Source organism: Gorilla gorilla, chromosome 15 (assembly GCF_029281585.2).
Source record: "Gorilla gorilla gorilla isolate KB3781 chromosome 15, NHGRI_mGorGor1-v2.1_pri, whole genome shotgun sequence".
Lineage (NCBI taxonomy): Eukaryota > Metazoa > Chordata > Mammalia > Primates > Hominidae > Gorilla > Gorilla gorilla.
Window position 1 is genome coordinate 57744410 of NC_073239.2, and position 288358 is coordinate 58032767.

Genomic DNA, 288358 nt, shown 5'->3' on the forward strand with positions numbered 1-288358 from the left:
CATTCCATTCCATTCCATTCCATTCCATTCCATTCCATTCCGTTTTACTTGGGTTGATCATTCCATTCCATTCCATTCCATTCCATTCCATTCCGTTCCGTTCTGCTCGGGTTGATCATTCCATTCCATTCCATTCCATTCCATTCTATTCCATTCCATTCCATTCCATTCCATTCCATTCCATTCCGTTCTACTCGGGTTGATTCCATTCCGTTCTGTTCCGCTCCGTTCCGTTCCGTTCTACTCAGGTTTACTCCATTCTATTCCATTCCATTCCATTCCATTCCATTCCATTCCATTCCATTCCATTCCATTCCTTTCCATTCCATTCCGTTCTGCTCGGGTAGATCTTTCCATTCCATTCCATTCCATTCCATTCCATTCCATTCCATTCCATTCCATTCCATTCCTTTCCATTCCATTCGATTCCATTCCATTCCATTCCATTCCATTCCATTCCGTTCTACTCGGGTTGATTCCATTCCGTTCCGTTCCGCTCCGTTCCGTTCCGTTCTACTTGGGTTTACTCCATTCTATTCCATTCCATTGCATTCCATTCCATTCCATTCCATTCCATTCCATTTCGTTCTGCTCGGGTTGATCATTCCATTCCATTCCATTCCATTCCATTCCATTCCATTCCATTCCATTCCACTCCTTTCCATTCCATTCCATTCCATTCCATTCCATTCCATTCAACTCCTTTCATTCCATTCCATTCCATTCCATTACATTCCATTCCACTCCTTTCCATTCCATTCCATTCCATTCCATTCCATTCCATTCCACTCCTTTCCATTCCTTTCCATTCCACTCCATTACATTCCATTCCATTCCATTCTATTCCGTTCCGTTCTGCTCGTGTTGATCAATCCATTCCATTCCATTCCATTCCATTCCATTCCATTCAATTCCATTCAATTCCATTCCATTCCATTCCGTTCTACTCGGGTTGATTCCATTCTATTCAATTCCATTCCATTCCATTCCATTCTATTCTGCTCGGGTTGATTCCATTCCATTCCATTGCATTCTGTTCAGTTCTGTTCCGTTCGGTTCCATTCCGTTCTACTTTGGTTGATTCCATTCTATTCCATTCCACTCCATTCCATTCCATTCCATTCCATTCCATTCCATTCCCTTTTACTCGGGTTGATCATTCCATTCCATTCCTTTCCATTCCGTTCCGTTCTGCTCGTGTTGATCATTCCATTCCATTCCATTCCATTCCATTCCATTCCATTCCATTCCATTCCATTCCATTCCATTCCATTCCATTGCATTCCATTCCATTCCATTCCTTTATACTCGGGTTGATCATTCCATTCCATTCCATTCCATTCCATTCCATTCCATTCCATTCCATTCTATTCCATTGCGTTCCATTCCATTCCATTCCATTCCAGTCCATTCCGTTCTACTCGGGTTGAATCCATTCTATTCCATTCCATTCCATTCCATTCCGTTCCATTCCATAACATTCCATTCCATTCCGTTCTACTCGGGTTGATTCCATTCTATTCCATTCCATTCCATTCCATTCCATTCCATTCCATTCCATTCCGTTCTACTCTGGTTGATCATTCCATTCCATTCCACTCCATTCCATTCCATTCCATTCCATTCCATTCCATTCCATTCCGTTCTACTCGGGTGGATCATTCCATTCCATTCCATTCCGTTCCATTCCATTCCATTCCATTCCATTCCATTCCGTTCTACTCGGGTTGATTCCATTCTATTCCATTCCATTCCATTCCATTCCGTTCTTCTCGGGTTGATCATTCCATTCCATTCCATTCCATTCCATTCCATTCCATTCCATTCCATTCCATTCCGTTCTACTCGGGTTCTTTCCATTCCGTTCCATTCCATTCCGTTCTACTCGGGTTGATTCCATGCCACTCCATTCCATTCCGTTCCATTCCGTTCCGTTCCGTTCCGTTCTACTCGGGTTGAATCCATTCTATTCCATTCCATTCCATTAGATTCCATTTGATTCCATTCCATTCCATTCCGTTCTACTCGGGTTGATCATTCCATTCCATTCCATTCCATTCCATTCCATTCCATTCCATTCCATTCCATTCCATTCCATTCCATTCCGTTCTACTCGGGTTCTTTCCATTCCGTTCCATTCCATTCCGTTCTACTCGGGTTGATTCCATGCCACTCCATTCCATTCCGTTCCATTCCGTTCCGTTCCGTTCCGTTCTACTCGGGTTGAATCCATTCTATTCCATTCCATTCCATTAGATTCCATTTGATTCCATTCCATTCCATTCCGTTCTACTCGGGTTGATCATTCCATTCCATTCCATTCCTTTCCATTCCGTTCTGTTCTGCTCGTGTTGATCACTCCATTCCATTCCATTCCATTCCATTCCATTCCATTCCATTCCATTCCATTCCATTCCATTCCATTCCTTTCCATTCCACTCCATTCCATTCCATTCCATTCCATTCCATTCCATTCTGTTCCGTTATACTCGGGTTTATTCTATTCTATTCCATTCCATTCCGTTCTGCTCGGGTTGATCATTCCATGCCATTCCATTCCATTCCATTCCATTGATTCCATTCCATTCCATTCCATTCCATTCCATTCCATTCCATTGCATTCCATTCCGTTCTACTTGGGTTCATTCCTTTCAATTCCATTCCATTCCATTCCATTCCATTCCATTCCATTCTACTCGGGTTGATTCCATTCTATTCCATTCCATTCCGTTCCATTCCATTCGATTCCATTCCATTCCATTCCATTCCATTCCATTCCTTTCTACTCGGTTTCATTCCATTCCATTCCGTTCCGTTCCATTCCGTTCCGTTCCATTCCATACTATTCCATTCCATTCCATTCCATTCCATTCCATTCCATTCCATTCCATTCCATTCCATTCCATTCCATTCCGTTCAACACGGGTTGATTCCATTCTATTCCATTCCTTTCCTTTCCATTCCATTCCATTCCATTCCATTCCAATCCGTTCTACTCGGGTTGATTCCATTCCATTCCATTCCGTTCCGTTCCGTTCCGTTCCGTTCCGTTCTACTCGGGTTGATTCCACTCTATTCCATTCCATTCCATTCCATTCTTTCTACTCGGGTTGATCATTCCATACCATTCCATTCCATTCCTTTTCATTCCATTCCATTGCGTTGCGTTCCATTCCATTCCATTCCATTCCAGTCCATTCCGTTCTACTCGGGTTGAATCCATTCTATTCCATTCCATTCCATTCCATTCCGTTCCATTCCATTCCATTCCATTCCATTCCATTCCGTTCTACTCGGGTTGATTCCATTCTATTCCATTCCATTCCATTCCATTCCATTCCATTCCAATCCATTTCATTCCGTTCTACTCGGGTTGATCATTCCATTCCATTCCATTCCATTCCATTCCATTCCATTCCATTCCGTTCTACTCGGGTGGATCATTCCATTCCATTCCATTCCGTTCCATTCCATTCCATTCCATTCCATTCCGTTCTACTCGGGTTGATTCCATTCTATTCCATTCCATTCCATTAGATTCCATTTGATTCCATTCCATTCCATTCCATTCCATTCCATTCCATTCCATTCCATTCCATTCCATTCCATTCCATTCTATTCAATTCCATTCCGTTCTACTCAGGTTGATTCCCTTCCACTCCATCCCGTTCCATTCCATTCCATTCCGTTCCATTCTTCTCAGGTTGATTCCATTCTATTCCATTCCATTCCATTCCATTCCATTCCGTTCTACTCAGGTTGATCATTCCATTCCATTCCATTCCATTCCATTCCATTCCTTTCCATTCCATTCCATTCCATTCCATTCCATTCCATTCCTTTCCATTCAATTCCATTCCATTCCATTCCATTCCATTGCATTCCATTCCGTTCTACTCGGGTTGATTCCATTCCGTTCCGTTCCGCTCCTTTCCGTTCCGTTCTACTAGGGTTTATTCCATTCTATTCCATTCAATTCCATTCGATTCCATTCCAATCCATTCCGTTCCATTCCATTCCATTCCATTCCATTCCATTCCATTCCGTTCTACTCGGGTTGATCATTCCATTCCATTCCATACCATTCCATTCCATTCCATTCCATTCCGTTCTAATCGGGTTGATTCCATTATATTCCATTCCAATCCATTCCATTCCATGCCATTCCATTCCATTCCATTCCATTCCATTCCATTCCATTCCGTTCTACTCGGGTTGATTCCATTCTATTCCATTCCATTCCATTCGATTCCATTCCATTCCATTGCATTCCACTCCATTCCGTTCTACTCGGGTTGATTCCATTCTATTCCATTCCACTCCATTCCATTCCATTCCATTCCATTCCGTTCCATTCTACTCGGGTTGATTCCATTCTATTCCATTCCATTCCATTCGATTCCATTCGGTTCCATTCCATTCCATTCCATTCCATTCCATTCCGTTCTACTCGGTTTCATTCCATTCCATTCCGTTCCGTTCCATTCCGTTCCGTTTCATTCCATTCCATTCCATTCCATTCCGTTCCACTCGGGTTGATTCCATTCTATTCTATTCCATTCCATTCGATTCTATTCCATTCAATTCCATTCCATTCCATTCCATTCCATTCCATTCCATTCCTTTCAACTCGGGTTGCTTCCATTCTATTCCATTCCATTCCATTCCATTCCATTCCATTCCATTCAATTTCATTCCATTCCATTCCAATCCGTTCTACTCGGGTTGATTCCATTCCATTCCGTTCCGTTCCGTTCCGTTCCGTTCCGTTCTACTCGGGTTGATTCCACTCTATTCCATTCCATTCCATTCCATTCCGTTCTACTCGGGTTGATCATTCCATTCCATTCCATTCCATTCCATTCCTTTCCATTCCGTTGCGTTCCACTCGTGTTGATCATTCCATTCCATTCCATTCCATTCCATTCCATTCCATTCCATTCCATTCCGTTCTACTCGGGTTGATTCCATTCTATTCCACTCCATTCCATTCCATTCCATTCCATTCCATTCCATTCCATTCCATTCCATTCCATTCCATTCCATTCCGTTCTACTCGAGTTCCTTCCATTCCATTCCGTTCCGTTCCATTCCGTTCCGTTCCATTCCATTCCATTCAATTCCGTTCTACTCGGGTTGATTCCATTCTACTCCATTCCATTCCATTCAATTCCATTCCATTCCATTCCATTCCATTCCGTTCTACTCGGGTTGATTCCATTCTATTCCATTCCATTCCATTCGATTCCATTCCATTCCATTCCATTCCATTGCATTGCATTCCATTCCGTTCTACTCGGGTTGATTCCATTCCATTCCATTCCATTCCGTTCCGTTCCGCTCCGTTCCGTTCCGTTCTACTCGTGTTTATTCCATTCTATTACATTCCATTCCATTCCATTCCATTACATTACATTCCATTCCATTCCGTTCTACTCGGGTTGATCATTCCATTCCATTCCTTTCCATTCCATTCCATTCCTTTCCATTCCGTTCTACTCGGGTTCACTCAATTCCATTCCATTCCATTCCATTCCATACCATTCCATTCCGTTCTACTCGGGTTGATTCCATTGTATTCCATTCCATTCCATTCCATTCCGTTCTACTCGGGTAGATTCCATTCGATTCCATTCCATTCCATTCCATTCCTTTCCATTCCGTTCTACTCGGGTTATTCATTCCCTTCCATTCCATTCCATTCCATTCGACTCCATTCCATTCGATTCCATTTCATTCCTCTCCGTTCTACTCGGATTGATCATTCCATTCCATTCCATTCCATTCCATTCCATTCCATTCCATTCCATTGCATTACATTCCGTTCTACTCGGGTCCATTCCATTCCATTCCATTCCATTCCATTCCATTCCATTCTACTCTGGTTGATTCCATTCTATTCCATTCCATTCCTTTCCATTCCATTCCATTCCATTCCATTCCATTCCATTCCATTCCATTCCGTTCCGCTCCGTTCCGTTCCGTTCTACTCGTGTTTATTCCATTCTATTACATTCCATTCCATTCCATTCCATTCCATTCTATTCCATTCCATTCCGTTCTACTCGGTTTGATCATTCCATTCCATTCCATTCCATTCCATTCCATTCCATTCCTTTCCATTCTGTTCCGTTCTACACGGGTTCATTCCATTCCATTCCATTCCATTCCATTCCATTCCATTCCATACCATTCCATTCCGTTCTACTCGGGTTGATTCCATTCTATTCCATTCCATTCCATTCCATTCCATTCCATTCAGTTCTACTCGGGTAGACTCCATTCGATTCCATTCCATTGCATTCCATTCCATTCCACTCCGTTCTACTCGGGTTAGTCATTCCCTTCCATTCCATTCCATTCCATTCGACTCCATTCCATTCGATTCCATTTCATTCCGCTCCGTTCTACTCGGATTGATCATTCCATTCCATTCCATTCCATTCCATTACATTCCATTGCATTACATTCCGTTCTACTCGGGTCCATTCCATTCCATTCCATTCCATTCCATTCCATTCCATTCTACTCTGGTTGATTCCATTCTATTCCATTCCATTCCATTCCATTCCATTCCATTCCATTCCATTCCATTCCATTCCGTTCTAGTCGGGTTCATTCCGTTCCGTTCCGTTCCGTTCCGTTCTGTTACGTTCCAATCCATTCCATTCCATTCCATTCCATTCCATTCCATTCCATTCCTTTCCACTCCATTCCATTCCATTCCATTCCATTACATTCCATTCTATTCCTTTCCGTTCTGCTCGGGTTGATCATTGCATTCCATTCCATTCCATTCTATTCCATTCCATTCAATTCCGTTCCGTTCTACTCGGGTTGATTCCGTTATATTCCATTCCATTCCATTCCATTCCATTCCATTCCATTCCATTCCATTCCATTGCATTCCATTCCGTTCTACTCGGGCTCATTCCATTCCATTCCATTCCATTCCATTCCATTCCTTTCCATTCCATTCCATTCCGTTCTACTCGAGTTCATTCCATTCCATTCCGTTCCGTTCCATTCCGTTCCGTTCCATTCCATTCCATTCCATTCCGTTCTACTCGGGTTGATTCCATTCTACTCCATTCCATTCCATTCAATTCCATTCCATTCCATTGCATTCCATTCCATTCCGTTCTACTCGGGTTGATTCCATTCTATTCCATTCCATTCCGTTCGATTCCATTCCATTCCATTCCATTCCATTGCATTGCATTCCATTCCGTTCTACTCGGGTTGATTCCATTCCATTCCATTCCATTCCGTTCCGTTCCGCTCCGTTCCGTTCCGTTCTACTCGTGTTTATTCCATTCTATTACATTCCATTCCATTCCATTCCATTACATTCCATTCCGTTCCATTCCGTTCTACTCGGGTTGATCATTCCATTCCATTCCATTCCATTCTATTCCATTCCTTTCCATTCCGTTCTACTCGGGTTCATTCAATTCCATTCCATTCCGTTCCATTCCATACCATTCCATTCCGTTCTACTCGGGTTGATTCCATTCTATTCCATTCCATTCCATTCCATTCCGTTCTACTCGGGTAGATTCCATTCGGTTCCATTCCATTCCATTCCATTCCATTCCATTCCGTTCTACTCGGGTTAGTCATTCCCTTCCATTCCATTCCATTCCATTCGACTCCATTCCATTCGATTCCATTTCATTCCTCTCCGTTCTACTCGGATTGATCATTCCATTCCATTCCATTCCATTCCATTCCATTCCATTCCATTCCATTGCATTACATTCCGTTCTACTCGGGTCCATTCCATTCCATTCCATTCCATTCCATTCCATTCCATTCCATTCCATTCCATTCCATTCTACTCTGGTTGATTCCATTCTATTCCATTCCATTCCTTTCCATTCCATTCCATTCCATTCCATTCCATTCCATACCATTCCATTCCATTCCGTTCCGCTCCGTTCCGTTCCGTTCCGTTCCGTTCTACTCGTGTTTATTCCATTCTATTACATTCCATTCCATTCCATTCCATTCCATTCTATTCCATTCCATTCCGTTCTACTCGGGTTGATAATTCCATTCCATTCCATTCCATTCCATTCCATTCCATTCCATTCCATTCCATTCCTTTCCATTCTGTTCCGTTCTACTCGGGTTGATCATTCCTTTCCATTCCATTCCATTCCATTCCATTCCAATCCATTCCATTCCGTTCTACTCGGGTTCATTCCATTCCAATCCATTCCATTCCATTCCATACCATTCCATTCCGTTCTACTCGGGTTGATTCCATTCTATTCCGTTCCATTCCATTCCATTCCATTCCATTCCGTTCTACTCGGTTAGATTCCATTCGATTCCATTCCATTCCATTCCATTCCATTCCATTCCATTCCATTCCACTCCGTTCTACTCGGGTTAGTCATTCCCTTCCATTCCATTCCATTCCATTCGACTCCATTCCATTCGATTCCATTTCATTCCGCTCCGTTCTACTCGGATTGATCATTCCATTCCATTCCATTCCATTACATTACATTCCATTGCATTACATTCCGTTCTACTCGGGTCCATTCCATTCCATTCCATTCCATTCCATTCCATTCCATTCCATTCTACTCTGGTTGATTCCATTCTATTCCATTCCATTCCATTCCATTCCATTCCATTCCATTCCATTCCATTCCATTCCATTCCATTCCATTCCGTTCTAGTCGGGTTCATTCCGTTCAGTTCCGTTCCGTTCCGTTCCGTTCCGTTCCATTCCATTCCATTCTACTCGGGTTGATTCCATTCTATTCCACTCCATTCCATTCGAATCCATTCGATTCCATTCGATCCTATTCCATTCCATTCCATTCCATTCCATTCCATTCCATTCCATTCCATTCCATTCCGTTCTACTCGGGTTGATTCCATTCCATTCAATTCCATTCCATTCCATTCCATTCCATTCCATTGAATTCCATTCCATTCCATTCCATTCCATTCCATTCCATTCCGTTCTACTCGGGTTCATTCCATTCCATTCCATTCCATTCCATTCCATTCTATTCCATTGAATTCCATTCCATAGAATTCCATTCCATTCCATTCCATTCCATTCCATTCCATTCCATTCCAATCCATTCCATTCTACTCGGGTTGATTCCATTCCATTCCATTCCATTCCATTCCATTCCATTCCATTCCATTCCATTCCATTCCATTTCATTCCAGTCCATTCCATTCGATTCCATTCCATTCCATTCCATTTCATTGCATTCCATTCCATTCCATTCCATTCCATTCCATTCCATTCCATTCCATTCCTTTCTACTCGAGTTGATTCCATTCCATTCCATTCCATTCCATTCTATTCCATTGAATTCCATTCCATTCCATTCCATTCCATTCCATACCATTCCACTCCACTCCACTCCATTCCATTCCATTCCATTCCATTCCATTCCATTCCATTCCATTCCATTCCATTCCGTTCTACTCGGGTTGATTCCATTCCATTCCATTCTATTCCATTCCATTCCATAGAATTCCATTCCATTCCATTCCATTCCATTCCATTCCATTCCATTCCATTCCATTCCATTCCGTTCTACTCGGGTTGATTCCATTCCATTCCATTCCATTCCATTCCATTCCCTTCCATTCCATTCCATTCGGTTCCATTTGATTCCATTCGATTCCATTCCATTCCATTCCAATCCATTCCATTCTACTCGTGTTGATTCCATTCCATTCCATTCCAGTCTATTCCATTCCTTTCCATTTCATTCCAGTCCATTCCATTCGATTCCATTCCATTCCATTCGATTCCTTTCTACTCGGGTTGATTCCATTCTATTCCATTCCATTCCATTCGATTCCATTCCATTCCATTCGATTCCTTTCTACTCGGGTTGATTCCATTCTATTCCATTCCATTCCATTCGATTCCATTCGATTCCATTCGATTCCATTCCATTCCATTCCATTCCATTCCATTCCATTCCATTCTATTCCATTGAATTCCATTCCATTCCATTCCATTCCATTCCATTCCGTTCCATTCCATTCCATTCCATTCCATTCCATTCCATTCCATTCCGTTCTACTCGGTTGATTCCATTCCATTCCATTCCATTCCATTCGATTCCATTCGATTCCATTCGATTCCATTTCATTCCATTCCTTTCCATTCCATTCCATTCCAATCCATTCCATTCTACTCGGGTTGATTCCATTCCATTCCATTCCATTCCATTCCATTCCCTTCCATTCCATTCCATTCGGTTCCATTCGATTCCATTCGATTCCATTCCATTCCATTCCATTCCATTCCATTCCATTCCATTCCATTCCGTTCCATTCCGTTCCGTTCCATTCCATTCCATTCCATTCCATTCCATTCCATTCCATTCCATTCCATTGCTTTGCATTCCATTCCATTCCGTTCTACTCGGGTTGATTCCATTCCATTCCATTCCATTCCATAGAATTCCATTCCATTCCATTCCATTCCATTCCATTCCATTCCATTCCATTCCATTCCATTCCATTCCGTTCTACTCGTGTTGATTCCATTCCATTCCATTCCATTCCATTCCATTCCATTCCATTCGATTCCATTCCATTCCATTCCATTCCATTCCACTCAATTCCATTCCATTCCATTCCATTCCATTCCATTCCATTCCATTCCGTTCTACTCGGGTTGATTACATTCTATTCCATTCCATTCCATTCGATTCCATTCAATTCCATTCGATTCCATTCCATTCCATTCCATTCCATTCCATTCCATTCCATTCCATTCCATTGAATTCCATTCCATTCCATTCCATTCCATTCCATTCCATTCCATTCCATTCCATTCCCTTCTACTCGGGTTGATTCCATTCCATTCAATTCCATTCCATTCCATTCCATTCCATTCCATTCGATTCCATTCGATTCCATTCGATTCCATTCCATTCCATTCCATTCCAATCCATTACATTCTACTAGGGTTGGTTCCATTCCATTCCAGTCCATTCCATTCCATTCCGTTCCATTCCATTCCATTCGGTTCCATTCGATTCCATTCGATTCCATTCCATTTCACTCCATTCCATTCCGTTCCGTTCCATTCCGTTCCGTTCCGTTCCATTCCGTTCCATTCCATTCCGTTCTACTCGAGTTGATTCCATTCTCTTCCACTCCATTCCATTCGATTCCATTCGATTCCATTCGATTCCATTCCATTCCATTCCATTCCATTCCATTCCATTCCATTCCATTCCATTCCATTTCATTCTATTGCATTCCATTCCATTCCATTCCATTCCATTCCATTCCAATCCATTCCATTCTACTTGTGTTAATTCCATTCCATTCCATTCCATTCCATTCCATTCCTTTCCGTTCCATTCGATTCCATTCCGTTCCATTCCATTCCATTCGATTCCATTCGATTAAATTCCATTCCATTCCATTCCATTCCATTCCATTCCATTCCATTCAATTCCATTCCATTCCTTTCGATTCCATTCCATTCCATTCCATTCCATTCCATTCCATTCCATTCTACTCCGGTTCATTCCATTCCATTCCATTCCATTCCATTCCATTCCGTTCTACTCGGGTCCATTCCGTTCCATTCCATTCCATTCCATTCCATTCCATTGCATTGCATTTGATTCCATTCCAATCCATTCCAATCCATTCCATTCTACTCGGGTTGATTCCAATCCATTCCATTCCACTCAATTCCATTCCATTCCCTTCCATTCCATTCCATTCGGTTCCTTTCGATTCCATTCGATTCCATTCCATTTCACTCCATTCCATTCCGTTCCGTTCCGTTCCTTTCCCTTCCGTTCTATTCGGGTTGATTCCATTCTATTCCACTCCATTCCATTCGATTCCATTCGATTCCATTCGATTCCATTCGATTCCATTCCATTCCATTCCATTCCATTCCATTCCATTCTATTCTATTGAATTCCATTCCATTCCATTCCATTCCATTCCAATCCATTCCATTCTACTCGGGTTTATTCCATTCCATTCCATTCCATTCCATTCCATTCCATTCCGTTCCCTTCTTTCCATTCCATTCGGTTCCGTTAGATTCCATTCGATTCCATTCCATTTCACTCCATTCCGTTCCGTTCCGTTCCGTTCCGTTCCGTTCCGTTCCATTCCATTCTACTCGGGTTGATTCCATTCTATTCCACTCCATTCCATTCGATTCCATTCGATTCCATTCGATCCTATTCCATTCCATTCCATTCCATTCCATTCCATTCCATTCCATTCCATTCCATTCCGTTCTACTCGGGTTGATTCCATTCCATTCAATTCCATTCCATTCCATTCCATTCCATTCCATTGAATTCCATTCCATTCCATTCCATTCCATTCCATTCCATTCCATTCCATTCCGTTCTACTCGGGTTCATTCCATTCCATTCCATTCCATTCCATTCTATTCCATTGAATTCCATTCCATAGAATTCCATTCCATTCCATTCCATTCCATTCAATTCCATTCCATTCCATTCCATTCCATTCTACTCGGGTTGATTCCATTCCATTCCATTCCATTCCATTCCATTCCATTCCATTCCATTCCATTCCAGTCCATTCCATTCTACTCGGGTTGATTCCATTCCATTCCATTCCATTCCATTCCATTCCATTCCCTTCCATTCCATTCCATTCGGTTCCATTCGATTCCATTTGATTCCATTCCATTTCACTCCATTCCATTCCGTTCCGTTCCGTTCCGTTCCGTTCCGTTCTATTCGGGTTGATTCCATTCTATTCCACTCCATTCCGTTCGATTCCATTCGATTCCATTCGATTCCATTCCATTCCATTACATTCCATTCCATTCCTTTCCATTCCCTTCCATTCTATTCTATTGAATTACATTCCATTCCATTCCATTCCATTCCTACCCATTCCATTCTACTCGGGTTGATTCCATTCCATTCCATTCCTTTCCATTCCATTCCATTAAATTCCATTCCATTCCATTCCATTCCATTCCATTCCATTTCATTCCGTTCTACTCGGGTTCATTCCATTCCATTCCATTCCATTCCATTCCATTCCATTCCATTCCATTCTACTCGCGTCCATTCCATTCCTTTCCATTCCATTCCATTCCATTCCATTCCATTCGATTCCTTTCCATTCCATTCCATTCCAATCCATTCCATTCTACTCGGGTTGATTCCATTCCATTCCATTCCATTCCATTCCATTCCATTCCATTTCATTCCATTCCATTCCATTCCATTCCATTTCATTCCAGTCCATTCCATTCGATTCCATTCCATTCCATTCCATTTCATTGCATTCCATTCCATTCCATTCCATTCCATTCCATTCCATTCCATTCCTTTCTACTCGAGTTGATTCCATTCCATTCCATTCCATTCCATTCTATTCCATTGAATTCCATTCCATTCCATTCCATTCCATTCCATTCCATTCCACTCCACTCCACTCCATTCCATTCCATTCCATTCCATTCCATTCCATTCCATTCCATTCCATTCCGTTCTACTAGGGTTGATTTCATTCCATTCCATTCTATTCCATTCCATTCCATAGAATTCCATTCCATTCCATTCCATTCCATTCCATTCCATTCCATTCCATTCCATTCCATTCCATTCCATTCCATTCCGTTCTACTCGGGTTGATTCCATTCCATTCCATTCCATTGCATTCCATTCCCTTCCATTCCATTCCATTCGGTTCCATTTGATTCCATTCGATTCCATTCCATTCCATTCCAATCCATTCCATTCTACTCGTGTTGATTCCATTCCATTCCATTCCAGTCTATTCCATTCCTTTCCATTTCATTCCAGTCCATTCCATTCGATTCCATTCCAATCCATTCGATTCCTTTCTACTAGGGTTGATTCCATTCTATTCCATTCCATTCCATTCGATTCCATTCCATTCCATTCGATTCGTTTCCACTCGGGTTGATTCCATTCTATTCCATTCCATTCCATTCGATTCCATTCGATTCCATTCGATTCCATTCCATTCCATTCCATTCCATTCCATTCCATTCTATTCCATTGAATTCCATTCCATTCCATTCCATTCCATTCCATTCCGTTCCATTCCATTCCATTCCATTCCATTCCATTCCATTCCATTCCATTCCGTTCTACTCGGGTTGATTCCATTCCATTCCATTCCATTCCATTCGATTCCATTCGATTCAATTCGATTACATTCCATTCCATTCCTTTCCATTCCATTCCATTCCAATCCATTCCATTCTACTCGGGTTGATTCCATTCCATTCCATTCCATTCCATTCCATTCCCTTCCATTCCATTCCATTCGGTTCCATTCGATTCCATTCGATTCCATTCCATTCCATTCCATTCCATTCCATTCCATTCCATTCCATTCCAATCCATTCCATTCTACTCGGGTGGATTCCATTCCATTCCATTCCATTCCATTCCATTCCCTTCCATTCCATTCCATTCGATTCCATTTGATTCCATTCGATTGCATTCCATTCCATTCCATTCCATTCCATTCCATTCCATTCCATTCCATTCCTTTCCATTCCATTCCATTCCGTTCTACGCGTATTGATTCCATTCCAATCCATTCCATTCCATTCCATTCCATTCCATTCCATTCCATTCCATTCCATTACATTCCATTCCATTCCATTCCATTATATTCCATTGAATTCCATTCCATTCCATTCCATTCCATTCCATTCCATTCCATTCCATTCCATTCCATTCCGTTCTACTCGGGTTGATTCCATTCCATTCCATTCCATTCCATTCCATTCCATTCCATTCCATTCGATTCCATTCCATTCCATTCCATTCCATTCGATTCCATTCCATTCCATTCCATTCCGTTCCATTCCATTCGATTCCATTCGATTCCATTCGATTCCATTCCATTCCATTCCATTCCATTCATTCCATTCCATTTCATTCCATTCCTTTCCATTCCAATCCATTCCGTTCTACTCGGGTTGATTCCATTCCATTCCATTCCATTGCATTCCATTCCATTCCATTCCATTCGATTCAATTCCATTCCATTCCATTCTATTCCATTCCATTCCATTCTATTCCATTGAATTCCATTCCATTCCATTCCATTCCATTCCATTCCATTCCATTCCATTCCATTCCATTCCGTTCTACTCGGGTTGATTCCATTCCATTCCATTCCATTCCATTCGATTCAATTCCATTCCATTCCATTCTATTCCATTCCATTTCATTCTATTCCATTGAATTCCATTCCATTCCATTCCATTCCATTCCAATCCACTCCATTCTACTCGGGTTGATTCCATTCCATTCCATTCCATTCCATTCCATTCCATTCCATTCCATTCCATTCCATTCCATTCCATTCGATTCCATTCCATTCCATTCCATTCCATTCCATTCCATTCCATTCCATTCCATTCCGTTCCATTCCATTCGATTCCATTCGATTCCATTCGATTCCATTCCATTCCATTCCATTCCATTCATTCCATTCCATTCCATTCCATTCATTCCCTTTCCATTCCAATCCATTCCGTTCTACTCGGGTTGTTTCCATTCCATTCCATTCCATTGCATTCCATTCCATTCCATTCCATTCGATTCAATTCCATTCCATTCCATTCTATTCCATTCCATTCCATTCTATTCCATTGAATTCCATTCCATTCCATTCCATTCCATTCCATTCCATTCCATTCCATTCCATTCCATTCCATTCCATTCCATTCCATTCCGTTCTACTCGGGTTGATTCCATTCCATTCCATTCCATTCCATTCCATTCCATTCCATTCCATTCCATTCCATTCCATTCCATTCCATTCCATTCCATTCCATTCCCCTCCATTCCATCCGATTCCATTCTATTCCATTCCATTCCATTCAATTCCATTCCATTTCATTTCATTCTATTCCATTGAATTCCATTCCATTCCATTCCATTCCATTCCAATCCACTCCATTCTACTCGGGTTGATTCCATTCCATTCCATTCCATTCCATTGCATTCCATTCCATTCCATTCCTTTCGATAACATTCCATTCCATTCCATTTCATTCCATTCCATTCGAATCAATTCCATTCCATTCCATTCCATTCCATTCCATTCCATTCCATTCCATTCCATTCCATTCCATCCCATTCCATTCCATTCCGTTCAACTCGGGTTCATTCCATTCCATTCCATTCCATTCCATTCCATTCCATTCCATTGAATTCCATTCCATTCCATTCCATTCCATTCCATTCCATTCCATTCCATTCCATTCCATTCCATTCTATTCCATTCCATTCCATTCCATTCCATTCCATTCCATTCCAATCCATTCCATTCTACTCGGGTTGATTCCATTCCATTCCATTCCATTCCATTCCATTCCCTTCCATTCCATTCCATTCGGTTCCTTTAGATTAAATTCGATTCCATTCCATTTCACTCAATTCCATTCCGTTCCATTCCGTTCCGCTCCGTTCCGTTCTATTCAGGTTGATTCCATTCTATTCCACTCCATTCCATTCCATTCCATTCGATTCCATTCGATTCCATTCCATTCCATTCCATTCCATTCCATTCCATTCTATTCTATTCAATTCCATTCCATTCCATTCCATTCCATTCCAATCCATTCCATTCTACTCGGGTTGATTCCATTCCATTCCATTCCATTCCATTCCATTCCATTCCCTTCTTTCCATTCCATTCGGTGCCATTCGATTCCATTCGATTCCATTCCATTTCACTCCATTCCATTCGGTTCCGTTCCGTTCCGTTCCGTTCCGTTCCGTTCCATTCCATTCCGTTCTACTCGGGTTGATTCCATTCTATTCCACTCCATTACATTCGATTTCTTTCGATTCCATTCGATTCCATTCCATTCCATTCCATTCCATTCCATTCCATTCCATTTCATTTTTTCCATTGAATTCCATTCCATTCCATTCCATTCCATTCCATTCCAATCCATTCCAATCTTCTCGGGTTGATTCCATTCCATTCCATTCCATTCGATTCCATTCCATTGCATTCCATTCCATTCCATTCCATTCGATTCTATTGCATTCCATTCCATTCCATTCGATTCCATTCCATTCCATTCCATTCCATTCCATTCGATTCCATTCGATTCCATTCCATTCCATTCCATTCCATTCCATTTCATTTTTTCCATTGAATTCCATTCCATTCCATTCCATTCCATTCCAATCCATTCCAATCTACTCGGGTTGATTCCATTCCATTCCATTCCACTCCATTCGATTCCATTCCATTCCATTCCATTCCATTCCATTCCATTCCATTCGATTCCATTCCATTCCATTCCATTCCATTCGATTCCATTCCATTCCATTCCACTCCATTGCATTCCATTCGATTCCATTCGCTTCCATTCCATTCCGTTCTACTCCTGTTGATTCCATTCCATTCCATTCCATTCCATTCCATTCCTTTCCATTCCATTCCATTCCATTCCATTCCATTCCATTCCATTCCATTGCATTCGATTCCATTCCATTCCATTCCATTCCATTCCATTCCATTCCATTCCACTCCATTCCATCCGATTCCATTCTATTCCATTCCATTCCATTCAATTCCATTCCATTTCATTTCATTCTATTCCATTGAATTCCATTCCATTCCATTCCATTCCATTCCAATCCACTCCCTTCTACTCGGGTTGATTCCATTCCATTCCATTCCATTCCATTCCATTCCATTCCATTCCATTCCATTCCATTCCATTGCATTCCATTCCATTCCATTCCTTTCGATAACATTCCATTCCATTCCATTTCATTCCATTCCATTCGAATCAATTCCATTCCATTCCATTCCATTCCATTCCATTCCATTCCATTCCATTCCATTCCATCCCATTCCATTCCATTCCGTTCAACTCGGGTTCATTCCATTCCATTCCATTCCATTCCATTCCATTCCATTCCATTGAATTCCATTCCATTCCATTCCATTCAATTCCATTCCATTCCATTCCATTCCATTCCATTCTATTCCATTCCATTCCATTCTACTCGTGTTGATTCCATTCCATTCCATTCCATTCCATTCCATTCCATTCCATTCCATTCCATTCCCTTCCATTCCATTCCATTCGGTTCCTTTCGATTCAATTCGATTCCATTCCATTTCACTCAATTCCATTCCGTTCCGTTCCGTTCCGTTCCGTTCCGTTCCGTTCCGTTCTATTCAGGTTGATTCCATTCTATTCCACTCCATTCCATTCGATTCCATTCGATTCCATTCCATTCCATTCCATTCCATTCCATTCCATTCCATTCCATTCCATTCTATTCTATTCAATTCCATTCCATTCCATTCCATTCCATTCCATTCCAATCCATTCCATTCTACTCGGGTTGATTCCATTCCATTCCATTCCATTCCATTCCATTCCATTCCCTTCTTTCCATTCCATTCGGTGCCATTCGATTCCATTCGATTCCATTCCATTTCACTCCATTCCATTCGGTTCCGTTCTGTTCCGTTCCGTTCCGTTCCGTTCCGTTCCATTCCATTCCGTTATACTCGGGTTGATTCCATTCTATTCCACTCCATTCCACTCGATTTCATTCGATTCCATTCGATTCCATTCCATTCCATTCCATTCCATTCCATTCCATTTCATTTTTTCCATTGAATTCCATTCCATTCCATTCCATTCCATTCCATTCCAATCCAATCCAATCTTCTCGGGTTGATTCCATTCCATTCCATTCCATTCGATTCCATTCCATTCCATTCCATTCCATTCCATTCCATTCGAATCTATTGCATTCCATTCCATTCCATTCGACTCCATTCCATTCCATTCCATTCCATTCCATTCGATTCCATTCGATTCCATTCCATTCCATTCCATTCCATTCCATTCCATTCCATTTCATTTTTTCCATTGAATTCCATTCCATTCCATTCCATTCCATTCCAATCCATTCCAATCTACTCGGGTTGATTCCATTCCATTCCATTCCACTCCATTCGATTCCATTCCATTCCATTCCATTCCATTCCATTCCATTCCATTCCATTCCATTCCATTCGATTCCATTCCATTCCATTCCATTCCATTCGATTCCATTCCATTCCATTCCACTCCATTGCATTCCATTCGATTCCATTCGATTCCATTCCATTCCGTTCTACTCGTGTTGATTCCATTCCATTCCATTCCATTCCATTCCTTTCCATTCCATTCCATTCCATTCCATTCCATTCCATTCCATTCCATTCCATTCCATTCCATTCCATTCCATTCCATTCCATTCCATTCCATTCCATTCCATTACAATCCATTCCATTCTTGTCGGGTTGATTCCATTCCATTTCATTCCATTCCATTCTATTCCATTGAATTCCATTCCATTCCATTCCATTCCATTCCATTCTATTCCATTCCATTCCATTCCATTCCGTTCCGTTCCATTCCATTCGATTCCATTCCATTCCATTCCATTCCATTCCTTTCCATTCCGTTCTACTCGTGTTGATTCCATTCCAATCCATTCCATTCCATTCCATTCCATTCCATTCCATTCCATTCCATTCCATTCCATTATATTCCATTGAATTCCATTCCATTCCATTCCATTCCATTCCATTCCATTCCATTCGATTCAATTCCATTCCATTCCATTCTATTCCATTCCATTCCATTCTATTCCATTGAATTCCATTCCATTCCATTCCATTCCATTCCATTCCATTCCATTCCATTCCGTTCTACTCGGGTTGTTTCCATTCCATTCCATTCCATTCTATTCCATTCCATTCCATTCCATTCCATTCCATTCCATTCCATTCCAATCCATTCCAATCTACTCGGGTTGATTCCATTCCATTCCATTCCACTCCATTCGATTCCATTCCATTCCATTCCATTCCATTCCATTCCATGCCATTCCATTCGATTCCATTCCATTCCATTCCATTCCATTCGATTCCATTCCATTCCATTCCACTCCATTGCATTCCATTCGATTCCATTCGATTCCATTCCATTCCGTTCTACTCGTGTTGATTCCATTCCATTTCATTCCATTCCATTCCTTTCCATTCCATTCCATTCCATTCCATTCCATTCCATTCCATTCCATTCCATTCCATTCCATTCCATTCCATTCCATTCCATTCCATTCCATTACAATCCATTCCATTCTTGTCGGGTTGATTCCATTCCATTTCATTCCATTCCATTCTATTCCATTGAATTCCATTCCATTCCATTCCATTCCATTCCATTCCATTCCATTCCATTCCATTCCATTCCATTCCATTCCGTTCCATTCCATTCGATTCCATTCCATTCCATTCCATTCCATTCCTTTCCATTCCGTTCTACTCGTGTTGATTCCATTCCAATCCATTCCATTCCATTCCATTCCATTCCATTCCATTCCATTCCATTCCATTCCATTCCATTCCATTATATTCCTTTGAATTCCATTCCATTCCATTCCATTCCATTCCATTCCATTCCATTCGATTCAATTCCAATCCATTCCATTCTATTCCATTCCATTCCATTCTATTCCATTGAATTCCATTCCATTCCATTCCATTCCATTCCATTCCATTCCATTCCGTTCTACTCGGGTTGTTTCCATTCCATTCCATTCCATTCTATTCCATTCCATTCCATTCCATTCCATTCCATTCCATTCCATTCCATTCTATTCCAATCCATTCCATTCCACTCCATTCCATCTGATTCCATTCTATTCCATTCCATTCCTTTCAATTCCATTCCATTCCAATTCATTCTATTCCATTGAATTCCATTCCATTCCATTCCATTCCATTCCAATCCACTCCATTCTACTCGGGTTGATTCCATTCCATTCCATTCCATTCCATTCCATTCCATTCCATTCCATTGCATTCCATTCCATTCCATTCCTTTCGATACCATTCCATTCCATTCCATTCCATTCGAATCAATTCCATTCCATTCCATTCCATTCCATTCCATTCCATTCCATTCCATTCCGTTCTACTCGGGTTGATTCCATTCCATTGAATTCCATTCCATTCCATTCCATTCCATTCCATTCCATTGAAATCCATTCCATTCCATTCCATTCCATTCCATTCCAATGCATTCCATTCCATTCCATTCCATTCCATTCCATTCCATTCCATTCCGTTCATCTCGGGTTGATTCCATTCCATTCCATTCCATTCCATTCCATTCCATTCCATTCCATTCCATTCCCTTCCCTTCCATTCCATTCCTTTCTGTTCCATTCCACTCCATTTGATTCCATTCCATTTCACTCCATTAAATTCCGTTCCGTTCCGTTCCGTTCCGTTCCGTTCCGTTCTATTCGGGTTGATTCCACTCTATTCCACTCCATTCCATTCGATTCCATTCGATTCCATTCGATTCCATTCCATTCCATTCCATTCCATTCCATTCCTTTACATTCCCCTCCATTCCATTCTATTGAATTACATTCCATTCCATTCCATTCCATTCCTATCCATTCCATTCTACTCGGGTTGATTCCATTCCATTCCATTCCATTCCTTTCCATTCCATTCCATTCCATTCCGTTCTACTCGGGTTCATTCCATTCCATTCCATTCCATTCCATTCCATTCCATTCCATTCAATTCTATTCCATTCCATTCCATTCCATTCCATTCCGTTCTACTCGCGTCCATTCCATTCCTTTCCATTCCTTTCGATTCCATTCCATTCCATTCGATTCCATTCCATTCCATTCCATTCCAATCCATTCCATTCTACTCGGGTTGATTCCATTCCATTCCATTCCATTCCATTCCATTCCATTCCATTCCATTCCATTTCATTCCAGTCCATTCCATTCCATTCCATTCGATTCCATTCCATTTCATTGCATTCCATTCCATTCCATTCCATTCCGTTCCATTCCATTCCATTTCATTCCGTTCCATTCCTTTCTGCTCGGGTTGATTCCATTCCATTCCATTCCATTCCGTTCCATTCCATTCCATTCCATTCCATTCCATTCCATTCCATTCCATTCCATTCCATTCCATTCCTTTCCATTCCATTCCATTCCGTTCTACTCAGGTTGATTCCATTCCATTCCATTCCATTCCATAGAATTCCATTCCATTCCATTCCATTCCATTCCATTCCATTCCATTCCATTCCATTCCATTCCATTCTACTCGGGTTGATTCCATTCCATTTCATTCCATTCCATTCTATTCCATTGAATTCCATTCCATTCCATTCCATTCCATTCCATTCCGTTCCGTTCCATTCCATTCGATTCCATTCCATTCCATTCCATTCCATTCCATTCCATTCCATTCCGTTCCGTTGCATTCCATTCGATTCCATTCCATTCCATTCCATTCCATTCCATTCCATTCCATTCCATTCCATTCGATTCCATTCGATTCCATTCGATTCCATTCGATTCCATTCCATTCCATTATATTCCATTCCATTCCATTCCATTCCATTCCTTTCCATTCCATTCCATTCCGTTCTACTCGGGTTGATTCCATTCCATTCCATTCCATTCCATTCCGTTCCATTCCTTTCCATTCCATTCCATTCCATTCCATTCTATTCCATTGAATTCCATTCCATTCCATTCCATTCCATTCCATTCCGTTCCGTTCCATTCCATTCGATTCCATTCCATTCCATTCCATTCCATTCCATTCCATTCCATTCCGTTCCGTTGCATTCCATTCGATTCCATTCCATTCCATTCCATTCCATTCCATTCCATTCCATTCCATTCCATTCGATTCCATTCGATTCCATTCGATTCCATTCGATTCCATTCCATTCCATTATATTCCATTCCATTCCATTCCATTCCATTCCTTTCCATTCCATTCCATTCCGTTCTACTCGGGTTGATTCCATTCCATTCCATTCCCTTCCATTCCGTTCTACTCGGGTTGATTCCATTCCATTCCATTCGATTCCATTCGATTCCATTCCATTCCATTCCATTCCATTCCATTCCATTCCATTCCATTCCAATCCATTCTATTCTACTCGGGTTGATTCCATTCCATTCCATTCCATTCCATTCCATTCCATTCCCTTCCATTCCATTCCATTCGGTTCCATTCGATTCCATTCGATTCCAATCCATTTCACTCCATTACGCTCCTTTCCGTTCCGTTCCATTCCGTTCCGTTCCATTCCATTCCTTTCTACTCGGGTTGATTCCATTCTATTCCACTCCATTCCATTCGATTCCATTCGATTCCATTCGATTCCATTCCATTCCATTCCATTCCATTCCATTCCATTCCATTCCATGCCATTCCATTCCATTCCATTCCATTCCATTCCATTCTACTCGGGTTGATTCCATTCCATTCCATTCCGTTCCATTCCATTCCATTTCTTTGAATTCCATTCCATTCCATTCCATTCCATTCCGTTCTACTCGGGTTGATTCCATTCCATTCCATTCCATTCCATTCCATTCCATTCCATTCCATTCCATTCCGTTCCAATCCATTCGATTCTACCCGGGTTGATTCCATTCCATTCCATTCCATTCCATTCCATTCCATTCCATTCCATTCCATTCCATTTCATTCTATTCCATTGAATTCCATTCCACTCCATTCCATTCCATTCCAATCCATTCCATTCTACTCGGGTTGATTCCATTCCATTCCATTCCATTCCATTCCATTCAATTCCATTCCATTCCATTCCGTTCTACTCGGGTTCATTCCATTCCATTCCATTCTATTCCATTGAATTCCATTCCATCCCATTCCATTCCATTCCATTCCATTCCATTCCATTCCATATCGTTCTACTCGGGTTGATTCCATTCCCTTCCATTCCATTCCATTCCATTCCATTGAATTCCATTCCATTCCATTCCATTCCTTTCCATTCCGTTCCATTCCATTCCATTCCGTTCTACTCGGGTTGATTCCATTCCATTCCATTCCATTCCATTCCATTCCATTCCATTCCATTCCATTCCATTCCATTCCATTCAATTCCATTCCATTCCATTCCATTCCATTCCATTACAATCCATTCCATTCTTCTCGGGTTGATTCCATTCCATTTCATTCCATTCCATTCTATTCCATTGAATACCATTCCATTCCATTCCATTCCATTCCATTCCATTCCATTCCATTCCGTTCCATTCCATTCGATTCCATTCCATTCCATTCCATTCCATTCGATTCCATTCGATTCCATTCGATTCCATTCCATTCCATTCCATTCCATTCCATTCCTTTCCATTCCATTCCATTCCGTTCTACTCGTGTTGATTCCATTCCAATCCATTCCATTCCATTCCATTCCATTCCTTTCCATTCCATTCCATTTCATTCCATTATATTCCATTGAATTCCATTCCATTCCATTCCATTCCATTCCATTATATTCCATTGAATTCCATTCCATTCCACTCCATTCCATTCCATTCCATTCCATTCCATTCCATTCCATTCCATTCCATTCCGTTCTACTCGGTTTGATTCCATTCCATTCCATTCCATTCCATTCCATTCCATTCCATTCCTTTCCATTCCATTCCATTCGATTCCATTCCATTCCATTCCATTCCATTCGATTCCATTCCATTCCATTCCATTCCGTTCCATTCCATTCGATTCCATTCGATTCCATTCGATTCCATTCCATTCCATTCCATTCCATTCATTCCATTCCATTCCATTCCATTCCTTTCCATTCCAATCCATTCCGTTCTACTCGGGTTGATTCCATTCCATTCCATTCCATTCCATTCCATTCCATTCCATTCCATTCCATTCCATTCCATTCCATTCGATTCAATTCCATTCCATTCCATTCCATTCCATTCCATTCCACTCCGTTCCATCCGATTCCATTCTATTCCATTCCATTCCATTCAATTCCATTCCATTCCATTTCATTCTATTCCATTGAATTCCATTCCATTCCATTCCATTCCATTCCAATCCACTCCATTCTACTCGGGTTGATTCCATTCCATTCCATTCCATTCCATTCCATTCCATTCCATTCCATTCCATTCCATTGCATTCCATTCCATTCCATTCCTTTCGATACCATTCCATTCCATTCCATTCCATTCCATTCCATTCGAATCAATTCCATTCCATTCCATTCCATTCCATTCCATTCCATTCCATTCCATTCCATTCCATCCCATTCCATTCCATTCCGTTCAGCTCGGGTTCATTCCATTCCATTCCATTCCATTCCATTCTATTCCATTGAATTCCATTCCATTCCATTCCATTCCATTCCATTGCATTCCATTCTATTCCATTCCATTCCATTCCATTCCATTCCAATCCATTCCATTCCAATCCATTCCATTCTACTCGGGTTGATTCCATTCCATTCCATTCCATTCCATTCCCTTCCATTCCATTCCATTCGGTTCCTTTCGATTCCATTCGATTCCATTCCATTTCACTCAATTCCATTCCGTTCCGTTCCGTTCCGTTCCGTTCCGTTCAATTCAGGTTGATTCCATTCTATTCCACTCCATTCCATTCGATTCCATTCGATTCCATTCGATTCCATTCGATTCCATTCCATTCCATTCCATTCCATTCCATTCCATTCCATTCTATTCTATTGAATTCCATTCCATTCCACTCCATTCCATTCCATTCCAATCCATTCCAATCTACTCGGGTTGATTCCATTCCATTCCATTCCATTCCATTCCATTCCATTCCATTCCATTCCATTCCATTCCATTCCATTCCATTCCATTCCATTCCATTCCATTCGATTCCATTCCATTCCATTCCATTCCATTCCATTCCATTCGATTCCATTCCATTCCATTCCATTCCATTCCATTTCATTTTTTCCATTGAATTCCATTCCATTCCATTCCATTCCATTCCAATCCATTCCAATCTACTCGGGTTGATTCCATTCCTTTCCATTCCATTCCATTCCATTCCATTCCATTCCATTCCATTCCATTCAATTCCATTCCATTCCATTTGATTCCATTCGATTCCATTCGATTCCATTCCATTCCATTCCATTCCATTCGATACCATTCCATTCCATTCTATTCAATTGCATTCCATTCGATTCCAGTCGATTCCATTCCATTCCATTCCATTCCATTCCTTTCAATTCCATTCCTTTCCATTCCGATCTACTCGGGTTCATTCCATTCCATTCCATTCCATTCCATTCCATTCTATTCCATTGAATTCCATTCCATTGAATTCCATTCCATTCCATTTCATTCCATTCCATTCCATTCCATTCCGTTCTACTCGGGTTGAATCCATTCCATTCCATTCCATTCCATTCCATTCCATTCCATTCCATTCCATTCCATTCCGTTCTACTCGGGTTGATTCCATTCCATTCCATTCCATTCCATTGCATTCCATTCCAGTCCATTCCATTCTACTCGGGTTGATTCCATTCCATTCCATTCCATTCCATTGCATTCCTTTCCCTTCCATTCCATTCCATTCGGTTCCATTCGATTCCATTTGATTCCATTCCATTTCACTCCATTCCATTCCGTTCCGTTCCGTTCCGTTCCGTTCCGTTCCGTTCTATTCGGGTTGATTCCATTCTATTCCACTCCATTCCATTCGATTCCATTCGATTCCATTCGATTCCATTCCATTCCATTCCTTTCCATTCCTTTCCATTCCCTTCCATTCTATTCTATTGAATTACATTCCATTCCATTCCATTCCATTCCTACCCATTCAATTGTACTCGGGTTGATTCCATTCCATTCCATTCCTTTCCATTCCATTCCATTAAATTCCATTCCATTCCATTCCATTCCATTCCATTCCATTCCGTTCTACTCGGGTTCATTCCATTCCATTCCATTCCATTCCATTCGATTCCATTCCATTCCACTCCATTCCAATCCATTCCATTCTACTCAGGTTGATTCCATTCCATTCCATTTATTTCCATTCCATTCCATTCCATTCCATTCCATTCCATTACATTACATTTCATTCCAGTCCATTCCATTCGATTCCATTCCATTCCATTCCATTTCATTGCATTCCATTCCATTCCATTCCATTCCATTCCATTCCATTCCATTCCTTTCTACTCGAGTTGATTCCATTCTATTCCATTCCATTCCATTCGATTCCATTCAATTCCATTCTATTCCATTCCTTTCCATTCCATTCCACTCCATTCCATTCCATTCCATTCCATGGAATTCCATTCCATTCCATTCCATTCCATTCCATGGAATTCCATTCCATTCCATTACATTCCATTCCATTACATTCCATTCCATTACATTCCATTCCATTCCGTTCTACTCGGGTTGATTCCATTCCATTCCATTCCATTCCATTCCAATCCATTCCATTCCATTCCATTCCATTCGATTCCATTCGATTCCATTCCATTCCATTCCATTCCATTCCATTCCATTCCATTCCATTTCATTTTTTCCATTGAATTCAATTCCATTCCATTTCATTCCATTCCAATCCATTCCAATCTACTCGGGTTGATTCCATTCCATTCCATTCTATTCCATTCCATTCCATTCCATTCCATTCCATTCCATTCGATTCCATTCGATTCCATTCGATTCGATTCCATTCCATTCCATTCCATTCCATTCCATTCCATTCCATTCCATTCCATTCCATTCCATTCGATTCCGTTCGATTCCATTCCATTCCATTCCATTCCATTCCATTCAATTCCATTCCATTCCATTCCGTTCTACTCGGGTTCATTCCATTCCATTCCATTCCATTCCATTCCATTCTATTCCATTGAATTCCATTCCATAGAATTCCATTCCATTGAATTCCATTCCATTCCATTCCATTCCATTCCATTCCGTTCTACTCGGGTTGATTCCATTCCATTCCATTCCATTCCATTCCATTCCATTCCATTCCATTCCGTTCTACTCGGGTTGTTTCCATTCCATTCCATTCGATTCCATTCCATTCCATTCCATTCCATTCCATTCCATTCCATTCGATTCCATTCCATTCCGTTCCATTCCATTCCAGTCCATTCCATTCTACTCGGGTTGATTCCATTCCATTCCATTCCATTCCATTGCATTCCATTCCCTTCCATTCCATTCCATTCGGTTCCATTCGATTCCATTTGATTCCATTCCATTTCACTCCGTTCCATTCCGTTCCGTTCCGTTCCGTTCTGTTCCGTTCCGTTCTATTCGGGTTGATTCCATTCTATTCCACTCCATTGCATTCAATCCCATTCGATTCCATTCGATTCCATTCCATTCCATTCCATTCCATTCCATTCCTTTCCATTCCCTTCCATTCTATTCTATTGAATTACGTTCCATTCCATTCCATTCCATTCCTATCCATTCCATTCTACTCGGGTTGACTCCATTCCATTCCATTCCATTCCATTCCATTCGATTCCATTCCATTCCATTCCATTCCAATCCATTCCATTCTACTCGGGTTGATTCCATTCCATTCCATTCCATTCCATTCCATTCCATTCCATTTCATTCCAGTCCATTCCATTCCATTCCATTCCATTCCATTGCATTGCATTCCATTCCATTCCATTCCATTCCATTCCATTCCATTCCTTTCCATTCCATTCCATTCCTTTCTACTCGAGGTGATTCCATTCCATTCCATTCCATTCCATTCTATTCCATTGAATTCCATTCCATTCCATTCCATTCCATTCCATTCCACTCCACTCCATTCCATTCCATTCCATTCCATTCCATTCCATTCCATTCCGTTCTACTCGAGTTGATTCCATTCGATTCCATTCCTTTCCATTCCATTCCATTCCATTCCTTTCCATTCCCTTCCATTCTCTTCTATTTGATTACATTCCATTCCATTCCATTCCATTCCTATCCATTCCATTCTACTCGGGTTGTTTCCATTCCATTCCATTCCATTCCATTCCATTCCATTCCATTCCATTCCATTCCATTCCGTTCTACTCGGGTTCATTCCATTCCATTCCATTCCATTCCATTCCATTCCATTCCATTCCATTCCATTCCATTCCATTCCGTTCTTCTCGCGTCCATTCCATTCCTTTCCATTCCATTCGAACCCATTCCATTCCATTCGATTCCATTCCATTCCATTCCATTCCAATCCATTCCATTCTCCTCGGGTTGATTCCATTCCATTCCATTCCATTCCATTCCATTCCATTCCATTCCATTCCATTCCATTTCATTCCAGTCCATTCTATTCGATTCCATTCCATTCCATTCCATTTCATTGCATTCCATTCCATTCCATTCCATTCCATTCCATTCCATTCCATTCCATTCCATTCCATTCGTTTCCATTCGATTCCATTCCATTCCATTACATTATATTCCATTCCATTCCAATCCATTCCATTCTACTCGGGTGGATTCCATTCCATTCCATTCCATTCCATTCCATTCCCTTCCATTCCATTCCATTCGGTTCCATTTGATTCCATTCGATTCCATTCCATTCCATTCCAATCCATTCCATTCTACTCGGGTTGATTCCATTCCATTCCATTCCAGTGCATTCCATTCCTTTCCATTTCATTTCAGTCCATTCCATTCGATTCCATTCCATTCCTTTCCATTTCATTGCATTCCATTCCATTCCATTCCATTCCATTCCATTCCATTCCATTAAATTCCATTCCATTCCTTTCCATTCCATTCCATTCCATTCCATTCCTTTCTACTCGGGTTGATTCCATTCTATTCCATTCCATTCCATTCAATTCCATTCGATTCCATTCGATTCCATTCCATTCCATTCCATTCCATTCCATTCCATTCCATTCTAGTCCATTGAATTCCATTCCATTCCTTTCCATTCCATTCCATTCCATTCCATTCCATTCCATTCCATTCCATTCCATTCCATTCCATTCCATTCCGTTCTACTCGGGTTGATTCCATTCCATTCCATTCCATTCCATTCGATTCCATTCGATTCCATTCGATTCCATTCCATTCCATTCCATTCCATTCCATTCCATTCCAATCCATTCTATTCTACTCGGGTTGATTCCATTCCGTTCCATTCCATTCCATTCCATTCCATTCGAATCAATTCCATTCCATTCCATTCCATTCCATTCCATTCCATTCCATTCCATTCCATTCCATCCCATTCCACTCCATTCCGTTCAGCTCGGGTTCATTCCATTCCATTCCATTCCATTCCATTCTATTCCATTGAATTCCATTCCATTCCATTCCATTCCATTCCATTCCATTCCATTCCATTCCATTCCAATCCATTCCATTCTACTCGGGTTGATTCCATTCCATTCCATTCCATTCCATTCCATTCCCTTCCATTCCATTCCATTCGGTTCCTTTCGATTCCATTCGATTCCATTCCATTTCACTCAATTCCATTCCGTTCCGTTCCGTTCCGTTCCGTTCCGTTCAATTCAGGTTGATTCCATTCTATTCCACTCCATTCCATTCGATTCCATTCGATTCCATTCGATTCCATTCCATTCCATTCCATTCCATTCCATTCCATTCCATTCCATTCCATTCCATTCTATTCTATTGAATTCCATTCCATTCCACTCCATTCCATTCCATTCCAATCCATTCCATTCTACTCGGGTTGATTCCATTCCATTCCATTCCATTCCATTCCATTCCATTCCCTTCTTTCCATTCCATTCGGTGCCATTCGATTCCATTCGATTCCATTCCATTTCACTCCATTCCATTCGGTTCCGTTCCGTTCCGTTCCGTTCCGTTCCGTTCCGTTCCGTTCCATTCCATTCCGTTCTACTCGGGTTGATTCCATTCTATTCCACTCCATTCCATACGATTCCATTCGATTCCATTCGATTCCATTCCATTCCATTCCATTCCATTCCATTCCATTCCATTCCGTTCCATTTCATTTTTTCCACTGAATTCCATTCCATTCCATTCCATTCCATTCCAATCCATTCCAGTCTACTCGGGTTGATTCCATTCCATTCCATTCCATTCCATTCCATTCCATTCCATTCCATTCCATTCCATTCCATTCCATTCCATTCGATTCCATTCGATTCCATTCCATTCCATTCCATTCCATTCGATTCCATTCCATTCCATTCCATTCCATTCCATTCCATTCCATTCCATTCCATTCCATTCGATTCCATTCCATTCCATTCCATTCCATTCCATTCCATTCCATTTCATTTTTTCCATTGAATTCCATTCCATCCCTTTCCATTCCATTCCAATCCATTCCAATCTACTCGGGTTGATTCCATTCCTTTCCATTCCATTCCATTCCATTCCATTCCATTCCATTCCATTCGATTCCATTCGATTCCATTCGATTCCATTCCATTCCATTCCATTCCATTCCATTCCATTCCATTCAATTCCATTCCATTCCATTCCGTTCTACTCGGGTTCATTCCATTCCATTCCATTCCATTCCATTCCATTCTATTCCATTGAATTCCATTCCATTCCATTCCATTCCATTCCATTCCATTCCATTCCATTCCATTCCATTCCATTCCGTTCTTCTCGGGTTGATTCCATTCCATTCCATTCCATTCCATTCCATTCCATTCCATTCCATTCCATTCCATTCCGTTCTACTCGGGTTGATTCCATTCCATTCCATTCCATTCCATTCCATTCCATTCCATTCCATTCCATTCCATTCCAGTCCATTCCATTCTACTCGGGTTGATTCCATTCCATTCCATTCCATTCCATTGCATTCCATTCCCTTCCATTAAATTCCATTCGGTTCCATTCGATTCCATTTGATTCCATTCCATTTCACTCCATTCCATTCTGTTCCGTTCCGTTCCGTTCCGTTCCGTTTTATTCGGGTTGATTCCATTCTATTCCACTCCATTCCATTCGATTCCATTCGATTCCCTTCGATTCCATTCCATTCCATTCCTTTCCATTCCATTCCATTCCCTTCCATTCTGTTCTATTGAATTACATTCCATTCCATTCCATTCCATTCCTACCCATTCCATTCTACTCGGGTTGATTCCATTCCATTCCATTCCTTTCCATTCCATTCCATTAAATTCCATTCCATTCCATTCCATTCCATTCCATTCCATTCCGTTCTACTCGGGTTCATTCCATTCCATTCCATTCCATTCCATTCCATTCCATTCCATTCCGTTCTACTCGCGTCCATTCCATTCCTTTCCATTCCATTCGATTCCATTCCATTCCATTCGATTCCATTCCATTCCATTCCATTCCAATCCATTCCATTCTACTCGGGTTGATTCCATTGCATTCCATTCCATTCCATTCCATTCCATTCCATTCCATTCCATTCCATTCCATTTCATTCCAGTCCATTCCATTCGATTCCATTCCATTCCATTCCAGTCCATTCCATTCGATTCCATTCCATTCCATTCCATTTCATTGCATTCCATTCCATTCCATTCCATTCCATTCCATTCCATTCCATTCCTTTCTACTCGAGTTGATTTCATTCTATTCCATTCCATTCCATTCGATTCCATTCAATTCCATTCTATTCCATTCCATTCCATTCCATTCCATTCCATTCCATTCCATTCCATTCCATTCCATTCCATTCCATTCCATTCCGTTCTACTCGGGTTGATTCCATTCCATTCCATTCCATTCCATTCCATTCCATTCCATTCGATTCCATTCGATTCCATTCGATTCCATTCCATTCCATTCCATTCCATTCCATTCCATTCCATTTTTTCCATTGAATTCCATTCCATTCCATTTCATTCCATTCCAATCCATTCCAATCTACTCGGGTTGATTCCATTCCATTCCAATCCACTCCATTCCATTCCATTCCATTCCATTCCATTCGATTCCATTCGATTCGATTCCATTCCATTCCATTCCATTCCATTCCATTCCATTCCATTCCATTCCATTCCATTCCATTCCGTTCGATTCCAATCCATTCTATTCCATTCCATTCCATTCAATTCCATTCCATTCCATTCCGTTCTACTCGGGTTCATTCCATTCCATTCCATTCCATTCCATTCTATTCCATTGAATTCCATTCCATTCCATTCCATTCCATTCCGTTCTACTCGGGTTGATTCCATTCCATTCCATTCCATTCCATTCCATTCCATTCCATTCCATTCCGTTCAACTCGGGTTGATTCCATTCCATTCCATTCCATTCCATTCCATTCCATTCCATTCCATTCCATTCCATTCCATTCCATTCCACTCCATTCCATTCCATTCCAATCCATTCCATTCTACTCGGGTTGATTCCATTCCATTCAATTCCATTCCATTCCATTCCATTCCCTTCTTTCCATTCCATTCGGTGCCATTCGATTCCATTCGATTCCATTCCATTTCACTCCATTCCATTCGGTTCCGTTCCGTTCCGTTCCGTTCCGTTCCGTTCCATTCCATTCCGTTCTACTCGGGTTGATTCCATTCTATTCCACTCCATTCCATACGATTCCATTCGATTCCATTCGATTCCATTCCATTCCATTCCATTCCATTCCATTCCATTCGATTCCATTCGATTCCATTCCATTCCATTCCATTCCATTCGATTCCATTCCATTCCATTCCATTCCATTCCATTCCATTCCATTCCATTCCATTCCATTTCATTTTTTCCATTGAATTCCATTCCATTCCTTTCCATTCCATTCCAATCCATTCCAATCTACTCGGGTTGATTCCATTCCTTTCCATTCCATTCCATTCCATTCCATTCCATTCCATTCCATTCGATTCCATTCGATTCCATTCGATTCCATTCGATTCCATTCCATTCCATTCCATTCCATTCCATTCCATTCCATTCCATTTCATTTTTTCCATTGAATTCCATTCCATTCCATTTCATTCCATTCCAATCCATTCCAATCTACTCGGGTTGATTCCATTCCATTCCATTCCATTCCATTCCATTCCATTCCATTCCATTCGATTCCATTCGATTCGATTCCATTCCATTCCATTCCATTCCATTCCATTCCATTCCATTCCATTCCATTCCGTTCGATTCCAATCCATTCCATTCCATTCCATTCAATTCAATTCCATTCCATTCCATTCCGTTCTACTCGGGTTCATTCCATTCCATTCCATTCCATTCCATTCTATTCCATTGAATTCCATTCCATTCCATTCCATTCCATTCCATTCCATTCCATTCCATTCGATTCCATTCCATTCCATTCCATTCCATTCCATTCCATTCCATTTCATTTTTTCCATTGAATTCCATTCCATTCCTTTCCACTCCATTCCAATCCATTCCAATCTACTCGGGTTGATTCCATTCCTTTCCATTCCATTCCATTCCATTCCATTCCATTCCATTCCATTCCATTCCGTTCTACTCGCGTCCATTCCATTCCTTTCCATTCCATTCGATTCCATTGAATTCCATTCGATTCCATTCCATTCCATTCCATTCCAATCCATTCCATTCTACTCGGGTTGATTCCATTGCATTCCATTCCATTCCATTCCATTCCATTCCATTCCATTCCATTCCATTCCATTTCATTCCAGTCCATTCCATTCGATTCCATTCCATTCCATTCCATTTCATTGCATTCCATTCCATTCCATTCCATTCCATTCCATTCCATTCCTTTCTACTCGAGTTGATTCCATTCTATTCCATTCCATTCCATTCGATTCCATTCAATTCCATTCTATTCCATTCCATTCCATTCCATTCCATTCCATTCCATTCCATTCCATTCCATTCCATTCCATTGAATTCCATTCCATTCCATTCCATTCCATTCCATTCCATTCCATTCCATTCCATTCCATTCCATTCCATTCCGTTCTACTCGGGTTGATTCCATTCCATTCCATTCCATTCCATTCCATTCCATTCCATTCCATTCCATTCCATTCGATTCCATTCGATTCCATTCGATTCCATTCCATTCCATTCCATTCCATTCCATTCCATTCCATTTCATTTTTTCCATTGAATTCCATTCCATTCCATTTCATTCCATTCCAATCCATTCCAATCTACTCGGGTTGATTCCATTCCATTCCATTCCATTCCATTCCATTCCATTCCATTCCATTCGATTCCATTCGATTCGATTCCATTCTATTCCATTCCATTCCATTCCATTCCATTCCATTCCATTCCGTTCGATTCCAATCCATTCCATTCCATTCCATTCAATTCAATTCCATTCCATTCCATTCCGTTCTACTCGGGTTCATTCCATTCCATTCCATTCCATTCCATTCTATTCCATTGAATTCCATTCCATTCCATTCCATTCCATTCCATTCCATTCCATTCCATTCGATTCCATTCCATTCCATTCCATTCCATTCCATTCCATTCCATTTCATTTTTTCCATTGAATTCCATTCCATTCCTTTCCACTCCATTCCAATCCATTCCAATCTACTCGGGTTGATTCCATTCCTTTCCATTCCATTCCATTCCATTCCATTCCATTCCATTCCATTCCATTCCATTCCGTTCTACTCGGGTTCATTCCATTCCATTCCATTCCATTCCATTCTAGTCCATTGAATTCCATTCCATTACTTTCCATTCCATTCCATTCCATTCCATTCCATTCCATTCCATTCCATTCCATTCCATTCCGTTCTACTCGGGTTGATTCCATTCCATTCCATTCCATTCCATTCGATTCCATTCGATTCCATTCGATTCCATTCCATTCCATTCCATTCCATTCCATTCCATTCCAATCCATTCTATTCTACTCGGGTTGATTCCATTCCGTTCCATTCCATTCCATTCCATTCCATTCGAATCAATTCCATTCCATTCCATTCCATTCCATTCCATTCCATTCCATTCCATTCCATCCCATTCCACTCCATTCCGTTCAGCTCGGGTTCATTCCATTCCATTCCATTCCATTCCATTCTATTCCATTGAATTCCATTCCATTCCATTCCATTCCATTCCATTCCCTTCCATTCCATTCCATTCGGTTCCTTTCGATTCCATTCGATTCCATTCCATTTCACTCAATTCCATTCCGTTCCGTTCCGTTCCGTTCCGTTCCGTTCAATTCAGGTTGATTCCATTCTATTCCACTCCATTCCATTCGATTCCATTCGATTCCATTCGATTCCATTCCATTCCATTCCATTCCATTCCATTCCATTCCATTCCATTCCATTCCATTCCATTCTATTCTATTGAATTCCATTCCATTCCACTCCATTCCATTCCATTCCAATCCATTCCATTCTACTCGGGTTGATTCCATTCCATTCCATTCCATTCCATTCCATTCCATTCCCTTCTTTCCATTCCATTCGGTGCCATTCGATTCCATTCGATTCCATTCCATTTCACTCCATTCCATTCGGTTCCGTTCCGTTCCGTTCCGTTCCGTTCCGTTCCGTTCCGTTCTATTCCATTCCGTTCTACTCGGGTTGATTCCATTCTATTCCACTCCATTCCATACGATTCCATTCGATTCCATTCGATTCCATTCCATTCCATTCCATTCCATTCCATTCCATTCCATTCCGTTCCATTTCATTTTTTCCATTGAATTCCATTCCATTCCATTCCATTCCATTCCAATCCATTCCAGTCTACTCGGGTTGATTCCATTCCATTCCATTCCATTCCATTCCATTCCATTCCATTCCATTCCATTCCATTCCATTCCATTCGATTCCATTCGATTCCATTCCATTCCATTCCATTCCATTCGATTCCATTCCATTCCATTCCATTCCATTCCATTCCATTCCATTCCATTCCATTCGATTCCATTCCATTCCATTCCATTCCATTCCATTCCATTCCATTTCATTTTTTCCATTGAATTCCATTCCATCCCTTTCCATTCCATTCCAATCCATTCCAATCTACTCGGGTTGATTCCATTCCTTTCCATTCCATTCCATTCCATTCCATTCCATTCCATTCCATTCCATTCCATTCGATTCCATTCGATTCCATTCCATTCCATTCCATTCCATTCCATTCCATTCCATTCAATTCCATTCCATTCCATTCCGTTCTACTCGGGTTCATTCCATTCCATTCCATTCCATTCCATTCCATTCTATTCCATTGAATTCCATTCCATTCCATTCCATTCCATTCCATTCCATTCCATTCCATTCCATTCCATTCCGTTCTACTCGGGTTGATTCCATTCCATTCCATTCCATTCCATTCCATTCCATTCCATTCCATTCCATTCCATTCCGTTCTACTCGGGTTGATTCCATTCCATTCCATTCCATTCCATTCCATTCCATTCCATTCCATTCCATTCCAGTCCATTCCATTCTACTCGGGTTGATTCCATTCCATTCCATTCCATTCCATTGCATTCCATTCCCTTCCATTAAATTCCATTCGGTTCCATTCGATTCCATTTGATTCCATTCCATTTCACTCCATTCCATTCTGTTCCGTTCCGTTCCGTTCCGTTCCGTTCTATTCGGGTTGATTCCATTCTATTCCACTCCATTCCATTCGATTCCATTCGATTCCCTTCGATTCCATTCCATTCCATTCCTTTCCATTCCATTCCATTCCCTTCCATTCTGTTCTATTGAATTACATTCCATTCCATTCCATTCCATTCCTACCCATTCCATTCTACTCGGGTTGATTCCATTCCATTCCATTCCTTTCCATTCCATTCCATTAAATTCCATTCCATTCCATTCCATTCCATTCCATTCCATTCCGTTCTACTCGGGTTCATTCCATTCCATTCCATTCCATTCCATTCCATTCCATTCCATTCCGTTCTACTCGCGTCCATTCCATTCCTTTCCATTCCATTCGATTCCATTCCATTCCATTCGATTCCATTCCATTCCATTCCATTCCAATCCATTCCATTCTACTCGGGTTGATTCCATTGCATTCCATTCCATTCCATTCCATTCCATTCCATTCCATTCCATTCCATTCCATTTCATTCCAGTCCATTCCATTCGATTCCATTCCATTCCATTCCAGTCCATTCCATTCGATTCCATTCCATTCCATTCCATTTCATTGCATTCCTTTCCATTCCATTCCATTCCATTCCATTCCATTCCATTCCTTTCTACTCGAGTTGATTTCATTCTATTCCATTCCATTCCATTCGATTCCATTCAATTCCATTCTATTCCATTCCATTCCATTCCATTCCATTCCATTCCATTCCATTCCATTCCATTCCATTCCATTCCGTTCTACTCGGGTTGATTCCATTCCATTCCATTCCATTCCATTCCATTCCATTCCATTCGATTCCATTCGATTCCATTCGATTCCATTCCATTCCATTCCATTCCATTCCATTCCATTCCATTTTTTCCATTGAATTCCATTCCATTCCATTTCATTCCATTCCAATCCATTCCAATCTACTCGGGTTGATTCCATTCCATTCCAATCCACTCCATTCCATTCCATTCCATTCCATTCCATTCGATTCCATTCGATTCGATTCCATTCCATTCCATTCCATTCCATTCCATTCCATTCCATTCCATTCCGTTCGATTCCAATCCATTCTATTCCATTCCATTCCATTCAATTCCATTCCATTCCATTCCGTTCTACTCGGGTTCATTCCATTCCATTCCATTCCATTCCATTCTATTCCATTGAATTCCATTCCATTCCATTCCATTCCATTCCGTTCTACTCGGGTTGATTCCATTCCATTCCATTCCATTCCATTCCATTCCATTCCATTCCATTCCGTTCAACTCGGGTTGATTCCATTCCATTCCATTCCATTCCATTCCATTCCATTCCATTCCATTCCATTCCATTCCATTCCACTCCATTCCATTCCATTCCAATCCATTCCATTCTACTCGGGTTGATTCCATTCCATTCAATTCCATTCCATTCCATTCCATTCCCTTCTTTCCATTCCATTCGGTGCCATTCGATTCCATTCGATTCCATTCCATTTCACTCCATTCCATTCGGTTCCGTTCCGTTCCGTTCCGTTCCGTTCCGTTCCATTCCATTCCGTTCTACTCGGGTTGATTCCATTCTATTCCACTCCATTCCATACGATTCCATTCGATTCCATTCGATTCCATTCCATTCCATTCCATTCCATTCCATTCCATTCCATTCGATTCCATTCGATTCCATTCCATTCCATTCCATTCCATTCGATTCCATTCCATTCCATTCCATTCCATTCCATTCCATTCCATTCCATTCCATTTCATTTTTTCCATTGAATTCCATTCCATTCCTTTCCATTCCATTCCAATCCATTCCAATCTACTCGGGTTGATTCCATTCCTTTCCATTCCATTCCATTCCATTCCATTCCATTCCATTCCATTCGATTCCATTCGATTCCATTCGATTCCATTCCATTCCATTCCATTCCATTCCATTCCATTCCATTCCATTCCATTCCATTTCATTTTTTCCATTGAATTCCATTCCATTCCATTTCATTCCATTCCAATCCATTCCAATCTACTCGGGTTGATTCCATTCCATTCCATTCCATTCCATTCCATTCCATTCCATTCCATTCGATTCCATTCGATTCGATTCCATTCCATTCCATTCCATTCCATTCCATTCCATTCCATTCCATTCCATTCCGTTCGATTCCAATCCATTCCATTCCATTCCATTCAATTCAATTCCATTCCATTCCATTCCGTTCTACTCGGGTTCATTCCATTCCATTCCATTCCATTCCATTCTATTCCATTGAATTCCATTCCATTCCATTCCATTCCATTCCATTCCATTCCATTCCATTCGATTCCATTCCATTCCATTCCATTCCATTCCATTTCATTTTTTCCATTGAATTCCATTCCATTCCTTTCCACTCCATTCCAATCCATTCCAATCTACTCGGGTTGATTCCATTCCTTTCCATTCCATTCCATTCCATTCCATTCCATTCCATTCCATTCCATTCCGTTCTACTCGCGTCCATTCCATTCCTTTCCATTCCATTCGATTCCATTGAATTCCATTCGATTCCATTCCATTCCATTCCATTCCAATCCATTCCATTCTACTCGGGTTGATTCCATTGCATTCCATTCCATTCCATTCCATTCCATTCCATTCCATTCCATTCCATTTCATTCCAGTCCATTCCATTCGATTCCATTCCATTCCATTCCATTTCATTGCATTCCATTCCATTCCATTCCATTCCATTCCATTCCATTCCATTCCATTCCTTTCTACTCGAGTTGATTCCATTCTATTCCATTCCATTCCATTCGATTCCATTCAATTCCATTCTATTCCATTCCATTCCATTCCATTCCATTCCATTCCATTCCATTCCATTCCATTCCATTCCATTCCATTGAATTCCATTCCATTCCATTCCATTCCATTCCATTCCATTCCATTCCATTCCATTCCATTCCATTCCGTTCTACTCGGGTTGATTCCATTCCATTCCATTCCATTCCATTCCATTCCATTCCATTCCATTCCATTCCATTCGATTCCATTCGATTCCATTCGATTCCATTCCATTCCATTCCATTCCATTCCATTCCATTCCATTTCATTTTTTCCATTGAATTCCATTCCATTCCATTTCATTCCATTCCAATCCATTCCAATCTACTCGGGTTGATTCCATTCCATTCCATTCCATTCCATTCCATTCCATTCCATTCCATTCGATTCCATTCGATTCGATTCCATTCCATTCCATTCCATTCCATTCCATTCCATTCCATTCCATTCCGTTCGATTCCAATCCATTCCATTCCATTCCATTCAATTCAATTCCATTCCATTCCATTCCGTTCTACTCGGGTTCATTCCATTCCATTCCATTCCATTCCATTCTATTCCATTGAATTCCATTCCATTCCATTCCATTCCATTCCATTCCATTCCATTCCATTCGATTCCATTCCATTCCATTCCATTCCATTCCATTCCATTCCATTTCATTTTTTCCATTGAATTCCATTCCATTCCTTTCCACTCCATACCAATCCATTCCAATCTACTCGGGTTGATTCCATTCCTTTCCATTCCATTCCATTCCATTCCATTCCATTCCATTCCATTCCATTCCATTCCATTCCATTCCGTTCTACTCGGGTTCATTCCATTCCATTCCATTCCATTCCATTCCATTCCATTCCATTCCATTCCGTTCTACTCGCGTCCATTCCATTCCTTTCCATTCCATTCGATTCCATTGAATTCCATTCGATTCCATTCCATTCCATTCCATTCCAATCCATTCCATTCTACTCGGGTTGATTCCATTGCATTCCATTCCATTCCATTCCATTCCATTCCATTCCATTCCATTCCATTCCATTTCATTCCAGTCCATTCCATTCGATTCCATTCCATTCCATTCCATTTCATTGCATTCCATTCCATTCCATTCCATTCCATTCCATTCCATTCCATTCCATTCCATTCCATTCCTTTCTACTCGAGTTGATTCCATTCTATTCCATTCCATTCCATTCGATTCCATTCAATTCCATTCTATTCCATTCCATTCCATTCCATTCCATTCCATTCCATTCCATTCCATTCCATTCCATTCCATTGAATTCCATTCCATTCCATTCCATTCCATTCCATTCCATTCCATTCCATTCCATTCCATTCCATTCCGTTCTACTCGGGTTGATTCCATTCCATTCCATTCCATTCCATTCCATTCCATTCCATTCGATTCCATTCGATTCCATTCGATTCCATTCCATTCCATTCCATTCCATTCCATTCCATTCCATTTCATTTTTTCCATTGAATTCCATTCCATTCCATTTCATTCCATTCCAATCCATTCCAATCTACTCGGGTTGATTCCATTCCATTCCATTCCATTCCATTCCATTCCATTCCATTCCATTCCATTCCATTCCATTCCATTCCGTTCTACTCGGGTTGATTCCATTCCATTCCATTCCATTCCATTCCATTCCATTCCATTCGATTCCATTCGATTCCATTCGATTCCATTCCATTCCATTCCATTCCATTCCATTCCATTCCATTTTTTCCATTGAATTCCATTCCATTCCATTTCATTCCATTCCAATCCATTCCAATCTACTCGGGTTGATTCCATTCCATTCCAATCCACTCCATTCCATTCCATTCCATTCCATTCCATTCGATTCCATTCGATTCGATTCCATTCCATTCCATTCCATTCCATTCCATTCCATTCCATTCCATTCCGTTCGATTCCAATCCATTCTATTCCATTCCATTCCATTCAATTCCATTCCATTCCATTCCGTTCTACTCGGGTTCATTCCATTCCATTCCATTCCATTCCATTCTATTCCATTGAATTCCATTCCATTCCATTCCATTCCATTCCGTTCTACTCGGGTTGATTCCATTCCATTCCATTCCATTCCTTTCCATTCCATTCCATTCCATTCCGTTCAACTCGGGTTGATTCCATTCCATTCCATTCCATTCCATTCCATTCCATTCCATTGAATTCCATTCCATTCCATTCCATTCCATTCCATTCCATTCCATTCCATTCCATTCCATTCCGTTCTACTCGGGTTGATTCCATTCCATTCCATTCCATTCCATTCCATTCCATTCCATTCGATTCCATTCGATTCCATTCGATTCCATTCCATTCCATTCCATTCCATTCCATTCCATTCCATTTCATTTTTTCCATTGAATTCCATTCCATTCCATTTCATTCCATTCCAATCCATTCCAATCTACTCGGGTTGATTCCATTCCATTCCATTCCATTCCATTCCATTCCATTCCATTCCATTCCATTCCATTCCATTCCATTCCGTTCTACTCGGGTTGATTCCATTCCATTCCATTCCATTCCATTCCATTCCATTCCATTCGATTCCATTCGATTCCATTCGATTCCATTCCATTCCATTCCATTCCATTCCATTCCATTCCATTTTTTCCATTGAATTCCATTCCATTCCATTTCATTCCATTCCAATCCATTCCAATCTACTCGGGTTGATTCCATTCCATTCCAATCCACTCCATTCCATTCCATTCCATTCCATTCCATTCGATTCCATTCGATTCGATTCCATTCCATTCCATTCCATTCCATTCCATTCCATTCCATTCCATTCCGTTCGATTCCAATCCATTCTATTCCATTCCATTCCATTCAATTCCATTCCATTCCATTCCGTTCTACTCGGGTTCATTCCATTCCATTCCATTCCATTCCATTCTATTCCATTGAATTCCATTCCATTCCATTCCATTCCATTCCGTTCTACTCGGGTTGATTCCATTCCATTCCATTCCATTCCTTTCCATTCCATTCCATTCCATTCCGTTCAACTCGGGTTGATTCCATTCCATTCCATTCCATTCCATTCCATTCCATTCCATTCCATTCCATTCCATTCCATTCCACTCCATTCCATTCCATTCCAATCCATTCCATTCTACTCGGGTTGATTCCATTCCATTCCATTCCATTCCATTCCATTCCATTCCCTTCTTTCCATTCCATTCGGTGCCATTCGATTCCATTCGATTCCATTCCATTTCACTCCATTCCATTCGGTTCCGTTCCGTTCCGTTCCGTTCCGTTCCGTTCCATTCCATTCCGTTCTACTCGGGTTGATTCCATTCTATTCCACTCCATTCCATACGATTCCATTCGATTCCATTCGATTCCATTCCATTCCATTCCATTCCATTCCATTCCATTCCATTCGATTCCATTCGATTCCATTCCATTCCATTCCATTCCATTCGATTCCATTCCATTCCATTCCATTCCATTCCATTCCATTCCATTCCATTCCATTCCATTCCATTCCATTTCATTTTTTCCATTGAATTCCATTCCATTCCTTTCCATTCCATTCCAATCCATTCCAATCTACTCGGGTTGATTCCATTCCTTTCCATTCCATTCCATTCCATTCCATTCCATTCCATTCCATTCCATTCGATTCCATTCGATTCCATTCGATTCCATTCGATTCCATTCCATTCCATTCCATTCCATTCCATTCCATTCCATTCCATTTCATTTTTTCCATTGAATTCCATTCCATTCCATTTCATTCCATTCCAATCCATTCCAATCTACTCGGGTTGATTCCATTCCATTCCATTCCATTCCATTCCATTCCATTCCATTCCATTCGATTCCATTCGATTCGATTCCATTCCATTCCATTCCATTCCATTCCATTCCATTCCATTCCATTCCATTCCGTTCGATTCCAATCCATTCCATTCCATTCCATTCAATTCAATTCCATTCCATTCCATTCCGTTCTACTCGGGTTCATTCCATTCCATTCCATTCCATTCCATTCTATTCCATTGAATTCCATTCCATTCCATTCCATTCCATTCCATTCCATTCCATTCGATTCCATTCCATTCCATTCCATTCCATTCCATTCCATTCCATTTCAATTTTTCCATTGAATTCCATTCCATTCCTTTCCACTCCATTCCAATCCATTCCAATCTACTCGGGTTGATTCCATTCCTTTCCATTCCATTCCATTCCATTCCATTCCATTCCATTCCATTCCATTCCGTTCTACTCGCGTCCATTCCATTCCTTTCCATTCCATTCGATTCCATTGAATTCCATTCGATTCCATTCCATTCCATTCCATTCCAATCCATTCCATTCTACTCGGGTTGATTCCATTGCATTCCATTCCATTCCATTCCATTCCATTCCATTCCATTCCATTCCATTCCATTCCATTTCATTCCAGTCCATTCCATTCGATTCCATTCCATTCCATTCCATTTCATTGCATTCCATTCCATTCCATTCCATTCCATTCCATTCCATTCCATTCCATTCCATTCCTTTCTACTCGAGTTGATTCCATTCTATTCCATTCCATTCCATTCGATTCCATTCAATTCCATTCTATTCCATTCCATTCCATTCCATTCCATTCCATTCCATTCCATTCCATTCCATTCCATTCCATTCCATTGAATTCCATTCCATTCCATTCCATTCCATTCCATTCCATTCCATTCCATTCCATTCCATTCCATTCCGTTCTACTCGGGTTGATTCCATTCCATTCCATTCCATTCCATTCCATTCCATTCCATTCGATTCCATTCGATTCCATTCGATTCCATTCCATTCCATTCCATTCCATTCCATTCCATTCCATTTCATTTTTTCCATTGAATTCCATTCCATTCCATTTCATTCCATTCCAATCCATTCCAATCTACTCGGGTTGATTCCATTCCATTCCATTCCATTCCATTCCATTCCATTCCATTCCATTCGATTCCATTCGATTCGATTCGATTCCATTCCATTCCATTCCATTCCATTCCATTCCATTCCATTCCATTCCGTTCGATTCCAATCCATTCCATTCCATTCCATTCAATTCAATTCCATTCCATTCCATTCCGTTCTACTCGGGTTAATTCCATTCCATTCCATTCCATTCCATTCTATTCCATTGAATTCCATTCCATTCCATTCCATTCCATTCCATTCCATTCCATTCCATTCGATTCCATTCCATTCCATTCCATTCCATTCCATTCCATTCCATTTCATTTTTTCCATTGAATTCCATTCCATTCCTTTCCACTCCATTCCAATCCATTCCAATCTACTCGGGTTGATTCCATTCCTTTCCATTCCATTCCATTCCATTCCATTCCATTCCATTCCATTCCGTTCTACTCGGGTTCATTCCATTCCATTCCATTCCATTCCATTCCATTCCATTCCATTCCATTCCGTTCTACTCGCGTCCATTCCATTCCTTTCCATTCCATTCGATTCCATTGAATTCCATTCGATTCCATTCCATTCCATTCCATTCCAATCCATTCCATTCTACTCGGGTTGATTCCATTGCATTCCATTCCATTCCATTCCATTCCATTCCATTCCATTCCATTCCATTCCATTTCATTCCAGTCCATTCCATTCGATTCCATTCCATTCCATTCCATTTCATTGCATTCCATTCCATTCCATTCCATTCCATTCCATTCCATTCCATTCCATTCCATTCCTTTCTACTCGAGTTGATTCCATTCTATTCCATTCCATTCCATTCGATTCCATTCAATTCCATTCTATTCCATTCCATTCCATTCCATTCCATTCCATTCCATTCCATTCCATTCCATTCCATTCCATTCCATTGAATTCCATTCCATTCCATTCCATTCCATTCCATTCCATTCCATTCCATTCCATTCCATTCCATTCCGTTCTACTCGGGTTGATTCCATTCCATTCCATTCCATTCCATTCCATTCCATTCCATTCGATTCCATTCGATTCCATTCTATTCCATTCCATTCCATTCCATTCCATTCCATTCCATTCCATTTCATTTTTTCCATTGAATTCCATTCCATTCCATTTCATTCCATTCCAATCCATTCCAATCTACTCGGGTTGATTCCATTCCATTCCATTCCATTCCATTCCATTCCATTCCATTCCATTCCATTCCATTCCGTTCGATTCCAATCCATTCCATTCCATTCCATTCCATTCAATTCCATTCCATTCCATTCCGTTCTACTCGGGTTCATTCCATTCCATTCCATTCCATTCCATTCCATTCTATTCCATTGAATTCCATTCCATTCCATTCCATTCCATTCCGTTCTACTCGGGTTGATTCCATTCCATTCCATTCCATTCCATTCCATTCCATTCCATTCCATTCCGTTCAACTCGGGTTGATTCCATTCCATTCCATTCCATTCCATTCCATTCCATTCCATTCCATTCCATTCCATTCCATTCCATTCCACTCCATTCCATTCCATTCCAATCCATTCCATTCTACTCGGGTTGATTCCATTCCATTCCATTCCATTCCATTCCATTCCCTTCTTTCCATTCCATTCGGTGCCATTCGATTCCATTCGATTCCATTCCATTTCACTCCATTCCATTCGGTTCCGTTCCGTTCCGTTCCGTTCCATTCCATTCCGTTCTACTCGGGTTGATTCCATTCTATTCCACTCCATTCCATACGATTCCATTCGATTCCATTCGATTCCATTCCATTCCATTCCATTCCATTCCATTCCATTCCATTCGATTCCATTCGATTCCATTCCATTCCATTCCATTCCATTCAATTCCATTCCATTCCATTCCATTCCATTCCATTCCATTCCATTCGATTCCATTCCATTCCATTCCATTCCATTCCATTCCATTCCATTTCATTTTTTCCATTGAATTCCATTCCATTCCTTTCCATTCCATTCCAATCCATTCCAATCTACTCGGGTTGATTCCATTCCTTTCCATTCCATTCCATTCCATTCCATTCCATTCCATTCCATTCCATTCGATTCCATTCGATTCAATTCGATTCCATTCGATTCCATTCGATTCCATTCGATTCCATTCCATTCCATTCCATTCCATTCCATTCAATTCCATTCCATTCCATTCCGTTCTACTCGGGTTCATTCCATTCCATTCCATTCCATTCAATTGAATTCCATTCCATTCCATTGCATTCCATTCCATTCCATTCCATTCCATTCCATTCCATTCCATTCCATTCCATTCCGTTCTACTCGGGTTGATTCCATTCCATTCCATTCCATTCCATTCCATTCCATTCCATTTCATTCCAGTCCATTCCATTCGATTCCATTCCATTCCATTCCATTCCATTGCATTCCATTCCATTCCATTCCATTCCATTCCATTCCATTCCATTCCATTCCATTCCATTCCTTTCTACTCGAGTTGATTCCATTCTATTCCATTCCATTCCATTCGATTCCATTCAATTCCATTCTATTCCATTCCATTCCATTCCATTCCATTCCATTCCATTCCATTCCATTCCATTCCATTCCATTGAATTCCATTCCATTCCATTCCATTCCATTCCATTCCATTCCATTCCATTCCATTCCATTCCATTCCGTTCTACTCGGGTTGATTCCATTCCATTCCATTCCATTCCATTCCATTCCATTCCATTCGATTCCATTCGATTCCATTCGATTCCATTCCATTCCATTCCATTCCATTCCATTCCATTCCATTTCATTTTTTCCATTGAATTCCATTCCATTCCATTTCATTCCATTCCAATCCATTCCAATCTACTCGGGTTGATTCCATTCCATTCCATTCCATTCCATTCCATTCCATTCCATTCCATTCCATTCCATTCCGTTCGATTCCAATCCATTCCATTCCATTCCATTCCATTCAATTCCATTCCATTCCATTCCGTTCTACTCGGGTTCATTCCATTCCATTCCATTCCATTCCATTCCATTCTATTCCATTGAATTCCATTCCATTCCATTCCATTCCATTCCGTTCTACTCGGGTTGATTCCATTCCATTCCATTCCATTCCATTCCATTCCATTCCATTCCATTCCGTTCAACTCGGGTTGATTCCATTCCATTCCATTCCATTCCATTCCATTCCATTCCATTCCATTCCATTCCATTCCATTCCATTCCATTCCACTCCATTCCATTCCATTCCAATCCATTCCATTCTACTCGGGTTGATTCCATTCCATTCCATTCCATTCCATTCCATTCCCTTCTTTCCATTCCATTCGGTGCCATTCGATTCCATTCGATTCCATTCCATTTCACTCCATTCCATTCGGTTCCGTTCCGTTCCGTTCCGTTCCATTCCATTCCGTTCTACTCGGGTTGATTCCATTCTATTCCACTCCATTCCATACGATTCCATTCGATTCCATTCGATTCCATTCCATTCCATTCCATTCCATTCCATTCCATTCCATTCGATTCCATTTGATTCCATTCCATTCCATTCCATTCCATTCAATTCCATTCCATTCCATTCCATTCCATTCCATTCCATTCCATTCGATTCCATTCCATTCCATTCCATTCCATTCCATTCCATTCCATTTCATTTTTTCCATTGAATTCCATTCCATTCCTTTCCATTCCATTCCAATCCATTCCAATCTACTCGGGTTGATTCCATTCCTTTCCATTCCATTCCATTCCATTCCATTCCATTCCATTCCATTCCATTCGATTCCATTCGATTCAATTCGATTCCATTCGATTCCATTCGATTCCATTCGATTCCATTCCATTCCATTCCATTCCATTCCATTCAATTCCATTCCATTCCATTCCGTTCTACTCGGGTTCATTCCATTCCATTCCATTCCATTCAATTGAATTCCATTCCATTCCATTGCATTCCATTCCATTCCATTCCATTCCATTCCATTCCATTCCATTCCATTCCATTCCGTTCTACTCGGGTTGATTCCATTCCATTCCATTCCGTTCCATTCCATTCCACTCCATTCCATTCCATTCGATTCCATTCGATTCCATTCGATTCCATTCCATTCCATTCCATTCCATTCCATTCCATTCCAATCCATTCTATTCTACTCGGGTTGATTCCATTCCCTTCCATTCCATTCCATTCCATTCCATTGAATTCCATTCCATTCCATTCCATTCCTTTCCATTCCATTCCATTCCATTCCATTCCGTTCTACTCGGGTTGATTCCATTCCATTCCATTCCATTCCATTCCATTCCATTCCATTCCATTCCATTCCATTCCATTCGATTCCATTCCATTCCATTCCATTCCATTCCATTCCATTCCATTACAATCCATTCCATTCTTCTCGGGTTGATTCCATTCCATTTCATTCCATTCCATTCTATTCCACTGAATTCCATTCCATTCCATTCCATTCCATTCCATTCCATTCCATTCCATTCCGTTCCGTTCCATTCCATTCCATTCCATTCCATTCCATTCCATTCCGTTCCATTCCATTCGATTCCATTCGATTCCATTCCATTACATAACATTCCATTACATTCCATTCCATTCCATTCCATTCCATTCCATTCCTTTCCATTCCATTCCATTCCGTTCTACTCGTGTTGATTCCATTCCAATCCATTCCATTCCATTCCATTCCATTATATTCCATTGAATTCCATTCCATTCCATTCCATTCCATTCCATTCCATTCCATTCCATTCCATTCCATTCCATTCCGTTCTACTCGGGTTGATTCCATTCCATTCCACTCCATTCCATTCCATTCCATTCCATTCCATTCCATTCCATTCCATTCCATTCCATTCCATTCCATTCCATTCGACTCCATTCCATTCCATTCCATTCCATTCCATTCCATTCCATTCCATTCCGTTCCATTCCATTCGATTCCATTCGATTCCATTCGATTCCATTCCATTCCATTCCATTCCATTCATTCCATTCCATTCCATTCCATTCCTTTCCATTCCAATCCATTCCGTTCTACTCGGGTTGATTCCATTCCATTCCATTCCATTGCATTCCATTCCATTCCATTCCATTCCATTCCATTCCATGGAATTCCATTCCATTCCATTCCATTCCATTCTATTCCATAGAATTCCATTCCATTCCATTCCATTCCATTCCATTCCATTCCATTCCATTCCATTCCTTTCTACTCGGGTTGATTCCATTCCATTCCATTCCATTCCATTCCATTCCATTCCATTCCATTCCATTCGATTCCATTCCATTCCATTCCATTCCATTCCATTCCACTCCATTCCATCCGATTCCATTCTATTCCATTCCATTCCATTCTATTCCATTCCATTCCATTTCATTCTATTCCATTGAATTCCATTCCATTCCATTCCATTCCATTCCAATCCACTCCATTCTACTCGGGTTGATTCCATTCCATTCCATTCCATTCCATTCCATTCCATTCCATTCCATTCCATTCCATCCCATTCCATTCCATTCCGTTCAACTCGGGTTCATTCCATTCCATTCCATTCCATTCCATTCCATTGAATTCCATTCCATTCCATTCCATTCCATTCCATTCCATTCCATTCCATTCCATTCCATTCCATTCTATTCCATTCCATTCCATTCCATTCCATTCCAATCCATTCCATTCTACTCTGGTTGATTCCATTCCATTCCATTCCATTCCATTCCATTCCATTGCATTCCATTCCATTCCATTCCATTCCATTCCATTCCATTCCATTCCATTCCATTCCATTCCATTCCTTTCTACTCGAGGTGATTCCATTCCATTCCATTCCATTCCATTCTATTCCATTGAATTCCATTCCATTCCATTCCATTCCATTCCATTCCACTCCACTCCACTCCACTCCATTCCATTCCATTCCATTCCATTCCATTCCGTTCCATTCCATTCCATTCCATTCCATTCCATTCTACTCGGGTTGATCCCATTCGATTCCATTCCTTTCCATTCCATTCCATTCCATTCCTTTCCATTCCGTTCCATTCTCTTCTATTGAATAACATTCCATTCCATTCCATTCCATTCCTATCCATTCCATTCTACACGGGTTGATTCCATTCCATTCCATTCCATTCCATTCCATTCCATTCCATTCCATTCCATTCCATTCCATTCCATTCCATTCCATTCCATTCCGTTCTACTCGGGTTCATTCCATTCCATTCCATTCCATTCCATTCCATTCCATTCCATTCCATTCCATTCCATTCCATTCCGTTCTTCTCGCGTCCATTCCATTCCTTTCCATTCCATTCGATCCCATTCCATTCCATTCGATTCCATTCCATTCCATTCCATTCCAATCCATTCCATTCTACTCGGGTTGATTCCATTCCATTCCATTCCATTCCATTCCATTCCATTCCATTCCATTCCATTCCATTCCATTCCATTTCATTCCAGTCCATTCTATTCGATTCCATTGCATTCCATTCCATTTCATTGCATTCCATTCCATTCCATTCCATTCCATTCCGTTCTACTCGGGTTGATTCCATTCCATTCCATTCCATTCCATTCCATTCCATTTCTTTGAATTCCATTCCATTCCATTCCATTCCATTCCGTTCTACTCGGGTTGATTCCATTCCTTTCCATTCCATTCCATTCCATTCCATTTCTTTGAATTCCATTCCATTCCATTTCTTTGAATTCCATTCCATTCCATTCCATTCCATTCCGTTCCATTCCATTCGATTCCATTCCATTCCATTCCATTCCATTCCATTCGATTCCATTCGATTCCATTCGATTCCATTCCATTCCATTACATTATATTCCATTCCATTCCAATCCATTCCATTCTACTCGGGTTGATTCCATTCCATTCCATTCCATTCCATTCCATTCCCTTCCATTCCATTCCATTCGGTTCCATTTGATTCCATTCGATTCCATTCCATTCCATTCCATTCCATTCCATTCCATTCCATTTCATTCCAGTCCATTCCATTCGATTCCATTCCATTCCTTTCCATTTCATTGCATTCCATTCCATTCCATTCCATTCCATTCCATTCCATTCCATTCCATTCCATTCCATTCCATTCCATTCCATTCCATTCCTTTCTACTCGGGTTGATTCCATTCTATTCCATTCCATTCCCTTCAATTCCATTCGATTCCATTCGATTCCATTCCATTCCATTCCATTCCATTCCATTCCATTCCATTCCATTCTAGTCCATTGAATTCCATTCCATTCCATTCCATTCCATTCCATTCCATTCCATTCCATTCCATTCCATTCCATTCCATTCCATTCCATTCCATTCAATTCCATTCCATTCCATTCCGTTCCATTCCATTCCGTTCTACTCGGGTTGATTCCATTCCACTCCATTCCATTCCATTCGATTCCATTCGATTCCATTCGATTCCATTCCATTCCATTCCATTCCATTCCATTCCAATCCATTCTATTCTACTCGGGTTGATTCCATTCCATTCCATTCCATTCCATTCCATTCCATTCCATTCCATTCCCTTCCATTCCATTCCATTCGGTTCCATTCGAGTCCATTCGATTCCATTCCATTTCACTCCATTCCATTCCTTTCCGTTCCGTTCCATTCCGTTCCGTTCCATTCCATTCCTTTCTACTCGGGTTGATTCCATTCTATTCCACTCCATTCCATTCGATTCCATTCGATTCCATTCGATTCCATTCCATTCCATTCCATTCCATTCCATTCCATTCCATGCCATTCCATTCCATTCCATTCCATTCCATTCCGTTCTACTCGGGTTGATTCCATTCCATTCCATTCCGTTCCATTCCATTCCATTTCTTTGAATTCCATTCCATTCCATTCCATTCCGTTCTACTCGGGTTGATTCCATTCCATTCCATTCCATTCCATTCCATTCCATTCCATTCGATTCCATTCGATTCCATTCGATTCCATTCCATTCCATTACATTATATTCCATTCCATTCCAATCCATTCCATTCTACTCGGGTTGATTCCATTCCATTCCATTCCATTCCATTCCATTCCCTTCCATTCCATTCCATTCGGTTCCATTTGATTCCATTCGATTCCATTCCATTCCATTCCAATCCATTCCATTTTACTCGGGTTGATTCCATTCCATTCCATTCCAGTCCATTCCATTCCTTTCCATTTCATTCCAGTCCATTCCATTCGATTCCATTCCATTCCTTTCCATTTCATTGCATTCCATTCCATTCCATTCCATTCCATTCCATTCCATTCCATTCCATTCCATTCCATTCCATTCCATTCCATTCCATTCCATTCCATTCCTTTCTACTCGGGTTGATTCCATTCTATTCCATTCCATTCCATTCAATTCCATTCGATTCCATTCTATTCCATTCCATTCCATTCCATTCCATTCCATTCCATTCTAGTCCATTGAATTCCATTCCATTCCATTCCATTCCATTCCATTCCATTCCATTCCATTCCATTCCATTCCATTCAATTCCATTCCATTCCATTCCGTTCCATTCCATTCCATTCTACTCGGGTTGATTCCATTCCACTCCATTCCATTCCATTCGATTCCATTCGATTCCATTCGATTCCATTCCATTCCATTCCATTCCATTCCATTCCAATCCATTCTATTCTACTCGGGTTGATTCCATTCCATTCCATTCCATTCCATTCCATTCCATTCCATTCCATTCCATTCCATTCCATTCCCTTCCATTCCATTCCATTCGGTTCCATTCGAGTCCATTCGATTCCATTCCATTTCACTCCATTCCATTCCTTTCCGTTCCGTTCCATTCCGTTCCGTTCCATTCCATTCCTTTCTACTCGGGTTGATTCCATTCTATTCCACTACATTCCATTCGATTCCATTCGATTCCATTCGATTCCATTCCATTCCATTCCATTCCATTCCATTCCATTCCATTCCATTCCATTTCATTCCATTCCATTCCATTCCATGCCATTCCATTCCATTCCATTCCATTCCATTCCGTTCTACTCGGGTTGATTCCATTCCATTCCATTCTGTTCCATTCCATTCCATTTCTTTGAATTCCATTCCATTCCATTCCATTCCATTCCATTCCGTTCTACTCGGGTTGATTCCATTCCATTCCATTCCATTCCATTCCATTCCATTCCATTCCAATCCATTCCATTCTACTCGGGTTCATTCCATTCCATTCCATTCCATTCCATTCCATTCCATTCCATTCCATTCCATTTCATTCTATTCCATTGAATTCCATTCCATTCCATTCCATTCCATTTCAATCCACTCCATTCTACTCGGGTTGATTCCATTCCATTCCATGCCATTCCATTCCATTCCATTCCATTCCATTCCGTTCCATTCCATTCCATTCCATTCCATTCAATTCCATTCCATTCCATTCCGTTCTACTCGGGTTCATTCCATTCCATTCCATTCCATTCCATTCTATTCCATTGAATTCCATTCCATTCCATTCCATTCCATTCCATTCCATTCTACTCGGGTTGATTCCATTCCCTTCCATTCCATTCCATTCCATTCCATTGAATTCCATTCCATTCCATTCCATTCCTTTCCATTCCATTCAATTCCATTCCATTCCGTTCTACTCGGGTTGATTCCATTCCATTCCATTCCATTCCATTCCATTCCATTCCATTCCATTCCATTCCATTCCATTCCATTCCATTCGATTCCATTCCATTCCATTCCATTCCATTCCATTCCATTCCATTCCATTACAATCCATTCCATTCTTCTCGGGTTGATTCCATTCCATTTCATTCCATTCCATTCTATTCCATTGAATTCCATTCCATTCCATTCCATTCCATTCCATTCCATTCCATTCCGTTCCGTTCCATTCCATTCCATTCCATTCCATTCCATTCGATTCCATTCGATTCCATTCGATTCCATTCCATTACATAACATTCCATTACATTCCATTCCATTCCATTCCATTCCATTCCTTTCCATTCCATTCCATTCCGTTCTACTCGTGTTGATTCCATTCCAATCCATTCCATTCCATTCCATTCCATTATATTCCATTGAATTCCATTCCATTCCATTCCATTCCATTCCATTCCATTCCATTCCATTCCATTCCATTCCATTCCGTTCTAGTCGGGTTGATTCCATTCCATTCCACTCCATTCCATTCCATTCCATTCCATTCCATTCCATTCCATTCCATTCCATTCCATTCCATTCCATTCCATTCCATTCGATTCCATTCCATTCCATTCCATTCCATTCCATTCCATTCCATTCCATTCCGTTCCATTCCATTCGATTCCATTCGATTCCATTCGATTCCATTCCATTCCATTCCATTCCATTCATTCCATTCCATTCCATTCCATTCCTTTCCATTCCAATCCATTCCGTTCTACTCGGGTTGATTCCATTCCATTCCCTTCCATTGCATTCCATTCCATTCCATTCCATTCGATTCAATTCCATTCCACTCCATTCTATTCCATTCCATTCCATTCTATTCCATAGAATTCCATTCCATTCCATTCCATTCCATTCCATTCCATTCCATTCCATTCCATTCCATTCCGTTCTACTCGGGTTGATTCCATTCCATTCCATTCCATTCCATTCGATTCCATTCCATTCCATTCCATTCGATTCCATTCCATTCCATTCCATTCCATTCCATTCCATTCCACTCCATTCCATCCGATTCCATTCTATTCCATTCCATTCCATTCTATTCCATTCCATTCCATTTCATTCTATTCCATTGAATTCCATTCCATTCCATTCCATTCCATTCCAATCCACTCCATTCTACTCGGGTTGATTCCATTCCATTCCATTCCATTCCATTCCATTCCATTCCATTCCATTCCATTCCATTGCATTCCATTCCATTCCATTCCTTTCGATACCATTCCATTCCATTCCATTTCATTCCATTCCATTCGAATCAATTCCATTCCATTCCATTCCATTCCATTCCATTCCATTCCATTCCATTCCATCCCATTCCATTGCATTCCGTTCAACTCGGGTTCATTCCATTCCATTCCATTCCATTCCATTCCATTGAATTCCATTCCATTCCATTCCATTCCATTCCATTCCATTCCATTCCATTCCATTCCATTCCATTCCATTCCATCCCATTCCATTGCATTCCGTTCAACTCGGGTTCATTCCATTCCATTCCATTCCATTCCATTCCATTGAATTCCATTCCATTCCATTCCATTCCATTCCATTCCATTCCATTCCATTCCATTCCATTCCATTCCATTCCATTCCTTTCCGTTCCATTCTATTCCATTCCATTCCATTCCATTCCATTCCATTCCAGTCCATTCCATTCTACTCTGGTTGATTCCATTCCATTCCATTCCATTCCATTCCATTCCCTTCCATTCCATTCCATTCGGTTCCTTTCGATTCCATTCGATTCCATTCCATTTCACTCAATTCCATTCCGTTCCGTTCCGTTCCTTTCCGTTCTATTCAGGTTGATTCCATTCTATTCCACTCCATTCCATTCGATTCCATTCGATTCCATTCGATTCCATTCCATTCCATTCCATTCCATTCCATTCTATTCTATTGAATTCCATTCCATTCCATTCCATTCCATTCCAATCCATTCCATTCTACTCGGGTTGATTCCATTCCATTCCATTCCATTCCATTCCATTCCATTCCCTTCTTTCCATTCCATTCGGTGCCATTCGATTCCATTCGATTCCATTCCATTTCACTCCATTCCATTCGGTTCCGTTCCGTTGCGTTCCGTTCCGTTCCGTTCCATTCCATTCCGTTCTACTCGGGTTGATTCCATTCTATTCCACTCCATTCCATTCGATTTCATTCGATTCCATTCGATTCCATTCCATTCCATTCCATTCCATTCCATTTCATTTTTTCCATTGAATTCCATTCCATTCCATTCCAATCCACTCCATTCAAATCCATTCCAATCTTCTCGGGTTGATTCCATTCCATTCCATTCCATTCGATTCCATTCCATTCGATTCCATTCCATTCCATTCCATTCCATTCCATTCCATTCGATTCTATTGCATTCCATTCCATTCCATTCCATTCCATTCCATTCCATTCCATTCCATTTTATTTTTTCCATTGAATTCCATTCCATTCCATTTCATTCCATTCCAATCCATTCCAATCTACTCGGGTTGATTCCATTCCATTCCATTCCATTCCATTCGATTCCATTCGATAAAATTCCATTCCATTCCATTCCATTCCATTCCATTCCATTCCATTCCATTCCATTCCATTCCTTTCGATTCCATTCCATTCCATTCCATTCCATTCCATTCCATTCCGTTCTACTCCGGTTCATTCCATTCCATTCCATTCCATTCCGTTCTACTCGGATCCATTCCGTTCCATTCCATTCCATTCCATTCCATTCCATTGCATTGCATTTGATTCCATTCCATTCCATTCCAATCCATTCCATTCTACTCGGGTTTATTCCAATCCATTCCATTCCATTCAATTCCATTCCATTCCCTTCCATTCCATTCCATTCGGTTCCTTTCGATTCCATTCGATTCCATTCCATTTCACTCCATTCCATTCCGTTCCGTTCCGTTCCGTTCCGTTCTATTCGGGTTGATTCCATTCTATTCCACTCCATTCCATTCGATTCCATTCGATTCCATTCGATTCCATTCCATTCCATTCCATTCCATTCCATTCCATTCCATTCCATTCTATTGTATTGAATTCCATTCCATTCCATTCCATTCCATTCCATTCCATTCCATTCCGTTCCCTTCTTTCCATTCCATTCGGTTCCGTTCGATTCCATTCGATTCCATTCCATTTCACTCCATTCCGTTCCGTTCCGTTCCGTTCCGTTCCGTTCCGTTCCGTTCCATTCCATTCCATTCTACTCGGGTTGATTCCATTCTTTTCCACTCCATTCCATTCGATTCCATTCGATTCCATTCGATCCTATTCCATTCCATTCCATTCCATTCCATTCCATTCCATTTCATTTTTTCCAATGAATTCCATTCCATTCCATTTCATTCCATTCCAATCCATTCCAATCTACTCGGGTTGATTCCATTCCATTCCATTCCATTCCATTCCATTCCATTCCATTCCATTCCATTCCATTTCATTCCGTTCGATTCGATTCCATTCCATTCCATTCCATTCGATTCCATTCCATTCCATTCCATTCCATTCCATTCCATTCGATTCCATTCGGTTCCATTCCATTCCATTCCATTCCATTCAATTCAATTCCATTCCATTCCATTCCGTTCTACTCGGGTTCATTCCATTCCATTCCATTCCATTCCATTCTATTCCATTGAATTCCATTCCATAGAATTCCATTCGATTCCATTCCATTCCATTCCATTCCATTCCATTCCATTCCATTCCATTCCATTCTATTCGGGTTGATTCCATTCCATTCCATTCCATTCAATTCCATTCCATTCCATTCCATTCCATTCCATTCCATTCCATTCCAGTCCATTCCATTCTACTCGGGTTGATTCCATTCCATTCCATTCCATTCCATTGCATTGCATTCCCTTCCATTCTATTCCATTCGGTTCCATTCGATTCCATTTGATTCCATTCCATTTCACTCCATTCCATTCCGTTCCTTTCCGTTCCGTTCCGTTCCGTTCTATTCGGGTTGATTCCATTCTATTCCACTCCATTCCGTTCTATTCCATTCGTTTCCATTCGATTCCATTCCATTCCATTACATTCCATTCCATTCCTTTCCATTCCCTTCCATTCTATTCTATTGAATTACGTTCCATTCCATTCCATTCCATTCCTACCAATTCCATTCTACTCGGGTTGATTCCATTCCATTCCATTCCTTTCCATTCCATTCCATTAAATTCCATTCCATTCCATTCCATTCCATTCCATTCCATTCCGTTCTACTCGGGTTGATTCCATTCCATTCCATTCCATTCCATTCCATTCCATTCCATAGAATTCCATTCCATTCCATTCCATTCCATTCCATTCCATTCCATTCCATTCCATTCCGTTCTACTCGGGTTGATTCCATTCCATTCCATTCCATTCCATTCCATTCCATTCCATTCCATTCCATTCCATTCCATTCGATTCCATTCGATTCCATTCCATTCCATTACATTGTATTCCATTCCATTCCAATCCATTCCATTCTACTCGGGTTGATTCCATTCCATTCCATTCCATTCGATTCCATTCCCTTCCATTCCATTCCATTCGGTTCCATTTGATTCCATTCGATTCCATTCCATTCCATTCCATTCCATTCCATTCCATTCCATTCTATTCTATTCCATTCCATTCCATTCCATTCCATTCCATTCCAATCCATTCCATTCTACTCGGGTTGATTCCATTCCATTCCATTCCATTCCATTCCATTCCATTCCATTCCCTTCTTTCCATTCCATTCGGTGCCATTCGATTCCATTCGATTCCATTCCATTTCACTCCATTCCATTCGGTTCCGTTCCGTTATGTTCCGTTCCGTTCCGTTCCGTTCCGTTCCATTCCATTCCGTTCTACTCGGGTTGATTCCATTCTATTCCACTCCATTCCATTCGATTTCATTCGATTCCATTCGATTCCATTCCATTCCATTCCATTCCATTCCATTCCATTTCATTTTTTCCATTGAATTCCATTCCATTCCATTCCATTCCATTCCATTCCAATCCATTCCAATCTTCTCGGGTTGATTCCATTCCATTCCATTCCTTTCGATTCCATTCCATTCCATTCCATTCCATTCGATTCTATTGCATTCCATTCCATTCCATTCGATTCCATTCCATTCCATTCCATTTCATTCCATTCCATTCCATTCGATTCCATTCGATTCCATTCCATTCCATTCCATTCCATTCCATTCCATTTCATTTTTTCCATTGAATTCCATTCCATTCCATTCCATTCCATTCCAATCCATTCCAATCTACTCGGGTTGATTCCATTCCATTCCATTCCACTCCATTCGATTCCATTCCATTCCATTCCATTCCATTCCATTCCATTCGATTCCATTCCATTCCATTCCATTCCATTCGATTCCATTCCATTCCATTCCACTCCATTGCATTCCATTCGATTCCATTCGATTCCATTCCATTCCGTTCTACTCGGGTTGATTCCATTCCATTCCATTCCATTCCATTCCATTCCATTCCTTTCCATTCCATTCCATTCCATTCCATTCCATTCCATTCCATTCCATTCCATTCCATTCCATTCCATTCCATTACAATCCATTCCATCCTTGTCGGGTTGATTCCATTCCATTTCATTCCATTCCATTCTATTCCATTGAATTCCATTCCATTCCATTCCATTCCATTCCATTCCATTCCATTCCGTTCCATTCCATTCGATTCCATTCCATTCCATTCCATTCCATTCCTTTCCATTCCGTTCTACTCGTGTTGATTCCATTCCAATCCATTCCATTCCATTCCATTCCATTCCATTCCATTACATTCCATTCCATTATATTCCATTGAATTCCATTCCATTCCATTCCATTCCATTCGATTCAATTCCATTCCATTCCATTCTATTCCATTCCATTCCATTCTATTCCATTGAATTCCATTCCATTCCATTCCATTCCATTCCATTCCATTCCATTCCATTCCATTCCATTCCATTCCGTTCTACTCGGGTTGTTTCCATTCCATTCCATTCCATTCGATTCCATTCCATTCCATTCCATTCCATTCCATTCCATTCTATTCCATTCCATTCCATTCCACTCCATTCCATCTGATTCCATTCTATTCCATTCCATTCCTTTCAATTCCATTCCATTCCAATTCATTCTATTCCATTGAATTCCATTCCATTCCATTCCACTCCATTCAAATCCATTCCAATCTTATCGGGTTGATTCCATTCCATTCCATTCCGTTCCATTCCATTCCATTGCATTCCATTCCATTCCATTCCTTTCGATACAATTCCATTCCATTCGATTCCATTCCATTCCATTCGAATCAATTCCATTCCATTCCATTCCATTCCATTCCATTCCATTCCATTCCATTCCATTCCGTTCTACTCGGGTTGATTCCATTCCATTGAATTCCATTCCATTCCATTCCGTTCTACTCGGGTACATTCCGTTCCATTCCATTCCCATCCATTCCATTCCATTGCATTGCATTTGATTCCATTCCATTCCATTCCAATCCATTCCATTCTACTCGGGTTTATTCCAATCCATTCCATTCCATTCAATTCCATTCCATTCCCTTCCATTCCATTCCATTCGGTTCCTTTCGATTCCATTCGATTCCATTCCATTTCACTCCATTCCATTCCGTTCCGTTCCGTTCCGTTCCGTTCCGTTCTATTCGGGTTGATTCCATTCTATTCCACTCCATTCCATTCGATTCCATTCGATTCCATTCCATTCCATTCCATTCCATTCCATTCCATTCCATTCTATTGTATTGAATTCCATTCCATTCCATTCCATTCCATTCCATTCCATTCCATTCCGTTCCCTTCTTTCCATTCCATTCGGTTCCGTTCGATTCCATTCGATTCCATTCCATTTCACTCCATTCCGTTCCGTTCCGTTCCGTTCCGTTCCGTTCCGTTCCGTTCCATTCCATTCCATTCTACTCGGGTTGATTCCATTCTTTTCCACTCCATTCCATTCGATTCCATTCGATTCTATTCGATCCTATTCCATTCCATTCCATTCCATTCCATTCCATTCCATTTCATTTTTTCCATTGAATTCCATTCCATTCCATTTCATTCCATTCCAATCCATTCCAATCTACTCGGGTTGATTCCATTCCATTCCATTCCATTCCATTCCATTCCATTCCATTCCATTCCATTCCATTCCATTCCATTCCATTTCATTCCGTTCGATTCGATTCCATTCCATTCCATTCCATTCCATTCCATTCCATTCCATTCCATTCCATTCCATTCCATTCGATTCCATTCGATTCCATTCCATTCCATTCCATTCCATTCAATTCAATTCCATTCCATTCCATTCCGTTCTACTCGGGTTCATTCCATTCCATTCCATTCCATTCCATTCTATTCCATTGAATTCCATTCCATAGAATTCCATTCCATTCCATTCCATTCCATTCCATTCCATTCCATTCCATTCCATTCCATTCCATTCCATTCCAGTCCATTCCATTCTACTCGGGTTGATTCCATTCCATTCCATTCCATTCCATTGCATTCCATTCCCTTCCATTCCATTCCATTCGGTTCCATTCGATTCCATTTGATGCCATTCCATTTCACTCCATTCCATTCCGTTCCTTTCCGTTCCGTTCCGTTCCGTTCTATTCGGGTTGATTCCATTCTATTCCACTCCATTCCGTTCTATTCCATTCGTTTCCATTCGATTCCATTCCATTCCATTACATTCCATTCCATTCCTTTCCATTCCCTTCCATTCTATTCTATTGAATTACGTTCCATTCCATTCCATTCCATTCCTACCAATTCCATTCTACTCGGGTTGATTCCATTCCATTCCATTCCTTTCCATTCCATTCCATTAAATTCCATTCCATTCCATTCCATTCCATTCCATTCCATTCCGTTCTACTCGGGTTGATTCCATTCCATTCCATTCCATTCCATTCCATTCCATTCCATAGAATTCCATTCCACTCCATTCCATTCCATTCCATTCCATTCCATTCCATTCCATTCCATTCCATTCCATTCCATTCCATTCCATTCCATTCCGTTCTACTCGGGTTGATTCCATTCCATTCCATTCCATTCCATTCCATTCCATTCCATTCCATTCCATTCCATTCGATTCCATTCGATTCCATTCCATTCCATTACACTATATTCCATTCCATTCCAATCCATTCCATTGTACTCGGGTTGATTCCATTCCATTCCATTCCATTCCATTCCATTCCCTTCCATTCCATTCCATTCGGTTCCATTTGATTCCATTCGATTCCATTCCATTCCATTCCATTCCATTCCATTCCATTCCATTCCATTCCATTCTATTCTATTCAATTCCATTCCATTCCATTCCATTCCATTCCAATCCATTCCATTCTACTCGGGTTGATTCCATTCCATTCCATTCCATTCCATTCCATTCCATTCCCTTCTTTCCATTCCATTCGGTGCCATTCGATTCCATTCGATTCCATTCCATTTCACTCCATTCCATTCGGTTCCGTTCCGTTATGTTCCGTTCCGTTCCGTTCCGTTCCGTTCCATTCCATTCCGTTCTACTCGGGTTGATTCCATTCTATTCCACTCCATTCCATTCGATTTCATTCGATTCCATTCGATTCCATTCCATTCCATTCCATTCCATTCCATTCCATTCCATTTCATTTTTTCCATTGAATTGCATTCCATTCCATTCCATTCCATTCCATTCCAATCCATTCCAATCTTCTCGGGTTGATTCCATTCCATTCCATTCCATTCGATTCCATTCCATTCCATTCCATTCCATTCGATTCTATTGCATTCCATTCCATTCCATTCGATTCCATTCCATTCCATTCCATTTCATTCCATTCCATTCCATTCGATTCCATTCGATTCCATTCCATTCCATTACATTCCATTCCATTCCATTTCATTTTTTCCATTGAATTCCATTCCATTCCATTCCATTCCATTCCAATCCATTCCAATCTACTCGGGTTGATTCCATTCCATTCCATTCCACTCCATTCGATTCCATTCCATTCCATTCCATTCCATTCCATTCCATTCCATTCGATTCCATTCCATTCCATTCCATTCCATTCGATTCCATTCCATTCCATTCCACTCCATTGCATTCCATTCGATTCCATTCGATTCCATTCCATTCCGTTCTACTCGGGTTGATTCCATTCCATTCCATTCCATTCCATTCCATTCCTTTCCATTCCATTCCATTCCATTCCATTCGATTCCATTCCATTCCATTCCATTCGATTCCATTCCATTCCATTCCATTCCATTCCATTCCATTCCATTCCATTACAATCCATTCCATTCTTGTCGGGTTGATTCCATTCCATTTCATTCCATTCCATTCTATTCCATTGAATTCCATTCCATTCCATTCCATTCCATTCCATTCCATTCCATTCCATTCCATTCCGTTCCATTCCATTCGATTCCATTCCATTCCATTCCATTCCATTCCTTTCCATTCCGTTCTACTCGTGTTGATTCCATTCCAATCCATTCCATTCCATTCCATTCCATTCCATTCCATTACATTCAATTCCATTATATTCCATTGAATTCCATTCCATTCCATTCCATTCCATTCCATTCCATTCCATTCCATTCGATTCAGTTCCATTCCATTCCATTCTATTCCATTCCATTCCATTCTATTCCATTGAATTCCATTCCATTCCATTCCATTCCATTCCATTCCATTCCATTCCATTCCATTCCATTCCATTCCATTCCGTTCTACTCGGGTTGTTTCCATTCCATTCCATTCCATTCGATTCCATTCCATTCCATTCCATTCCATTCCATTCTATTCCATTCCATTCCATTCCACTCCATTCCATCTGATTCCATTCTATTCCATTCCATTCCTTTCAATTCCATTCCATTCCAATTCATTCTATTCCATTGAATTCCATTCCATTCCATTCCATTCCATTCCAATCCACTCCATTCTACTCGGGTTGATTCCATTCCATTCCATTCCATTCCATTCCATTCCATTCCATTGCATTCCATTCCATTCCATTCCTTTCGATACAATTCCATTCCATTCGATTCCATTCCATTCCATTCGAATCAATTCCATTCCATTCCATTCCATTCCATTCCATTCCATTCCATTCCATTCCATTCCATTCCATTCCGTTCTACTCGGGTTGATTCCATTCCATTGAATTCCATTCCATTCCAATCCATTCCATTCCATTGAATTCCATTCCATTCCATTCCATTCCATTCCAATGCATTCCATTCCATTCCATTCAATTCCATTCCATTCCATTCCGTTCTACTCGGGTTGATTCCATTCCATTCCATTCCATTCCATTCCATTCCATTCCATTCCATTCCATTCCATTCCATTCCCTTCCCTTCAATTCCATTCCATTCTGTTCCATTCCACTCCATTTGATTCCATTCCATTTCACTCCATTAAATTCCGTTCCGTTCCGTTCCGTTCCGTTCCGTTCTATTCGGGTTGATTCCACTCTATTCCACTCCATTCCATTCGATTCCATTCGATTCCATTCGATTCCATTCCATTCCATTCCATTCCATTCCATTGCTTTCCATTCCCCTCCATTCCATTCTATTGAATTACATTCCATTCCATTCCATTCCATTCCTATCCATTCCATTCTACTCGGGTTGATTCCATTCCATTCCATTCCATTCCATTCCATTCCATTCCATTCCATTCCATTCCGTTCTACTCGGGTTCATTCCATTCCATTCCATTCCATTCCATTCCATTCAATTCCATTCAATTCCATTCCATTCCATTCCATTCCATTCCATTCCATTCCATTCCGTTCTATTCGCGTCCATTCCATTCCTTTCCATTCCTTTCGATTCCATTCCATTCCATTCGATTCCATTCCATTCCATTCCATTCCAATCCATTCCATTCTACTCGGGTTGATTCCATTCCATTCCATTCCATTCCATTCCATTCCATTCCATTCCATTCCATTTCATTCCAGTCCATTCCATTCGATTCCATTCGATTCCATTCCATTTCATTGCATTCCATTCCATTCCATTCCATTCCATTCCATTCCATTCCATTTCATTCCGTTCCATTCCTTTCTACTCGGGTTGATTCCATTCCATTCCATTCCATTCCATTCTATTCCATTGAATTCCATTCCATTCCATTCCATTCCATTCCATTCCACTCCATTCCATTCCATTCCATTCCATTCCATTCCATTCCATTCCGTTCCATTCCATAGAATTCCATTCCATTCCATTCCATTCCATTCCATTCCTTTCCATTCCATTCCATTCCGTTCTGCTCGGGTTGATTCCATTCCATTCCATTCCATTCCATAGAATTCCATTCCATTCCATTCCATTGCATTCCATTCCATTCCATTCCATTCCATTCCATTCCATTCCATTCCATTCCGATCTACTCGTGTTGATTCCATTCCATTCCATTCCATTCAATTCCATTCCATTCCATTCGATTCCATTCCATTCCATTCCATTCCATTCCATTCCATTCCATTCCATTCCATTCCATTCCATTCCATTCCGTTCTACTCGGGTTGATTACATTATATTCCATTCCATTCCATTCGATTCCATTCAATTCCATTCGATTCCATTCCATTCCATTCCATTCGATTCCATTCCATTCCATTCCATTCCATTCCATTCCATTGAATTCCATTCCATTCCATTCCATTCCATTCCATTCCATTCCATTCCATTCCATTCCATTCCATTCCCTTCTACTCGGGTTGATTCCATTCCATTCCATTCCATTCCATTCCATTCCATTCCATTCCATTCGATTCCATTCGATTCCATTCCATTCCATTCCATTCCATTCCATTCCGTTCTACTCGGGTTGATTACATTCTATTCCATTCCATTCCATTCGATTCCATTCAATTCCATTCGATTCCATTCCATTCCAATCCATTCCAATCTTCTCGGGTTGATTCCATTCCATTCCATTCCATTCCATTCCATTCCATTCCCTTCTTTCCATTCCATTCGGTGCCATTCGATTCCATTCGATTCCATTCCATTTCACTCCATTCCATTCGGTTCCGTTCCGTTATGTTCCGTTCCGTTCCGTTCCGTTCCGTTCCATTCCATTCCGTTCTACTCGGGTTGATTCCATTCTATTCCACTCCATTCCATTCGATTTCATTCGATTCCATTCGATTCCATTCCATTCCATTCCATTCCATTCCATTCCAATCCATTCCAATCTTCTCGGGTTGATTCCATTCCATTCCATTCCATTCGATTCCATTCCATTCCATTCCATTCCATTCGATTCTATTGCATTCCATTCCATTCCATTCGATTCCATTCCATTCCATTCCATTTCATTCCATTCCATTCCATTCGATTCCATTCGATTCCATTCCATTCCATTACATTCCATTCCATTCCATTTCATTTTTTCCATTGAATTCCATTCCATTCCATTCCATTCCATTCCAATCCATTCCAATCTACTCGGGTTGATTCCATTCCATTCCATTCCACTCCATTCGATTCCATTCCATTCCATTCCATTCCATTCCATTCCATTCCATTCGATTCCATTCCATTCCATTCCATTCCATTCGATTCCATTCCATTCCATTCCACTCCATTGCATTCCATTCGATTCCATTCGATTCCATTCCATTCCGTTCTACTCGGGTTGATTCCATTCCATTCCATTCCATTCCATTCCATTCCTTTCCATTCCATTCCATTCCATTCCATTCGATTCCATTCCATTCCATTCCATTCGATTCCATTCCATTCCATTCCATTCCATTCCATTCCATTCCATTACAATCCATTCCATTCTTGTCGGGTTGATTCCATTCCATTTCATTCCATTCCATTCTATTCCATTGAATTCCATTCCATTCCATTCCATTCCATTCCATTCCATTCCATTCCATTCCATTCCGTTCCATTCCATTCGATTCCATTCCATTCCATTCCATTCCATTCCTTTCCATTCCGTTCTACTCGTGTTGATTCCATTCCAATCCATTCCATTCCATTCCATTCCATTCCATTCCATTCCATTCCATTCCATTATATTCCATTGAATTCCATTCCATTCCATTCCATTCCATTCCATTCCATTCCATTCCATTCCATTCGATTCAGTTCTATTCCATTCCATTCTATTCCATTCCATTCCATTCTATTCCATTGAATTCCATTCCATTCCATTCCATTCCATTCCATTCCATTCCATTCCATTCCATTCCATTCCATTCCATTCCATTCCATTCCGTTCTACTCGGGTTGTTTCCATTCCATTCCATTCCATTCGATTCCATTCCATTCCATTCCATTCCATTCCATTCCATTCTATTCCATTCCATTCCATTCCACTCCATTCCATCTGATTCCATTCTATTCCATTCCATTCCTTTCAATTCCATTCCATTCCAATTCATTCTATTCCATTGAATTCCATTCCATTCCATTCCATTCCATTCCAATCCACTCCATTCTACTCGGGTTGATTCCATTCCATTCCATTCCATTCCATTCCATTCCATTGCATTCCATTCCATTCCATTCCTTTCGATACAATTCCATTCCATTCGATTCCATTCCATTCCATTCGAATCAATTCCATTCCATTCCATTCCATTCCATTCCATTCCATTCCATTCCATTCCATTCCATTCCATTCCGTTCTACTCGGGTTGATTCCATTCCATTGAATTCCATTCCATTCCATTCCATTCCATTCCATTGAATTCCATTCCATTCCATTCCATTCCATTCCAATGCATTCCATTCCATTCCATTCAATTCCATTCCATTCCATTCCGTTCTACTCGGGTTGATTCCATTCCATTCCATTCCATTCCATTCCATTCCATTCCATTCCATTCCATTCCATTCCATTCCATTCCCTTCCCTTCAATTCCATTCCATTCTGTTCCATTCCACTCCATTTGATTCCATTCCATTTCACTCCATTAAATTCCGTTCCGTTCCGTTCCGTTCCGTTCCGTTCCGTTCTATTCGGGTTGATTCCACTCTATTCCACTCCATTCCATTCGATTCCATTCGATTCCATTCGATTCCATTCCATTCCATTCCATTCCATTCCATTGCTTTCCATTCCCCTCCATTCCATTCTATTGAATTACATTCCATTCCATTCCATTCCATTCCTATCCATTCCATTCTACTCGGGTTGATTCCATTCCATTCCATTCCATTCCATTCCATTCCATTCCATTCCATTCCATTCCGTTCTACTCGGGTTCATTCCATTCCATTCCATTCCATTCCATTCAATTCCATTCAATTCCATTCCATTCCATTCCATTCCATTCCATTCCATTCCATTCCGTTCTACTCGCGTCCATTCCATTCCTTTCCATTCCTTTCGATTCCATTCCATTCCATTCGATTCCATTCCATTCCATTCCATTCCAATCCATTCCATTCTACTCGGGTTGATTCCATTCCATTCCATTCCATTCCATTCCATTCCATTCCATTCCATTCCATTTCATTCCAGTCCATTCCATTCGATTCCATTCGATTCCATTCCATTTCATTGCATTCCATTCCATTCCATTCCATTCCATTCCATTTCATTCCGTTCCATTCCTTTCTACTCGGGTTGATTCCATTCCATTCCATTCCATTCCATTCTATTCCATTGAATTCCATTCCATTCCATTCCATTCCATTCCATTCCACTCCATTCCATTCCATTCCATTCCATTCCATTCCATTCCATTCCATTCCGTTCCATTCCATAGAATTCCATTCCATTCCATTCCATTCCATTCCATTCCATTCCATTCCTTTCCATTCCATTCCATTCCGTTCTGCTCGGGTTGATTCCATTCCATTCCATTCCATTCCATAGAATTCCATTCCATTCCATTCCATTGCATTCCATTCCATTCCATTCCATTCCATTCCATTCCATTCCATTCCATTCCGATCTACTCGTGTTGATTCCATTCCATTCCATTCCATTCCATTCCATTCCATTCCATTCCATTCCATTCCATTCCATTCCATTCCATTCCATTCCATTCCATTCCATTCCATTCCATTCCATTCCATTCCGTTCTACTCGGGTTGATTACATTATATTCCATTCCATTCCATTCGATTCCATTCAATTCCATTCGATTCCATTCCATTCCATTCCATTCGATTCCATTCCATTCCATTCCATTCCATTCCATTCCATTGAATTCCATTCCATTCCATTCCATTCCATTCCATTCCATTCCATTCCATTCCATTCCATTCCATTCCATTCCCTTCTACTCGGGTTGATTCCATTCCATTCCATTCCATTCCATTCCATTCCATTCCATTCCATTCGATTCCATTCGATTCCATTCGATTCCATTCCATTCCATTCCATTCCATTCCATTCCGTTCTACTCGGGTTGATTACATTCTATTCCATTCCATTCCATTCGATTCCATTCAATTCCATTCGATTCCATTCCATTCCATTCAATTCCATTCCATTCCATTCCATTCCATTGAATTCCATTCCATTCCATTCCATTCCATTCCATTCCATTCCATTCCATTCCATTCCATTCCCTTCTACTCGGGTTGATTCCATTCCATTCCATTCCATTCCATTCCATTCCATTCCATTCGATTCCATTCGATTCCATTCCATTCCATTCCATTCCATTCCATTCCATTCCGTTCTACTCGGGTTAATTCCATTCCATTCCATTCAATTCCATTCCATTCCATTCGATTCCATTCGATTCCATTCGATTCCATTCCATTCCATTCCATTCCATTCCATTCCATTCCAATCCATTACATTCTACTAGGGTTGATTCCATTCCATTCCAGTCCATTCCATTCCATTCCGTTCCATTCCATTCCATTCGGTTCCATTCGATTCCATTCGATTCCATTCCATTTCACTCCATTCCATTCCGTTCCGTTCCATTCCGTTCCGTTCCGTTCCATTCCGTTCCATTCCATTCCGTTCTACTCGAGTTGATTCCATTCTCTTCCACTCCATTCCATTCGATTCCATTCGATTCCATTCGATTCCATTCCATTCCATTCCATTCCATTCCATTCCATTCCATTCCATTCCATTCCATTTCATTCTATTCCATTGAATTCCATTCCATTCCATTCCATTCCATTCCAATCCATTCCATTCTACTCGTGTTGATTCCATTCCATTCCATTCCATTCCATTCCATTCCATTCCATTCCATTCCATTCGATTCCATTCCATTCCATTCCATTCCATTCCATTCCATTCCATTCCATTCCATTCCATTCCATTCCTTTCCGTTCCATTCGATTCCATTCCGTTCCATTCCATTCCATTCGATTCCATTCGATTAAATTCCATTCCATTCCATTCCATTCCATTCCATTCCATTCCATTCCATTCCATTCCTTTCGATTCCATTCCATTCCATTCCATTCCATTCCATTCCATTCCATTTCGTTCTACTCCGGTTCATTCCATTCCATTCCATTCCATTCCATTCCATTCCATTCCGTTCTACTCGGGTTGATTACATTCTATTCCATTCCATTCCATTCGATTCCATTCAATTCCATTCTATTCCATTCCATTCCATTCAATTCCATTCCATTCCATTCCATTCCATTGAATTCCATTCCATTCCATTCCATTCCATTCCATTCCATTCCATTCCATTCCATTCCATTCCATTCCCTTCTACTCGGGTTGATTCCATTCCATTCCATTCCATTCCATTTCATTCCATTCGATTCCATTCGATTCCATTCGATTCCATTCCATTCCATTCCATTCCATTCCGTTCTACTCGGGTTAATTCCATTCCATTCCATTCAATTCCATTCCATTCCATTCGATTCCATTCGATTCCATTCGATTCCATTCCATTCCATTCCATTCCATTCCATTCCATTCCAATCCATTACATTCTACTAGGGTTGATTCCATTCCATTCCAGTCCATTCCATTCCATTCCGTTCCATTCCATTCCATTCGGTTCCATTCGATTCCATTCGATTCCATTCCATTTCACTCCATTCCATTCCGTTCCGTTCCATTCCGTTCCGTTCCGTTCCATTCCGTTCCATTCCATTCCGTTCTACTCGAGTTGATTCCATTCTCTTCCACTCCATTCCATTCGATTCCATTCGATTCCATTCCATTCCATTCCATTCCATTCCATTCCATTCCATTCCATTCCATTCCATTTCATTCTATTCCATTGAATTCCATTCCATTCCATTCCATTCCATTCCAATCCATTCCATTCTACTCGTGTTGATTCCATTCCATTCCATTCCATTCCATTCCATTCCATTCCATTCCATTCCATTCCAATCCATTCGATTCCATTCCATTCCATTCCATTCCATTCCATTCCATTCCATTCCATTCCATTCCATTCCATTCCTTTCCGTTCCATTCGATTCCATTCCGTTCCATTCCATTCCATTCGATTCCATTCGATTAAATTCCATTCCATTCCATTCCATTCCATTCCATTCCATTCCATTCCATTCCATTCCATTCCTTTCGATTCCATTCCATTCCATTCCATTCCATTCCATTCCATTCCGTTCTACTCCGGTTCATTCCATTCCATTCCATTCCATTCCATTCCATTCCATTCCATTCCATTCCATTCCGTTCTACTCGGGTCCATTCCGTTCCATTCCATTCCATTCCATTCCATTCCATTGCATTGCATTTGATTCCATTCCATTCCATTCCAATCCATTCCATTCTACTCGGGTTGAATCCAATCCATTCCATTCCATTCAATTCCATTCCATTCCCTTCCATTCCATTCCATTCGGTTCCTTTCGATTCCATTCGATTCCATTCCATTTCACTCCATTCCATTCCGTTCCGTTCCGTTCCGTTCCGTTCTATTCGGGTTGATTCAATTCTATTCCACTCCATTCCATTCGATTCCATTTGATTCCATTCGATTCCATTCCATTCCATTCCATTCCATTCCATTCCATTCCATTCCATTCCATTCTATTCTATTGAATTCCATTCCATTCCATTCCATTCCATTCCATTCCACTCCAATCCATTCCATTCTACTCGGGTTTATTCCATTCCATTCCATTCCATTCCATTCCATTCCGTTCCCTTCTTTCCATTCCATTCGGTTCCGTTCGATTCCATTCGATTCCATTCCATTTCACTCCATTCCGTTCCGTTCCGTTCCGTTCCGTTCCGTTCCGTTCCGTTCCATTCCATTCCATTCTACTCGGGTTGATTCCATTCTATTCCACTCCATTCCATTCGATTCCATTCGATTCCATTCCATTCCATTCCATTCCATTCCATTCCATTCCATTCCATTCCATTCCATTCCATTCCGTTCTACTCGGGTTCATTCCATTCCATTCCATTCCATTCCATTATATTCTATTCCATTGAATTCCATTCCATAGAATTCCATTCCATTCCATTCCATTCCATTCCATTCCATTCCATTCCATTCCATTCTACTCGGGTTGATTCCATTCCATTCCATTCCATTCCATTCCATTCCATTCCATTCCATTCCATTCCAGTCCATTCCATTCTACTCGGGTTGATTCCATTCCATTCCATTCCATTCCATTGCATTCCATTCCCTTCCATTCCATTCCATTCGGTTCCATTCGATTCCATTTGATTCCATTCCATTTCACTCCATTCCATTCCGTTCCGTTCCGTTCCGTTCCGTTCCGTTCTATTCGGGTTGATTCCATTCTATTCCACTCCATTCCGTTCTATTCCATTCGATTCCATTCGATTCCATTCCATTACATTACATTCCATTCCATTCCATTCCATTCCTACCCATTCCATTCTACTCGGGTTGATTCCATTCCATTCCATTCCTTTCCATTCCATTCCATTAAATTCCATTCCATTCCATTCCATTCCATTCCATTCCATTCCATTCCATTCCGTTCTACTCGGGTTCATTCCATTCCATTCCATTCCATTCCATTTCATTCCAGTCCATTCCATTCGATTCCATTCCATTCCATTCCATTTCATTGCATTCCATTCCATTCCATTCCATTCCATTCCATTCCATTCCATTCCTTTCTACTCGAGTTGATTCCATTCCATTCCATTCCATTCCATTCCATTCCATTCCATTCGATTCCATTCCATTCCACTCCATTCCATTCCATTCCATTCCATTCCATTCCATTCCACTCCATTCCATTCCATTCCATTCCATTCCATTCCATTCCATTCCGTTCCATTCCATGGAATTCCATTCCATTCCATTCCATTCCATTCCATTCCATTCCATTCCTTTCCATTCCATTCCATTCCGTTCTACTCGGGTTGATTCCATTCCATTCCATTCCATTCCATTCCATAGAATTCCATTCCATTCCATTCCATTACATTCCATTCCATTCCATTCCATTCCATTCCATTCCATTCCATTCCGATCTACTCGTGTTGATTCCATTCCATTCCATTCAATTCCATTCCATTCCATTCGATTCCATTCGATTCCATTCGATTCCATTCGATTCCATTCCATTCCATTCCATTCCATTCCATTCCATTCCATTCCAATCCATTACATTCTACTAGGGTTGATTCCATTCCATTCCAGTCCATTCCATTCCATTCCGTTCCATTCCATTCCATTCGGTTCCATTCGATTCCATTCGATTCCATTCCATTTCACTCCATTCCATTCCGTTCCGTTCCATTCCGTTCCGTTCCGTTCCATTCCGTTCCATTCCATTCCGTTCTACTCGAGTTGATTCCATTCTCTTCCACTCCATTCCATTCGATTCCATTCGATTCCATTCGATTCCATTCCATTCCATTCCATTCCATTCCATTCCATTCCATTCCATTCCATTCCATTCCATTCCATTCCATTCCATTCCAATCCATTCGATTCCATTCCATTCCATTCCATTCCATTCCATTCCATTCCATTCCATTCCATTCCATTCCATTCCTTTCCGTTCCATTCGATTCCATTCCGTTCTATTCCATTCCATTCGATTCCATTCGATTAAATTCCATTCCATTCCATTCCATTCCATTCCATTCCATTCCATTCCATTCCATTCCTTTCGATTCCATTCCATTCCATTCCATTCCATTCCATTCCATTCCGTTCTACTCCGGTTCATTGCATTCCATTCCATTCCATTCCATTCCATTCCATTCCATTCCATTCCATTCCGTTCTACTCGGGTCCATTCCGTTCCATTCCATTCCATTCCATTCCATTCCATTGCATTCCAATCCATTCCATTCTACTCGGGTTGATTCCATTCCATTCCATTCCATTCCATTCCATTCCATTCCATTCCATTCCAATCCATTCGATTCCATTCCATTCCATTCCATTCCATTCCATTCCATTCCATTCCATTCCATTCCTTTCTGTTCCATTGGATTCCATTCCGTTCTATTCCATTCCATTCGATTCCATTCGATTAAATTCCATTCCATTCCATTCCATTCCATTCCATTCCATTCCATTCCATTCCTTTCGATTCCATTCCATTTCATTCCATTCCATTCCTTTCCATTCCATTCCGTTCTACTCGGGTTCATTCCATTCCATTCCATTCCATTCCATTCCATTACATTACATTCCGTTCTACTCGGGTCCATTCCATTCCATTCCATTCCATTCTTTTCCATTGCATTGCATTCGATTCCATTCCATTCCATTCCAATCCATTCCATTCTACTCGGGTTGATTCCATTCCATTCCATTCCATTCCATTCCATTCCATTCCCTTCCATTCCATTCCATTCGGTTCCTTTCGATTCCATTCGATTCCATTCCATTTCACTCCATTCCATTCCGTTCCGTTCCGTTCCGTTCCGTTCCATTCCGTTCCGTTCCATTCCATTCCATTCTACTCGGGTTGATTCCATTCTATTCCACTCCATTCCATTCGATTCCATTCGATTCCATTCGATTCCATTTCATTACATTCCATTCCATTCCATTCCATTCCATTTTTTCCATTGAATTCCATTCCATTCCATTTCATTCCATTCCCATCCATTCCAATCTACTCGGGTTGATTCCATTCCATTCCATTCCATTCCATTCCTTTCCATTCCATTCCATTCCATTCCATTCCATTCCATTCCATTCCATTCCATTCCATTCGATTCCATTCCATTCCATTCCATTCCATTCCATTCGATTCCATTACAATCCATTCCATTCTACTCGGGTTGATTCCATTCCATTTCATTCCATTCCATTCTATTCCATTGAATTCCATTCCATTCCATTCCATTCCATTCCATTCCGTTCCATTCCATTCGATTCCATTCCATTCCATTCCATTCCATTCCATTCCGTTCTACTCGGGTTGATTCCATTCCATTCCATTCCATTCCATTCCATTCCATTGAATTCCATTCCATTCCATTCCATTCCATTCTATTCCATTCCATTCCATTCCACTCCATTCCATTCCATTCCATTCCATTCCATTCCATTCCATTCCGTTCCATTCCATAGAATTCCATTCCATTCCATTCCATTCCATTCCATTCCATTCCATTCCTTTCCATTCCATTCCATTCCGTTCTACTCGGGTTGATTCCATTCCATTCCATTGAATTCCATTCCATTCCATTCCATTCCATTCCATTCCATTCCGTTCTACTCGTGTTGATTCCATTCCATTCCATTCCATTCCATTCCATTCCATTCCATTCCATTCCTTTCCATTCCACTCAATTCCATTCCATTCCTTGACATTCCATTCCATTCCATTGCATTCCATTCCATTCCATTCCGTTCTACTCGGGTTGATTACATTCTATTCCATTCCATTCCATTCGTTTCCATTCAATTCCATTCGATTCCATTCCATTCCATTCCATTCCATTCCATTCCATTCCATAGAATTCCATTCCATTCCATTCCATTCCATTCCATTCCATTCCATTCCATTCCATTCCATTCCATTCCATTCCGTTCTACTCGGGTTGATTCCATTCAATTCCAATCCATTCCATTCCATTCCATTCCATTCGATTCCTTTCGATTCCATTCGATTCCATTCCATTCCATTCTATTCCATTCCATTCCATTCTATTCCAATCCATTACTTTCTACTAGGGTTGATTCCATTCCATTCCATTCCATTCCATTCCGTTCCGTTCCATTCCATTCCATTCGGTTCCATTCGATTCCATTCGATTCCATTCCATTTCACTCCATTCCATTCCGTTCCGTTCCATTCCGTTCCGTTCCGTTCCATTCCGTTCCATTCCGTTCCGTTCTACTCGAGTTGATTCCATTCTCTTCCACTCCATTCCATTCGATTCCATTCGATTCCATTCGATTCCATTCCATTCCATTCCATTCCATTCCATTCCATTCCATTTCATTCTATTCCATTGAATTCCATTCCATTCCATTCCATTCCATTCCAATCCATTCCATTCTACTCGGGTTGATTCCATTCCATTCCATTCCATTCCATTCCATTCCATTCCATTCCATTCCATTCCATTCCATTCCAATCCATTCGATTCCATTCCATTCCATTCGATTCCATTCCATTCCATTCCATTCCATTCCTTTCCGTTCCATTGGATTCCATTCCGTTCCATTCCATTCCATTCGATTCCATTCGATTAAATTCCATTCCATTCCATTCCATTCCATTCCATTCCATTCCATTCCATTCCATTCCTTTCGATTCCATTCCATTTCATTCCATTCCATTCCATTCCATTCCATTCCATTCCATTCCATTCCATTCCTTTCTACTCGGGTTCATTCCATTCCATTCCATTCCATTCCATTCCATTCCATTCCATTCCATTACATTCCGTTCTACTCGGGTCCATTCCATTCCATTCCATTCCTTTCCATTGCATTGCATTCGATTCCATTCCATTCCATTCCAATCCATTCCATTCTACTCGGGTTGATTCCATTCCATTCCATTCCATTCAATTCCATTCCATTCCCTTCCATTCCATTCCATTCGGTTCCTTTCGATTCCATTCGATTCCATTCCGTTTCACTCCATTCCATTCCGTTCCGTTCCGTTCCGTTCCGTTCCGTTCCGTTCCATTCCATTCCATTCTACTCGGGTTGATTCCATTCTATTCCACTCCATTCCATTCGATTCCATTCGATTCCATTCGATTCCATTCCATTACATTCCATTCCATTGCATTCCTTTCCATTTCATTTTTTCCATTGAATTCCATTCCATTCCGTTTCATTCCATTCCCATCCATTCCAATCTACTCGGGTTGATTCCATTCCATTCCATTCCACTCCATTCCATTCCATTCCATTCCATTCCATTCTATTCCATTCGATTCCATCGATTCCATTCCATTCCATTCCATTCCATTCCATTCGATTCCATTACAATCCATTCCATTCTACTCGGGTTGATTCCATTCCATTTCATTCCATTCCATTCTATTCCATTGAATTCCATTCCATTCCATTCCATTCCATTCCATTCCATTCCGTTCCGTTCCATTCCATTCGATTCCATTCCATTCCATTCCATTCCATTCCATTCCATTCCATTCCATTCCATTCGATTCCATTCGATTCCATTCGATTCCATTCGATTCCATTCCATTCCATTATATTCCATTCCATTCCATTCCATTCCATTCCTTTCAATTCCATTCCATTCCGTTCTACTCGGGTTGATTCCATTCCATTCCATTCCATTCCATTCCTTTCCGTTCCATTCCTTTCCATTCCATTCCATTCCATTCCATTCTATTCCATTGAATTCCATTCCATTCCATTCCATTCCATTCCATTCCATTCCATTCCATTCCATTCCATTCCCTTCCATTCCTTTCTACTCGGGTTGATTCCATTCCATTCCATTCGATACCATTCGATTCCATTCAATTCCATTCCATTCCATTCCATTCCATTCCATTCCATTCCATTCCATTCCAATCCATTCTATTCTACCCGGGTTGATTCCATTCCATTCCATTCCATTCCATTCCATTCCATTCCCTTCCATTCCATTCCATTCGGTTCCATTCGATTCCATTCGATTCCATTCCATTTCACTCCATTACGCTCCTTTCCGTTCCGTTCCATTCCGTTCCGTTCCATTCCATTCCTTTCTAATCGGGTTGATTCCATTCTATTCCACTCCATTCCATTCGATTCCATTCGATTCCATTCGATTCCATTCCATTCCATTCCATTCCATTCCATTCCATTTCATTCCATTCCATTCCATTTCATGCCATTCCATTCCATTCCATTCCATTCCATTCCGTTCTACTCGGGTTGATTCCATTCCATTCCATTCCGTTCCATTCCATTCCATTTCTTTGAATTCCATTCCATTCCATTCCATTCCATTCCATTCCATTCCGTTCTACTCGGGTTGATTCCATTCCATTCCATTCCATTCCATTCCATTCCATTCCATTCCATTCCGTTCCAATCCATTCGATTCTACCCGGGTTGATTCCATTCCATTCCATTCCATTCCATTCCATTCCATTCCATTCCATTCCATTCCATTCCATTCCATTTCATTCTATTTCATTGAATTCCATTCCATTCCATTCCATTCCAATCCAATCCATTCCATTCTACTCGGGATGATTCCATTCCATTCCATTCCATTCCATTCCATTCCATTCCATTCCATTCCATTCCATTCCATTGCGTTCTACTCGGGTTCATTCCATTCCATTCCATTCCATTCCATTCTATTCCATTGAATTCCTTTCCATTCCATTCCATTCCATTCCATTCCATTCCATTCCGTTCTACTCGGGTTGATTCCATTCCCTTCCATTCCATTCCATTCCATTCCATTGAATTCCATTCCATTCCATTCCATTCCTTTCCATTCCATTCCATTCCATTCCATTCCGTTCTACTCGCGTTGATTCCATTCCATTCCATTCCATTCCATTCCATTCCATTCCATTCCATTCGATTCCATTCCATTCCATTCCATTCCATTCCATTCCATTCCATTCCATTCCATTACAATCCATTCCATTCTTCTCGGGTTGATTCCATTCCATTTCATTCCATTCCATTCTATTCCATTGAATTCCATTCCATTCGATTCCATTCCATTCCATTCCATTCCATTCCATTCCATTCCGTTCCATTCCGTTCCATTCCATTCGATTCCATTCCATTCCATTCCATTCCATTCCATTCGATTCCATTCGATTCCATTCGATTCAATTCCATTACATTACATTACATTACATTCCATTCCATTCCATTCCATTCCATTCCATTCCATTCCTTTCCATTCCATTCCATTCCGTTCTACTCGTGTTGATTCCATTCCAATCCATTCCATTCCATTCCATTCCATTCCTTTCCATTCCATTCCATTCCATTCCATTCCATTCCATTCCATTATATTCCATTGAATTCCATTCCTTTCCATTCCATTCCATTCCATTATATTCCATTGAATTCCATTCCATTCCATTCCATTCCATTCCTTTCCATTCCATTCCATTCCATTCCATTCCATTCCATTCCGTTCTACTCGGTTTGATTCCATTCCATTCCATTCCATTCCATTCCATTCCTTTCCATTCCATTCCATTCGATTCCATTCCATTCCATTCCATTCCGTTCCATTCCATTCGATTCCATTCGATTCCATTCGATTCGATTCCATTCCATTCCATTCCATTCATTCCATTCCATTCCATTCCATTCCTTTCCATTACAATCCATTCCGTTCTACTCGGGTTGATTCCATTCCATTCCATTCCATTCCATTCCATTCCATTCCATTCCATTCCAGTCGATTCAATTCCATTCCATTCCATTCCATTCCATTCCATTCCATTCCACTCCGTTCCATCCGATTCCATTCTATTCCATTCCATTCCATTCAATTCCATTCCATTCCATTTCATTCTATTCCATTGAATTCCATTCCATTCCATTCCATTCCATTCCAATCCACTCCATTCTACTCGGGTTGATTCCATTCCATTCCATTCCATTCCATTCCATTCCATTCCATTCCATTCCATTGCATTCCTTTCCATTCCATTCCTTTCGATACCATTCCATTCCATTCCATTCCATTCGAATCAATTCCATTCCATTCCTTTCCATTCCATTCCATTCCATTCCATTCCATCCCATTCCATTCCATTCCGTTCAGCTCGGGTTCATTCCATTCCATTCCATTCCATTCCATTCCATTCCATTCCATTGCATTCCATTCTATTCCATTCCATTCCATTCCATTCCATTCAATTCCAATCCACTCCATTCTACTCGGGTTGATTCCATTCCATTCCATTCCATTCCATTCCATTCCCTTCCATTCCATTCCATTCGGTTCCTTTCGATTCCATTAGATTCCATTACATTTCACTCAATTCCATTCCGTTCCGTTCCGTTCCGTTCCGTTCCGTTCCGTTCCGTTCAATTCAGGTTGATTCCATTCTATTCCACTCCATTCCATTCGATTCCATTCGATTCCATTCGATTCCATTCCATTCCATTCCATTCCATTCCATTCCATTCCATTCCATTCCATTCTATTCTATTGAATTCCATTCCATTCCACTCCATTCCATTCCATTCCAATCCATTCCATTCTACTCGGGTTGATTCCATTCCATTCCATTCCATTCCATTCCATTCCATTCCATTTCCTTCTTTCCATTGCATTCGGTGCCATTCGATTCCATTCGATTCCATTCCATTTTACTCCATTCCATTCGGTTCCGTTCCGTTCCGTTCCGTTCCGTTCCGTTCCGTTCCATTCCATTCCGTTCTACTCGGGTTGATTCCATTCTATTCCACTCCATTCCATTCGATTCCATTCGATTCCATTCGATTCCATTCCATTCCATTCCATTCCATTCCATTCCATTTCATTTTTTCCATTGAATTCCATTCCATTCCATTCCATTCCATTCCATTCCAATCCATTCCAATCTACTCGGGTTGATTCCATTCCATTCCATTCCATTCCATTCCATTCCATTCCATTCCATTCCATTCCATTCCATTCGATTCCATTCGATTCCATTCCATTCCATTCCATTCCATTCGATTCCATTCCATTCCATTCCATTCCATTCGATTCCATTCGATTCCATTCCATTCCATTCCATTCCATTCCATTCCATTCCATTCCATTTTTTCCATTGAATTCCATTCCATTCCATTCCATTCCATTCCAATCCATTCCAATCTACTCGGGTTGATTCCATTCATTTCCATTCCATTCCATTCCATTCCATTCCATTCCATTCCATTCAATTCCATTCCATTCCATTCGATTCCATTCGATTCCATTCGATTCCATTCCATTCCATTCCATTCCATTCGATTCCATTCCATTCCATTCTATTCCATTGCATTCCATTCGATTCCAGTCGATTCCATTCCATTCCATTCCATTCCATTCCATTCCATTCAATTCCATTCCATTCCATTCCGTTCTACTCGGGTTCATTCCATTCCATTCCATTCCATTCCATTCCATTCCATTCCATTCTATTCCATTGAATTCCATTCCATTGAATTCCATTCCATTCCATTCCATTCCATTCCATTCCATTCCATTCCATTCCATTCCATTCCATTCCATTCCGTTCTACTCGGGTTGATTCCATTCCATTCCATTCCATTCCATTCCATTCCATTCCATTCTACTCGGGTTGATTCCATTCCATTCCATTCCATTCCATTCCATTCCATTCCATTCCAGTCCAGTCCATTCCATTCTACTCGGGTTGATTCCATTCCATTCCATTCCATTCCATTGCATTCCATTCCCTTCCATTCCATTCCATTCGGTTCCATTCGATTCCATTTGATTCCATTCCATTTCACTCCATTCCATTCCGTTCCGTTCCGTTCCGTTCCGTTTCGTTCTATTCGGGTTGATTCCATTCTATTCCACTCCATTCCATTCGATTCCATTCGATTCCATTCGATTCCATTCCATTCCATTCCTTTCCATTCCTTTCCATTCCCTTCCATTCTATTCTATTGAATTACATTCCATTCCATTCCATTCCATTCCTACCCATTCCATTCTACTCGGGTTGATTCCATTCCATTCCATTCCTTTCCATTCCATTCCATTAAATTCCATTCCATTCCATTCCATTCCATTCCATTCCATTACATTCCGTTCTACTCGGGTTCATTCCATTCCATTCCATTCCATTCCATTCCATTCCATTCCATTCCATTCCATTCCATTCTACTCGCGTCCATTCCATTCCTTTCCATTCCATTCGATTCCATTCCATTCCATTCGATTCCATTCCATTCCATTCCATTCCAATCCATTCCATTCTACTCGGGTTGATTCCATTCCATTCCATTCCATTCCATTCCATTCCATTCTATTCTATTGCATTCCATTCCATTCCATTCGATTCCATTCCATTCCATTCCATTCCATTCCATTCCATTCCATTCGATTCCATTCCATTCCATTCCATTCCATTCCATTCCATTTCATTTTTTCCATTGAATTCCATTCCATTCCATTCCATTCCATTCCAATCCATTCCAATCTACTCGGGTTGATTCCATTCCATTCCATTCCACTCCATTCGATTCCATTCCATTCCATTCCATTCCATTCCATTCCATTCCATTCCATTCCATTCCATTCCATTCGATTCCATTCCATTCCATTCCACTCCATTGCATTCCATTCGATTCCATTCGATTCCATTCCATTCCGTTCTACTCGGGTTGATTCCATTCCATTCCATTCCATTCCATTCCATTCCATTCCATTCCATTCCGTTCTACTCGGGTTCATTCCATTCCATTCCATTCCATTCCATTCCATTCTATTCCATTGAATTCCTTTCCATTCCATTCCATTCCATTCCATTCCATTCCATTCCATTCCATTCCGTTCTACTCGGGTTGATTCCATTCCCTTCCATTCCATTCCATTCCATTCCATTGAATTCCATTCCATTCCATTCCATTCCTTTCCATTCCATTCCATTCCATTCCATTCCGTTCTACTCGGGTTGATTCCATTCCATTCCATTCCATTCCATTCCATTCCATTCCATTCGATTCCATTCCATTCCATTCCATTCCATTCCATTCCATTCCATTCCATTCCATTACAATCCATTCCATTCTTCTCGGGTTGATTCCATTCCATTTCATTCCATTCCATTCTATTCCATTGAATTCCATTCCATTCCATTCCATTCCATTCCATTCCATTCCATTCCATTCCATTCCGTTCCATTCCATTCGATTCCATTCCATTCCATTCCATTCCATTCGATTCCATTCGATTCCATTCGATTCCATTCCATTCCATTACATTACATTACATTACATTACATTCCATTCCATTCCATTCCATTCCATTCCTTTCCATTCCATTCCATTCCGTTCTACTCGTGTTGATTCCATTCCAATCCATTCCATTCCATTCCATTCCATTCCTTTCCATTCCATTCCATTCCATTCCATTCCATTCCATTCCATTATATTCCATTGAATTCCATTCCATTCCATTCCATTCCATTCCATTATATTCCATTGAATTCCATTCCATTCCATTCCATTCCATTCCATTCCATTCCATTCCATTCCATTCCATTTCATTCCATTCCATTCCGTTCTACTCGGTTTGATTCCATTCCATTCCATTCCATTCCATTCCATTCCTTTCCATTCCATTCCATTCGATTCCATTCCATTCCATTCCATTCCATTCGATTCCATTCCATTCCATTCCATTCCGTTCCATTCCATTCGATTCCATTCGATTCCATTCGATTCCATTCCATTCCATTCCATTCCATTCATTCCATTCCATTCCATTCCATTCCTTTCCATTCCAATCCATTCCGTTCTACTCGGGTTGATTCCATTCCATTCCATTCCATTCCATTCCATTCCATTCCATTCCATTCCATTCCATTCCATTCGATTCAATTCCATTCCATTCCATTCCATTCCATTCCATTCCACTCCGTTCCATCCGATTCCAATCTATTCCATTCCATTCCATTCAATTCCATTCCATTCCATTTCATTCTATTCCATTGAATTCCATTCCATTCCATTCCATTCCATTCCAATCCACTCCATTCTACTCCGGTTGATTCCATTCCATTCCATTCCATTCCATTCCATACCATTCCATTCCATTCCATTCCATTGCATTCCATTCCATTCCATTCCTTTCGAAACCATTCCATTCCATTCCATTCCATTCCATTCCATTCGAATCATTTCCATTCCATTCCATTCCATTCCATTCCATTCCATTCCATTCCATTCCATTCCATTCCATCCCATTCCATTCCATTCCGTTCAGCTCGGGTTCATTCCATTCCATTCCATTCCATTCCATTCTATTCCATGGAATTCCATTCCATTCCATTCCATTCCATTCCATTCCATTCCATTCCATTCCATTGCATTCCATTCTTTTCCATTCCATTCCATTCCATTCCATTCCATTCCATTCCAATCCATTCCATTCTACTCGGGTTGATTCCATTCCATTCCATTCCATTCCATTCCATTCCCTTCCATTCCATTCCATTCGGTTCCTTTCGATTCCATTCGATTCCATTCCATTTCACTCAATTCCATTCCGTTCCGTTCCGTTCCGTTCCGTTCCGTTCAATTCAGGTTGATTCCATTCTATTCCACTCCATTCCATTCGATTCCATTCGATTCCATTCGATTCCATTCCATTCCATTCCATTCCATTCCATTCCATACCATTCCATTCCATTCCATTCCATTCCATTCTATTCTATTGAATTCCATTCCATTCCACTCCATTCCATTCCATTCCAATCCATTCCATTCTACTCGGGTTGATTCCATTCCATTCCATTCCATTCCATTCCATTCCATTTCCTTCTTTCCATTGCATTCGGTGCCATTCGATTCCATTCGATTCCATTCCATTTCACTCAATTCCATTCGGTTCCGTTCCGTTCCGTTCTGTTCCGTTCCGTTCCGTTCCATTCCATTCCGTTCTACTCGGGTTGATTCCATTCTATTCCACTCCATTTCATTCGATTCCATTCGATTCCATTCGATTCCATTCCATTCCATTCCATTCCATTCCATTCCATTTCATTTTTTCCATTGAATTCCATTCCATTCCATTCCATTCCATTCCATTCCAATCCATTCCAATCTACTCGGGTTGATTCCATTCCATTCCATTCCATTCCATTCCATTCCATTCCATTCCATTCGATTCCTTTCCATTCCATTCGATTCCATTCGATTCCATTCGATTCCATTCGATTCCATTCCATTCCATTCCATTCCATTCCATTCCATTCCATTCCATTCTATTCCATTGCATTCCATTCGATTCCAGTCGATTCCATTCCATTCCATTCCATTCCATTCCATTCAATTCCATTCCATTCCATTCCATTCCATTCCATTCCATTCCATTCCATTCCATTCCGTTCTACTCGGGTTGATTCCATTCCATTCCATTCCATTCCATTCCATTCCATTCCATTCCATTCCGTTCTACTCGGGTTGATTCCATTCCATTCCATTCCATTCCATTCCATTCCATTCCAGTCCATTCCAGTCCATTCCATTCTACTCGGGTTGATTCCATTCCATTCCATTCCATTCCATTGCATTCCATTCCCTTCCATTCCATTCCATTCGGTTCCATTCGATTCCATTTGATTCCATTCCATTTCACTCCATTCCATTCCGTTCCGTTCCGTTCCGTTCCGTTCCGTTCCGTTCTATTCGGGTTGATTCCATTCTATTCCACTCCATTCCATTCGATTCCATTCGATTCCATTCGATTCCATTCCATTCCATTCCTTTCCATTCCTTTCCATTCCCTTCCATTCTATTCTATTGAATTACATTCCATTCCATTCCATTCCATTCCTACCCATTCCATTCTACTCGGGTTGATTCCATTCCATTCCATTCCTTTCCATTCCATTCCATTAAATTCCAGTCCATTCCATTCCATTCCATTCCATTCCATTCCGTTCTACTCGGGTTCATTCCATTCCATTCCATTCCATTCCATTCCATTCCATTCCATTCCATTCCATTCCATTCTACTCGCGTCCATTCCATTCCTTTCCATTCCATTCGATTCCATTCCATTCCATTCGATTCCATTCCATTCCATTCCATTCCAATCCATTCCATTCTACTCGGGTTGATTCCATTCCATTCCATTCCATTCCATTCCATTCCATTCCATTCCATTCCATTCCATTCCATTACATTTCATTCCAGTCCATTCCATTCGATTCCATTCCATTCCATTCCATTTCATTGCATTCCATTCCATTCCATTCCATTCCATTCCATTCCATTCCATTCCTTTCTACTCGAGTTGATTCCATTCTATTCCATTCCATTCCATTCGATTCCATTCAATTCCATTCTATTCCATTCCTTTCCATTCCATTCCATTCCATTCCATTCCATTCCATTCCATGGAATTCCATTCCATTCCATTCCATTCCATTCCATTCCATTCCATTCCATTCCATTCCATTCCATTCCATTCCATTCTACTCGGGTTGATTCCATTCCATTCCATTCCATTCCATTCCATTCCATTCCATTCCATTCGATTCCATTCCATTCCATTCCATTCCAATCCATTCCATTCTACTCGGGTTGATTCCATTCCATTCCATTCCATTCCATTCCATTCCATTCCATTCCATTCCATTTCATTCCAGTCCATTCCATTCGATTCCATTCCATTCCATTCCATTGCATTGCATTCCATTCCATTCCATTCCATTCCATTCCATTCCATTCCTTTCCATTCCATTCCATTCCTTTCTACTCGAGGTGATTCCATTCCATTCCATTCCATACAATTCTATTCCATTGAATTCCATTCCATTCCATTCCATTCCATTCCATTCCACTCCACTCCATTCCATTCCATTCCATTCCATTCCATTCCGTTCTACTCGGGTTCATTCCAATCCATTCCATTCCATTCCATTCCATTCCATTCCATTCCATTCCATTCCATTCCATTCCATTCCATTCCGTTCTTCTCGCGTCCATTCCATTCCTTTCCATTCCATTCGATCCCATTCCATTCCATTCGATTCCATTCCATTCCATTCCATTCCAATCCATTCCATTCTACTCGGGTTGATTCCATTCCATTCCATTCCATTCCATTCCATTCCATTCCATTCCATTCCATTCCGTTCCATTTCATTCCAGTCCATTCTATTCGATTCAATTCCATTCCATTCCATTTCATTGCATTCCATTCCATTCCATTCCATTCCATTCCATTCCATTCCATTCCATTCCGTTCTACTCGGGTTGATTACATTCTATTCCATTCCATTCCATTCGTTTCCATTCAATTCCATTCGATTCCATTCCATTCCATTCCATTCCATTCCATTCCATTCCATTCCATTCCATTCCATTCCATAGAATTCCATTCCATTCCATTCCATTCCATTCCATTCCATTCCATTACATTCCATTCCATTCCATTCCATTCTACTCGGGTTGATTCCATTCAATTCCATTCCATTCCATTCCATTCCATTCCATTCGATTCCTTTCGATTCCATTCGATTCCATTCCATTCCATTCTATTCCATTCCATTCCATTCCATTCCAATCCATTACTTTCTACTAGGGTTGATTCCATTCCATTCCATTCAATTCCATTCCGTTCCGTTCCATTCCATTCCATTCGGTTCCATTCGATTCCATTCGATTCCATTCCATTTCACTCCATTCCATTCCATTCCGTTCCATTCCGTTCCGTTCCGTTCCATTCCATTCCATTCCGTTCCATTCCGTTCCATTCCATTCCGTTCTACTCGAGTTGATTCCATTCTCTTCCACTCCATTCCATTCGATTCCATTCGATTCCATTCGATTCCATTCCATTCCATTCCATTCCATTCCATTCCATTCCATTTCATTCTATTCCATTGAATTCCATTCCATTCCATTCCATTCCATTCCAATCCATTCCATTCTACTCGGGTTGATTCCATTCCATTCCATTCCATTCCATTCCATTCCATTCCATTCCATTCCATTCCATTCCAATCCATTCGATTCCATTCCATTCCATTCGATTCCATTCCATTCCATTCCATTCCATTCCTTTCCGTTCCATTGGATTCCATTCCGTTCCATTCCATTCCATTCGATTCCATTCGATTAAATTCCATTCCCTTCCATTCCATTCCATTCCATTCCATTGAATTCCATTCCATTCCATTCCATTCCTTTCCATTCCATTCCATTCCATTCCATTCCGTTCTACTCGGGTTGATTCCATTCCATTCCATTCCATTCCATTCCATTCCATTCCATTCCATTCCATTCGATTACATTCCATTCCATTCCATTCCATTCCATTCCATTCCATTCCATTACAATCCATTCCATTCTTCTCGGGTTGATTCCATTCCATTTCATTCCATTCCATTCTATTCCATTGAATTCCATTCCATTCCATTCCATTCCATTCCATTCCATTCCGTTCCATTCCATTCGATTCCATTCCATTCCATTCCATTCCATTCGATTCCATTCGATTCCATTCGATTCCATTACATTACATTACATTACATTACATTACATTACATTACATTACATTACATTCCATTCCATTCCTTTCCATTCCATTCCATTCCGTTCTACTCGTGTTGATTCCATTCCAATCCATTCCATTCCATTCCATTCCATTCCTTTCCATTCAATTCCATTCCATTCCATTCCATTCCATTCCATTCCATTATATTCCATTGAATTCCATTCCATTCCATTCCATTCCATTCCATTATATTCCATTGAATTCCATTCCATTCCATTCCATTCCATTCCATTCCATTCCATTCCATTCCATTCCATTCCGTTCTACTCGGTTTGATTCCATTCCATTCCATTCCATTCCATTCCATTCCATTCCATTCCATTCCTTTCCATTCCATTCCATTCGATTCCATTCCATTCCATTCCATTCCATTCCATTCCATTCCATTCCATTCCATTCCATTCCGTTCCATTCCATTCGATTCCATTCGATTCCATTCGATTCCATTCCATTCCATTCCATTCCATTCATTCCATTCCATTCCATTCCATTCCTTTCCATTCCAATCCATTCCGTTCTACTCGGGTTGATTCCATTCCATTCCATTCCATTCCATTCCATTCCATTCCATTCGATTCAATTCCATTCCATTCCATTCCATTCCATTCCATTCCACTCCGTTCCATCCGATTCCATTCTATTCCATTCCATTCCATTCAATTCCATTCCATTCCATTTCATTCTATTCCATTGAATTCCATTCCATTCCATTCCATTCCATTCCAATCCACTCCATTCTACTCGGGTTGATTCCATTCCATTCCATTCCATTCCATTCCATTCCATTCCATCCCATTCCATTCCATTCCGTTCAGCTCGGGTTCATTCCATTCCATTCCATTCCATTCCATTCTATTCCATTGAATTCCATTCCATTCCATTCCATTCCATTCCATTCCATTCCATTCCATTCCATTGCATTCCATTCTATTCCATTCCATTCCATTCCATTCCATTCCATTCCATTGCATTCCATTCTATTCCATTCCATTCCATTCCATTCCATTCCATTCCATTCCAATCCATTCCATTCTACTCGGGTTGATTCCATTCCATTCCATTCCATTCCATTCCATTCCCTTCCATTCCATTCCATTCGGTTCCTTTCGATTCCATTCGATTCCATTCCATTTCACTCAATTCCATTCCGTTCCGTTCCGTTCCGTTCCGTTCCGTTCAATTCAGGTTGATTCCATTCTATTCCACTCCATTCCATTCGATTCCAATCGATTCCATTCGATTCCATTCCATTCCATTCCATTCCATTCCATTCCATTCCATTCTATTCTATTGAATTCCATTCCATTCCACTCCATTCTATTCCATTCCAATCCATTCCATTCTACTCGGGTTGATTCCATTCCATTCCATTCCATTCCATTCCATTCCATTTCCTTCTTTCCATTGCATTCGGTGCCATTCGATTCCATTCGATTCCATTCCATTTCACTCCATTCCATTCGGTTCCGTTCCGTTCCGTTCTGTTCCGTTCCGTTCCGTTCCATTCCATTCCGTTCTACTCGGGTTGATTCCATTCTATTCCACTCCATTCCATTCGATTCCATTCAATTCCATTCGATTCCATTCCATTCCATTCCATTCCATTCCATTCCATTCCATTTCATTTTTTCCATTGAATTCCATTCCATTCCATTCCATTCCATTCCATTCCAATCCATTCCAATCTACTCGGGTTGATTCCATTCCATTCCATTCCATTCCATTCCATTCCATTCCATTCCATTCCATTCCATTCCATTCGATTCCATTCGATTCCATTCCATTCCATTCGATTCCATTCGATTTCATTCCATTCCATTCGATTCCATTCGATTCCATTCCATTCCATTCCATTCCATTCCATTCCATTCCATTTCATTTTTTCCATTGAATTCCATTCCATTCCATTCCATTCCATTCCAATCCAATCCAATCTACTCGGGTTGATTCCATTCCTTTCCATTCCATTCCATTCCATTCCATTCCATTCCATTCCATTCCATTCCATTCCATTCCATTCGATTCCATTCGATTCCATTCGATTCCATTCCATTCCATTCCATTCCATTCCATTCCATTCCATTCCATTCTATTCCATTGCATTCCATTCGATTCCAGTCGATTCCATTCCATTCCATTCCATTCCATTCCATTCAATTCCATTCCATTCCATTCCGTTCTACTCGGGTTCATTCCATTCCATTCCATTCCATTCCATTCCATTCTATTCCATTGAATTCCATTCCATTCCATTCCATTCCATTCCATTCCATTCCATTCCATTCCATTCCATTCCGTTCTACTCGGGTTGATTCCATTCCATTCCATTCCATTCCATTCCATTCCATTCCATTCCGTTCTACTCGGGTTGATTCCATTCCATTCCATTCCATTCCATTCCATTCCATTCCATTCCAGTCCATTCCATTCTACTCGGGTTGATTCCATTCCATTCCATTCCATTCCATTGCATTCCATTCCCTTCCATTCCATTCCATTCGGTTACATTCGATTCCATTTGATTCCATTCCATTTCACTCCATTCCATTCCGTTCCGTTCCGTTCCGTTCCGTTCCGTTCCATTCTATTCGGGTTGATTCCATTCTATTCCACTCCATTCCATTCGATTCCATTCGATTCCATTCGATTCCATTCCATTCCATTCCTTTCCATTCCTTTCCATTCCCTTCCATTCTATTCTATTGAATTCCATTCCATTCCATTCCATTCCATTCCTACCCATTCCATTCTACTCGGGTTGATTCCATTCCATTCCATTCCTTTCCATTCCATTCCATTAAATTCCATTCCATTCCATTCCATTCCATTCCATTCCATTCCGTTCTACTCGGGTTCATTCCATTCCATTCAATTCCATTCCATTCCATTCCATTCCATTCCATTCCATTCTACTCGCGTCCATTCCATTCCTTTCCATTCCATTCGATTCCATTCCATTCCATTCGATTCCATTCCATTCCATTCCATTCCAATCCATTCCATTCTACTCGGGTTGATTCCATTCCATTCCATTCCATTCCATTCCATTCCATTCCATTCCATTACATTACATTACATTTCATTCCAGTCCATTCCATTCGATTCCATTCCATTCCATTCCATTTCATTGCATTCCATTCCATTCCATTCCATTCCATTCCATTCCATTCCATTCCTTTCTACTCGAGTTGATTCCATTCTATTCCATTCCATTCCATTCGATTCCATTCATTTCCATTCTATTCCATTCCTTTCCATTCCATTCCATTCCATTCCATTCCATTCCATTCCATGGAATTCCATTCCATTCCATTCCATTCCATTCCATTCCATTCCATTCCATTCCATTCCATTCCATTACTTTCCATTCCATTCCGTTCTACTCGGGTTGATTCCATTCCATTCCGTTCCATTCCATTCCATTCCATTCGATTCCATTCGATTCCATTCGATTCCATTCGATTCGATTCCATTCCATTCCATTCCATTCCATTCCATTCCATTCCATTCCATTCGATTCCATTCGATTCGATTCCATTCCATTCCATTCCATTCCATTCCATTCCATTCCATTCCATTCCATTCCATTCGATTCCGTTCGATTCCATTCCATTCCATTCCATTCCATTCCATTCAATTCCATTCCATTCCATTCCGTTCTACTCGGGTTCATTCCATTCCATTCCATTCCATTCCATTCCATTCTATTCCATTGAATTCCATTCCATAGAATTCCATTCCATTGAATTCCATTCCATTCCATTCCATTCCATTCCGTTCTACTCGGGTTGATTCCATTCCATTCCATTCCATTCCATTCCATTCCATTCCATTCCATTCCATTCCGTTCTACTCGGGTTGATTCAATTCCATTCCATTCCATTCCATTCCATTCCATTCCATTCCATTGCATTCCATTCCCTTCCATTCCATTCCATTCGGTTCCATTCGATTCCTTTTGATTCCATTCCATTTCACTCCGTTCCATTCCGTTCCGTTCCGTTCCGTTCCGTTCCGTTCCGTTCTATTCGGGTTGATTCCATTCTATTCCACTCCATTCCATTCAATCCCATTCGATTCCATTCGATTGCATTCCATTCCATTCCATTCCATTCCATTCCATTCCTTTCCATTCCCTTCCATTCTATTCTATTGAATTACGTTCCATTCCATTCCATTCCATTCCTATCCATTCCATTCTACTCGGGTTGATTCCATTCCATTCCATTCCATTCCATTCCATTCGATTCCATTCCATTCCATTCCATTCCAATCCATTCCATTCTACTCGGGTTGATTCCATTCCATTCCATTCCATTCCATTCCATTCCATTCCATTCCATTTCATTCCAGTCCATTCCATTCGATTCCATTCCATTCCATTCCATTGCGTTGCATTCAATTCCATTCCATTCCATTCCATTCCATTCCATTCCATTCCTTTCCATTCCATTCCATTCCTTTCTACTCGAGGTGATTCCATTCCATTCCATTCCATTCCATTCTATTCCATTGAATTCCATTCCATTCCATTCCATTCCATTCCACTCCACTCCATTCCATTCCATTCCATTCCATTCCATTCCGTTCTACTTGGGTTCATTCCATTCCATTCCTTTCCATTCCATTCCATTCCATTCCATTCCATTCCATTCCGTTCTACTCGGGTTGATTCCATTCCATTCCATTCCATTCCATTCCATTCCATTCCGTTCTACTCGGGTTGATTCCATTCCATTCCATTCCATTCCATTCCATTCCATTCCATTCCATTCCAGTCCATTCCATTCTACTCGGGTTGATTCCATTCCATTCCATTCCATTCCATTGCATTCCATTCCCTTCCATTCCATTCCATTCGGTTCCATTCGATTCCATTTGATTCCATTCCATTTCACTCCGTTCCATTCCGTTCCGTTCCGTTCCGTTCCGTTCCGTTCCGTTCTATTCGGGTTGATTCCATTCTATTCCACTCCATTCCATTCAATCCCATTCGATTCCATTCGATTCCATTCCATTCCATTCCATTCCATTCCATTCCATTCCTTTCCATTCCCTTCCATTCTATTCTATTGAATTACGTTCCATTCCATTCCATTCCATTCCTATCCATTCCATTCTACTCGGGTTGATTCCATTCCATTCCATTCCATTCCATTCCATTCGATTCCATTCCATTCCATTCCATTCCAATCCATTCCATTCTACTCGGGTTGATTCCATTCCATTCCATTCCATTCCATTCCATTCCATTCCATTCCATTTCATTCCAGTCCATTCCATTCGATTCCATTCCATTCCATTCCATTGCATTGCATTCCATTCCATTCCATTCCATTCCATTCCATTCCATTCCATTCCATTCGATTCCATTCGATTCCATTCCATTCCATTCCATTCCATTCCATTCCGTTCTACTCGGGTTGATTACATTCTATTCCATTCCATTCCATTCGATTCCATTCAATTCCATTCGATTCCATTCCATTCCATTCAATTCCATTCCATTCCATTCCATTCCATTGAATTCCATTCCATTCCATTCCATTCCATTCCATTCCATTCCATTCCATTCCATTCCATTCCCTTCTACTCGGGTTGATTCCATTCCATTCCATTCCATTCCATTCCATTCCATTCCATTCCATTCCATTCGATTCCATTCGATTCCATTCGATTCCATTCCATTCCATTCCATTCCATTCCGTTCTACTCGGGTTTATTCCATTCCATTCCATTCAATTCCATTCCATTCCATTCGATTCCATTCGATTCCATTCGATTCCATTCCATTCCATTCCATTCCATTCCATTCCATTCCATTCCAATCCATTACATTCTACTAGGGTTGATTCCATTCCATTCCAGTCCATTCCATTCCATTCCGTTCCATTCCATTCCATTCGGTTCCATTCGATTCCATTCGATTCCATTCCATTTCACTCCATTCCATTCCGTTCCGTTCCATTCCGTTCCGTTCCGTTCCATTCCGTTCCATTCCATTCCGTTCTACTCGAGTTGATTCCATTCTCTTCCACTCCATTCCATTCGATTCCATTCGATTCCATTCGATTCCATTCCATTCCATTCCATTCCATTCCATTCCATTCCATTCCATTTCATTCTATTCCATTGAATTCCATTCCATTCCATTCCATTCCATTCCAATCCATTCCATTCTACTCGTGTTGATTCCATTCCATTCCATTCCATTCCATTCCATTCCATTCCATTCCATTCCATTCGATTCCATTCCATTCCATTCCATTCCATTCCATTCCATTCCATTCCATTCCATTCCATTCCATTCCTTTCCGTTCCATTCGATTCCATTCCGTTCCATTCCATTCCATTCGATTCCATTCGATTAAATTCCATTCCATTCCATTGCATTCCATTCCATTCCATTCCATTCCATTCCATTCCTTTCGATTCCATTCCATTCCATTCCATTCCATTCCATTCCATTCCATTTCGTTCTACTCCGGTTCATTCCATTCCATTCCATTCCATTCCATTCCATTCCATTCCGTTCTACTCGGGTTGATTACATTCTATTCCATTCCATTCCATTCGATTCCATTCAATTCCATTCTATTCCATTCCATTCAATTCCATTCCATTCCATTCCATTCCATTGAATTCCATTCCATTCCATTCCATTCCATTCCATTCCATTCCATTCCATTCCATTCCCTTCTACTCGGGTTGATTCCATTCCATTCCATTCCATTCCATTTCATTCCATTCGATTCCATTCGATTCCATTCGATTCCATTCCATTCCATTCCATTCCATTCCGTTCTACTCGGGTTAATTCCATTCCATTCCATTCAATTCCATTCCATTCCATTCGATTCCATTCGATTCCATTCGATTCCATTCCATTCCATTCCATTCCATTCCATTCCATTCCAATCCATTACATTCTACTAGGGTTGATTCCATTCCATTCCAGTCCATTCCATTCCATTCCGTTCCATTCCATTCCATTCTGTTCCATTCGATTCCATTCGATTCCATTCCATTTCACTCCATTCCATTCCGTTCCGTTCCATTCCGTTCCGTTCCGTTCCATTCCGTTCCATTCCATTCCGTTCTACTCGAGTTGATTCCATTCTCTTCCACTCCATTCCATTCGATTCCATTCGATTCCATTCCATTCCATTCCATTCCATTCCATTCCATTCCATTCCATTCCATTCCATTTCATTCTATTCCATTGAATTCCATTCCATTCCATTCCATTCCATTCCAATCCATTCCATTCTACTCGTGTTGATTCCATTCCATTCCATTCCATTCCATTCCATTCCATTCCATTCCATTCCAATCCATTCGATTCCATTCCATTCCATTCCATTCCATTCCATTCCATTCCATTCCATTCCATTCCATTCCTTTCCGTTCCATTCGATTCCATTCCGTTCCATTCCATTCCATTCGATTCCATTCGATTAAATTCCATTCCATTCCATTCCATTCCATTCCATTCCATTCCATTCCATTCCATTCCATTCCTTTCGATTCCATTCCATTCCATTCCATTCCATTCCATTCCATTCCGTTCTACTCCGGTTCATTCCATTCCATTCCATTCCATTCCATTCCATTCCATTCCATTCCATTCCGTTCTACTCGGGTCCATTCCGTTCCATTCCATTCCATTCCATTCCATTCCATTGCATTGCATTTGATTCCATTCCATTCCATTCCAATCCATTCCATTCTACTCGGGTTGAATCCAATCCATTCCATTCCATTCAATTCCATTCCATTCCCTTCCATTCCATTCCATTCGGTTCCTTTCGATTCCATTCGATTCCATTCCATTTCACTCCATTCCATTCCGTTCCGTTCCGTTCCGTTCCGTTCTATTCGGGTTGATTCAATTCTATTCCACTCCATTCCATTCGATTCCATTTGATTCCATTCGATTCCATTCCATTCCATTCCATTCCATTCCATTCCATTCCATTCCATTCCATTCTATTCTATTGAATTCCATTCCATTCCATTCCATTCCATTCCATTCCACTCCAATCCATTCCATTCTACTCGGGTTTATTCCATTCCATTCCATTCCATTCCATTCCATTCCGTTCCCTTCTTTCCATTCCATTCGGTTCCGTTCGATTCCATTCGATTCCATTCCATTTCACTCCATTCCGTTCCGTTCCGTTCCGTTCCGTTCCGTTCCGTTCCATTCCATTCCATTCTACTCGGGTTGATTCCATTCTATTCCACTCCATTCCATTCGATTCCATTCGATTCCATTCCATTCCATTCCATTCCATTCCATTCCATTCCATTCCATTCCATTCCATTCCATTCCATTCCGTTCTACTCGGGTTCATTCCATTCCATTCCATTCCATTCCATTATATTCTATTCCATTGAATTCCATTCCATAGAATTCCATTCCATTCCATTCCATTCCATTCCATTCCATTCCATTCCATTCCATTCTACTCGGGTTGATTCCATTCCATTCCATTCCATTCCATTCCATTCCATTCCATTCCATTCCATTCCAGTCCATTCCATTCTACTCGGGTTGATTCCATTCCATTCCATTCCATTCCATTGCATTCCATTCCCTTCCATTCCATTCCATTCGGTTCCATTCGATTCCATTTGATTCCATTCCATTTCACTCCATTCCATTCCGTTCCGTTCCGTTCCGTTCCGTTCCATTCTATTCGGGTTGATTCCATTCTATTCCACTCCATTCCGTTCTATTCCATTCGATTCCATTCGATTCCATTCCATTACATTACATTCCTTTCCATTCCATTCCATTCCTACCCATTCCATTCTACTCGGGTTGATTCCATTCCATTCCATTCCTTTCCATTCCATTCCATTAAATTCCATTCCATTCCATTCCATTCCATTCCATTCCATTCCATTCCATTCCGTTCTACTCGGGTTCATTCCATTCCATTCCATTCCATTCCATTTCATTCCAGTCCATTCCATTCGATTCCATTCCATTCCATTCCATTTCATTGCATTCCATTCCATTCCATTCCATTCCATTCCATTCCATTCCATTCCATTCCTTTCTACTCGAGTTGATTCCATTCCATTCCATTCCATTCCATTCCATTCCATTCCATTCGATTCCATTCCATTCCACTCCATTCCATTCCATTCCATTCCATTCCATTCCATTCCACTCCATTCCACTCCATTCCATTCCATTCCATTCCATTCCATTCCATTCCATTCCGTTCCATTCCATGGAATTCCATTCCATTCCATTCCATTCCATTCCATTCCATTCCATTCCTTTCCATTCCATTCCATTCCGTTCTACTCGGGTTGATTCCATTCCATTCCATTCCATTCCATTCCATAGAATTCCATTCCATTCCATTCCATTCCATTCCATTACATTCCATTCCATTCCATTCCATTCCATTCCATTCCATTCCATTCCATTCCATTCCATTCCATTCCATTCCGATCTACTCGTGTTGATTCCATTCCATTCCATTCCATTCCATTCCATTCCATTCCATTCGATTCCATTCCATTCCATTCCATTCCATTCCACTCAATTCCATTCCATTCCATTCCATTCCATTCCATTCCATTCCATTCCATTCCATTCCATTCCATTCCATTCCGTTCTACTCGGGTTGATTACATTCTATTCCATTCCATTCCATTCGATTCCATTCAATTCCATTCGATTCCATTCCATTCCATTCCATTCGATTCCATTCCATTCCATTCCATTCCATTCCATTCCATTGAATTCCATTCCATTCCATTCCATTCCATTCCATTCCATTCCATTCCATTCCATTCCATTCCCTTCTACTCGGGTTGATTCCATTCCATTCCATTCCATTCCATTCCATTCCATTCGATTCCATTCGATTCCATTCCATTCCATTCCATTCCATTCCATTCCATTCCGTTCTACTCGGGTTGATTACATTCTATTCCATTCAATTCCATTCGATTCCATTCAATTCCATTCGATTCCATTCCATTCCATTCCATTCCATTCCATTCCATTGAATTCCATTCCATTCCATTCCATTCCATTCCATTCCATTCCATTCCATTCCCTTCTACTCGGGTTGATTCCATTCCATTCCATTCCATTCCATTCCATTCCATTCCATTCCATTCGATTCCATTCGATTCCATTCCATTCCATTCCATTCCGTTCTACTCGGGTTAATTCCATTCCATTCCATTCCATTCCATTCCATTCCATTCGATTCCATTCGATTCCATTCGATTCCATTCCATTCCATTCCATTCCATTCCATTCCAATCCATTACATTCTACTAGGTTTGATTCCATTCCATTCCAGTCCATTCCATTCCATTCCGTTCCATTCCATTCCATTCGGCTCCATTCGATTCCATTCGATTCCATTCCATTTCACTCCATTCCATTCCGTTCAGTTCCATTCCGTTCCGTTCCGTTCCATTCCGTTCCATTCCATTCCGTTCTACTCGAGTTGATTCCATTCTCTTCCACTCCATTCCATTCGATTCCATTCGATTCCATTCGATTCCATTCCATTCCATTCCATTCCATTCCATTCCATTCCATTCCATTTCATTCTATTCCATTGAATTCCATTCCATTCCATTCCATTCCATTCCAATCCATTCCATTCTACTCGTGTTGATTCCATTCCATTCCATTCCATTCCATTCCATTCCATTCCATTCCATTCCATTCCATTCCAATCCATTCGATTCCATTCCATTCCATTCCATTCCATTCCATTCCATTCCATTCCATTCCATTCCATTCCATTCCTTTCCGTTCCATTCGATTCCATTCCGTTCTATTCCATTCCATTCGATTCCATTCGATTAAATTCCATTCCATTCCATTCCATTCCATTCCATTCCATTCCTTTCGATTCCATTCCATTCCATTCCATTCCATTCCATTCCATTCCGTTCTACTCCGGTTCATTGCATTCCATTCCATTCCATTCCATTCCATTCCATTCCATTCCATTCCATTCCGTTCTACTCGGGTCCATTCCGTTCCATTCCATTCCATTCCATTCCATTCCATTGCATTCCAATCCATTCCATTCTACTCGGGTTGATTCCATTCCATTCCATTCCATTCCATTCCATTCCATTCCATTCCATTCCAATCCATTCGATTCCATTCCATTCCATTCCATTCCATTCCATTCCATTCCATTCCATTCCATTCCTTTCTGTTCCATTGGATTCCATTCCGTTCTATTCCATTCCATTCGATTCCATTCGATTAAATTCCATTCCATTCCATTCCATTCCATTCCATTCCATTCCATTCCATTCCTTTCGATTCCATTCCATTTCATTCCATTCCATTCCTTTCCATTCCATTCCGTTCTACTCGGGTTCATTCCATTCCATTCCATTCCATTCCATTACATTACATTCCGTTCTACTCGGGTCCATTCCATTCCATTCCATTCCATTCTTTTCCATTGCATTGCATTCGATTCCATTCCATTCCATTCCATTCCAATCCATTCCATTCTACTCGGGTTGATTCCATTCCATTCCATTCCATTCAATTCCATTCCATTCCCTTCCATTCCATTCCATTCGGTTCCTTTCGATTCCATTCGATTCCATTCCATTTCACTCCATTCCATTCCGTTCCGTTCCGTTCCGTTCCGTTCCATTCCGTTCCGTTCCATTCCATTCCATTCTACTCGGGTTGATTCCATTCTATTCCACTCCATTCCATTCGATTCCATTCGATTCCATTCGATTCCATTTCATTACATTCCATTCCATTCCATTCCATTCCATTTTTTCCATTGAATTCCATTCCATTCCATTTCATTCCATTCCCATCCATTCCAATCTACTCGGGTTGATTCCATTCCATTCCATTCCATTCCATTCCTTTCCATTCCATTCCATTCCATTCCATTCCATTCCATTCCATTCCATTCCATTCGATTCCATTCCATTCCATTCCATTCCATTCCATTCGATTCCATTACAATCCATTCCATTCTACTCGGGTTGATTCCATTCCATTTCATTCCATTCCATTCTATTCCATTGAATTCCATTCCATTCCATTCCATTCCATTCCATTCCGTTCCATTCCATTCGATTCCATTCCATTCCATTCCATTCCATTCCATTCCGTTCTACTCGGGTTGATTCCATTCCATTCCATTCCATTCCATTCCATTCCATTGAATTCCATTCCATTCCATTCCATTCCATTCTATTCCATTCCATTCCATTCCACTCCATTCCATTCCATTCCATTCCATTCCATTCCATTCCATTCCGTTCCATTCCATAGAATTCCATTCCATTCCATTCCATTCCATTCCATTCCATTCCATTCCTTTCCATTCCATTCCATTCCGTTCTACTCGGGTTGATTCCATTCCATTCCATTGAATTCCATTCCATTCCATTCCATTCCGTTCCATTCCATTCCGTTCTACTCGTGTTGATTCCATTCCATTCCATTCCATTCCATTCCATTCCATTCCATTCCATTCCTTTCCATTCCACTCAATTCCATTCCATTCCTTGCCATTCCATTCCATTCCATTGCATTCCATTCCATTCCATTCCGTTCTACTCGGGTTGATTACATTCTATTCCATTCCATTCCATTCGTTTCCATTCAATTCCATTCGATTCCATTCCATTCCATTCCATTCCATTCCATTCCATTCCATAGAATTCCATTCCATTCCATTCCATTCCATTCCATTCCATTCCATTCCATTCCATTCCATTCCATTCCATTCCGTTCTACTCGGGTTGATTCCATTCAATTCCATTCCATTCCATTCCATTCCATTCCATTCGATTCCTTTCGATTCCATTCGATTCCATTCCATTCCATTCTATTCCATTCCATTCCATTCTATTCCAATCCATTACTTTCTACTAGGGTTGATTCCATTCCATTCCATTCCATTCCATTCCGTTCCGTTCCATTCCATTCCATTCGGTTCCATTCGATTCCATTCGATTCCATTCCATTTCACTCCATTCCATTCCGTTCCGTTCCATTCCGTTCCGTTCCGTTCCATTCCGTTCCATTCCATTCCGTTCTACTCGAGTTGATTCCATTCTCTTCCACTCCATTCCATTCGATTCCATTCGATTCCATTCGATTCCATTCCATTCCATTCCATTCCATTCCATTCCATTCCATTTCATTCTATTCCATTGAATTCCATTCCATTCCATTCCATTCCATTCCAATCCATTCCATTCTACTCGGGTTGATTCCATTCCATTCCATTCCATTCCATTCCATTCCATTCCATTCCATTCCATTCCAATCCATTCGATTCCATTCCATTCCATTCGATTCCATTCCATTCCATTCCATTCCATTCCTTTCCGTTCCATTGGATTCCATTCCGTTCCATTCCATTCCATTCGATTCCATTCGATTAAATTCCATTCCATTCCATTCCATTCCATTCCATTCCATTCCATTCCATTCCATTCCATTCCTTTCGATTCCATTCCATTTCATTCCATTCCATTCCATTCCATTCCATTCCATTCCATTCCATTCCATTCCATTCCTTTCTACTCGGGTTCATTCCATTCCATTCCATTCCATTCCATTCCATTCCATTCCATTACATTCCGTTCTACTCGGGTCCATTCCATTCCATTCCATTCCTTTCCATTGCATTGCATTCGATTCCATTCCATTCCATTCCAATCCATTCCATTCTACTCGGGTTGATACCATTCCATTCCATTCCATTCAATTCCATTCCATTCCCTTCCATTCCATTCCATTCGGTTCCTTTCGATTCCATTCGATTCCATTCCGTTTCACTCCATTCCATTCCGTTCCGTTCCGTTCCGTTCCGTTCCGTTCCGTTCCATTCCATTCCATTCTACTCGGGTTGATTCCATTCTATTCCACTCCATTCCATTCGATTCCATTCGATTCCATTCGATTCCATTCCATTACAGTCCATTCCATTGCATTCCTTTCCATTTCATTTTTTCCATTGAATTCCATTCCATTCCGTTTCATTCCATTCCCATCCATTCCAATCTACTCGGGTTGATTCCATTCCATTCCATTCCACTCCATTCCATTCCATTCCATTCCATTCCATTCTATTCCATTCGATTCCATCGATTCCATTCCATTCCATTCCATTCCATTCCATTCGATTCCATTACAATCCATTCCATTCTACTCGGGTTGATTCCATTCCATTTCATTCCATTCCATTCTATTCCATTGAATTCCATTCCATTCCATTCCATTCCATTCCATTCCATTCCGTTCCGTTCCATTCCATTCGATTCCATTCCATTCCATTCCATTCCATTCCATTCCATTCCATTCCATTCAATTCCATTCGATTCCATTCGATTCCATTCGATTCCATTCGATTCCATTCCATTCCATTATATTCCATTCCATTCCATTCCATTCCATTCCTTTCAATTCCATTCCATTCCGTTCTACTCGGGTTGATTCCATTCCATTCCATTCCATTCCATTCCATTCCGTTCCATTCCTTTCCATTCCATTCCATTCCATTCCATTCTATTCCATTGAATTCCATTCCATTCCATTCCATTCCATTCCATTCCATTCCATTCCATTCCATTCCATTCCATTCCCTTCCATTCCTTTCTACTCGGGTTGATTCCATTCCATTCCATTCGATACCATTCGATTCCATTCAATTCCATTCCATTCCATTCCATTCCATTCCATTCCATTCCATTCCAATCCATTCTATTCTACTCGGGTTGATTCCATTCCATTCCATTCCATTCCATTCCATTCCATTCCCTTCCATTCCATTCCATTCGGTTCCATTCGATTCCATTCGATTCCATTCCATTTCACTCCATTACGCTCCTTTCCGTTCCGTTCCATTCCGTTCCGTTCCATTCCATTCCTTTCTAATCGGGTTGATTCCATTCTATTCCACTCCATTCCATTCGATTCCATTCGATTCCATTCGATTCCATTCCATTCCATTCCATTCCATTCCATTCCATTCCATTCCATTTCATTCTATTCCATTGAATTCCATTCCATTCCATTCCATTCCATTCCAATCCATTCCATTCTACTCGTGTTGATTCCATTCCATTCCATTCCATTCCATTCCATTCCATTCCATTCCATTCCATTCGATTCCATTCCATTCCATTCCATTCCATTCCATTCCATTCCATTCCATTCCATTCCATTCCATTCCATTCCTTTCCGTTCCATTCGATTCCATTCCGTTCCATTCCATTCCATTCGATTCCATTCGATTAAATTCCATTCCATTCCATTCCATTCCATTCCATTCCATTCCATTCCATTCCTTTCGATTCCATTCCATTCCATTCCATTCCATTCCATTCCATTCCATTTCGTTCTACTCCGGTTCATTCCATTCCATTCCATTCCATTCCATTCCATTCCATTCCGTTCTACTCGGGTTGATTACATTCTATTCCATTCCATTCCATTCGATTCCATTCAATTCCATTCTATTCCATTCCATTCCATTCAATTCCATTCCATTCCATTCCATTCCATTGAATTCCATTCCATTCCATTTCATTCCATTCCATTCCATTCCATTCCATTCCATTCCCTTCTACTCGGGTTGATTCCATTCCATTCCATTCCATTCCATTTCATTCCATTCGATTCCATTCGATTCCATTCGATTCCATTCCATTCCATTCCATTCCATTCCGTTCTACTCGGGTTAATTCCATTCCATTCCATTCAATTCCATTCCATTCCATTCGATTCCATTCGATTCCATTCGATTCCATTCCATTCCATTCCATTCCATTCCATTCCATTCCAATCCATTACATTCTACTAGGGTTGATTCCATTCCATTCCAGTCCATTCCATTCCATTCCGTTCCATTCCATTCCATTCGGTTCCATTCGATTCCATTCGATTCCATTCCATTTCACTCCATTCCATTCCGTTCCGTTCCATTCCGTTCCGTTCCGTTCCATTCCGTTCCATTCCATTCCGTTCTACTCGAGTTGATTCCATTCTCTTCCACTCCATTCCATTCGATTCCATTCGATTCCATTCCATTCCATTCCATTCCATTCCATTCCATTCCATTCCATTCCATTCCATTTCATTCTATTCCATTGAATTCCATTCCATTCCATTCCATTCCATTCCAATCCATTCCATTCTACTCGTGTTGATTCCATTCCATTCCATTCCATTCCATTCCATTCCATTCCATTCCATTCCAATCCATTCGATTCCATTCCATTCCATTCCATTCCATTCCATTCCATTCCATTCCATTCCATTCCATTCCTTTCCGTTCCATTCGATTCCATTCCGTTCCATTCCATTCCATTCGATTCCATTCGATTAAATTCCATTCCATTCCATTCCATTCCATTCCATTCCATTCCATTCCATTCCATTCCATTCCTTTCGATTCCATTCCATTCCATTCCATTCCATTCCATTCCATTCCATTCCGTTCTACTCCGGTTCATTCCATTCCATTCCATTCCATTCCATTCCATTCCATTCCATTCCATTCCGTTCTACTCGGGTCCATTCCGTTCCATTCCATTCCATTCCATTCCATTCCATTGCATTGCATTTGATTCCATTCCATTCCATTCCAATCCATTCCATTCTACTCGGGTTGAATCCAATCCATTCCATTCCATTCAATTCCATTCCATTCCCTTCCATTCCATTCCATTCGGTTCCTTTCGATTCCATTCGATTCCATTCCATTTCACTCCATTCCATTCCGTTCCGTTCCGTTCCGTTCCGTTCTATTCGGGTTGATTCAATTCTATTCCACTCCATTCCATTCGATTCCATTTGATTCCATTCGATTCCATTCCATTCCATTCCATTCCATTCCATTCCATTCCATTCCATTCCATTCTATTCTATTGAATTCCATTCCATTCCATTCCATTCCATTCCATTCCACTCCAATCCATTCCATTCTACTCGGGTTTATTCCATTCCATTCCATTCCATTCCATTCCATTCCGTTCCCTTCTTTCCATTCCATTCGGTTCCGTTCGATTCCATTCGATTCCATTCCATTTCACTCCATTCCGTTCCGTTCCGTTCCGTTCCGTTCCGTTCCGTTCCGTTCCATTCCATTCCATTCTACTCGGGTTGATTCCATTCTATTCCACTCCATTCCATTCGATTCCATTCGATTCCATTCCATTCCATTCCATTCCATTCCATTCCATTCCATTCCATTCCATTCCATTCCATTCCATTCCATTCCGTTCTACTCGGGTTCATTCCATTCCATTCCATTCCATTCCATTATATTCTATTCCATTGAATTCCATTCCATAGAATTCCATTCCATTCCATTCCATTCCATTCCATTCCATTCCATTCCATTCCATTCTACTCGGGTTGATTCCATTCCATTCCATTCCATTCCATTCCATTCCATTCCATTCCATTCCATTCCAGTCCATTCCATTCTACTCGGGTTGATTCCATTCCATTCCATTCCATTCCATTGCATTCCATTCCCTTCCATTCCATTCCATTCGGTTCCATTCGATTCCATTTGATTCCATTCCATTTCACTCCATTCCATTCCGTTCCGTTCCGTTCCGTTCCGTTCCATTCTATTCGGGTTGATTCCATTCTATTCCACTCCATTCCGTTCTATTCCATTCGATTCCATTCGATTCCATTCCATTACATTACATTCCTTTCCATTCCATTCCATTCCTACCCATTCCATTCTACTCGGGTTGATTCCATTCCATTCCATTCCTTTCCATTCCATTCCATTAAATTCCATTCCATTCCATTCCATTCCATTCCATTCCATTCCATTCCATTCCGTTCTACTCGGGTTCATTCCATTCCATTCCATTCCATTCCATTTCATTCCAGTCCATTCCATTCGATTCCATTCCATTCCATTCCATTTCATTGCATTCCATTCCATTCCATTCCATTCCATTCCATTCCATTCCATTCCATTCCATTCCTTTCTACTCGAGTTGATTCCATTCCATTCCATTCCATTCCATTCCATTCCATTCCATTCGATTCCATTCCATTCCACTCCATTCCATTCCATTCCATTCCATTCCATTCCATTCCACTCCATTCCATTCCATTCCATTCCATTCCATTCCATTCCATTCCGTTCCATTCCATGGAATTCCATTCCATTCCATTCCATTCCATTCCATTCCATTCCATTCCTTTCCATTCCATTCCATTCCGTTCTACTCGGGTTGATTCCATTCCATTCCATTCCATTCCATTCCATAGAATTCCATTCCATTCCATTCCATTCCATTCCATTCCATTCCACTCCATTCCATTCCATTCCATTCCATTCCATTCCATTCCATTCCGTTCCATTCCATAGAATTCCATTCCATTCCATTCCATTCCATTCCATTCCATTCCATTCCTTTCCATTCCATTCCATTCCGTTCTACTCGGGTTGATTCCATTCCATTCCATTGAATTCCATTCCATTCCATTCCATTCCGTTCCATTCCATTCCGTTCTACTCGTGTTGATTCCATTCCATTCCATTCCATTCCATTCCATTCCATTCCATTCCATTCCTTTCCATTCCACTCAATTCCATTCCATTCCTTGCCATTCCATTCCATTCCATTGCATTCCATTCCATTCCATTCCGTTCTACTCGGGTTGATTACATTCTATTCCATTCCATTCCATTCGTTTCCATTCAATTCCATTCGATTCCATTCCATTCCATTCCATTCCATTCCATTCCATTCCATAGAATTCCATTCCATTCCATTCCATTCCATTCCATTCCATTCCATTCCATTCCATTCCATTCCATTCCATTCCGTTCTACTCGGGTTGATTCCATTCAATTCCATTCCATTCCATTCCATTCCATTCCATTCGATTCCTTTCGATTCCATTCGATTCCATTCCATTCCATTCTATTCCATTCCATTCCATTCTATTCCAATCCATTACTTTCTACTAGGGTTGATTCCATTCCATTCCATTCCATTCCATTCCGTTCCGTTCCATTCCATTCCATTCGGTTCCATTCGATTCCATTCGATTCCATTCCATTTCACTCCATTCCATTCCGTTCCGTTCCATTCCGTTCCGTTCCGTTCCATTCCGTTCCATTCCATTCCGTTCTACTCGAGTTGATTCCATTCTCTTCCACTCCATTCCATTCGATTCCATTCGATTCCATTCGATTCCATTCCATTCCATTCCATTCCATTCCATTCCATTCCATTTCATTCTATTCCATTGAATTCCATTCCATTCCATTCCATTCCATTCCAATCCATTCCATTCTACTCGGGTTGATTCCATTCCATTCCATTCCATTCCATTCCATTCCATTCCATTCCATTCCATTCCAATCCATTCGATTCCATTCCATTCCATTCGATTCCATTCCATTCCATTCCATTCCATTCCTTTCCGTTCCATTGGATTCCATTCCGTTCCATTCCATTCCATTCGATTCCATTCGATTAAATTCCATTCCATTCCATTCCATTCCATTCCATTCCATTCCATTCCATTCCATTCCTTTCGATTCCATTCCATTTCATTCCATTCCATTCCATTCCATTCCATTCCATTCCATTCCATTCCATTCCATTCCTTTCTACTCGGGTTCATTCCATTCCATTCCATTCCATTCCATTCCATTCCATTCCATTACATTCCGTTCTACTCGGGTCCATTCCATTCCATTCCATTCCTTTCCATTGCATTGCATTCGATTCCATTCCATTCCATTCCAATCCATTCCATTCTACTCGGGTTGATACCATTCCATTCCATTCCATTCAATTCCATTCCATTCCCTTCCATTCCATTCCATTCGGTTCCTTTCGATTCCATTCGATTCCATTCCGTTTCACTCCATTCCATTCCGTTCCGTTCCGTTCCGTTCCGTTCCGTTCCGTTCCATTCCATTCCATTCTACTCGGGTTGATTCCATTCTATTCCACTCCATTCCATTCGATTCCATTCGATTCCATTCGATTCCATTCCATTACATTCCATTCCATTGCATTCCTTTCCATTTCATTTTTTCCATTGAATTCCATTCCATTCCGTTTCATTCCATTCCCATCCATTCCAATCTACTCGGGTTGATTCCATTCCATTCCATTCCACTCCATTCCATTCCATTCCATTCCATTCCATTCTATTCCATTCGATTCCATCGATTCCATTCCATTCCATTCCATTCCATTCCATTCGATTCCATTACAATCCATTCCATTCTACTCGGGTTGATTCCATTCCATTTCATTCCATTCCATTCTATTCCATTGAATTCCATTCCATTCCATTCCATTCCATTCCATTCCATTCCGTTCCGTTCCATTCCATTCGATTCCATTCCATTCCATTCCATTCCATTCCATTCCATTCCATTCCATTCAATTCCATTCGATTCCATTCGATTCCATTCGATTCCATTCGATTCCATTCCATTCCATTATATTCCATTCCATTCCATTCCATTCCATTCCTTTCAATTCCATTCCATTCCGTTCTACTCGGGTTGATTCCATTCCATTCCATTCCATTCCATTCCATTCCGTTCCATTCCTTTCCATTCCATTCCATTCCATTCCATTCTATTCCATTGAATTCCATTCCATTCCATTCCATTCCATTCCATTCCATTCCATTCCATTCCATTCCATTCCATTCCCTTCCATTCCTTTCTACTCGGGTTGATTCCATTCCATTCCATTCGATACCATTCGATTCCATTCAATTCCATTCCATTCCATTCCATTCCATTCCATTCCATTCCATTCCAATCCATTCTATTCTACTCGGGTTGATTCCATTCCATTCCATTCCATTCCATTCCATTCCATTCCCTTCCATTCCATTCCATTCGGTTCCATTCGATTCCATTCGATTCCATTCCATTTCACTCCATTACGCTCCTTTCCGTTCCGTTCCATTCCGTTCCGTTCCATTCCATTCCTTTCTAATCGGGTTGATTCCATTCTATTCCACTCCATTCCATTCGATTCCATTCGATTCCATTCGATTCCATTCCATTCCATTCCATTCCATTCCATTCCATTCCATTCCATTTCATTCTATTCCATTGAATTCCATTCCATTCCATTCCATTCCATTCCAATCCATTCCATTCTACTCGTGTTGATTCCATTCCATTCCATTCCATTCCATTCCATTCCATTCCATTCCATTCCATTCGATTCCATTCCATTCCATTCCATTCCATTCCATTCCATTCCATTCCATTCCATTCCATTCCATTCCATTCCATTCCTTTCCGTTCCATTCGATTCCATTCCGTTCCATTCCATTCCATTCGATTCCATTCGATTAAATTCCATTCCATTCCATTCCATTCCATTCCATTCCATTCCATTCCATTCCTTTCGATTCCATTCCATTCCATTCCATTCCATTCCATTCCATTCCATTTCGTTCTACTCCGGTTCATTCCATTCCATTCCATTCCATTCCATTCCATTCCATTCCGTTCTACTCGGGTTGATTACATTCTATTCCATTCCATTCCATTCGATTCCATTCAATTCCATTCTATTCCATTCCATTCCATTCAATTCCATTCCATTCCATTCCATTCCATTGAATTCCATTCCATTCCATTTCATTCCATTCCATTCCATTCCATTCCATTCCATTCCCTTCTACTCGGGTTGATTCCATTCCATTCCATTCCATTCCATTTCATTCCATTCGATTCCATTCGATTCCATTCGATTCCATTCCATTCCATTCCATTCCATTCCGTTCTACTCGGGTTAATTCCATTCCATTCCATTCAATTCCATTCCATTCCATTCGATTCCATTCGATTCCATTCGATTCCATTCCATTCCATTCCATTCCATTCCATTCCATTCCAATCCATTACATTCTACTAGGGTTGATTCCATTCCATTCCAGTCCATTCCATTCCATTCCGTTCCATTCCATTCCATTCGGTTCCATTCGATTCCATTCGATTCCATTCCATTTCACTCCATTCCATTCCGTTCCGTTCCATTCCGTTCCGTTCCGTTCCATTCCGTTCCATTCCATTCCGTTCTACTCGAGTTGATTCCATTCTCTTCCACTCCATTCCATTCGATTCCATTCGATTCCATTCCATTCCATTCCATTCCATTCCATTCCATTCCATTCCATTCCATTCCATTTCATTCTATTCCATTGAATTCCATTCCATTCCATTCCATTCCATTCCAATCCATTCCATTCTACTCGTGTTGATTCCATTCCATTCCATTCCATTCCATTCCATTCCATTCCATTCCATTCCAATCCATTCGATTCCATTCCATTCCATTCCATTCCATTCCATTCCATTCCATTCCATTCCATTCCATTCCTTTCCGTTCCATTCGATTCCATTCCGTTCCATTCCATTCCATTCGATTCCATTCGATTAAATTCCATTCCATTCCATTCCATTCCATTCCATTCCATTCCATTCCATTCCATTCCATTCCTTTCGATTCCATTCCATTCCATTCCATTCCATTCCATTCCATTCCGTTCTACTCCGGTTCATTCCATTCCATTCCATTCCATTCCATTCCATTCCATTCCATTCCATTCCGTTCTACTCGGGTCCATTCCGTTCCATTCCATTCCATTCCATTCCATTCCATTGCATTGCATTTGATTCCATTCCATTCCATTCCAATCCATTCCATTCTACTCGGGTTGAATCCAATCCATTCCATTCCATTCAATTCCATTCCATTCCCTTCCATTCCATTCCATTCGGTTCCTTTCGATTCCATTCGATTCCATTCCATTTCACTCCATTCCATTCCGTTCCGTTCCGTTCCGTTCCGTTCTATTCGGGTTGATTCAATTCTATTCCACTCCATTCCATTCGATTCCATTTGATTCCATTCGATTCCATTCCATTCCATTCCATTCCATTCCATTCCATTCCATTCCATTCCATTCTATTCTATTGAATTCCATTCCATTCCATTCCATTCCATTCCATTCCACTCCAATCCATTCCATTCTACTCGGGTTTATTCCATTCCATTCCATTCCATTCCATTCCATTCCGTTCCCTTCTTTCCATTCCATTCGGTTCCGTTCGATTCCATTCGATTCCATTCCATTTCACTCCATTCCGTTCCGTTCCGTTCCGTTCCGTTCCGTTCCGTTCCGTTCCATTCCATTCCATTCTACTCGGGTTGATTCCATTCTATTCCACTCCATTCCATTCGATTCCATTCGATTCCATTCCATTCCATTCCATTCCATTCCATTCCATTCCATTCCATTCCATTCCATTCCATTCCATTCCATTCCATTCCGTTCTACTCGGGTTCATTCCATTCCATTCCATTCCATTCCATTATATTCTATTCCATTGAATTCCATTCCATAGAATTCCATTCCATTCCATTCCATTCCATTCCATTCCATTCCATTCCATTCCATTCTACTCGGGTTGATTCCATTCCATTCCATTCCATTCCATTCCATTCCATTCCATTCCATTCCATTCCAGTCCATTCCATTCTACTCGGGTTGATTCCATTCCATTCCATTCCATTCCATTGCATTCCATTCCCTTCCATTCCATTCCATTCGGTTCCATTCGATTCCATTTGATTCCATTCCATTTCACTCCATTCCATTCCGTTCCGTTCCGTTCCGTTCCGTTCCATTCTATTCGGGTTGATTCCATTCTATTCCACTCCATTCCGTTCTATTCCATTCGATTCCATTCGATTCCATTCCATTACATTACATTCCTTTCCATTCCATTCCATTCCTACCCATTCCATTCTACTCGGGTTGATTCCATTCCATTCCATTCCTTTCCATTCCATTCCATTAAATTCCATTCCATTCCATTCCATTCCATTCCATTCCATTCCATTCCATTCCGTTCTACTCGGGTTCATTCCATTCCATTCCATTCCATTCCATTTCATTCCAGTCCATTCCATTCGATTCCATTCCATTCCATTCCATTTCATTGCATTCCATTCCATTCCATTCCATTCCATTCCATTCCATTCCATTCCATTCCTTTCTACTCGAGTTGATTCCATTCCATTCCATTCCATTCCATTCCATTCCATTCCATTCGATTCCATTCCATTCCACTCCATTCCATTCCATTCCATTCCATTCCATTCCATTCCACTCCATTCCATTCCATTCCATTCCATTCCATTCCATTCCATTCCGTTCCATTCCATGGAATTCCATTCCATTCCATTCCATTCCATTCCATTCCATTCCATTCCTTTCCATTCCATTCCATTCCGTTCTACTCGGGTTGATTCCATTCCATTCCATTCCATTCCATTCCATAGAATTCCATTCCATTCCATTCCATTCCATTCCATTCCATTCCATTCCATTCCATTCCATTCCATTCCATTCCATTCCATTCCATTCCATTCCATTCCGATCTACTCGTGTTGATTCCATTCCATTCCATTCCATTCCATTCCATTCCATTCCATTCGATTCCATTCCATTCCATTCCATTCCATTCCACTCAATTCCATTCCATTCCATTCCATTCCATTCCATTCCATTCCATTGCCTTCCATTCCATTCCATTCGGTTCCTTTCGATTCCATTCGATTCCATTCCATTTCACTCCATTCCATTCCGTTCCGTTCCATTCCGTTCCGTTCCGTTCCATTCCGTTCCATTCCATTCCGTTCTACTCGAGTTGATTCCATTCTCTTCCACTCCATTCCATTCGATTCCATTCGATTCCATTCGATTCCATTCCATTCCATTCCATTCCATTCCATTCCATTCCATTCCATTCCATTCCATTCCATTTCATTCTATTCCATTGAATTCCATTCCATTCCATTCCATTCCATTCCAATCCATTCCATTCTACTCGTGTTGATTCCATTCCATTCCATTCCATTCCATTCCATTCCATTCGATTCCATTCCATTCCATTCCATTCCATTCCATTCCATTCCATTCCATTCCATTCCATTCCATTCCATTCCTTTCCGTTCCATTCGATTCCATTCCGTTCCATTCCATTCCATTCGATTCCATTCGATTAAATTCCATTCCATTCCATTCCATTCCATTCCATTCCATTCCATTCCATTCCTTTCGATTCCATTCCATTCCATTCCATTCCATTCCATTCCATTCCATTTCGTTCTACTCCGGTTCATTCCATTCCATTCCATTCCATTCCATTCCATTCCATTCCGTTCTACTCGGGTTGATTACATTCTATTCCATTCCATTCCATTCGATTCCATTCAATTCCATTCTATTCCATTCCATTCCTTTCAATTCCATTCCATTCCATTCCATTCCATTGAATTCCATTCCATTCCATTCCATTCCATTCCATTCCATTCCATTCCATTCCATTCCATTCCATTCCATTCCCTTCTACTCGGGTTGATTCCATTCCATTCCATTCCATTCCATTTCATTCCATTCGATTCCATTCGATTCCATTCGATTCCATTCCATTCCATTCCATTCCATTCCGTTCTACTCGGGTTAATTCCATTCCATTCCATTCAATTCCATTCCATTCCATTCGATTCCATTCGATTCCATTCGATTCCATTCCATTCCATTCCATTCCATTCCATTCCAATCCATTACATTCTACTAGGGTTGATTCCATTCCATTCCAGTCCATTCCATTCCATTCCGTTCCATTCCATTCCATTCGGTTCCATTCGATTCCATTCGATTCCATTCCATTTCACTCCATTCCATTCCGTTCCGTTCCATTCCGTTCCGTTCCGTTCCATTCCGTTCCATTCCATTCCGTTCTACTCGAGTTGATTCCATTCTCTTCCACTCCATTCCATTCGATTCCATTCGATTCCATTCCATTCCATTCCATTCCATTCCATTCCATTCCATTCCATTCCATTCCATTTCATTCTATTCCATTGAATTCCATTCCATTCCATTCCATTCCATTCCAATCCATTCCATTCTACTCGTGTTGATTCCATTCCATTCTATTCCATTCCATTCCATTCCATTCCATTCCATTCCATTCCAATCCATTCGATTCCATTCCATTCCATTCCATTCCATTCCATTCCATTCCATTCCATTCCATTCCATTCCTTTCCGTTCCATTCGATTCCATTCCGTTCCATTCCATTCCATTCGATTCCATTCGATTAAATTCCATTCCATTCCATTCCATTCCATTCCATTCCATTCCATTCCATTCCATTCCATTCCATTCCTTTCGATTCCATTCCATTCCATTCCATTCCATTCCATTCCATTCCGTTCTACTCCGGTTCATTCCATTCCATTCCATTCCATTCCATTCCATTCCATTCCATTCCGTTCTACTCGGGTCCATTCCGTTCCATTCCATTCCATTCCATTCCATTCCATTGCATTGCATTTGATTCCATTCCATTCCATTCCAATCCATTCCATTCTACTCGGGTTGAATCCAATCCATTCCATTCCATTCAATTCCATTCCATTCCCTTCCATTCCATTCCATTCGGTTCCTTTCGATTCCATTCGATTCCATTCCATTTCACTCCATTCCATTCCGTTCCGTTCCGTTCCGTTCCGTTCTATTCGGGTTGATTCAATTCTATTCCACTCCATTCCATTCGATTCCATTTGATTCCATTCGATTCCATTCCATTCCATTCCATTCCATTCCATTCCATTCCATTCCATTCCATTCTATTCTATTGAATTCCATTCCATTCCATTCCATTCCATTCCATTCCACTCCAATCCATTCCATTCTACTCGGGTTTATTCCATTCCATTCCATTCCATTCCATTCCATTCCGTTCCCTTCTTTCCATTCCATTCGGTTCCGTTCGATTCCATTCGATTCCATTCCATTTCACTCCATTCCGTTCCGTTCCGTTCCGTTCCGTTCCGTTCCGTTCCGTTCCATTCCATTCCATTCTACTCGGGTTGATTCCATTCTATTCCACTCCATTCCATTCGATTCCATTCGATTCCATTCCATTCCATTCCATTCCATTCCATTCCATTCCATTCCATTCCATTCCATTCCATTCCATTCCGTTCTACTCGGGTTCATTCCATTCCATTCCATTCCATTCCATTATATTCTATTCCATTGAATTCCATTCCATAGAATTCCATTCCATTCCATTCCATTCCATTCCATTCCATTCCATTCCATTCCATTCTACTCGGGTTGATTCCATTCCATTCCATTCCATTCCATTCCATTCCATTCCATTCCATTCCATTCCAGTCCATTCCATTCTACTCGGGTTGATTCCATTCCATTCCATTCCATTCCATTGCATTCCATTCCCTTCCATTCCATTCCATTCGGTTCCATTCGATTCCATTTGATTCCATTCCATTTCACTCCATTCCATTCCGTTCCGTTCCGTTCCGTTCCGTTCCGTTCTATTCGGGTTGATTCCATTCTATTCCACTCCATTCCGTTCTATTCCATTCGATTCCATTCGATTCCATTCCATTACATTACATTCCATTCCATTCCATTCCATTCCTACCCATTCCATTCTACTCGGGTTGATTCCATTCCATTCCATTCCTTTCCATTCCATTCCATTAAATTCCATTCCATTCCATTCCATTCCATTCCATTCCATTCCATTCCATTCCGTTCTACTCGGGTTCATTCCATTCCATTCCATTCCATTCCATTTCATTCCAGTCCATTCCATTCGATTCCATTCCATTCCATTCCATTTCATTGCATTCCATTCCATTCCATTCCATTCCATTCCATTCCATTCCTTTCTACTCGAGTTGATTCCATTCCATTCCATTCCATTCCATTCCATTCCATTCCATTCGATTCCATTCCATTCCACTCCATTCCATTCCATTCCATTCCATTCCATTCCATTCCACTCCATTCCATTCCATTCCATTCCATTCCATTCCATTCCATTCCGTTCCATTCCATGGAATTCCATTCCATTCCATTCCATTCCATTCCATTCCATTCCATTCCTTTCCATTCCATTCCATTCCGTTCTACTCGGGTTGATTCCATTCCATTCCATTCCATTCCATTCCATAGAATTCCATTCCATTCCATTCCATTACATTCCATTCCATTCCATTCCATTCCATTCCATTCCATTCCATTCCGATCTACTCGTGTTGATTCCATTCCATTCCATTCAATTCCATTCCATTCCATTCGATTCCATTCGATTCCATTCGATTCCATTCGATTCCATTCCATTCCATTCCATTCCATTCCATTCCAATCCATTACATTCTACTAGGGTTGATTCCATTCCATTCCAGTCCATTCCATTCCATTCCGTTCCATTCCATTCCATTCGGTTCCATTCGATTCCATTCGATTCCATTCCATTTCACTCCAATCCATTCCGTTCCGTTCCATTCCGTTCCGTTCCGTTCCATTCCGTTCCATTCCATTCCGTTCTACTCGAGTTGATTCCATTCTCTTCCACTCCATTCCATTCGATTCCATTCGATTCCATTCGATTCCATTCCATTCCATTCCATTCCATTCCATTCCATTCCATTCCATTCCATTCCATTCCAATCCATTCGATTCCATTCCATTCCATTCCATTCCATTCCATTCCATTCCATTCCATTCCATTCCATTCCTTTCCGTTCCATTCGATTCCATTCCGTTCTATTCCATTCCATTCGATTCCATTCGATTAAATTCCATTCCATTCCATTCCATTCCATTCCATTCCATTCCATTCCATTCCATTCCTTTCGATTCCATTCCATTCCATTCCATTCCATTCCATTCCATTCCGTTCTACTCCGGTTCATTGCATTCCATTCCATTCCATTCCATTCCATTCCATTCCATTCCATTCCATTCCGTTCTACTCGGGTCCATTCCGTTCCATTCCATTCCATTCCATTCCATTCCATTGCATTCCAATCCATTCCATTCTACTCGGGTTGATTCCATTCCATTCCATTCCATTCCATTCCATTCCATTCCATTCCATTCCAATCCATTCGATTCCATTCCATTCCATTCCATTCCATTCCATTCCATTCCATTCCATTCCGTTCCTTTCTGTTCCATTGGATTCCATTCCGTTCTATTCCATTCCATTCGATTCCATTCGATTAAATTCCATTCCATTCCATTCCATTCCATTCCATTCCATTCCATTCCATTCCTTTCGATTCCATTCCATTTCATTCCATTCCATTCCTTTCCATTCCATTCCGTTCTACTCGGGTTCATTCCATTCCATTCCATTCCATTCCATTCCATTACATTACATTCCGTTCTACTCGGGTCCATTCCATTCCATTCCATTCCATTCTTTTCCATTGCATTGCATTCGATTCCATTCCATTCCATTCCAATCCATTCCATTCTACTCGGGTTGATTCCATTCCATTCCATTCCATTCCATTCCATTCCATTCCCTTCCATTCCATTCCATTCGGTTCCTTTCGATTCCATTCGATTCCATTCCATTTCACTCCATTCCATTCCGTTCCGTTCCGTTCCGTTCCATTCCGTTCCGTTCCATTCCATTCCATTCTACTCGGGTTGATTCCATTCTATTCCACTCCATTCCATTCGATTCCATTCGATTCCATTCGATTCCATTTCATTACATTCCATTCCATTCCATTCCATTCCATTTTTTCCATTGAATTCCATTCCATTCCATTTCATTCCATTCCCATCCATTCCAATCTACTCGGGTTGATTCCATTCCATTCCATTCCATTCCATTCCTTTCCATTCCATTCCATTCCATTCCATTCCATTCCATTCCATTCCATTCCATTCCATTCCATTCGATTCCATTCCATTCCATTCCATTCCATTCCATTCGATTCCATTACAATCCATTCCATTCTACTCGGGTTGATTCCATTCCATTTCATTCCATTCCATTCTATTCCATTGAATTCCATTCCATTCCATTCCATTCCATTCCATTCCGTTCCATTCCATTCGATTCCATTCCATTCCATTCCATTCCATTCCGTTCTACTCGGGTTGATTCCATTCCATTCCATTCCATTCCATTCCATTCCATTGAATTCCATTCCATTCCATTCCATTCCATTCTATTCCATTCCATTCCATTCCACTCCATTCCATTCCATTCCATTCCATTCCATTCCATTCCATTCCATTCCGTTCCATTCCATAGAATTCCATTCCATTCCATTCCATTCCATTCCATTCCATTCCATTCCTTTCCATTCCATTCCATTCCGTTCTACTCGGGTTGATTCCATTCCATTCCATTGAATTCCATTCCATTCCATTCCATTCCATTCCATTCCATTCCGTTCTACTCGTGTTGATTCCATTCCATTCCATTCCATTCCATTCCATTCCATTCCATTCCATTCCTTTCCATTCCACTCAATTCCATTCCATTCCTTGACATTCCATTCCATTCCATTGCATTCCATTCCATTCCATTCCGTTCTACTCGGGTTGATTAAATTCTATTCCATTCCATTCCATTCGTTTCCATTCAATTCCATTCGATTCCATTCCATTCCATTCCATTCCATTCCATTCCATTCCATAGAATTCCATTCCATTCCATTCCATTCCATTCCATTCCATTCCATTCCATTCCATTCCATTCCATTCCATTCCATTCCGTTCTACTCGGGTTGATTCCATTCAATTCCAATCCATTCCATTCCATTCCATTCCATTCGATTCCTTTCGATTCCATTCGATTCCATTCCATTCCATTCTATTCCATTCCATTCCATTCTATTCCAATCCATTACTTTCTACTAGGGTTGATTCCATTCCATTCCATTCCATTCCATTCCGTTCCGTTCCATTCCATTCCATTCGGTTCCATTCGATTCCATTCGATTCCATTCCATTTCACTCCATTCCGTTCCGTTCCGTTCCATTCCGTTCCATTCCGTTCCGTTCTACTCGAGTTGATTCCATTCTCTTCCACTCCATTCCATTCGATTCCATTCGATTCCATTCGATTCCATTCCATTCCATTCCATTCCATTCCATTCCATTCCATTTCATTCTATTCCATTGAATTCCATTCCATTCCATTCCATTCCATTCCAATCCATTCCATTCTACTCGGGTTGATTCCATTCCATTCCATTCCATTCCATTCCATTCCATTCCATTCCATTCCATTCCAATCCATTCGATTCCATTCCATTCCATTCGATTCCATTCCATTCCATTCCATTCCATTCCTTTCCGTTCCATTGGATTCCATTCCGTTCCATTCCATTCCATTCGATTCCATTCGATTAAATTCCATTCCATTCCATTCCATTCCATTCCATTCCATTCCATTCCATTCCATTCCTTTCGATTCCATTCCATTTCATTCCATTCCATTCCATTCCATTCCATTCCATTCCATTCCATTCCATTCCATTCCATTCCATTCCATTCCATTCCATTCCGTTCTACTCGGGTTGATTCCATTCCATTGAATTCCATTCCATTCCATTCCGTTCTACTCGGGTACATTCCGTTCCATTCCATTCCCATCCATTCCATTCCATTGCATTGCATTTGATTCCATTCCATTCCATTCCAATCCATTCCATTCTACTCGGGTTTATTCCAATCCATTCCATTCCATTCAATTCCATTCCATTCCCTTCCATTCCATTCCATTCGGTTCCTTTCGATTCCATTCGATTCCATTCCATTTCACTCCATTCCATTCCGTTCCGTTCCGTTCCGTTCCGTTCCGTTCTATTCGGGTTGATTCCATTCTATTCCACTCCATTCCATTCGATTCCATTCGATTCCATTCCATTCCATTCCATTCCATTCCATTCCATTCCATTCTATTGTATTGAATTCCATTCCATTCCATTCCATTCCATTCCATTCCATTCCATTCCGTTCCCTTCTTTCCATTCCATTCGGTTCCGTTCGATTCCATTCGATTCCATTCCATTTCACTCCATTCCGTTCCGTTCCGTTCCGTTCCGTTCCGTTCCGTTCCGTTCCATTCCATTCCATTCTACTCGGGTTGATTCCATTCTTTTCCACTCCATTCCATTCGATTCCATTCGATTCTATTCGATCCTATTCCATTCCATTCCATTCCATTCCATTCCATTCCATTTCATTTTTTCCATTGAATTCCATTCCATTCCATTTCATTCCATTCCAATCCATTCCAATCTACTCGGGTTGATTCCATTCCATTCCATTCCATTCCATTCCATTCCATTCCATTCCATTCCATTCCATTTCATTCCGTTCGATTCGATTCCATTCCATTCCATTCCATTCCATTCCATTCCATTCCATTCCATTCCATTCCATTCCATTCGATTCCATTCGATTCCATTCCATTCCATTCCATTCCATTCAATTCAATTCCATTCCATTCCATTCCGTTCTACTCGGGTTCATTCCATTCCATTCCATTCCATTCCATTCTATTCCATTGAATTCCATTCCATAGAATTCCATTCCATTCCATTCCATTCCATTCCATTCCATTCCATTCCATTCCATTCCATTCCATTCCAGTCCATTCCATTCTACTCGGGTTGATTCCATTCCATTCCATTCCATTCCATTGCATTCCATTCCCTTCCATTCCATTCCATTCGGTTCCATTCGATTCCATTTGATGCCATTCCATTTCACTCCATTCCATTCCGTTCCTTTCCGTTCCGTTCCGTTCCGTTCTATTCGGGTTGATTCCATTCTATTCCACTCCATTCCGTTCTATTCCATTCGTTTCCATTCGATTCCATTCCATTCCATTACATTCCATTCCATTCCTTTCCATTCCCTTCCATTCTATTCTATTGAATTACGTTCCATTCCATTCCATTCCATTCCTACCAATTCCATTCTACTCGGGTTGATTCCATTCCATTCCATTCCTTTCCATTCCATTCCATTAAATTCCATTCCATTCCATTCCATTCCATTCCATTCCATTCCGTTCTACTCGGGTTGATTCCATTCCATTCCATTCCATTCCATTCCATTCCATTCCATAGAATTCCATTCCACTCCATTCCATTCCATTCCATTCCATTCCATTCCATTCCATTCCATTCCATTCCATTCCATTCCATTCCATTCCATTCCGTTCTACTCGGGTTGATTCCATTCCATTCCATTCCATTCCATTCCATTCCATTCCATTCCATTCCATTCCATTCCATTCGATTCCATTCGATTCCATTCCATTCCATTACACTATATTCCATTCCATTCCAATCCATTCCATTGTACTCGGGTTGATTCCATTCCATTCCATTCCATTCCATTCCATTCCCTTCCATTCCATTCCATTCGGTTCCATTTGATTCCATTCGATTCCATTCCATTCCATTCCATTCCATTCCATTCCATTCCATTCCATTCTATTCTATTCAATTCCATTCCATTCCATTCCATTCCATTCCAATCCATTCCATTCTACTCGGGTTGATTCCATTCCATTCCATTCCATTCCATTCCATTCCATTCCCTTCTTTCCATTCCATTCGGTGCCATTCGATTCCATTCGATTCCATTCCATTTCACTCCATTCCATTCGGTTCCGTTCCGTTATGTTCCGTTCCGTTCCGTTCCGTTCCGTTCCATTCCATTCCGTTCTACTCGGGTTGATTCCATTCTATTCCACTCCATTCCATTCGATTTCATTCGATTCCATTCGATTCCATTCCATTCCATTCCATTCCATTCCATTCCATTTCATTTTTTCCATTGAATTGCATTCCATTCCATTCCATTCCATTCCATTCCAATCCATTCCAATCTTCTCGGGTTGATTCCATTCCATTCCATTCCATTCGATTCCATTCCATTCCATTCCATTCCATTCGATTCTATTGCATTCCATTCCATTCCATTCGATTCCATTCCATTCCATTCCATTTCATTCCATTCCATTCCATTCGATTCCATTCGATTCCATTCCATTCCATTACATTCCATTCCATTCCATTTCATTTTTTCCATTGAATTCCATTCCATTCCATTCCATTCCATTCCAATCCATTCCAATCTACTCGGGTTGATTCCATTCCATTCCATTCCACTCCATTCGATTCCATTCCATTCCATTCCATTCCATTCCATTCCATTCCATTCGATTCCATTCCATTCCATTCCATTCCATTCGATTCCATTCCATTCCATTCCACTCCATTGCATTCCATTCGATTCCATTCGATTCCATTCCATTCCGTTCTACTCGGGTTGATTCCATTCCATTCCATTCCATTCCATTCCATTCCTTTCCATTCCATTCCATTCCATTCCATTCGATTCCATTCCATTCCATTCCATTCGATTCCATTCCATTCCATTCCATTCCATTCCATTCCATTCCATTCCATTACAATCCATTCCATTCTTGTCGGGTTGATTCCATTCCATTTCATTCCATTCCATTCTATTCCATTGAATTCCATTCCATTCCATTCCATTCCATTCCATTCCATTCCATTCCATTCCATTCCATTCCGTTCCATTCCATTCGATTCCATTCCATTCCATTCCATTCCATTCCTTTCCATTCCGTTCTACTCGTGTTGATTCCATTCCAATCCATTCCATTCCATTCCATTCCATTCCATTCCATTACATTCAATTCCATTATATTCCATTGAATTCCATTCCATTCCATTCCATTCCATTCCATTCCATTCCATTCCATTCGATTCAGTTCCATTCCATTCCATTCTATTCCATTCCATTCCATTCTATTCCATTGAATTCCATTCCATTCCATTCCATTCCATTCCATTCCATTCCATTCCATTCCATTCCATTCCATTCCATTCCATTCCGTTCTACTCGGGTTGTTTCCATTCCATTCCATTCCATTCGATTCCATTCCATTCCATTCCATTCCATTCCATTCTATTCCATTCCATTCCATTCCACTCCATTCCATCTGATTCCATTCTATTCCATTCCATTCCTTTCAATTCCATTCCATTCCAATTCATTCTATTCCATTGAATTCCATTCCATTCCATTCCATTCCATTCCAATCCACTCCATTCTACTCGGGTTGATTCCATTCCATTCCATTCCATTCCATTCCATTCCATTCCATTGCATTCCATTCCATTCCATTCCTTTCGATACAATTCCATTCCATTCGATTCCATTCCATTCCATTCGAATCAATTCCATTCCATTCCATTCCATTCCATTCCATTCCATTCCATTCCATTCCATTCCATTCCATTCCGTTCTACTCGGGTTGATTCCATTCCATTGAATTCCATTCCATTCCAATCCATTCCATTCCATTGAATTCCATTCCATTCCATTCCATTCCATTCCAATGCATTCCATTCCATTCCATTCAATTCCATTCCATTCCATTCCGTTCTACTCGGGTTGATTCCATTCCATTCCATTCCATTCCATTCCATTCCATTCCATTCCATTCCATTCCATTCCATTCCCTTCCCTTCAATTCCATTCCATTCTGTTCCATTCCACTCCATTTGATTCCATTCCATTTCACTCCATTAAATTCCGTTCCGTTCCGTTCCGTTCCGTTCCGTTCTATTCGGGTTGATTCCACTCTATTCCACTCCATTCCATTCGATTCCATTCGATTCCATTCGATTCCATTCCATTCCATTCCATTCCATTCCATTGCTTTCCATTCCCCTCCATTCCATTCTATTGAATTACATTCCATTCCATTCCATTCCATTCCTATCCATTCCATTCTACTCGGGTTGATTCCATTCCATTCCATTCCATTCCATTCCATTCCATTCCATTCCATTCCATTCCGTTCTACTCGGGTTCATTCCATTCCATTCCATTCCATTCCATTCCATTCAATTCCATTCAATTCCATTCCATTCCATTCCATTCCATTCCATTCCATTCCATTCCGTTCTATTCGCGTCCATTCCATTCCTTTCCATTCCTTTCGATTCCATTCCATTCCATTCGATTCCATTCCATTCCATTCCATTCCAATCCATTCCATTCTACTCGGGTTGATTCCATTCCATTCCGTTCCATTCCATTCCATTCCATTCCATTCCATTCCATTTCATTCCAGTCCATTCCATTCGATTCCATTCGATTCCATTCCATTTCATTGCATTCCATTCCATTCCATTCCATTCCATTCCATTCCATTCCATTTCATTCCGTTCCATTCCTTTCTACTCGGGTTGATTCCATTCCATTCCATTCCATTCCATTCTATTCCATTGAATTCCATTCCATTCCATTCCATTCCATTCCATTCCACTCCATTCCATTCCATTCCATTCCATTCCATTCCATTCCGTTCCATTCCATAGAATTCCATTCCATTCCATTCCATTCCATTCCATTCCTTTCCATTCCATTCCATTCCGTTCTGCTCGGGTTGATTCCATTCCATTCCATTCCATTCCATAGAATTCCATTCCATTCCATTCCATTGCATTCCATTCCATTCCATTCCATTCCATTCCATTCCATTCCATTCCATTCCGATCTACTCGTGTTGATTCCATTCCATTCCATTCCATTCAATTCCATTCCATTCCATTCGATTCCATTCCATTCCATTCCATTCCATTCCATTCCATTCCATTCCATTCCATTCCATTCCATTCCGTTCTACTCGGGTTGATTACATTATATTCCATTCCATTCCATTCGATTCCATTCAATTCCATTCGATTCCATTCCATTCCATTCCATTCGATTCCATTCCATTCCATTCCATTCCATTCCATTCCATTGAATTCCATTCCATTCCATTCCATTCCATTCCATTCCATTCCATTCCATTCCATTCCATTCCATTCCATTCCCTTCTACTCGGGTTGATTCCATTCCATTCCATTCCATTCCATTCCATTCCATTCCATTCCATTCGATTCCATTCGATTCCATTCCATTCCATTCCATTCCATTCCATTCCGTTCTACTCGGGTTGATTACATTCTATTCCATTCCATTCCATTCGATTCCATTCAATTCCATTCGATTCCATTCCATTCCAATCCATTCCAATCTTCTCGGGTTGATTCCATTCCATTCCATTCCATTCCATTCCATTCCATTCCCTTCTTTCCATTCCATTCGGTGCCATTCGATTCCATTCGATTCCATTCCATTTCACTCCATTCCATTCGGTTCCGTTCCGTTATGTTCCGTTCCGTTCCGTTCCGTTCCGTTCCATTCCATTCCGTTCTACTCGGGTTGATTCCATTCTATTCCACTCCATTCCATTCGATTTCATTCGATTCCATTCGATTCCATTCCATTCCATTCCATTCCATTCCATTCCAATCCATTCCAATCTTCTCGGGTTGATTCCATTCCATTCCATTCCATTCGATTCCATTCCATTCCATTCCATTCCATTCGATTCTATTGCATTCCATTCCATTCCATTCGATTCCATTCCATTCCATTCCATTTCATTCCATTCCATTCCATTCGATTCCATTCGATTCCATTCCATTCCATTACATTCCATTCCATTCCATTTCATTTTTTCCATTGAATTCCATTCCATTCCATTCCATTCCATTCCAATCCATTCCAATCTACTCGGGTTGATTCCATTCCATTCCATTCCACTCCATTCGATTCCATTCCATTCCATTCCATTCCATTCCATTCCATTCCATTCGATTCCATTCCATTCCATTCCATTCCATTCGATTCCATTCCATTCCATTCCACTCCATTGCATTCCATTCGATTCCATTCGATTCCATTCCATTCCGTTCTACTCGGGTTGATTCCATTCCATTCCATTCCATTCCATTCCATTCCTTTCCATTCCATTCCATTCCATTCCATTCGATTCCATTCCATTCCATTCCATTCGATTCCATTCCATTCCATTCCATTCCATTCCATTCCATTCCATTACAATCCATTCCATTCTTGTCGGGTTGATTCCATTCCATTTCATTCCATTCCATTCTATTCCATTGAATTCCATTCCATTCCATTCCATTCCATTCCATTCCATTCCATTCCATTCCATTCCGTTCCATTCCATTCGATTCCATTCCATTCCATTCCATTCCATTCCTTTCCATTCCGTTCTACTCGTGTTGATTCCATTCCAATCCATTCCATTCCATTCCATTCCATTCCATTCCATTACATTCCATTCCATTATATTCCATTGAATTCCATTCCATTCCATTCCATTCCATTCCATTCCATTCCATTCCATTCCATTCGATTCAGTTCTATTCCATTCCATTCTATTCCATTCCATTCCATTCTATTCCATTGAATTCCATTCCATTCCATTCCATTCCATTCCATTCCATTCCATTCCATTCCATTCCATTCCATTCCATTCCATTCCATTCCATTCCGTTCTACTCGGGTTGTTTCCATTCCATTCCATTCCATTCGATTCCATTCCATTCCATTCCATTCCATTCCATTCCATTCTATTCCATTCCATTCCATTCCACTCCATTCCATCTGATTCCATTCTATTCCATTCCATTCCTTTCAATTCCATTCCATTCCAATTCATTCTATTCCATTGAATTCCATTCCATTCCATTCCATTCCATTCCAATCCACTCCATTCTACTCGGGTTGATTCCATTCCATTCCATTCCATTCCATTCCATTCCATTGCATTCCATTCCATTCCATTCCTTTCGATACAATTCCATTCCATTCGATTCCATTCCATTCCATTCGAATCAATTCCATTCCATTCCATTCCATTCCATTCCATTCCATTCCATTCCATTCCATTCCATTCCATTCCGTTCTACTCGGGTTGATTCCATTCCATTGAATTCCATTCCATTCCATTCCATTCCATTCCATTGAATTCCATTCCATTCCATTCCATTCCATTCCAATGCATTCCATTCCATTCCATTCAATTCCATTCCATTCCATTCCGTTCTACTCGGGTTGATTCCATTCCATTCCATTCCATTCCATTCCATTCCATTCCATTCCATTCCATTCCATTCCATTCCATTCCCTTCCCTTCAATTCCATTCCATTCTGTTCCATTCCACTCCATTTGATTCCATTCCATTTCACTCCATTAAATTCCGTTCCGTTCCGTTCCGTTCCGTTCCGTTCCGTTCTATTCGGGTTGATTCCACTCTATTCCACTCCATTCCATTCGATTCCATTCGATTCCATTCGATTCCATTCCATTCCATTCCATTCCATTCCATTGCTTTCCATTCCCCTCCATTCCATTCTATTGAATTACATTCCATTCCATTCCATTCCATTCCTATCCATTCCATTCTACTCGGGTTGATTCCATTCCATTCCATTCCATTCCATTCCATTCCATTCCATTCCATTCCATTCCGTTCTACTCGGGTTCATTCCATTCCATTCCATTCCATTCCATTCAATTCCATTCAATTCCATTCCATTCCATTCCATTCCATTCCATTCCATTCCATTCCGTTCTACTCGCGTCCATTCCATTCCTTTCCATTCCTTTCGATTCCATTCCATTCCATTCGATTCCATTCCATTCCATTCCATTCCAATCCATTCCATTCTACTCGGGTTGATTCCATTCCATTCCATTCCATTCCATTCCATTCCATTCCATTCCATTCCATTTCATTCCAGTCCATTCCATTCGATTCCATTCGATTCCATTCCATTTCATTGCATTCCATTCCATTCCATTCCATTCCATTCCATTTCATTCCGTTCCATTCCTTTCTACTCGGGTTGATTCCATTCCATTCCATTCCATTCCATTCTATTCCATTGAATTCCATTCCATTCCATTCCATTCCATTCCATTCCACTCCATTCCATTCCATTCCATTCCATTCCATTCCATTCCATTCCATTCCGTTCCATTCCATAGAATTCCATTCCATTCCATTCCATTCCATTCCATTCCATTCCATTCCTTTCCATTCCATTCCATTCCGTTCTGCTCGGGTTGATTCCATTCCATTCCATTCCATTCCATAGAATTCCATTCCATTCCATTCCATTGCATTCCATTCCATTCCATTCCATTCCATTCCATTCCATTCCATTCCATTCCGATCTACTCGTGTTGATTCCATTCCATTCCATTCCATTCCATTCCATTCCATTCCATTCCATTCGATTCCATTCCATTCCATTCCATTCCATTCCATTCCATTCCATTCCATTCCATTCCATTCCATTCCGTTCTACTCGGGTTGATTACATTATATTCCATTCCATTCCATTCGATTCCATTCAATTCCATTCGATTCCATTCCATTCCATTCCATTCGATTCCATTCCATTCCATTCCATTCCATTCCATTCCATTGAATTCCATTCCATTCCATTCCATTCCATTCCATTCCATTCCATTCCATTCCATTCCATTCCATTCCATTCCATTCCCTTCTACTCGGGTTGATTCCATTCCATTCCATTCCATTCCATTCCATTCCATTCCATTCCATTCGATTCCATTCGATTCCATTCGATTCCATTCCATTCCATTCCATTCCATTCCATTCCGTTCTACTCGGGTTGATTACATTCTATTCCATTCCATTCCATTCGATTCCATTCAATTCCATTCGATTCCATTCCATTCCATTCAATTCCATTCCATTCCATTCCATTCCATTGAATTCCATTCCATTCCATTCCATTCCATTCCATTCCATTCCATTCCATTCCATTCCCTTCTACTCGGGTTGATTCCATTCCATTCCATTCCATTCCATTCCATTCCATTCCATTCGATTCCATTCGATTCCATTCCATTCCATTCCATTCCATTCCATTCCATTCCGTTCTACTCGGGTTAATTCCATTCCATTCCATTCAATTCCATTCCATTCCATTCGATTCCATTCGATTCCATTCGATTCCATTCCATTCCATTCCATTCCATTCCATTCCATTCCATTCCAATCCATTACATTCTACTAGGGTTGATTCCATTCCATTCCAGTCCATTCCATTCCATTCCGTTCCATTCCATTCCATTCGGTTCCATTCGATTCCATTCGATTCCATTCCATTTCACTCCATTCCATTCCGTTCCGTTCCATTCCGTTCCGTTCCGTTCCATTCCGTTCCATTCCATTCCGTTCTACTCGAGTTGATTCCATTCTCTTCCACTCCATTCAATTCGATTCCATTCGATTCCATTCGATTCCATTCCATTCCATTCCATTCCATTCCATTCCATTCCATTCCATTCCATTCCATTTCATTCTATTCCATTGAATTCCATTCCATTCCATTCCATTCCATTCCAATCCATTCCATTCTACTCGTGTTGATTCCATTCCATTCCATTCCATTCCATTCCATTCCATTCCATTCCATTCCATTCGATTCCATTCCATTCCATTCCATTCCATTCCATTCCATTCCATTCCATTCCATTCCATTCCATTCCTTTCCGTTCCATTCGATTCCATTCCGTTCCATTCCATTCCATTCGATTCCATTCGATTAAATTCCATTCCATTCCATTCCATTCCATTCCATTCCATTCCATTCCATTCCTTTCGATTCCATTCCATTCCATTCCATTCCATTCCATTCCATTCCATTTCGTTCTACTCCGGTTCATTCCATTCCATTCCATTCCATTCCATTCCATTCCATTCCGTTCTACTCGGGTTGATTACATTCTATTCCATTCCATTCCATTCGATTCCATTCAATTCCATTCTATTCCATTCCATTCCATTCAATTCCATTCCATTCCATTCCATTCCATTGAATTCCATTCCATTCCATTCCATTCCATTCCATTCCATTCCATTCCATTCCATTCCATTCCATTCCCTTCTACTCGGGTTGATTCCATTCCATTCCATTCCATTCCATTTCATTCCATTCGATTCCATTCGATTCCATTCGATTCCATTCCATTCCATTCCATTCCATTCCGTTCTACTCGGGTTAATTCCATTCCATTCCATTCAATTCCATTCCATTCCATTCGATTCCATTCGATTCCATTCGATTCCATTCCATTCCATTCCATTCCATTCCATTCCATTCCAATCCATTACATTCTACTAGGGTTGATTCCATTCCATTCCAGTCCATTCCATTCCATTCCGTTCCATTCCATTCCATTCGGTTCCATTCGATTCCATTCGATTCCATTCCATTTCACTCCATTCCATTCCGTTCCGTTCCATTCCGTTCCGTTCCGTTCCATTCCGTTCCATTCCATTCCGTTCTACTCGAGTTGATTCCATTCTCTTCCACTCCATTCCATTCGATTCCATTCGATTCCATTCCATTCCATTCCATTCCATTCCATTCCATTCCATTCCATTCCATTCCATTTCATTCTATTCCATTGAATTCCATTCCATTCCATTCCATTCCATTCCAATCCATTCCATTCTACTCGTGTTGATTCCATTCCATTCCATTCCATTCCATTCCATTCCATTCCATTCCATTCCATTCCAATCCATTCGATTCCATTCCATTCCATTCCATTCCATTCCATTCCATTCCATTCCATTCCATTCCATTCCATTCCTTTCCGTTCCATTCGATTCCATTCCGTTCCATTCCATTCCATTCGATTCCATTCGATTAAATTCCATTCCATTCCATTCCATTCCATTCCATTCCATTCCATTCCATTCCATTCCATTCCATTCCTTTCGATTCCATTCCATTCCATTCCATTCCATTCCATTCCATTCCGTTCTACTCCGGTTCATTCCATTCCATTCCATTCCATTCCATTCCATTCCATTCCATTCCATTCCATTCCGTTCTACTCGGGTCCATTCCGTTCCATTCCATTCCATTCCATTCCATTCCATTGCATTGCATTTGATTCCATTCCATTCCATTCCAATCCATTCCATTCTACTCGGGTTGAATCCAATCCATTCCATTCCATTCAATTCCATTCCATTCCCTTCCATTCCATTCCATTCGGTTCCTTTCGATTCCATTCGATTCCATTCCATTTCACTCCATTCCATTCCGTTCCGTTCCGTTCCGTTCCGTTCTATTCGGGTTGATTCAATTCTATTCCACTCCATTCCATTCGATTCCATTTGATTCCATTCGATTCCATTCCATTCCATTCCATTCCATTCCATTCCATTCCATTCCATTCCATTCCATTCTATTCTATTGAATTCCATTCCATTCCATTCCATTCCATTCCATTCCACTCCAATCCATTCCATTCTACTCGGGTTTATTCCATTCCATTCCATTCCATTCCATTCCATTCCGTTCCCTTCTTTCCATTCCATTCGGTTCCGTTCGATTCCATTCGATTCCATTCCATTTCACTCCATTCCGTTCCGTTCCGTTCCGTTCCGTTCCGTTCCGTTCCGTTCCATTCCATTCCATTCTACTCGGGTTGATTCCATTCTATTCCACTCCATTCCATTCGATTCCATTCGATTCCATTCCATTCCATTCCATTCCATTCCATTCCATTCCATTCCATTCCATTCCATTCCATTCCGTTCTACTCGGGTTCATTCCATTCCATTCCATTCCATTCCATTATATTCTATTCCATTGAATTCCATTCCATAGAATTCCATTCCATTCCATTCCATTCCATTCCATTCCATTCCATTCCATTCCATTCTACTCGGGTTGATTCCATTCCATTCCATTCCATTCCATTCCATTCCATTCCATTCCATTCCATTCCAGTCCATTCCATTCTACTCGGGTTGATTCCATTCCATTCCATTCCATTCCATTGCATTCCATTCCCTTCCATTCCATTCCATTCGGTTCCATTCGATTCCATTTGATTCCATTCCATTTCACTCCATTCCATTCCGTTCCGTTCCGTTCCGTTCCGTTCCGTTCTATTCGGGTTGATTCCATTCTATTCCACTCCATTCCGTTCTATTCCATTCGATTCCATTCGATTCCATTCCATTACATTACATTCCATTCCATTCCATTCCATTCCTACCCATTCCATTCTACTCGGGTTGATTCCATTCCATTCCATTCCTTTCCATTCCATTCCATTAAATTCCATTCCATTCCATTCCATTCCATTCCATTCCATTCCATTCCATTCCGTTCTACTCGGGTTCATTCCATTCCATTCCATTCCATTCCATTTCATTCCAGTCCATTCCATTCGATTCCATTCCATTCCATTCCATTTCATTGCATTCCATTCCATTCCATTCCATTCCATTCCATTCCATTCCTTTCTACTCGAGTTGATTCCATTCCATTCCATTCCATTCCATTCCATTCCATTCCATTCGATTCCATTCCATTCCACTCCATTCCATTCCATTCCATTCCATTCCATTCCATTCCACTCCATTCCATTCCATTCCATTCCATTCCATTCCATTCCATTCCGTTCCATTCCATGGAATTCCATTCCATTCCATTCCATTCCATTCCATTCCATTCCTTTCCATTCCATTCCATTCCGTTCTACTCGGGTTGATTCCATTCCATTCCATTCCATTCCATTCCATAGAATTCCATTCCATTCCATTCCATTACATTCCATTCCATTCCATTCCATTCCATTCCATTCCATTCCATTCCGATCTACTCGTGTTGATTCCATTCCATTCCATTCAATTCCATTCCATTCCATTCGATTCCATTCGATTCCATTCGATTCCATTCGATTCCATTCCATTCCATTCCATTCCATTCCATTCCATTCCATTCCAATCCATTACATTCTACTAGGGTTGATTCCATTCCATTCCAGTCCATTCCATTCCATTCCGTTCCATTCCATTCCATTCGGTTCCATTCGATTCCATTCGATTCCATTCCATTTCACTCCATTCCATTCCGTTCCGTTCCATTCCGTTCCGTTCCGTTCCATTCCGTTCCATTCCATTCCGTTCTACTCGAGTTGATTCCATTCTCTTCCACTCCATTCCATTCGATTCCATTCGATTCCATTCGATTCCATTCCATTCCATTCCATTCCATTCCATTCCATTCCATTCCATTCCATTCCATTCCATTCCATTCCAATCCATTCGATTCCATTCCATTCCATTCCATTCCATTCCATTCCATTCCATTCCATTCCATTCCATTCCATTCCTTTCCGTTCCATTCGATTCCATTCCGTTCTATTCCATTCCATTCGATTCCATTCGATTAAATTCCATTCCATTCCATTCCATTCCATTCCATTCCATTCCATTCCATTCCATTCCTTTCGATTCCATTCCATTCCATTCCATTCCATTCCATTCCATTCCGTTCTACTCCGGTTCATTGCATTCCATTCCATTCCATTCCATTCCATTCCATTCCATTCCATTCCATTCCGTTCTACTCGGGTCCATTCCGTTCCATTCCATTCCATTCCATTCCATTCCATTGCATTCCAATCCATTCCATTCTACTCGGGTTGATTCCATTCCATTCCATTCCATTCCATTCCATTCCATTCCATTCCATTCCAATCCATTCGATTCCATTCCATTCCATTCCATTCCATTCCATTCCATTCCATTCCATTCCATTCCTTTCTGTTCCATTGGATTCCATTCCGTTCTATTCCATTCCATTCGATTCCATTCGATTAAATTCCATTCCATTCCATTCCATTCCATTCCATTCCATTCCATTCCATTCCTTTCGATTCCATTCCATTTCATTCCATTCCATTCCTTTCCATTCCATTCCGTTCTACTCGGGTTCATTCCATTCCATTCCATTCCATTCCATTCCATTACATTACATTCCGTTCTACTCGGGTCCATTCCATTCCATTCCATTCCATTCTTTTCCATTGCATTGCATTCGATTCCATTCCATTCCATTCCAATCCATTCCATTCTACTCGGGTTGATTCCATTCCATTCCATTCCATTCCATTCCATTCCATTCCCTTCCATTCCATTCCATTCGGTTCCTTTCGATTCCATTCGATTCCATTCCATTTCACTCCATTCCATTCCGTTCCGTTCCGTTCCGTTCCGTTCCATTCCGTTCCGTTCCATTCCATTCCATTCTACTCGGGTTGATTCCATTCTATTCCACTCCATTCCATTCGATTCCATTCGATTCCATTCGATTCCATTTCATTACATTCCATTCCATTCCATTCCATTCCATTTTTTCCATTGAATTCCATTCCATTCCATTTCATTCCATTCCCATCCATTCCAATCTACTCGGGTTGATTCCATTCCATTCCATTCCATTCCATTCCTTTCCATTCCATTCCATTCCATTCCATTCCATTCCATTCCATTCCATTCCATTCCATTCCATTCCATTCGATTCCATTCCATTCCATTCCATTCCATTCCATTCGATTCCATTACAATCCATTCCATTCTACTCGGGTTGATTCCATTCCATTTCATTCCATTCCATTCTATTCCATTGAATTCCATTCCATTCCATTCCATTCCATTCCATTCCGTTCCATTCCATTCGATTCCATTCCATTCCATTCCATTCCATTCCATTCCGTTCTACTCGGGTTGATTCCATTCCATTCCATTCCATTCCATTCCATTCCATTGAATTCCATTCCATTCCATTCCATTCCATTCTATTCCATTCCATTCCATTCCACTCCATTCCATTCCATTCCATTCCATTCCATTCCATTCCATTCCGTTCCATTCCATAGAATTCCATTCCATTCCATTCCATTCCATTCCATTCCATTCCATTCCTTTCCATTCCATTCCATTCCGTTCTACTCGGGTTGATTCCATTCCATTCCATTGAATTCCATTCCATTCCATTCCATTCCATTCCATTCCATTCCGTTCTACTCGTGTTGATTCCATTCCATTCCATTCCATTCCATTCCATTCCATTCCATTCCATTCCTTTCCATTCCACTCAATTCCATTCCATTCCTTGACATTCCATTCCATTCCATTGCATTCCATTCCATTCCATTCCGTTCTACTCGGGTTGATTACATTCTATTCCATTCCATTCCATTCGTTTCCATTCAATTCCATTCGATTCCATTCCATTCCATTCCATTCCATTCCATAGAATTCCATTCCATTCCATTCCATTCCATTCCATTCCATTCCATTCCATTCCATTCCATTCCATTCCATTCCGTTCTACTCGGGTTGATTCCATTCAATTCCAATCCATTCCATTCCATTCCATTCCATTCGATTCCTTTCGATTCCATTCGATTCCATTCCATTCCATTCTATTCCATTCCATTCCATTCTATTCCAATCCATTACTTTCTACTAGGGTTGATTCCATTCCATTCCATTCCATTCCATTCCGTTCCGTTCCATTCCATTCCATTCGGTTCCATTCGATTCCATTCGATTCCATTCCATTTCACTCCATTCCATTCCGTTCCGTTCCATTCCGTTCCGTTCCGTTCCATTCCGTTCCATTCCGTTCCGTTCTACTCGAGTTGATTCCATTCTCTTCCACTCCATTCCATTCGATTCCATTCGATTCCATTCGATTCCATTCCATTCCATTCCATTCCATTCCATTCCATTCCATTTCATTCTATTCCATTGAATTCCATTCCATTCCATTCCATTCCATTCCAATCCATTCCATTCTACTCGGGTTGATTCCATTCCATTCCATTCCATTCCATTCCATTCCATTCCATTCCATTCCATTCCATTCCATTCCAATCCATTCGATTCCATTCCATTCCATTCGATTCCATTCCATTCCATTCCATTCCATTCCTTTCCGTTCCATTGGATTCCATTCCGTTCCATTCCATTCCATTCGATTCCATTCGATTAAATTCCATTCCATTCCATTCCATTCCATTCCATTCCATTCCATTCCTTTCGATTCCATTCCATTTCATTCCATTCCATTCCATTCCATTCCATTCCATTCCATTCCATTCCATTCCTTTCTACTCGGGTTCATTCCATTCCATTCCATTCCATTCCATTCCATTCCATTCCATTCCATTACATTCCGTTCTACTCGGGTCCATTCCATTCCATTCCATTCCTTTCCATTGCATTGCATTCGATTCCATTCCATTCCATTCCAATCCATTCCATTCTACTCGGGTTGATTCCATTCCATTCCATTCCATTCAATTCCATTCCATTCCCTTCCATTCCATTCCATTCGGTTCCTTTCGATTCCATTCGATTCCATTCCGTTTCACTCCATTCCATTCCGTTCCGTTCCGTTCCGTTCCGTTCCGTTCCGTTCCATTCCATTCCATTCTACTCGGGTTGATTCCATTCTATTCCACTCCATTCCATTCGATTCCATTCGATTCCATTCGATTCCATTCCATTACATTCCATTCCATTGCATTCCTTTCCATTTCATTTTTTCCATTGAATTCCATTCCATTCCGTTTCATTCCATTCCCATCCATTCCAATCTACTCGGGTTGATTCCATTCCATTCCATTCCACTCCATTCCATTCCATTCCATTCTATTCCATTCGATTCCATCGATTCCATTCCATTCCATTCCATTCCATTCCATTCGATTCCATTACAATCCATTCCATTCTACTCGGGTTGATTCCATTCCATTTCATTCCATTCCATTCTATTCCATTGAATTCCATTCCATTCCATTCCATTCCATTCCATTCCATTCCGTTCCGTTCCATTCCATTCGATTCCATTCCATTCCATTCCATTCCATTCCATTCCATTCCATTCCATTCCATTCGATTCCATTCGATTCCATTCGATTCCATTCGATTCCATTCCATTCCATTATATTCCATTCCATTCCATTCCATTCCATTCCTTTCAATTCCATTCCATTCCGTTCTACTCGGGTTGATTCCATTCCATTCCATTCCATTCCATTCCTTTCCGTTCCATTCCTTTCCATTCCATTCCATTCCATTCCATTCTATTCCATTGAATTCCATTCCATTCCATTCCATTCCATTCCATTCCATTCCATTCCATTCCATTCCATTCCCTTCCATTCCTTTCTACTCGGGTTGATTCCATTCCATTCCATTCGATACCATTCGATTCCATTCAATTCCATTCCATTCCATTCCATTCCATTCCATTCCATTCCATTCCAATCCATTCTATTCTACCCGGGTTGATTCCATTCCATTCCATTCCATTCCATTCCATTCCATTCCCTTCCATTCCATTCCATTCGGTTCCATTCGATTCCATTCGATTCCATTCCATTTCACTCCATTACGCTCCTTTCCGTTCCGTTCCATTCCGTTCCGTTCCATTCCATTCCTTTCTAATCGGGTTGATTCCATTCTATTCCACTCCATTCCATTCGATTCCATTCGATTCCATTCGATTCCATTCCATTCCATTCCATTCCATTCCATTCCATTTCATTCCATTCCATTCCATTTCATGCCATTCCATTCCATTCCATTCCATTCCATTCCGTTCTACTCGGGTTGATTCCATTCCATTCCATTCCGTTCCATTCCATTCCATTTCTTTGAATTCCATTCCATTCCATTCCATTCCATTCCATTCCATTCCGTTCTACTCGGGTTGATTCCATTCCATTCCATTCCATTCCATTCCATTCCATTCCATTCCATTCCGTTCCAATCCATTCGATTCTACCCGGGTTGATTCCATTCCATTCCATTCCATTCCATTCCATTCCATTCCATTCCATTCCATTCCATTCCATTTCATTCTATTTCATTGAATTCCATTCCATTCCATTCCATTCCAATCCAATCCATTCCATTCTACTCGGGATGATTCCATTCCATTCCATTCCATTCCATTCCATTCCATTCCATTCCATTCCATTCCATTCCATTGCGTTCTACTCGGGTTCATTCCATTCCATTCCATTCCATTCCATTCTATTCCATTGAATTCCTTTCCATTCCATTCCATTCCATTCCATTCCATTCCATTCCGTTCTACTCGGGTTGATTCCATTCCCTTCCATTCCATTCCATTCCATTCCATTGAATTCCATTCCATTCCATTCCATTCCTTTCCATTCCATTCCATTCCATTCCATTCCGTTCTACTCGCGTTGATTCCATTCCATTCCATTCCATTCCATTCCATTCCATTCCATTCCATTCGATTCCATTCCATTCCATTCCATTCCATTCCATTCCATTCCATTCCATTCCATTACAATCCATTCCATTCTTCTCGGGTTGATTCCATTCCATTTCATTCCATTCCATTCTATTCCATTGAATTCCATTCCATTCGATTCCATTCCATTCCATTCCATTCCATTCCATTCCATTCCGTTCCATTCCGTTCCATTCCATTCGATTCCATTCCATTCCATTCCATTCCATTCCATTCGATTCCATTCGATTCCATTCGATTCAATTCCATTACATTACATTACATTACATTCCATTCCATTCCATTCCATTCCATTCCATTCCATTCCTTTCCATTCCATTCCATTCCGTTCTACTCGTGTTGATTCCATTCCAATCCATTCCATTCCATTCCATTCCATTCCTTTCCATTCCATTCCATTCCATTCCATTCCATTCCATTCCATTATATTCCATTGAATTCCATTCCTTTCCATTCCATTCCATTCCATTATATTCCATTGAATTCCATTCCATTCCATTCCATTCCATTCCTTTCCATTCCATTCCATTCCATTCCATTCCATTCCATTCCGTTCTACTCGGTTTGATTCCATTCCATTCCATTCCATTCCATTCCATTCCTTTCCATTCCATTCCATTCGATTCCATTCCATTCCATTCCATTCCGTTCCATTCCATTCGATTCCATTCGATTCCATTCGATTCGATTCCATTCCATTCCATTCCATTCATTCCATTCCATTCCATTCCATTCCTTTCCATTACAATCCATTCCGTTCTACTCGGGTTGATTCCATTCCATTCCATTCCATTCCATTCCATTCCATTCCATTCCATTCCAGTCGATTCAATTCCATTCCATTCCATTCCATTCCATTCCATTCCATTCCACTCCGTTCCATCCGATTCCATTCTATTCCATTCCATTCCATTCAATTCCATTCCATTCCATTTCATTCTATTCCATTGAATTCCATTCCATTCCATTCCATTCCATTCCAATCCACTCCATTCTACTCGGGTTGATTCCATTCCATTCCATTCCATTCCATTCCATTCCATTCCATTCCATTCCATTGCATTCCTTTCCATTCCATTCCTTTCGATACCATTCCATTCCATTCCATTCCATTCGAATCAATTCCATTCCATTCCTTTCCATTCCATTCCATTCCATTCCATTCCATCCCATTCCATTCCATTCCGTTCAGCTCGGGTTCATTCCATTCCATTCCATTCCATTCCATTCCATTCCATTCCATTGCATTCCATTCTATTCCATTCCATTCCATTCCATTCCATTCAATTCCAATCCACTCCATTCTACTCGGGTTGATTCCATTCCATTCCATTCCATTCCATTCCATTCCCTTCCATTCCATTCCATTCGGTTCCTTTCGATTCCATTAGATTCCATTACATTTCACTCAATTCCATTCCGTTCCGTTCCGTTCCGTTCCGTTCCGTTCCGTTCCGTTCAATTCAGGTTGATTCCATTCTATTCCACTCCATTCCATTCGATTCCATTCGATTCCATTCGATTCCATTCCATTCCATTCCATTCCATTCCATTCCATTCCATTCCATTCCATTCTATTCTATTGAATTCCATTCCATTCCACTCCATTCCATTCCATTCCAATCCATTCCATTCTACTCGGGTTGATTCCATTCCATTCCATTCCATTCCATTCCATTCCATTCCATTTCCTTCTTTCCATTGCATTCGGTGCCATTCGATTCCATTCGATTCCATTCCATTTTACTCCATTCCATTCGGTTCCGTTCCGTTCCGTTCCGTTCCGTTCCGTTCCGTTCCATTCCATTCCGTTCTACTCGGGTTGATTCCATTCTATTCCACTCCATTCCATTCGATTCCATTCGATTCCATTCGATTCCATTCCATTCCATTCCATTCCATTCCATTCCATTTCATTTTTTCCATTGAATTCCATTCCATTCCATTCCATTCCATTCCATTCCAATCCATTCCAATCTACTCGGGTTGATTCCATTCCATTCCATTCCATTCCATTCCATTCCATTCCATTCCATTCCATTCCATTCCATTCCATTCGATTCCATTCGATTCCATTCCATTCCATTCCATTCCATTCGATTCCATTCCATTCCATTCCATTCCATTCGATTCCATTCGATTCCATTCCATTCCATTCCATTCCATTCCATTCCATTCCATTCCATTTTTTCCATTGAATTCCATTCCATTCCATTCCATTCCATTCCAATCCATTCCAATCTACTCGGGTTGATTCCATTCATTTCCATTCCATTCCATTCCATTCCATTCCATTCCATTCCATTCAATTCCATTCCATTCCATTCGATTCCATTCGATTCCATTCGATTCCATTCCATTCCATTCCATTCCATTCGATTCCATTCCATTCCATTCTATTCCATTGCATTCCATTCGATTCCAGTCGATTCCATTCCATTCCATTCCATTCCATTCCATTCCATTCAATTCCATTCCATTCCATTCCGTTCTACTCGGGTTCATTCCATTCCATTCCATTCCATTCCATTCCATTCCATTCCATTCTATTCCATTGAATTCCATTCCATTGAATTCCATTCCATTCCATTCCATTCCATTCCATTCCATTCCATTCCATTCCATTCCATTCCATTCCGTTCTACTCGGGTTGATTCCATTCCATTCCATTCCATTCCATTCCATTCCATTCCATTCTACTCGGGTTGATTCCATTCCATTCCATTCCATTCCATTCCATTCCATTCCATTCCAGTCCAGTCCATTCCATTCTACTCGGGTTGATTCCATTCCATTCCATTCCATTCCATTGCATTCCATTCCCTTCCATTCCATTCCATTCGGTTCCATTCGATTCCATTTGATTCCATTCCATTTCACTCCATTCCATTCCGTTCCGTTCCGTTCCGTTCCGTTTCGTTCTATTCGGGTTGATTCCATTCTATTCCACTCCATTCCATTCGATTCCATTCGATTCCATTCGATTCCATTCCATTCCATTCCTTTCCATTCCTTTCCATTCCCTTCCATTCTATTCTATTGAATTACATTCCATTCCATTCCATTCCATTCCTACCCATTCCATTCTACTCGGGTTGATTCCATTCCATTCCATTCCTTTCCATTCCATTCCATTAAATTCCATTCCATTCCATTCCATTCCATTCCATTCCATTACATTCCGTTCTACTCGGGTTCATTCCATTCCATTCCATTCCATTCCATTCCATTCCATTCCATTCCATTCCATTCCATTCTACTCGCGTCCATTCCATTCCTTTCCATTCCATTCGATTCCATTCCATTCCATTCGATTCCATTCCATTCCATTCCATTCCAATCCATTCCATTCTACTCGGGTTGATTCCATTCCATTCCATTCCATTCCATTCCATTCCATTCTATTCTATTGCATTCCATTCCATTCCATTCGATTCCATTCCATTCCATTCCATTCCATTCCATTCCATTCCATTCGATTCCATTCCATTCCATTCCATTCCATTCCATTCCATTTCATTTTTTCCATTGAATTCCATTCCATTCCATTCCATTCCATTCCAATCCATTCCAATCTACTCGGGTTGATTCCATTCCATTCCATTCCACTCCATTCGATTCCATTCCATTCCATTCCATTCCATTCCATTCCATTCCATTCCATTCCATTCCATTCCATTCCATTCGATTCCATTCCATTCCATTCCACTCCATTGCATTCCATTCGATTCCATTCGATTCCATTCCATTCCGTTCTACTCGGGTTGATTCCATTCCATTCCATTCCATTCCATTCCATTCCATTCCATTCCATTCCGTTCTACTCGGGTTCATTCCATTCCATTCCATTCCATTCCATTCCATTCTATTCCATTGAATTCCTTTCCATTCCATTCCATTCCATTCCATTCCATTCCATTCCATTCCATTCCGTTCTACTCGGGTTGATTCCATTCCCTTCCATTCCATTCCATTCCATTCCATTGAATTCCATTCCATTCCATTCCATTCCTTTCCATTCCATTCCATTCCATTCCATTCCGTTCTACTCGGGTTGATTCCATTCCATTCCATTCCATTCCATTCCATTCCATTCCATTCGATTCCATTCCATTCCATTCCATTCCATTCCATTCCATTCCATTCCATTCCATTACAATCCATTCCATTCTTCTCGGGTTGATTCCATTCCATTTCATTCCATTCCATTCTATTCCATTGAATTCCATTCCATTCCATTCCATTCCATTCCATTCCATTCCATTCCATTCCATTCCGTTCCATTCCATTCGATTCCATTCCATTCCATTCCATTCCATTCGATTCCATTCGATTCCATTCGATTCCATTCCATTCCATTACATTACATTACATTACATTACATTCCATTCCATTCCATTCCATTCCATTCCTTTCCATTCCATTCCATTCCGTTCTACTCGTGTTGATTCCATTCCAATCCATTCCATTCCATTCCATTCCATTCCTTTCCATTCCATTCCATTCCATTCCATTCCATTCCATTCCATTATATTCCATTGAATTCCATTCCATTCCATTCCATTCCATTCCATTATATTCCATTGAATTCCATTCCATTCCATTCCATTCCATTCCATTCCATTCCATTCCATTCCATTCCATTTCATTCCATTCCATTCCGTTCTACTCGGTTTGATTCCATTCCATTCCATTCCATTCCATTCCATTCCTTTCCATTCCATTCCATTCGATTCCATTCCATTCCATTCCATTCCATTCGATTCCATTCCATTCCATTCCATTCCGTTCCATTCCATTCGATTCCATTCGATTCCATTCGATTCCATTCCATTCCATTCCATTCCATTCATTCCATTCCATTCCATTCCATTCCTTTCCATTCCAATCCATTCCGTTCTACTCGGGTTGATTCCATTCCATTCCATTCCATTCCATTCCATTCCATTCCATTCCATTCCATTCCATTCCATTCGATTCAATTCCATTCCATTCCATTCCATTCCATTCCATTCCACTCCGTTCCATCCGATTCCAATCTATTCCATTCCATTCCATTCAATTCCATTCCATTCCATTTCATTCTATTCCATTGAATTCCATTCCATTCCATTCCATTCCATTCCAATCCACTCCATTCTACTCCGGTTGATTCCATTCCATTCCATTCCATTCCATTCCATACCATTCCATTCCATTCCATTCCATTGCATTCCATTCCATTCCATTCCTTTCGAAACCATTCCATTCCATTCCATTCCATTCCATTCCATTCGAATCATTTCCATTCCATTCCATTCCATTCCATTCCATTCCATTCCATTCCATTCCATTCCATTCCATCCCATTCCATTCCATTCCGTTCAGCTCGGGTTCATTCCATTCCATTCCATTCCATTCCATTCTATTCCATGGAATTCCATTCCATTCCATTCCATTCCATTCCATTCCATTCCATTCCATTCCATTGCATTCCATTCTTTTCCATTCCATTCCATTCCATTCCATTCCATTCCAATCCATTCCATTCTACTCGGGTTGATTCCATTCCATTCCATTCCATTCCATTCCATTCCCTTCCATTCCATTCCATTCGGTTCCTTTCGATTCCATTCGATTCCATTCCATTTCACTCAATTCCATTCCGTTCCGTTCCGTTCCGTTCCGTTCCGTTCAATTCAGGTTGATTCCATTCTATTCCACTCCATTCCATTCGATTCCATTCGATTCCATTCGATTCCATTCCATTCCATTCCATTCCATTCCATTCCATACCATTCCATTCCATTCCATTCCATTCCATTCTATTCTATTGAATTCCATTCCATTCCACTCCATTCCATTCCATTCCAATCCATTCCATTCTACTCGGGTTGATTCCATTCCATTCCATTCCATTCCATTCCATTCCATTTCCTTCTTTCCATTGCATTCGGTGCCATTCGATTCCATTCGATTCCATTCCATTTCACTCAATTCCATTCGGTTCCGTTCCGTTCCGTTCTGTTCCGTTCCGTTCCGTTCCATTCCATTCCGTTCTACTCGGGTTGATTCCATTCTATTCCACTCCATTTCATTCGATTCCATTCGATTCCATTCGATTCCATTCCATTCCATTCCATTCCATTCCATTCCATTTCATTTTTTCCATTGAATTCCATTCCATTCCATTCCATTCCATTCCATTCCAATCCATTCCAATCTACTCGGGTTGATTCCATTCCATTCCATTCCATTCCATTCCATTCCATTCCATTCCATTCGATTCCTTTCCATTCCATTCGATTCCATTCGATTCCATTCGATTCCATTCGATTCCATTCCATTCCATTCCATTCCATTCCATTCCATTCCATTCCATTCTATTCCATTGCATTCCATTCGATTCCAGTCGATTCCATTCCATTCCATTCCATTCCATTCCATTCAATTCCATTCCATTCCATTCCATTCCATTCCATTCCATTCCATTCCATTCCATTCCGTTCTACTCGGGTTGATTCCATTCCATTCCATTCCATTCCATTCCATTCCATTCCATTCCATTCCGTTCTACTCGGGTTGATTCCATTCCATTCCATTCCATTCCATTCCATTCCATTCCAGTCCATTCCAGTCCATTCCATTCTACTCGGGTTGATTCCATTCCATTCCATTCCATTCCATTGCATTCCATTCCCTTCCATTCCATTCCATTCGGTTCCATTCGATTCCATTTGATTCCATTCCATTTCACTCCATTCCATTCCGTTCCGTTCCGTTCCGTTCCGTTCCGTTCCGTTCTATTCGGGTTGATTCCATTCTATTCCACTCCATTCCATTCGATTCCATTCGATTCCATTCGATTCCATTCCATTCCATTCCTTTCCATTCCTTTCCATTCCCTTCCATTCTATTCTATTGAATTACATTCCATTCCATTCCATTCCATTCCTACCCATTCCATTCTACTCGGGTTGATTCCATTCCATTCCATTCCTTTCCATTCCATTCCATTAAATTCCAGTCCATTCCATTCCATTCCATTCCATTCCATTCCGTTCTACTCGGGTTCATTCCATTCCATTCCATTCCATTCCATTCCATTCCATTCCATTCCATTCCATTCCATTCTACTCGCGTCCATTCCATTCCTTTCCATTCCATTCGATTCCATTCCATTCCATTCGATTCCATTCCATTCCATTCCATTCCAATCCATTCCATTCTACTCGGGTTGATTCCATTCCATTCCATTCCATTCCATTCCATTCCATTCCATTCCATTCCATTCCATTCCATTACATTTCATTCCAGTCCATTCCATTCGATTCCATTCCATTCCATTCCATTTCATTGCATTCCATTCCATTCCATTCCATTCCATTCCATTCCATTCCATTCCTTTCTACTCGAGTTGATTCCATTCTATTCCATTCCATTCCATTCGATTCCATTCAATTCCATTCTATTCCATTCCTTTCCATTCCATTCCATTCCATTCCATTCCATTCCATTCCATGGAATTCCATTCCATTCCATTCCATTCCATTCCATTCCATTCCATTCCATTCCATTCCATTCCATTCCATTCCATTCTACTCGGGTTGATTCCATTCCATTCCATTCCATTCCATTCCATTCCATTCCATTCCATTCGATTCCATTCCATTCCATTCCATTCCAATCCATTCCATTCTACTCGGGTTGATTCCATTCCATTCCATTCCATTCCATTCCATTCCATTCCATTCCATTCCATTTCATTCCAGTCCATTCCATTCGATTCCATTCCATTCCATTCCATTGCATTGCATTCCATTCCATTCCATTCCATTCCATTCCATTCCATTCCTTTCCATTCCATTCCATTCCTTTCTACTCGAGGTGATTCCATTCCATTCCATTCCATACAATTCTATTCCATTGAATTCCATTCCATTCCATTCCATTCCATTCCATTCCACTCCACTCCATTCCATTCCATTCCATTCCATTCCATTCCGTTCTACTCGGGTTCATTCCAATCCATTCCATTCCATTCCATTCCATTCCATTCCATTCCATTCCATTCCATTCCATTCCATTCCGTTCTTCTCGCGTCCATTCCATTCCTTTCCATTCCATTCGATCCCATTCCATTCCATTCGATTCCATTCCATTCCATTCCATTCCAATCCATTCCATTCTACTCGGGTTGATTCCATTCCATTCCATTCCATTCCATTCCATTCCATTCCATTCCATTCCATTCCGTTCCATTTCATTCCAGTCCATTCTATTCGATTCAATTCCATTCCATTCCATTTCATTGCATTCCATTCCATTCCATTCCATTCCATTCCATTCCATTCCATTCCATTCCGTTCTACTCGGGTTGATTACATTCTATTCCATTCCATTCCATTCGTTTCCATTCAATTCCATTCGATTCCATTCCATTCCATTCCATTCCATTCCATTCCATTCCATTCCATTCCATTCCATAGAATTCCATTCCATTCCATTCCATTCCATTCCATTCCATTCCATTACATTCCATTCCATTCCATTCCATTCTACTCGGGTTGATTCCATTCAATTCCATTCCATTCCATTCCATTCCATTCCATTCGATTCCTTTCGATTCCATTCGATTCCATTCCATTCCATTCTATTCCATTCCATTCCATTCCATTCCAATCCATTACTTTCTACTAGGGTTGATTCCATTCCATTCCATTCAATTCCATTCCGTTCCGTTCCATTCCATTCCATTCGGTTCCATTCGATTCCATTCGATTCCATTCCATTTCACTCCATTCCATTCCATTCCGTTCCATTCCGTTCCGTTCCGTTCCATTCCATTCCATTCCGTTCCATTCCGTTCCATTCCATTCCGTTCTACTCGAGTTGATTCCATTCTCTTCCACTCCATTCCATTCGATTCCATTCGATTCCATTCGATTCCATTCCATTCCATTCCATTCCATTCCATTCCATTCCATTCCATTTCATTCTATTCCATTGAATTCCATTCCATTCCATTCCATTCCATTCCAATCCATTCCATTCTACTCGGGTTGATTCCATTCCATTCCATTCCATTCCATTCCATTCCATTCCATTCCATTCCATTCCATTCCAATCCATTCGATTCCATTCCATTCCATTCGATTCCATTCCATTCCATTCCATTCCATTCCTTTCCGTTCCATTGGATTCCATTCCGTTCCATTCCATTCCATTCGATTCCATTCGATTAAATTCCATTCCCTTCCATTCCATTCCATTCCATTCCATTGAATTCCATTCCATTCCATTCCATTCCTTTCCATTCCATTCCATTCCATTCCATTCCGTTCTACTCGGGTTGATTCCATTCCATTCCATTCCATTCCATTCCATTCCATTCCATTCCATTCCATTCGATTACATTCCATTCCATTCCATTCCATTCCATTCCATTCCATTCCATTACAATCCATTCCATTCTTCTCGGGTTGATTCCATTCCATTTCATTCCATTCCATTCTATTCCATTGAATTCCATTCCATTCCATTCCATTCCATTCCATTCCATTCCGTTCCATTCCATTCGATTCCATTCCATTCCATTCCATTCCATTCGATTCCATTCGATTCCATTCGATTCCATTACATTACATTACATTACATTACATTACATTACATTACATTACATTACATTCCATTCCATTCCTTTCCATTCCATTCCATTCCGTTCTACTCGTGTTGATTCCATTCCAATCCATTCCATTCCATTCCATTCCATTCCTTTCCATTCAATTCCATTCCATTCCATTCCATTCCATTCCATTCCATTATATTCCATTGAATTCCATTCCATTCCATTCCATTCCATTCCATTATATTCCATTGAATTCCATTCCATTCCATTCCATTCCATTCCATTCCATTCCATTCCATTCCGTTCTACTCGGTTTGATTCCATTCCATTCCATTCCATTCCATTCCATTCCATTCCATTCCTTTCCATTCCATTCCATTCGATTCCATTCCATTCCATTCCATTCCATTCCATTCCATTCCATTCCATTCCATTCCATTCCGTTCCATTCCATTCGATTCCATTCGATTCCATTCGATTCCATTCCATTCCATTCCATTCCATTCATTCCATTCCATTCCATTCCATTCCTTTCCATTCCAATCCATTCCGTTCTACTCGGGTTGATTCCATTCCATTCCATTCCATTCCATTCCATTCCATTCCATTCGATTCAATTCCATTCCATTCCATTCCATTCCATTCCATTCCACTCCGTTCCATCCGATTCCATTCTATTCCATTCCATTCCATTCAATTCCATTCCATTCCATTTCATTCTATTCCATTGAATTCCATTCCATTCCATTCCATTCCATTCCAATCCACTCCATTCTACTCGGGTTGATTCCATTCCATTCCATTCCATTCCATTCCATTCCATTCCATCCCATTCCATTCCATTCCGTTCAGCTCGGGTTCATTCCATTCCATTCCATTCCATTCCATTCTATTCCATTGAATTCCATTCCATTCCATTCCATTCCATTCCATTCCATTCCATTCCATTCCATTGCATTCCATTCTATTCCATTCCATTCCATTCCATTCCATTCCATTCCATTCCATTGCATTCCATTCTATTCCATTCCATTCCATTCCATTCCATTCCATTCCATTCCAATCCATTCCATTCTACTCGGGTTGATTCCATTCCATTCCATTCCATTCCATTCCATTCCCTTCCATTCCATTCCATTCGGTTCCTTTCGATTCCATTCGATTCCATTCCATTTCACTCAATTCCATTCCGTTCCGTTCCGTTCCGTTCCGTTCCGTTCAATTCAGGTTGATTCCATTCTATTCCACTCCATTCCATTCGATTCCAATCGATTCCATTCGATTCCATTCCATTCCATTCCATTCCATTCCATTCCATTCCATTCTATTCTATTGAATTCCATTCCATTCCACTCCATTCTATTCCATTCCAATCCATTCCATTCTACTCGGGTTGATTCCATTCCATTCCATTCCATTCCATTCCATTCCATTTCCTTCTTTCCATTGCATTCGGTGCCATTCGATTCCATTCGATTCCATTCCATTTCACTCCATTCCATTCGGTTCCGTTCCGTTCCGTTCTGTTCCGTTCCGTTCCGTTCCATTCCATTCCGTTCTACTCGGGTTGATTCCATTCTATTCCACTCCATTCCATTCGATTCCATTCAATTCCATTCGATTCCATTCCATTCCATTCCATTCCATTCCATTCCATTCCATTTCATTTTTTCCATTGAATTCCATTCCATTCCATTCCATTCCATTCCATTCCAATCCATTCCAATCTACTCGGGTTGATTCCATTCCATTCCATTCCATTCCATTCCATTCCATTCCATTCCATTCCATTCCATTCCATTCGATTCCATTCGATTCCATTCCATTCCATTCGATTCCATTCGATTTCATTCCATTCCATTCGATTCCATTCGATTCCATTCCATTCCATTCCATTCCATTCCATTCCATTCCATTCCATTTCATTTTTTCCATTGAATTCCATTCCATTCCATTCCATTCCATTCCAATCCAATCCAATCTACTCGGGTTGATTCCATTCCTTTCCATTCCATTCCATTCCATTCCATTCCATTCCATTCCATTCCATTCCATTCCATTCCATTCGATTCCATTCGATTCCATTCGATTCCATTCCATTCCATTCCATTCCATTCCATTCCATTCCATTCCATTCCATTCTATTCCATTGCATTCCATTCGATTCCAGTCGATTCCATTCCATTCCATTCCATTCCATTCCATTCAATTCCATTCCATTCCATTCCGTTCTACTCGGGTTCATTCCATTCCATTCCATTCCATTCCATTCCATTCTATTCCATTGAATTCCATTCCATTCCATTCCATTCCATTCCATTCCATTCCATTCCATTCCATTCCATTCCGTTCTACTCGGGTTGATTCCATTCCATTCCATTCCATTCCATTCCATTCCATTCCATTCCGTTCTACTCGGGTTGATTCCATTCCATTCCATTCCATTCCATTCCATTCCATTCCATTCCAGTCCATTCCATTCTACTCGGGTTGATTCCATTCCATTCCATTCCATTCCATTGCATTCCATTCCCTTCCATTCCATTCCATTCGGTTACATTCGATTCCATTTGATTCCATTCCATTTCACTCCATTCCATTCCGTTCCGTTCCGTTCCGTTCCGTTCCGTTCCATTCTATTCGGGTTGATTCCATTCTATTCCACTCCATTCCATTCGATTCCATTCGATTCCATTCGATTCCATTCCATTCCATTCCTTTCCATTCCTTTCCATTCCCTTCCATTCTATTCTATTGAATTCCATTCCATTCCATTCCATTCCATTCCTACCCATTCCATTCTACTCGGGTTGATTCCATTCCATTCCATTCCTTTCCATTCCATTCCATTAAATTCCATTCCATTCCATTCCATTCCATTCCATTCCATTCCGTTCTACTCGGGTTCATTCCATTCCATTCAATTCCATTCCATTCCATTCCATTCCATTCCATTCCATTCTACTCGCGTCCATTCCATTCCTTTCCATTCCATTCGATTCCATTCCATTCCATTCGATTCCATTCCATTCCATTCCATTCCAATCCATTCCATTCTACTCGGGTTGATTCCATTCCATTCCATTCCATTCCATTCCATTCCATTCCATTCCATTACATTACATTACATTTCATTCCAGTCCATTCCATTCGATTCCATTCCATTCCATTCCATTTCATTGCATTCCATTCCATTCCATTCCATTCCATTCCATTCCATTCCATTCCTTTCTACTCGAGTTGATTCCATTCTATTCCATTCCATTCCATTCGATTCCATTCATTTCCATTCTATTCCATTCCTTTCCATTCCATTCCATTCCATTCCATTCCATTCCATTCCATGGAATTCCATTCCATTCCATTCCATTCCATTCCATTCCATTCCATTCCATTCCATTCCATTCCATTACTTTCCATTCCATTCCGTTCTACTCGGGTTGATTCCATTCCATTCCGTTCCATTCCATTCCATTCCATTCGATTCCATTCGATTCCATTCGATTCCATTCGATTCGATTCCATTCCATTCCATTCCATTCCATTCCATTCCATTCCATTCCATTCGATTCCATTCGATTCGATTCCATTCCATTCCATTCCATTCCATTCCATTCCATTCCATTCCATTCCATTCCATTCGATTCCGTTCGATTCCATTCCATTCCATTCCATTCCATTCCATTCAATTCCATTCCATTCCATTCCGTTCTACTCGGGTTCATTCCATTCCATTCCATTCCATTCCATTCCATTCTATTCCATTGAATTCCATTCCATAGAATTCCATTCCATTGAATTCCATTCCATTCCATTCCATTCCATTCCGTTCTACTCGGGTTGATTCCATTCCATTCCATTCCATTCCATTCCATTCCATTCCATTCCATTCCATTCCGTTCTACTCGGGTTGATTCAATTCCATTCCATTCCATTCCATTCCATTCCATTCCATTCCATTGCATTCCATTCCCTTCCATTCCATTCCATTCGGTTCCATTCGATTCCTTTTGATTCCATTCCATTTCACTCCGTTCCATTCCGTTCCGTTCCGTTCCGTTCCGTTCCGTTCCGTTCTATTCGGGTTGATTCCATTCTATTCCACTCCATTCCATTCAATCCCATTCGATTCCATTCGATTGCATTCCATTCCATTCCATTCCATTCCATTCCATTCCTTTCCATTCCCTTCCATTCTATTCTATTGAATTACGTTCCATTCCATTCCATTCCATTCCTATCCATTCCATTCTACTCGGGTTGATTCCATTCCATTCCATTCCATTCCATTCCATTCGATTCCATTCCATTCCATTCCATTCCAATCCATTCCATTCTACTCGGGTTGATTCCATTCCATTCCATTCCATTCCATTCCATTCCATTCCATTCCATTTCATTCCAGTCCATTCCATTCGATTCCATTCCATTCCATTCCATTGCGTTGCATTCAATTCCATTCCATTCCATTCCATTCCATTCCATTCCATTCCTTTCCATTCCATTCCATTCCTTTCTACTCGAGGTGATTCCATTCCATTCCATTCCATTCCATTCTATTCCATTGAATTCCATTCCATTCCATTCCATTCCATTCCACTCCACTCCATTCCATTCCATTCCATTCCATTCCATTCCGTTCTACTTGGGTTCATTCCATTCCATTCCTTTCCATTCCATTCCATTCCATTCCATTCCATTCCATTCCGTTCTACTCGGGTTGATTCCATTCCATTCCATTCCATTCCATTCCATTCCATTCCGTTCTACTCGGGTTGATTCCATTCCATTCCATTCCATTCCATTCCATTCCATTCCATTCCATTCCAGTCCATTCCATTCTACTCGGGTTGATTCCATTCCATTCCATTCCATTCCATTGCATTCCATTCCCTTCCATTCCATTCCATTCGGTTCCATTCGATTCCATTTGATTCCATTCCATTTCACTCCGTTCCATTCCGTTCCGTTCCGTTCCGTTCCGTTCCGTTCCGTTCTATTCGGGTTGATTCCATTCTATTCCACTCCATTCCATTCAATCCCATTCGATTCCATTCGATTCCATTCCATTCCATTCCATTCCATTCCATTCCATTCCTTTCCATTCCCTTCCATTCTATTCTATTGAATTACGTTCCATTCCATTCCATTCCATTCCTATCCATTCCATTCTACTCGGGTTGATTCCATTCCATTCCATTCCATTCCATTCCATTCGATTCCATTCCATTCCATTCCATTCCAATCCATTCCATTCTACTCGGGTTGATTCCATTCCATTCCATTCCATTCCATTCCATTCCATTCCATTCCATTTCATTCCAGTCCATTCCATTCGATTCCATTCCATTCCATTCCATTGCATTGCATTCCATTCCATTCCATTCCATTCCATTCCATTCCATTCCATTCCATTCGATTCCATTCGATTCCATTCCATTCCATTCCATTCCATTCCATTCCATTCCGTTCTACTCGGGTTGATTACATTCTATTCCATTCCATTCCATTCGATTCCATTCAATTCCATTCGATTCCATTCCATTCCATTCAATTCCATTCCATTCCATTCCATTCCATTGAATTCCATTCCATTCCATTCCATTCCATTCCATTCCATTCCATTCCATTCCATTCCATTCCCTTCTACTCGGGTTGATTCCATTCCATTCCATTCCATTCCATTCCATTCCATTCCATTCCATTCCATTCGATTCCATTCGATTCCATTCGATTCCATTCCATTCCATTCCATTCCATTCCGTTCTACTCGGGTTAATTCCATTCCATTCCATTCAATTCCATTCCATTCCATTCGATTCCATTCGATTCCATTCGATTCCATTCCATTCCATTCCATTCCATTCCATTCCATTCCATTCCAATCCATTACATTCTACTAGGGTTGATTCCATTCCATTCCAGTCCATTCCATTCCATTCCGTTCCATTCCATTCCATTCGGTTCCATTCGATTCCATTCGATTCCATTCCATTTCACTCCATTCCATTCCGTTCCGTTCCATTCCGTTCCGTTCCGTTCCATTCCGTTCCATTCCATTCCGTTCTACTCGAGTTGATTCCATTCTCTTCCACTCCATTCCATTCGATTCCATTCGATTCCATTCGATTCCATTCCATTCCATTCCATTCCATTCCATTCCATTCCATTCCATTTCATTCTATTCCATTGAATTCCATTCCATTCCATTCCATTCCATTCCAATCCATTCCATTCTACTCGTGTTGATTCCATTCCATTCCATTCCATTCCATTCCATTCCATTCCATTCCATTCCATTCGATTCCATTCCATTCCATTCCATTCCATTCCATTCCATTCCATTCCATTCCATTCCATTCCTTTCCGTTCCATTCGATTCCATTCCGTTCCATTCCATTCCATTCGATTCCATTCGATTAAATTCCATTCCATTCCATTCCATTCCATTCCATTCCATTCCATTCCATTCCATTCCTTTCGATTCCATTCCATTCCATTCCATTCCATTCCATTCCATTCCATTTCGTTCTACTCCGGTTCATTCCATTCCATTCCATTCCATTCCATTCCATTCCATTCCGTTCTACTCGGGTTGATTACATTCTATTCCATTCCATTCCATTCGATTCCATTCAATTCCATTCTATTCCATTCCATTCAATTCCATTCCATTCCATTCCATTCCATTGAATTCCATTCCATTCCATTCCATTCCATTCCATTCCATTCCATTCCATTCCATTCCCTTCTACTCGGGTTGATTCCATTCCATTCCATTCCATTCCATTTCATTCCATTCGATTCCATTCGATTCCATTCGATTCCATTCCATTCCATTCCATTCCATTCCGTTCTACTCGGGTTAATTCCATTCCATTCCATTCAATTCCATTCCATTCCATTCGATTCCATTCGATTCCATTCGATTCCATTCCATTCCATTCCATTCCATTCCATTCCATTCCAATCCATTACATTCTACTAGGGTTGATTCCATTCCATTCCAGTCCATTCCATTCCATTCCGTTCCATTCCATTCCATTCTGTTCCATTCGATTCCATTCGATTCCATTCCATTTCACTCCATTCCATTCCGTTCCGTTCCATTCCGTTCCGTTCCGTTCCATTCCGTTCCATTCCATTCCGTTCTACTCGAGTTGATTCCATTCTCTTCCACTCCATTCCATTCGATTCCATTCGATTCCATTCCATTCCATTCCATTCCATTCCATTCCATTCCATTCCATTCCATTCCATTTCATTCTATTCCATTGAATTCCATTCCATTCCATTCCATTCCATTCCAATCCATTCCATTCTACTCGTGTTGATTCCATTCCATTCCATTCCATTCCATTCCATTCCATTCCATTCCATTCCAATCCATTCGATTCCATTCCATTCCATTCCATTCCATTCCATTCCATTCCATTCCATTCCATTCCATTCCTTTCCGTTCCATTCGATTCCATTCCGTTCCATTCCATTCCATTCGATTCCATTCGATTAAATTCCATTCCATTCCATTCCATTCCATTCCATTCCATTCCATTCCATTCCATTCCATTCCTTTCGATTCCATTCCATTCCATTCCATTCCATTCCATTCCATTCCGTTCTACTCCGGTTCATTCCATTCCATTCCATTCCATTCCATTCCATTCCATTCCATTCCATTCCGTTCTACTCGGGTCCATTCCGTTCCATTCCATTCCATTCCATTCCATTCCATTGCATTGCATTTGATTCCATTCCATTCCATTCCAATCCATTCCATTCTACTCGGGTTGAATCCAATCCATTCCATTCCATTCAATTCCATTCCATTCCCTTCCATTCCATTCCATTCGGTTCCTTTCGATTCCATTCGATTCCATTCCATTTCACTCCATTCCATTCCGTTCCGTTCCGTTCCGTTCCGTTCTATTCGGGTTGATTCAATTCTATTCCACTCCATTCCATTCGATTCCATTTGATTCCATTCGATTCCATTCCATTCCATTCCATTCCATTCCATTCCATTCCATTCCATTCCATTCTATTCTATTGAATTCCATTCCATTCCATTCCATTCCATTCCATTCCACTCCAATCCATTCCATTCTACTCGGGTTTATTCCATTCCATTCCATTCCATTCCATTCCATTCCGTTCCCTTCTTTCCATTCCATTCGGTTCCGTTCGATTCCATTCGATTCCATTCCATTTCACTCCATTCCGTTCCGTTCCGTTCCGTTCCGTTCCGTTCCGTTCCGTTCCATTCCATTCCATTCTACTCGGGTTGATTCCATTCTATTCCACTCCATTCCATTCGATTCCATTCGATTCCATTCCATTCCATTCCATTCCATTCCATTCCATTCCATTCCATTCCATTCCATTCCATTCCATTCCGTTCTACTCGGGTTCATTCCATTCCATTCCATTCCATTCCATTATATTCTATTCCATTGAATTCCATTCCATAGAATTCCATTCCATTCCATTCCATTCCATTCCATTCCATTCCATTCCATTCCATTCTACTCGGGTTGATTCCATTCCATTCCATTCCATTCCATTCCATTCCATTCCATTCCATTCCATTCCAGTCCATTCCATTCTACTCGGGTTGATTCCATTCCATTCCATTCCATTCCATTGCATTCCATTCCCTTCCATTCCATTCCATTCGGTTCCATTCGATTCCATTTGATTCCATTCCATTTCACTCCATTCCATTCCGTTCCGTTCCGTTCCGTTCCGTTCCATTCTATTCGGGTTGATTCCATTCTATTCCACTCCATTCCGTTCTATTCCATTCGATTCCATTCGATTCCATTCCATTACATTACATTCCTTTCCATTCCATTCCATTCCTACCCATTCCATTCTACTCGGGTTGATTCCATTCCATTCCATTCCTTTCCATTCCATTCCATTAAATTCCTTTCCATTCCATTCCATTCCATTCCATTCCATTCCATTCCATTCCGTTCTACTCGGGTTCATTCCATTCCATTCCATTCCATTCCATTTCATTCCAGTCCATTCCATTCGATTCCATTCCATTCCATTCCATTTCATTGCATTCCATTCCATTCCATTCCATTCCATTCCATTCCATTCCATTCCATTCCTTTCTACTCGAGTTGATTCCATTCCATTCCATTCCATTCCATTCCATTCCATTCCATTCGATTCCATTCCATTCCACTCCATTCCATTCCATTCCATTCCATTCCATTCCATTCCACTCCATTCCATTCCATTCCATTCCATTCCATTCCATTCCATTCCGTTCCATTCCATGGAATTCCATTCCATTCCATTCCATTCCATTCCATTCCATTCCATTCCATTCCTTTCCATTCCATTCCATTCCGTTCTACTCGGGTTGATTCCATTCCATTCCATTCCATTCCATTCCATAGAATTCCATTCCATTCCATTCCATTCCATTCCATTACATTCCATTCCATTCCATTCCATTCCATTCCATTCCATTCCATTCCATTCCATTCCGATCTACTCGTGTTGATTCCATTCCATTCCATTCCATTCCATTCCATTCCATTCCATTCGATTCCATTCCATTCCATTCCATTCCATTCCACTCAATTCCATTCCATTCCATTCCATTCCATTCCATTCCATTCCATTCCATTCCATTCCATTCCATTCCATTCCGTTCTACTCGGGTTGATTACATTCTATTCCATTCCATTCCATTCGATTCCATTCAATTCCATTCGATTCCATTCCATTCCATTCCATTCGATTCCATTCCATTCCATTCCATTCCATTCCATTCCATTGAATTCCATTCCATTCCATTCCATTCCATTCCATTCCATTCCATTCCATTCCATTCCATTCCCTTCTACTCGGGTTGATTCCATTCCATTCCATTCCATTCCATTCCATTCCATTCGATTCCATTCGATTCCATTCCATTCCATTCCATTCCATTCCGTTCTACTCGGGTTGATTACATTCTATTCCATTCAATTCCATTCGATTCCATTCAATTCCATTCGATTCCATTCCATTCCATTCCATTCCATTCCATTCCATTGAATTCCATTCCATTCCATTCCATTCCATTCCATTCCATTCCATTCCATTCCCTTCTACTCGGGTTGATTCCATTCCATTCCATTCCATTCCATTCCATTCCATTCCATTCCATTCGATTCCATTCGATTCCATTCCATTCCATTCCATTCCGTTCTACTCGGGTTAATTCCATTCCATTCCATTCCATTCCATTCCATTCCATTCGATTCCATTCGATTCCATTCGATTCCATTCCATTCCATTCCATTCCATTCCATTCCAATCCATTACATTCTACTAGGTTTGATTCCATTCCATTCCAGTCCATTCCATTCCATTCCGTTCCATTCCATTCCATTCGTCTCCATTCGATTCCATTCGATTCCATTCCATTTCACTCCATTCCATTCCGTTCAGTTCCATTCCGTTCCGTTCCGTTCCATTCCGTTCCATTCCATTCCGTTCTACTCGAGTTGATTCCATTCTCTTCCACTCCATTCCATTCGATTCCATTCGATTCCATTCGATTCCATTCCATTCCATTCCATTCCATTCCATTCCATTCCATTCCATTTCATTCTATTCCATTGAATTCCATTCCATTCCATTCCATTCCATTCCAATCCATTCCATTCTACTCGTGTTGATTCCATTCCATTCCATTCCATTCCATTCCATTCCATTCCATTCCATTCCATTCCATTCCATTCCAATCCATTCGATTCCATTCCATTCCATTCCATTCCATTCCATTCCATTCCATTCCATTCCATTCCATTCCATTCCTTTCCGTTCCATTCGATTCCATTCCGTTCTATTCCATTCCATTCGATTCCATTCGATTAAATTCCATTCCATTCCATTCCATTCCATTCCATTCCATTCCTTTCGATTCCATTCCATTCCATTCCATTCCATTCCATTCCATTCCGTTCTACTCCGGTTCATTGCATTCCATTCCATTCCATTCCATTCCATTCCATTCCATTCCATTCCATTCCATTCCGTTCTACTCGGGTCCATTCCGTTCCATTCCATTCCATTCCATTCCATTCCATTGCATTCCAATCCATTCCATTCTACTCGGGTTGATTCCATTCCATTCCATTCCATTCCATTCCATTCCATTCCATTCCATTCCAATCCATTCGATTCCATTCCATTCCATTCCATTCCATTCCATTCCATTCCATTCCATTCCATTCCTTTCTGTTCCATTGGATTCCATTCCGTTCTATTCCATTCCATTCGATTCCATTCGATTAAATTCCATTCCATTCCATTCCATTCCATTCCATTCCATTCCATTCCATTCCTTTCGATTCCATTCCATTTCATTCCATTCCATTCCTTTCCATTCCATTCCGTTCTACTCGGGTTCATTCCATTCCATTCCATTCCATTCCATTACATTACATTCCGTTCTACTCGGGTCCATTCCATTCCATTCCATTCCATTCTTTTCCATTGCATTGCATTCGATTCCATTCCATTCCATTCCATTCCAATCCATTCCATTCTACTCGGGTTGATTCCATTCCATTCCATTCCATTCAATTCCATTCCATTCCCTTCCATTCCATTCCATTCGGTTCCTTTCGATTCCATTCGATTCCATTCCATTTCACTCCATTCCATTCCGTTCCGTTCCGTTCCGTTCCGTTCCATTCCGTTCCGTTCCATTCCATTCCATTCTACTCGGGTTGATTCCATTCTATTCCACTCCATTCCATTCGATTCCATTCGATTCCATTCGATTCCATTTCATTACATTCCATTCCATTCCATTCCATTCCATTTTTTCCATTGAATTCCATTCCATTCCATTTCATTCCATTCCCATCCATTCCAATCTACTCGGGTTGATTCCATTCCATTCCATTCCATTCCATTCCTTTCCATTCCATTCCATTCCATTCCATTCCATTCCATTCCATTCCATTCGATTCCATTCCATTCCATTCCATTCCATTCCATTCGATTCCATTACAATCCATTCCATTCTACTCGGGTTGATTCCATTCCATTTCATTCCATTCCATTCTATTCCATTGAATTCCATTCCATTCCATTCCATTCCATTCCATTCCGTTCCATTCCATTCGATTCCATTCCATTCCATTCCATTCCATTCCATTCCGTTCTACTCGGGTTGATTCCATTCCATTCCATTCCATTCCATTCCATTCCATTGAATTCCATTCCATTCCATTCCATTCCATTCTATTCCATTCCATTCCATTCCACTCCATTCCATTCCATTCCATTCCATTCCATTCCATTCCATTCCGTTCCATTCCATAGAATTCCATTCCATTCCATTCCATTCCATTCCATTCCATTCCATTCCTTTCCATTCCATTCCATTCCGTTCTACTCGGGTTGATTCCATTCCATTCCATTGAATTCCATTCCATTCCATTCCATTCCGTTCCATTCCATTCCGTTCTACTCGTGTTGATTCCATTCCATTCCATTCCATTCCATTCCATTCCATTCCATTCCATTCCTTTCCATTCCACTCAATTCCATTCCATTCCTTGCCATTCCATTCCATTCCATTGCATTCCATTCCATTCCATTCCGTTCTACTCGGGTTGATTACATTCTATTCCATTCCATTCCATTCGTTTCCATTCAATTCCATTCGATTCCATTCCATTCCATTCCATTCCATTCCATTCCATTCCATAGAATTCCATTCCATTCCATTCCATTCCATTCCATTCCATTCCATTCCATTCCATTCCATTCCATTCCATTCCGTTCTACTCGGGTTGATTCCATTCAATTCCATTCCATTCCATTCCATTCCATTCCATTCGATTCCTTTCGATTCCATTCGATTCCATTCCATTCCATTCTATTCCATTCCATTCCATTCTATTCCAATCCATTACTTTCTACTAGGGTTGATTCCATTCCATTCCATTCCATTCCATTCCGTTCCGTTCCATTCCATTCCATTCGGTTCCATTCGATTCCATTCGATTCCATTCCATTTCACTCCATTCCATTCCGTTCCGTTCCATTCCGTTCCGTTCCGTTCCATTCCGTTCCATTCCATTCCGTTCTACTCGAGTTGATTCCATTCTCTTCCACTCCATTCCATTCGATTCCATTCGATTCCATTCGATTCCATTCCATTCCATTCCATTCCATTCCATTCCATTCCATTTCATTCTATTCCATTGAATTCCATTCCATTCCATTCCATTCCATTCCAATCCATTCCATTCTACTCGGGTTGATTCCATTCCATTCCATTCCATTCCATTCCATTCCATTCCATTCCATTCCATTCCAATCCATTCGATTCCATTCCATTCCATTCGATTCCATTCCATTCCATTCCATTCCATTCCTTTCCGTTCCATTGGATTCCATTCCGTTCCATTCCATTCCATTCGATTCCATTCGATTAAATTCCATTCCATTCCATTCCATTCCATTCCATTCCATTCCATTCCATTCCATTCCTTTCGATTCCATTCCATTTCATTCCATTCCATTCCATTCCATTCCATTCCATTCCATTCCATTCCATTCCATTCCATTCCATTCCTTTCTACACGGGTTCATTCCATTCCATTCCATTCCATTCCATTCCATTCCATTCCATTACATTCCGTTCTACTCGGGTCCATTCCATTCCATTCCATTCCTTTCCATTGCATTGCATTCGATTCCATTCCATTCCATTCCAATCCATTCCATTCTACTCGGGTTGATACCATTCCATTCCATTCCATTCAATTCCATTCCATTCCCTTCCATTCCATTCCATTCGGTTCCTTTCGATTCCATTCGATTCCATTCCGTTTCACTCCATTCCATTCCGTTCCGTTCCGTTCCGTTCCGTTCCGTTCCGTTCCATTCCATTCCATTCTACTCGGGTTGATTCCATTCTATTCCACTCCATTCCATTCGATTCCATTCGATTCCATTCGATTCCATTCCATTACATTCCATTCCATTGCATTCCTTTCCATTTCATTTTTTCCATTGAATTCCATTCCATTCCGTTTCATTCCATTCCCATCCATTCCAATCTACTCGGGTTGATTCCATTCCATTCCATTCCACTCCATTCCATTCCATTCCATTCCATTCCATTCTATTCCATTCGATTCCATCGATTCCATTCCATTCCATTCCATTCCATTCCATTCGATTCCATTACAATCCATTCCATTCTACTCGGGTTGATTCCATTCCATTTCATTCCATTCCATTCTATTCCATTGAATTCCATTCCATTCCATTCCATTCCATTCCATTCCATTCCGTTCCGTTCCATTCCATTCGATTCCATTCCATTCCATTCCATTCCATTCCATTCCATTCCATTCCATTCAATTCCATTCGATTCCATTCGATTCCATTCGATTCCATTCGATTCCATTCCATTCCATTATATTCCATTCCATTCCATTCCATTCCATTCCTTTCAATTCCATTCCATTCCGTTCTACTCGGGTTGATTCCATTCCATTCCATTCCATTCCATTCCATTCCGTTCCATTCCTTTCCATTCCATTCCATTCCATTCCATTCTATTCCATTGAATTCCATTCCATTCCATTCCATTCCATTCCATTCCATTCCATTCCATTCCATTCCATTCCATTCCCTTCCATTCCTTTCTACTCGGGTTGATTCCATTCCATTCCATTCGATACCATTCGATTCCATTCAATTCCATTCCATTCCATTCCATTCCATTCCATTCCATTCCATTCCAATCCATTCTATTCTACTCGGGTTGATTCCATTCCATTCCATTCCATTCCATTCCATTCCATTCCCTTCCATTCCATTCCATTCGGTTCCATTCGATTCCATTCGATTCCATTCCATTTCACTCCATTACGCTCCTTTCCGTTCCGTTCCATTCCGTTCCGTTCCATTCCATTCCTTTCTAATCGGGTTGATTCCATTCTATTCCACTCCATTCCATTCGATTCCATTCGATTCCATTCGATTCCATTCCATTCCATTCCATTCCATTCCATTCCATTCCATTCCATTTCATTCTATTCCATTGAATTCCATTCCATTCCATTCCATTCCATTCCAATCCATTCCATTCTACTCGTGTTGATTCCATTCCATTCCATTCCATTCCATTCCATTCCATTCCATTCCATTCCATTCGATTCCATTCCATTCCATTCCATTCCATTCCATTCCATTCCATTCCATTCCATTCCATTCCATTCCATTCCATTCCTTTCCGTTCCATTCGATTCCATTCCGTTCCATTCCATTCCATTCGATTCCATTCGATTAAATTCCATTCCATTCCATTCCATTCCATTCCATTCCATTCCATTCCATTCCTTTCGATTCCATTCCATTCCATTCCATTCCATTCCATTCCATTCCATTTCGTTCTACTCCGGTTCATTCCATTCCATTCCATTCCATTCCATTCCATTCCATTCCGTTCTACTCGGGTTGATTACATTCTATTCCATTCCATTCCATTCGATTCCATTCAATTCCATTCTATTCCATTCCATTCCATTCAATTCCATTCCATTCCATTCCATTCCATTGAATTCCATTCCATTCCATTCCATTCCATTCCATTCCATTCCATTCCATTCCATTCCCTTCTACTCGGGTTGATTCCATTCCATTCCATTCCATTCCATTTCATTCCATTCGATTCCATTCGATTCCATTCGATTCCATTCCATTCCATTCCATTCCATTCCGTTCTACTCGGGTTAATTCCATTCCATTCCATTCAATTCCATTCCATTCCATTCGATTCCATTCGATTCCATTCGATTCCATTCCATTCCATTCCATTCCATTCCATTCCAATCCATTACATTCTACTAGGGTTGATTCCATTCCATTCCAGTCCATTCCATTCCATTCCGTTCCATTCCATTCCATTCGGTTCCATTCGATTCCATTCGATTCCATTCCATTTCACTCCATTCCATTCCGTTCCGTTCCATTCCGTTCCGTTCCGTTCCATTCCGTTCCATTCCATTCCGTTCTACTCGAGTTGATTCCATTCTCTTCCACTCCATTCCATTCGATTCCATTCGATTCCATTCCATTCCATTCCATTCCATTCCATTCCATTCCATTCCATTCCATTCCATTTCATTCTATTCCATTGAATTCCATTCCATTCCATTCCATTCCATTCCAATCCATTCCATTCTACTCGTGTTGATTCCATTCCATTCTATTCCATTCCATTCCATTCCATTCCATTCCATTCCAATCCATTCGATTCCATTCCATTCCATTCCATTCCATTCCATTCCATTCCATTCCATTCCATTCCATTCCTTTCCGTTCCATTCGATTCCATTCCGTTCCATTCCATTCCATTCGATTCCATTCGATTAAATTCCATTCCATTCCATTCCATTCCATTCCATTCCATTCCATTCCATTCCATTCCATTCCATTCCTTTCGATTCCATTCCATTCCATTCCATTCCATTCCATTCCATTCCATTCCGTTCTACTCCGGTTCATTCCATTCCATTCCATTCCATTCCATTCCATTCCATTCCATTCCATTCCGTTCTACTCGGGTCCATTCCGTTCCATTCCATTCCATTCCATTCCATTCCATTGCATTGCATTTGATTCCATTCCATTCCATTCCAATCCATTCCATTCTACTCGGGTTGAATCCAATCCATTCCATTCCATTCAATTCCATTCCATTCCCTTCCATTCCATTCCATTCGGTTCCTTTCGATTCCATTCGATTCCATTCCATTTCACTCCATTCCATTCCGTTCCGTTCCGTTCCGTTCCGTTCTATTCGGGTTGATTCAATTCTATTCCACTCCATTCCATTCGATTCCATTTGATTCCATTCGATTCCATTCCATTCCATTCCATTCCATTCCATTCCATTCCATTCCATTCCATTCTATTCTATTGAATTCCATTCCATTCCATTCCATTCCATTCCATTCCACTCCAATCCATTCCATTCTACTCGGGTTTATTCCATTCCATTCCATTCCATTCCATTCCATTCCGTTCCCTTCTTTCCATTCCATTCGGTTCCGTTCGATTCCATTCGATTCCATTCCATTTCACTCCATTCCGTTCCGTTCCGTTCCGTTCCGTTCCGTTCCGTTCCGTTCCATTCCATTCCATTCTACTCGGGTTGATTCCATTCTATTCCACTCCATTCCATTCGATTCCATTCGATTCCATTCCATTCCATTCCATTCCATTCCATTCCATTCCATTCCATTCCATTCCATTCCATTCCATTCCGTTCTACTCGGGTTCATTCCATTCCATTCCATTCCATTCCATTATATTCTATTCCATTGAATTCCATTCCATAGAATTCCATTCCATTCCATTCCATTCCATTCCATTCCATTCCATTCCATTCCATTCTACTCGGGTTGATTCCATTCCATTCCATTCCATTCCATTCCATTCCATTCCATTCCATTCCAGTCCATTCCATTCTACTCGGGTTGATTCCATTCCATTCCATTCCATTCCATTGCATTCCATTCCCTTCCATTCCATTCCATTCGGTTCCATTCGATTCCATTTGATTCCATTCCATTTCACTCCATTCCATTCCGTTCCGTTCCGTTCCGTTCCGTTCCGTTCTATTCGGGTTGATTCCATTCTATTCCACTCCATTCCGTTCTATTCCATTCGATTCCATTCGATTCCATTCCATTACATTACATTCCATTCCATTCCATTCCATTCCTACCCATTCCATTCTACTCGGGTTGATTCCATTCCATTCCATTCCTTTCCATTCCATTCCATTAAATTCCATTCCATTCCATTCCATTCCATTCCATTCCATTCCATTCCATTCCGTTCTACTCGGGTTCATTCCATTCCATTCCATTCCATTCCATTTCATTCCAGTCCATTCCATTCGATTCCATTCCATTCCATTCCATTTCATTGCATTCCATTCCATTCCATTCCATTCCATTCCATTCCATTCCTTTCTACTCGAGTTGATTCCATTCCATTCCATTCCATTCCATTCCATTCCATTCCATTCGATTCCATTCCATTCCACTCCATTCCATTCCATTCCATTCCATTCCATTCCATTCCACTCCATTCCATTCCATTCCATTCCATTCCATTCCATTCCATTCCGTTCCATTCCATGGAATTCCATTCCATTCCATTCCATTCCATTCCATTCCATTCCATTCCTTTCCATTCCATTCCATTCCGTTCTACTCGGGTTGATTCCATTCCATTCCATTCCATTCCATTCCATAGAATTCCATTCCATTCCATTCCATTACATTCCATTCCATTCCATTCCATTCCATTCCATTCCATTCCATTCCATTCCGATCTACTCGTGTTGATTCCATTCCATTCCATTCAATTCCATTCCATTCCATTCGATTCCATTCGATTCCATTCGATTCCATTCGATTCCATTCCATTCCATTTCATTCCATTCCATTCCAATCCATTACATTCTACTAGGGTTGATTCCATTCCATTCCAGTCCATTCCATTCCATTCCGTTCCATTCCATTCCATTCGGTTCCATTCGATTCCATTCGATTCCATTCCATTTCACTCCAATCCATTCCGTTCCGTTCCATTCCGTTCCGTTCCGTTCCATTCCGTTCCATTCCATTCCGTTCTACTCGAGTTGATTCCATTCTCTTCCACTCCATTCCATTCGATTCCATTCGATTCCATTCGATTCCATTCCATTCCATTCCATTCCATTCCATTCCATTCCATTCCATTCCATTCCATTCCAATCCATTCGATTCCATTCCATTCCATTCCATTCCATTCCATTCCATTCCATTCCATTCCATTCCATTCCTTTCCGTTCCATTCGATTCCATTCCGTTCTATTCCATTCCATTCGATTCCATTCGATTAAATTCCATTCCATTCCATTCCATTCCATTCCATTCCATTCCATTCCATTCCATTCCTTTCGATTCCATTCCATTCCATTCCATTCCATTCCATTCCATTCCGTTCTACTCCGGTTCATTGCATTCCATTCCATTCCATTCCATTCCATTCCATTCCATTCCATTCCATTCCGTTCTACTCGGGTCCATTCCGTTCCATTCCATTCCATTCCATTCCATTCCATTGCATTCCAATCCATTCCATTCTACTCGGGTTGATTCCATTCCATTCCATTCCATTCCATTCCATTCCATTCCATTCCATTCCAATCCATTCGATTCCATTCCATTCCATTCCATTCCATTCCATTCCATTCCATTCCATTCCGTTCCTTTCTGTTCCATTGGATTCCATTCCGTTCTATTCCATTCCATTCGATTCCATTCGATTAAATTCCATTCCATTCCATTCCATTCCATTCCATTCCATTCCATTCCATTCCTTTCGATTCCATTCCATTTCATTCCATTCCATTCCTTTCCATTCCATTCCGTTCTACTCGGGTTCATTCCATTCCATTCCATTCCATTCCATTCCATTACATTACATTCCGTTCTACTCGGGTCCATTCCATTCCATTCCATTCCATTCTTTTCCATTGCATTGCATTCGATTCCATTCCATTCCATTCCAATCCATTCCATTCTACTCGGGTTGATTCCATTCCATTCCATTCCATTCCATTCCATTCCATTCCCTTCCATTCCATTCCATTCGGTTCCTTTCGATTCCATTCGATTCCATTCCATTTCACTCCATTCCATTCCGTTCCGTTCCGTTCCGTTCCATTCCGTTCCGTTCCATTCCATTCCATTCTACTCGGGTTGATTCCATTCTATTCCACTCCATTCCATTCGATTCCATTCGATTCCATTCGATTCCATTTCATTACATTCCATTCCATTCCATTCCATTCCATTTTTTCCATTGAATTCCATTCCATTCCATTTCATTCCATTCCCATCCATTCCAATCTACTCGGGTTGATTCCATTCCATTCCATTCCATTCCATTCCTTTCCATTCCATTCCATTCCATTCCATTCCATTCCATTCCATTCCATTCCATTCCATTCCATTCGATTCCATTCCATTCCATTCCATTCCATTCCATTCGATTCCATTACAATCCATTCCATTCTACTCGGGTTGATTCCATTCCATTTCATTCCATTCCATTCTATTCCATTGAATTCCATTCCATTCCATTCCATTCCATTCCATTCCGTTCCATTCCATTCGATTCCATTCCATTCCATTCCATTCCATTCCATTCCGTTCTACTCGGGTTGATTCCATTCCATTCCATTCCATTCCATTCCATTCCATTGAATTCCATTCCATTCCATTCCATTCCATTCTATTCCATTCCATTCCATTCCACTCCATTCCATTCCATTCCATTCCATTCCATTCCATTCCATTCCGTTCCATTCCATAGAATTCCATTCCATTCCATTCCATTCCATTCCATTCCATTCCATTCCTTTCCATTCCATTCCATTCCGTTCTACTCGGGTTGATTCCATTCCATTCCATTGAATTCCATTCCATTCCATTCCATTCCATTCCATTCCATTCCGTTCTACTCGTGTTGATTCCATTCCATTCCATTCCATTCCATTCCATTCCATTCCATTCCATTCCTTTCCATTCCACTCAATTCCATTCCATTCCTTGACATTCCATTCCATTCCATTGCATTCCATTCCATTCCATTCCGTTCTACTCGGGTTGATTACATTCTATTCCATTCCATTCCATTCGTTTCCATTCAATTCCATTCGATTCCATTCCATTCCATTCCATTCCATTCCATTCCATTCCATAGAATTCCATTCCATTCCATTCCATTCCATTCCATTCCATTCCATTCCATTCCATTCCATTCCATTCCATTCCGTTCTACTCGGGTTGATTCCATTCAATTCCAATCCATTCCATTCCATTCCATTCCATTCGATTCCTTTCGATTCCATTCGATTCCATTCCATTCCATTCTATTCCATTCCATTCCATTCTATTCCAATCCATTACTTTCTACTAGGGTTGATTCCATTCCATTCCATTCCATTCCATTCCGTTCCGTTCCATTCCATTCCATTCGGTTCCATTCGATTCCATTCGATTCCATTCCATTTCACTCCATTCCGTTCCGTTCCGTTCCATTCCGTTCCATTCCGTTCCGTTCTACTCGAGTTGATTCCATTCTCTTCCACTCCATTCCATTCGATTCCATTCGATTCCATTCGATTCCATTCCATTCCATTCCATTCCATTCCATTCCATTCCATTTCATTCTATTCCATTGAATTCCATTCCATTCCATTCCATTCCATTCCAATCCATTCCATTCTACTCGGGTTGATTCCATTCCATTCCATTCCATTCCATTCCATTCCATTCCATTCCATTCCATTCCATTCCATTCCAATCCATTCGATTCCATTCCATTCCATTCGATTCCATTCCATTCCATTCCATTCCATTCCTTTCCGTTCCATTGGATTCCATTCCGTTCCATTCCATTCCATTCGATTCCATTCGATTAAATTCCATTCCATTCCATTCCATTCCATTCCATTCCATTCCATTCCATTCCATTCCATTCCTTTCGATTCCATTCCATTTCATTCCATTCCATTCCATTCCATTCCATTCCATTCCATTCCATTCCATTCCTTTCTACTCGGGTTCATTCCATTCCATTCCATTCCATTCCATTCCATTCCATTCCATTCCATTACATTCCGTTCTACTCGGGTCCATTCCATTCCATTCCATTCCTTTCCATTGCATTGCATTCGATTCCATTCCATTCCATTCCAATCCATTCCATTCTACTCGGGTTGATTCCATTCCATTCCATTCCATTCAATTCCATTCCATTCCCTTCCATTCCATTCCATTCGGTTCCTTTCGATTCCATTCGATTCCATTCCGTTTCACTCCATTCCATTCCGTTCCGTTCCGTTCCGTTCCGTTCCGTTCCGTTCCATTCCATTCCATTCTACTCGGGTTGATTCCATTCTATTCCACTCCATTCCATTCGATTCCATTCGATTCCATTCGATTCCATTCCATTACATTCCATTCCATTGCATTCCTTTCCATTTCATTTTTTCCATTGAATTCCATTCCATTCCGTTTCATTCCATTCCCATCCATTCCAATCTACTCGGGTTGATTCCATTCCATTCCATTCCACTCCATTCCATTCCATTCCATTCCATTCCATTCTATTCCATTCGATTCCATCGATTCCATTCCATTCCATTCCATTCCATTCCATTCGATTCCATTACAATCCATTCCATTCTACTCGGGTTGATTCCATTCCATTTCATTCCATTCCATTCTATTCCATTGAATTCCATTCCATTCCATTCCATTCCATTCCATTCCATTCCGTTCCGTTCCATTCCATTCGATTCCATTCCATTCCATTCCATTCCATTCCATTCCATTCCATTCCATTCAATTCCATTCGATTCCATTCGATTCCATTCGATTCCATTCGATTCCATTCCATTCCATTATATTCCATTCCATTCCATTCCATTCCATTCCTTTCAATTCCATTCCATTCCGTTCTACTCGGGTTGATTCCATTCCATTCCATTCCATTCCATTCCTTTCCGTTCCATTCCTTTCCATTCCATTCCATTCCATTCCATTCTATTCCATTGAATTCCATTCCATTCCATTCCATTCCATTCCATTCCATTCCATTCCATTCCATTCCATTCCCTTCCATTCCTTTCTACTCGGGTTGATTCCATTCCATTCCATTCGATACCATTCGATTCCATTCAATTCCATTCCATTCCATTCCATTCCATTCCATTCCATTCCATTCCATTCCAATCCATTCTATTCTACTCGGGTTGATTCCATTCCATTCCATTCCATTCCATTCCATTCCATTCCCTTCCATTCCATTCCATTCGGTTCCATTCGATTCCATTCGATTCCATTCCATTTCACTCCATTACGCTCCTTTCCGTTCCGTTCCATTCCGTTCCGTTCCATTCCATTCCTTTCTAATCGGGTTGATTCCATTCTATTCCACTCCATTCCATTCGATTCCATTCGATTCCATTCGATTCCATTCCATTCCATTCCATTCCATTCCATTCCATTTCATTCCATTCCATTCCATTTCATGCCATTCCATTCCATTCCATTCCATTCCATTCCGTTCTACTCGGGTTGATTCCATTCCATTCCATTCCGTTCCATTCCATTCCATTTCTTTGAATTCCATTCCATTCCATTCCATTCCATTCCATTCCGTTCTACTCGGGTTGATTCCATTCCATTCCATTCCATTCCATTCCATTCCATTCCATTCCATTCCGTTCCAATCCATTCGATTCTACCCGGGTTGATTCCATTCCATTCCATTCCATTCCATTCCATTCCATTCCATTCCATTCCATTCCATTCCATTCCATTTCATTCTATTTCATTGAATTCCATTCCATTCCATTCCATTCCAATCCAATCCATTCCATTCTACTCGGGATGATTCCATTCCATTCCATTCCATTCCATTCCATTCCATTCCATTCCATTCCATTCCATTCCATTGCGTTCTACTCGGGTTCATTCCATTCCATTCCATTCCATTCCATTCTATTCCATTGAATTCCTTTCCATTCCATTCCATTCCATTCCATTCCATTCCATTCCGTTCTACTCGGGTTGATTCCATTCCCTTCCATTCCATTCCATTCCATTCCATTGAATTCCATTCCATTCCATTCCATTCCTTTCCATTCCATTCCATTCCATTCCATTCCGTTCTACTCGCGTTGATTCCATTCCATTCCATTCCATTCCATTCCATTCCATTCCATTCCATTCGATTCCATTCCATTCCATTCCATTCCATTCCATTCCATTCCATTCCATTCCATTACAATCCATTCCATTCTTCTCGGGTTGATTCCATTCCATTTCATTCCATTCCATTCTATTCCATTGAATTCCATTCCATTCCATTCCATTCCATTCCATTCCATTCCATTCCATTCCGTTCCATTCCGTTCCATTCCATTCGATTCCATTCCATTCCATTCCATTCCATTCCATTCGATTCCATTCGATTCCATTCGATTCAATTCCATTACATTACATTACATTCCATTCCATTCCATTCCATTCCATTCCATTCCATTCCATTCCTTTCCATTCCATTCCATTCCGTTCTACTCGTGTTGATTCCATTCCAATCCATTCCATTCCATTCCATTCCATTCCTTTCCATTCCATTCCATTCCATTCCATTCCATTCCATTCCATTATATTCCATTGAATTCCATTCCTTTCCATTCCATTCCATTCCATTATATTCCATTGAATTCCATTCCATTCCATTCCATTCCATTCCTTTCCATTCCATTCCATTCCATTCCATTCCATTCCATTCCGTTCTACTCGGTTTGATTCCATTCCATTCCATTCCATTCCATTCCATTCCTTTCCATTCCATTCCATTCGATTCCATTCCATTCCATTCCATTCCGTTCCATTCCATTCGATTCCATTCGATTCCATTCGATTCGATTCCATTCCATTCCATTCCATTCATTCCATTCCATTCCATTCCATTCCTTTCCATTACAATCCATTCCGTTCTACTCGGGTTGATTCCATTCCATTCCATTCCATTCCATTCCATTCCATTCCATTCCATTCCAGTCGATTCAATTCCATTCCATTCCATTCCATTCCATTCCATTCCATTCCACTCCGTTCCATCCGATTCCATTCTATTCCATTCCATTCCATTCAATTCCATTCCATTCCATTTCATTCTATTCCATTGAATTCCATTCCATTCCATTCCATTCCATTCCAATCCACTCCATTCTACTCGGGTTGATTCCATTCCATTCCATTCCATTCCATTCCATTCCATTCCATTCCATTCCATTGCATTCCTTTCCATTCCATTCCTTTCGATACCATTCCATTCCATTCCATTCCATTCGAATCAATTCCATTCCATTCCTTTCCATTCCATTCCATTCCATTCCATTCCATCCCATTCCATTCCATTCCGTTCAGCTCGGGTTCATTCCATTCCATTCCATTCCATTCCATTCCATTCCATTCCATTGCATTCCATTCTATTCCATTCCATTCCATTCCATTCCATTCAATTCCAATCCACTCCATTCTACTCGGGTTGATTCCATTCCATTCCATTCCATTCCATTCCATTCCCTTCCATTCCATTCCATTCGGTTCCTTTCGATTCCATTAGATTCCATTACATTTCACTCAATTCCATTCCGTTCCGTTCCGTTCCGTTCCGTTCCGTTCAATTCAGGTTGATTCCATTCTATTCCACTCCATTCCATTCTATTCCATTCGATTCCATTCGATTCCATTCCATTCCATTCCATTCCATTCCATTCCATTCCATTCCATTCCATTCTATTCTATTGAATTCCATTCCATTCCACTCCATTCCATTCCATTCCAATCCATTCCATTCTACTCGGGTTGATTCCATTCCATTCCATTCCATTCCATTCCATTCCATTCCATTTCCTTCTTTCCATTGCATTCGGTGCCATTCGATTCCATTCGATTCCATTCCATTTTACTCCATTCCATTCGGTTCCGTTCCGTTCCGTTCCGTTCCGTTCCGTTCCGTTCCATTCCATTCCGTTCTACTCGGGTTGATTCCATTCTATTCCACTCCATTCCATTCGATTCCATTCGATTCCATTCGATTCCATTCCATTCCATTCCATTCCATTCCATTCCATTTCATTTTTTCCATTGAATTCCATTCCATTCCATTCCATTCCATTCCATTCCAATCCATTCCAATCTACTCGGGTTGATTCCATTCCATTCCATTCCATTCCATTCCATTCCATTCCATTCCATTCCATTCCATTCCATTCGATTCCATTCGATTCCATTCCATTCCATTCCATTCCATTCGATTCCATTCCATTCCATTCCATTCCATTCGATTCCATTCGATTCCATTCCATTCCATTCCATTCCATTCCATTCCATTCCATTCCATTTTTTCCATTGAATTCCATTCCATTCCATTCCATTCCATTCCAATCCATTCCAATCTACTCGGGTTGATTCCATTCATTTCCATTCCATTCCATTCCATTCCATTCCATTCCATTCCATTCAATTCCATTCCATTCCATTCGATTCCATTCGATTCCATTCGATTCCATTCCATTCCATTCCATTCCATTCGATTCCATTCCATTCCATTCTATTCCATTGCATTCCATTCGATTCCAGTCGATTCCATTCCATTCCATTCCATTCCATTCCATTCCATTCAATTCCATTCCATTCCATTCCGTTCTACTCGGGTTCATTCCATTCCATTCCATTCCATTCCATTCCATTCCATTCCATTCTATTCCATTGAATTCCATTCCATTGAATTCCATTCCATTCCATTCCATTCCATTCCATTCCATTCCATTCCATTCCATTCCATTCCATTCCGTTCTACTCGGGTTGATTCCATTCCATTCCATTCCATTCCATTCCATTCCATTCCATTCTACTCGGGTTGATTCCATTCCATTCCATTCCATTCCATTCCATTCCATTCCATTCCAGTCCAGTCCATTCCATTCTACTCGGGTTGATTCCATTCCATTCCATTCCATTCCATTGCATTCCATTCCCTTCCATTCCATTCCATTCGGTTCCATTCGATTCCATTTGATTCCATTCCATTTCACTCCATTCCATTCCGTTCCGTTCCGTTCCGTTCCGTTTCGTTCTATTCGGGTTGATTCCATTCTATTCCACTCCATTCCATTCGATTCCATTCGATTCCATTCGATTCCATTCCATTCCATTCCTTTCCATTCCTTTCCATTCCCTTCCATTCTATTCTATTGAATTACATTCCATTCCATTCCATTCCATTCCTACCCATTCCATTCTACTCGGGTTGATTCCATTCCATTCCATTCCTTTCCATTCCATTCCATTAAATTCCATTCCATTCCATTCCATTCCATTCCATTCCATTCCATTCCGTTCTACTCGGGTTCATTCCATTCCATTCCATTCCATTCCATTCCATTCCATTCCATTCCATTCCATTCCATTCTACTCGCGTCCATTCCATTCCTTTCCATTCCATTCGATTCCATTCCATTCCATTCGATTCCATTCCATTCCATTCCATTCCAATCCATTCCATTCTACTCGGGTTGATTCCATTCCATTCCATTCCATTCCATTCCATTCCATTCTATTCTATTGCATTCCATTCCATTCCATTCGATTCCATTCCATTCCATTCCATTCCATTCCATTCCATTCGATTCCATTCCATTCCATTCCATTCCATTCCATTCCATTTCATTTTTTCCATTGAATTCCATTCCATTCCATTCCATTCCATTCCAATCCATTCCAATCTACTCGGGTTGATTCCATTCCATTCCATTCCACTCCATTCAATTCCATTCCATTCCATTCCATTCCATTCCATTCCATTCCATTCCATTCCATTCCATTCCATTCCATTCGATTCCATTCCATTCCATTCCACTCCATTGCATTCCATTCGATTCCATTCGATTCCATTCCATTCCGTTCTACTCGGGTTGATTCCATTCCATTCCATTCCATTCCATTCCATTCCATTCCATTCCATTCCGTTCTACTCGGGTTCATTCCATTCCATTCCATTCCATTCCATTCCATTCTATTCCATTGAATTCCTTTCCATTCCATTCCATTCCATTCCATTCCATTCCATTCCATTCCATTCCGTTCTACTCGGGTTGATTCCATTCCCTTCCATTCCATTCCATTCCATTCCATTGAATTCCATTCCATTCCATTCCATTCCTTTCCATTCCATTCCATTCCATTCCATTCCGTTCTACTCGGGTTGATTCCATTCCATTCCATTCCATTCCATTCCATTCCATTCCATTCGATTCCATTCCATTCCATTCCATTCCATTCCATTCCATTCCATTCCATTCCATTACAATCCATTCCATTCTTCTCGGGTTGATTCCATTCCATTTCATTCCATTCCATTCTATTCCATTGAATTCCATTCCATTCCATTCCATTCCATTCCATTCCATTCCATTCCATTCCATTCCGTTCCATTCCATTCGATTCCATTCCATTCCATTCCATTCCATTCGATTCCATTCGATTCCATTCGATTCCATTCCATTCCATTCCATTACATTACATTACATTCCATTCCATTCCATTCCATTCCATTCCATTCCTTTCCATTCCATTCCATTCCGTTCTACTCGTGTTGATTCCATTCCAATCCATTCCATTCCATTCCATTCCATTCCTTTCCATTCCATTCCATTCCATTCCATTCCATTCCATTCCATTATATTCCATTGAATTCCATTCCATTCCATTCCATTCCATTCCATTATATTCCATTGAATTCCATTCCATTCCATTCCATTCCATTCCATTCCATTCCATTCCATTCCATTTCATTCCATTCCATTCCGTTCTACTCGGTTTGATTCCATTCCATTCCATTCCATTCCATTCCATTCCTTTCCATTCCATTCCATTCGATTCCATTCCATTCCATTCCATTCCATTCGATTCCATTCCATTCCATTCCATTCCGTTCCATTCCATTCGATTCCATTCGATTCCATTCGATTCCATTCCATTCCATTCCATTCCATTCATTCCATTCCATTCCATTCCATTCCTTTCCATTCCAATCCATTCCGTTCTACTCGGGTTGATTCCATTCCATTCCATTCCATTCCATTCCATTCCATTCCATTCCATTCCATTCCATTCGATTCAATTCCATTCCATTCCGTTCCATTCCATTCCATTCCACTCCGTTCCATCCGATTCCAATCTATTCCATTCCATTCCATTCAATTCCATTCCATTCCATTTCATTCTATTCCATTGAATTCCATTCCATTCCATTCCATTCCATTCCAATCCACTCCATTCTACTCGGGTTGATTCCATTCCATTCCATTCCATTGCATTCCATACCATTCCATTCCATTCCATTCCATTGCATTCCATTCCATTCCATTCCTTTCGAAACCATTCCATTCCATTCCATTCCATTCCATTCCATTCGAATCAATTCCATTCCATTCCATTCCATTCCATTCCATTCCATTCCATTCCATTCCATTCCATTCCATCCCATTCCATTCCATTCCGTTCAGCTCGGGTTCATTCCATTCCATTCCATTCCATTCCATTCTATTCCATGGAATTCCATTCCATTCCATTCCATTCCATTCCATTCCATTCCATTCCATTCCATTGCATTCCATTCTTTTCCATTCCATTCCATTCCATTCCATTCCATTCCAATCCATTCCATTCTACTCGGGTTGATTCCATTCCATTCCATTCCATTCCATTCCATTCCCTTCCATTCCATTCCATTCGGTTCCTTTCGATTCCATTCGATTCCATTCCATTTCACTCAATTCCATTCCGTTCCGTTCCGTTCCGTTCCGTTCCGTTCAATTCAGGTTGATTCCATTCTATTCCACTCCATTCCATTCGATTCCATTCGATTCCATTCGATTCCATTCCATTCCATTCCATTCCATTCCATTCCATACCATTCCATTCCATTCCATTCCATTCCATTCTATTCTATTGAATTCCATTCCATTCCACTCCATTCCATTCCATTCCAATCCATTCCATTCTACTCGGGTTGATTCCATTCCATTCCATTCCATTCCATTCCATTCCATTTCCTTCTTTCCATTGCATTCGGTGCCATTCGATTCCATTTGATTCCATTCCATTTCACTCCATTCCATTCGGTTCCGTTCCGTTCCGTTCTGTTCCGTTCCGTTCCGTTCCATTCCATTCCGTTCTACTCGGGTTGATTCCATTCTATTCCACTCCATTTCATTCGATTCCATTCGATTCCATTCGATTCCATTCCATTCCATTCCATTCCATTCCATTCCATTTCATTTTTTCCATTGAATTCCATTCCATTCCATTCCATTCCATTCCATTCCAATCCATTCCAATCTACTCGGGTTGATTCCATTCCATTCCATTCCATTCCATTCCATTCCATTCCATTCCATTCGATTCCTTTCCATTCCATTCGATTCCATTCGATTCCATTCGATTCCATTCGATTCCATTCCATTCCATTCCATTCCATTCGATTCCATTCCATTCCATTCTATTCCATTGCATTCCATTCGATTCCAGTCGATTCCATTCCATTCCATTCCATTCCATTCCATTCAATTCCATTCCATTCCATTCCATTCCATTCCATTCCATTCCATTCCATTCCATTCCGTTCTACTCGGGTTGATTCCATTCCATTCCATTCCATTCCATTCCATTCCATTCCATTCCATTCCGTTCTACTCGGGTTGATTCCATTCCATTCCATTCCATTCCATTCCATTCCATTCCATTCCATTCCATTCCATTCCAGTCCATTCCATTCTACTCGGGTTGATTCCATTCCATTCCATTCCATTCCATTGCATTCCATTCCCTTCCATTCCATTCCATTCGGTTCCATTCGATTCCATTTGATTCCATTCCATTTCACTCCATTCCATTCCGTTCCGTTCCGTTCCGTTCCGTTCCGTTCCGTTCTATTCGGGTTGATTCCATTCTATTCCACTCCATTCCATTCGATTCCATTCGATTCCATTCGATTCCATTCCATTCCATTCCTTTCCATTCCTTTCCATTCCCTTCCATTCTATTCTATTGAATTACATTCCATTCCATTCCATTCCATTCCTACCCATTCCATTCTACTCGGGTTGATTCCATTCCATTCCATTCCTTTCCATTCCATTCCATTAAATTCCAGTCCATTCCATTCCATTCCATTCCATTCCATTCCGTTCTACTCGGGTTCATTCCATTCCATTCCATTCCATTCCATTCCATTCCATTCCATTCCATTCCATTCCATTCCATTCTACTCGCGTCCATTCCATTCCTTTCCATTCCATTCGATTCCATTCCATTCCATTCGATTCCATTCCATTCCATTCCATTCCAATCCATTCCATTCTACTCGGGTTGATTCCATTCCATTCCATTCCATTCCATTCCATTCCATTCCATTCCATTCCATTCCATTCCATTACATTTCATTCCAGTCCATTCCATTCGATTCCATTCCATTCCATTCCATTTCATTGCATTCCATTCCATTCCATTCCATTCCATTCCATTCCATTCCATTCCTTTCTACTCGAGTTGATTCCATTCTATTCCATTCCATTCCATTCGATTCCATTCAATTCCATTCTATTCCATTCCTTTCCATTCCATTCCATTCCATTCCATTCCATTCCATTCCATTCCATGGAATTCCATTCCATTCCATTCCATTCCATTCCATTCCATTCCATTCCATTCCATTCCATTCTACTCGGGTTGATTCCATTCCATTCCATTCCATTCCATTCCATTCCATTCCATTCCATTCGATTCCATTCCATTCCATTCCATTCCAATCCATTCCATTCTACTCGGGTTGATTCCATTCCATTCCATTCCATTCCATTCCATTCCATTCCATTCCATTCCATTTCATTCCAGTCCATTCCATTCGATTCCATTCCATTCCATTCCATTGCATTGCATTCCATTCCATTCCATTCCATTCCATTCCATTCCATTCCTTTCCATTCCATTCCATTCCTTTCTACTCGAGGTGATTCCATTCCATTCCATTCCATACAATTCTATTCCATTGAATTCCATTCCATTCCATTCCATTCCATTCCATTCCACTCCACTCCATTCCATTCCATTCCATTCCATTCCATTCCGTTCTACTCGGGTTCATTCCAATCCATTCCATTCCATTCCATTCCATTCCATTCCATTCCATTCCATTCCATTCCATTCCATTCCGTTCTTCTCGCGTCCATTCCATTCCTTTCCATTCCATTCGATCCCATTCCATTCCATTCGATTCCATTCCATTCCATTCCATTCCAATCCATTCCATTCTACTCGGGTTGATTCCATTCCATTCCATTCCATTCCATTCCATTCCATTCCATTCCATTCCATTCCGTTCCATTTCATTCCAGTCCATTCTATTCGATTCAATTCCATTCCATTCCATTTCATTGCATTCCATTCCATTCCATTCCATTCCATTCCATTCCATTCCATTCCATTCCATTCCGTTCTACTCGGGTTGATTACATTCTATTCCATTCCATTCCATTCGTTTCCATTCAATTCCATTCGATTCCATTCCATTCCATTCCATTCCATTCCATTCCATTCCATTCCATTCCATTCCATAGAATTCCATTCCATTCCATTCCATTCCATTCCATTCCATTCCATTACATTCCATTCCATTCCATTCCGTTCTACTCGGGTTGATTCCATTCAATTCCATTCCATTCCATTCCATTCCATTCCATTCGATTCCTTTCGATTCCATTCGATTCCATTCCATTCCATTCTATTCCATTCCATTCCATTCCATTCCAATCCATTACTTTCTACTAGGGTTGATTCCATTCCATTCCATTCAATTCCATTCCGTTCCGTTCCATTCCATTCCATTCGGTTCCATTCGATTCCATTCGATTCCATTCCATTTCACTCCATTCCATTCCATTCCGTTCCATTCCGTTCCGTTCCGTTCCATTCCATTCCATTCCGTTCCATTCCGTTCCATTCCATTCCGTTCTACTCGAGTTGATTCCATTCTCTTCCACTCCATTCCATTCGATTCCATTCGATTCCATTCGATTCCATTCCATTCCATTCCATTCCATTCCATTCCATTCCATTTCATTCTATTCCATTGAATTCCATTCCATTCCATTCCATTCCATTCCAATCCATTCCATTCTACTCGGGTTGATTCCATTCCATTCCATTCCATTCCATTCCATTCCATTCCATTCCATTCCATTCCAATCCATTCGATTCCATTCCATTCCATTCGATTCCATTCCATTCCATTCCAATCCATTCCTTTCCGTTCCATTGGATTCCATTCCGTTCCATTCCATTCCATTCGATTCCATTCGATTAAATTCCATTCCCTTCCATTCCATTCCATTCCATTCCATTGAATTCCATTCCATTCCATTCCATTCCTTTCCATTCCATTCCATTCCATTCCATTCCGTTCTACTCGGGTTGATTCCATTCCATTCCATTCCATTCCATTCCATTCCATTCCATTCCATTCCATTCGATTACATTCCATTCCATTCCATTCCATTCCATTCCATTCCATTCCATTACAATCCATTCCATTCTTCTCGGGTTGATTCCATTCCATTTCATTCCATTCCATTCTATTCCATTGAATTCCATTCCATTCCATTCCATTCCATTCCATTCCATTCCGTTCCATTCCATTCGATTCCATTCCATTCCATTCCATTCCATTCGATTCCATTCGATTCCATTCGATTCCATTACATTACATTACATTACATTACATTACATTACATTACATTACATTACATTCCATTCCATTCCTTTCCATTCCATTCCATTCCGTTCTACTCGTGTTGATTCCATTCCAATCCATTCCATTCCATTCCATTCCATTCCTTTCCATTCAATTCCATTCCATTCCATTCCATTCCATTCCATTCCATTATATTCCATTGAATTCCATTCCATTCCATTCCATTCCATTCCATTATATTCCATTGAATTCCATTCCATTCCATTCCATTCCATTCCATTCCATTCCATTCCATTCCATTCCATTCCGTTCTACTCGGTTTGATTCCATTCCATTCCATTCCATTCCATTCCATTCCATTCCATTCCTTTCCATTCCATTCCATTCGATTCCATTCCATTCCATTCCATTCCATTCCATTCCATTCCATTCCATTCCATTCCATTCCATTCCGTTCCATTCCATTCGATTCCATTCGATTCCATTCGATTCCATTCCATTCCATTCCATTCCATTCATTCCATTCCATTCCATTCCATTCCTTTCCATTCCAATCCATTCCGTTCTACTCGGGTTGATTCCATTCCATTCCATTCCATTCCATTCCATTCCATTCCATTCGATTCAATTCCATTCCATTCCATTCCATTCCATTCCATTCCACTCCGTTCCATCCGATTCCATTCTATTCCATTCCATTCCATTCAATTCCATTCCATTCCATTTCATTCTATTCCATTGAATTCCATTCCATTCCATTCCATTCCATTCCAATCCACTCCATTCTACTCGGGTTGATTCCATTCCATTCCATTCCATTCCATTCCATTCCATTCCATCCCATTCCATTCCATTCCGTTCAGCTCGGGTTCATTCCATTCCATTCCATTCCATTCCATTCTATTCCATTGAATTCCATTCCATTCCATTCCATTCCATTCCATTCCATTCCATTCCATTCCATTCCATTGCATTCCATTCTATTCCATTCCATTCCATTCCATTCCATTCCATTCCATTGCATTCCATTCTATTCCATTCCATTCCATTCCATTCCATTCCATTCCATTCCAATCCATTCCATTCTACTCGGGTTGATTCCATTCCATTCCATTCCATTCCATTCCATTCCCTTCCATTCCATTCCATTCGGTTCCTTTCGATTCCATTCGATTCCATTCCATTTCACTCAATTCCATTCCGTTCCGTTCCGTTCCGTTCCGTTCCGTTCAATTCAGGTTGATTCCATTCTATTCCACTCCATTCCATTCGATTCCAATCGATTCCATTCGATTCCATTCCATTCCATTCCATTCCATTCCATTCCATTCCATTCTATTCTATTGAATTCCATTCCATTCCACTCCATTCTATTCCATTCCAATCCATTCCATTCTACTCGGGTTGATTCCATTCCATTCCATTCCATTCCATTCCATTCCATTTCCTTCTTTCCATTGCATTCGGTGCCATTCGATTCCATTCGATTCCATTCCATTTCACTCCATTCCATTCGGTTCCGTTCCGTTCCGTTCTGTTCCGTTCCGTTCCGTTCCATTCCATTCCGTTCTACTCGGGTTGATTCCATTCTATTCCACTCCATTCCATTCGATTCCATTCAATTCCATTCGATTCCATTCCATTCCATTCCATTCCATTCCATTCCATTCCATTTCATTTTTTCCATTGAATTCCATTCCATTCCATTCCATTCCATTCCATTCCAATCCATTCCAATCTACTCGGGTTGATTCCATTCCATTCCATTCCATTCCATTCCATTCCATTCCATTCCATTCCATTCCATTCCATTCGATTCCATTCGATTCCATTCCATTCCATTCGATTCCATTCGATTTCATTCCATTCCATTCGATTCCATTCGATTCCATTCCATTCCATTCCATTCCATTCCATTCCATTCCATTTCATTTTTTCCATTGAATTCCATTCCATTCCATTCCATTCCATTCCAATCCAATCCAATCTACTCGGGTTGATTCCATTCCTTTCCATTCCATTCCATTCCATTCCATTCCATTCCATTCCATTCCATTCCATTCCATTCGATTCCATTCGATTCCATTCGATTCCATTCCATTCCATTCCATTCCATTCCATTCCATTCCATTCCATTCTATTCCATTGCATTCCATTCGATTCCAGTCGATTCCATTCCATTCCATTCCATTCCATTCCATTCAATTCCATTCCATTCCATTCCGTTCTACTCGGGTTCATTCCATTCCATTCCATTCCATTCCATTCCATTCTATTCCATTGAATTCCATTCCATTCCATTCCATTCCATTCCATTCCATTCCATTCCATTCCATTCCATTCCGTTCTACTCGGGTTGATTCCATTCCATTCCATTCCATTCCATTCCATTCCATTCCATTCCGTTCTACTCGGGTTGATTCCATTCCATTCCATTCCATTCCATTCCATTCCATTCCATTCCAGTCCATTCCATTCTACTCGGGTTGATTCCATTCCATTCCATTCCATTCCATTGCATTCCATTCCCTTCCATTCCATTCCATTCGGTTACATTCGATTCCATTTGATTCCATTCCATTTCACTCCATTCCATTCCGTTCCGTTCCGTTCCGTTCCGTTCCGTTCCATTCTATTCGGGTTGATTCCATTCTATTCCACTCCATTCCATTCGATTCCATTCGATTCCATTCGATTCCATTCCATTCCATTCCTTTCCATTCCTTTCCATTCCCTTCCATTCTATTCTATTGAATTCCATTCCATTCCATTCCATTCCATTCCTACCCATTCCATTCTACTCGGGTTGATTCCATTCCATTCCATTCCTTTCCATTCCATTCCATTAAATTCCATTCCATTCCATTCCATTCCATTCCATTCCATTCCGTTCTACTCGGGTTCATTCCATTCCATTCAATTCCATTCCATTCCATTCCATTCCATTCCATTCCATTCTACTCGCGTCCATTCCATTCCTTTCCATTCCATTCGATTCCATTCCATTCCATTCGATTCCATTCCATTCCATTCCATTCCAATCCATTCCATTCTACTCGGGTTGATTCCATTCCATTCCATTCCATTCCATTCCATTCCATTCCATTCCATTACATTACATTACATTTCATTCCAGTCCATTCCATTCGATTCCATTCCATTCCATTCCATTTCATTGCATTCCATTCCATTCCATTCCATTCCATTCCATTCCATTCCATTCCTTTCTACTCGAGTTGATTCCATTCTATTCCATTCCATTCCATTCGATTCCATTCATTTCCATTCTATTCCATTCCTTTCCATTCCATTCCATTCCATTCCATTCCATTCCATTCCATGGAATTCCATTCCATTCCATTCCATTCCATTCCATTCCATTCCATTCCATTCCATTCCATTACTTTCCATTCCATTCCGTTCTACTCGGGTTGATTCCATTCCATTCCGTTCCATTCCATTCCATTCCATTCGATTCCATTCGATTCCATTCGATTCCATTCGATTCGATTCCATTCCATTCCATTCCATTCCATTCCATTCCATTCCATTCCATTCCATTCGATTCCATTCGATTCGATTCCATTCCATTCCATTCCATTCCATTCCATTCCATTCCATTCCATTCCATTCCATTCGATTCCGTTCGATTCCATTCCATTCCATTCCATTCCATTCCATTCAATTCCATTCCATTCCATTAAGTTCTACTCGGGTTCATTCCATTCCATTCCATTCCATTCCATTCCATTCTATTCCATTGAATTCCATTCCATAGAATTCCATTCCATTGAATTCCATTCCATTCCATTCCATTCCATTCCGTTCTACTCGGGTTGATTCCATTCCATTCCATTCCATTCCATTCCATTCCATTCCATTCCATTCCATTCCGTTCTACTCGGGTTGATTCAATTCCATTCCATTCCATTCCATTCCATTCCATTCCATTCCATTGCATTCCATTCCCTTCCATTCCATTCCATTCGGTTCCATTCGATTCCTTTTGATTCCATTCCATTTCACTCCGTTCCATTCCGTTCCGTTCCGTTCCGTTCCGTTCCGTTCCGTTCTATTCGGGTTGATTCCATTCTATTCCACTCCATTCCATTCAATCCCATTCGATTCCATTCGATTGCATTCCATTCCATTCCATTCCATTCCATTCCATTCCTTTCCATTCCCTTCCATTCTATTCTATTGAATTACGTTCCATTCCATTCCATTCCATTCCTATCCATTCCATTCTACTCGGGTTGATTCCATTCCATTCCATTCCATTCCATTCCATTCGATTCCATTCCATTCCATTCCATTCCAATCCATTCCATTCTACTCGGGTTGATTCCATTCCATTCCATTCCATTCCATTCCATTCCATTCCATTTCATTCCAGTCCATTCCATTCGATTCCATTCCATTCCATTCCATTGCGTTGCATTCAATTCCATTCCATTCCATTCCATTCCATTCCATTCCATTCCTTTCCATTCCATTCCATTCCTTTCTACTCGAGGTGATTCCATTCCATTCCATTCCATTCCATTCTATTCCATTGAATTCCATTCCATTCCATTCCATTCCATTCCACTCCACTCCATTCCATTCCATTCCATTCCATTCCATTCCGTTCTACTTGGGTTCATTCCATTCCATTCCTTTCCATTCCATTCCATTCCATTCCATTCCATTCCATTCCGTTCTACTCGGGTTGATTCCATTCCATTCCATTCCATTCCATTCCATTCCATTCCATTCCATTCCGTTCTACTCGGGTTGATTCCATTCCATTCCATTCCATTCCATTCCATTCCATTCCATTCCATTCCAGTCCATTCCATTCTACTCGGGTTGATTCCATTCCATTCCATTCCATTCCATTGCATTCCATTCCCTTCCATTCCATTCCATTCGGTTCCATTCGATTCCATTTGATTCCATTCCATTTCACTCCGTTCCATTCCGTTCCGTTCCGTTCCGTTCCGTTCCGTTCCGTTCTATTCGGGTTGATTCCATTCTATTCCACTCCATTCCATTCAATCCCATTCGATTCCATTCGATTCCATTCCATTCCTTTCCATTCCATTCCATTCCATTCCTTTCCATTCCCTTCCATTCTATTCTATTGAATTACGTTCCATTCCATTCCATTCCATTCCTATCCATTCCATTCTACTCGGGTTGATTCCATTCCATTCCATTCCATTCCATTCCATTCGATTCCATTCCATTCCATTCCATTCCAATCCATTCCATTCTACTCGGGTTGATTCCATTCCATTCCATTCCATTCCATTCCATTCCATTCCATTCCATTTCATTCCAGTCCATTCCATTCGATTCCATTCCATTCCATTCCATTGCATTGCATTCCATTCCATTCCATTCCATTCCATTCCATTCCATTCCATTCCATTCCATTCCATTCGATTCCATTCCATTCCATTCCATTCCATTCCATTCCGTTCTACTCGGGTTGATTACATTCTATTCCATTCCATTCCATTCGATTCCATTCAATTCCATTCGATTCCATTCCATTCCATTCAATTCCATTCCATTCCATTCCATTCCATTGAATTCCATTCCATTCCATTCCATTCCATTCCATTCCATTCCATTCCATTCCATTCCATTCCCTTCTACTCGGGTTGATTCCATTCCATTCCATTCCATTCCATTCCATTCCATTCCATTCCATTCGATTCCATTCGATTCCATTCGATTCCATTCCATTCCATTCCATTCCATTCCGTTCTACTCGGGTTAATTCCATTCCATTCCATTCCATTCGATTCCATTCGATTCCATTCGATTCCATTCCATTCCATTCCATTCCATTCCATTCCATTCCATTCCAATCCATTACATTCTACTAGGGTTGATTCCATTCCATTCCAGTCCATTCCATTCCATTCCGTTCCATTCCATTCCATTCGGTTCCATTCGATTCCATTCGATTCCATTCCATTTCACTCCATTCCATTCCGTTCCGTTCCATTCCGTTCCGTTCCGTTCCATTCCGTTCCATTCCATTCCGTTCTACTCGAGTTGATTCCATTCTCTTCCACTCCATTCCATTCGATTCCATTCGATTCCATTCGATTCCATTCCATTCCATTCCATTCCATTCCATTCCATTCCATTCCATTTCATTCTATTCCATTGAATTCCATTCCATTCCATTCCATTCCATTCCAATCCATTCCATTCTACTCGTGTTGATTCCATTCCATTCCATTCCATTCCATTCCATTCCATTCCATTCCATTCCATTCCATTCGATTCCATTCCATTCCATTCCATTCCATTCCATTCCATTCCATTCCATTCCATTCCATTCCTTTCCGTTCCATTCGATTCCATTCCGTTCCATTCCATTCCATTCGATTCCATTCGATTAAATTCCATTCCATTCCATTCCATTCCATTCCATTCCATTCCATTCCATTCCATTCCTTTCGATTCCATTCCATTCCATTCCATTCCATTCCATTCCATTCCATTTCGTTCTACTCCGGTTCATTCCATTCCATTCCATTCCATTCCATTCCATTCCATTCCGTTCTACTCGGGTTGATTACATTCTATTCCATTCCATTCCATTCGATTCCATTCAATTCCATTCTATTCCATTCCATTCAATTCCATTCCATTCCATTCCATTCCATTGAATTCCATTCCATTCCATTCCATTCCATTCCATTCCATTCCATTCCATTCCATTCCCTTCTACTCGGGTTGATTCCATTCCATTCCATTCCATTCCATTTCATTCCATTCGATTCCATTCGATTCCATTCGATTCCATTCCATTCCATTCCATTCCATTCCGTTCTACTCGGGTTAATTCCATTCCATTCCATTCAATTCCATTCCATTCCATTCGATTCCATTCGATTCCATTCGATTCCATTCCATTCCATTCCATTCCATTCCATTCCATTCCAATCCATTACATTCTACTAGGGTTGATTCCATTCCATTCCAGTCCATTCCATTCCATTCCGTTCCATTCCATTCCATTCGGTTCCATTCGATTCCATTCGATTCCATTCCATTTCACTCCATTCCATTCCGTTCCGTTCCATTCCGTTCCGTTCCGTTCCATTCCGTTCCATTCCATTCCGTTCTACTCGAGTTGATTCCATTCTCTTCCACTCCATTCCATTCGATTCCATTCGATTCCATTCCATTCCATTCCATTCCATTCCATTCCATTCCATTCCATTCCATTCCATTTCATTCTATTCCATTGAATTCCATTCCATTCCATTCCATTCCATTCCAATCCATTCCATTCTACTCGTGTTGATTCCATTCCATTCCATTCCATTCCATTCCATTCCATTCCATTCCATTCCAATCCATTCGATTCCATTCCATTCCATTCCATTCCATTCCATTCCATTCCATTCCATTCCATTCCATTCCTTTCCGTTCCATTCGATTCCATTCCGTTCCATTCCATTCCATTCGATTCCATTCGATTAAATTCCATTCCATTCCATTCCATTCCATTCCATTCCATTCCATTCCATTCCATTCCATTCCTTTCGATTCCATTCCATTCCATTCCATTCCATTCCATTCCATTCCGTTCTACTCCGGTTCATTCCATTCCATTCCATTCCATTCCATTCCATTCCATTCCATTCCATTCCATTCCGTTCTACTCGGGTCCATTCCGTTCCATTCCATTCCATTCCATTCCATTCCACTGCATTGCATTTGATTCCATTCCATTCCATTCCAATCCATTCCATTCTACTCGGGTTGAATCCAATCCATTCCATTCCATTCAATTCCATTCCATTCCCTTCCATTCCATTCCATTCGGTTCCTTTCGATTCCATTCGATTCCATTCCATTTCACTCCATTCCATTCCGTTCCGTTCCGTTCCGTTCCGTTCTATTCGGGTTGATTCAATTCTATTCCACTCCATTCCATTCGATTCCATTTGATTCCATTCGATTCCATTCCATTCCATTCCATTCCATTCCATTCCATTCCATTCCATTCCATTCTATTCTATTGAATTCCATTCCATTCCATTCCATTCCATTCCATTCCACTCCAATCCATTCCATTCTACTCGGGTTTATTCCATTCCATTCCATTCCATTCCATTCCATTCCGTTCCCTTCTTTCCATTCCATTCGGTTCCGTTCGATTCCATTCGATTCCATTCCATTTCACTCCATTCCGTTCCGTTCCGTTCCGTTCCGTTCCGTTCCGTTCCGTTCCATTCCATTCCATTCTACTCGGGTTGATTCCATTCTATTCCACTCCATTCCATTCGATTCCATTCGATTCCATTCCATTCCATTCCATTCCATTCCATTCCATTCCATTCCATTCCATTCCGTTCTACTCGGGTTCATTCCATTCCATTCCATTCCATTCCATTATATTCTATTCCATTGAATTCCATTCCATAGAATTCCATTCCATTCCATTCCATTCCATTCCATTCCATTCCATTCCATTCCATTCCATTCTACTCGGGTTGATTCCATTCCATTCCATTCCATTCCATTCCATTCCATTCCATTCCATTCCATTCCAGTCCATTCCATTCTACTCGGGTTGATTCCATTCCATTCCATTCCATTCCATTGCATTCCATTCCCTTCCATTCCATTCCATTCGGTTCCATTCGATTCCATTTGATTCCATTCCATTTCACTCCATTCCATTCCGTTCCATTCCGTTCCGTTCCGTTCCATTCTATTCGGGTTGATTCCATTCTATTCCACTCCATTCCGTTCTATTCCATTCGATTCCATTCGATTCCATTCCATTACATTACATTCCTTTCCATTCCATTCCATTCCTACCCATTCCATTCTACTCGGGTTGATTCCATTCCATTCCATTCCTTTCCATTCCATTCCATTAAATTCCATTCCATTCCATTCCATTCCATTCCATTCCATTCCATTCCATTCCGTTCTACTCGGGTTCATTCCATTCCATTCCATTCCATTCCATTTCATTCCAGTCCATTCCATTCGATTCCATTCCATTCCATTCCATTTCATTGCATTCCATTCCATTCCATTCCATTCCATTCCATTCCATTCCATTCCATTCCTTTCTACTCGAGTTGATTCCATTCCATTCCATTCCATTCCATTCCATTCCATTCCATTCGATTCCATTCCATTCCACTCCATTCCATTCCATTCCATTCCATTCCATTCCATTCCACTCCATTCCATTCCATTCCATTCCATTCCATTCCATTCCATTCCGTTCCATTCCATGGAATTCCATTCCATTCCATTCCATTCCATTCCATTCCATTCCTTTCCATTCCATTCCATTCCGTTCTACTCAGGTTGATTCCATTCCATTCCATTCCATTCCATTCCATAGAATTCCATTCCATTCCATTCCATTCCATTCCATTACATTCCATTCCATTCCATTCCATTCCATTCCATTCCATTCCATTCCATTCCATTCCATTCCGATCTACTCGTGTTGATTCCATTCCATTCCATTCCATTCCATTCCATTCCATTCCATTCGATTCCATTCCATTCCATTCCATTCCATTCCACTCAATTCCATTCCATTCCATTCCATTCCATTCCATTCCATTCCATTCCATTCCATTCCATTCCATTCCATTCCGTTCTACTCGGGTTGATTACATTCTATTCCATTCCATTCCATTCGATTCCATTCAATTCCATTCGATTCCATTCCATTCCATTCCATTCGATTCCATTCCATTCCATTCCATTCCATTCCATTCCATTGAATTCCATTCCATTCCATTCCATTCCATTCCATTCCATTCCATTCCATTCCATTCCATTCCATTCCCTTCTACTCGGGTTGATTCCATTCCATTCCATTCCATTCCATTCCATTCCATTCGATTCCATTCGATTCCATTCCATTCCATTCCATTCCATTCCATTCCATTCCGTTCTACTCGGGTTGATTACATTCTATTCCATTCAATTCCATTCGATTCCATTCAATTCCATTCGATTCCATTCCATTCCATTCCATTCCATTCCATTCCATTCCATTCCATTGAATTCCATTCCATTCCATTCCATTCCATTCCATTCCATTCCATTCCATTCCCTTCTACTCGGGTTGATTCCATTCCATTCCATTCCATTCCATTCCATTCCATTCCATTCCATTCGATTCCATTCGATTCCATTCCATTCCATTCCATTCCGTTCTACTCGGGTTAATTCCATTCCATTCCATTCCATTCCATTCCATTCCATTCGATTCCATTCGATTCCATTCGATTCCATTCCATTCCATTCCATTCCATTCCATTCCAATCCATTACATTCTACTAGGTTTGATTCCATTCCATTCCAGTCCATTCCATTCCATTCCGTTCCATTCCATTCCATTCGGCTCCATTCGATTCCATTCGATTCCATTCCATTTCACTCCATTCCATTCCGTTCAGTTCCATTCCGTTCCGTTCCGTTCCATTCCGTTCCATTCCATTCCGTTCTACTCGAGTTGATTCCATTCTCTTCCACTCCATTCCATTCGATTCCATTCGATTCCATTCGATTCCATTCCATTCCATTCCATTCCATTCCATTCCATTCCATTCCATTTCATTCTATTCCATTGAATTCCATTCCATTCCATTCCATTCCATTCCAATCCATTCCATTCTACTCGTGTTGATTCCATTCCATTCCATTCCATTCCATTCCATTCCATTCCATTCCATTCCATTCCAGTCCATTCCATTCCATTCCATTCCATTCCATTCCATTCCATTCCATTCCGTTCTACTCGGGTTCATTCCATTCCATTCCATTCCATTCCATTATATTCTATTCCATTGAATTCCATTCCATAGAATTCCATTCCATTCCATTCCATTCCATTCCATTCCATTCCATTCCATTCCATTCTACTCGGGTTGATTCCATTCCATTCCATTCCATTCCATTCCATTCCATTCCATTCCATTCCAGTCCATTCCATTCTACTCGGGTTGATTCCATTCCATTCCATTCCATTCCATTGCATTCCATTCCCTTCCATTCCATTCCATTCGGTTCCATTCGATTCCATTTGATTCCATTCCATTTCACTCCATTCCATTCCGTTCCATTCCGTTCCGTTCCGTTCCATTCTATTCGGGTTGATTCCATTCTATTCCACTCCATTCCGTTCTATTCCATTCGATTCCATTCGATTCCATTCCATTACATTACATTCCTTTCCATTCCATTCCATTCCTACCCATTCCATTCTACTCGGGTTGATTCCATTCCATTCCATTCCTTTCCATTCCATTCCATTAAATTCCATTCCATTCCATTCCATTCCATTCCATTCCATTCCATTCCATTCCGTTCTACTCGGGTTCATTCCATTCCATTCCATTCCATTCCATTTCATTCCAGTCCATTCCATTCGATTCCATTCCATTCCATTCCATTTCATTGCATTCCATTCCATTCCATTCCATTCCATTCCATTCCATTCCATTCCATTCCTTTCTACTCGAGTTGATTCCATTCCATTCCATTCCATTCCATTCCATTCCATTCCATTCGATTCCATTCCATTCCACTCCATTCCATTCCATTCCATTCCATTCCATTCCATTCCACTCCATTCCATTCCATTCCATTCCATTCCATTCCATTCCATTCCGTTCCATTCCATGGAATTCCATTCCATTCCATTCCATTCCATTCCATTCCATTCCTTTCCATTCCATTCCATTCCGTTCTACTCAGGTTGATTCCATTCCATTCCATTCCATTCCATTCCATAGAATTCCATTCCATTCCATTCCATTCCATTCCATTACATTCCATTCCATTCCATTCCATTCCATTCCATTCCATTCCATTCCATTCCATTCCATTCCGATCTACTCGTGTTGATTCCATTCCATTCCATTCCATTCCATTCCATTCCATTCCATTCGATTCCATTCCATTCCATTCCATTCCATTCCACTCAATTCCATTCCATTCCATTCCATTCCATTCCATTCCATTCCATTCCATTCCATTCCATTCCATTCCATTCCGTTCTACTCGGGTTGATTACATTCTATTCCATTCCATTCCATTCGATTCCATTCAATTCCATTCGATTCCATTCCATTCCATTCCATTCGATTCCATTCCATTCCATTCCATTCCATTCCATTCCATTGAATTCCATTCCATTCCATTCCATTCCATTCCATTCCATTCCATTCCATTCCATTCCATTCCATTCCCTTCTACTCGGGTTGATTCCATTCCATTCCATTCCATTCCATTCCATTCCATTCGATTCCATTCGATTCCATTCCATTCCATTCCATTCCATTCCATTCCATTCCGTTCTACTCGGGTTGATTACATTCTATTCCATTCAATTCCATTCGATTCCATTCAATTCCATTCGATTCCATTCCATTCCATTCCATTCCATTCCATTCCATTCCATTCCATTGAATTCCATTCCATTCCATTCCATTCCATTCCATTCCATTCCATTCCATTCCCTTCTACTCGGGTTGATTCCATTCCATTCCATTCCATTCCATTCCATTCCATTCCATTCCATTCGATTCCATTCGATTCCATTCCATTCCATTCCATTCCGTTCTACTCGGGTTAATTCCATTCCATTCCATTCCATTCCATTCCATTCCATTCGATTCCATTCGATTCCATTCGATTCCATTCCATTCCATTCCATTCCATTCCATTCCAATCCATTACATTCTACTAGGTTTGATTCCATTCCATTCCAGTCCATTCCATTCCATTCCGTTCCATTCCATTCCATTCGGCTCCATTCGATTCCATTCGATTCCATTCCATTTCACTCCATTCCATTCCGTTCAGTTCCATTCCGTTCCGTTCCGTTCCATTCCGTTCCATTCCATTCCGTTCTACTCGAGTTGATTCCATTCTCTTCCACTCCATTCCATTCGATTCCATTCGATTCCATTCGATTCCATTCCATTCCATTCCATTCCATTCCATTCCATTCCATTCCATTTCATTCTATTCCATTGAATTCCATTCCATTCCATTCCATTCCATTCCAATCCATTCCATTCTACTCGTGTTGATTCCATTCCATTCCATTCCATTCCATTCCATTCCATTCCATTCCATTCCATTCCATTCCATTCCAATCCATTCGATTCCATTCCATTCCATTCCATTCCATTCCATTCCATTCCATTCCATTCCATTCCATTCCATTCCATTCCATTCCTTTCCGTTCCATTCGATTCCATTCCGTTCTATTCCATTCCATTCGATTCCATTCGATTAAATTCCATTCCATTCCATTCCATTCCATTCCATTCCATTCCATTCCATTCCATTCCTTTCGATTCCATTCCATTCCATTCCATTCCATTCCATTCCATTCCGTTCTACTCCGGTTCATTGCATTCCATTCCATTCCATTCCATTCCATTCCATTCCATTCCATTCCATTCCGTTCTACTCGGGTCCATTCCGTTCCATTCCATTCCATTCCATTCCATTGCATTCCAATCCATTCCATTCTACTCGGGTTGATTCCATTCCATTCCATTCCATTCCATTCCATTCCATTCCATTCCATTCCAATCCATTCGATTCCATTCCATTCCATTCCATTCCATTCCATTCCATTCCATTCCATTCCATTCCTTTCTGTTCCATTGGATTCCATTCCGTTCTATTACATTCCATTCGATTCCATTCGATTAAATTCCATTCCATTCCATTCCATTCCATTCCATTCCATTCCATTCCATTCCTTTCGATTCCATTCCATTTCATTCCATTCCATTCCTTTCCATTCCATTCCGTTCTACTCGGGTTCATTCCATTCCATTCCATTCCATTCCATTACATTACATTCCGTTCTACTCGGGTCCATTCCATTCCATTCCATTCCATTCTTTTCCATTGCATTGCATTGGATTCCATTCCATTCCATTCCATTCCAATCCATTCCATTCTACTCGGGTTGATTCCATTCCATTCCATTCCATTCAATTCCATTCCATTCCCTTCCATTCCATTCCATTCGGTTCCTTTCGATTCCATTCGATTCCATTCCATTTCACTCCATTCCATTCCGTTCCGTTCCGTTCCGTTCCGTTCCATTCCGTTCCGTTCCATTCCATTCCATTCTACTCGGGTTGATTCCATTCTATTCCACTCCATTCCATTCGATTCCATTCGATTCCATTCGATTCCATTTCATTACATTCCATTCCATTCCATTCCATTCCATTTTTTCCATTGAATTCCATTCCATTCCATTTCATTCCATTCCCATCCATTCCAATCTACTCGGGTTGATTCCATTCCATTCCATTCCATTCCATTCCTTTCCATTCCATTCCATTCCATTCCATTCCATTCCATTCCATTCCATTCGATTCCATTCCATTCCATTCCATTCCATTCCATTCGATTCCATTACAATCCATTCCATTCTACTCGGGTTGATTCCATTCCATTTCATTCCATTCCATTCTATTCCATTGAATTCCATTCCATTCCATTCCATTCCATTCCATTCCGTTCCATTCCATTCGATTCCATTCCATTCCATTCCATTCCATTCCATTCCGTTCTACTCGGGTTGATTCCATTCCATTCCATTCCATTCCATTCCATTCCATTGAATTCCATTCCATTCCATTCCATTCCATTCTATTCCATTCCATTCCATTCCACTCCATTCCATTCCATTCCATTCCATTCCATTCCATTCCATTCCGTTCCATTCCATAGAATTCCATTCCATTCCATTCCATTCCATTCCATTCCATTCCATTCCATTCCTTTCCATTCCATTCCATTCCGTTCTACTCGGGTTGATTCCATTCCATTCCATTGAATTCCATTCCATTCCATTCCATTCCGTTCCATTCCATTCCGTTCTACTCGTGTTGATTCCATTCCATTCCATTCCATTCCATTCCATTCCATTCCATTCCATTCCTTTCCATTCCACTCAATTCCATTCCATTCCTTGCCATTCCATTCCATTCCATTGCATTCCATTCCATTCCATTCCGTTCTACTCGGGTTGATTACATTCTATTCCATTCCATTCCATTCGTTTCCATTCAATTCCATTCGATTCCATTCCATTCCATTCCATTCCATTCCATTCCATTCCATAGAATTCCATTCCATTCCATTCCATTCCATTCCATTCCATTCCATTCCATTCCATTCCATTCCATTCCATTCCGTTCTACTCGGGTTGATTCCATTCAATTCCATTCCATTCCATTCCATTCCATTCCATTCGATTCCTTTCGATTCCATTCGATTCCATTCCATTCCATTCTATTCCATTCCATTCCATTCTATTCCAATCCATTACTTTCTACTAGGGTTGATTCCATTCCATTCCATTCCATTCCATTCCGTTCCGTTCCATTCCATTCCATTCGGTTCCATTCGATTCCATTCGATTCCATTCCATTTCACTCCATTCCATTCCGTTCCGTTCCATTCCGTTCCGTTCCGTTCCATTCCGTTCCATTCCATTCCGTTCTACTCGAGTTGATTCCATTCTCTTCCACTCCATTCCATTCGATTCCATTCGATTCCATTCGATTCCATTCCATTCCATTCCATTCCATTCCATTCCATTCCATTTCATTCTATTCCATTGAATTCCATTCCATTCCATTCCATTCCATTCCAATCCATTCCATTCTACTCGGGTTGATTCCATTCCATTCCATTCCATTCCATTCCATTCCATTCCATTCCATTCCATTCCATTCCAATCCATTCGATTCCATTCCATTCCATTCGATTCCATTCCATTCCATTCCATTCCATTCCTTTCCGTTCCATTGGATTCCATTCCGTTCCATTCCATTCCATTCGATTCCATTCGATTAAATTCCATTCCATTCCATTCCATTCCATTCCATTCCATTCCATTCCATTCCATTCCTTTCGATTCCATTCCATTTCATTCCATTCCATTCCATTCCATTCCATTCCATTCCTTTCCATTCCATTCCATTCCTTTCTACTCGGGTTCATTCCATTCCATTCCATTCCATTCCATTCCATTCCATTCCATTACATTCCGTTCTACTCGGGTCCATTCCATTCCATTCCATTCCTTTCCATTGCATTGCATTCGATTCCATTCCATTCCATTCCAATCCATTCCATTCTACTCGGGTTGATACCATTCCATTCCATTCCATTCAATTCCATTCCATTCCCTTCCATTCCATTCCATTCGGTTCCTTTCGATTCCATTCGATTCCATTCCGTTTCACTCCATTCCATTCCGTTCCGTTCCGTTCCGTTCCGTTCCGTTCCGTTCCATTCCATTCCATTCTACTCGGGTTGATTCCATTCTATTCCACTCCATTCCATTCGATTCCATTCGATTCCATTCGATTCCATTCCATTACATTCCATTCCATTGCATTCCTTTCCATTTCATTTTTTCCATTGAATTCCATTCCATTCCGTTTCATTCCATTCCCATCCATTCCAATCTACTCGGGTTGATTCCATTCCATTCCATTCCACTCCATTCCATTCCATTCCATTCCATTCCATTCTATTCCATTCGATTCCATCGATTCCATTCCATTCCATTCCATTCCATTCCATTCGATTCCATTACAATCCATTCCATTCTACTCGGGTTGATTCCATTCCATTTCATTCCATTCCATTCTATTCCATTGAATTCCATTCCATTCCATTCCATTCCATTCCATTCCATTCCGTTCCGTTCCATTCCATTCGATTCCATTCCATTCCATTCCATTCCATTCCATTCCATTCCATTCCATTCAATTCCATTCGATTCCATTCGATTCCATTCGATTCCATTCGATTCCATTCCATTCCATTATATTCCATTCCATTCCATTCCATTCCATTCCTTTCAATTCCATTCCATTCCGTTCTACTCGGGTTGATTCCATTCCATTCCATTCCATTCCATTCCATTCCGTTCCATTCCTTTCCATTCCATTCCATTCCATTCCATTCTATTCCATTGAATTCCATTCCATTCCATTCCATTCCATTCCATTCCATTCCATTCCATTCCATTCCATTCCATTCCCTTCCATTCCTTTCTACTCGGGTTGATTCCATTCCATTCCATTCGATACCATTCGATTCCATTCAATTCCATTCCATTCCATTCCATTCCATTCCATTCCATTCCATTCCAATCCATTCTATTCTACTCGGGTTGATTCCATTCCATTCCATTCCATTCCATTCCATTCCATTCCCTTCCATTCCATTCCATTCGGTTCCATTCGATTCCATTCGATTCCATTCCATTTCACTCCATTACGCTCCTTTCCGTTCCGTTCCATTCCGTTCCGTTCCATTCCATTCCTTTCTAATCGGGTTGATTCCATTCTATTCCACTCCATTCCATTCGATTCCATTCGATTCCATTCGATTCCATTCCATTCCATTCCATTCCATTCCATTCCATTCCATTCCATTTCATTCTATTCCATTGAATTCCATTCCATTCCATTCCATTCCATTCCAATCCATTCCATTCTACTCGTGTTGATTCCATTCCATTCCATTCCATTCCATTCCATTCCATTCCATTCCATTCCATTCGATTCCATTCCATTCCATTCCATTCCATTCCATTCCATTCCATTCCATTCCATTCCATTCCATTCCATTCCATTCCTTTCCGTTCCATTCGATTCCATTCCGTTCCATTCCATTCCATTCGATTCCATTCGATTAAATTCCATTCCATTCCATTCCATTCCATTCCATTCCATTCCATTCCATTCCTTTCGATTCCATTCCATTCCATTCCATTCCATTCCATTCCATTCCATTTCGTTCTACTCCGGTTCATTCCATTCCATTCCATTCCATTCCATTCCATTCCATTCCGTTCTACTCGGGTTGATTACATTCTATTCCATTCCATTCCATTCGATTCCATTCAATTCCATTCTATTCCATTCCATTCCATTCAATTCCATTCCATTCCATTCCATTCCATTGAATTCCATTCCATTCCATTCCATTCCATTCCATTCCATTCCATTCCATTCCCTTCTACTCGGGTTGATTCCATTCCATTCCATTCCATTCCATTTCATTCCATTCGATTCCATTCGATTCCATTCGATTCCATTCCATTCCATTCCATTCCATTCCGTTCTACTCGGGTTAATTCCATTCCATTCCATTCAATTCCATTCCATTCCATTCGATTCCATTCGATTCCATTCGATTCCATTCCATTCCATTCCATTCCATTCCATTCCATTCCAATCCATTACATTCTACTAGGGTTGATTCCATTCCATTCCAGTCCATTCCATTCCATTCCGTTCCATTCCATTCCATTCGGTTCCATTCGATTCCATTCGATTCCATTCCATTTCACTCCATTCCATTCCGTTCCGTTCCATTCCGTTCCGTTCCGTTCCATTCCGTTCCATTCCATTCCGTTCTACTCGAGTTGATTCCATTCTCTTCCACTCCATTCCATTCGATTCCATTCGATTCCATTCCATTCCATTCCATTCCATTCCATTCCATTCCATTCCATTCCATTCCATTTCATTCTATTCCATTGAATTCCATTCCATTCCATTCCATTCCATTCCAATCCATTCCATTCTACTCGTGTTGATTCCATTCCATTCCATTCCATTCCATTCCATTCCATTCCATTCCATTCCAATCCATTCGATTCCATTCCATTCCATTCCATTCCATTCCATTCCATTCCATTCCATTCCATTCCATTCCTTTCCGTTCCATTCGATTCCATTCCGTTCCATTCCATTCCATTCGATTCCATTCGATTAAATTCCATTCCATTCCATTCCATTCCATTCCATTCCATTCCATTCCATTCCATTCCATTCCTTTCGATTCCATTCCATTCCATTCCATTCCATTCCATTCCATTCCGTTCTACTCCGGTTCATTCCATTCCATTCCATTCCATTCCATTCCATTCCATTCCATTCCATTCCGTTCTACTCGGGTCCATTCCGTTCCATTCCATTCCATTCCATTCCATTCCATTGCATTGCATTTGATTCCATTCCATTCCATTCCAATCCATTCCATTCTACTCGGGTTGAATCCAATCCATTCCATTCCATTCAATTCCATTCCATTCCCTTCCATTCCATTCCATTCGGTTCCTTTCGATTCCATTCGATTCCATTCCATTTCACTCCATTCCATTCCGTTCCGTTCCGTTCCGTTCCGTTCTATTCGGGTTGATTCAATTCTATTCCACTCCATTCCATTCGATTCCATTTGATTCCATTCGATTCCATTCCATTCCATTCCATTCCATTCCATTCCATTCCATTCCATTCCATTCTATTCTATTGAATTCCATTCCATTCCATTCCATTCCATTCCATTCCACTCCAATCCATTCCATTCTACTCGGGTTTATTCCATTCCATTCCATTCCATTCCATTCCATTCCGTTCCCTTCTTTCCATTCCATTCGGTTCCGTTCGATTCCATTCGATTCCATTCCATTTCACTCCATTCCGTTCCGTTCCGTTCCGTTCCGTTCCGTTCCGTTCCGTTCCATTCCATTCCATTCTACTCGGGTTGATTCCATTCTATTCCACTCCATTCCATTCGATTCCATTCGATTCCATTCCATTCCATTCCATTCCATTCCATTCCATTCCATTCCATTCCATTCCATTCCATTCCATTCCATTCCGTTCTACTCGGGTTCATTCCATTCCATTCCATTCCATTCCATTATATTCTATTCCATTGAATTCCATTCCATAGAATTCCATTCCATTCCATTCCATTCCATTCCATTCCATTCCATTCCATTCCATTCTACTCGGGTTGATTCCATTCCATTCCATTCCATTCCATTCCATTCCATTCCATTCCATTCCATTCCAGTCCATTCCATTCTACTCGGGTTGATTCCATTCCATTCCATTCCATTCCATTGCATTCCATTCCCTTCCATTCCATTCCATTCGGTTCCATTCGATTCCATTTGATTCCATTCCATTTCACTCCATTCCATTCCGTTCCGTTCCGTTCCGTTCCGTTCCATTCTATTCGGGTTGATTCCATTCTATTCCACTCCATTCCGTTCTATTCCATTCGATTCCATTCGATTCCATTCCATTACATTACATTCTTTCCATTCCATTCCATTCCTACCCATTCCATTCTACTCGGGTTGATTCCATTCCATTCCATTCCTTTCCATTCCATTCCATTAAATTCCATTCCATTCCATTCCATTCCATTCCATTCCATTCCATTCCATTCCGTTCTACTCGGGTTCATTCCATTCCATTCCATTCCATTCCATTTCATTCCAGTCCATTCCATTCGATTCCATTCCATTCCATTCCATTTCATTGCATTCCATTCCATTCCATTCCATTCCATTCCATTCCATTCCATTCCATTCCTTTCTACTCGAGTTGATTCCATTCCATTCCATTCCATTCCATTCCATTCCATTCCATTCCATTCGATTCCATTCCATTCCACTCCATTCCATTCCATTCCATTCCATTCCATTCCATTCCACTCCATTCCATTCCATTCCATTCCATTCCATTCCATTCCATTCCATTCCGTTCCATTCCATGGAATTCCATTCCATTCCATTCCATTCCATTCCATTCCATTCCATTCCTTTCCATTCCATTCCATTCCGTTCTACTCGGGTTGATTCCATTCCATTCCATTCCATTCCATTCCATAGAATTCCATTCCATTCCATTCCATTCCATTCCATTACATTCCATTCCATTCCATTCCATTCCATTCCATTCCATTCCATTCCATTCCATTCCATTCCATTCCGATCTACTCGTGTTGATTCCATTCCATTCCATTCCATTCCATTCCATTCCATTCCATTCGATTCCATTCCATTCCATTCCATTCCATTCCACTCAATTCCATTCCATTCCATTCCATTCCATTCCATTCCATTCCATTCCATTCCATTCCATTCCATTCCATTCCATTCCATTCCATTCCATTCCATTCCATTCCGTTCTACTCGGGTTGATTACATTCTATTCCATTCCATTCCATTCGATTCCATTCAATTCCATTCGATTCCATTCCATTCCATTCCATTCGATTCCATTCCATTCCATTCCATTCCATTCCATTCCATTGAATTCCATTCCATTCCATTCCATTCCATTCCATTCCATTCCATTCCATTCCATTCCATTCCATTCCCTTCTACTCGGGTTGATTCCATTCCATTCCATTCCATTCCATTCCATTCCATTCGATTCCATTCGATTCCATTCCATTCCATTCCATTCCATTCCATTCCATTCCGTTCTACTCGGGTTGATTACATTCTATTCCATTCAATTCCATTCGATTCCATTCAATTCCATTCGATTCCATTCCATTCCATTCCATTCCATTCCATTCCATTCCATTCCATTGAATTCCATTCCATTCCATTCCATTCCATTCCATTCCATTCCATTCCATTCCCTTCTACTCGGGTTGATTCCATTCCATTCCATTCCATTCCATTCCATTCCATTCCATTCCATTCCATTCGATTCCATTCGATTCCATTCCATTCCATTCCATTCCGTTCTACTCGGGTTAATTCCATTCCATTCCATTCCATTCCATTCCATTCCATTCGATTCCATTCGATTCCATTCGATTCCATTCCATTCCATTCCATTCCATTCCATTCCAATCCATTACATTCTACTAGGTTTGATTCCATTCCATTCCAGTCCATTCCATTCCATTCCGTTCCATTCCATTCCATTCGGCTCCATTCGATTCCATTCGATTCCATTCCATTTCACTCCATTCCATTCCGTTCAGTTCCATTCCGTTCCGTTCCGTTCCATTCCGTTCCATTCCATTCCGTTCTACTCGAGTTGATTCCATTCTCTTCCACTCCATTCCATTCGATTCCATTCGATTCCATTCGATTCCATTCCATTCCATTCCATTCCATTCCATTCCATTCCATTCCATTTCATTCTATTCCATTGAATTCCATTCCATTCCATTCCATTCCATTCCAATCCATTCCATTCTACTCGTGTTGATTCCATTCCATTCCATTCCATTCCATTCCATTCCATTCCATTCCATTCCATTCCATTCCATTCCATTCCAATCCATTCGATTCGATTCCATTCCATTCCATTCCATTCCATTCCATTCCATTCCATTCCATTCCATTCCATTCCATTCCTTTCCGTTCCATTCGATTCCATTCCGTTCTATTCCATTCCATTCGATTCCATTCGATTAAATTCCATTCCATTCCATTCCATTCCATTCCATTCCATTCCATTCCATTCCATTCCTTTCGATTCCATTCCATTCCATTCCATTCCATTCCATTCCATTCCGTTCTACTCCGGTTCATTGCATTCCATTCCATTCCATTCCATTCCATTCCATTCCATTCCATTCCATTCCGTTCTACTCGGGTCCATTCCGTTCCATTCCATTCCATTCCATTCCATTCCATTGCATTCCAATCCATTCCATTCTACTCGGGTTGATTCCATTCCATTCCATTCCATTCCATTCCATTCCATTCCATTCCAATCCATTCGATTCCATTCCATTCCATTCCATTCCATTCCATTCCATTCCATTCCATTCCATTCCTTTCTGTTCCATTGGATTCCATTCCGTTCTATTCCATTCCATTCGATTCCATTCGATTAAATTCCATTCCATTCCATTCCATTCCATTCCATTCCATTCCATTCCATTCCTTTCGATTCCATTCCATTTCATTCCATTCCATTCCTTTCCATTCCATTCCGTTCTACTCGGGTTCATTCCATTCCATTCCATTCCATTCCATTACATTACATTCCGTTCTACTCGGGTCCATTCCATTCCATTCCATTCCATTCTTTTCCATTGCATTGCATTCGATTCCATTCCATTCCATTCCATTCCAATCCATTCCATTCTACTCGGGTTGATTCCATTCCATTCCATTCCATTCAATTCCATTCCATTCCCTTCCATTCCATTCCATTCGGTTCCTTTCGATTCCATTCGATTCCATTCCATTTCACTCCATTCCATTCCATTCCGTTCCGTTCCGTTCCGTTCCGTTCCATTCCGTTCCGTTCCATTCCATTCCATTCTACTCGGGTTGATTCCATTCTATTCCACTCCATTCCATTCGATTCCATTCGATTCCATTCGATTCCATTTCATTACATTCCATTCCATTCCATTCCATTCCATTTTTTCCATTGAATTCCATTCCATTCCATTTCATTCCATTCCCATCCATTCCAATCTACTCGGGTTGATTCCATTCCATTCCATTCCATTCCATTCCTTTCCATTCCATTCCATTCCATTCCATTCCATTCCATTCCATTCCATTCGATTCCATTCCATTCCATTCCATTCCATTCCATTCGATTCCATTACAATCCATTCCATTCTACTCGGGTTGATTCCATTCCATTTCATTCCATTCCATTCTATTCCATTGAATTCCATTCCATTCCATTCCATTCCATTCCATTCCGTTCCATTCCATTCGATTCCATTCCATTCCATTCCATTCCATTCCATTCCGTTCTACTCGGGTTGATTCCATTCCATTCCATTCCATTCCATTCCATTCCATTGAATTCCATTCCATTCCATTCCATTCCATTCTATTCCATTCCATTCCATTCCACTCCATTCCATTCCATTCCATTCCATTCCATTCCATTCCATTCCGTTCCATTCCATAGAATTCCATTCCATTCCATTCCATTCCATTCCATTCCATTCCATTCCTTTCCATTCCATTCCATTCCGTTCTACTCGGGTTGATTCCATTCCATTCCATTGAATTCCATTCCATTCCATTCCATTCCGTTCCATTCCATTCCGTTCTACTCGTGTTGATTCCATTCCATTCCATTCCATTCCATTCCATTCCATTCCATTCCATTCCTTTCCATTCCACTCAATTCCATTCCATTCCTTGCCATTCCATTCCATTCCATTGCATTCCATTCCATTCCATTCCGTTCTACTCGGGTTGATTACATTCTATTCCATTCCATTCCATTCGTTTCCATTCAATTCCATTCGATTCCATTCCATTCCATTCCATTCCATTCCATTCCATTCCATTCCATTCCATTCCATTCCATTCCATTCCTTTCCGTTCCATTCGATTCCATTCCGTTCCATTCCATTCCATTCGATTCCATTCGATTAAATTCCATTCCATTCCATTCCATTCCATTCCATTCCATTCCATTCCATTCCTTTCGATTCCATTCCATTCCATTCCATTCCATTCCATTCCATTCCATTCCATTTCGTTCTACTCCGGTTCATTCCATTCCATTCCATTCCATTCCATTCCATTCCATTCCGTTCTACTCGGGTTGATTACATTCTATTCCATTCCATTCCATTCCATTCCATTCAATTCCATTCTATTCCATTCCATTCCATTCAATTCCATTCCATTCCATTCCATTCCATTGAATTCCATTCCATTCCATTCCATTCCATTCCATTCCATTCCATTCCATTCCATTCCATTCCATTCCCTTCTACTCGGGTTGATTCCATTCCATTCCATTCCATTCCATTTCATTCCATTCGATTCCATTCGATTCCATTCGATTCCATTCCATTCCATTCCATTCCATTCCGTTCTACTCGGGTTAATTCCATTCCATTCCATTCAATTCCATTCCATTCCATTCGATTCCATTCGATTCCATTCGATTCCATTCCATTCCATTCCATTCCATTCCATTCCATTCCAATCCATTACATTCTACTAGGGTTGATTCCATTCCATTCCAGTCCATTCCATTCCATTCCGTTCCATTCCATTCCATTCGGTTCCATTCGATTCCATTCGATTCCATTCCATTTCACTCCATTCCATTCCGTTCCGTTCCATTCCGTTCCGTTCCGTTCCATTCCGTTCCATTCCATTCCGTTCTACTCGAGTTGATTCCATTCTCTTCCACTCCATTCCATTCGATTCCATTCGATTCCATTCCATTCCATTCCATTCCATTCCATTCCATTCCATTCCATTCCATTTCATTCTATTCCATTGAATTCCATTCCATTCCATTCCATTCCATTCCAATCCATTCCATTCTACTCGTGTTGATTCCATTCCATTCCATTCCATTCCATTCCATTCCATTCCATTCCATTCCAATCCATTCGATTCCATTCCATTCCATTCCATTCCATTCCATTCCATTCCATTCCATTCCATTCCATTCCATTCCTTTCCGTTCCATTCGATTCCATTCCGTTCCATTCCATTCCATTCGATTCCATTCGATTAAATTCCATTCCATTCCATTCCATTCCATTCCATTCCATTCCATTCCATTCCATTCCATTCCTTTCGATTCCATTCCATTCCATTCCATTCCATTCCATTCCATTCCGTTCTACTCCGGTTCATTCCATTCCATTCCATTCCATTCCATTCCATTCCATTCCATTCCATTCCGTTCTACTCGGGTCCATTCCGTTCCATTCCATTCCATTCCATTCCATTCCATTGCATTGCATTTGATTCCATTCCATTCCATTCCAATCCATTCCATTCTACTCGGGTTGAATCCAATCCATTCCATTCCATTCAATTCCATTCCATTCCCTTCCATTCCATTCCATTCGGTTCCTTTCGATTCCATTCGATTCCATTCCATTTCACTCCATTCCATTCCGTTCCGTTCCGTTCCGTTCCGTTCTATTCGGGTTGATTCAATTCTATTCCACTCCATTCCATTCGATTCCATTTGATTCCATTCGATTCCATTCCATTCCATTCCATTCCATTCCATTCCATTCCATTCCATTCTATTCTATTGAATTCCATTCCATTCCATTCCATTCCATTCCATTCCACTCCAATCCATTCCATTCTACTCGGGTTTATTCCATTCCATTCCATTCCATTCCATTCCATTCCGTTCCCTTCTTTCCATTCCATTCGGTTCCGTTCGATTCCATTCGATTCCATTCCATTTCACTCCATTCCGTTCCGTTCCGTTCCGTTCCGTTCCGTTCCGTTCCGTTCCATTCCATTCCATTCTACTCGGGTTGATTCCATTCTATTCCACTCCATTCCATTCGATTCCATTCGATTCCATTCCATTCCATTCCATTCCATTCCATTCCATTCCATTCCATTCCATTCCATTCCATTCCATTCCGTTCTACTCGGGTTCATTCCATTCCATTCCATTCCATTCCATTATATTCTATTCCATTGAATTCCATTCCATAGAATTCCATTCCATTCCATTCCATTCCATTCTACTCGGGTTGATTCCATTCCATTCCATTCCATTCCATTCCATTCCATTCCATTCCATTCCATTCCATTCCAGTCCATTCCATTCTACTCGGGTTGATTCCATTCCATTCCATTCCATTCCATTGCATTCCATTCCCTTCCATTCCATTCCATTCGGTTCCATTCGATTCCATTTGATTCCATTCCATTTCACTCCATTCCATTCCGTTCCGTTCCGTTCCGTTCCGTTCCGTTCTATTCGGGTTGATTCCATTCTATTCCACTCCATTCCGTTCTATTCCATTCGATTCCATTCGATTCCATTCCATTACATTACATTCCATTCCATTCCATTCCATTCCTACCCATTCCATTCTACTCGGGTTGATTCCATTCCATTCCATTCCTTTCCATTCCATTCCATTAAATTCCATTCCATTCCATTCCATTCCATTCCATTCCATTCCATTCCATTCCGTTCTACTCGGGTTCATTCCATTCCATTCCATTCCATTCCATTTCATTCCAGTCCATTCCATTCGATTCCATTCCATTCCATTCCATTTCATTGCATTCCATTCCATTCCATTCCATTCCATTCCATTCCATTCCTTTCTACTCGAGTTGATTCCATTCCATTCCATTCCATTCCATTCCATTCCATTCCATTCGATTCCATTCCATTCCACTCCATTCCATTCCATTCCATTCCATTCCATTCCATTCCACTCCATTCCATTCCATTCCATTCCATTCCATTCCATTCCATTCCGTTCCATTCCATGGAATTCCATTCCATTCCATTCCATTCCATTCCATTCCATTCCATTCCTTTCCATTCCATTCCATTCCGTTCTACTCGGGTTGATTCCATTCCATTCCATTCCATTCCATTCCATAGAATTCCATTCCATTCCATTCCATTCCATTCCATTCCATTCCATTCCATTCCATTCCATTCCATTCCGATCTACTCGTGTTGATTCCATTCCATTCCATTCAATTCCATTCCATTCCATTCGATTCCATTCGATTCCATTCGATTCCATTCGATTCCATTCCATTCCATTCCATTCCATTCCATTCCATTCCATTCCAATCCATTACATTCTACTAGGGTTGATTCCATTCCATTCCAGTCCATTCCATTCCATTCCGTTCCATTCCATTCCATTCGGTTCCATTCGATTCCATTCGATTCCATTCCATTTCACTCCATTCCATTCCGTTCCGTTCCATTCCGTTCCGTTCCGTTCCATTCCGTTCCATTCCATTCCGTTCTACTCGAGTTGATTCCATTCTCTTCCACTCCATTCCATTCGATTCCATTCGATTCCATTCGATTCCATTCCATTCCATTCCATTCCATTCCATTCCATTCCATTCCATTCCATTCCATTCCATTCCAATCCATTCGATTCCATTCCATTCCATTCCATTCCATTCCATTCCATTCCATTCCATTCCATTCCATTCCATTCCTTTCCGTTCCATTCGATTCCATTCCGTTCTATTCCATTCCATTCGATTCCATTCGATTAAATTCCATTCCATTCCATTCCATTCCATTCCATTCCATTCCATTCCATTCCATTCCTTTCGATTCCATTCCATTCCATTCCATTCCATTCCATTCCATTCCGTTCTACTCCGGTTCATTGCATTCCATTCCATTCCATTCCATTCCATTCCATTCCATTCCATTCCATTCCGTTCTACTCGGGTCCATTCCGTTCCATTCCATTCCATTCCATTCCATTCCATTGCATTCCAATCCATTCCATTCTACTCGGGTTGATTCCATTCCATTCCATTCCATTCCATTCCATTCCATTCCATTCCATTCCAATCCATTCGATTCCATTCCATTCCATTCCATTCCATTCCATTCCATTCCATTCCATTCCATTCCTTTCTGTTCCATTGGATTCCATTCCGTTCTATTCCATTCCATTCGATTCCATTCGATTAAATTCCATTCCATTCCATTCCATTCCATTCCATTCCATTCCATTCCATTCCTTTCGATTCCATTCCATTTCATTCCGTTCCATTCCTTTCCATTCCATTCCGTTCTACTCGGGTTCATTCCATTCCATTCCATTCCATTCCATTACATTACATTACATTCCGTTCTACTCGGGTCCATTCCATTCCATTCCATTCCATTCTTTTCCATTGCATTGCATTCGATTCCATTCCATTCCATTCCAATCCATTCCATTCTACTCGGGTTGATTCCATTCCATTCCATTCCATTCCATTCCATTCCATTCCCTTCCATTCCATTCCATTCGGTTCCTTTCGATTCCATTCGATTCCATTCCATTTCACTCCATTCCATTCCGTTCCGTTCCGTTCCGTTCCGTTCCATTCCGTTCCGTTCCATTCCATTCCATTCTACTCGGGTTGATTCCATTCTATTCCACTCCATTCCATTCGATTCCATTCGATTCCATTCGATTCCATTTCATTACATTCCATTCCATTCCATTCCATTCCATTTTTTCCATTGAATTCCATTCCATTCCATTTCATTCCATTCCCATCCATTCCAATCTACTCGGGTTGATTCCATTCCATTCCATTCCATTCCATTCCTTTCCATTCCATTCCATTCCATTCCATTCCATTCCATTCCATTCCATTCCATTCCATTCGATTCCATTCCATTCCATTCCATTCCATTCCATTCGATTCCATTACAATCCATTCCATTCTACTCGGGTTGATTCCATTCCATTTCATTCCATTCCATTCTATTCCATTGAATTCCATTCCATTCCATTCCATTCCATTCCATTCCGTTCCATTCCATTCGATTCCATTCCATTCCATTCCATTCCATTCCATTCCGTTCTACTCGGGTTGATTCCATTCCATTCCATTCCATTCCATTCCATTCCATTGAATTCCATTCCATTCCATTCCATTCCATTCTATTCCATTCCATTCCATTCCACTCCATTCCATTCCATTCCATTCCATTCCATTCCATTCCATTCCGTTCCATTCCATAGAATTCCATTCCATTCCATTCCATTCCATTCCATTCCATTCCATTCCTTTCCATTCCATTCCATTCCGTTCTACTCGGGTTGATTCCATTCCATTCCATTGAATTCCATTCCATTCCATTCCATTCCATTCCATTCCATTCCGTTCTACTCGTGTTGATTCCATTCCATTCCATTCCATTCCATTCCATTCCATTCCATTCCATTCCTTTCCATTCCACTCAATTCCATTCCATTCCTTGACATTCCATTCCATTCCATTGCATTCCATTCCATTGCATTCCGTTCTACTCGGGTTGATTACATTCTATTCCATTCCATTCCATTCGTTTCCATTCAATTCCATTCGATTCCATTCCATTCCATTCCATTCCATTCCATTCCATTCCATAGAATTCCATTCCATTCCATTCCATTCCATTCCATTCCATTCCATTCCATTCCATTCCATTCCATTCCATTCCGTTCTACTCGGGTTGATTCCATTCAATTCCAATCCATTCCATTCCATTCCATTCCATTCGATTCCTTTCGATTCCATTCGATTCCATTCCATTCCATTCTATTCCATTCCATTCCATTCTATTCCAATCCATTACTTTCTACTAGGGTTGATTCCATTCCATTCCATTCCATTCCATTCCGTTCCGTTCCATTCCATTCCATTCGGTTCCATTCGATTCCATTCGATTCCATTCCATTTCACTCCATTCCATTCCGTTCCGTTCCATTCCGTTCCGTTCCGTTCCATTCCGTTCCATTCCGTTCCGTTCTACTCGAGTTGATTCCATTCTCTTCCACTCCATTCCATTCGATTCCATTCGATTCCATTCGATTCCATTCCATTCCATTCCATTCCATTCCATTCCATTCCATTTCATTCTATTCCATTGAATTCCATTCCATTCCATTCCATTCCATTCCAATCCATTCCATTCTACTCGGGTTGATTCCATTCCATTCCATTCCATTCCATTCCATTCCATTCCATTCCATTCCATTCCATTCCAATCCATTCGATTCCATTCCATTCCATTCGATTCCATTCCATTCCATTCCATTCCATTCCTTTCCGTTCCATTGGATTCCATTCCGTTCCATTCCATTCCATTCGATTCCATTCGATTAAATTCCATTCCATTCCATTCCATTCCATTCCATTCCATTCCATTCCATTCCATTCCTTTCGATTCCATTCCATTTCATTCCATTCCATTCCATTCCATTCCATTCCATTCCATTCCATTCCATTCCTTTCTACTCGGGTTCATTCCATTCCATTCCATTCCATTCCATTCCATTCCATTCCATTCCATTACATTCCGTTCTACTCGGGTCCATTCCATTCCATTCCATTCCTTTCCATTGCATTGCATTCGATTCCATTCCATTCCATTCCAATCCATTCCATTCTACTCGGGTTGATTCCATTCCATTCCATTCCATTCAATTCCATTCCATTCCCTTCCATTCCATTCCATTCGGTTCCTTTCGATTCCATTCGATTCCATTCCGTTTCACTCCATTCCATTCCGTTCCGTTCCGTTCCGTTCCGTTCCGTTCCGTTCCATTCCATTCCATTCTACTCGGGTTGATTCCATTCTATTCCACTCCATTCCATTCGATTCCATTCGATTCCATTCGATTCCATTCCATTACATTCCATTCCATTGCATTCCTTTCCATTTCATTTTTTCCATTGAATTCCATTCCATTCAGTTTCATTCCATTCCCATCCATTCCAATCTACTCGGGTTGATTCCATTCCATTCCATTCCACTCCATTCCATTCCATTCCATTCCATTCCATTCTATTCCATTCGATTCCATCGATTCCATTCCATTCCATTCCATTCCATTCCATTCGATTCCATTACAATCCATTCCATTCTACTCGGGTTGATTCCATTCCATTTCATTCCATTCCATTCTATTCCATTGAATTCCATTCCATTCCATTCCATTCCATTCCATTCCATTCCGTTCCGTTCCATTCCATTCGATTCCATTCCACTCCATTCCATTCCATTCCATTCCATTCCATTCAATTCCATTCGATTCCATTCGATTCCATTCGATTCCATTCGATTCCATTCCATTCCATTATATTCCATTCCATTCCATTCCATTCCATTCCTTTCAATTCCATTCCATTCCGTTCTACTCGGGTTGATTCCATTCCATTCCATTCCATTCCATTCCTTTCCGTTCCATTCCTTTCCATTCCATTCCATTCCATTCCATTCTATTCCATTGAATTCCATTCCATTCCATTCCATTCCATTCCATTCCATTCCATTCCATTCCATTCCATTCCATTCCCTTCCATTCCTTTCTACTCGGGTTGATTCCATTCCATTCCATTCGATACCATTCGATTCCATTCAATTCCATTCCATTCCATTCCATTCCATTCCATTCCATTCCATTCCAATCCATTCTATTCTACTCGGGTTGATTCCATTCCATTCCATTCCATTCCATTCCATTCCATTCCCTTCCATTCCATTCCATTCGGTTCCATTCGATTCCATTCGATTCCATTCCATTTCACTCCATTACGCTCCTTTCCGTTCCGTTCCATTCCGTTCCGTTCCATTCCATTCCTTTCTAATCGGGTTGATTCCATTCTATTCCACTCCATTCCATTCGATTCCATTCGATTCCATTCGATTCCATTCCATTCCATTCCATTCCATTCCATTCCATTTCATTCCATTCCATTCCATTTCATGCCATTCCATTCCATTCCATTCCATTCCATTCCGTTCTACTCGGGTTGATTCCATTCCATTCCATTCCGTTCCATTCCATTCCATTTCTTTGAATTCCATTCCATTCCATTCCATTCCATTCCATTCCGTTCTACTCGGGTTGATTCCATTCCATTCCATTCCATTCCATTCCATTCCATTCCATTCCATTCCGTTCCAATCCATTCGATTCTACCCGGGTTGATTCCATTCCATTCCATTCCATTCCATTCCATTCCATTCCATTCCATTCCATTCCATTCCATTTCATTCTATTTCATTGAATTCCATTCCATTCCATTCCATTCCAATCCAATCCATTCCATTCTACTCGGGATGATTCCATTCCATTCCATTCCATTCCATTCCATTCCATTCCATTCCATTCCATTCCATTCCATTGCGTTCTACTCGGGTTCATTCCATTCCATTCCATTCCATTCCATTCTATTCCATTGAATTCCTTTCCATTCCATTCCATTCCATTCCATTCCATTCCATTCCGTTCTACTCGGGTTGATTCCATTCCCTTCCATTCCATTCAATTCCATTCCATTCCCTTCCATTCCATTCCATTCGGTTCCTTTCGATTCCATTCGATTCCATTCCATTTCACTCCATTCCATTCCGTTCCGTTCCGTTCCGTTCCGTTCTATTCGGGTTGATTCAATTCTATTCCACTCCATTCCATTCGATTCCATTTGATTCCATTCGATTCCATTCCATTCCATTCCATTCCATTCCATTCCATTCCATTCCATTCCATTCTATTCTATTGAATTCCATTCCATTCCATTCCATTCCATTCCATTCCACTCCAATCCATTCCATTCTACTCGGGTTTATTCCATTCCATTCCATTCCATTCCATTCCATTCCGTTCCCTTCTTTCCATTCCATTCGGTTCCGTTCGATTCCATTCGATTCCATTCCATTTCACTCCATTCCGTTCCGTTCCGTTCCGTTCCGTTCCGTTCCGTTCCGTTCCATTCCATTCCATTCTACTCGGGTTGATTCCATTCTATTCCACTCCATTCCATTCGATTCCATTCGATTCCATTCCATTCCATTCCATTCCATTCCATTCCATTCCATTCCATTCCATTCCATTCCATTCCATTCCATTCCGTTCTACTCGGGTTCATTCCATTCCATTCCATTCCATTCCATTATATTCTATTCCATTGAATTCCATTCCATAGAATTCCATTCCATTCCATTCCATTCCATTCCATTCCATTCCATTCCATTCCATTCTACTCGGGTTGATTCCATTCCATTCCATTCCATTCCATTCCATTCCATTCCATTCCATTCCATTCCAGTCCATTCCATTCTACTCGGGTTGATTCCATTCCATTCCATTCCATTCCATTGCATTCCATTCCCTTCCATTCCATTCCATTCGGTTCCATTCGATTCCATTTGATTCCATTCCATTTCACTCCATTCCATTCCGTTCCATTCCGTTCCGTTCCGTTCCATTCTATTCGGGTTGATTCCATTCTATTCCACTCCATTCCGTTCTATTCCATTCGATTCCATTCGATTCCATTCCATTACATTACATTCCTTTCCATTCCATTCCATTCCTACCCATTCCATTCTACTCGGGTTGATTCCATTCCATTCCATTCCTTTCCATTCCATTCCATTAAATTCCATTCCATTCCATTCCATTCCATTCCATTCCATTCCATTCCATTCCGTTCTACTCGGGTTCATTCCATTCCATTCCATTCCATTCCATTTCATTCCAGTCCATTCCATTCGATTCCATTCCATTCCATTCCATTTCATTGCATTCCATTCCATTCCATTCCATTCCATTCCATTCCATTCCATTCCATTCCTTTCTACTCGAGTTGATTCCATTCCATTCCATTCCATTCCATTCCATTCCATTCCATTCGATTCCATTCCATTCCACTCCATTCCATTCCATTCCATTCCATTCCATTCCATTCCACTCCATTCCATTCCATTCCATTCCATTCCATTCCATTCCATTCCGTTCCATTCCATGGAATTCCATTCCATTCCATTCCATTCCATTCCATTCCATTCCTTTCCATTCCATTCCATTCCGTTCTACTCAGGTTGATTCCATTCCATTCCATTCCATTCCATTCCATAGAATTCCATTCCATTCCATTCCATTCCATTCCATTCCATTCCATTCCATTCCATTCCATTCCATTCCATTCCATTCCATTCCATTCCATTCCATTCCGATCTACTCGTGTTGATTCCATTCCATTCCATTCCATTCCATTCCATTCCATTCCATTCCATTCGATTCCATTCCATTCCATTCCATTCCATTCCACTCAATTCCATTCCATTCCATTCCATTCCATTCCATTCCATTCCATTCCATTCCATTCCATTCCATTCCATTCCGTTCTACTCGGGTTGATTACATTCTATTCCATTCCATTCCATTCGATTCCATTCAATTCCATTCGATTCCATTCCATTCCATTCCATTCGATTCCATTCCATTCCATTCCATTCCATTCCATTCCATTGAATTCCATTCCATTCCATTCCATTCCATTCCATTCCATTCCATTCCATTCCATTCCATTCCATTCCCTTCTACTCGGGTTGATTCCATTCCATTCCATTCCATTCCATTCCATTCCATTCGATTCCATTCGATTCCATTCCATTCCATTCCATTCCATTCCATTCCATTCCGTTCTACTCGGGTTGATTACATTCTATTCCATTCAATTCCATTCGATTCCATTCAATTCCATTCGATTCCATTCCATTCCATTCCATTCCATTCCATTCCATTCCATTCCATTGAATTCCATTCCATTCCATTCCATTCCATTCCATTCCATTCCATTCCATTCCCTTCTACTCGGGTTGATTCCATTCCATTCCATTCCATTCCATTCCATTCCATTCCATTCCATTCGATTCCATTCGATTCCATTCCATTCCATTCCATTCCGTTCTACTCGGGTTAATTCCATTCCATTCCATTCCATTCCATTCCATTCCATTCGATTCCATTCGATTCCATTCGATTCCATTCCATTCCATTCCATTCCATTCCATTCCAATCCATTACATTCTACTAGGTTTGATTCCATTCCATTCCAGTCCATTCCATTCCATTCCGTTCCATTCCATTCCATTCGGCTCCATTCGATTCCATTCGATTCCATTCCATTTCACTCCATTCCATTCCGTTCAGTTCCATTCCGTTCCGTTCCGTTCCATTCCGTTCCATTCCATTCCGTTCTACTCGAGTTGATTCCATTCTCTTCCACTCCATTCCATTCGATTCCATTCGATTCCATTCGATTCCATTCCATTCCATTCCATTCCATTCCATTCCATTCCATTCCATTTCATTCTATTCCATTGAATTCCATTCCATTCCATTCCATTCCATTCCAATCCATTCCATTCTACTCGTGTTGATTCCATTCCATTCCATTCCATTCCATTCCATTCCATTCCATTCCATTCCATTCCATTCCAATCCATTCGATTCCATTCCATTCCATTCCATTCCATTCCATTCCATTCCATTCCATTCCATTCCATTCCATTCCATTCCATTCCTTTCCGTTCCATTCGATTCCATTCCGTTCTATTCCATTCCATTCGATTCCATTCGATTAAATTCCATTCCATTCCATTCCATTCCATTCCATTCCATTCCATTCCATTCCATTCCTTTCGATTCCATTCCATTCCATTCCATTCCATTCCATTCCATTCCGTTCTACTCCGGTTCATTGCATTCCATTCCATTCCATTCCATTCCATTCCATTCCATTCCATTCCATTCCGTTCTACTCGGGTCCATTCCGTTCCATTCCATTCCATTCCATTCCATTGCATTCCAATCCATTCCATTCTACTCGGGTTGATTCCATTCCATTCCATTCCATTCCATTCCATTCCATTCCATTCCATTCCAATCCATTCGATTCCATTCCATTCCATTCCATTCCATTCCATTCCATTCCATTCCATTCCATTCCATTCCTTTCTGTTCCATTGGATTCCATTCCGTTCTATTACATTCCATTCGATTCCATTCGATTAAATTCCATTCCATTCCATTCCATTCCATTCCATTCCATTCCATTCCATTCCTTTCGATTCCATTCCATTTCATTCCATTCCATTCCTTTCCATTCCATTCCGTTCTACTCGGGTTCATTCCATTCCATTCCATTCCATTCCATTACATTACATTCCGTTCTACTCGGGTCCATTCCATTCCATTCCATTCCATTCTTTTCCATTGCATTGCATTGGATTCCATTCCATTCCATTCCATTCCAATCCATTCCATTCTACTCGGGTTGATTCCATTCCATTCCATTCCATTCAATTCCATTCCATTCCCTTCCATTCCATTCCATTCGGTTCCTTTCGATTCCATTCGATTCCATTCCATTTCACTCCATTCCATTCCGTTCCGTTCCGTTCCGTTCCGTTCCATTCCGTTCCGTTCCATTCCATTCCATTCTACTCGGGTTGATTCCATTCTATTCCACTCCATTCCATTCGATTCCATTCGATTCCATTCGATTCCATTTCATTACATTCCATTCCATTCCATTCCATTCCATTTTTTCCATTGAATTCCATTCCATTCCATTTCATTCCATTCCCATCCATTCCAATCTACTCGGGTTGATTCCATTCCATTCCATTCCATTCCATTCCTTTCCATTCCATTCCATTCCATTCCATTCCATTCCATTCCATTCCATTCGATTCCATTCCATTCCATTCCATTCCATTCCATTCGATTCCATTACAATCCATTCCATTCTACTCGGGTTGATTCCATTCCATTTCATTCCATTCCATTCTATTCCATTGAATTCCATTCCATTCCATTCCATTCCATTCCATTCCGTTCCATTCCATTCGATTCCATTCCATTCCATTCCATTCCATTCCATTCCGTTCTACTCGGGTTGATTCCATTCCATTCCATTCCATTCCATTCCATTCCATTGAATTCCATTCCATTCCATTCCATTCCATTCTATTCCATTCCATTCCATTCCACTCCATTCCATTCCATTCCATTCCATTCCATTCCATTCCATTCCGTTCCATTCCATAGAATTCCATTCCATTCCATTCCATTCCATTCCATTCCATTCCATTCCATTCCTTTCCATTCCATTCCATTCCGTTCTACTCGGGTTGATTCCATTCCATTCCATTGAATTCCATTCCATTCCATTCCATTCCGTTCCATTCCATTCCGTTCTACTCGTGTTGATTCCATTCCATTCCATTCCATTCCATTCCATTCCATTCCATTCCATTCCTTTCCATTCCACTCAATTCCATTCCATTCCTTGCCATTCCATTCCATTCCATTGCATTCCATTCCATTCCATTCCGTTCTACTCGGGTTGATTACATTCTATTCCATTCCATTCCATTCGTTTCCATTCAATTCCATTCGATTCCATTCCATTCCATTCCATTCCATTCCATTCCATTCCATAGAATTCCATTCCATTCCATTCCATTCCATTCCATTCCATTCCATTCCATTCCATTCCATTCCATTCCATTCCGTTCTACTCGGGTTGATTCCATTCAATTCCATTCCATTCCATTCCATTCCATTCCATTCGATTCCTTTCGATTCCATTCGATTCCATTCCATTCCATTCTATTCCATTCCATTCCATTCTATTCCAATCCATTACTTTCTACTAGGGTTGATTCCATTCCATTCCATTCCATTCCATTCCGTTCCGTTCCATTCCATTCCATTCGGTTCCATTCGATTCCATTCGATTCCATTCCATTTCACTCCATTCCATTCCGTTCCGTTCCATTCCGTTCCGTTCCGTTCCATTCCGTTCCATTCCATTCCGTTCTACTCGAGTTGATTCCATTCTCTTCCACTCCATTCCATTCGATTCCATTCGATTCCATTCGATTCCATTCCATTCCATTCCATTCCATTCCATTCCATTCCATTTCATTCTATTCCATTGAATTCCATTCCATTCCATTCCATTCCATTCCAATCCATTCCATTCTACTCGGGTTGATTCCATTCCATTCCATTCCATTCCATTCCATTCCATTCCATTCCATTCCATTCCATTCCAATCCATTCGATTCCATTCCATTCCATTCGATTCCATTCCATTCCATTCCATTCCATTCCTTTCCGTTCCATTGGATTCCATTCCGTTCCATTCCATTCCATTCGATTCCATTCGATTAAATTCCATTCCATTCCATTCCATTCCATTCCATTCCATTCCATTCCATTCCATTCCTTTCGATTCCATTCCATTTCATTCCATTCCATTCCATTCCATTCCATTCCATTCCTTTCCATTCCATTCCATTCCTTTCTACTCGGGTTCATTCCATTCCATTCCATTCCATTCCATTCCATTCCATTCCATTACATTCCGTTCTACTCGGGTCCATTCCATTCCATTCCATTCCTTTCCATTGCATTGCATTCGATTCCATTCCATTCCATTCCAATCCATTCCATTCTACTCGGGTTGATACCATTCCATTCCATTCCATTCAATTCCATTCCATTCCCTTCCATTCCATTCCATTCGGTTCCTTTCGATTCCATTCGATTCCATTCCGTTTCACTCCATTCCATTCCGTTCCGTTCCGTTCCGTTCCGTTCCGTTCCGTTCCATTCCATTCCATTCTACTCGGGTTGATTCCATTCTATTCCACTCCATTCCATTCGATTCCATTCGATTCCATTCGATTCCATTCCATTACATTCCATTCCATTGCATTCCTTTCCATTTCATTTTTTCCATTGAATTCCATTCCATTCCGTTTCATTCCATTCCCATCCATTCCAATCTACTCGGGTTGATTCCATTCCATTCCATTCCACTCCATTCCATTCCATTCCATTCCATTCCATTCTATTCCATTCGATTCCATCGATTCCATTCCATTCCATTCCATTCCATTCCATTCGATTCCATTACAATCCATTCCATTCTACTCGGGTTGATTCCATTCCATTTCATTCCATTCCATTCTATTCCATTGAATTCCATTCCATTCCATTCCATTCCATTCCATTCCATTCCGTTCCGTTCCATTCCATTCGATTCCATTCCATTCCATTCCATTCCATTCCATTCCATTCCATTCCATTCAATTCCATTCGATTCCATTCGATTCCATTCGATTCCATTCGATTCCATTCCATTCCATTATATTCCATTCCATTCCATTCCATTCCTTTCCTTTCAATTCCATTCCATTCCGTTCTACTCGGGTTGATTCCATTCCATTCCATTCCATTCCATTCCATTCCGTTCCATTCCTTTCCATTCCATTCCATTCCATTCCATTCTATTCCATTGAATTCCATTCCATTCCATTCCATTCCATTCCATTCCATTCCATTCCATTCCATTCCATTCCATTCCCTTCCATTCCTTTCTACTCGGGTTGATTCCATTCCATTCCATTCGATACCATTCGATTCCATTCAATTCCATTCCATTCCATTCCATTCCATTCCATTCCATTCCATTCCAATCCATTCTATTCTACTCGGGTTGATTCCATTCCATTCCATTCCATTCCATTCCATTCCATTCCCTTCCATTCCATTCCATTCGGTTCCATTCGATTCCATTCGATTCCATTCCATTTCACTCCATTACGCTCCTTTCCGTTCCGTTCCATTCCGTTCCGTTCCATTCCATTCCTTTCTAATCGGGTTGATTCCATTCTATTCCACTCCATTCCATTCGATTCCATTCGATTCCATTCGATTCCATTCCATTCCATTCCATTCCATTCCATTCCATTCCATTCCATTTCATTCTATTCCATTGAATTCCATTCCATTCCATTCCATTCCATTCCAATCCATTCCATTCTACTCGTGTTGATTCCATTCCATTCCATTCCATTCCATTCCATTCCATTCCATTCCATTCCATTCGATTCCATTCCATTCCATTCCATTCCATTCCATTCCATTCCATTCCATTCCATTCCATTCCATTCCATTCCTTTCCGTTCCATTCGATTCCATTCCGTTCCATTCCATTCCATTCGATTCCATTCGATTAAATTCCATTCCATTCCATTCCATTCCATTCCATTCCATTCCATTCCATTCCTTTCGATTCCATTCCATTCCATTCCATTCCATTCCATTCCATTCCATTTCGTTCTACTCCGGTTCATTCCATTCCATTCCATTCCATTCCATTCCATTCCATTCCGTTCTACTCGGGTTGATTACATTCTATTCCATTCCATTCCATTCGATTCCATTCAATTCCATTCTATTCCATTCCATTCCATTCAATTCCATTCCATTCCATTCCATTCCATTGAATTCCATTCCATTCCATTCCATTCCATTCCATTCCATTCCATTCCATTCCCTTCTACTCGGGTTGATTCCATTCCATTCCATTCCATTCCATTTCATTCCATTCGATTCCATTCGATTCCATTCGATTCCATTCCATTCCATTCCATTCCATTCCGTTCTACTCGGGTTAATTCCATTCCATTCCATTCAATTCCATTCCATTCCATTCGATTCCATTCGATTCCATTCGATTCCATTCCATTCCATTCCATTCCATTCCATTCCATTCCAATCCATTACATTCTACTAGGGTTGATTCCATTCCATTCCAGTCCATTCCATTCCATTCCGTTCCATTCCATTCCATTCGGTTCCATTCGATTCCATTCGATTCCATTCCATTTCACTCCATTCCATTCCGTTCCGTTCCATTCCGTTCCGTTCCGTTCCATTCCGTTCCATTCCATTCCGTTCTACTCGAGTTGATTCCATTCTCTTCCACTCCATTCCATTCGATTCCATTCGATTCCATTCCATTCCATTCCATTCCATTCCATTCCATTCCATTCCATTCCATTCCATTTCATTCTATTCCATTGAATTCCATTCCATTCCATTCCATTCCATTCCAATCCATTCCATTCTACTCGTGTTGATTCCATTCCATTCCATTCCATTCCATTCCATTCCATTCCATTCCATTCCAATCCATTCGATTCCATTCCATTCCATTCCATTCCATTCCATTCCATTCCATTCCATTCCATTCCATTCCTTTCCGTTCCATTCGATTCCATTCCGTTCCATTCCATTCCATTCGATTCCATTCGATTAAATTCCATTCCATTCCATTCCATTCCATTCCATTCCATTCCATTCCATTCCTTTCGATTCCATTCCATTCCATTCCATTCCATTCCATTCCATTCCGTTCTACTCCGGTTCATTCCATTCCATTCCATTCCATTCCATTCCATTCCATTCCATTCCATTCCGTTCTACTCGGGTCCATTCCGTTCCATTCCATTCCATTCCATTCCATTCCATTGCATTGCATTTGATTCCATTCCATTCCATTCCAATCCATTCCATTCTACTCGGGTTGAATCCAATCCATTCCATTCCATTCAATTCCATTCCATTCCCTTCCATTCCATTCCATTCGGTTCCTTTCGATTCCATTCGATTCCATTCCATTTCACTCCATTCCATTCCGTTCCGTTCCGTTCCGTTCCGTTCTATTCGGGTTGATTCAATTCTATTCCACTCCATTCCATTCGATTCCATTTGATTCCATTCGATTCCATTCCATTCCATTCCATTCCATTCCATTCCATTCCATTCCATTCCATTCTATTCTATTGAATTCCATTCCATTCCATTCCATTCCATTCCATTCCACTCCAATCCATTCCATTCTACTCGGGTTTATTCCATTCCATTCCATTCCATTCCATTCCATTCCGTTCCCTTCTTTCCATTCCATTCGGTTCCGTTCGATTCCATTCGATTCCATTCCATTTCACTCCATTCCGTTCCGTTCCGTTCCGTTCCGTTCCGTTCCGTTCCGTTCCATTCCATTCCATTCTACTCGGGTTGATTCCATTCTATTCCACTCCATTCCATTCGATTCCATTCGATTCCATTCCATTCCATTCCATTCCATTCCATTCCATTCCATTCCATTCCATTCCATTCCATTCCATTCCGTTCTACTCGGGTTCATTCCATTCCATTCCATTCCATTCCATTATATTCTATTCCATTGAATTCCATTCCATAGAATTCCATTCCATTCCATTCCATTCCATTCCATTCCATTCCATTCCATTCCATTCTACTCGGGTTGATTCCATTCCATTCCATTCCATTCCATTCCATTCCATTCCATTCCATTCCATTCCAGTCCATTCCATTCTACTCGGGTTGATTCCATTCCATTCCATTCCATTCCATTGCATTCCATTCCCTTCCATTCCATTCCATTCGGTTCCATTCGATTCCATTTGATTCCATTCCATTTCACTCCATTCCATTCCGTTCCGTTCCGTTCCGTTCCGTTCCATTCTATTCGGGTTGATTCCATTCTATTCCACTCCATTCCGTTCTATTCCATTCGATTCCATTCGATTCCATTCCATTACATTACATTCCTTTCCATTCCATTCCATTCCTACCCATTCCATTCTACTCGGGTTGATTCCATTCCATTCCATTCCTTTCCATTCCATTCCATTAAATTCCATTCCATTCCATTCCATTCCATTCCATTCCATTCCATTCCATTCCGTTCTACTCGGGTTCATTCCATTCCATTCCATTCCATTCCATTTCATTCCAGTCCATTCCATTCGATTCCATTCCATTCCATTCCATTTCATTGCATTCCATTCCATTCCATTCCATTCCATTCCATTCCATTCCATTCCATTCCTTTCTACTCGAGTTGATTCCATTCCATTCCATTCCATTCCATTCCATTCCATTCCATTCCATTCGATTCCATTCCATTCCACTCCATTCCATTCCATTCCATTCCATTCCATTCCATTCCACTCCATTCCATTCCATTCCATTCCATTCCATTCCATTCCATTCCGTTCCATTCCATGGAATTCCATTCCATTCCATTCCATTCCATTCCATTCCATTCCATTCCTTTCCATTCCATTCCATTCCGTTCTACTCGGGTTGATTCCATTCCATTCCATTCCATTCCATTCCATAGAATTCCATTCCATTCCATTCCATTCCATTCCATTACATTCCATTCCATTCCATTCCATTCCATTCCATTCCATTCCATTCCATTCCATTCCATTCCATTCCGATCTACTCGTGTTGATTCCATTCCATTCCATTCCATTCCATTCCATTCCATTCCATTCGATTCCATTCCATTCCATTCCATTCCATTCCACTCAATTCCATTCCATTCCATTCCATTCCATTCCATTCCATTCCATTCCATTCCATTCCATTCCATTCCATTCCATTCCGTTCTACTCGGGTTGATTACATTCTATTCCATTCCATTCCATTCGATTCCATTCAATTCCATTCGATTCCATTCCATTCCATTCCATTCGATTCCATTCCATTCCATTCCATTCCATTCCATTCCATTGAATTCCATTCCATTCCATTCCATTCCATTCCATTCCATTCCATTCCATTCCATTCCATTCCCTTCTACTCGGGTTGATTCCATTCCATTCCATTCCATTCCATTCCATTCCATTCGATTCCATTCGATTCCATTCCATTCCATTCCATTCCATTCCATTCCATTCCGTTCTACTCGGGTTGATTACATTCTATTCCATTCAATTCCATTCGATTCCATTCAATTCCATTCGATTCCATTCCATTCCATTCCATTCCATTCCATTCCATTCCATTCCATTGAATTCCATTCCATTCCATTCCATTCCATTCCATTCCATTCCATTCCATTCCCTTCTACTCGGGTTGATTCCATTCCATTCCATTCCATTCCATTCCATTCCATTCCATTCCATTCCATTCGATTCCATTCGATTCCATTCCATTCCATTCCATTCCGTTCTACTCGGGTTAATTCCATTCCATTCCATTCCATTCCATTCCATTCCATTCGATTCCATTCGATTCCATTCGATTCCATTCCATTCCATTCCATTCCATTCCATTCCAATCCATTACATTCTACTAGGTTTGATTCCATTCCATTCCAGTCCATTCCATTCCATTCCGTTCCATTCCATTCCATTCGGCTCCATTCGATTCCATTCGATTCCATTCCATTTCACTCCATTCCATTCCGTTCAGTTCCATTCCGTTCCGTTCCGTTCCATTCCGTTCCATTCCATTCCGTTCTACTCGAGTTGATTCCATTCTCTTCCACTCCATTCCATTCGATTCCATTCGATTCCATTCGATTCCATTCCATTCCATTCCATTCCATTCCATTCCATTCCATTCCATTTCATTCTATTCCATTGAATTCCATTCCATTCCATTCCATTCCATTCCAATCCATTCCATTCTACTCGTGTTGATTCCATTCCATTCCATTCCATTCCATTCCATTCCATTCCATTCCATTCCATTCCATTCCATTCCATTCCAATCCATTCGATTCGATTCCATTCCATTCCATTCCATTCCATTCCATTCCATTCCATTCCATTCCATTCCATTCCATTCCTTTCCGTTCCATTCGATTCCATTCCGTTCTATTCCATTCCATTCGATTCCATTCGATTAAATTCCATTCCATTCCATTCCATTCCATTCCATTCCATTCCATTCCATTCCATTCCTTTCGATTCCATTCCATTCCATTCCATTCCATTCCATTCCATTCCGTTCTACTCCGGTTCATTGCATTCCATTCCATTCCATTCCATTCCATTCCATTCCATTCCATTCCATTCCGTTCTACTCGGGTCCATTCCGTTCCATTCCATTCCATTCCATTCCATTCCATTGCATTCCAATCCATTCCATTCTACTCGGGTTGATTCCATTCCATTCCATTCCATTCCATTCCATTCCATTCCATTCCAATCCATTCGATTCCATTCCATTCCATTCCATTCCATTCCATTCCATTCCATTCCATTCCTTTCTGTTCCATTGGATTCCATTCCGTTCTATTCCATTCCATTCGATTCCATTCGATTAAATTCCATTCCATTCCATTCCATTCCATTCCATTCCATTCCATTCCATTCCTTTCGATTCCATTCCATTTCATTCCATTCCATTCCTTTCCATTCCATTCCGTTCTACTCGGGTTCATTCCATTCCATTCCATTCCATTCCATTACATTACATTCCGTTCTACTCGGGTCCATTCCATTCCATTCCATTCCATTCTTTTCCATTGCATTGCATTCGATTCCATTCCATTCCATTCCATTCCAATCCATTCCATTCTACTCGGGTTGATTCCATTCCATTCCATTCCATTCAATTCCATTCCATTCCCTTCCATTCCATTCCATTCGGTTCCTTTCGATTCCATTCGATTCCATTCCATTTCACTCCATTCCATTCCATTCCGTTCCGTTCCGTTCCGTTCCGTTCCATTCCGTTCCGTTCCATTCCATTCCATTCTACTCGGGTTGATTCCATTCTATTCCACTCCATTCCATTCGATTCCATTCGATTCCATTCGATTCCATTTCATTACATTCCATTCCATTCCATTCCATTCCATTTTTTCCATTGAATTCCATTCCATTCCATTTCATTCCATTCCCATCCATTCCAATCTACTCGGGTTGATTCCATTCCATTCCATTCCATTCCATTCCTTTCCATTCCATTCCATTCCATTCCATTCCATTCCATTCCATTCCATTCGATTCCATTCCATTCCATTCCATTCCATTCCATTCGATTCCATTACAATCCATTCCATTCTACTCGGGTTGATTCCATTCCATTTCATTCCATTCCATTCTATTCCATTGAATTCCATTCCATTCCATTCCATTCCATTCCATTCCGTTCCATTCCATTCGATTCCATTCCATTCCATTCCATTCCATTCCATTCCGTTCTACTCGGGTTGATTCCATTCCATTCCATTCCATTCCATTCCATTCCATTGAATTCCATTCCATTCCATTCCATTCCATTCTATTCCATTCCATTCCATTCCACTCCATTCCATTCCATTCCATTCCATTCCATTCCATTCCATTCCGTTCCATTCCATAGAATTCCATTCCATTCCATTCCATTCCATTCCATTCCATTCCATTCCTTTCCATTCCATTCCATTCCGTTCTACTCGGGTTGATTCCATTCCATTCCATTGAATTCCATTCCATTCCATTCCATTCCGTTCCATTCCATTCCGTTCTACTCGTGTTGATTCCATTCCATTCCATTCCATTCCATTCCATTCCATTCCATTCCATTCCTTTCCATTCCACTCAATTCCATTCCATTCCTTGCCATTCCATTCCATTCCATTGCATTCCATTCCATTCCATTCCGTTCTACTCGGGTTGATTACATTCTATTCCATTCCATTCCATTCGTTTCCATTCAATTCCATTCGATTCCATTCCATTCCATTCCATTCCATTCCATTCCATTCCATTCCATTCCATTCCATTCCATTCCATTCCTTTCCGTTCCATTCGATTCCATTCCGTTCCATTCCATTCCATTCGATTCCATTCGATTAAATTCCATTCCATTCCATTCCATTCCATTCCATTCCATTCCATTCCATTCCTTTCGATTCCATTCCATTCCATTCCATTCCATTCCATTCCATTCCATTCCATTTCGTTCTACTCCGGTTCATTCCATTCCATTCCATTCCATTCCATTCCATTCCATTCCGTTCTACTCGGGTTGATTACATTCTATTCCATTCCATTCCATTCCATTCCATTCAATTCCATTCTATTCCATTCCATTCCATTCAATTCCATTCCATTCCATTCCATTCCATTGAATTCCATTCCATTCCATTCCATTCCATTCCATTCCATTCCATTCCATTCCATTCCATTCCATTCCCTTCTACTCGGGTTGATTCCATTCCATTCCATTCCATTCCATTTCATTCCATTCGATTCCATTCGATTCCATTCGATTCCATTCCATTCCATTCCATTCCATTCCGTTCTACTCGGGTTAATTCCATTCCATTCCATTCAATTCCATTCCATTCCATTCGATTCCATTCGATTCCATTCGATTCCATTCCATTCCATTCCATTCCATTCCATTCCATTCCAATCCATTACATTCTACTAGGGTTGATTCCATTCCATTCCAGTCCATTCCATTCCATTCCGTTCCATTCCATTCCATTCGGTTCCATTCGATTCCATTCGATTCCATTCCATTTCACTCCATTCCATTCCGTTCCGTTCCATTCCGTTCCGTTCCGTTCCATTCCGTTCCATTCCATTCCGTTCTACTCGAGTTGATTCCATTCTCTTCCACTCCATTCCATTCGATTCCATTCGATTCCATTCCATTCCATTCCATTCCATTCCATTCCATTCCATTCCATTCCATTTCATTCTATTCCATTGAATTCCATTCCATTCCATTCCATTCCATTCCAATCCATTCCATTCTACTCGTGTTGATTCCATTCCATTCCATTCCATTCCATTCCATTCCATTCCATTCCATTCCAATCCATTCGATTCCATTCCATTCCATTCCATTCCATTCCATTCCATTCCATTCCATTCCATTCCATTCCATTCCTTTCCGTTCCATTCGATTCCATTCCGTTCCATTCCATTCCATTCGATTCCATTCGATTAAATTCCATTCCATTCCATTCCATTCCATTCCATTCCATTCCATTCCATTCCATTCCATTCCTTTCGATTCCATTCCATTCCATTCCATTCCATTCCATTCCATTCCGTTCTACTCCGGTTCATTCCATTCCATTCCATTCCATTCCATTCCATTCCATTCCATTCCATTCCGTTCTACTCGGGTCCATTCCGTTCCATTCCATTCCATTCCATTCCATTCCATTGCATTGCATTTGATTCCATTCCATTCCATTCCAATCCATTCCATTCTACTCGGGTTGAATCCAATCCATTCCATTCCATTCAATTCCATTCCATTCCCTTCCATTCCATTCCATTCGGTTCCTTTCGATTCCATTCGATTCCATTCCATTTCACTCCATTCCATTCCGTTCCGTTCCGTTCCGTTCCGTTCTATTCGGGTTGATTCAATTCTATTCCACTCCATTCCATTCGATTCCATTTGATTCCATTCGATTCCATTCCATTCCATTCCATTCCATTCCATTCCATTCCATTCCATTCTATTCTATTGAATTCCATTCCATTCCATTCCATTCCATTCCATTCCACTCCAATCCATTCCATTCTACTCGGGTTTATTCCATTCCATTCCATTCCATTCCATTCCATTCCGTTCCCTTCTTTCCATTCCATTCGGTTCCGTTCGATTCCATTCGATTCCATTCCATTTCACTCCATTCCGTTCCGTTCCGTTCCGTTCCGTTCCGTTCCGTTCCGTTCCATTCCATTCCATTCTACTCGGGTTGATTCCATTCTATTCCACTCCATTCCATTCGATTCCATTCGATTCCATTCCATTCCATTCCATTCCATTCCATTCCATTCCATTCCATTCCATTCCATTCCATTCCATTCCGTTCTACTCGGGTTCATTCCATTCCATTCCATTCCATTCCATTATATTCTATTCCATTGAATTCCATTCCATAGAATTCCATTCCATTCCATTCCATTCCATTCTACTCGGGTTGATTCCATTCCATTCCATTCCATTCCATTCCATTCCATTCCATTCCATTCCATTCCATTCCAGTCCATTCCATTCTACTCGGGTTGATTCCATTCCATTCCATTCCATTCCATTGCATTCCATTCCCTTCCATTCCATTCCATTCGGTTCCATTCGATTCCATTTGATTCCATTCCATTTCACTCCATTCCATTCCGTTCCGTTCCGTTCCGTTCCGTTCCGTTCTATTCGGGTTGATTCCATTCTATTCCACTCCATTCCGTTCTATTCCATTCGATTCCATTCGATTCCATTCCATTACATTACATTCCATTCCATTCCATTCCATTCCTACCCATTCCATTCTACTCGGGTTGATTCCATTCCATTCCATTCCTTTCCATTCCATTCCATTAAATTCCATTCCATTCCATTCCATTCCATTCCATTCCATTCCATTCCATTCCGTTCTACTCGGGTTCATTCCATTCCATTCCATTCCATTCCATTTCATTCCAGTCCATTCCATTCGATTCCATTCCATTCCATTCCATTTCATTGCATTCCATTCCATTCCATTCCATTCCATTCCATTCCATTCCTTTCTACTCGAGTTGATTCCATTCCATTCCATTCCATTCCATTCCATTCCATTCCATTCGATTCCATTCCATTCCACTCCATTCCATTCCATTCCATTCCATTCCATTCCATTCCACTCCATTCCATTCCATTCCATTCCATTCCATTCCATTCCATTCCGTTCCATTCCATGGAATTCCATTCCATTCCATTCCATTCCATTCCATTCCATTCCATTCCTTTCCATTCCATTCCATTCCGTTCTACTCGGGTTGATTCCATTCCATTCCATTCCATTCCATTCCATAGAATTCCATTCCATTCCATTCCATTCCATTCCATTCCATTCCATTCCATTCCATTCCATTCCATTCCGATCTACTCGTGTTGATTCCATTCCATTCCATTCAATTCCATTCCATTCCATTCGATTCCATTCGATTCCATTCGATTCCATTCGATTCCATTCCATTCCATTCCATTCCATTCCATTCCATTCCATTCCAATCCATTACATTCTACTAGGGTTGATTCCATTCCATTCCAGTCCATTCCATTCCATTCCGTTCCATTCCATTCCATTCGGTTCCATTCGATTCCATTCGATTCCATTCCATTTCACTCCATTCCATTCCGTTCCGTTCCATTCCGTTCCGTTCCGTTCCATTCCGTTCCATTCCATTCCGTTCTACTCGAGTTGATTCCATTCTCTTCCACTCCATTCCATTCGATTCCATTCGATTCCATTCGATTCCATTCCATTCCATTCCATTCCATTCCATTCCATTCCATTCCATTCCATTCCATTCCATTCCAATCCATTCGATTCCATTCCATTCCATTCCATTCCATTCCATTCCATTCCATTCCATTCCATTCCATTCCATTCCTTTCCGTTCCATTCGATTCCATTCCGTTCTATTCCATTCCATTCGATTCCATTCGATTAAATTCCATTCCATTCCATTCCATTCCATTCCATTCCATTCCATTCCATTCCATTCCTTTCGATTCCATTCCATTCCATTCCATTCCATTCCATTCCATTCCGTTCTACTCCGGTTCATTGCATTCCATTCCATTCCATTCCATTCCATTCCATTCCATTCCATTCCATTCCATTCCGTTCTACTCGGGTCCATTCCGTTCCATTCCATTCCATTCCATTCCATTCCATTGCATTCCAATCCATTCCATTCTACTCGGGTTGATTCCATTCCATTCCATTCCATTCCATTCCATTCCATTCCATTCCATTCCAATCCATTCGATTCCATTCCATTCCATTCCATTCCATTCCATTCCATTCCATTCCATTCCATTCCTTTCTGTTCCATTGGATTCCATTCCGTTCTATTCCATTCCATTCGATTCCATTCGATTAAATTCCATTCCATTCCATTCCATTCCATTCCATTCCATTCCATTCCATTCCTTTCGATTCCATTCCATTTCATTCCGTTCCATTCCTTTCCATTCCATTCCGTTCTACTCGGGTTCATTCCATTCCATTCCATTCCATTCCATTACATTACATTACATTCCGTTCTACTCGGGTCCATTCCATTCCATTCCATTCCATTCTTTTCCATTGCATTGCATTCGATTCCATTCCATTCCATTCCAATCCATTCCATTCTACTCGGGTTGATTCCATTCCATTCCATTCCATTCCATTCCATTCCATTCCCTTCCATTCCATTCCATTCGGTTCCTTTCGATTCCATTCGATTCCATTCCATTTCACTCCATTCCATTCCGTTCCGTTCCGTTCCGTTCCGTTCCATTCCGTTCCGTTCCATTCCATTCCATTCTACTCGGGTTGATTCCATTCTATTCCACTCCATTCCATTCGATTCCATTCGATTCCATTCGATTCCATTTCATTACATTCCATTCCATTCCATTCCATTCCATTTTTTCCATTGAATTCCATTCCATTCCATTTCATTCCATTCCCATCCATTCCAATCTACTCGGGTTGATTCCATTCCATTCCATTCCATTCCATTCCTTTCCATTCCATTCCATTCCATTCCATTCCATTCCATTCCATTCCATTCCATTCCATTCGATTCCATTCCATTCCATTCCATTCCATTCCATTCGATTCCATTACAATCCATTCCATTCTACTCGGGTTGATTCCATTCCATTTCATTCCATTCCATTCTATTCCATTGAATTCCATTCCATTCCATTCCATTCCATTCCATTCCGTTCCATTCCATTCGATTCCATTCCATTCCATTCCATTCCATTCCATTCCGTTCTACTCGGGTTGATTCCATTCCATTCCATTCCATTCCATTCCATTCCATTGAATTCCATTCCATTCCATTCCATTCCATTCTATTCCATTCCATTCCATTCCACTCCATTCCATTCCATTCCATTCCATTCCATTCCATTCCATTCCGTTCCATTCCATAGAATTCCATTCCATTCCATTCCATTCCATTCCATTCCATTCCATTCCTTTCCATTCCATTCCATTCCGTTCTACTCGGGTTGATTCCATTCCATTCCATTGAATTCCATTCCATTCCATTCCATTCCATTCCATTCCATTCCGTTCTACTCGTGTTGATTCCATTCCATTCCATTCCATTCCATTCCATTCCATTCCATTCCATTCCTTTCCATTCCACTCAATTCCATTCCATTCCTTGACATTCCATTCCATTCCATTGCATTCCATTCCATTCCATTCCGTTCTACTCGGGTTGATTACATTCTATTCCATTCCATTCCATTCGTTTCCATTCAATTCCATTCGATTCCATTCCATTCCATTCCATTCCATTCCATTCCATTCCATAGAATTCCATTCCATTCCATTCCATTCCATTCCATTCCATTCCATTCCATTCCATTCCATTCCATTCCATTCCGTTCTACTCGGGTTGATTCCATTCAATTCCAATCCATTCCATTCCATTCCATTCCATTCGATTCCTTTCGATTCCATTCGATTCCATTCCATTCCATTCTATTCCATTCCATTCCATTCTATTCCAATCCATTACTTTCTACTAGGGTTGATTCCATTCCATTCCATTCCATTCCATTCCGTTCCGTTCCATTCCATTCCATTCGGTTCCATTCGATTCCATTCGATTCCATTCCATTTCACTCCATTCCATTCCGTTCCGTTCCATTCCGTTCCGTTCCGTTCCATTCCGTTCCATTCCGTTCCGTTCTACTCGAGTTGATTCCATTCTCTTCCACTCCATTCCATTCGATTCCATTCGATTCCATTCGATTCCATTCCATTCCATTCCATTCCATTCCATTCCATTCCATTTCATTCTATTCCATTGAATTCCATTCCATTCCATTCCATTCCATTCCAATCCATTCCATTCTACTCGGGTTGATTCCATTCCATTCCATTCCATTCCATTCCATTCCATTCCATTCCATTCCATTCCATTCCAATCCATTCGATTCCATTCCATTCCATTCGATTCCATTCCATTCCATTCCATTCCATTCCTTTCCGTTCCATTGGATTCCATTCCGTTCCATTCCATTCCATTCGATTCCATTCGATTAAATTCCATTCCATTCCATTCCATTCCATTCCATTCCATTCCATTCCATTCCATTCCTTTCGATTCCATTCCATTTCATTCCATTCCATTCCATTCCATTCCATTCCATTCCATTCCATTCCATTCCTTTCTACTCGGGTTCATTCCATTCCATTCCATTCCATTCCATTCCATTCCATTCCATTCCATTACATTCCGTTCTACTCGGGTCCATTCCATTCCATTCCATTCCTTTCCATTGCATTGCATTCGATTCCATTCCATTCCATTCCAATCCATTCCATTCTACTCGGGTTGATTCCATTCCATTCCATTCCATTCAATTCCATTCCATTCCCTTCCATTCCATTCCATTCGGTTCCTTTCGATTCCATTCGATTCCATTCCGTTTCACTCCATTCCATTCCGTTCCGTTCCGTTCCGTTCCGTTCCGTTCCGTTCCATTCCATTCCATTCTACTCGGGTTGATTCCATTCTATTCCACTCCATTCCATTCGATTCCATTCGATTCCATTCGATTCCATTCCATTACATTCCATTCCATTGCATTCCTTTCCATTTCATTTTTTCCATTGAATTCCATTCCATTCAGTTTCATTCCATTCCCATCCATTCCAATCTACTCGGGTTGATTCCATTCCATTCCATTCCACTCCATTCCATTCCATTCCATTCCATTCCATTCTATTCCATTCGATTCCATCGATTCCATTCCATTCCATTCCATTCCATTCCATTCGATTCCATTACAATCCATTCCATTCTACTCGGGTTGATTCCATTCCATTTCATTCCATTCCATTCTATTCCATTGAATTCCATTCCATTCCATTCCATTCCATTCCATTCCATTCCGTTCCGTTCCATTCCATTCGATTCCATTCCACTCCATTCCATTCCATTCCATTCCATTCCATTCAATTCCATTCGATTCCATTCGATTCCATTCGATTCCATTCGATTCCATTCCATTCCATTATATTCCATTCCATTCCATTCCATTCCATTCCTTTCAATTCCATTCCATTCCGTTCTACTCGGGTTGATTCCATTCCATTCCATTCCATTCCATTCCTTTCCGTTCCATTCCTTTCCATTCCATTCCATTCCATTCCATTCTATTCCATTGAATTCCATTCCATTCCATTCCATTCCATTCCATTCCATTCCATTCCATTCCATTCCATTCCCTTCCATTCCTTTCTACTCGGGTTGATTCCATTCCATTCCATTCGATACCATTCGATTCCATTCAATTCCATTCCATTCCATTCCATTCCATTCCATTCCATTCCATTCCAATCCATTCTATTCTACTCGGGTTGATTCCATTCCATTCCATTCCATTCCATTCCATTCCATTCCCTTCCATTCCATTCCATTCGGTTCCATTCGATTCCATTCGATTCCATTCCATTTCACTCCATTACGCTCCTTTCCGTTCCGTTCCATTCCGTTCCGTTCCATTCCATTCCTTTCTAATCGGGTTGATTCCATTCTATTCCACTCCATTCCATTCGATTCCATTCGATTCCATTCGATTCCATTCCATTCCATTCCATTCCATTCCATTCCATTTCATTCCATTCCATTCCATTTCATGCCATTCCATTCCATTCCATTCCATTCCATTCCGTTCTACTCGGGTTGATTCCATTCCATTCCATTCCGTTCCATTCCATTCCATTTCTTTGAATTCCATTCCATTCCATTCCATTCCATTCCATTCCGTTCTACTCGGGTTGATTCCATTCCATTCCATTCCATTCCATTCCATTCCATTCCATTCCATTCCGTTCCAATCCATTCGATTCTACCCGGGTTGATTCCATTCCATTCCATTCCATTCCATTCCATTCCATTCCATTCCATTCCATTCCATTCCATTTCATTCTATTTCATTGAATTCCATTCCATTCCATTCCATTCCAATCCAATCCATTCCATTCTACTCGGGATGATTCCATTCCATTCCATTCCATTCCATTCCATTCCATTCCATTCCATTCCATTCCATTCCATTGCGTTCTACTCGGGTTCATTCCATTCCATTCCATTCCATTCCATTCTATTCCATTGAATTCCTTTCCATTCCATTCCATTCCATTCCATTCCATTCCATTCCGTTCTACTCGGGTTGATTCCATTCCCTTCCATTCCATTCCATTCCATTCCATTGAATTCCATTCCATTCCTTTCCATTCCTTTCCATTCCATTCCATTCCATTCCATTCCGTTCTACTCGCGTTGATTCCATTCCATTCCATTCCATTCCATTCCATTCCATTCCATTCCATTCGATTCCATTCCATTCCATTCCATTCCATTCCATTCCATTCCATTCCATTCCATTACAATCCATTCCATTCTTCTCGGGTTGATTCCATTCCATTTCATTCCATTCCATTCTATTCCATTGAATTCCATTCCATTCCATTCCATTCCATTCCATTCCATTCCATTCCGTTCCATTCCGTTCCATTCCATTCGATTCCATTCCATTCCATTCCATTCCATTCCATTCGATTCCATTCGATTCCATTCGATTCAATTCCATTACATTACATTACATTACATTCCATTCCATTCCATTCCATTCCATTCCATTCCATTCCATTCCTTTCCATTCCATTCCATTCCGTTCTACTCGTGTTGATTCCATTCCAATCCATTCCATTCCATTCCATTCCATTCCTTTCCATTCCATTCCATTCCATTCCATTCCATTCCATTCCATTATATTCCATTGAATTCCATTCCTTTCCATTCCATTCCATTCCATTATATTCCATTGAATTCCATTCCATTCCATTCCATTCCATTCCTTTCCATTCCATTCCATTCCATTCCATTCCATTCCATTCCGTTCTACTCGGTTTGATTCCATTCCATTCCATTCCATTCCATTCCATTCCTTTCCATTCCATTCCATTCGATTCCATTCCATTCCATTCCATTCCGTTCCATTCCATTCGATTCCATTCGATTCCATTCGATTCGATTCCATTCCATTCCATTCCATTCATTCCATTCCATTCCATTCCATTCCTTTCCATTACAATCCATTCCGTTCTACTCGGGTTGATTCCATTCCATTCCATTCCATTCCATTCCATTCCATTCCATTCCATTCCAGTCGATTCAATTCCATTCCATTCCATTCCATTCCATTCCATTCCATTCCATTCCACTCCGTTCCATCCGATTCCATTCTATTCCATTCCATTCCATTCAATTCCATTCCATTCCATTTCATTCTATTCCATTGAATTCCATTCCATTCCATTCCATTCCATTCCAATCCACTCCATTCTACTCGGGTTGATTCCATTCCATTCCATTCCATTCCATTCCATTCCATTCCATTCCATTCCATTGCATTCCTTTCCATTCCATTCCTTTCGATACCATTCCATTCCATTCCATTCCATTCGAATCAATTCCATTCCATTCCTTTCCATTCCATTCCATTCCATTCCATTCCATCCCATTCCATTCCATTCCGTTCAGCTCGGGTTCATTCCATTCCATTCCATTCCATTCCATTCCATTCCATTCCATTCCATTGCATTCCATTCTATTCCATTCCATTCCATTCCATTCCATTCAATTCCAATCCACTCCATTCTACTCGGGTTGATTCCATTCCATTCCATTCCATTCCATTCCATTCCCTTCCATTCCATTCCATTCGGTTCCTTTCGATTCCATTAGATTCCATTACATTTCACTCAATTCCATTCCGTTCCGTTCCGTTCCGTTCCGTTCCGTTCAATTCAGGTTGATTCCATTCTATTCCACTCCATTCCATTCGATTCCATTCGATTCCATTCGATTCCATTCCATTCCATTCCATTCCATTCCATTCCATTCCATTCCATTCCATTCTATTCTATTGAATTCCATTCCATTCCACTCCATTCCATTCCATTCCAATCCATTCCATTCTACTCGGGTTGATTCCATTCCATTCCATTCCATTCCATTCCATTCCATTCCATTTCCTTCTTTCCATTGCATTCGGTGCCATTCGATTCCATTCGATTCCATTCCATTTTACTCCATTCCATTCGGTTCCGTTCCGTTCCGTTCCGTTCCGTTCCGTTCCGTTCCATTCCATTCCGTTCTACTCGGGTTGATTCCATTCTATTCCACTCCATTCCATTCGATTCCATTCGATTCCATTCGATTCCATTCCATTCCATTCCATTCCATTCCATTCCATTTCATTTTTTCCATTGAATTCCATTCCATTCCATTCCATTCCATTCCATTCCAATCCATTCCAATCTACTCGGGTTGATTCCATTCCATTCCATTCCATTCCATTCCATTCCATTCCATTCCATTCCATTCCATTCCATTCGATTCCATTCGATTCCATTCCATTCCATTCCATTCCATTCGATTCCATTCCATTCCATTCCATTCCATTCGATTCCATTCGATTCCATTCCGTTCCATTCCATTCCATTCCATTCCATTCCATTCCATTTTTTCCATTGAATTCCATTCCATTCCATTCCATTCCATTCCAATCCATTCCAATCTACTCGGGTTGATTCCATTCATTTCCATTCCATTCCATTCCATTCCATTCCATTCCATTCCATTCAATTCCATTCCATTCCATTCGATTCCATTCGATTCCATTCGATTCCATTCCATTCCATTCCATTCCATTCGATTCCATTCCATTCCATTCTATTCCATTGCATTCCATTCGATTCCAGTCGATTCCATTCCATTCCATTCCATTCCATTCCATTCCATTCAATTCCATTCCATTCCATTCCGTTCTACTCGGGTTCATTCCATTCCATTCCATTCCATTCCATTCCATTCCATTCCATTCCATTCTATTCCATTGAATTCCATTCCATTGAATTCCATTCCATTCCATTCCATTCCATTCCATTCCATTCCATTCCATTCCATTCCGTTCTACTCGGGTTGATTCCATTCCATTCCATTCCATTCCATTCCATTCCATTCCATTCTACTCGGGTTGATTCCATTCCATTCCATTCCATTCCATTCCATTCCATTCCATTCCAGTCCAGTCCATTCCATTCTACTCGGGTTGATTCCATTCCATTCCATTCCATTCCATTGCATTCCATTCCCTTCCATTCCATTCCATTCGGTTCCATTCGATTCCATTTGATTCCATTCCATTTCACTCCATTCCATTCCGTTCCGTTCCGTTCCGTTCCGTTTCGTTCTATTCGGGTTGATTCCATTCTATTCCACTCCATTCCATTCGATTCCATTCGATTCCATTCGATTCCATTCCATTCCATTCCTTTCCATTCCTTTCCATTCCCTTCCATTCTATTCTATTGAATTACATTCCATTCCATTCCATTCCATTCCTACCCATTCCATTCTACTCGGGTTGATTCCATTCCATTCCATTCCTTTCCATTCCATTCCATTAAATTCCATTCCATTCCATTCCATTCCATTCCATTCCATTCCATTCCGTTCTACTCGGGTTCATTCCATTCCATTCCATTCCATTCCATTCCATTCCATTCCATTCCATTCCATTCCATTCTACTCGCGTCCATTCCATTCCTTTCCATTCCATTCGATTCCATTCCATTCCATTCGATTCCATTCCATTCCATTCCATTCCAATCCATTCCATTCTACTCGGGTTGATTCCATTCCATTCCATTCCATTCCATTCCATTCCATTCTATTCTATTGCATTCCATTCCATTCCATTCGATTCCATTCCATTCCATTCCATTCCATTCCATTCCATTCCATTCCATTCCATTCCATTCCATTCCATTTCATTTTTTCCATTGAATTCCATTCCATTCCATTCCATTCCATTCCAATCCATTCCAATCTACTCGGGTTGATTCCATTCCATTCCATTCCACTCCATTCGATTCCATTCCATTCCATTCCATTCCATTCCATTCCATTCCATTCCATTCCATTCCATTCCATTCGATTCCATTCCATTCCATTCCACTCCATTGCATTCCATTCGATTCCATTCGATTCCATTCCATTCCGTTCTACTCGGGTTGATTCCATTCCATTCCATTCCATTCCATTCCATTCCATTCCATTCCATTCCGTTCTACTCGGGTTCATTCCATTCCATTCCATTCCATTCCATTCCATTCTATTCCATTGAATTCCTTTCCATTCCATTCCATTCCATTCCATTCCATTCCATTCCATTCCATTCCGTTCTACTCGGGTTGATTCCATTCCCTTCCATTCCATTCCATTCCATTCCATTGAATTCCATTCCATTCCATTCCATTCCTTTCCATTCCATTCCATTCCATTCCATTCCGTTCTACTCGGGTTGATTCCATTCCATTCCATTCCATTCCATTCCATTCCATTCCATTCGATTCCATTCCATTCCATTCCATTCCATTCCATTCCATTCCATTCCATTCCATTACAATCCATTCCATTCTTCTCGGGTTGATTCCATTCCATTTCATTCCATTCCATTCTATTCCATTGAATTCCATTCCATTCCATTCCATTCCATTCCATTCCATTCCATTCCATTCCATTCCGTTCCATTCCATTCGATTCCATTCCATTCCATTCCATTCCATTCGATTCCATTCGATTCCATTCGATTCCATTCCATTCCATTACATTACATTACATTACATTCCATTCCATTCCATTCCATTCCATTCCATTCCTTTCCATTCCATTCCATTCCGTTCTACTCGTGTTGATTCCATTCCAATCCATTCCATTCCATTCCATTCCATTCCTTTCCATTCCATTCCATTCCATTCCATTCCATTCCATTCCATTATATTCCATTGAATTCCATTCCATTCCATTCCATTCCATTCCATTATATTCCATTGAATTCCATTCCATTCCATTCCATTCCATTCCATTCCATTCCATTCCATTCCATTTCATTCCATTCCATTCCGTTCTACTCGGTTTGATTCCATTCCATTCCATTCCATTCCATTCCATTCCTTTCCATTCCATTCCATTCGATTCCATTCCATTCCATTCCATTCCATTCGATTCCATTCCATTCCATTCCATTCCGTTCCATTCCATTCGATTCCATTCGATTCCATTCGATTCCATTCCATTCCTTTCCATTCCATTCATTCCATTCCATTCCATTCCATTCCTTTCCATTCCAATCCATTCCGTTCTACTCGGGTTGATTCCATTCCATTCCATTCCATTCCATTCCATTCCATTCCATTCCATTCCATTCCATTCCATTCGATTCAATTCCATTCCATTCCATTCCATTCCATTCCATTCCACTCCGTTCCATCCGATTCCAATCTATTCCATTCCATTCCATTCAATTCCATTCCATTCCATTTCATTCTATTCCATTGAATTCCATTCCATTCCATTCCATTCCATTCCAATCCACTCCATTCTACTCGGGTTGATTCCATTCCATTCCATTCCATTCCATTCCATACCATTCCATTCCATTCCATTCCATTGCATTCCATTCCATTCCATTCCTTTCGAAACCATTCCATTCCATTCCATTCCATTCCATTCCATTCGAATCAATTCCATTCCATTCCATTCCATTCCATTCCATTCCATTCCATTCCATTCCATTCCATTCCATTCCATCCCATTCCATTCCATTCCGTTCAGCTCGGGTTCATTCCATTCCATTCCATTCCATTCCATTCTATTCCATGGAATTCCATTCCATTCCATTCCATTCCATTCCATTCCATTCCATTCCATTCCATTGCATTCCATTCTTTTCCATTCCATTCCATTCCATTCCATTCCATTCCAATCCATTCCATTCTACTCGGGTTGATTCCATTCCATTCCATTCCATTCCATTCCATTCCCTTCCATTCCATTCCATTCGGTTCCTTTCGATTCCATTCGATTCCATTCCATTTCACTCAATTCCATTCCGTTCCGTTCCGTTCCGTTCCGTTCCGTTCAATTCAGGTTGATTCCATTCTATTCCACTCCATTCCATTCGATTCCATTCGATTCCATTCGATTCCATTCCATTCCATTCCATTCCATTCCATTCCATACCATTCCATTCCATTCCATTCCATTCCATTCTATTCTATTGAATTCCATTCCATTCCACTCCATTCCATTCCATTCCAATCCATTCCATTCTACTCGGGTTGATTCCATTCCATTCCATTCCATTCCATTCCATTCCATTTCCTTCTTTCCATTGCATTCGGTGCCATTCGATTCCATTCGATTCCATTCCATTTCACTCCATTCCATTCGGTTCCGTTCCGTTCCGTTCTGTTCCGTTCCGTTCCGTTCCATTCCATTCCGTTCTACTCGGGTTGATTCCATTCTATTCCACTCCATTTCATTCGATTCCATTCGATTCCATTCGATTCCATTCCATTCCATTCCATTCCATTCCATTCCATTTCATTTTTTCCATTGAATTCCATTCCATTCCATTCCATTCCATTCCATTCCAATCCATTCCAATCTACTCGGGTTGATTCCATTCCATTCCATTCCATTCCATTCCATTCCATTCCATTCCATTCGATTCCTTTCCATTCCATTCGATTCCATTCGATTCCATTCGATTCCATTCGATTCCATTCCATTCCATTCCATTCCATTCGATTCCATTCCATTCCATTCTATTCCATTGCATTCCATTCGATTCCAGTCGATTCCATTCCATTCCATTCCATTCCATTCCATTCAATTCCATTCCATTCCATTCCATTCCATTCCATTCCATTCCATTCCATTCCATTCCGTTCTACTCGGGTTGATTCCATTCCATTCCATTCCATTCCATTCCATTCCATTCCATTCCATTCCGTTCTACTCGGGTTGATTCCATTCCATTCCATTCCATTCCATTCCATTCCATTCCATTCCATTCCATTCCAGTCCATTCCATTCTACTCGGGTTGATTCCATTCCATTCCATTCCATTCCATTGCATTCCATTCCCTTCCATTCCATTCCATTCGGTTCCATTCGATTCCATTTGATTCCATTCCATTTCACTCCATTCCATTCCGTTCCGTTCCGTTCCGTTCCGTTCCGTTCCGTTCTATTCGGGTTGATTCCATTCTATTCCACTCCATTCCATTCGATTCCATTCGATTCCATTCGATTCCATTCCATTCCATTCCTTTCCATTCCTTTCCATTCCCTTCCATTCTATTCTATTGAATTACATTCCATTCCATTCCATTCCATTCCTACCCATTCCATTCTACTCGGGTTGATTCCATTCCATTCCATTCCTTTCCATTCCATTCCATTAAATTCCAGTCCATTCCATTCCATTCCATTCCATTCCATTCCGTTCTACTCGGGTTCATTCCATTCCATTCCATTCCATTCCATTCCATTCCATTCCATTCCATTCCATTCCATTCTACTCGCGTCCATTCCATTCCTTTCCATTCCATTCGATTCCATTCCATTCCATTCGATTCCATTCCATTCCATTCCATTCCAATCCATTCCATTCTACTCGGGTTGATTCCATTCCATTCCATTCCATTCCATTCCATTCCATTCCATTCCATTCCATTCCATTCCATTACATTTCATTCCAGTCCATTCCATTCGATTCCATTCCATTCCATTCCATTTCATTGCATTCCATTCCATTCCATTCCATTCCATTCCATTCCATTCCATTCCTTTCTACTCGAGTTGATTCCATTCTATTCCATTCCATTCCATTCGATTCCATTCAATTCCATTCTATTCCATTCCTTTCCATTCCATTCCATTCCATTCCATTCCATTCCATTCCATGGAATTCCATTCCATTCCATTCCATTCCATTCCATTCCATTCCATTCCATTCCATTCTACTCGGGTTGATTCCATTCCATTCCATTCCATTCCATTCCATTCCATTCCATTCCATTCGATTCCATTCCATTCCATTCCATTCCAATCCATTCCATTCTACTCGGGTTGATTCCATTCCATTCCATTCCATTCCATTCCATTCCATTCCATTCCATTCCATTTCATTCCAGTCCATTCCATTCGATTCCATTCCATTCCATTCCATTGCATTGCATTCCATTCCATTCCATTCCATTCCATTCCATTCCTTTCCATTCCATTCCATTCCTTTCTACTCGAGGTGATTCCATTCCATTCCATTCCATACAATTCTATTCCATTGAATTCCATTCCATTCCATTCCATTCCATTCCATTCCACTCCACTCCATTCCATTCCATTCCATTCCATTCCATTCCGTTCTACTCGGGTTCATTCCAATCCATTCCATTCCATTCCATTCCATTCCATTCCATTCCATTCCATTCCATTCCATTCCATTCCATTCCATTCCGTTCTTCTCGCGTCCATTCCATTCCTTTCCATTCCATTCGATCCCATTCCATTCCATTCGATTCCATTCCATTCCATTCCATTCCAATCCATTCCATTCTACTCGGGTTGATTCCATTCCATTCCATTCCATTCCATTCCATTCCATTCCATTCCATTCCATTCCATTCCGTTCCATTTCATTCCAGTCCATTCTATTCGATTCAATTCCATTCCATTCCATTTCATTGCATTCCATTCCATTCCATTCCATTCCATTCCATTCCATTCCATTCCATTCCGTTCTACTCGGGTTGATTACATTCTATTCCATTCCATTCCATTCGTTTCCATTCAATTCCATTCGATTCCATTCCATTCCATTCCATTCCATTCCATTCCATTCCATTCCATTCCATTCCAGAATTCCATTCCATTCCATTCCATTCCATTCCATTCCATTCCATTACATTCCATTCCATTCCATTCCGTTCTACTCGGGTTGATTCCATTCAATTCCATTCCATTCCATTCCATTCCATTCCATTCGATTCCTTTCGATTCCATTCGATTCCATTCCATTCCATTCTATTCCATTCCATTCCATTCCATTCCAATCCATTACTTTCTACTAGGGTTGATTCCATTCCATTCCATTCAATTCCATTCCGTTCCGTTCCATTCCATTCCATTCGGTTCCATTCGATTCCATTCGATTCCATTCCATTTCACTCCATTCCATTCCATTCCGTTCCATTCCGTTCCGTTCCGTTCCATTCCATTCCATTCCGTTCCATTCCGTTCCATTCCATTCCGTTCTACTCGAGTTGATTCCATTCTCTTCCACTCCATTCCATTCGATTCCATTCGATTCCATTCGATTCCATTCCATTCCATTCCATTCCATTCCATTCCATTCCATTTCATTCTATTCCATTGAATTCCATTCCATTCCATTCCATTCCATTCCAATCCATTCCATTCTACTCGGGTTGATTCCATTCCATTCCATTCCATTCCATTCCATTCCATTCCATTCCATTCCATTCCATTCCAATCCATTCGATTCCATTCCATTCCATTCGATTCCATTCCATTCCATTCCATTCCATTCCTTTCCGTTCCATTGGATTCCATTCCGTTCCATTCCATTCCATTCGATTCCATTCGATTAAATTCCATTCCCTTCCATTCCATTCCATTCCATTCCATTGAATTCCATTCCATTCCATTCCATTCCTTTCCATTCCATTCCATTCCATTCCATTCCGTTCTACTCGGGTTGATTCCATTCCATTCCATTCCATTCCATTCCATTCCATTCCATTCCATTCCATTCCATTCGATTACATTCCATTCCATTCCATTCCATTCCATTCCATTCCATTCCATTACAATCCATTCCATTCTTCTCGGGTTGATTCCATTCCATTTCATTCCATTCCATTCTATTCCATTGAATTCCATTCCATTCCATTCCATTCCATTCCATTCCATTCCGTTCCATTCCATTCGATTCCATTCCATTCCATTCCATTCCATTCGATTCCATTCGATTCCATTCGATTCCATTACATTACATTACATTACATTACATTACATTACATTACATTACATTACATTCCATTCCTTTCCATTCCATTCCATTCCGTTCTACTCGTGTTGATTCCATTCCAATCCATTCCATTCCATTCCATTCCATTCCTTTCCATTCAATTCCATTCCATTCCATTCCATTCCATTCCATTCCATTATATTCCATTGAATTCCATTCCATTCCATTCCATTCCATTCCATTATATTCCATTGAATTCCATTCCATTCCATTCCATTCCATTCCATTCCATTCCATTCCATTCCATTCCATTCCGTTCTACTCGGTTTGATTCCATTCCATTCCATTCCATTCCATTCCATTCCATTCCATTCCTTTCCATTCCATTCCATTCGATTCCATTCCATTCCATTCCATTCCATTCCATTCCATTCCATTCCATTCCATTCCGTTCCATTCCATTCGATTCCATTCGATTCCATTCGATTCCATTCCATTCCATTCCATTCCATTCATTCCATTCCATTCCATTCCATTCCTTTCCATTCCAATCCATTCCGTTCTACTCGGGTTGATTCCATTCCATTCCATTCCATTCCATTCCATTCCATTCCATTCGATTCAATTCCATTCCATTCCATTCCATTCCATTCCATTCCACTCCGTTCCATCCGATTCCATTCTATTCCATTCCATTCCATTCAATTCCATTCCATTCCATTTCATTCTATTCCATTGAATTCCATTCCATTCCATTCCATTCCATTCCAATCCACTCCATTCTACTCGGGTTGATTCCATTCCATTCCATTCCATTCCATTCCATTCCATTCCATCCCATTCCATTCCATTCCGTTCAGCTCGGGTTCATTCCATTCCATTCCATTCCATTCCATTCTATTCCATTGAATTCCATTCCATTCCATTCCATTCCATTCCATTCCATTCCATTCCATTCCATTGCATTCCATTCTATTCCATTCCATTCCATTCCATTCCATTCCATTCCATTGCATTCCATTCTATTCCATTCCATTCCATTCCATTCCATTCCATTCCATTCCAATCCATTCCATTCTACTCGGGTTGATTCCATTCCATTCCATTCCATTCCATTCCATTCCCTTCCATTCCATTCCATTCGGTTCCTTTCGATTCCATTCGATTCCATTCCATTTCACTCAATTCCATTCCGTTCCGTTCCGTTCCGTTCCGTTCCGTTCAATTCAGGTTGATTCCATTCTATTCCACTCCATTCCATTCGATTCCAATCGATTCCATTCGATTCCATTCCATTCCATTCCATTCCATTCCATTCCATTCCATTCCATTCTATTCTATTGAATTCCATTCCATTCCACTCCATTCTATTCCATTCCAATCCATTCCATTCTACTCGGGTTGATTCCATTCCATTCCATTCCATTCCATTCCATTCCATTTCCTTCTTTCCATTGCATTCGGTGCCATTCGATTCCATTCGATTCCATTCCATTTCACTCCATTCCATTCGGTTCCGTTCCGTTCCGTTCTGTTCCGTTCCGTTCCGTTCCGTTCCATTCCGTTCTACTCGGGTTGATTCCATTCTATTCCACTCCATTCCATTCGATTCCATTCAATTCCATTCGATTCCATTCCATTCCATTCCATTCCATTCCATTCCATTCCATTTCATTTTTTCCATTGAATTCCATTCCATTCCATTCCATTCCATTCCATTCCAATCCATTCCAATCTACTCGGGTTGATTCCATTCCATTCCATTCCATTCCATTCCATTCCATTCCATTCCATTCCATTCCATTCCATTCGATTCCATTCGATTCCATTCCATTCCATTCGATTCCATTCGATTTCATTCCATTCCATTCGATTCCATTCGATTCCATTCCATTCCATTCCATTCCATTCCATTCCATTCCATTTCATTTTTTCCATTGAATTCCATTCCATTCCATTCCATTCCATTCCAATCCAATCCAATCTACTCGGGTTGATTCCATTCCTTTCCATTCCATTCCATTCCATTCCATTCCATTCCATTCCATTCCATTCCATTCCATTCCATTCCATTCGATTCCATTCGATTCCATTCCATTCCATTCCATTCCATTCCATTCCATTCCATTCCATTCTATTCCATTGCATTCCATTCGATTCCAGTCGATTCCATTCCATTCCATTCCATTCCATTCCATTCAATTCCATTCCATTCCATTCCGTTCTACTCGGGTTCATTCCATTCCATTCCATTCCATTCCATTCCATTCTATTCCATTGAATTCCATTCCATTCCATTCCATTCCATTCCATTCCATTCCATTCCATTCCATTCCATTCCGTTCTACTCGGGTTGATTCCATTCCATTCCATTCCATTCCATTCCATTCCATTCCATTCCGTTCTACTCGGGTTGATTCCATTCCATTCCATTCCATTCCATTCCATTCCATTCCAGTCCATTCCATTCTACTCGGGTTGATTCCATTCCATTCCATTCCATTCCATTGCATTCCATTCCCTTCCATTCCATTCCATTCGGTTACATTCGATTCCATTTGATTCCATTCCATTTCACTCCATTCCATTCCGTTCCGTTCCGTTCCGTTCCGTTCCGTTCCATTCTATTCGGGTTGATTCCATTCTATTCCACTCCATTCCATTCGATTCCATTCGATTCCATTCGATTCCATTCCATTCCATTCCTTTCCATTCCTTTCCATTCCCTTCCATTCTATTCTATTGAATTCCATTCCATTCCATTCCATTCCATTCCTACCCATTCCATTCTACTCGGGTTGATTCCATTCCATTCCATTCCTTTCCATTCCATTCCATTAAATTCCATTCCATTCCATTCCATTCCCTTCCATTCCATTCCGTTCTACTCGGGTTCATTCCATTCCATTCAATTCCATTCCATTCCATTCCATTCCATTCCATTCCATTCTACTCGCGTCCATTCCATTCCTTTCCATTCCATTCGATTCCATTCCATTCCATTCGATTCCATTCCATTCCATTCCATTCCAATCCATTCCATTCTACTCGGGTTGATTCCATTCCATTCCATTCCATTCCATTCCATTCCATTCCATTCCATTACATTACATTACATTTCATTCCAGTCCATTCCATTCGATTCCATTCCATTCCATTCCATTTCATTGCATTCCATTCCATTCCATTCCATTCCATTCCATTCCATTCCATTCCATTCCTTTCTACTCGAGTTGATTCCATTCTATTCCATTCCATTCCATTCGATTCCATTCATTTCCATTCTATTCCATTCCTTTCCATTCCATTCCATTCCATTCCATTCCATTCCATTCCATTCCATGGAATTCCATTCCATTCCATTCCATTCCATTCCATTCCATTCCATTCCATTCCATTACTTTCCATTCCATTCCGTTCTACTCGGGTTGATTCCATTCCATTCCGTTCCATTCCATTCCATTCCATTCGATTCCATTCGATTCCATTCGATTCCATTCGATTCGATTCCATTCCATTCCATTCCATTCCATTCCATTCCATTCCATTCCATTCGATTCCATTCGATTCGATTCCATTCCATTCCATTCCATTCCATTCCATTCCATTCCATTCCATTCCATTCGATTCCGTTCGATTCCATTCCATTCCATTCCATTCCATTCCATTCAATTCCATTCCATTCCATTCCGTTCTACTCGGGTTCATTCCATTCCATTCCATTCCATTCCATTCCATTCTATTCCATTGAATTCCATTCCATAGAATTCCATTCCATTGAATTCCATTCCATTCCATTCCATTCCATTCCGTTCTACTCGGGTTGATTCCATTCCATTCCATTCCATTCCATTCCATTCCATTCCATTCCATTCCGTTCTACTCGGGTTGATTCAATTCCATTCCATTCCATTCCATTCCATTCCATTCCATTCCATTGCATTCCATTCCCTTCCATTCCATTCCATTCGGTTCCATTCGATTCCTTTTGATTCCATTCCATTTCACTCCGTTCCATTCCGTTCCGTTCCGTTCCGTTCCGTTCCGTTCTATTCGGGTTGATTCCATTCTATTCCACTCCATTCCATTCAATCCCATTCGATTCCATTCGATTGCATTCCATTCCATTCCATTCCATTCCATTCCATTCCTTTCCATTCCCTTCCATTCTATTCTATTGAATTACGTTCCATTCCATTCCATTCCATTCCTATCCATTCCATTCTACTCGGGTTGATTCCATTCCATTCCATTCCATTCCATTCCATTCGATTCCATTCCATTCCATTCCATTCCAATCCATTCCATTCTACTCGGGTTGATTCCATTCCATTCCATTCCATTCCATTCCATTCCATTCCATTTCATTCCAGTCCATTCCATTCGATTCCATTCCATTCCATTCCATTGCGTTGCATTCAATTCCATTCCATTCCATTCCATTCCATTCCATTCCATTCCTTTCCATTCCATTCCATTCCTTTCTACTCGAGGTGATTCCATTCCATTCCATTCCATTCCATTCTATTCCATTGAATTCCATTCCATTCCATTCCATTCCATTCCACTCCACTCCATTCCATTCCATTCCATTCCATTCCATTCCGTTCTACTTGGGTTCATTCCATTCCATTCCTTTCCATTCCATTCCATTCCATTCCATTCCATTCCATTCCGTTCTACTCGGGTTGATTCCATTCCATTCCATTCCATTCCATTCCATTCCATTCCATTCCATTCCGTTCTACTCGGGTTGATTCCATTCCATTCCATTCCATTCCATTCCATTCCATTCCATTCCATTCCAGTCCATTCCATTCTACTCGGGTTGATTCCATTCCATTCCATTCCATTCCATTGCATTCCATTCCCTTCCATTCCATTCCATTCGGTTCCATTCGATTCCATTTGATTCCATTCCATTTCACTCCGTTCCATTCCGTTCCGTTCCGTTCCGTTCCGTTCCGTTCTATTCGGGTTGATTCCATTCTATTCCACTCCATTCCATTCAATCCCATTCGATTCCATTCGATTCCATTCCATTCCATTCCATTCCATTCCATTCCATTCCTTTCCATTCCCTTCCATTCTATTCTATTGAATTACGTTCCATTCCATTCCATTCCATTCCTATCCATTCCATTCTACTCGGGTTGATTCCATTCCATTCCATTCCATTCCATTCCATTCGATTCCATTCCATTCCATTCCATTCCAATCCATTCCATTCCGTTCTACTCGAGTTGATTCCATTCTCTTCCACTCCATTCCATTCGATTCCATTCGATTCCATTCGATTCCATTCCATTCCATTCCATTCCATTCCATTCCATTCCATTCCATTTCATTCTATTCCATTGAATTCCATTCCATTCCATTCCATTCCATTCCAATCCATTCCATTCTACTCGTGTTGATTCCATTCCATTCCATTCCATTCCATTCCATTCCATTCCATTCCATTCCATTCCATTCGATTCCATTCCATTCCATTCCATTCCATTCCATTCCATTCCATTCCATTCCATTCCATTCCATTCCTTTCCGTTCCATTCGATTCCATTCCGTTCCATTCCATTCCATTCGATTCCATTCGATTAAATTCCATTCCATTCCATTCCATTCCATTCCATTCCATTCCATTCCATTCCATTCCATTCCTTTCGATTCCATTCCATTCCATTCCATTCCATTCCATTCCATTCCATTCCATTTCGTTCTACTCCGGTTCATTCCATTCCATTCCATTCCATTCCATTCCATTCCATTCCGTTCTACTCGGGTTGATTACATTCTATTCCATTCCATTCCATTCGATTCCATTCAATTCCATTCTATTCCATTCCATTCCATTCAATTCCATTCCATTCCATTCCATTCCATTGAATTCCATTCCATTCCATTCCATTCCATTCCATTCCATTCCATTCCATTCCATTCCCTTCTACTCGGGTTGATTCCATTCCATTCCATTCCATTCCATTTCATTCCATTCGATTCCATTCGATTCCATTCGATTCCATTCCATTCCATTCCATTCCATTCCGTTCTACTCGGGTTAATTCCATTCCATTCCATTCAATTCCATTCCATTCCATTCGATTCCATTCGATTCCATTCGATTCCATTCCATTCCATTCCATTCCATTCCATTCCATTCCAATCCATTACATTCTACTAGGGTTGATTCCATTCCATTCCAGTCCATTCCATTCCATTCCGTTCCATTCCATTCCATTCGGTTCCATTCGATTCCATTCGATTCCATTCCATTTCACTCCATTCCATTCCGTTCCGTTCCATTCCGTTCCGTTCCGTTCCATTCCGTTCCATTCCATTCCGTTCTACTCGAGTTGATTCCATTCTCTTCCACTCCATTCCATTCGATTCCATTCGATTCCATTCCATTCCATTCCATTCCATTCCATTCCATTCCATTCCATTCCATTCCATTTCATTCTATTCCATTGAATTCCATTCCATTCCATTCCATTCCATTCCAATCCATTCCATTCTACTCGTGTTGATTCCATTCCATTCCATTCCATTCCATTCCATTCCATTCCATTCCATTCCAATCCATTCGATTCCATTCCATTCCATTCCATTCCATTCCATTCCATTCCATTCCATTCCATTCCTTTCCGTTCCATTCGATTCCATTCCGTTCCATTCCATTCCATTCGATTCCATTCGATTAAATTCCATTCCATTCCATTCCATTCCATTCCATTCCATTCCATTCCATTCCATTCCATTCCTTTCGATTCCATTCCATTCCATTCCATTCCATTCCATTCCATTCCGTTCTACTCCGGTTCATTCCATTCCATTCCATTCCATTCCATTCCATTCCATTCCATTCCATTCCGTTCTACTCGGGTCCATTCCGTTCCATTCCATTCCATTCCATTCCATTCCATTGCATTGCATTTGATTCCATTCCATTCCATTCCAATCCATTCCATTCTACTCGGGTTGAATCCAATCCATTCCATTCCATTCAATTCCATTCCATTCCCTTCCATTCCATTCCATTCGGTTCCTTTCGATTCCATTCGATTCCATTCCATTTCACTCCATTCCATTCCGTTCCGTTCCGTTCCGTTCCGTTCTATTCGGGTTGATTCAATTCTATTCCACTCCATTCCATTCGATTCCATTTGATTCCATTCGATTCCATTCCATTCCATTCCATTCCATTCCATTCCATTCCATTCCATTCCATTCTATTCTATTGAATTCCATTCCATTCCATTCCATTCCATTCCATTCCACTCCAATCCATTCCATTCTACTCGGGTTTATTCCATTCCATTCCATTCCATTCCATTCCATTCCGTTCCCTTCTTTCCATTCCATTCGGTTCCGTTCGATTCCATTCGATTCCATTCCATTTCACTCCATTCCGTTCCGTTCCGTTCCGTTCCGTTCCGTTCCGTTCCGTTCCGTTCCATTCCATTCCATTCTACTCGGGTTGATTCCATTCTATTCCACTCCATTCCATTCGATTCCATTCGATTCCATTCCATTCCATTCCATTCCATTCCATTCCATTCCATTCCATTCCATTCCATTCCATTCCATTCCGTTCTACTCGGGTTCATTCCATTCCATTCCATTCCATTCCATTATATTCTATTCCATTGAATTCCATTCCATAGAATTCCATTCCATTCCATTCCATTCCATTCCATTCCATTCCATTCCATTCCATTCTACTCGGGTTGATTCCATTCCATTCCATTCCATTCCATTCCATTCCATTCCATTCCATTCCAGTCCATTCCATTCTACTCGGGTTGATTCCATTCCATTCCATTCCATTCCATTGCATTCCATTCCCTTCCATTCCATTCCATTCGGTTCCATTCGATTCCATTTGATTCCATTCCATTTCACTCCATTCCATTCCGTTCCGTTCCGTTCCGTTCCGTTCCATTCTATTCGGGTTGATTCCATTCTATTCCACTCCATTCCGTTCTATTCCATTCGATTCCATTCGATTCCATTCCATTACATTACATTCCTTTCCATTCCATTCCATTCCTACCCATTCCATTCTACTCGGGTTGATTCCATTCCATTCCATTCCTTTCCATTCCATTCCATTAAATTCCATTCCATTCCATTCCATTCCATTCCATTCCATTCCATTCCGTTCTACTCGGGTTCATTCCATTCCATTCCATTCCATTCCATTTCATTCCAGTCCATTCCATTCGATTCCATTCCATTCCATTCCATTTCATTGCATTCCATTCCATTCCATTCCATTCCATTCCATTCCATTCCATTCCATTCCTTTCTACTCGAGTTGATTCCATTCCATTCCATTCCATTCCATTCCATTCCATTCCATTCCATTCGATTCCATTCCATTCCACTCCATTCCATTCCATTCCATTCCATTCCATTCCATTCCACTCCATTCCATTCCATTCCATTCCATTCCATTCCATTCCATTCCGTTCCATTCCATGGAATTCCATTCCATTCCATTCCATTCCATTCCATTCCATTCCATTCCATTCCTTTCCATTCCATTCCATTCCGTTCTACTCGGGTTGATTCCATTCCATTCCATTCCATTCCATTCCATAGAATTCCATTCCATTCCATTCCATTCCATTCCATTACATTCCATTCCATTCCATTCCATTCCATTCCATTCCATTCCATTCCATTCCATTCCATTCCGATCTACTCGTGTTGATTCCATTCCATTCCATTCCATTCCATTCCATTCCATTCCATTCGATTCCATTCCATTCCATTCCATTCCATTCCACTCAATTCCATTCCATTCCATTCCATTCCATTCCATTCCATTCCATTCCATTCCATTCCATTCCATTCCATTCCGTTCTACTCGGGTTGATTACATTCTATTCCATTCCATTCCATTCGATTCCATTCAATTCCATTCGATTCCATTCCATTCCATTCCATTCGATTCCATTCCATTCCATTCCATTCCATTCCATTCCATTGAATTCCATTCCATTCCATTCCATTCCATTCCATTCCATTCCATTCCATTCCATTCCCTTCTACTCGGGTTGATTCCATTCCATTCCATTCCATTCCATTCCATTCCATTCGATTCCATTCGATTCCATTCCATTCCATTCCATTCCATTCCATTCCATTCCGTTCTACTCGGGTTGATTACATTCTATTCCATTCAATTCCATTCGATTCCATTCAATTCCATTCGATTCCATTCCATTCCATTCCATTCCATTCCATTCCATTCCATTCCATTGAATTCCATTCCATTCCATTCCATTCCATTCCATTCCATTCCATTCCATTCCCTTCTACTCGGGTTGATTCCATTCCATTCCATTCCATTCCATTCCATTCCATTCCATTCCATTCGATTCCATTCGATTCCATTCCATTCCATTCCATTCCGTTCTACTCGGGTTAATTCCATTCCATTCCATTCCATTCCATTCCATTCCATTCGATTCCATTCGATTCCATTCGATTCCATTCCATTCCATTCCATTCCATTCCATTCCAATCCATTACATTCTACTAGGTTTGATTCCATTCCATTCCAGTCCATTCCATTCCATTCCGTTCCATTCCATTCCATTCGGCTCCATTCGATTCCATTCGATTCCATTCCATTTCACTCCATTCCATTCCGTTCAGTTCCATTCCGTTCCGTTCCGTTCCATTCCGTTCCATTCCATTGCGTTCTACTCGAGTTGATTCCATTCTCTTCCACTCCATTCCATTCGATTCCATTCGATTCCATTCGATTCCATTCCATTCCATTCCATTCCATTCCATTCCATTCCATTCCATTTCATTCTATTCCATTGAATTCCATTCCATTCCATTCCATTCCATTCCAATCCATTCCATTCTACTCGTGTTGATTCCATTCCATTCCATTCCATTCCATTCCATTCCATTCCATTCCATTCCATTCCATTCCATTCCAATCCATTCGATTCCATTCCATTCCATTCCATTCCATTCCATTCCATTCCATTCCATTCCATTCCATTCCATTCCTTTCCGTTCCATTCGATTCCATTCCGTTCTATTCCATTCCATTCGATTCCATTCGATTAAATTCCATTCCATTCCATTCCATTCCATTCCATTCCATTCCATTCCATTCCATTCCTTTCGATTCCATTCCATTCCATTCCATTCCATTCCATTCCATTCCGTTCTACTCCGGTTCATTGCATTCCATTCCATTCCATTCCATTCCATTCCATTCCATTCCATTCCATTCCGTTCTACTCGGGTCCATTCCGTTCCATTCCATTCCATTCCATTCCATTCCATTGCATTCCAATCCATTCCATTCTACTCGGGTTGATTCCATTCCATTCCATTCCATTCCATTCCATTCCATTCCATTCCAATCCATTCGATTCCATTCCATTCCATTCCATTCCATTCCATTCCATTCCATTCCATTCCATTCCTTTCTGTTCCATTGGATTCCATTCCGTTCTATTCCATTCCATTCGATTCCATTCGATTAAATTCCATTCCATTCCATTCCATTCCATTCCATTCCATTCCATTCCATTCCTTTCGATTCCATTCCATTTCATTCCATTCCATTCCTTTCCATTCCATTCCGTTCTACTCGGGTTCATTCCATTCCATTCCATTCCATTCCATTACATTACATTCCGTTCTACTCGGGTCCATTCCATTCCATTCCATTCCATTCTTTTCCATTGCATTGCATTCGATTCCATTCCATTCCATTCCATTCCAATCCATTCCATTCTACTCGGGTTGATTCCATTCCATTCCATTCCATTCAATTCCATTCCATTCCCTTCCATTCCATTCCATTCGGTTCCTTTCGATTCCATTCGATTCCATTCCATTTCACTCCATTCCATTCCGTTCCGTTCCGTTCCGTTCCGTTCCATTCCGTTCCGTTCCATTCCATTCCATTCTACTCGGGTTGATTCCATTCTATTCCACTCCATTCCATTCGATTCCATTCGATTCCATTCGATTCCATTTCATTACATTCCATTCCATTCCATTCCATTCCATTTTTTCCATTGAATTCCATTCCATTCCATTTCATTCCATTCCCATCCATTCCAATCTACTCGGGTTGATTCCATTCCATTCCATTCCATTCCATTCCTTTCCATTCCATTCCATTCCATTCCATTCCATTCCATTCCATTCCATTCGATTCCATTCCATTCCATTCCATTCCATTCCATTCGATTCCATTACAATCCATTCCATTCTACTCGGGTTGATTCCATTCCATTTCATTCCATTCCATTCTATTCCATTGAATTCCATTCCATTCCATTCCATTCCATTCCATTCCGTTCCATTCCATTCGATTCCATTCCATTCCATTCCATTCCATTCCATTCCGTTCTACTCGGGTTGATTCCATTCCATTCCATTCCATTCCAATCCATTCCATTGAATTCCATTCCATTCCATTCCATTCCATTCTATTCCATTCCATTCCATTCCACTCCATTCCATTCCATTCCATTCCATTCCATTCCATTCCATTCCATTCCGTTCCATTCCATAGAATTCCATTCCATTCCATTCCATTCCATTCCATTCCATTCCATTCCTTTCCATTCCATTCCATTCCGTTCTACTCGGGTTGATTCCATTCCATTCCATTGAATTCCATTCCATTCCATTCCATTCCGTTCCATTCCATTCCGTTCTACTCGTGTTGATTCCATTCCATTCCATTCCATTCCATTCCATTCCATTCCATTCCATTCCTTTCCATTCCACTCAATTCCATTCCATTCCTTGCCATTCCATTCCATTCCATTGCATTCCATTCCATTCCATTCCGTTCTACTCGGGTTGATTACATTCTATTCCATTCCATTCCATTCGTTTCCATTCAATTCCATTCGATTCCATTCCATTCCATTCCATTCCATTCCATTCCATTCCATAGAATTCCATTCCATTCCATTCCATTCCATTCCATTCCATTCCATTCCATTCCATTCCATTCCATTCCATTCCGTTCTACTCGGGTTGATTCCATTCAATTCCATTCCATTCCATTCCATTCCATTCCATTCGATTCCTTTCGATTCCATTCGATTCCATTCCATTCCATTCTATTCCATTCCATTCCATTCTATTCCAATCCATTACTTTCTACTAGGGTTGATTCCATTCCATTCCATTCCATTCCATTCCGTTCCGTTCCATTCCATTCCATTCGGTTCCATTCGATTCCATTCGATTCCATTCCATTTCACTCCATTCCATTCCGTTCCGTTCCATTCCGTTCCGTTCCGTTCCATTCCGTTCCATTCCATTCCGTTCTACTCGAGTTGATTCCATTCTCTTCCACTCCATTCCATTCGATTCCATTCGATTCCATTCGATTCCATTCCATTCCATTCCATTCCATTCCATTCCATTCCATTTCATTCTATTCCATTGAATTCCATTCCATTCCATTCCATTCCATTCCAATCCATTCCATTCTACTCGGGTTGATTCCATTCCATTCCATTCCATTCCATTCCATTCCATTCCATTCCATTCCATTCCATTCCAATCCATTCGATTCCATTCCATTCCATTCGATTCCATTCCATTCCATTCCATTCCATTCCTTTCCGTTCCATTGGATTCCATTCCGTTCCATTCCATTCCATTCGATTCCATTCGATTAAATTCCATTCCATTCCATTCCATTCCATTCCATTCCATTCCATTCCATTCCATTCCTTTCGATTCCATTCCATTTCATTCCATTCCATTCCATTCCATTCCATTCCATTCCATTCCATTCCATTCCATTCCTTTCTACTCGGGTTCATTCCATTCCATTCCATTCCATTCCATTCCATTCCATTCCATTACATTCCGTTCTACTCGGGTCCATTCCATTCCATTCCATTCCTTTCCATTGCATTGCATTCGATTCCATTCCATTCCATTCCAATCCATTCCATTCTACTCGGGTTGATACCATTCCATTCCATTCCATTCAATTCCATTCCATTCCCTTCCATTCCATTCCATTCGGTTCCTTTCGATTCCATTCGATTCCATTCCGTTTCACTCCATTCCATTCCGTTCCGTTCCGTTCCGTTCCGTTCCGTTCCGTTCCATTCCATTCCATTCTACTCGGGTTGATTCCATTCTATTCCACTCCATTCCATTCGATTACATTCGATTCCATTCGATTCCATTCCATTACATTCCATTCCATTGCATTCCTTTCCATTTCATTTTTTCCATTGAATTCCATTCCATTCCGTTTCATTCCATTCCCATCCATTCCAATCTACTCGGGTTGATTCCATTCCATTCCATTCCACTCCATTCCATTCCATTCCATTCCATTCCATTCTATTCCATTCGATTCCATCGATTCCATTCCATTCCATTCCATTCCATTCCATTCCATTCGATTCCATTACAATCCATTCCATTCTACTCGGGTTGATTCCATTCCATTTCATTCCATTCCATTCTATTCCATTGAATTCCATTCCATTCCATTCCATTCCATTCCATTCCATTCCGTTCCGTTCCATTCCATTCGATTCCATTCCATTCCATTCCATTCCATTCCATTCCATTCCATTCCATTCAATTCCATTCGATTCCATTCGATTCCATTCGATTCCATTCGATTCCATTCCATTCCATTATATTCCATTCCATTCCATTCCATTCCATTCCTTTCAATTCCATTCCATTCCGTTCTACTCGGGTTGATTCCATTCCATTCCATTCCATTCCATTCCATTCCGTTCCATTCCTTTCCATTCCATTCCATTCCATTCCATTCTATTCCATTGAATTCCATTCCATTCCATTCCATTCCATTCCATTCCATTCCATTCCATTCCATTCCATTCCATTCCCTTCCATTCCTTTCTACTCGGGTTGATTCCATTCCATTCCATTCGATACCATTCGATTCCATTCAATTCCATTCCATTCCATTCCATTCCATTCCATTCCATTCCATTCCAATCCATTCTATTCTACTCGGGTTGATTCCATTCCATTCCATTCCATTCCATTCCATTCCATTCCCTTCCATTCCATTCCATTCGGTTCCATTCGATTCCATTCGATTCCATTCCATTTCACTCCATTACGCTCCTTTCCGTTCCGTTCCATTCCGTTCCGTTCCATTCCATTCCTTTCTAATCGGGTTGATTCCATTCTATTCCACTCCATTCCATTCGATTCCATTCGATTTCATTCTATTCCATTGAATTCCATTCCATTCCATTCCATTCCATTCCAATCCATTCCATTCTACTCGTGTTGATTCCATTCCATTCCATTCCATTCCATTCCATTCCATTCCATTCCATTCCATTCGATTCCATTCCATTCCATTCCATTCCATTCCATTCCATTCCATTCCATTCCATTCCATTCCATTCCTTTCCGTTCCATTCGATTCCATTCCGTTCCATTCCATTCCATTCGATTCCATTCGATTAAATTCCATTCCATTCCATTCCATTCCATTCCATTCCATTCCATTCCATTCCATTCCTTTCGATTCCATTCCATTCCATTCCATTCCATTCCATTCCATTCCATTTCGTTCTACTCCGGTTCATTCCATTCCATTCCATTCCATTCCATTCCATTCCATTCCATTCCGTTCTACTCGGGTTGATTACATTCTATTCCATTCCATTCCATTCGATTCCATTCAATTCCATTCTATTCCATTCCATTCCATTCAATTCCATTCCATTCCATTCCATTCCATTGAATTCCATTCCATTCCATTCCATTCCATTCCATTCCATTCCATTCCATTCCATTCCCTTCTACTCGGGTTGATTCCATTCCATTCCATTCCATTCCATTTCATTCCATTCGATTCCATTCGATTCCATTCGATTCCATTCCATTCCATTCCATTCCATTCCGTTCTACTCGGGTTAATTCCATTCCATTCCATTCAATTCCATTCCATTCCATTCGATTCCATTCGATTCCATTCGATTCCATTCCATTCCATTCCATTCCATTCCATTCCATTCCAATCCATTACATTCTACTAGGGTTGATTCCATTCCATTCCAGTCCATTCCATTCCATTCCGTTCCATTCCATTCCATTCGGTTCCATTCGATTCCATTCGATTCCATTCCATTTCACTCCATTCCATTCCGTTCCGTTCCATTCCGTTCCGTTCCGTTCCATTCCGTTCCATTCCATTCCGTTCTACTCGAGTTGATTCCATTCTCTTCCACTCCATTCCATTCGATTCCATTCGATTCCATTCCATTCCATTCCATTCCATTCCATTCCATTCCATTCCATTCCATTTCATTCTATTCCATTGAATTCCATTCCATTCCATTCCATTCCATTCCAATCCATTCCATTCTACTCGTGTTGATTCCATTCCATTCCATTCCATTCCATTCCATTCCATTCCATTCCATTCCAATCCATTCGATTCCATTCCATTCCATTCCATTCCATTCCATTCCATTCCATTCCATTCCATTCCATTCCTTTCCGTTCCATTCGATTCCATTCCGTTCCATTCCATTCCATTCGATTCCATTCGATTAAATTCCATTCCATTCCATTCCATTCCATTCCATTCCATTCCATTCCATTCCATTCCATTCCTTTCGATTCCATTCCATTCCATTCCATTCCATTCCATTCCATTCCGTTCTACTCCGGTTCATTCCATTCCATTCCATTCCATTCCATTCCATTCCATTCCATTCCATTCCGTTCTACTCGGGTCCATTCCGTTCCATTCCATTCCATTCCATTCCATTCCATTGCATTGCATTTGATTCCATTCCATTCCATTCCAATCCATTCCATTCTACTCGGGTTGAATCCAATCCATTCCATTCCATTCAATTCCATTCCATTCCCTTCCATTCCATTCCATTCGGTTCCTTTCGATTCCATTCGATTCCATTCCATTTCACTCCATTCCATTCCGTTCCGTTCCGTTCCGTTCCGTTCTATTCGGGTTGATTCAATTCTATTCCACTCCATTCCATTCGATTCCATTTGATTCCATTCGATTCCATTCCATTCCATTCCATTCCATTCCATTCCATTCCATTCCATTCCATTCCATTCCATTCCATTCCATTCTATTCTATTGAATTCCATTCCATTCCATTCCATTCCATTCCATTCCACTCCAATCCATTCCATTCTACTCGGGTTTATTCCATTCCATTCCATTCCATTCCATTCCATTCCGTTCCCTTCTTTCCATTCCATTCGGTTCCGTTCGATTCCATTCGATTCCATTCCATTTCACTCCATTCCGTTCCGTTCCGTTCCGTTCCGTTCCGTTCCGTTCCGTTCCATTCCATTCCATTCTACTCGGGTTGATTCCATTCTATTCCACTCCATTCCATTCGATTCCATTCGATTCCATTCCATTCCATTCCATTCCATTCCATTCCATTCCATTCCATTCCATTCCATTCCATTCCATTCCATTCCGTTCTACTCGGGTTCATTCCATTCCATTCCATTCCATTCCATTATATTCTATTCCATTGAATTCCATTCCATAGAATTCCATTCCATTCCATTCCATTCCATTCCATTCCATTCCATTCCATTCCATTCTACTCGGGTTGATTCCATTCCATTCCATTCCATTCCATTCCATTCCATTCCATTCCATTCCATTCCATTCCAGTCCATTCCATTCTACTCGGGTTGATTCCATTCCATTCCATTCCATTCCATTGCATTCCATTCCCTTCCATTCCATTCCATTCGGTTCCATTCGATTCCATTTGATTCCATTCCATTTCACTCCATTCCATTCCGTTCCGTTCCGTTCCGTTCCGTTCCATTCTATTCGGGTTGATTCCATTCTATTCCACTCCATTCCGTTCTATTCCATTCGATTCCATTCGATTCCATTCCATTACATTACATTCCTTTCCATTCCATTCCATTCCTACCCATTCCATTCTACTCGGGTTGATTCCATTCCATTCCATTCCTTTCCATTCCATTCCATTAAATTCCATTCCATTCCATTCCATTCCATTCCATTCCATTCCATTCCATTCCATTCCGTTCTACTCGGGTTCATTCCATTCCATTGCATTCCATTCCATTTCATTCCAGTCCATTCCATTCGATTCCATTCCATTCCATTCCATTTCATTGCATTCCATTCCATTCCATTCCATTCCATTCCATTCCATTCCATTCCATTCCTTTCTACTCGAGTTGATTCCATTCCATTCCATTCCATTCCATTCAATTCCATTCCATTCGATTCCATTCCATTCCACTCCATTCCATTCCATTCCATTCCATTCCATTCCACTCCATTCCATTCCATTCCATTCCATTCCATTCCATTCCATTCCGTTCCATTCCATGGAATTCCATTCCATTCCATTCCATTCCATTCCATTCCATTCCATTCCTTTCCATTCCATTCCATTCCGTTCTACTCGGGTTGATTCCATTCCATTCCATTCCATTCCATTCCATAGAATTCCATTCCATTCCATTCCATTCCATTCCATTACATTCCATTCCATTCCATTCCATTCCATTCCATTCCATTCCATTCCATTCGATTCCATTCCATTCCATTCCATTCCATTCCACTCAATTCCATTCCATTCCATTCCATTCCATTCCATTCCATTCCATTCCATTCCATTCCATTCCATTCCATTCCGTTCTACTCGGGTTGATTACATTCTATTCCATTCCATTCCATTCGATTCCATTCAATTCCATTCGATTCCATTCCATTCCATTCCATTCGATTCCATTCCATTCCATTCCATTCCATTCCATTCCATTGAATTCCATTCCATTCCATTCCATTCCATTCCATTCCATTCCATTCCATTCCATTCCCTTCTACTCGGGTTGATTCCATTCCATTCCATTCCATTCCATTCCATTCCATTCGATTCCATTCGATTCCATTCCATTCCATTCCATTCCATTCCATTCCATTCCGTTCTACTCGGGTTGATTACATTCTATTCCATTCAATTCCATTCGATTCCATTCAATTCCATTCGATTCCATTCCATTCCATTCCATTCCATTCCATTCCATTCCATTCCATTGAATTCCATTCCATTCCATTCCATTCCATTCCATTCCATTCCATTCCATTCCCTTCTACTCGGGTTGATTCCATTCCATTCCATTCCATTCCATTCCATTCCATTCCATTCCATTCGATTCCATTCGATTCCATTCCATTCCATTCCATTCCGTTCTACTCGGGTTAATTCCATTCCATTCCATTCCATTCCATTCCATTCCATTCGATTCCATTCGATTCCATTCGATTCCATTCCATTCCATTCCATTCCATTCCATTCCAATCCATTACATTCTACTAGGTTTGATTCCATTCCATTCCAGTCCATTCCATTCCATTCCGTTCCATTCCATTCCATTCGGCTCCATTCGATTCCATTCGATTCCATTCCATTTCACTCCATTCCATTCCGTTCAGTTCCATTCCGTTCCGTTCCGTTCCATTCCGTTCCATTCCATTCCGTTCTACTCGAGTTGATTCCATTCTCTTCCACTCCATTCCATTCGATTCCATTCGATTCCATTCGATTCCATTCCATTCCATTCCATTCCATTCCATTCCATTCCATTCCATTCCATTTCATTCTATTCCATTGAATTCCATTCCATTCCATTCCATTCCATTCCAATCCATTCCATTCTACTCGTGTTGATTCCATTCCATTCCATTCCATTCCATTCCATTCCATTCCATTCCATTCCATTCCATTCCATTCCATTCCAATCCATTCGATTCCATTCCATTCCATTCCATTCCATTCCATTCCATTCCATTCCATTCCATTCCATTCCATTCCATTCCTTTCCGTTCCATTCGATTCCATTCCGTTCTATTCCATTCCATTCGATTCCATTCGATTAAATTCCATTCCATTCCATTCCATTCCATTCCATTCCATTCCATTCCATTCCATTCCTTTCGATTCCATTCCATTCCATTCCATTCCATTCCATTCCATTCCGTTCTACTCCGGTTCATTGCATTCCATTCCATTCCATTCCATTCCATTCCATTCCATTCCATTCCATTCCGTTCTACTCGGGTCCATTCCGTTCCATTCCATTCCATTCCATTCCATTCCATTGCATTCCAATCCATTCCATTCTACTCGGGTTGATTCCATTCCATTCCATTCCATTCCATTCCATTCCATTCCATTCCAATCCATTCGATTCCATTCCATTCCATTCCATTCCATTCCATTCCATTCCATTCCATTCCATTCCTTTCTGTTCCATTGGATTCCATTCCGTTCTATTCCATTCCATTCGATTCCATTCGATTAAATTCCATTCCATTCCATTCCATTCCATTCCATTCCATTCCATTCCTTTCGATTCCATTCCATTTCATTCCATTCCATTCCTTTCCATTCCATTCCGTTCTACTCGGGTTCATTCCATTCCATTCCATTCCATTCCATTACATTACATTCCGTTCTACTCGGGTCCATTCCATTCCATTCCATTCCATTCTTTTCCATTGCATTGCATTCGATTCCATTCCATTCCATTCCATTCCAATCCATTCCATTCTACTCGGGTTGATTCCATTCCATTCCATTCCATTCAATTCCATTCCATTCCCTTCCATTCCATTCCATTCGGTTCCTTTCGATTCCATTCGATTCCATTCCATTTCACTCCATTCCATTCCGTTCCGTTCCGTTCCGTTCCGTTCCATTCCGTTCCGTTCCATTCCATTCCATTCTACTCGGGTTGATTCCATTCTATTCCACTCCATTCCATTCGATTCCATTCGATTCCATTCGATTCCATTTCATTACATTCCATTCCATTCCATTCCATTCCATTTTTTCCATTGAATTCCATTCCATTCCATTTCATTCCATTCCCATCCATTCCAATCTACTCGGGTTGATTCCATTCCATTCCATTCCATTCCATTCCTTTCCATTCCATTCCATTCCATTCCATTCCATTCCATTCCATTCCATTCGATTCCATTCCATTCCATTCCATTCCATTCCATTCGATTCCATTACAATCCATTCCATTCTACTCGGGTTGATTCCATTCCATTTCATTCCATTCCATTCTATTCCATTGAATTCCATTCCATTCCATTCCATTCCATTCCATTCCATTCCGTTCCATTCCATTCGATTCCATTCCATTCCATTCCATTCCATTCCATTCCGTTCTACTCGGGTTGATTCCATTCCATTCCATTCCATTCCATTCCATTCCATTGAATTCCATTCCATTCCATTCCATTCCATTCTATTCCATTCCATTCCATTCCACTCCATTCCATTCCATTCCATTCCATTCCATTCCATTCCATTCCATTCCGTTCCATTCCATAGAATTCCATTCCATTCCATTCCATTCCATTCCATTCCATTCCATTCCTTTCCATTCCATTCCATTCCGTTCTACTCGGGTTGATTCCATTCCATTCCATTGAATTCCATTCCATTCCATTCCATTCCGTTCCATTCCATTCCGTTCTACTCGTGTTGATTCCATTCCATTCCATTCCATTCCATTCCATTCCATTCCATTCCATTCCTTTCCATTCCACTCAATTCCATTCCATTCCTTGCCATTCCATTCCATTCCATTGCATTCCATTCCATTCCATTCCGTTCTACTCGGGTTGATTACATTCTATTCCATTCCATTCCATTCGTTTCCATTCAATTCCATTCGATTCCATTCCATTCCATTCCATTCCATTCCATTCCATTCCATAGAATTCCATTCCATTCCATTCCATTCCATTCCATTCCATTCCATTCCATTCCATTCCATTCCGTTCTACTCGGGTTGATTCCATTCAATTCCATTCCATTCCATTCCATTCCATTCCATTCCATTCGATTCCTTTCGATTCCATTCGATTCCATTCCATTCCATTCTATTCCATTCCATTCCATTCTATTCCAATCCATTACTTTCTACTAGGGTTGATTCCATTCCATTCCATTCCATTCCATTCCGTTCCGTTCCATTCCATTCCATTCGGTTCCATTCGATTCCATTCGATTCCATTCCATTTCACTCCATTCCATTCCGTTCCGTTCCATTCCGTTCCGTTCCGTTCCATTCCGTTCCATTCCATTCCGTTCTACTCGAGTTGATTCCATTCTCTTCCACTCCATTCCATTCGATTCCATTCGATTCCATTCGATTCCATTCCATTCCATTCCATTCCATTCCATTCCATTCCATTTCATTCTATTCCATTGAATTCCATTCCATTCCATTCCATTCCATTCCAATCCATTCCATTCTACTCGGGTTGATTCCATTCCATTCCATTCCATTCCATTCCATTCCATTCCATTCCATTCCATTCCATTCCAATCCATTCGATTCCATTCCATTCCATTCGATTCCATTCCATTCCATTCCATTCCATTCCTTTCCGTTCCATTGGATTCCATTCCGTTCCATTCCATTCCATTCGATTCCATTCGATTAAATTCCATTCCATTCCATTCCATTCCATTCCATTCCATTCCATTCCATTCCATTCCTTTCGATTCCATTCCATTTCATTCCATTCCATTCCATTCCATTCCATTCCATTCCATTCCATTCCATTCCTTTCTACTCGGGTTCATTCCATTCCATTCCATTCCATTCCATTCCATTCCATTCCATTACATTCCGTTCTACTCGGGTCCATTCCATTCCATTCCATTCCTTTCCATTGCATTGCATTCGATTCCATTCCATTCCATTCCAATCCATTCCATTCTACTCGGGTTGATACCATTCCATTCCATTCCATTCAATTCCATTCCATTCCCTTCCATTCCATTCCATTCGGTTCCTTTCGATTCCATTCGATTCCATTCCGTTTCACTCCATTCCATTCCGTTCCGTTCCGTTCCGTTCCGTTCCGTTCCGTTCCATTCCATTCCATTCTACTCGGGTTGATTCCATTCTATTCCACTCCATTCCATTCGATTCCATTCGATTCCATTCGATTCCATTCCATTACATTCCATTCCATTGCATTCCTTTCCATTTCATTTTTTCCATTGAATTCCATTCCATTCCGTTTCATTCCATTCCCATCCATTCCAATCTACTCGGGTTGATTCCATTCCATTCCATTCCACTCCATTCCATTCCATTCCATTCCATTCCATTCTATTCCATTCGATTCCATCGATTCCATTCCATTCCATTCCATTCCATTCCATTCGATTCCATTACAATCCATTCCATTCTACTCGGGTTGATTCCATTCCATTTCATTCCATTCCATTCTATTCCATTGAATTCCATTCCATTCCATTCCATTCCATTCCATTCCATTCCGTTCCGTTCCATTCCATTCGATTCCATTCCATTCCATTCCATTCCATTCCATTCCATTCCATTCCATTCAATTCCATTCGATTCCATTCGATTCCATTCGATTCCATTCGATTCCATTCCATTCCATTATATTCCATTCCATTCCATTCCATTCCATTCCTTTCAATTCCATTCCATTCCGTTCTACTCGGGTTGATTCCATTCCATTCCATTCCATTCCATTCCATTCCGTTCCATTCCTTTCCATTCCATTCCATTCCATTCCATTCTATTCCATTGAATTCCATTCCATTCCATTCCATTCCATTCCATTCCATTCCATTCCATTCCATTCCATTCCATTCCATTCCCTTCCATTCCTTTCTACTCGGGTTGATTCCATTCCATTCCATTCGATACCATTCGATTCCATTCAATTCCATTCCATTCCATTCCATTCCATTCCATTCCATTCCATTCCAATCCATTCTATTCCACTCGGGTTGATTCCATTCCATTCCATTCCATTCCATTCCATTCCATTCCCTTCCATTCCATTCCATTCGGTTCCATTCGATTCCATTCGATTCCATTCCATTTCACTCCATTACGCTCCTTTCCGTTCCGTTCCATTCCGTTCCGTTCCATTCCATTCCTTTCTAATCGGGTTGATTCCATTCTATTCCACTCCATTCCATTCGATTCCATTCGATTCCATTCGATTCCATTCCATTCCATTCCATTCCATTCCATTCCATTCCATTTCATTCCATTCCATTCCATTTCAAGCCATTCCATTCCATTCCATTCCATTCCATTCCGTTCTACTCGGGTTGATTCCATTCCATTCCATTCCGTTCCATTCCATTCCATTTCTTTGAATTCCATTCCATTCCATTCCATTCCATTCCATTCCGTTCTACTCGGGTTGATTCCATTCCATTCCATTCCATTCCATTCCATTTCATTCCGTTCCAATCCATTCGATTCTACCCGGGTTGATTCCATTCCATTCCATTCCATTCCATTCCATTCCATTCCATTCCATTCCATTCCATTCCATTTCATTCTATTCCATTGAATTCCATTCCATTCCATTCCATTCCAATCCAATCCATTCCATTCTACTCGGGATGATTCCATTCCATTCCATTCCATTCCATTCCATTCCATTCCATTCCATTCCATTCCATTCCATTCCGTTCTACTCGGGTTCATTCCATTCCATTCCATTCCATTCCATTCTATTCCATTGAATTCCTTTCCATTCCATTCCATTCCATTCCATTCCATTCCGTTCTACTCGGGTTGATTCCATTCCCTTCCATTCCATTCCATTCCATTCCATTGAATTCCATTCCATTCCATTCCATTCCTTTCCATTGCATTCCATTCCATTCCATTCTGTTCCATTCCATTCCATTACTATCCATTCCATTCTTCTCGGGTTGATTCCATTCCATTTCATTCCATTCCATTCTATTCCATTGAATTCCATTCCATTCCATTCAATTCCATTCCATTCCATTCCATTCCATTCCATTCCGTTCCATTCCATTCGATTCCATTCCATTCCATTCCATTCCATTCCATTCCATTCCATTCTATTCCATTCCGTTCCATTCCATTCGATTCCATTCCATTCCATTCCATTCCATTCGATTCCATTCGATTCCATTCGATTCCATTCCATTACATTACATTCCATTCCATTCCATTCCATTCCATTCCATTCCATTCCATTCCTTTCCATTCCATTCCATTCCGTTCTACTCGTGTTGATTCCATTCCAATCCATTCCATTCCATTCCATTCCATTCCTTTCCATTCCATTCCATTCCATTCCATTCCATTCCATTCCATTCCATTATATTCCATTGAATTCCATTCCATTCCATTCCATTCCATTCCATTATATTCCATTGAATTCCATTCCATTCCATTCCATTCCATTCCATTCCATTCCATTCCATTCCATTCCATTCCGTTCTACTCGGTTTGATTCCATTCCATTCCATTCCATTCCATTCCATTCCATTCCATTCCATTCCTTTCCATTCCATTCCATTCGATTCCATTCCATTCCATTCCATTCCATTCGATTCCATTCCATTCCATTCCATTCCGTTCCATTCCATTCGATTCCATTCGATTCCATTCGATTCCATTCCATTCCATTTCATTCCATTCCATTCATTCCATTCCATTCCATTCCATTCCTTTCCATTCCAATCCATTCCGTTCTACTCGGGTTGATTCCATTCCATTCCATTCCATTCCATTCCATTCCATTCCATTCCATTCCATTCGATTCAATTCCATTCCATTCCATTCCATTCCATTCCATTCCATTCCACTCCGTTCCATCCTATTCCATTCTATTCCATTCCATTCCATTCAATTCCATTCCATTCCATTTCATTCTATTCCATTGAATTCCATTCCATTCCATTCCATTCCATTCCAATCCACTCCATTCTACTCGGGTTGATTCCATTCCTTTCCATTCCATTCCATTCCATTCCATTCCATTCCATTCCATTCCATTGCATTCCATTCCATTCCATTCCTTTCGATACCATTCCATTCCATTCCATTCCATTCCATTCCATTCGAATCAATTCCATTCCATTCCATTCCATTCCATTCCATTCCATTCCATTCCATCCCATTCCATTCCATTCCGTTCAGCTCGGGTTCATTCCATTCCATTCCATTCCATTCCATTCTATTCCATTGAATTCCATTCCATTCCATTCCATTCCATTCCATTCCATTCCATTCCATTCTATTCCATTGAATTCCATTCCATTCCATTCCATTCCATTCCATTCCATTCCATTCCATTCCATTGCATTCCATTCTATTCCATTCCATTCCATTCCATAACATTCCATTCCATTCCAATCCATTCCATTCTACTCGGGTTGATTCCATTCCATTCCATTCCATTCCATTCCATTCCCTTCCATTCCATTCCATTCGGTTCCTTTCGATTCCATTCGATTCCATTCCATTTCACTCAATTCCATTCCGTTCCGTTCCGTTCCGTTCCGTTCCGTTCAATTCAGGTTGATTCCATTCAATTCCACTCCATTCCATTCGATTCCATTCGATTCCATTCGATTCCATTCCATTCCATTCCATTCCATTCCATTCCATTCCATTCCATTCTATTGAATTCCATTCCATTCCACTCCATTCCATTCCATTCCAATCCATTCCATTCTACTCGGGTTGATTCCAATCCATTCCATTCCATTCCATTCCATTCCATTTCCTTCTTTCCATTGCATTCGGTGCCATTCGATTCCATTCGATTCCATTCCATTTCAATCCATTCCAATCGGTTCCGTTCCGTTCCGTTCCGTTCCGTTCCGTTCCATTCCATTCCGTTCTACTCGGGTTGATTCCATTCTATTCCACTCCATTCCATTCGATTCCATTCGATTCCATTCGATTCCATTCCATTCCATTCCATTCCATTTCATTTTTTCCATTGAATTCCATTCCATTCCATTCCATTCCATTCCATTCCAATCCATTCCAATCTACTCGGGTTGATTCCATTCCATTCCATTCCATTCCATTCCATTCCATTCCATTCCATTCCATTCCATTCCATTCGATTCCATTCGATTCCATTCCATTCCATTCCATTCCATTCGATTCCATTCCATTCCATTCCATTCCATTCGATTCCATTCCATTCCATTCCATTCCATTCCATTCCATTCCATTCCATTCCATTTCATTTTTTCCATTGAATTCCATTCCATTCCATTCCATTCCATTCCAATCCATTCCAATCTACTCGGGTTGATTCCATTCCTTTCCATTCCATTCCATTCCATTCCATTCCATTCCATTCCATTCAATTCCATTCCATTCCATTCGATTCCATTCGATTCCATTCGATTCCATTCCATTCCATTCCATTCCATTCAATTCCATTCCATTCCATTCTATTCCATTGCATTCCATTCGATTCCAGTCGATTCCATTCCATTCCATTCCATTCCATTCCATTCCATTCCATTCCGTTCTACTCGGGTTCATTCCATTCCATTCCATTCCATTCCATTCCATTCCATTCTATTCCATGGAATTCCATTCCATTGAATTCCATTCCATTCCATTCCATTCCATTCCATTCCATTCCATTCCATTCCATTCCGTTCTACTCGGGTTGATTCCATTCCATTCCATTCCATTCCATTCCATTCCATTCCATTCCATTCCATTCCATTCCGTTCTACTCGGGTTGATTCCATTCCATTCCATTCCATTCCATTCCAATCCATTCCATTCCATTCCAGTCCATTCCATTCTACTCGGGTTGATTCCATTCCATTCCATTCCATTCCATTGCATTCCATTCCCTTCCATTCCATTCCATTCGGTTCCATTCGATTCCATTTGATTCCATTCCATTTCACTCCATTCCATTCCGTTCCGTTCCGTTCCGTTCCGTTCCGTTCTATTCGGGTTGATTCCATTCTAATCCACTCCATTCCATTAGATTCCATTCGATTCCATTCGATTCCATTCCATTCCATTCCTTTCCATTCCTTTCCATTCCCTTCCATTCTATTCTATTGAGTTACATTCCATTCCATTCCATTCCATTCCTACCCATTCCATTCTACTCGGGTTGATTCCATTCCATTCCATTCCTTTCCATTCCATTCCATTAAATTCCATTCCATTCCATTCCATTCCATTCCATTCCATTCCGTTCTACTCGGGTCCATTCCATTCCATTCCATTCCATTCCATTCCATTCCATTCCATTCCATTCCATTCCATTCTACTCGCGTCCATTCCATTCCTTTCCATTCCATTCGATTCCATTCCATTCCATTCGATTCCATTCCATTCCATTCCATTCCAATCCATTCCATTCTACTCGGGTTGATTCCATTCCATTCCATTCCATTCCATTCCATTCCATTCCATTCCATTCCATTCCATTCCATTCCATTACATTTCATTCCAGTCCATTCCATTCGATTCCATTCCATTCCATTCCATTTCATTGCATTCCATTCCATTCCATTCCATTCCATTCCATTCCATTCCTTTCTACTCGAGTTGATTCCATTCTATTCCATTCCATTCCATTCGATTCCATTCAATTCCATTCTATTCCATTCCTTTCCATTCCATTCCATTCCATGGAATTCCATTCCGTTCCATTCCATTCCATTCCATTCCATTCCATTCCATTCCATTCCATTCCATTCCATTCCATTCCATTCCATTCCGTTCTACTCGGGTTGATTCCATTCCATTCCATTCCATTCCATTCCATTCCATTCGATTCCATTCGATTCCATTCGATTCCATTCCATTCCATTCCATTCCATTTCATTTTTTCCATTGAATTCCATTCCATTCCATTTCATTCCATTCCAATCCATTCCAATCTACTCGGGTTGATTCCATTCCATTCCATTCCATTCCATTCCATTCCATTCCATTCCATTCCATTCCATTCGATTCCATTCGATTCGATTCCATTCCATTCCATTCCATTCCATTCCATTCCATTCCATTCCATTCCATTCCATTCCATTCGATTCCGTTCGATTCCATTCCATTCCATTCCATTCCATTCCATTCAATTCCATTCCATTCCATTCCGTTCAACTCGGGTTCATTCCATTCCTTTCCATTCCATTCTATTCCATTCTATTCCATTGAATTCCATTCCATAGAATTCCATTCCATTGAATTCCATTCCATTCCATTCCATTCCATTCCGTTCTACTCGGGTTGATTCCATTCCATTCCATTCCATTCCATTCCATTCCATTCCATTCCATTCCATTCCATTCCGTTCTACTCGGGTTGATTCCATTCCATTCCATTCCATTCCATTCCATTCCATTCCATTCCATTCCATTCCATTCCAGTCCATTCCATTCTACTCGGGTTGATTCCATTCCATTCCATTCCATTCCATTGCATTCCATTCCCTTCCATTCCATTCCATTCGGTTCCATTCGATTCCATTTGATTCCATTCCATTTCACTCCGTTCCATTCCGTTCCGTTCCGTTCCGTTCCGTTCCGTTCCGTTCTATTCGTGTTGATTCCATTCTATTCCACTCCATTCCATTCAATCCCATTCGATTCCATTCGATTCCATTCCATTCCATTCCATTCCATTCCATTCCATTCCATTCCATTCCAATCCATTCCATTCTACTCGGGTTGATTCCAATCCATTCCATTCAATTCCATTCCATTCCATTCCATTTCCTTCTTTCCATTGCATTCGGTGCCATTCGATTCCATTCGATTCCATTCCATTTCAATCCATTCCAATCGGTTCCGTTCCGTTCCGTTCCGTTCCGTTCCGTTCCATTCCATTCCGTTCTACTCGGGTTGATTCCATTCTATTCCACTCCATTCCATTCGATTCCATTCGATTCCATTCGATTCCATTCCATTCCATTCCATTCCATTTCATTTTTTCCATTGAATTCCATTCCATTCCATTCCATTCCATTCCATTCCAATCCATTCCAATCTACTCGGGTTGATTCCATTCCATTCCATTCCATTCCATTCCATTCCATTCCATTCCATTCCATTCCATTCCATTCCATTCCATTCCATTCGATTCCATTCGATTCCATTCCATTCCATTCCATTCCATTCGATTCCATTCCATTCCATTCCATTCCATTCCATTCCATTCGATTCCATTCCATTCCATTCCATTCCATTCCATTCCATTTTTTCCATTGAATTCCATTCCATTCCATTCCATTCCATTCCAATCCATTCCAATCTACTCGGGTTTATTCCATTCCTTTCCATTACATTCCATTCCATTCCATTCCATTCCATTCCATTCAATTCCATTCCATTCCATTCGATTCCATTCGATTTCATTCGATTCCATTCCATTCCATTCCATTCCATTCAATTCCATTCCATTCCATTCTATTCCATTGCATTCCATTCGATTCCAGTCGATTCCATTCCATTCCATTCCATTCCATTCCATTCCATTCCATTCCATTCCATTCCATTCCGTTCTACTCGGGTTCATTGCATTCCATTCCATTCCATTCCATTCCATTCTATTCCATTGAATTCCATTCCATTGAATTCCATTGAATTCCATTCCATTCCATTCCATTCCATTCCATTCCATTCCATTCCATTCCGTTCTACTCGGGTTGATTCCATTCCATTCCATTCCATTCCATTCCATTCCATTCCATTCCATTCCATTCCATTCCAGTCCATTCCATTCTACTTGGGTTGATTCCATTCCATTCCATTCCATTCCATTGCATTCCATTCCCTTCCATTAAATTCCATTCGGTTCCATTCGATTCCATTTGATTCCATTCCATTTCACTCCATTCCATTCTGTTCCGTTCCGTTCCGTTCCATTCCGTTCCGTTCTATTCAGGTTGATTCCATTCTATTCCACTCCATTCCATTCGATTCCATTCGATTCCCTTCGATTCCATTCCATTCCATTCCTTTCCATTCCTTTCCATTCCCTTCTATTCTGTTCTATTGAATTACATTCCATTCCATTCCATTCCATTCCTACCCATTCCATTCTACTCGGGTTGATTCCATTCCATTCCATTCCTTTCCATTCCATTCCATTAAATTCCATTCCATTCCATTGCATTCCATTCCATTCCATTCCGTTCTACTCGGGTTCATTCCATTCCATTCCATTCCATTCCGTTCCATTCCATTCCATTCCATTCCATTCCATTCCATTCCGTTCTACTCGCGTCCATTCCATTCCTTTCCATTCCATTCGATTCCATTCCATTCCATTCGATTCCATTCCATTCCATTCCATTCCAATCCATTCCATTCTACTCGGGTTGATTTCATTGCATTCCATTCCATTCCATTCCATTCCATTCCATTCCATTCCATTCCATTCCATTCCATATCATTCCAGTCCATTCCATTCGATTCCATTCCATTCCATTCCATTTCATTGCATTCCATTCCATTCCATTCCATTCCATTCCATTCCATTCCATTCCATTCCTTTCTACTCGAGTTGATTCCATTCTATTCCATTCCATTCCATTCGATTCCATTCAATTCCATTCTATTCCATTCCATTCCATTCCATTCCATTCCATTCCATTCCATTCCATTCCATTCCACTGAATTCCATTCCATTCCATTCCATTCCATTCCATTCCATTCCGTTCTACTCGGGTTGATTCCATTCCATTCCATTCCATTCCATTCCATTCCATTCCATTCGATTCCATTCGATTCCATTCCATTCCATTCCATTCCATTCCATTCCATTCCATTTCATTTTTTCCATTGAATTCCATTCCATTCCATTTCATTCCATTCCAATCCATTCCAATCTACTCGGGTTGATTCCATTCCATTCCATTCCATTCCATTCCATTCCATTCCATTCCATTCCATTCCATTCCATTCGATTCGATTCCATTCCATTCCATTCCATTCCATTCCATTCCATTCAATTCCATTCCATTCCATTCCATTCCATTCCGTTCTACTCGGGTTGATTCCATTCCATTCCATTCCATTCCATTCCATTCCATTCCACTCCACTCCACTCCACTCCATTCCATTCCATTCCATTCCATTCCATTCCATTCCATTCCATTCCATTCCATTCCATTCCATTCCATTCCGTTCTACTCGGGTTGATTCCATTCGATTCCATTCCTTTCCATTCCATTCCATTCCATGCCTTTCCATTCCCTTCCATTCTCTTCTATCTGATTCCATTCCATTCCATTCCATTCCATTCCTATCTATTCCATTCTACTCGGGTTGATTCCATTCCATTCCATTCCATTCCATTCCATTCCATTCCATTCCATTCCATTCCATTCCATTCCATTCCATTCCATTCCATTCCATTCCATTCCAATCCGTTCTACTCGGGTTCATTCCATTCCATTCCATTCCATTCCATTCCATTCCATTCCATTCCATTCCATTCCATTCCATTCCATTCCATTCCGTTCTTCTCGCGTCCATTCCATTCCTTTCCATTCCATTCGATCCCATTCCATTCCATTCCATTCCATTCCATTCCATTCCAATCCATTCCATTCTACTCGGGTTGATTCCATTCCATTCCATTCCATTCCATTCCATTCCATTCCATTTCATTCCATTCCATTCCATTCCATTCCATTTCATTCCATTCCATTCCATTCCATTCCATTTCATTCCAGTCCATTCTATTCGATTCCATTCCATTCCATTCCATTTCATTGCATTCCATTCCATTCCATTCCATTCCATTCCATTCCATTCCATTCCATTCCATTCCATTCCGTTCTACTTGGGTTGATTCCATTCCATTCCATTCCATTCCATTCCATTCCATTCCATTCGATTCCATTCCATTCCATTACATTATATTCCATTCCATTCCAATCCATTCCATTCTACTCGGGTGGATTTCATTCCATTCCATTCCATTCCATTCCATTCCATTCCATTCCCTTCCATTCCATTCCATTCGGTTCCATTTGATTCCATTCGATTCCATTCCATTCCATTCCAATCCATTCCATTCTACTCGGGTTGATTCCATTCCATTCCATTCCAGTGCATTCCATTCCTTTCCATTTCATTCCATTCCATTCCATTCGATTCCATTCCATTCCTTTCCATTTCATTGCATTCCATTCCATTCCATTCCATTCCATTCCATTCCATTCCATTCCATTCCATTCCATTCCATTCCATTCCATTCCATTCCATTCCTTTCTACTCGGGTTGATTCCATTGTATTCCATTCCATTCCATTCAATTCCATTCGATTCCATTCGATTCCATTCCATTCCATTCCATTCCATTCCATTCCATTCCATATCATTTTTTCCATTGAATTCCATTCCATTCCATTTCATTCCATTCCAATCCATTCCAATCTACTCGGGTTGATTCCATTCCATTCCATTCCATTCCATTCCATTCCATTCCATTCCATTCCATTCCATTCCATTCGATTCCATTACATTCCATTCCATTCCATTCCATTCCATTCAATTCCATTCCATTCCATTCCATTCCATTCCGTTCTACTCGGGTTGATTCCATTCCATTCCATTCCATTCCATTCCATTCCATTCCACTCCACTCCACTCCACTCCATTCCATTCCATTCCATTCCATTCCATTCCATTCCATTCCATTCCATTTCATTTTTTCCATTGAATTCCATTCCATTCCTTTCCATTCCATTCCAATCCATTCCAATCTACTCGGGTTGATTCCATTCCTTTCCATTCCATTCCATTCCATTCCATTCCATTCCATTCCATTCCATTCGATTCCATTCGTTTCCATTCGATTCCATTCGATTCCATTCCATTCCATTCCATTCCATTCCATTCAATTCCATTCCATTCCATTCCGTTCTACTCGGGTTCATTCCATTCCATTCCATTCAATTCCATTCCATTCTATTCCATTGAATTCCATTCCATTGAATTCCATTCCATTCCATTCCATTCCATTCCATTCCATTCCTTTCCGTTCTACTCGGGTTGATTCCATTCCATTCCATTCCATTCCATTCCATTCCATTCCATTCCATTCCGTTCTACTCGGGTTGATTCCATTCCATTCCATTCCATTCCATTCCATTCCATTCCATTCCATTCCATTCCATTCCAGTCCATTCCATTCTACTTGGGTTGATTCCATTCCATTCCATTCCATTCCATTGTATTCCATTCCCTTCCATTAAATTCCATTCGGTTCCATTCGATTCCATTTGATTCCATTCCATTTCACTCCATTCCATTCTGTTCCGTTCCGTTCCGTTCCGTTCCGTTCCGTTCTATTCAGGTTGATTCCATTCTATTCCACTCCATTCCATTCGATTCCATTCGATTCCCTTCGATTCCATTCCATTCCATTCCTTTCCATTCCTTTCCATTCCCTTCTATTCTGTTCTATTGAATTACATTCCATTCCATTCCATTCCATTCCTACCCATTCCATTCTACTCGGGTTGATTCCATTCCATTCCATTCCTTTCCATTCCATTCCATTAAATTCCATTCCATTCCATTGCATTCCATTCCATTCCATTCCGTTCTACTCGGGTTCATTCCATTCCATTCCATTCCATTCCGTTCCATTCCATTCCATTCCATTCCATTCCATTCCATTCCGTTCTACTCGCGTCCATTCCATTCCTTTCCATTCCATTCGATTCCATTCCATTCCATTCGATTCCATTCCATTCCATTCCATTCCAATCCATTCCATTCTACTCTGGTTGATTTCATTGCATTCCATTCCATTCCATTCCATTCCATTCCATTCCATTCCATTCCATTCCATTCCATATCATTCCAGTCCATTCCATTCGATTCCATTCCATTCCATTCCATTTCATTGCATTCCATTCCATTCCATTCCATTCCATTCCATTCCATTCCATTCCATTCCTTTCTACTCGAGTTGATTCCATTCTATTCCATTCCATTCCATTCGATTCCATTCAATTCCATTCTATTCCATTCCATTCCATTCCATTCCATTCCATTCCATTCCATTCCACTGAATTCCATTCCATTCCATTCCATTCCATTCCATTCCGTTCTACTCGGGTTGATTCCATTCCATTCCATTCCATTCCATTCCATTCCATTCCATTCGATTCCATTCGATTCCATTCCATTCCATTCCATTCCATTCCATTCCATTCCATTTCATTTTTTCCATTGAATTCCATTCCATTCCATTTCATTCCATTCCAATCCATTCCAATCTACTCGGGTTGATTCCATTCCATTCCATTCCATTCCATTCCATTCCATTCCATTCCATTCCATTCCATTCCATTCGATTCGATTCCATTACATTCCATTCCATTCCATTCCATTCCATTCAATTCCATTCCATTCCATTCCATTCCATTCCGTTCTACTCGGGTTGATTCCATTCCATTCCATTCCATTCCATTCCATTCCATTCCACTCCACTCCACTCCACTCCATTCCATTCCATTCCATTCCATTCCATTCCATTCCATTCCATTCCATTCCATTCCATTCCATTCCATTCCGTTCTACTCGGGTTGATTCCATTCGATTCCATTCCTTTCCATTCCATTCCATTCCATGCCTTTCCATTCCCTTCCATTCTCTTCTATCTGATTCCATTCCATTCCATGCCATTCCATTCCTATCTATTCCATTCTACTCGGGTTGATTCCATTCCATTCCATTCCATTCCATTCCATTCCATTCCATTCCATTCCATTCCATTCCATTCCATTCCATTCCATTCCATTCCAATCCGTTCTACTCGGGTTCATTCCATTCCATTCCATTCCATTCCATTCCATTCCATTCCATTCCATTCCATTCCATTCCATTCCATTCCATTCCGTTCTTCTCGCGTCCATTCCATTCCTTTCCATTCCATTCGATCCCATTCCATTCCATTCCATTCCATTCCATTCCATTCCAATCCATTCCATTCTACTCGGGTTGATTCCATTCCATTCCATTCCATTCCATTCCATTCCATTCCATTTCATTCCATTCCATTCCATTCCATTCCATTTCATTCCATTCCATTCCATTCCATTCCATTTCATTCCAGTCCATTCTATTCGATTCCATTCCATTCCATTCCATTTCATTGCATTCCATTCCATTCCATTCCATTCCATTCCATTCCATTCCATTCCATTCCATTCCATTCCATTCCGTTCTACTTGGGTTGATTCCATTCCATTCCATTCCATTCCATTCCATTCCATTCCATTCGATTCCATTCCATTCCATTACATTATATTCCATTCCATTCCAATCCATTCCATTCTACTCGGGTGGATTTCATTCCATTCCATTCCATTCCATTCCATTCCATTCCATTCCCTTCCATTCCATTCCATTCGGTTCCATTTGATTCCATTCGATTCCATTCCATTCCATTCCAATCCATTCCATTCTACTCGGGTTGATTCCATTCCATTCCATTCCAGTGCATTCCATTCCTTTCCATTTCATTCCATTCCATTCCATTCGATTCCATTCCATTCCTTTCCATTTCATTGCATTCCATTCCATTCCATTCCATTCCATTCCATTCCATTCCATTCCATTCCATTCCATTCCATTCCATTCCATTCCATTCCATTCCATTCCTTTCTACTCGGGTTGATTCCATTGTATTCCATTCCATTCCATTCAATTCCATTCGATTCCATTCGATTCCATTCCATTCCATTCCATTCCATTCCATTCCATTCCATATCATTTTTTCCATTGAATTCCATTCCATTCCATTTCATTCCATTCCAATCCATTCCAATCTACTCGGGTTGATTCCATTCCATTCCATTCCATTCCATTCCATTCCATTCCATTCCATTCCATTCCATTCCATTCGATTCCATTACATTCCATTCCATTCCATTCCATTCCATTCAATTCCATTCCATTCCATTCCATTCCATTCCGTTCTACTCGGGTTGATTCCATTCCATTCCATTCCATTCCATTCCATTCCATTCCACTCCACTCCACTCCACTCCATTCCATTCCATTCCATTCCATTCCATTCCATTCCATTCCATTCCATTTCATTTTTTCCATTGAATTCCATTCCATTCCTTTCCATTCCATTCCAATCCATTCCAATCTACTCGGGTTGATTCCATTCCTTTCCATTCCATTCCATTCCATTCCATTCCATTCCATTCCATTCCATTCGATTCCATTCGTTTCCATTCGATTCCATTCGATTCCATTCCATTCCATTCCATTCCATTCCATTCAATTCCATTCCATTCCATTCCGTTCTACTCGGGTTCATTCCATTCCATTCCATTCAATTCCATTCCATTCTATTCCATTGAATTCCATTCCATTGAATTCCATTCCATTCCATTCCATTCCATTCCATTCCATTCCTTTCCGTTCTACTCGGGTTGATTCCATTCCATTCCATTCCATTCCATTCCATTCCATTCCATTCCATTCCGTTCTACTCGGGTTGATTCCATTCCATTCCATTCCATTCCATTCCATTCCATTCCATTCCATTCCATTCCATTCCAGTCCATTCCATTCTACTTGGGTTGATTCCATTCCATTCCATTCCATTCCATTGTATTCCATTCCCTTCCATTAAATTCCATTCGGTTCCATTCGATTCCATTTGATTCCATTCCATTTCACTCCATTCCATTCTGTTCCGTTCCGTTCCGTTCCGTTCCGTTCCGTTCTATTCAGGTTGATTCCATTCTATTCCACTCCATTCCATTCGATTCCATTCGATTCCCTTCGATTCCATTCCATTCCATTCCTTTCCATTCCTTTCCATTCCCTTCTATTCTGTTCTATTGAATTACATTCCATTCCATTCCATTCCATTCCTACCCATTCCATTCTACTCGGGTTGATTCCATTCCATTCCATTCCTTTCCATTCCATTCCATTAAATTCCATTCCATTCCATTGCATTCCATTCCATTCCATTCCGTTCTACTCGGGTTCATTCCATTCCATTCCATTCCATTCCGTTCCATTCCATTCCATTCCATTCCATTCCATTCCATTCCGTTCTACTCGCGTCCATTCCATTCCTTTCCATTCCATTCGATTCCATTCCATTCCATTCGATTCCATTCCATTCCATTCCATTCCAATCCATTCCATTCTACTCTGGTTGATTTCATTGCATTCCATTCCATTCCATTCCATTCCATTCCATTCCATTCCATTCCATTCCATTCCATATCATTCCAGTCCATTCCATTCGATTCCATTCCATTCCATTCCATTTCATTGCATTCCATTCCATTCCATTCCATTCCATTCCATTCCATTCCATTCCATTCCTTTCTACTCGAGTTGATTCCATTCTATTCCATTCCATTCCATTCGATTCCATTCAATTCCATTCTATTCCATTCCATTCCATTCCATTCCATTCCATTCCATTCCATTCCATTCCACTGAATTCCATTCCATTCCATTCCATTCCATTCCATTCCGTTCTACTCGGGTTGATTCCATTCCATTCCATTCCATTCCATTCCATTCCATTCCATTCGATTCCATTCGATTCCATTCCATTCCATTCCATTCCATTCCATTCCATTCCATTTCATTTTTTCCATTGAATTCCATTCCATTCCATTTCATTCCATTCCAATCCATTCCAATCTACTCGGGTTGATTCCATTCCATTCCATTCCATTCCATTCCATTCCATTCCATTCCATTCCATTCCATTCCATTCGATTCGATTCCATTACATTCCATTCCATTCCATTCCATTCCATTCAATTCCATTCCATTCCATTCCATTCCATTCCGTTCTACTCGGGTTGATTCCATTCCATTCCATTCCATTCCATTCCATTCCATTCCACTCCACTCCACTCCACTCCATTCCATTCCATTCCATTCCATTCCATTCCATTCCATTCCATTCCATTCCATTCCATTCCATTCCATTCCGTTCTACTCGGGTTGATTCCATTCGATTCCATTCCTTTCCATTCCATTCCATTCCATGCCTTTCCATTCCCTTCCATTCTCTTCTATCTGATTCCATTCCATTCCATTCCATTCCATTCCTATCTATTCCATTCTACTCGGGTTGATTCCATTCCATTCCATTCCATTCCATTCCATTCCATTCCATTCCATTCCATTCCATTCCATTCCATTCCATTCCATTCCATTCCAATCCGTTCTACTCGGGTTCATTCCATTCCATTCCATTCCATTCCATTCCATTCCATTCCATTCAATTTCATTCCATTCCATTCCATTCCATTCCATTTCATTCCAGTCCATTCTATTCGATTCCATTCCATTCCATTCCATTTCATTGCATTCCATTCCATTCCATTCCATTCCATTCCATTCCATTCCATTCCATTCCATTCCATTCCATTCCATTCCGTTCTACTTGGGTTGATTCCATTCCATTCCATTCCATTCCATTCCATTCCATTCGATTCCATTCCATTCCATTACATTATATTCCATTCCATTCCAATCCATTCCATTCTACTCGGGTGGATTTCATTCCATTCCATTCCATTCCATTCCATTCCATTCCATTCCCTTCCATTCCATTCCATTCGGTTCCATTTGATTCCATTCGATTCCATTCCATTCCATTCCAATCCATTCCATTCTACTCGGGTTGATTCCATTCCATTCCATTCCAGTGCATTCCATTCCTTTCCATTTCATTCCAGTCCATTCCATTCGATTCCATTCCATTCCTTTCCATTTCATTGCATTCCATTCCATTCCATTCCATTCCATTCCATTCCATTCCATTCCATTCCATTCCATTCCATTCCATTCCATTCCATTCCTTTCTACTCGGGTTGATTCCATTGTATTCCATTCCATTCCATTCCATTCCATTCGATTCCATTCGATTCCATTCCATTCCATTCCATTCCATTCCATTCCATTCCATTCCATATCATTTTTTCCATTGAATTCCATTCCATTCCATTTCATTCCATTCCAATCCATTCCAATCTACTCGGGTTGATTCCATTCCATTCCATTCCATTCCATTCCATTCCATTCCATTCCATTCCATTCCATTCCATTCCATTCGATTCCATTCCATTCCATTCCATTCCATTCCATTCCATTCAATTCCATTCCATTCCATTCCATTCCATTCCGTTCTACTCGGGTTGATTCCATTCCATTCCATTCCATTCCATTCCATTCCATTCCACTCCACTCCACTCCACTCCATTCCATTCCATTCCATTCCATTCCATTCCATTCCATTCCATTCCATTTCATTTTTTCCATTGAATTCCATTCCATTCCTTTCCATTCCATTCCAATCCATTCCAATCTACTCGGGTTGATTCCATTCCTTTCCATTCCATTCCATTCCATTCCATTCCATTCCATTCCATTCCATTCGATTCCATTCGTTTCCATTCGATTCCATTCGATTCCATTCCATTCCATTCCATTCCATTCCATTCAATTCCATTCCATTCCATTCCGTTCTACTCGGGTTCATTCCATTCCATTCCATTCAATTCCATTCCATTCTATTCCATTGAATTCCATTCCATTGAATTCCATTCCATTCCATTCCTTTCCATTCCATTCCATTCCTTTCCGTTCTACTCGGGTTGATTCCATTCCATTCCATTCCATTCCATTCCATTCCATTCCATTCCATTCCGTTCTACTCGGGTTGATTCCATTCCATTCCATTCCATTCCATTCCATTCCATTCCAGTCCATTCCATTCTACTTGGGTTGATTCCATTCCATTCCATTCCATTCCATTGCATTCCATTCCCTTCCATTAAATTCCATTCGGTTCCATTCGATTCCATTTGATTCCATTCCATTTCACTCCATTCCATTCTGTTCCGTTCCGTTCCGTTCCGTTCCGTTCCGTTCTATTCAGGTTGATTCCATTCTATTCCACTCCATTCCATTCGATTCCATTCGATTCCCTTCGATTCCATTCCATTCCATTCCTTTCCATTCCTTTCCATTCCCTTCTATTCTGTTCTATTGAATTACATTCCATTCCATTCCATTCCATTCCTACCCATTCCATTCTACTCGGGTTGATTCCATTCCATTCCATTCCTTTCCATTCCATTCCATTAAATTCCATTCCATTCCATTGCATTCCATTCCATTCCATTCCGTTCTACTCGGGTTCATTCCATTCCATTCCATTCCATTCCGTTCCATTCCATTCCATTCCATTCCATTCCATTCCATTCCGTTCTACTCGCGTCCATTCCATTCCTTTCCATTCCATTCGATTCCATTCAATTCCATTCGATTCCATTCCATTCCATTCCATTCCAATCCATTCCATTCTACTCGGGTTGATTTCATTGCATTCCATTCCATTCCATTCCATTCCATTCCATTCCATTCCATTCCATTCCATATCATTCCAGTCCATTCCATTCGATTCCATTCCATTCCATTCCATTTCATTGCATTCCATTCCATTCCATTCCATTCCATTCCATTCCATTCCATTCCATTCCATTCCTTTCTACTCGAGTTGATTCCATTCTATTCCATTCCATTCCATTCGATTCCATTCAATTCCATTCTATTCCATTCCATTCCATTCCATTCCATTCCATTCCATTCCATTCCATTCCACTGAATTCCATTCCATTCCATTCCATTCCATTCCATTCCGTTCTACTCGGGTTGATTCCATTCCATTCCATTCCATTCCATTCCATTCCATTCCATTCGATTCCATTCGATTCCATTCCATTCCATTCCATTCCATTCCATTCCATTCCATTCCATTTCATTTTTTCCATTGAATTCCATTCCATTCCATTTCATTCCATTCCAATCCATTCCAATCTACTCGGGTTGATTCCATTCCATTCCATTCCATTCCATTCCATTCCATTCCATTCCATTCCATTCCATTCCATTCGATTCGATTCCATTACATTCCATTCCATTCCATTCCATTCCATTCAATTCCATTCCATTCCATTCCGTTCTACTCGGGTTGATTCCATTCCATTCCATTCCATTCCATT